This window comes from Panthera leo, chromosome D2, assembly GCF_018350215.1.
Source record: "Panthera leo isolate Ple1 chromosome D2, P.leo_Ple1_pat1.1, whole genome shotgun sequence".
Taxonomy (NCBI): domain Eukaryota; kingdom Metazoa; phylum Chordata; class Mammalia; order Carnivora; family Felidae; genus Panthera; species Panthera leo.
Window position 1 is genome coordinate 56,038,613 of NC_056689.1, and position 245,196 is coordinate 56,283,808.

General features: G+C 47.5%; 12 protein-coding genes and 2 long non-coding RNA genes across 40 annotated transcripts; 9 read left to right on the plus strand and 5 right to left on the minus strand.

Annotated features, from left to right (window-relative positions):
• The first annotated feature begins 11,690 nt into the window (after positions 1 to 11,690).
• Positions 11,691 to 18,164, plus strand: PGAM1 (phosphoglycerate mutase 1). The gene is made up of 4 exons (XM_042908675.1): positions 11,691 to 11,965; positions 15,365 to 15,639; positions 16,424 to 16,604; positions 17,087 to 18,164. The coding sequence occupies exons 1-4, from the start codon at positions 11,827 to 11,829 to the stop codon at positions 17,254 to 17,256; spliced, it is 765 nt and encodes a 254-aa protein (XP_042764609.1). The 5' UTR covers positions 11,691 to 11,826; the 3' UTR covers positions 17,257 to 18,164.
• Positions 18,165 to 22,672: 4,508 nt separating this feature from the next.
• On the minus strand, positions 22,673 to 29,977 carry EXOSC1 (exosome component 1). 3 transcript variants are annotated; one of them, XM_042908154.1, is made up of 8 exons: positions 29,882 to 29,977; positions 29,661 to 29,776; positions 27,136 to 27,210; positions 25,829 to 25,917; positions 24,209 to 24,242; positions 23,636 to 23,686; positions 23,422 to 23,506; positions 22,673 to 23,090 (listed from the first exon to the last, which is right to left on the minus strand). In XM_042908154.1, the coding sequence occupies exons 1-8, from the start codon at positions 29,946 to 29,948 to the stop codon at positions 22,984 to 22,986; spliced, it is 624 nt and encodes a 207-aa protein (XP_042764088.1). In that variant the 5' UTR covers positions 29,949 to 29,977; the 3' UTR covers positions 22,673 to 22,983. The 3 variants fall into 3 exon arrangements, with proteins under 3 accessions (XP_042764088.1, XP_042764089.1, XP_042764090.1); XM_042908155.1 differs by lacking the exon at positions 27,136 to 27,210; XM_042908156.1 differs by lacking the exons at positions 27,136 to 27,210; positions 29,661 to 29,776; positions 29,882 to 29,977 and having other exon boundaries at positions 24,202 to 24,242; positions 25,829 to 25,874.
• A 119-nt stretch (positions 29,978 to 30,096) lies between these two features.
• On the plus strand, positions 30,097 to 46,891 carry ZDHHC16 (zinc finger DHHC-type palmitoyltransferase 16). 7 transcript variants are annotated; one of them, XR_006194588.1, is made up of 12 exons: positions 30,098 to 30,284; positions 34,186 to 34,433; positions 34,612 to 34,806; positions 34,956 to 35,044; positions 35,430 to 35,458; positions 36,034 to 36,167; positions 36,302 to 36,349; positions 37,205 to 37,290; positions 37,934 to 38,057; positions 38,259 to 38,303; positions 39,116 to 39,683; positions 46,811 to 46,891. XR_006194588.1 is itself a non-coding variant. In XM_042908647.1 (11 exons), exons 2-11 carry the CDS (start codon positions 34,191 to 34,193, stop codon positions 39,228 to 39,230), a joined length of 1,134 nt encoding a protein of 377 aa, XP_042764581.1. In that variant the 5' UTR covers positions 30,097 to 30,284; positions 34,186 to 34,190; the 3' UTR covers positions 39,231 to 39,332. The 7 variants fall into 7 exon arrangements, 3 of the variants coding, with proteins under 3 accessions (XP_042764581.1, XP_042764582.1, XP_042764583.1); XM_042908647.1 differs by lacking the exon at positions 46,811 to 46,891 and having other exon boundaries at positions 30,097 to 30,284; positions 38,259 to 38,329; positions 39,116 to 39,332; XR_006194589.1 differs by lacking the exon at positions 36,302 to 36,349.
• MMS19 (MMS19 homolog, cytosolic iron-sulfur assembly component) lies at positions 39,931 to 73,416 on the minus strand. Of its 4 annotated transcripts, none has more exons than XM_042908644.1 (31): positions 73,084 to 73,416; positions 59,208 to 59,256; positions 57,292 to 57,392; positions 56,288 to 56,373; positions 55,831 to 55,905; positions 55,360 to 55,429; positions 54,665 to 54,793; positions 54,513 to 54,574; positions 49,630 to 49,716; positions 49,112 to 49,186; positions 48,634 to 48,711; positions 47,963 to 48,101; positions 47,556 to 47,710; positions 47,227 to 47,305; positions 46,816 to 46,941; positions 46,540 to 46,621; positions 46,153 to 46,250; positions 45,899 to 46,048; positions 44,876 to 45,031; positions 44,112 to 44,211; positions 43,533 to 43,635; positions 43,327 to 43,395; positions 42,753 to 42,879; positions 42,147 to 42,247; positions 41,943 to 41,999; positions 41,614 to 41,800; positions 41,224 to 41,306; positions 40,931 to 41,095; positions 40,784 to 40,843; positions 40,396 to 40,496; positions 39,931 to 40,316 (listed from the first exon to the last, which is right to left on the minus strand). In XM_042908644.1, the coding sequence occupies exons 1-31, from the start codon at positions 73,193 to 73,195 to the stop codon at positions 40,289 to 40,291; spliced, it is 3,090 nt and encodes a 1,029-aa protein (XP_042764578.1). In that variant the 5' UTR covers positions 73,196 to 73,416; the 3' UTR covers positions 39,931 to 40,288. The 4 variants fall into 4 exon arrangements, with proteins under 4 accessions (XP_042764578.1, XP_042764579.1, XP_042764577.1 ...); XM_042908645.1 differs by having other exon boundaries at positions 44,876 to 45,016; positions 46,153 to 46,253; XM_042908643.1 differs by having other exon boundaries at positions 46,153 to 46,253; positions 73,084 to 73,415.
• A 204-nt stretch (positions 73,417 to 73,620) lies between these two features.
• Positions 73,621 to 125,982, plus strand: UBTD1 (ubiquitin domain containing 1). Of its 2 annotated transcripts, none has more exons than XM_042908655.1 (3): positions 73,621 to 74,125; positions 123,302 to 123,529; positions 124,875 to 125,982. In XM_042908655.1, the coding sequence occupies exons 1-3, from the start codon at positions 74,056 to 74,058 to the stop codon at positions 125,258 to 125,260; spliced, it is 684 nt and encodes a 227-aa protein (XP_042764589.1). In that variant the 5' UTR covers positions 73,621 to 74,055; the 3' UTR covers positions 125,261 to 125,982. The 2 variants fall into 2 exon arrangements, with proteins under 2 accessions (XP_042764589.1, XP_042764588.1); XM_042908654.1 differs by lacking the exon at positions 73,621 to 74,125 and adding an exon at positions 119,582 to 119,722.
• Positions 125,983 to 127,422: 1,440 nt separating this feature from the next.
• Positions 127,423 to 137,342, plus strand: ANKRD2 (ankyrin repeat domain 2). The gene is given in 10 exon segments (XM_042908653.1): positions 127,423 to 127,576; positions 127,578 to 127,679; positions 131,181 to 131,282; positions 132,107 to 132,265; positions 132,380 to 132,487; positions 134,219 to 134,317; positions 134,648 to 134,746; positions 135,928 to 136,026; positions 136,133 to 136,231; positions 137,044 to 137,342. Coding segments are annotated over 10 exon segments (1,095 nt in total). The 5' UTR covers positions 127,423 to 127,498; the 3' UTR covers positions 137,194 to 137,342.
• A 448-nt stretch (positions 137,343 to 137,790) lies between these two features.
• HOGA1 (4-hydroxy-2-oxoglutarate aldolase 1) lies at positions 137,791 to 160,581 on the plus strand. Of its 2 annotated transcripts, none has more exons than XM_042908652.1 (7): positions 137,791 to 138,292; positions 149,056 to 149,184; positions 149,389 to 149,516; positions 150,026 to 150,160; positions 150,412 to 150,508; positions 152,166 to 152,299; positions 160,147 to 160,581. In XM_042908652.1, the coding sequence occupies exons 1-7, from the start codon at positions 138,082 to 138,084 to the stop codon at positions 160,294 to 160,296; spliced, it is 984 nt and encodes a 327-aa protein (XP_042764586.1). In that variant the 5' UTR covers positions 137,791 to 138,081; the 3' UTR covers positions 160,297 to 160,581. The 2 variants fall into 2 exon arrangements, with proteins under 2 accessions (XP_042764586.1, XP_042764585.1); XM_042908651.1 differs by lacking the exon at positions 160,147 to 160,581 and adding an exon at positions 158,446 to 158,967.
• Positions 142,184 to 143,409, plus strand: CD2H10orf62 (chromosome D2 C10orf62 homolog). Its single transcript, XM_042908650.1, has one exon. It carries the CDS (start codon positions 142,396 to 142,398, stop codon positions 143,080 to 143,082), a length of 687 nt encoding a protein of 228 aa, XP_042764584.1. The 5' UTR covers positions 142,184 to 142,395; the 3' UTR covers positions 143,083 to 143,409.
• Positions 160,582 to 162,481: 1,900 nt separating the features above from the next.
• Positions 162,482 to 178,965, minus strand: MORN4 (MORN repeat containing 4). Of its 10 annotated transcripts, XM_042908066.1 has the most exons (8): positions 178,628 to 178,965; positions 175,076 to 175,201; positions 174,245 to 174,330; positions 173,057 to 173,149; positions 170,012 to 170,378; positions 164,819 to 164,933; positions 164,111 to 164,220; positions 162,482 to 163,863 (listed from the first exon to the last, which is right to left on the minus strand). In XM_042908066.1, the coding sequence occupies exons 5-8, from the start codon at positions 170,190 to 170,192 to the stop codon at positions 163,715 to 163,717; spliced, it is 555 nt and encodes a 184-aa protein (XP_042764000.1). In that variant the 5' UTR covers positions 170,193 to 170,378; positions 173,057 to 173,149; positions 174,245 to 174,330; positions 175,076 to 175,201; positions 178,628 to 178,965; the 3' UTR covers positions 162,482 to 163,714. The 10 variants fall into 10 exon arrangements, with proteins under 10 accessions (XP_042764000.1, XP_042764002.1, XP_042764007.1 ...); XM_042908068.1 differs by lacking the exon at positions 175,076 to 175,201; XM_042908073.1 differs by lacking the exons at positions 174,245 to 174,330; positions 175,076 to 175,201; positions 178,628 to 178,965 and adding exons at positions 166,418 to 166,515; positions 174,059 to 174,200 and having other exon boundaries at positions 170,040 to 170,378.
• Positions 178,873 to 211,815, plus strand: PI4K2A (phosphatidylinositol 4-kinase type 2 alpha). The gene is made up of 9 exons (XM_042908064.1): positions 178,873 to 179,339; positions 187,769 to 187,969; positions 192,222 to 192,353; positions 192,704 to 192,857; positions 199,615 to 199,676; positions 201,650 to 201,749; positions 202,478 to 202,611; positions 203,112 to 203,171; positions 209,331 to 211,815. The coding sequence occupies exons 1-9, from the start codon at positions 178,905 to 178,907 to the stop codon at positions 209,490 to 209,492; spliced, it is 1,440 nt and encodes a 479-aa protein (XP_042763998.1). The 5' UTR covers positions 178,873 to 178,904; the 3' UTR covers positions 209,493 to 211,815.
• Positions 211,816 to 212,872: 1,057 nt separating this feature from the next.
• On the minus strand, positions 212,873 to 220,806 carry AVPI1 (arginine vasopressin induced 1). 3 transcript variants are annotated; one of them, XM_042908782.1, is made up of 4 exons: positions 220,220 to 220,576; positions 218,946 to 219,146; positions 214,447 to 214,743; positions 212,873 to 213,451 (listed from the first exon to the last, which is right to left on the minus strand). In XM_042908782.1, exons 3-4 carry the CDS (start codon positions 214,731 to 214,733, stop codon positions 213,292 to 213,294), a joined length of 447 nt encoding a protein of 148 aa, XP_042764716.1. In that variant the 5' UTR covers positions 214,734 to 214,743; positions 218,946 to 219,146; positions 220,220 to 220,576; the 3' UTR covers positions 212,873 to 213,291. The 3 variants fall into 3 exon arrangements, with proteins under 3 accessions (XP_042764716.1, XP_042764714.1, XP_042764715.1); XM_042908780.1 differs by lacking the exons at positions 218,946 to 219,146; positions 220,220 to 220,576 and adding an exon at positions 220,583 to 220,806; XM_042908781.1 differs by lacking the exon at positions 218,946 to 219,146.
• Positions 220,807 to 221,092: 286 nt separating this feature from the next.
• Positions 221,093 to 231,545, minus strand: LOC122202615. The gene is made up of 3 exons (XR_006194769.1): positions 230,892 to 231,545; positions 221,976 to 222,241; positions 221,093 to 221,257 (listed from the first exon to the last, which is right to left on the minus strand). It is a non-coding gene; the product is annotated as an uncharacterized LOC122202615 (long non-coding RNA).
• Positions 231,546 to 231,613: 68 nt separating this feature from the next.
• LOC122202614 lies at positions 231,614 to 233,355 on the plus strand. 3 transcript variants are annotated; one of them, XR_006194767.1, is made up of 4 exons: positions 231,614 to 231,914; positions 232,146 to 232,254; positions 232,843 to 232,955; positions 233,056 to 233,355. It is a non-coding gene; the product is annotated as an uncharacterized LOC122202614 (long non-coding RNA). The 3 variants fall into 3 exon arrangements; XR_006194765.1 differs by having other exon boundaries at positions 231,614 to 231,759; XR_006194768.1 differs by lacking the exon at positions 232,843 to 232,955 and having other exon boundaries at positions 231,614 to 231,759.
• Positions 233,356 to 237,567: 4,212 nt separating this feature from the next.
• MARVELD1 (MARVEL domain containing 1) lies at positions 237,568 to 238,178 on the plus strand. The gene has a single exon (XM_042908868.1). The coding sequence runs from the start codon at positions 237,568 to 237,570 to the stop codon at positions 238,087 to 238,089; it is 522 nt and encodes a 173-aa protein (XP_042764802.1). The 3' UTR covers positions 238,090 to 238,178.
• Positions 238,179 to 245,196: the final 7,018 nt, after the last annotated feature.

Below are 245,196 nucleotides of genomic sequence, written 5' to 3' on the forward strand. Positions count from 1 at the left end.
CAACGCATAGGGTTTATGAGAACTAAGTAAGATGATATGTGTAAAGTGCTTATTAGCACACTGCCTGGCACTTGGTGAGAAAGCAATAAATGTGAGCTCGCTATTATCCCAAAGCTCTTCTCGAGTTCCCAAACGCCTTCTAACCTATTATGGAACTGGGGAGGACAGAGCGGTATCCTCATTTCACAGATGGGGAAACGTGATTCCAACGGGTTCAACGACACCCCCGGTGTCCTACAGTTGGTCGATGGGCAAAAGCCAAGAGATCCAACCCTTAGCTGAGGAGCTCCCTCCTAACCACCGCTCTCAAAATTGTCTGGGAAGTTCGTGTGGAGGGCCAGGGGCTGCCGCACCCAAAGCACTCAGCCAAGGCCAACAGGAAAGCCATTTTTAGTCAATCGGGCTGTTATCTGTTATGACACTGGACAGGAGGAAAGGGAAGTTGAGGCTTAGCCTCTTGCCCCAAACCAAGAGGAAGCAGATGGATGATTTGGGTGTTTAACTTGGGGCTCGAGTTCAGGGGGAGGAGGAAGGCTTTGTTGCCCTGGGGAGCCCATGGTGAGCAAGGCAGTGAGTGGGCTTACAGCCGCTCTGGAGGATTGTCCTAACTGCCGGAGCTGTGTCAAAGCCCAGACTTTGGATGTAGGCGAGTCTGTGTTCGGAGCCACATCCCAGGTGTGCCTGGGAGCAGGTGACTGAACTTTCCAAGCCACAGTTTCCTCATCTGACAATGGGGCTGCTGTTCTGAGGCTAAAATGAGATAATACATGCAGAAAGCTTAGCCCCGGGCCCGGCACATTGCCACGACAGTAGGCTGCGCGTCCCTCAGCTTCTGGCGCATTAACACTCCATTTGGCCAAAGACGAGCTTTTAAGAAGAGCTTGCTTTTTCTAGACTAAGTCTGGGGGGATGGGCAGATGGCCTGGTGCACAAAAGGGGACCCAGACTATGAAAAGGACTGAAGTCTGGGCATGGTGGATGTACTCTTACTCAAAGTGGGGCCTGCCCCCGGGGTGGAGTCCACCCTTGTTTGCCACGTGACAGTAGGTGTCCACGATAGGCAGAAGGGAAGATGGGTGAGCAGAGACCATGTGATTGCCACTCTAACCTGGCTTCCCGATGCCCCCAGATTCATTCTTACTCCAGAATTAGGCATTTCCCCGCTTACTACTTCCAACCCCCCATTCGTGTCAGGGCCTCTGTATCAGGAATGAATTATGCACAGCTGCTGTGACAGAGACCCCAAGAGACTGGCTTCATTAAACACACAGGATTAATTCTCCACATGCAGCAAATCAGGAGGTAGGTGGGCAAATCCAGGCTAATATGGTGGCTCCGCAGGGTCTTCAGGGTCCTGGGCTTCCTTTCTCTTTTTTGCTTCACCCTCCGTGGTGCGTGACTTCCATCCTCAGTGTCACCTCATACTCCAAAGATGGACTGCAGGAGCTCCGACCATCACATTTACAACCCAGGCCTAGATTGAGTAAGATGAAAGCAAGGAAGAGCCAAGAGGGCACTCCCAGTCAAGTCAGCTCCCTTTAAGCCAGTTCGGCTCACATCTGATTGGCCAGAATTTAGTAATTTGGCCAAACTTCACTGCAGAGGGGCTGAGAAATGTAGCCTTTTAGTGGGGAACATTGCAGCCCCCCCCCCCCCCAGGGGGCGTTCTATTGCTAAGGTAGAAGGGAAGAACTCATGGAGTAAGCAATGAGCAGCCTCTGGAGCTCAGCTAGTTGTTGGGAAGACTGGGTCTAAACAATTTTTTTCAGTTTATTTATTTTTGAGAGAGAGAAAGGGCCGGGGGGGGGGGGGGATGAGTTGGGAAGGAGCAGAGAGAGGAGACAGAGAATCCCAAGCAGGCTCTGCACTGTCAGCGCAGAGCCCAATGTGGGATTCGAACTCAAGGAACCTTGAGATCATGACCGGAGCCAAAGACAAGAGTCAGACACTCAACCGACTGAGCCACTCAGGCGCCCCTGGTTCTAAACAATTTAACTCAGTTACATGCCCACAAGTTACTCCTTGAGCACTAATTACTTGCAAGACACTGTGCTAAGCAAGCACACAGAGGTACATAAAGATGCTTAAAGACTCTTGCTCTGCTCTTAAGAAACTTACAGCTTAGCAGTGCAGACACAAGCACAAAGCCAACAATTCGGTCTCCTCCCTTGTAGATCGAGGATGTTGTACCTGGTTCTCTCCAGGACCTTGGAACTTTCATGCTCACTGAAGCTCAAGTCATAGAACCGCATTTTGTGCTCACTTAGGCAGCATACATACATAGAACTGCATTTTGCTTCTCTGCCTCCTCCCTGACTGTGGACCCCCTGAGGACAGGGGGCATGTCTGGTCCACTCTTGTGTCATCGGAGCCTACCTCAGTGTCTGGCATATAGCACAATACATCTACTTGCCAAATGAATACATGACATAATCAGAGGTCAGCTGGAGGCACAAGAGAGGTTCAAGTAAAGCTTTGGGGGACCAAGAAGACACCCTTACCTTGGGTGGCTGTCAGAGGGACACCTTTGATTAGGAGGCGACTTTCCAAAAGTGAAACTGGCAGAGTAGATTGGGAGCAGATCCTAAGGACATTGAGGGTCTGGAAGAAGAGTCTGGATCTTAATAGAGAGCTTTTGAACATTGCAATCTGGGAAAATACTTTATACGGCTTGTACTTTGGGAGTACTGGTCCTCCATTTATTCAGCCGGCACACATTACCATTGAGTGTATTGGGCATTGCGGTGGGGACGAGGAGAGGGAATTAACATTTAATGGATGTCTCTGTGTCAGGGACTCTTGGTAGTAATAATAGCAGCAACTACCATTTATTACTCCTTGCAGAGCTGGGCACTGTGCCAGCACCTTGCGTGCACGATTCTGCTGAGTCCTCACACCCACTCTGTGCAGTAGGTGCTGCCAGTTTTCGGAAACTGTACGATTACTTCTTTATTGTTAAGGAATCCAATTCTATGACTGTCGTGAAGCCTGTGCCGGGTTAACAGTGACTCGTCCTGGAGGTAATTCCACCCCATTCTGGACTTTGTGGATAGAACCACTGTCTCCTCCCTCTCCTTCAACTGAAAACCAGACTCGTGAGGTCTCCATCCCTGCCCTTCTGTTCCTGGAAGGTGCCAAGTACGGTTACCCACGTTTTACAAGAGGGGAAACCAAGGCTGGGAAATGTCAAGTAACTGGCTTAAGTTCTCAACAGCATTAAGTGGTAGAGTTGGAAGTGTAACTTACTTTGGTTCCTAGGTCCTGTCACACCCATCCGGTCACAAGGAGATAAAAGCAGGCCTAGTCCTGTGCAGCGCTCACAGGCCAGCTGGAGCGGCAGCAAAGGCACCTGGCGGTGACGATCAGTGCAGTCGTCCAGGTACCCCCAGGAGCCGTGGGAGCCCCAAGCGTGGCAGGGTGTGGTCAGGCCTAGGAGGAGAGTCGGGGACAACTTTCGGGTAAGGTGACTGTCTTAGTCTGTTTGGGCTGCTTATAAACAGAGATTTGTTTTTCACCATCCTGGAGACTAGGATGCCCAAGATCAAGGTGCAGGCAGAGGTGCCTGGGTGACTCAGTCAGTTAAGCCTCCGACTCTTGCTTTTGGCTTGGGTGATGATCTCACTATTCAAGGGTTTGAGCCCCGCATTGGGCTCCACGCCGACAGTGTGGAGTCTGCTTGGGATTCTCCCTCTCTCTCTCTCTCTCTCTCTCTCTCTCTCTCTCTCCCTCTCTCCCCCTCCCCCCCTCAAAAATAAATAAATTAACATTTAAAAAAATCAGGGGGCAGGCAGATTCAGCATCAAGTAAGGGTCATTTCCTGATTCATAGACTCTCTCTTCTTGCTGTGTCCTCACACGGCAGAAGGTGCTAGGGAGTTCTGTGGTGTCTCTTGTGTGTGTGTGTGTTGTCCCCTTTATAAGGCACCAATCCCAGTCATGAGGGCTCTATCCTCATGACCTAATCACCTCCCATAGGCCCCACCTTGCAATGTCATACATTGGGGGTTTGGATTTAAACATGAACTTGGGGAAGAGGGACCTAAACATTCAGCCCATTGCAGTGATGTTGGAGCTGAATCATGCAGGACGAGTCGGAATGGACCAGAAAGGTGTTGGCGGAGGCACAGCCACAGGGGAAGAGCAACTGCAAAGGCACAGGGGCCAGCAAGAGCGTGAGATGTTCGCTCTAGAGTCAGGCAAGACTGGAGTCACCGGGTCCAGTGAGAGACCACTGCACCGGCGCAGGCAAGAACGGAGGGGCTCTGACACAGAGGCTGTGGCGGTGGGGCAGAGAGGAGGTGATGGATTGGAAAATGTATTTAGGAGGTAGAATGGGCAGCACTCACTGGTTGACCAGTTATGAGGGGTGAGCAGGGTTGCTGTACACAGTTGTGCAAATTGTGGACTGTTTCATTTCCCAGCTGAGGGATTGGAAATCCAGTCCTCGTTGGGCCCTGTCTAGAAGAGCTGGCTTTTTTCTAATTCACCAATGACACTGGAGCAATGGCCCTAGAAGTGCGGCTAAATTACTGCCAGGAAGGGGATATTTCAGAACATGTGTCTATGGAAGAGGCCACTTCTTAATGTCTGAAACAAAAAGCTGAATCTATTACTCACTTAAGCCAAGCAGAGCAATGCCTGAAAGGTGCGATCTCTTCGAGGGGAACTAGGACCTTCTATAAGGTGCTTGGAGGGGTGAAGGTCAGTGATGGACAAAGAGGAGGCAAAGTGTGGCCGTTGCTGATTGGCTGGCTCACAGAAGTGTGGTCACTGAGGCAAATTGTCATTGTTCAGTAAAACAGAGATGAACTGTCATCCATTAAATGGTTTAAAACCCTGCGGGATGGATACTCGTTGCCATGGCAACAGGACAATCTTTGGAAAATGAGAACATCTTTCCCCCCTCAAGTGACTGCTAGCTCAAACCATTCCCCTTCCCAAGGGCGTTTCACTTTAACAGTGGGCCATGTTTGCTCAAGAGGATATATCTTCAGAGGATCTAGAGGCTGTTAGAGTGAGACACCTGCCTGGTCCAGGCTGTGGCAGGAAGGTCTGGTGTCCATCACCTCCCTCCAAGGTCCTGGGGCTGGGGGTTCCCAGACGGGGATCAGGGAGAAAAATTGGTTGCCAGCCCAGGAAGGCCCTGGCCTCGGGGTCACATGTGAAGCCAGAAATGGGACCTAGGAGCCTGACTCCCAGTCACTTGCCTGGAAGGAGATGTGAGGTGCCTGTGGACAGAGTTTGGGGCCTGAGGCCAGACCTCAAAGTTTTTGTCCCTGCTGCCACCGAGGCCTCGCCTTCACCCCACCTTTAAGTCTCTCAGTTGCCTCAGTAAGAACCACTGCGCTGGCCCAACCACACCCTGAGGGGCATCCCTGGAGCAGCCTGAGGAGATTTGGAGCCACCCCAGAACTGCTTCCTGGCTTCAGCTTCCCGAGCTCTCCACCCACACCCCCTTCCCTGCCCTTGAGCGATGACTCTTGGGGGGGGTGGGGTAGGCTCTCACGGATTTTTTTAAGCAGACTTATTGAGATATAATTCACATACCATCCACTTCACCCATTTAAATTACATAATTGAATGTTTTTAGTTCACTTCACAGATACGTGCAACCATCACCACAGCTAATTTTAGAACATTTGGCCACCTCACAGAGAAACTCCATACAACTTATTTCTCAGCTCCCAAGCCCCCAGCACTAGGCAAGCACTAATCGACGTCCAGTCTCTATAGATTTACCTGTTCTGGACATTTCACAGAAATGGAATCCTACATCGTGTCACCTTTTGTGTCTGCATATTGTTTCCAAGGTTCATCTAGGTGGGCATGCACCAGTGTTTCATTCTTTTTATGGCCGCAGTATGGACATACTACACATTTATCCACTCAGCACTTGATGGACATTGGGTTGTTTCCACCTTTGGGCTTTTGTGAATAAGGCTTTTATACACATTTGTGTATGAATTTTTGTGTGGACATTTGCTTTTGTTTCTCTTGCATAAACACCTGGCAGTGGAATCCTGCCTCATGTGGTAACTCTGAGTTTAACCACTTGAACTCATGTGGGTTTCTGATTGTTGTTCTTTTTTGTCCACATTGTTTAGGCTGGACACCCCCGGGGCTGGCTCCTATTGTCACCTCTGGGAGACAGGCATTTCTTCCACTGCACTCAGAAGTAATGGCAGCCACCGGCTCCCCTGCTCTACCCCCATCAAAATCCTTAGCAGGCATGTTAGAAACCTGGTCACCTTGCCCTTGGCTGACAGGTACCTCTAATAGCTTTCCTCGGTCGGTCAGTAAGGAGACACTAGTGCACCCATAAAAACATTTCTGACAAATTTATAGAATGTCCTTGCATGGTCCTTAGAATACATCCCTCAGATCTCATACGGCTGGTTGACCCAGGGCCCCTGCTGTCACTCTGAAATCCCTCATGGCATTCAGACAGAAGCCACGCTGCCCACGGGCTGTCCAGCTGTGACTTAGTATCCCGGCGTCAGCGACGCAAAGGCAAGGACTGCTCTGACGAGTGATCTTGGCTCCAGAATTCCTCAACAGCCTTACTGAATTTCCTCAGAAATGTACTGCAGTCCAGATGCTTCCACCCACACAACCTTCCTTTCCTCCTTCCTTCAAGAGGGTCACGCCTATTCTGTCAGCCTGTCACCTCCCCATCCTCTGTCTCAGGCATTTCCCCTAATACATTTTATGCAAATCCTGTCTCACAACTGCTTCTCAGAGATCCTGTATTAACTAATACCGCTGATCTCTGAGTCATTCACTAAACTTAATGTGAACTATTCCAAATAGTAAAATGTCTGCCTGTTTTGTACTTAGGATTTAATCCAAAGAAATAGACTAGGAAAATAGTTCTATGGAAGTGAGGTAGAGGGTCAAAAAAGTTTGCTCATTGAGCAGTTTTGTTATCATAGTTCCCACCTGCAGGGCCTAGAGGCAGAGGGCACCTCTCATGGTTTTAGAGACCAGAGGAGTTCCAGAATCCAGAGAGAAGGGCTTGTGCCATCTCTGGGCCAGACACTCAGGTCTGAGGCCGGGTTTTGTTTTGTTTTTTAATGTCTATTTTCATTTATTTGGGGGGGAGGGGCAGAGAGAGAGAGGACTCCAGGCAGGCTCCGCGCTGCCAGCACAGAGCCTGACATGGAGCTCGAACTCACAAATGGTGAGATCATGACCTGAGCTGATATCAAGAATCAGACGCTTCACCGACTAAGCCACCCAGGCGCCCCTGAGGCTAGGTTTTGAGGACAGAGAAGGAAGGGTGTAAGAAGTCACAAGTCCACAGTAATGGTGTCCTCTCTCTTTTCCAGCCACGCTAATTCCTGCTGTAGGTTGTCAGATGGTGACCGCAGGGGGCCGGAGCATGTGCTTCCGCTTCCGCCTCTGCCCTCCTTGAAGCACTTCTTTCCTTACAGGCTCAGTCGCTCAGTTGCTCAGTCTTGAGGCGTTAGCTACAGTCACCTGGACTCACTCTCTGAGGCAGAAATCCTCTCTTTTTCAGATAGCAGCCAGCCGAGCTGGCGAGCGGGGGACATCTGAACATCAGGGGATGAATTTGCAAGGTGTGCAACAAGTAAGGACATGGGGTGTCCTGCCAGGGAGCCTTGTGGGCTGAATGGGGAGCCTACTTCCAGCCAGCAGAAAACTTGGCTTGCCGCACTGCAATTCTAAATTGGGTCCTTCACCGAAAGAGCGGGCCTTCATAAGGAAGTTATGCTACTGTGGAAAAAATAAATAGGGAGGGAAGACTGAGAGAGTCCTTTATTGTTTTAAGGGACAGTGCAGGATAATAGGGCTGTGCCCGTTGATTATCCTTATCTGAGTTTTTGTAACCGCTTAACCAACAAGCTGATTGGGTGACAGCTGTTACAGTCTTGGGAGTTTCCCCAGGCCTGGGGAATTAAAGGACTGTGCTGGAAGGGAAGCTATTTTTTTCGTAAGAGTTTCAGGGTTTCCAGGCTGACTGGAGGCCTCAGGAGGAGATGAGGGCTCATCATTGATGAGGGCCCCTGGCCCAGGCGATGACAGATGAGAAGAGTCTGGAGTGCAGATCCCCAGCCCCACACTCCGCCCAGGAAAAGGGTCTTACTTGGCCACAGTTGCTCCCCTCAGGGCAGAAAGTGAGGGCAGTGGCCTGGTTAGGAGCTGTGCTCCTGGTTAGGTCCCTGAGGTTCCTCCTGGAGCTGGACCCCAGCTGCAATCAGCCCCTCACTCCTGCTTTGTTGTCGGGGTGTACCAATTCTCTCCTGCCTCCACCCAGTTCTTTAGAAGGGTCCAGGAGTCAGCCCTGACAAACGTCTGTGCGTTAGTGTTCAGTAGAGATAACAATTAAGATTAAAAAAAAATAGTAAGTAGTCAAGGCCCAAACCCACTGGTTTATCCTTACCTTTTACTGACATTCGAGAGATCTCCTTGGTTTGACAGACACTAAGCTTCTTCCCAGATTTGTGGTGCTGTGATTAAAGCCGAGTGAATCCCCATTTCTGCCTAGGAATTCTGGCTTCCAGCTGCAAAGCTTTCAAGGTCTTCCCACAATGCCCCCCATCTGCCTCGCTCTCCAGATCTCTCCAGGCTCCCGCCTCTCTTCCTGACACTGCAAGCTCCAACTTTGGGGCCCTTCCCTGTGGATCACCTCTAATTTCTCACTGACAGATCTGGTCCCCTGCTCATCTCCTGCTCTTTTGGAATGTCTCACCTCACTTTTCTCCACTGTCACATGTGAATTAGGGGTAGCAGGAGGTAGGGAGTTGTAGTGGAGGATTTTCGAGGTCTCTCTCAGCCCTGACATTCAGGGGGTCTACCAAGGGCAAAGGCATCACATAAGTGCATGTGTGTGTGTGTGTGTGTGTGTGGTGTGTGGGGTTTTGTATAATATAGTTAAGGTGTGGCTCCTGTCCTCAAGGAGTTTCTAGTTGAGTTGATCTGATGCGTACATAAAAAGCTTCTGATGATTTAAGGAAGGTATCCTATAAGTGAGGTGCATAAAGTTATCAGAGTTCCCCAGAATTTCAAGGAAATGAGAGATTCCCTCTGGAGGCAGAGGAGGGTGTTGGTGAAGGAATAAAATAGGATTCCCCAGGCTCTTTCCCAAGGCTGGCGGTACAGATGGCTTTGGCCTCCTGCCCAAAGTAGCCTAGTTATCTGCCTAGTCCCCATCCCGTGGGTAAGCCATCTCCTACTAGATATCCTGCTGGAAGGGAAATCTGTCCATGGATCCCCAGACTCATACCCTTTGAATTGGTGCCCTTTATTAAAATCTTTTTTGCCTTCTTTATAAATGTATTACTTATTTTAGAGAGAGAGTGCAAGTGGGGGAGTGACAGAGGGGGACATAAGATCTGAAGCAGGCTCTGCACTGACAGCAGCAAGCCCAATGCAGGGCTGGAACCCATGAACCTGGAGATATAGCCTGAGTCAAAGTCAGATGTTCAACCGACTGAGCCACCCAGACACCCCAGATCTTTTTTGCCTTCTATTTTTTTTTTAATTTTGTTTTTGAGAGAGACAGACAGACAGACAGAGACAGAGTGTGAGTGGGGGAGGGGCAGAGAGCGAGGGAGACACAGAATTGGAGGCAGGCTCCAGGCTCTGAGCTGTCAGCACAGAGACTGACGTGGGGCTCGAACTCATGAACCTTGAGATCATGACCTGAGCCGAAGTTGGACACTTAACCAACTGAGCCACCCAGGCGCCCCGGTCTTTTTTGCCTTCTTGATCATCCTGCTAATAACATTTATTATTAATGTTAATAATATATTTATTGTTATTAGTATGACTATTTGTTAGACACAGTGCTAAGCGCTTCCCATGCATCATTTCACTTATTCCTTACAACAGTGTTTTAGGTGGCTATGAATATGATTATTATCCCAGTTTACAGATGGGGAAAATGAGGATGAGAAGTTGAGTGACCCATCTTACATCCCATGGGTAATCAGAAACAGAGACATTTTAACTCAGGTTTCTTCCTATTTATCTCCTACTCATTGCATAAATATGAGACCTCAACTACACAAAAGCACAGAAATCTTGAAGCAGAGAACAGGGGGAAGAGAAAGGGACATGGCAGGAGCCATGACTGGGAGTATGGATTAGGGCCAAGGCAGAGGGACAAAAAGTACAGTCTGAAAAGCCAAGGTTAAGGCTGGAAAAGCTCTCCCTGAGAGGGGCTGGGTGTCAGGATTGGGATGACCAAGAAGTAGGATCAGGCAGAGGGAGAACCTCCAAAGAGGGAGTCTTTCAAGGATCCCCATGTGGGCCATGCTGGGAGCTTGAACAGGAGGCCTTCAAAGGCAGTTCTCACTTTGCAGCCCTGAGATTCTGTGAACTCTGGGTGCAGCTTTTAGAGCTGGACCTCACCCCAGTCATCTCTCTGGTCACTGAATTCCATCTTCTCCCTGCTACAGAGGAGGGAGGCAAGAGCATTGTGATTAGAGTGCACCCAAGGCCATTGGACTGCTTGGGTTTGAATCTTGGTTTCTCCTCTACTTCCGAGCTGTGATTTTGGACAATTTATTTTTCTGGGTCTGAGCACACATTGATTTGGGAGCAAGCCTCAGCTTGAATCCTAAGTCCTGTAACCTTGGGCAATTTACCTCATGGCTTATTTCCTCATCAGTAAATAAAAAAATATAATAATACTTGCCTCATAGGATCATTATAAGGATAGGAGGATTAAATGTTTATGTTTGTAAAGCATTTATAACACTGTCTGGCATGTTTTTGTTTTTTAATTTTTATTTTTGACTGCATGTTAAAAACTTGTCTAGAATACGTTAAATGTAGCACACAGCACAATTTCATTGTTAGCTGTTTACATGTGGGTCTTCTTTGCGCTCCACTTGCTGCGAAGGGCAGAAAACAGATTCAATCCATCTTTGGCCGTAGCCCACTGACTGATTCCTGTTTGGTGCTCAATAAAGTGACCAGTTTGAAGTAAACCAGGAGACAGTAGCATGGGCAGCAGAGAGCTGCCCAGATAAGTAGATCTTAAACTACTGATTGAGTGTAGGGGAGGAACAAGCAGTGATTCTCCTCTTTCTGGAATATTTGAAGGGGCTCAGATACTGACTAGAGAGAGGCTATGAGACCCTCGAAGAGGTGGGACAAACAGCCCAGTGTTTATGTAAAGAGCAGGGATTTGGAACCAGTGATCAGAGCCAGTTCTCTTACGTGTAAAACAGATCAGTATCCAATAAAATGAGGTAACAATAGTAACGACTATTTACTGAGCACATTCCAAGTGGACAGGCACCAGCTAAGTATTTGTCGTGTCCATTCACAAATGAGGCTGGGTGAGGTTAAGCGACCTGCCCAAAGACACAAAGCAATAAAATGGAAGAGTGAAGACTCGAACCGAGGTGTGACCTGGCGCACCTAAGCGCGATCCAAACAATAAGAGCCACTTTAAGACAATCGGCTTATGAATAGCGGCAACACAAGGAAAGCAGGGCTGCTCTTCAACGCCACCACCGGCACGCACGCCCCGGCGCGAGGTGAAAGTTCCGCCGCCTTTCGCAGCTTACGTGCGCTCCGTGACTGCCGCGGCTGACGAGGGGCCGGCGGACGAGACCGCATGCGTTCTGGCGCCCTCGAGCGCGCCCCTCCCCCACGGCGGCTGCAGCGCTGGCACGGGGCGCATGCGCACACCCGGCGGGCGGAGGACGGCCCAGAGCGAGTGGAAAGATTTGGAAGAGCAAGTGCGCGGGAGCTGGGCGGTGGAGTGCGAGCGCGCAGGCGCGGCTGGGGCCGGACAGCGACTCCGGAATCTCAGCGAGTCCCACTCTGCGTCGCACCCCGAGCCGCCACCATGGCCGCCTATAAGCTGGTGCTGATCAGGCACGGCGAGAGCGCTTGGAACCTGGAGAACCGCTTCAGCGGCTGGTACGACGCCGACTTGAGCCCTGCCGGGCACGAGGAGGCGAAGCGCGGCGGGCAGGCGCTGCGAGGTGAGGAACGGACCGGGGCGGGCTGTGGGTGGGGGCTGCGGAGGCTCGGGCGGGCGCCCCTGGTTGAGGGCCGCCTGGCTCGCCCCCGTACCCTCTCGGAGAGAGCTGACCTTGGGCTTCAGCTCTCCTGCAGTTTATTTTGCGGTTGGCAAAATGGTTTCAGGGTGTGTGTGCGGGGGGGGGGGGGGCTGTCGACTTGCTCAAGGTCACCCAGTGGTGTGATGGGCCACGCCGGGAAGAGGACTGGGGGCGGTCGCCCCGCAACCCACTGCATTCTCCACGACACCGCCTTGGCGAAATTCTCCCATTTACTAATCTGAGCATTCAGTAACTCGGGGACGGGTTATTAAATTGGATGGCCGGTGTCTTCCGGGAGCTGTAACCAAGCCTTTTCAAGAGGCTGCTGCGGATCCTCGTGAAGCGTCAGACCACACGCTTGTCCCCGGCTGTGGGGGAGTAACGCGGCGCTGGGCGGACAACAGGCCTCACGAAACCCACGTGCTTACGTAGGCCTTTGCTGTTCAGCAGCATCCCACGAATCTTGTGCCCCAGATGCATCCACAAATGTAATTGAGTGAATGAATGAATAATTTGAGTTGTCCTCTGCACGATTCCATGAAGCAGATTATTATCCCCTTCCTTTCTTTCCCTCGCTGGCCCTCTTCTATAGCTGGGAAAAGTGAGGATTGCATAGATGACTTGTTCAAGGTCGTATCTCCTTATTCCTAGTCCATCCCGCTCGCTCCAATTCTGGGTTGAGTAACAGGTAGACGCCGGGCAAAGGTGGAAGTGGCAGTGAGATAAACTCGCCTACCCAGGCTTGCCCCCTGCGGCGAACAGCTCTTTGTGGTTTTGGAATGCTTTTTATAAGGAAGCATTCTCAGCTGCCAGCAACTCAGAGAATCCCTCTGTACTGAGGAGGTGCTTCCACTGATGTAATTAGGGCAGATCTTGCCCTGCGCTCTTCTAACCTCTGGACGTTGAAGCAGCCATTTGAAAGGGTCATTGATGCCTGATGTGGAACAGGTATTTGGCCTCAGGTTACTGTTTCTAGCTTCTTGCCTTCACCGTAGATCCTTTTGAATTGAAGCAAAGGTTTGGAAAGTGTAGGAAATGTAATCCTGCTGGCTGTGTGTCTGCTTTGAGATGGCTTGGTGTGACTTACATTTAGGAGAGGCTGGGAAAGGGAAAGAGCTGGGAAAGGAGGCCATTTTCTCTGTTTGGCAGGAAGAACTGTATGGGTCTGTGGTGGTTTGCTGATGACTAGCCCAGGACAAAGATAATTGCAGCTGTACCCTAAAAGAGTGATCAAATGGTTAAACTTGTAATCTCTTTAAAGTAGCAGACCCTATTTCAAGATTTTGTTGTTGTTGACTTATTTTTAGTAATCTCTACATCCAACGTGGGGCTGCAAGTCAAGGACCCCGAGATCAAGAGTTGCATGCTCCACCGACTGATCAGCCAGGCACCCCCTATGTCACTTTCTAAGTAAATGTTGGTAGCGTTAGTTAAAAAAAAAAAATCCTATTTAAAAGATTAGTATCTGTTATGGGCATCACAAATGATTATATTAAACAAGACTAAAAACAGAAATCTGAATCGTGAAGACCATTGTGAATAATATAAAAAACCTAAATATATTAAATTCTTCAGAGCTTTAAATGATAGTAGGGTTTATAAACTCTTGAATCGTTTCAGGAGGGAGCTAGTGAGAACTGAGTCTCTCCATGCAGTCTTACTCCTGGGAGAGGATGAAGTCCACACCACATATCACACCATCCACCCCACACTTGGGAATATCCTAGGCTATGCTTTTATTTAATGGGGAAGTTCTCCTGAGTGGAACTGCTTTTCTTCTTGGGGACCTATTTGTGTATCCAACAGGAGGCACTCCATCACAAGGGGAAATAATAATTGCAGTGAAACAGCCAGTAGCTTTTCAGCATGGGAGATGAGGCTTGCACTTGCCAGTGACTCAGCCTTTTATTGGGGAGCCATTCCTCCCCTTATAGTTAGGGAGGAGATGGTAATGGAGTCTACTAGGACTTGTCCTGAGGTTCAGTGATGAGATTTGATGAGATTTGTCATCTTTTCCCCTGTGGGTAGTGATGGGTTTCCTGGTGATTAATCCTCCCCTCCCCCATCAGCGTAGTTCTTATTGGCCTCATTCTCAGTTGAATGACTGGCAGAATTCACTTCACATTGCATTAATTACTGTTGGCAACCTCAGTATGAGGCAATACCCAGGAAAGTTTGTGCTGAATTTCAAAGAGGGCCTTGTAGCCTCATGGAGGAAAACACTACATAAAGGACCATCTCCCTTTTAAAGTGGGAAGGGGGGATAATCTTCCACGAACTAAGAAGATTAATTGTTGGGGTGGTTGGGGCAACATAACTTGATTACTACGCCTTAATAACTACTGTGGACGAGGAGAGATTCGTGTCTAAATGAGTCAGACTGCACAGCATTTGCTCTTTCTGCTTTCTCCAGGGAGTGGCTTCTCCTGAACTTGGTCTAACAGTTGACCTAAGTGTGTACAGGTTGGCACTTGACTATAGCAGAAAGGCACTGTGGATTAAGAGACTGATGTGATTTCCACTACATACTGAAAATACAATTTCATGCAATGTACTGAAGTTTTAATCAGCATCCTCTAAGAGCTCTTGCTGTGTCCTGATTGTTGGGTTTCAAATTGTTTTCCCGTAGACAAGAGGTTAGGTCTGAAATATATTTACTAGTATTGGGCAGAAGTGACTGTTTTAACTAAAATACAAACAGATCCTTAGGGTTTAGAATAATATGGAGGTAGCTAGAGATGGAGGTTATGAGTTGGATTTTGGAGTCACACAGCTTGGGTTTTAATCTCTCATTTAAAGCTGTGACCTTGGATGATTTGCTTAATCCCTCTAGTCTTTATTTTCCTCATCTGGTAAAATGGGTTGTAAGGATTATAATCTCAGGATTGTCATGAAGACTAAATAAAACGTATACAAAATAATTTGTATAGTGCTTGACAGATGGTAAGCCCTCCATAAATATTGGTGATTATTTAGTAAGAGATTCCAAGTTTTTAAGGATCCTTTTCTTGAAAGAATTGAAGCAGAAATAAATTCTTAAAATGGGTTTAACACAGCATTCTGGGGTTTAGGATAAGCAGCACAGATGGCATAGGTTAGCTCCCTGACAATACATTTAGGTCTTGGGTTAGATGAATTATTGGGGAACCACTGGAAAGTCCATTGTCAACTATAACATAAATCAACATATTTTGTCTTCTGTAAAGGTGGAATATTGTCTTTTTTTTCTAGGGTATACAAACTAGTTAAATTCAGATGTGAGAAAACTCTGGTTCCATAGTGGACCCGATTGGCTTATCACTTTGAATTTATGATTCCCAGATGCTGGCTATGAGTTTGATATCTGCTTCACCTCCGTGCAGAAGAGAGCAATTCGGACTCTCTGGACAGTGCTGGATGCCATTGACCAAATGTGGCTGCCTGTAGTGAGGACTTGGCGCCTCAATGAGCGGCACTATGGGGGTCTGACTGGCCTTAATAAAGCAGAAACTGCTGCCAAGCATGGTGAGGCCCAAGTAAAGATCTGGAGGCGCTCCTATGATGTCCCGCCACCTCCGATGGAACCCGACCATCCCTTCTACAGCAACATCAGTAAGGTATGGACAAATGGGGGTTTGGCTCATTCTGCCTAGGACCAGGGTGTTAGAACCTCGGCCTCACTCTTTTTTAGCTTTTAGTAGTGTCTGCTTGGTCCTATTGAGTTTTTTAATTTATGCTAGTTAATTGTTATTCTCCTTCTCCAAGGAATGGCCTTCACTTGTTAAAAAGATTTAGTTGATACTTGTTTACCTAAAAAGAAAGTATATCTTCTTTTTTGTATCTCCATTGCGATACCTTATAAAACCCATCCATAGTCGTAGGGCATTTTTAAAAAAAAATTTTTTAATGTTTATTTACTTTTGAGAGAGGGTAGGAGGGAGAGGGGGAGGGGCAGAGAGAGGGAGACAGAGAAATCAAGAGCACGCTCCAGGCTCTGGTCCGACAGCACAGAGCCCACATGGGGCTCGAACCCCACAAACTGTGAGATCGTGGCCTGAGCTGAAGTTGGACACTTAACTGACTGAGCCACCCAGGCGCCCCTTAGAGTTGTAGGGCCTTCTTATGCCAACTATTAAGATTAAGTGAATTGGGAAGAGCTTTATACCTACCTTTTTCTTCTAAGTTCTGTTTCATTTGAACTGTTCATTTTCCCAATAGCGGGTAATGGTGGTAGGACGAGCAGCAAAATAATTCTTCTCCCTGTGACCAAACTCTCAGCTCCGTTCTGTGTCCTGGTGAAAGACCTTCACCTATCACTTTGATTCATACCTTAGGGGATGAGGAATGGGCAGAACAGATACAACTACTACTAATTGGTGAGCATGGATTTGTATCGTTTAGGATCGCAGGTATGCAGACCTCACTGAAGATCAGCTACCCTCCTGTGAGAGTCTGAAGGACACAATTGCCAGAGCTCTGCCCTTTTGGAATGAAGAAATAGTTCCCCAGATCAAGGAGGGGAAACGGGTCCTGATTGCAGCCCACGGCAACAGCCTTCGGGGCATTGTCAAGCATCTGGAGGGTATGTACATTTTTCAGGGGAGCCCTCCAGGAGGGACACAGCAAAACTGCCACAAATCGGATTTATTTCATGCAAAAGAGATCTTCAGGGAAAGGCTGGACACATTGATAGTCCCTCAGTTTGCATCTTAAATTGGTTCACCTGAGGGCCTAAAGGCCTAGATGTGCTGATTTTTGTCAGACTGGATGGACTACACAGGACATTTGAGATGTGTATAGTCCTGCTTCACTGTGGGTTTCCAAACCCCACTTTGGGAGAGATATCTGCGGTATACCACCTTACATACTTTTTTCTTTTCAGTGGCTGAGAACTAAGTATTGGAGGCATTCTTTGGGTGATTGATCTATAATACAGATTGTTACTGTTACTATAAATATCAGAAGGGGTGTCTTGTTTTAATTCCTACCAAAGTCCTTTGTCACCTGCAGGGGGGACATGGATTCGTGTCTAGCTTGGCTTATCATGCTGTGTATTTCCTTCAGGTCTTTCTGAAGAGGCTATCATGGAGCTGAACCTGCCAACAGGTATTCCCATGGTCTATGAATTGGACAAGAACTTGAAGCCCATCAAGCCCATGCAGTTCCTGGGGGATGAAGAGACCGTGCGTAAAGCCATGGAAGCTGTGGCTGCCCAGGGCAAGGCCAAAAAGTGAAGGCGAGCAGGCAGACTACTTTTCCAAGGACACCCTCCCTACCCATCCCGTTCCTCCACATTTCTTCCCTGCACATGTCACACTGACCACATCTGTAGGCATCTTAAGTTTTAGCTGCAGATGGGGACCAGTGGCTCCTAATTTTGTTTAGCCATTTGTCTCTTGCACCCACTCTCTTCATATAGTCTAGTCAGAATGGCACTTCTGGGGCATGAGTCTTCAGTCCCAAGCTGAGGGAAGACTTTTACCCAAAAGTAGAGAGTTAGTAACTCTGGTGTTTTTGCTACTGTTTATTGAGTTGGGGATAGGAAGGAACCATGCTAAGATGTGACCAATGAGAAGTAAGAGAGCCTATTTGTGTTCCCAGGAGCCAGTCCTGTACTATTCTGTAGTCAGGTGACTGTCTGGGGGGGCTCCAGTCATTCCAGTGAAAGAATCATTTCCCCTCTGACCCCAGAAGAGTTGGCTCCAGAAGACTGGGATCAATTTAAATGTTTTGTGTTGCATCTACTTTTACAAAAAGAAAAAAAAAAAAGTATATATATATATACATATATAAAATAATACAAACCAAAAACCCTTCTGGGGTTTCTAGTTGCGGTTGAAATATTCCCACATGCAGTCATCCCAAAATAAGCCATTCCTCACACCAACGTGGGAGAAGCCCCTTCCTTGACTTCTGAGGCCTAGGAGTTTATCCTGCTGTGTGTTTTAGAATCCCTCCCCTGCCTTAATGTTTTATGGCAGTGAAATGCCTCTTGATCACGTCCAAGCGTGTCTTTTACTGTATACGTTTCTGATCATGTTCCAGTTGCTTGGTCCTGCCACCTGGGCCCAGTACTCATTTTGAGCGTAACTATACTAAATCTTTTTTCCAGATCAGTATAATAAAGGAGTGATGTGCAATATCTTCTGTGTGATGTAGTAATCTCTCATTTGAGAAGATCAGCTTGAACATTAAACTGGGTGTATCTTACTAGGGTTTTCCACCTTAGGTTGGGGAGCTGAAGTATGGGGGTGGGCAGGTCTTCCTGGCTGAGCCCTCCATTCCTATTGCCTCTATAGCACTTGCTCAGTGTGCTGGCTGAATACTCCTTGAGTGGTCAAATTCTCAAACTCCATTATGCCTTCTTTTGAGTAAGGTAAAGGCTTGTTTACCTTACAAAAGCTAGCCTTTTTCTATTAGAAATCTGTAAACTTGGTGCCTGGGTGGCTCAGTTAAGCATCTGACTTCAGCTCAGGTCATGATTTTGAGGTTTGTGAGTTTGAGCCCCACATCAGGCTCACTGCTGTCAGCCTGATTCAGATCCTTTGTCCTCCTCTCTTTGCCCCTTCCCCTGCTTGTGCTCTCTCTCAAAAATTAAAATCTGTAAACTTGATTCACACTTCATCCTCAAAAACGGCACATAACTGTATAATAAAATGATGCAGAAGAAAAGGACTATTACATTGTATACGTAATGGGGAAGGGACATTGCTTACATTTTCCTTCTCTTTAAAGCTTTTCAAAAGATAATGAACATGAAAGCCTACAAGGCAAGAGAAAGCCCATAATACCTTTCTTCTAGTAGGAGCAAGTAACACCCTCTGTCTGTTAAGCTCTCATGAAGCTCCTCTATGCCAGCTACATAACCTCTAATCTTGACAACCTCTGAAACGGCTGTTATTCCGAATTTACAGAAGAAATAGACTGAAAGAGATGTAGAAACTTGCCAAATATATACTACTAAGTACTGGAACCCAGATGAAAGATGTTGAACAGAAGTCCTTATCCTAAAATGTAAATACTAATCATCTTGCTTTTCAGGTTTAGTTTTTCACTTGATCTATAACCCTAGGATGACCTTTAACCCTAGGATGACCTTTAGTAATTTAAGTCTCCAACAGTCTGGTGGAATGTTAAGTTTACTTGCCCTATAATGAATCTTAAACCAAAAGTTGATAATTTTCTTTGGTCGAGGCTCTTCGCCCAAGTCAGACTGGAGCAGCTTAGATCAGAGTCCCTCTATATCCTGACATAGCAGTCTTCAGTCATTGACTAGAACTCTTGTAGCAGGAAAGTAACAGAAAACCAGCATTATTTATCATTACTACCAGAAGGCCAGCAACCACTGTACCTCTAAGACTGCTTACCCAGGGTAGCACATCATAATCACCCATGGAGCTGAAAGAAAAACCCAAACATCTGTTGTGGGTTCACCTCATGAGATTCCAAAGCAGAGCTAGGGCTCTGTTGTTTTTTAAAGCTTTATAGGCAATTAGAAATTTTTAATTTTTTTTTAATGTATGTCTATTTTTGAGAGCGAGAGAGCGAGCGAATGGGCAAGGGGCAGAGGGACAGGGAGACATAAAATCCAAAGCAGGTTCCAAGCTCTGAGCTGTCAGCACGGAGCCTGACGCGGGGCTCAAACTCATGAACCATGAGATCATGGCCTGACCTAACCGACAGAGCCACCCAGGTGCCTGCCCCACTTCATAGACAATTCTGAGGTTCATCTAACCCAGGCTGAGAACCACTATTCCAACACAGAGAAATTCTTGTCTCTAGAACCAATTTTAGATTAGTGAATATCACTAAACATCACTATTTGGGCATAGCTGTCAGCTATGAGAACACTCAAAAAAATTTTTTATGGTGCTTTTGCTATGTGTTAGTCACAATACCAGGTACTGAAGACTCAAAGACAGAATCCTGCCCTAAAACCTCAGGCTAGAAGGGAAGACAGGCTCATAAACTTAGCTGTGATACAATACAGTGGTCAACAGTGAGAAAACCTAACCTGCTCTGCAGGTCAGAGGAGGCTATTACCCAACTGTTTCAAATGCTCTTCTTTAGGACACTATTACAGCATTTCTTTGTTTACTTATCACCTGTCTTCCCCCATTAGAATTTTTTTTTTTTTTTTAATGTTTACGTATTTTTGAGAGGGAGAAAGAGAAAGCATAAGCAGGGGAGGGGCAGAGAAAGAATTCAAAGCAGGCTCCAGGCTTAACTGTCAGCATACTGCCCAACGCGGGGCTCATTCCACGAACCACGAGATCATAACCTGAGCTGAAGACACTTAACTGACTGAGACATCTAGGCGCCCCCTGCCCACGTCTAGAATCTAAGCTCTACAAGGAAAGGATTCTATCATGTTCACTGTTTTACCTCCTACTTCCTGAAACACTGGTGGGCAGAATAATTGCCTAACATATTTGAACGAATGATGTCCAACAAGCACTCATAATTAATGAACCAATGTCAATTTGGAGAGCCTCTAATCGCATGTGCAAGATCCTATTCAATATTTGGTAAAAGGAGGCATCAAGGTACAGGACAAAGATTAATGCTCTGCCACTTGGATGCCTGCGTGACTTAAGGCAAGTTAACTGATTTTTCTAAATCTTAGTTTACTTTTCTGTAAAGTGTGGACATAATTAGTACATGCCAGGGCTACTGGGAAGTTCAGAGATAAAATAAGTACAATGGCTAACACTGTAGAGAGAATCAACTAGTAGCATCTACCTGCAAGGTAACGTGGGTGAATCTAACCAAAATTTAAAATGTGCACATTCTTTGACCCAGCACGCTCCACTTTTAGGAATCTCTGTTGCCACAGAATCTTAGGCATGCACAAGGATGTATGGTATAGGGATTTTCTCTGCAACACTGCAAAAAAATCTATAAAGCTTAAAATATCCATCAGTAAGGGGACTAAACTATATCAAAATGTCTAGCATAAGGCCTAGAACTTAACAGATACTTTAGAAGGCGATCAAATCTGTAATAGTAATATAATAACAACGATAGTGCCATGTACTGGAACTTCTGCATTTCTTCCTCACAATAACCCTATGAGATCATACCATTCCAGACAAGGAAACAGACTTTTAAAAGAAAGTAAACTTGCACTACTATCAATGTCAACATGCTGATTATTTTAGTATACTGTAATTTGCACAATGTCACCATTAGGGGAAAATGGGCAAAGTGTACAAGGGATCTATCTGAATTGTTTCTTAAAACTGCATGTGGAGCTACATTGATCTCAATACTCTTTTCTAATTTAAAAAAACCGAACAGGGTCACTTGGGTAGCTCGGTTGGTTGGGCGTCTGACTCTTGGTTTTGGCTCAGGTCATGAACTCACTCACGTTCGTGAGTTCGAGCCCTGCATCAGGCTCTGGGCTGGTGGTGCAGAGCCTGCTTGGGAATTCTCTGTCTCTCCCTCTCTCAAAAACAAACAAACATTTAAAAAAACCCAAAAACCAACCAACCAAACAACCTAACCTATTCTGGCTAGCAGCTAGAGGATACAAACCCAGTCGGGTTGATTCCAGAGTTCACCTGTAACCACTGTCACTACACACAGAAGATATGTGCAGTGACAGATGCTCCTTGAAGAACATCTCAAGAACTGACATATCTTGAGATGCCTGGGTGGCTCGGTTGAGCATCTGACTCTTGGTTTCGGCTCAGGTCACGATCTCATGGTTTGTGAGATTGAGCCCCACAGTGGGCTCTGTGCTGACAGCTCAGAGTCTGCTTGCGAATCTCATTCTCTCTCTGCCCCTCCCCTGTTCGTGCTCTCTCTCTCTCAAACTAAATAAACTTAAAAAATATATAGATTAAAAAAAATTGACATCTCTTCTTTCCTTCTATTCTCTCTGCAGCTTTGCCATGCTTAAACCCTCATCTCTTCCTCATCCCCAAACCTGCATGTTCGTTCCTGCTTTTGCCCTCTGCTTAAGTTTTTCTGTCTGCCTTGAGTATCTTCATGTCACTATCTCAGTTCTTCAATTCCTTTTACTTCACATTACAGATCTTTCCCTGGTCACCTCACGAAACAGTGCTCTGACCCTCTTTTCAATTCAGATTTAACGTTTCCTGGAGTACCCACTAATCAGTAATACTATATTCACCTAATTACTTTCAGAACTACTCACATGCACCCTGCATCACCACGTGTTCTATCATTTTCACTAAACCATAATCTCTCTAAACGAGGGGATGTTTATAAAGTGCTTGACCCGGTGCCTGGCACATAGGAAGTACTCAATAAGCAGAAGTGCTTAAAAGGAACATAAAAAACGCAAAAATGACTGGAGGTGAGGTTTTTCCAGAGTAAGCAAGCACTTGACACGTGTCAGTTAACAGTATGAGGCAAATCTCTGCTCTAAATGTCATGATGATTTTTATTTATTTAAAACTTTTTTTTTTTTTTTTTTTTTTTTTAATTTGAGAGCAAGAATCTCAAGCAGGCTCTGAGCTGTCAGCACAGAGCTCAATGCAGGGCTCAAACTGACAAACTGGGAGACTATGACCTGAGTTGAAACCATGAGACAGATGCTTAACCGCCTGGGCCACCCAGGTGCCCCATGTCATGATGCTTTTTAGATTCCTTTCCCTACTCAAGACAACAGAAACCATAAAATCCTTTTAGTAAAAATGTTTTGTCACAGCAATAAATATGTATTTGTAAGACTGTCAGAAGAAACAGATTACTTCCAACATTATACAGTTCATTTGCTGGCACCTCCAAAAGAGAATCACTCAAGAGAATGAAATCCATTGCAAGGTTCATAAGAAAAATATTCTGACAGTAAAAGTTGCTGGCAGATTTTTCTACAGGTGGTTGTTGGTCAACCTGAGGTGTGTGAATAAAAACAATGGCATCCTGATGTTGGGTTCATACACGTACTCTTAGAAACAGCTTACCCCTCCCGTGGGGTAAAATGTAGCTTCTTAGGTCTGCAAGAATTCAGGCTGTACTCGAGCCACTTTCCGGAATTCTTTAGTGTGAGTCTTAGGGCACTGCATCTCACACCAGCTAATAGGAACCATCTGGACACCTGGAAGGGAAGAGCTGGTGTTGGAGCTGGGACCCCAATGTTTGCTTAAGACCCTTCCCTTTTCAGCTGGGTATGAACGGAAGTGTCACCAAGCTACCTAGTGAACCTCACCTCATACAGAAAAAGCCTGGTTTATTCCACTGACTAAGGCAGTGAGTCCCCCCTCAGACCTTTCAATTATACAAGAATCATTCCAATCTCTGAGTAGTATCAACACTCCTACTGCTGCCTAGATAATTAAAAAACAAGGGTAATGAAAGAAAACAGTGGACTGATCCCAAACCATTGCTCTTAGGGAAAGGTAAGCATGTGGAAGAATGGACCAACTCACCCGATTCACTGTGGGCCACCACTACCCCAAGCTCATTTTCAGCAGTGGTCAGGAGGTAATTGGACTGTGCGTCACCCAGGGAGATCTAGTCATGTAACACTGGTTAAGGAAAATGACGGGTTTTAAGTCTTCCCTCCCACAGCCACTTGAGCTACTTTCCACTTCTACTTCTTGTTTGACAAAGGACCACAAGACTGCTAGGAATAAAGGATACCACTTTGGCTAGGACAATGTCACCTGGGCGGAAACTCTTATAAATCTCAACCTGTAAAGAAAGAACAGGAATGTTAAATGAAAGCTCTATATCAGATCCACATGAAACTATTAATCCCTCTAGTAAAGCCAGTCTACTTTTTAACCCCACAGGGCGGAAGTCATCATTAGTCAAGTCAATCAACGACTTTTATTGCTTCTACAGCATCATCACATAAATGAAAGATTTTTAATTCAGTAACCTGAGCAGGAATCTGACTAGGACAAAAGGTACTATAGTTGGCTCTGAAAGGATCCAGAGTAAGTCTGAGAGAATAACAATGAATAAACACCTGACTTCAAAGGCAAGGAGTAAACTAGTCCCTTCTGGTCAATAGAGCAAACAAAAATCCCAGGGAGAGGAAAGGGACAGTGAATTCCACACTTTCCAGTAGGAAATAAATTCCCTGCATCTTTGGATCCACATTCCCACAGATGTTTGAAATTCACTAGAATAATTTAAGGACTGATATTCCTCAGACCATCAGAGAGGAAAAAAAAACAAAAACAAAAACAAACAGAACCAACCAACAACCTTGTCTTTTTCAGTAGCTCGGACATCTTCCTTGCTGTAAAAAAGAATTAACAGAAAGATTAATTATCTATGAGAAAGAGAAGAGAAAGAATTATCCTGCAAAATCCTAGTAGACAAAGAGCTACAAGAGTAGAGAGTAGAGAGAACAAGTCATAACTGGAACCCAAATGCCACCAAGAGAAGCAGGGTAGAAGCATTCCCAGTCCTCACCCAGAGGAGAAAACCAACATTCCCATTCTTGGGTCACACAGAGCAGCTGTAGCAATACCTCTGACTAGAGAAAAGCAGATCAGATTTGGCAGGAAAGGATAAGGAACTTTACTGCCTTAGGGGAGCTTGAACAGAAGCACTATAGAACCACATGGAATTTTGAGGGTGGAAAGAGCCTGAGAAGTTACATTATCTAGCTCACAAGTATTGTTTGTCCTTTCTCAAAAAACCTGTAGGAAAAAAAACTACTATTTCACCCACTAACCATTTCTTTTTTTAAAAATTTTATTTTTAAGTGGGGGCGCCTGGGTGGCTCAGTTGGTTAAGTGGCCAACTTCAGCTCAGGTCATGATCTCACAGTTCATGGGTTCGGGCCCCGCATCGGGCTCTGTGCTGACAGCTCAGAGCCTGGAGCCTGCTTCAGATTCTCTATCTCCCTCTCTGCCCCTCCCCCACTCCTGTTCTTTCTCTCTGTCTCTCTCTCTCAAAATTAAACAAACATTAAAAAAAAAAAGAAAAAGATTTTATTTTTAAGTAATCTCTACACCCAGCATGGGGCTCAAACTCACAATGCTGAGATGAAGACTTGCATGCTTTACTGAGCCAGCCACGTACCCCTTACCCACTAAGTTTTTTCATGTCTTACAATCCTTTAAAATGTATTAAATTCAAGAAAGGAAGAAATTTCCTAAAATGACTTCTACTTAGTTTCAATGTTTGTTTATTTTTTGAGAGACAGAGTGAGCAGGGGAGGGGCAGAGAGAGGGGGAGACACAGAATCTGAAGCAGGCTTCAGGCTCCAAGCTGTCAGCACAGAGCCTGATGTGGGGCTCGAAACCACAAACAGCAAGATCATATCCTGAGCCAAAGTTGGATGCTTAACCAATTGAGCCACCCAGGTACCCCCCTTCTACTTTGTTTCATATGAGTCATCCTGTACCACTAGTCTCTAGCTTAGCTCAATTCTTTTCATTTTAAAGCTCGATCTTGTGAGGGCACCTGGGTGGCTCAGTCGGTTAAGCATCTGACTTGTCCCAGGTCATGATCTTGTGGTTAGTGGGTTCGAGCCCTGCATTGGGCTCTGTGCTGACAGCTCAGAGCCTGGAGCCTGCTTCAAATTCTGTGTATCCCTCTCTCTCCCTCTCTGCTCCTCTCTGCTCATGCTCTTTCTCTCTCTCTAAAATAAATAAACATTAAAAAAAAATTTAAAGCCCGATCTTGTTCATATTTTCCTTTGTTTCCTAGTTCATACATTGTAACATTTTCTTTGGACACTACCTGGAGAGAATCAAAGCACAAAGAGAGAGGCAGGTATAGAAACCATAATGGTTCCTAAAAATTCCAGTCTCCTGTTCTATCCTATTTCATTCCAGGTGCTGTGGCAAATGTGAAGACACAAATACTTCTTACCGGATAGTTCCTCGAAAAGAGTTCTTAAGTGGTGTGGACCCCACATATAGGATGTGCACTTTGGCAAAGCGCGAATTGATGCTAGAGACCTGTGGAACAGAGAAAAGATCAGCATTAGGGTCTGTGCAGTTGTCAACTCAAGGAGGCAGCATGAAAGTAGGAATTAGGGTGATTTTAATCCAAGCAACCTTACTAATTACAGAATTTAAGATAAGTTGATTCTTACTTAACTCTGCATAAATGATACATATCTAGTGGAACGAGAGTCACTCTAGCCACCTAATAGAGTTACTGAGGGTGTCCAGTGAAATGTGGAATAGGTCTTGAAAAACACAGAAGACTAACATAAATAGACACAGGGCATTATAGCAAACCTAGACCTTTAACAGATCTAATTAAGAGTCCTGTAGAGTGGACAGAAGTGTACATTTCAGCTACTGCACAATATTTGGATCACTGCCTCTCCAGTTATTTTCAGAATAACACACAAATTTTCTGCTGGAGAAATTTACAAGGAGTGCGACTAAGAGCTACAAGTTAACCTGCAGAAAGTGGGGATGGGCAGGGTGTATTGATGTATTTCAGTTACTGATCAGTACAGCATCAATTTTACTTCCCCTGAAACACTTTAAAAGACCTGAAATTTAACAGGAATGAGAGAGGATAAGGCCTTTTGCTTTGCTGCAGGAAAAGATCTCAGCTTCCAGATGTTAAAAAATAGGCCTCCTAGGGGCACCTGGGTGGCTAAGTCGGTTAAGCATCTGACTTCGGCTCAGGTCATGATCTCGTTGTTTGTGAGTTTGAGCACTGCGTTGGGCTCTGGGCTGATGGCTCAGAGCCTGCAGCCTGCTTCAGATTGTGTCTCCCCCTCTCTCTTCCCCTCCCATGCTCATGCTCTGTCTCTGTTTCTCAATAATAAATACACATTAAAAAAAAATTAATAAAAATAAAAGGCCTCCTTATTACCTTTTGGCACCTGTTTCCCAAGCTGCATACTCAGGGAATCAGCTCAGTGAAAGAAGTATGCGTGCCTGAACTTGGCTGCCTTGATTATTATTCCAGAACTTTCTAGGCCAGTACAGTCCAGTAACACTGTGATGATAGTAGTGTTCTGTACTGGCCAACAGGGCAACTGCTAACTATATGCAGCTAGTGAGACTGAGGAAATGTATTTTTAATTTTAATTCATTTCAATTTAAGTGGCCATATATGGCTAGTGGCTACCTTATTAGATAGTGCAGTTCTACAAAGATCATGATTTTACCACCCAACAGGTTTCCTAAGCAGGGAGGTTAAGACCAACTTACCTTACAGGTTACAATAGCCCCCACATCTGGTAGTAATTGGGATTCTGTTTCTCTCATCACAGAAATGACAGGAAGCTATAGAGAGAAGAATAAAATATGAGTATCCTGACTAGGCCTTGCATAAAGGTATTTGTGGCTTAAGAGTAATGTAGCAATGCCTTGGTCCACAGCTGAGGTCACGAGGGCAGGTGGACTACAGACTTATTTGTGCCCAGAACAGAGAGCCTTAGAAATTTTAGGGAATAGGAGGGTCAAGGGACCATTCTTCAAGGGAAGAATGCTGTTAGAGTGTATAGTCTAATAATTTCAGATCAATTCTAACAAGCTTTCGGGTGATTTTCTTGGAATATAACCAATTGTCTGGAATCACGGATAACTGGATTCTTTCCTCCAAAGTTATACTACTTCCTTCTCTTTCTCATTTTATGGTACTGGCTAGAATTTCCAAATAAATGTTATATAATAATGGCCATACTTGATTAATGCTATTTTAAGGAAATACTTGTAGTTTTCTCCTTGAGCATTGTATTGGCTGTTGCTGTAAGACAGATATTTTGAGCCTCATCTTTTATTAATCTCTCCCTTGTTCACTACGCTTCAGTTCCCTGGCCTTCTTTCAGTTTCACTAACTCATTAAATATCTTCTCATGTCAGGATTTCTATTCAACCTGTTTTTTTTTTTCTATCAAGACTGTGCTCTACCCACCCACCCAACTCTTTATTTATCCTTTAGATTCAGTTTAAACGTCACTTCTGCTGACTACGATGGATCTATTACATATTTTCATGATAACCTGTAATATTCTTTCATTGATTTTTTTTTTCTTAACGTTTATTTATTTTTGAAAGACTGAGAGAGAACATGAGCAGGGGAGGGGCAGAGAGAGAGGGAAACACAGAACCTGAAGCAGGCTCCAGGCTCTGAGCTGTCAGCAGAGCCTGACGCGGGGCACGAACCCACCAACCATGGGATCATGGCTCGAGCTGAAGTCGGACGCTCAATCGACTGAGCCACCCAGGAGCCCCTGTAATATTCTTTCAAAGCAGTCATCACCTATGTAGCCATACACTCATTTGAACATTTACTTGTTTACAATTTGTGTCTGTGCCCCTTGATAGCAGGGACCATGTGTATTTGGCTCATTACCATTTCTCTAGAGGTCAACACTGTGCCTGGCACATAAAAATGCTCAATAGATATCTATTCCTATGAAATGAACAAACTTGGAAATGTTAAAGGGGTGCCTGGGTGGCTGAGCCGGTTAAGGGTCTGACTCTTGATCTTGGCTCCCTCTCTCTCTGCCCCTCTCCCACTGACCTCTCTCTCTCAGAAATAAACATTAAAAAAATGTTAAAGACATTCTCAAAATTGATTGAATAAAAAGTCTCTCATTTTACATATGAGGAAGAATCTAAAAACCAGAGAGTTTTTAGATTCCTAAAAGCTAAACCTAAAGCAGAACCTAAAGCAGAACCAAGGTCTAGATAGTCAGTACCTAAGTGTTCTAATTCTGAATCCTCTTTCTACTATGCTACTGGTCTTTTTCTTTTAATGTTTATTTATTGATTTTTTGAGAGAGACAGAGCGTGTATGAGTCGGGGGAGGGGCAGAGAGAGAGGGAGAGAGAGAAATCCCAGCCAGGCTCTGTGCTGAGCCCGATGGGGGGCTTGAACCCAGGAAATGTGAGATCATGACCTGAGCGGAAATCAAGGATCGATGCTCAACCAACTGAACCACCCAGGCGCCCCTGCTATGCTACCTGTCTTTAAGCTGCTCCCTCAAAGACTGTTTATCTGATGCTGGGCTAATCCTGGACGAGCCTCTGGAGCTAGGCAGGAGAGTATCAGGCATTCAACAAACATTACTGAGCATTTACCTTGTGCTAGGCACTAAACGTATGGTAGTGAGGCTTGCTTTCATGCAACTTAGAGTCTAGTGGGGAACATGTAACTGGGTGTTTAATTATATGTAAAGATTAAGGCACGGAAGGACAGAAATTTAGTTCTTTGTTAAAGAGTTTAACAAAACAAAACAAAAGCTCACAAAACTCTTATCCTTGACTAGTGGGTCTAGGAGAGCTTCCCTGATAAAATGATGCTAGAGAGGCTATCTGAAGGATAGGTAGAAACGAAATAGGCTGAGATGTGCGTGTTCCAAACAGACGGCGTGCGTACAAAGGCTCTGTGGCAGGACACAGCTTAGCCCATTAGTGACAGTGAAAGAAGCCAGTGTGACTAGACTGCAGAGAGTGAGGTAGGGCTAAAGCGAAACGCAGCCGGAGAGGTAGGCGACCTTCGGACAAGATTCAGCTCACTGCGGGGCTGAGCGTGCCTCTGCTCGTCCCCTAAAACTTCCTTCTGTGAGTGTCAGCACTATAACCAAGCGAGACCAAGTGCCCAGCAGTGGAGACCTCAGCTTCAACAGACCAGCTGTTCTACTGCCGGGGCACTAAAGACGCGCCCGCAAATCAAAAGAAGCCTAAAAGAAAGGAAGAGAAGGAGGAAATGGGAAGTTGCCCCTTTACCGCTCCGTTCTCGCTGCTCTTCGTCAGGCAGCCAGCAAGCGACGAAAAGATGTAGCCGTGTCGCGTGTAAGTGCCGCTGCCCGGGCTGCCCTCCTCCAAGTTACACAGACGTTCGCCTGAAGAAAAATGCTGCATCAGTGACGGGTGCCCAGAAGGTGTTAGCCATCCAGCCTTCCAGCCTCTGTCTCATCCAGAATTCGCTCTGGGCCCCGTACACTTACCCGGAATGCAGTACCTCACGGGTGGCGCCATGACTGCCACAGGAGGGAAACGAAGTCGACTTCTCATTGGCTAAAGTATAGGACTAGTTCTGCAGTAAAAAACGCGTCAATTGGTATGATTTGTCACGTGATCATCGGAGCCTCCGGGAAACTTTATTTCCCAGGTTACCCCGGGACGAGTCCGGGGGCGGGGCTCCGGCACGCCTGCGCTTGCGCTTGCGCCTGTGGTCCAGGATGGGCTGGCGGCGGGTCCCAGTCTGCAGGCTGGTGCTGGGGTTGGCAGAGGATGGTTGGTTGGACTGAGTCGGGCCCGGCCGGGTTGCGGAGCTGGAGGGGGTGACAGTGAACGGCGGCGGAGGCTGCGGGGTTCCATTTGGTTGACTGGGGAGTCGGCAGGCGGCAGGTAAGAGTGGAGCCGCGGACTTTGCTCCCCAGTCTTGCCCTTTTTTCTAGGGTCGGGCCCTGTTCGGGGCCTTTTTGCGAGTCCGGGTTCCTGTTCTCTCCTTGCTCCGCCCAGAACGGCCGTGCCCTGCCTGGCGGAGTGCACCCTCCGGGCAGCTGTAAAGCGTGGAGCATGGAAGGAGGCCAACCCAACTTGCCCATTTCACAGATTTGGAAACTCAGATCCAGAGATAGGATTTAACTTGTTCAGGATCCTCGAAGATAGTTCAAGGTAGAGCCCAAACCGGAACCCAAGGTTTTTTTTACTTCCAGTCTTTCGCACTTTGACCACGCCTCCCTCGTTCAGAAATAAAGACTTTTTGTGACTGCAGCTTCAGATCTTGCAGTCGGATCCTCGCAAACGGAGCTCAGGTCATGTGGGCCCATCCTTAACTTTTTCAAGCATATGTTAGTTCGGAACGAAAGTCTGCACATGAGTAGAATGCTACTCTTACTGATGATTGACAACTATTGCTTAAGACAGCAAACATCCTGAGAGCAGCATCTTTGTCCACTTGAGATTTGCTATGACTTTCATTTCAGTTTCCCTTGCCTTTTGGTTGCTTTGGAACCTAACCTGTGCAAACGCTCCAGCCCCCACCAATCCAGTTTCCCCTTGGAAAACAGATGGTGACTTAGAGCCTTGGAAAGAGGGGAGTGCTATGGCCTTCAATCCCCTCTAATCTGGTGCCAGAAGTCACTATGGTCTGTGGTTACTACTGAGGGATCAGAGTGCTAAGGGCTTGTGCTTGGGGTGGTAGTGAAGCTCTGCTTTGCTCTGTTTTCTCCCATGTTCACGCTCTTGCCACAACACACACAAAATCACAATTTTTTGAATTCTGCTGTGGTTCAATTTCCTGAGAAATGAGGAGCTCTGTATGTTCAAGTGTGGCCCCATCACATATCTCTTCCCTGGCATCTCCATACCCCCTAAACCCCAGTAGCTAAAATGAGCGGCAGGGGATTGGCTTCAGACTCTTCACTCAAATCTGATCTGTAGCTCTACAGACTTTCAGTTCACATGTTTGGGTTCATTTCTGGTTGGATTTGTTTTATAAAATCCCTTTAAGCTCTTAAGTGCTGTGATTCTAATGGTTTCTATTGCTTTTTACTGATCATGAAGAATGATAGTAGCAGATACTTATTTAGTGTTACCACATTGGCAGGAGTGCACTTGCTGCCGTTTGTAAGCACAGATAGACATCTGATCAACCTCACCATTTCTGCATCCTCCGTTCATTCAATAAGTACTTATTGAGTATTTCTGTGAGCCAGGTATTGTGCTAAGCATTTGTAACTATTTCATTTATACCTTAACCCAGTGTATATATAGAATCTTAAAGGATTAGAGCTGGACAGGACCTTAGCATTTAACTCTACCCTGTCACTGAATGGAAACACAAGGAAATTGAGTTCTAGCAGGGTTGGGTGATTTGCCCAAGGTCACAGAACTACTTAAGGGCAGAATTGAACCCTAAGTAATGATGTTATGGGATAGATGAGAGTTGGTAAGTCTAGTCCTTAAGGCAGGCATTTCCTATACAGTCAGGAATTCCAGAGGTGGTTGAGAACAATATGGGAGGTGGAGAATCTGAAAAGGAATGTTTCTTGTTTTTGGAGACAGGAGAGATGGCGTATAATTCATTTTATTAAACGTGAGGAATGCATCTTATTTGCAAGTTATTGCTATAAAGAGTATTTTAGCAAATAGGAAACTTTCCATTAGCCACCATAAGGGAATGAACAATGGCGTGGACAGTCTACGTCACTTGGATTTGTTGTGAGGTGAAATTTTTGGCTCACTCTTACATTTGACTCTGGCTGTACACTATTTTGAAAAATCATGCTTCGAGGGGTGCCTGGGTGGCTCAGTTGGCTAAGTGTCCAACTCTTCTTTTTAAAAAGTTTTTATTAACATTTATTCATTTTTGAGAGTGAGAGAGACACAGAGCGTGAGCAGGGAAGGGGCAGAGAGAGGGAGACACAGAATCTGAAGCAGGCTCCAGGCTCAGCTGTCGGCACAGAGCCCAATGCAGGGCTTGAACTCACGGGCTGTGAGATCATGACCTGAGTTGAAGTCGGACGCTTAACCGACTGAGTCACCCAGGTGCCCCGCTAAGCATCCAACTCTTGATTTCAGCTCAGGTCATAAGCTAAGCTCATGGTTCGTGAGTTTGAGCCCCATGTCAGTCTCTTTGCTGACTGTGTGGAGCCTGCTTGGGGATTCTGTCTCTCCCTCTCTCTGCCCCTCCCTCCTCAAAATAAATAAATTAAACTTAAAAGGAAAAAGAAAATTCATGCTTCAGGTCATATCATGGTGCTAAGAAACAGAACTCCAACTCGGGAAGCAGGAAGGCTGAGTTTTTACTTTCTCCCTTTCTACACTGCTCCTTAATTCTCTTAGCTCCTAGGAGGTGATGGGAATGGCCAGTTTCTTTATCCTGATGCAGAGAGGAGGTCCTTACTGAATCATCATCTCTCTTTCTCTGTTAGCCTTGTCTGCTGGATTCCTCTTTGCCTTAGGTCATTTACAGAACTTGTAGAAGGAGGTTACAAAGTGTTTTCTTTGAAAGGCCTCTTGTGATAAGCCAGTGTGCAAGGAGAGTACCTTGCTCCAGTTACTGAACGGAAACCATCCCTACAGTGGAGCAGCCTCCTCCAGTTTCTGTTGGGTTTTGAGCTGCCTTTTAAATAAGTCAGTGGAGTTGCTGAGGACACAGTAGCCCTAGGGGGAAATCAGATAATTTCTTCTCTGGTAAGGACTTTAATCTGCAGAATTGATGACACTATCATCAACGGAATCCATGACTTTAGTTCTGGACATTACCTGGGCAGCTGACCTCCCATGGCTATTGGGTGAGGTAGAAATCACATAGAGGAGAAGAAGGCACTTGCAGAGCTCGGAAGGCTGGTTGGGTAGCTTGGGGCCAAGGGCAGCAGCTGCAGAGAAGACTTGTGAGTATCAAAGTAGAATTGGGCCAAGGAGACTCATCACTGAGAGGATAGGCTCTGCGGTCTCCATGAGCCACAGCAGGAAGGCCCCCCTCCCACTGCCAGTGTTTCCTGCCTGTGGTGTTATTCTGCCGTAAAAACTGAAGTTTTCTTGGCTTTTGTATCCTTGGGGTGGGGCTGGGACTGGAATTGGAGACAGAGCATCTTATGTCATGCAGAGGGTAGCTGAGGTGTCCTGACAGAAGACAGGGACTCTCATGCTACCAGGTTGGGTCTGGTGGCCTATAACATCAGCTCAGAGGAAGTAAGAAAGAGGAATATCTTTTGCTGAGACTCAGCACCAGGGAAGATCTAGATGTAGGATCAACATATGATGTACTCACTCCCCCATTGGCCATTCCTTGGTGAAGAGCAATTGTTAGGAGGTGGGTCATTGGTCTAGAGCAGGCGGGATACCCTGAGAATCCTCTGCTGTGGTGGCCGTGCCCACAGAGGCGTGGTGGCAGCTTTGTGCATGTCAGCTGTGCTCCACCTAATGGTCTGTCTACAAAGAGAACTCCAAAAAACCCCGCTTTGGCTTGGAGCTGCCTGCCTTTCCCTCAGCCTTTTACTGTGGGTGGCCCCTTACTCTAGGTGTGCATCATTTTGGATATGCTGTGCGCCCAGTGGTGTAATGGAAGTAGGATTTCTGCACGCTCAGAACCTCCAGACCCTACCCCATGTAATCTGGTTGGGGCATTGGCACCACCCATTCCCTTGAGAAGTGGAGTGACTTCCTATGTCTCACAGCTGGTGACTGGCCCAGCTGGGCCTTAGGTCTTTGCCTTTAAGCTGGTGCTCTGGGCCGCCTCCCTGGTGGGGTAGGGAGGGACAGGACCAGAGTGGCTTCTCACAATGGTATGCTCTCCTAGGAGCCATGCGGGGCCAGCGGAGCCTGCTGCTGGGCCCCGCCCGCCTCTGCCTGCGCCTGCTTCTGCTCCTGGGCTACAGGCGCCGCTGCCCACCTCTGCTCCGGGGCCTGGTACAGCGCTGGCGCTATGGCAAGGTCTGCCTGCGCTCCCTGCTCTACAACTCCTTTGGTGGCAGTGACACCGCTGTCGATGCTGCCTTTGAGCCTATCTACTGGCTGGTGGACAACGTGATCCGTTGGTGTGGGGTGGTGAGTGATGCCCAGGGAGCAGGAAAAGGGACGTGTTGGGGTAGCAGAAGGACACGTGTCTGATGGACCCACACTGGGTTTGGGACCCATACCAGCCCCCTACCCCGGGGAAATTCCCGAGTCTACTCTTGGTGTTGGCAAACTCTCACTGCCTACCTGACCTCACTGGTGCTGGCAGGTGTTCGTGGTGTTGGTGATCGTGCTGACCAGCTCCATTGTGGCCATCGCCTACCTGTGTGTCCTGCCTCTCATCCTCCGAACATACTCAGTGCCACGGCTCTGCTGGCACTTCTTCTACAGCCACTGGAATCTGATCCTCATCGTCTTCCATTACTACCAGGCCATCACCACTCCACCTGGATACCCACCCCAGGTGGGTCCCCACAGGAGCATACCGGAAGGAGACAGCTGCAGGCTGCGAGAGCCAGTCCTAGGCGTGGGGGAGTGAGAGGGCCTTGGTATCTTTTAGGGTACCCAGCTTCGCTGCCACGGTTGTCACGATGCTTTTCTCCCTTTGCACAGGGTAGGAATGATATCGCAACGGTCTCCATCTGTAAGAAGTGTATTTACCCCAAGCCAGCCCGAACACACCACTGCAGCATCTGCAATAGGTGGGTCTTGGCTTTGCTTGCTATGAACCCCAGCTTTGACCCTTTTGCTGAAGCCCTAGGGCAAAATGTAGGCCTGGAGTCCGAGAAGATGTTTATGAAGTCTTCTCACCAGGCAGTGCACCCTCATGTCATGACGCCTGGTCCTCAGAATGGTCCTGTGAGTTAGGTATTGTCATCGCTTGTGGAAACTGAGAGAGAGGAGCTAACCTTGTCCAAGCTACTAGTTCACGTAGCTAGTGAAACAGGGTTTGAAGCAAGGCCTGGCTGTCTTCAAAGTCTGTGCCCTTTCCACCTCAGCAGGATGCTGGTCCTTGTAGGAAAGGATTGGCACTGACATCTCGAGAACCTTGGCCACCGTAACAGAGCCTGTGTCCCTCCCTCACAGGTGTGTGCTGAAGATGGATCATCACTGCCGTATCCTTTTATTATCTCTTCTGCATGAGGCCTCCTTTAGCTCCAGCCACCTGCACTGGGCGAAGGGCCACAACCACAGCTTCTAGCATCCCTCAAAGAACACTGGGCTCATGAAAAGTTAGGAGAGGAGTGGTGGGGCTGGCCATCTCCGAGGGAAGCAGGAGGCTTACAGGTTCTATGGGACCATCTTGGAGCGAGGCATCTATTCTAACCACGTTAACGTTTGTGGGATGGAAAGAGATGTTTGGGCTTCAGGTTGTCCACTGGGCATGCCAGATAGAACCAACTGTCCCCTTCTGCTGTCCCAGACAGATGGCTGGTTGACACCAGCTAGGTTGAAGTATTGGCAGATTCATTTTGCTTAAGGATTTCAGTTTTCATGATTTCCCGGTGGGCCTTGTGAGGGCTCTGAAAAGCTTTAACATCTGGAAATAGTCCCATATTTTCCTGCCTTCGGGAAATAGTTCTTGGTGACTGGAGGCCCTGTGCTTGGATGATGCCATCATGAAGCAAGAATGAACCAGAGAGACCTGAAGCTGTGTGTTTGATCTTGTCCTTAATCCTTCCCCCACCAGCCTGGCTAAACAACTGTGTAGGCCACTATAACCATCGGTACTTCTTCTCTTTCTGCTTTTTCATGACTCTGGGCTGTGTCTACTGCAGCTACGGAAGTTGGGACCTTTTCCGGGAAGCTTATGCTGCCATCGAGGTGAGCCCATAGCTAGGAGCAGGGCAGCTCAGTAGAATTTTGGGGTGCGGAATCTGTCCCTAAGGAGTGGGGCTGGTAGCACCCCTACCCTAGAGGCCTGAGTGTATAACCAGCACTGTTTTCCATCCCCTTAGAAAATGAAACAGCTCGACAAGAACAAACTACAGGCGGTTGCCAACCAGGTGGGCCGTCCCCACGCCACTGCCTCCTGCTGCTCAGGCCAGGGGGTAGAGTTGCTGAGGCAGCGGGGGCCCACCTGCTAGTGGAGTTGTAGAGGCTGGCTGAGGGGCCTCTTGAGACTGGATCCAGGGGTATTCTGGGAGGCTGTGGGCCATGGGCGGACTAAGTGGCCTGGGGACAAGCTGGAAGTCCCTGGCTTGTGATAGTTTTGGGCTCTCTATCCCATCATCACCTTCTTTGGGCTGAGCGGGGACTCTGCCTTGGAGACGGCCTGAGCAGCAAGGAGTCTGTGTTAGTCTGTGTAATGGGGTTCCAGGGGACAGGGACCAGGCTGGGCCAGTCTGATCACTCTTTGCTCCTGGTCTTTCGGCATCCATGCCAGGCCTTCTCCCAGGCCTGTGAGGACCCCTTATTTGGAGACGTCTTGGGCTCACGATTATACCACTTAACCTCTGCTGTCCTTTTAGTCCTTAGTGGAACTCAGTTTTCCTTGCTTGTTCTTGCATTCCGGGCCTGGGCCCAGCCCCCTCTTGAGGATCGCAGCCACACACTGAGGGAGTTCTAGCCGGGGAGCAGAGCGGCTTCCCCTGGAGCCCCATTTGTGTTGTCAAACCTGAAGGCCCAGGGTCAGCTCCTCCTATGCTTTGCCATCCTGTCCAGACCCGCTCTGCCCAGTGTTTGTCCACATGGTGATGCCTCCGGGCTTGGCCCACCCCTCTGGCTGCTGCCCTGACTCCTCTGTGGCTTAACTCCCTATTTTCTCATCCTGGGTTTGGGTCACTTCCCTGCCTGCAGGTGCTGGGGGCTGTGCTGGAGATCAACAGCAAATGAGCCACCTTGCTCTTCTCTTTTCCTAGACGTATCACCAGACCCCACCACCCACCTTCTCCTTCCGAGAAAGGGTGACTCACAAGAGTCTTGTCTACCTCTGGTTCCTGTGCAGGTATTTAACACTCATTTTTGATGGTTTAAATGGGGCACAGCTTCAGAAAAACCTTTTCCAGTGCCCACGTGTAGGCAGGGTCCCATGCCTGTGTCCTCTGCTGCTGTTCTTAGTGTAACTTAGCTTGGCAAAGAGTCAGTGCTTCATTTTCTTCAGCCTTTTGGGGCAGGGAACACTAAGGATGCTAGCATGGAGTGCTATGTGCCAAGGTAAGTTAAACCGCTTCCAGGTAGGGCACTGCATTTTCCAGGTGAGGAAAACTGAAGAGGAGAGGTGAAGTGAGTTGCTGTGTGATACACAGTTGGGAACGGGAGAACTGTGATCTGAATTGCATGCTGCCCGTTCTAACCTGGCTGTTTTCACTACCCGCTGCAGTTTCCTAAGCACAGGTATTTTAAGGAGTATGGAACATTGTTATTAGTAACACAGACTTAATTTCCCCACCTTTCTTTCCACCTAATTTATTCTTAGCTCATGTTGATGCATTTTCATTGATGCTTTCTATAGATGGTAGTGAAGTAAGAACTCACCTAGGATGTAGGCTGGGAATTCAGCAGAGAGGTCTCTAGCTGATCGTTATAGCTCAGTTCAATTTCATACCTACTTGTAACCTCCCCACCAACCTTGGCCCCTCTTTTCTTAGTTCTGTAGCACTTGCTTTGGGTGCCCTAACTGTATGGCATGCTGTTCTCATCAGTCGAGGGGAGACTAGTATCGAAAGGCACATCAACAAGAAGGAGAGACGTCGGCTGCAGGCCAAGGGCAGAGTGAGTAGGGGGCTTGGGGTGGAGGGTAACTGATCCCGCTGTCCTGAAAACAGAGGTCACAGTCTAGGGCCAACAAGGGCAGGCATCATAAAAGGTCAGAACTCACCTGGCTGAGCTTTAGCTAGCCAATTTAGGCTTGAAAATTAGGAGGGGGAGTGAATAAAAGAGGTTTGTAGAAACCTGTATTTCTCTTGGCTCTAGGTTTTCAGGAATCATTACAACTACGGCTGCTTGGATAACTGGAAGGTATTCCTGGGTGTGGACACAGGAAGGTAAAGTAGAACATCTAGACTAGTGCTGTCCAACAGAACTCTCTATGGTTAGAGAAAAAATGTTCTTTTCCTGTGCTGTGTAAGACGTTAGCCACCAGCCACATATGGTTGCTGAACACCTGAAATGTGGCCAATGCACCCGTAAATCGACATTTTATTTTTACTAGTTTAAATAGGCACGTGTGGCTACCCTACAGGACAATACAAATCCAGACTCTGGGAGTAGAGATCATTGTTCATTGGAACCAAAGGGGCTAGGGGCCAAAACTGCGGTATACGCGCATGAGGCTTACAGATGACACAACAGAATCCTGAGAAAGCAATGAGTGGTCAGTAAGGGACCTCTAGGTAGGATATGGTGACCACCCATCTCCTCGCATTGGTATGGTAGTGTCTGGAGTTCAAACCAACAACGTGTGGGATTGTAGCAGTCTATTGTTAACAGAGGTCCTAAGACCAAAAAAATGAAGTTAGCTCCCTTAGCCCAAGAGATCAGGGTAAATCACTTTTCAGATTGCAACTCCAAGGCAGTAATAACTAGGTGACCAGAAGTACCTGCCTTCCCCCCTTTCCTGTCCTTATTACATTCCTGCGTGTCATTCCTTGCGGTGATCCCTTAGAGGTTTATTTTGAAACCTCTAAAGGCACCAAAGGGCACATTGGACATACTAGAACTTTTGTTACTGTTGGGGTTAATGCCAAAGTTGACTCCTTGCTGAGGAATGAGGATCAGGAAGGAAGACCAAGAACTCTTGGAACTCAGGGACATTCTATCTTCTCTTGTAGGCACTGGCTTACTCGGGTGCTGTTGCCTTCCAGTCACCTGCCCCATGGGAATGGAATGACCTGGGACCCCCCTCCCTGGGTGACTGCTCACTCAGCCTCTGTGATGGCAGTGTGAGCTGGATTGTGTCTGTCACAACCTGTGTGCCACTCTTGCTTCCTGCATTGTCTCAAGGGCCTCCAAGGACAGCTTCTTGGAATCCTTGGGCAAAAAGAATCAGTGGGCCTGCCTTAGAGTACCATGCAGGGACAACCCAAGGACCAATCTGCTGGCCACTGCAGGAACCAGGCACGATGTGGAGAAATCCTAGGACCGATGTCCCTTTACTCAGCTCAGGCAAACTGAAGTTCCAGCCCCAGACTGGAGATTAGGCAGCTAGCAACCTTGCCGGGTGCTGACCCCGACCTCCTCCAGGTTCCAGCACTGGGGTTGGCCACCATCTCTTCCACGTACTGAGAAAACACCTGAATGGTAGAGCGGAGATCCTGGCTCCTCAACAGGGCAAAGACACCAGGCCTACTGCTGAGGTCACTGCCACTTCTCACATGCTGCTGAAGGTGAAAAATAAAGGTATTTGATTTTTAAAGATATATAGCTTTTCATTGCCTTTACTTTAGGGCGAGGAAGGGAAAAGTCAGGGTCAAGACCTAGTGAGTGGGTGTTCTGGTCATGCTTCCTATGCTCTATTTGGAGGGGTGGATACCCTGAAAATTCTTGGCCAGTCTCTGTCATTAGTGTTCCTATAGCTTATGCACTGGTGCTCTGGTTATGTGCCACTGAGGCATGAATGGGGAGGGGGAAACATCTGACAGCCCCATTACCAAAAGAAATCTTTATTTTCCAGCAGGTACACACACATCCATCATCTCTGGTCCTCAGGGCCACATTCGTGTGCATTCATTCACCCCTCAGCAGCATATCTCCCTTTTTCTGACAAATAAATGGAAGAGCCCTAAGACCAAGATCTTTCCTCAAACACAAGTAGTCTCACACTCAGTTACTTCACAAATCCATTAGAAGTCAGGATTCCTATGTTTCCTATACAGCCATGCAACAGAGGCCTGGAGAGAGGCAATCAGAGGCCAGTGGTCTCCCTGCCTTGGGCAACATGGCTCAATAGTTAGTAATTCCAGGTTAGATTGTCTGTCAGAACAGCGTAGGCCAGGACCGAGGGCTCAGCTGCCAGGGCTCCCCAGCAGAAACCTGTAGGCAAAAAGAAGGTTGGCGGCATCAGTGATGAGGCTCATTTCAATCCCATCTCATCCATGACTTGGAAACTCACCATTCTCCCCTGGCTGACACTGCCTCCTTGCGCACCAGTCTCTTCTTGTCATCTAGGGGCTTGGCTAAGGCTCGGATCACCTGTGGTTTATATGGCAGCAGCTGTGGAGTTAGAAGAACCACAGCCTTGTTCAGCCAAGGCAACCGAAAGGGCTGCTTCTCTGACTCAACAACCAACGTTCTTCCTATTCTCCTTTAGTGATTCCAGAGTGTGCTATGTGGCAGGATGGCCGTTCTACTATAGGTACATCCATGTCTGTGCGTACCTCGCAGTTTGCACCTCAATCACACAGCAGGGTGGTCAGTCCCATTTGACTAAGGCAAAAAAGGTGCTTGTCTGGCTCTTTTCAGAAGTGTCCAGGCCAGAAAGAGCCATCTCAGGTACTCACCACAGGGGTGGGCAGGCGAGTGAGAGCGTGCATGCACTGCAATGCGGCAATCCGGACAGCCTGGAACACAACCATAAGGGGCAGGGGTGAGGGGAGACCCGTGAAGGAGAGACGTAGGTGCCAAAGAGTTGCTGGGGCTCAACGCACCATGGAAGGACTAGAGCTGAGGTTCAGAAACTTGGTGACAAGGGTGTCAACGTGAAGACTCATGACCTGGGGTGCTTCCAGTAGAAGAGGCTGAAGGCAGCTGAGGGTGGAGAGCTGAACTACACAGTCGGAGCAAGACAGGGCCTCCAGCAGCAAGGAGAGCAGCTAAGGGGCCAGAAGAAAGGCAGTATGTGGTGAGCCTGCTACTCCTCCACCTCCCTGTCCCCCTGTTTCTAGCACCAGCTGGGGGCAGTGACTTAGTCCCCATTTGAGGCTCTGACTGCAGGGCTCACCGTAGGCAACTCTGGTAGGAGTACAGGCTTAGGCAGCCTATTAAGTACGTGAGACAGGCCCTTCAGGTAATTTGGCTTCACATCTGTAAAAACATGGAAAAGCTTAGGAAGAAACTGGTCTCAGACATATAGAGTTGAACATTCAACTCCAATCTCTGATGAAGCTGGGACATCAGCCGAGAAAGAGGTTCAAACAAACAAAAACCTCAAGCTAAGAAAAAGCAAGATTTATCAAAGGAAAAAAGTGGGACAAGATTCTGGAAGTTTAGCCTTTTAGGTACAGATCACACTGTAGCTCTAAAGAAGCACTCACGTCTTAAATTATTTTAGGGAATGTGACCTGAGTAAAGAAAAGGTGTGTATATTTAGGGCCTTTTAGACCCTTCTCACCTTGGGAAGCAGCATGGAAACCCTGGACCAAAGCAGGCACGTTATCTGTGAAGAACCGCTGGCGGAACATGATACGCACTTCAGCATGGCCAGCACGGGTCAACACGTCCGTGCAGTCAGACATGAGCAGAGAGAAGCCATCAGCTGCTGCTGGGCCTAGTTCTGGATCACCCAGGAGGCCCATGAGCTGGAGAAAAGAGGTGCATCAGGAGAGAAGAATGAATCTTCAATACCCACGAGGAGGATGGCAGTGGTTTCTGGGAGGAAAAGGATCAACAAGGAAGTTACTATTTAGGTCTTTGGCTCTCCTGGCTCCAGAAAAGACTTACCCGGTCTGTAAGGCATGAGCTGAGAGGATGATATCTAAGCACTAAGGCCTTTGTTACCTGTAACCAGAGAACAGTCTGACAGGGGCATGCATGACGTTCAAACCCCAAAGCCTCAAGAAGCATGTTTAGGGTTCAAGGTCAAATGGAGAGACTTTTATTTAACCAGACAGAACTGTCTAACTAGAATCCATTCTGGGACCTTACCCAGAGAAGCAGTGTGAAGGCCTGACTACGATAGGGGCCAGGGCTCAGGCCAGCCTCCACTTTGTCCACTGCCAGCTGCAGGAATTCATCTAGCTGTTGCCCTAAAAATAAGAGAGGAAACACTGATGCAGAGGCTACAGATTTCTTTACCAACAAATGATGTAAATCATTTAAATACAGAGCTCCCTGACAGGCCATCAGAAAGGAACAGTATCATTCTGGCTGTGACTCTGCCCACTCAGCTCTAGGATGCTAGCATGAGAGGCTAGTATCTCATAACGCAGGGGTGCTGGTATTCGGAAAGAGCGGTCTGCTTCTAGTAAAAAATGATCTCTAAGAGCTCCCTGTAGGGAGTAGGGTGACAGACCTAGACAGAGCACTCTGCTTGAACCTTCTTATCTTCTTATGTCCTATAATGCTTTGCCCAGCTCTGGTCTTGACTCTTGTCCCAAGGGCTGTCCCCTAGGAGGCCCTATTATATTATTAGCAGCTCCTTTTTTAAAGGGCAGGAGGACTGAGCTTCCAAGATTTCATCAGTAATTAATTCCAGGAGGCTCCCTACGCACCCCCCCCCACCCCCTCCCCGCCCCAGCCTTATTTCAGTACCTGCAGGGAGCTTGTTGAGGAGTCCTGCAAAGCACTTGGCAGCAGCGGTGGAGGAGGAGGGGCAGCTGGGGCAGCAGCTCAGCTCTACAAGCTCCCGCATGAGTTGGTTCAGTTGAGGGATTTCCACCTACGTAAAACCTGACCATGTAACGCACGCAGAGAACACTTGAACTCCGAGAGATACGCAGTAGAAAGTGGCAGCAGGGGGGTGCGCCTGGGTGGCTCAGTCGGTTAAGCATCCGACTCTTGATTTCGGCTCAGGTCATGATCTCACGGTTCGTGGGATCGAGCCCCGCGTTGGGCTCTCTGCTGACAGTGTGGAGCCTGCTTGGAACTCTCTCTGCCTCTCTCTCTCTCTCTCTCTCTCTCTCTCTCAAAATAAATAAATAAACTTAAGGAGAAAAAAAAAGAAGAAGAAAAAGTGGCAGCAGGGGTCAAGATGGATGAGAGCTAAACTCTCCAGTGAGTAAAACAGAAGATCAGCTTAGCCTATGACAAATTTCTGCCCAGAAGTCACTTGGGATCTACCTCCCCTCGTCAGGGTTAAACTACGGTACTCCCCAAATGTACTCACATTTCGAGGCAAGGAGCAGACAAAGGCCATAAGCAATGCAACCAGCCGCCTCTGCCCTGAGGAGCCATCCTGTAAAGGGAGAAAAACCCTAGCAAGCCTGTCCTGCCAGCAAGAGGCTTTTCTGCCCCAAACCCATCCCAGATTAGCCCTAAAAATTTGAAGGAAAGTCCCAAGATTCTCCCCATTCTGGTCCATCAGACCCTCACCTGGAATGGCTGGAATCTGCAAGGGAAGCTGTTTTCAGGCAGAAAGGAGACGTTGCCATCCAAGAAAAGGGGCACAATGTGGGCAACACTCTGGGCAGCTAAGCTGGGGGTAGAGGACTAGGTATCACCAAGAAGCCAGGGTTCTGAAGTACCCTGGGTTCACATTAGAGTCACTGAGTCAATGGGCCCAAAGATGATCATTCATGCATCCAACAAATGCTAATTCAGCATATATTATGTGCCAAGAACCATTCCCATTTTAGGCCCTGATGATTTAGCAGTGAATCCGATTACATCCCTGTTCTGAAGCTTACAATCTGGTGAGAGAATGCAACATATATTTCAAAAATAGTCCACAGGTGATTCTTCTGCACATCTGTAGCTAAGAACCATTAGCCCGTGCCTCCCCTACCCCCTAATCCATGGTGCTAAAAAGCCACTTCCTCTTACTTTGCCAGCAAAACAACTCCCTCCACATTTGATTCTGGGTAAAAGATAGCTCAGGAGGCAGCTATCTGCTGCTTCTTCCTAAGACTGCTATCCTGCCTATGGTCAAGCCACATCAATGATTATACTCACTCAGGGCTCAAGTGGGTGGTGGCAGTGCCAATGACAGACACCATGGCAGCCAAGACCTCATCCTCCAACAGTACTTTTCTCAGAACTGAGTGCTCCTTCTCTGAAAAATACACACACACACACACACACACACACACACACACACACACACACAATCACCAGGCCACGACTGTGGTTCAGATGATTAGATCCTGTCATCATCATGACTCTAGTTACAATGGCATCAGTTTTAAACCTGTCTCCTAGCGCTGCTGTGGCCCTGAGCATGAGCACGGCACTAGAAACAGGAATGGTTAACATGGGCTACGGAGAGCTCTTGAGAACTTTGTGCAGTCCTCAGACTCGGCAACGTGGAAAATAAATCTCGTTGTTATGATCTTCTGAACTTCAGAAATAGTTATTTTAGTTTTTTCCAAAATTTAAAGATAACACCGATGTATTGTCAGGGGTCATTATTATTATAACAGCTACATACGTGGAGCTGCCATACATACATACTATGTACTCTGTTGCCAAGCACCACATGTTTTTTTTTTAATCCTTACTAACTACCCCGTGATACAGATTTTATGCTATTTCTTCCCCTTTTAAGCGAGGAAACAGGCTTACAAGGCTAAATATCTTCACTTAACAAGTGGTGGAGTTGAAGATGAAACCCAACCAGGTCAGCTTGATTCCAGAGCCCAATTCTACCTAATTACATAGCAATTATTGAGAAAAAAAGGTGTGCATCCTGCTGAGTTTCGCAGGGTGGAGAAAGTTACCTGGCATGGAAGCCTGCACAGCCAGGGCGAGCAGGCAAGGTACAGCTGTCTGATGGAAATACCAGCAGCTCTCAAGGTCCCGCTGGCATTTTTCTGCCACCTGCTGGAGGCTCTGACAGACAGCAATAACTTCACTGGTTCCTGCAACCATATACCCTGTGTAGTAACAAAGTATTCTCTGTAAAGTTTTCTTAAAAGCACTTCCAGATCTTTCAGATACAGAATATGGGAAAAATAATCAAAGATGAGTGACTAAAGAGTCCAAGAGTGGCTGATAAAGAGCCAAGAAATGTCATTCTTTTGGCTGTTTCTTTTTACCTACTCAGATTTTGGAGCAGAACTGGCTGTGTCAGCTCTGCAACAGAAGCACTCATACGTATTTTCTCAGTTTTCACAACAACCCTAGAAGTATCATTTTCCCTATTTTATAGAGGAGGATGTGGAGGCTAAATAAAACCACCAGTGGCTTTCCAGGGTTATAGTAAGTGCAAAGTCAGGAGTCAAACTCCAGCCACACTCTGAGATGTATCAGGTGCTGGAACATCCATTGGATCTTCTGCAGGGCTGGGCACTGCAGAGCTGGGAGCTGAGGAAGTTATAGTGAGAGCCCTGGTGGTGCATGCACAGGCTCACAGTAGCAGTGACTGTTGTCACTTACGCCTTGAAACAGTGGTGTGTAGGAGTTACCTGGAAATCTTGTTTAAAGCAGATTCTAATCAGTAGGGCCTGAAATTCTGCACTTCAAACGAGTTCCCAGACAATGCCCAAGCTGCTGGTTGATGGACATTTTCAGTAACCATGGCCCTAGAGTGGTGCTTTTTCATTCTGATTTCGTATCAAATTCACTTGGGCACTCAATTACAGTTGTTCGAGTCCCATGCAGCAACATTTTTTAAAGGTTCCCATGTGATTCTACCGATGTATAGTCACCAAATGGAACCACTGCCTTAGAGACATCAACTCTGAATGTGCCTACGGTTCCCCATTCAGCCTAGCTCCTTGATGATTATTCCTGGTAGTTACCTTTATTCATCTGGCAGAGATGCTGTAGCAGCAGAGGCAGGGTCTCCTTGACAATATTGGGATGTGTTGATATAGCTGATAAGGCTTGTAGACAGCGCAGATGCCGGGAGCATTTGGCAGGCTCATCCCCTCTAGCCAAATCTAACTCCCCTGCAAGCAACCCAGGAGACAGGATTTCACTGTGTGATGGCATGCATGAAGGCCCCCAAACATCCCTGGGAAGTGGCGAGCCACTGAAGATTAGAGACACATACCTCTGCCCAGCTCCTCAGCAAGCTTGGGCACTAGGTGGCTGCTGAAGGCTACAGGGTAGAGAGTGGCCAGGGCTCCCGATGCTTCCAGTGCTGCCACCCTGCTGGGGACACAAGGCAGATGAGCAATAGCTAAGCCCTGGCCCACTGTTCTCTTGCCTAGGCCAGCCATCGGGCAGATTCAGGGGTGTGGGCTGCCAAGCTTGCCTTGCTGAAGAGCAGGACTCCAGTATCTACACCACTAAGTTGGACAGGGCTTCGTAATGCCCCCCAAAAAAGAGAAGTCTGAAATCTCTGGCTCTGACTACCAAGCACAGGCCCACTCCCTTAGGGAGAGCCAAGGGTCAGAAGCAGAGAGCCCTGCGACAGCTTGCTGCTTTCAATTCTCACCAACTCTGGGAGTCCTCCTCCAGGAAGCTCAGTCTGTACAGGTGACCCACTGCCAGCTCCAAGTCCCCAGAAGAGAGAAGATCTGTGTTAAAAGGAAACACAAACCTCATCTTTCTTCCTCTGTAGCCACCAAAACCCTTCCAAAAGTCGTATTAGAAATCCCAAATCATCCAGACTTACAGTGAGAACCAGGGAATTAGGATTGCTCTTCTCTTAAGACAGAAAATAGCAAGGAAGGAACCAATACCCTTTCTTTTCTCTTTCTCCTAAGTGTACCTGGCTGGGCACCCAAGACTGTGAGTGTACGGATGCCAACAAGCTGAAGCTGGGCGCTGGGATCTGTCAGAGCCATGAACACCAGTGAGCACAGCTGGTCCTTGAAGCCATTCAGCGGCCTTTCGTCTAGGACAGACGGAGTCCAGGTTAGAGAGAAGCCCTGACTCAGCAGTGATGCAAAGACAACTTGGGGCAAGATTCAAAGAGCTTAATCCATTGGGTGTCCAGGAAGTAGTCTAGGAAAAAATAAACAGGCCTCATCTGGTAAGTGTGCTCTGGTGTTACAACCTCAGAACAACAGGAATGCTGTTGTTCTAGAGTACCTCTCTGTAGCATTCCTTGCCTGCCATCCTTGATAGGAATACAGTGCTCAGCAGCCCCCAGGACACCACACCTGGAAGGTGACCTCACCCTTGTCTTCATAGCTCCATTTCTGGTGTAGCTTCAAGAAACCCAGGATCATTTCAAGGATTGTCCGCCGCTGGTTGCTCTGTAATGTTTTAAGGGGTACTGCGGTCAAAGAATATTTTAAAAGATTTCAGTCCTGCTCCTCTGGAAGTGAGGAAAATTATCCTTTTATGTAAGAGTGTCAGAAAGAGTGAACAAGGGAACCAGAAGAAGCTGACGGGAGAAAAGCCCAAGATGTATTACGTGGGATAAGCTCAATGCTTAGCTCTCTCTCTGTGAAAGGGATCCTAGCAAGGGTCCCACCATTTCCTCAAAAGATTCCATTTCCTTACCTGACTGTGCTTGTGGAACTGTTCCAGCAGTAAAGGCAGCACGTTGCTGGTGATATGGTCACAGGCCCGAGCAGATGCACCTGCAGCTGCCTGCAACAGTTTGGCACTAGGCCACACCAGTTTCATGTCCGGTTCACACAGATGGTGCCTGCAGTCTAGAGAGGCAGCACATCACAGACCTGGGGAGTAGGCTGAATGCTGCCCGATTCCCCTGCAGTCCACAGGAGCTGGAGACTGAGACTTGGGACATTTTGCTAGCAGTTACCACTCAAATTGTTTTCAAATCAAAGTACAGCTCCAGCACCCAAGTCACTGAACACGGGGGGCTACTCATGAAAGGTCACTGGCCTTAAGAAACTCCTTTCTATTGTACTCAACCCCTTTTCTGGCTGCCACGGTCCCATTACCCTGTAGAATGTTGCTAAGGAAGGAGTCAAGGAGGTCCTCGGCATCAGCCCTCAGCACAGAGCGAGACAAACACGCAGTCAGGGAGTGGAGGGCTGCCAGGCCATCCGCCTCCACCCGCTCACTTGCCGTCTGGAACACCTGTCAGGGAGGGATCCCATGGCTACTGAGGTGAGCCTGCACCAGGTGAGAGCCCACCCACCCACTGCCTATTTCCTTTGGGGAGTGGGGTTTAAGAACCTTTAGGGTACAGCCATAGAAATTAACCCTTCAAGTGAGTTTCTTCTCAATGGGTGTATTCTCACCAAGTCCTTGGTCCCACTAGAATTGATACACATACTTTTTGAGAAACAGGATACCAACTTTGAGCAGGGGCTGTTGGGATCCCCTTTCCCGAGTCTCTTCTTCTCCCATCTTATTCAGTATGGTGCCAGATGCACCATGACCTGTGCTCCTTACCATAGAAGGACAGGAAGTGGGCACTATGCAAAGGTGATCATGTGCCATCATCAAACAGCTGACCCTTTCCCTTGTCATTCAACCAGAAGTATGCCCACTTACTGGCTTGTTGAATAACCAGGCCAACAACAGGGAAAAGGACAGGCTGTGTTATTTCCTGTCACGTCCGGCAACTGGGAGTTAACAGTAGTGAGTTTATCTAATAAACACTCACCTCTCTGCGGATAGAAGCCCAAAGGCTGGGGAGGAAGTCTTTCAGTTCCTTCTGTCCGTACACAGCACAGCAAGCATTCTGCCAAGGAAAGCGCAGGCATCAGCTATCTACACAATCAGACTTCCGAGGACATGCAGGCACCTCAGTAGAATGGCACCTGAAGGAGCATGGCTCTCAGCAATAGAACCAGCAGGATTTCACAAAAGTCGTATCCAGGTCACAGAAAAATGGAAGTTCATCCTGACTGATGGAAAACAAGCATAGAGTTCAGCCTTTCCTCAGCTGCCACTCAGTTACTATGGGACCAGACAGTTATGTAGCTGGTGCGGGGGATTGCTTTAGGCCAACATATAAGCCCAGATTCTGGTTATCCCTCTCATGAAGGCCACTGGATTATGTTCCCTGGCTCTCTGCTATATTCATTAGCGCCCCTGAATTGTCTAGACAGCTGGACCCTGGGAAGAAAGAAACCACTCACCAGAGTCTGCAGAGAATCCAGCTTGGCACTCAGAATCTCAGAATCTACTTTCTCAATCAGCAGGGGCAGCAGGAACTGTGGGAGAGAAGGAAGAAGTGAAGTCTGAGATGGGTAGTGTTGTAGCAATGCCAAGGCCAACTATGTCTTTACTGCCACCAGTCCCCAGCGTAGGACCTACATCAGAGAATTACAGTTGAATCAGGAGTTGTGACTGTAAACCAACCTTCCTGCCAACCTGTGGCCAGACTCCCGATTAACCTGAAAAGTGGGCTAGTTGGCAACACTACAAGATTTCAAAAGAGAGCACCATATAGGGACTGGATTATTTTAAACAAAGAGATGGTAAAGTTTTCTACTCTGAAGGTCTGAAGATATTTGCCACACAAGCCTTAAGACATTTGCGGGAATGCCATACCCTAAAATGTATACTGGATCTTTCTTTTTCCCATACTCTTACTATTCTTTCTTCAGAGCCTTCTTTGGGCTGAGGCTACATACCTAACCTTGGCTAGACCCACCTCAGCAAATCGCGGTGTAGAAGCCAGCACAGCTCGAAGACTCAGGATGAGGTCTTCTCTCTGGATACCGTGGGGATCATTAGGTGGCTGGAAAAGGGAAAAGGGCCATGGGTTTGCACAGCTCTTCAGACCACCCTTGGATACAGGATTCAACCTGGCAACCCTACAGAATAGGGTGATATTTATACCCAATCCGGCAGAATAGTGTGATAGAAGGCCCCAGCAGAAAGACATGCTTACTCTCACATGTTCCTCCTTGGGAATTTCTATCTGTTGAGCATTTATGTTCTATCTGATCTATCATCTCATCATTTGAGAGACAAACACCTCAACTTTCTGGTATGTTACTTTCTTCTTTGTATATATCCTATGACTGTATGTTAGAAGACATTGTTTTCCCTTTAAGATATATATACTTTTAAAACTGTAATTGTTTTGAAGATAGGGTTTATGTTTTTTAATTTTTTAATGTTTATTTATTTTTGACAGACAGAGCATGAGCAGGAGAGGGGTAGAGAGAGTAAGACACAGAATCCAAAGCAAGTTCCAGGCTCTAAGCTGTCAGCACAGAGCCCAACATGGGGCTCGAACCCACGAACCAGGAGATCATGACCTAAGCCAAAGTCAGTCACTTAACTGACTGAGCCACCCAGGGGCCCCGGATTTATGATCTTTTTTTTCCTGCTTAATAAGGTACATTTTTCTGTGGTATTATTCTTTCATAACATTAGGTTTTGTGACTGTTACTATTTCATTGTGTAGTTGAGCCACAATTTATTTAAATAATTCCCCTTTGATGGACATTTCTATTTTTTCATTCTTATAAAAAAGGTATAATTCTCTCAACATAAAAAGCATTGATGGTTTCTGTGTCAAAAAGCCAGTCTGAAGACGTGTATCAGATTTTCTTTTTCCTCTTTAGAAACAAACACCAAAAATACAGCAAAAGGATTTTAAGACATAAAGCTATAGGTGCCTGGGTAGCTCAGTCAGTTAAGCATCCGACTTTGGCTCAGGTCATGATCTTGCAGTTTGTGGGTTTGAGCCCCGTGTCAGGCTCTGCACTGACAGCTCAGAGACTGGAGCCTGCTTCAGATTCTGTATCTCCCTCTCTTTCTGCCCCTCCTGCGCTTGTGTGTGCGCTCATGCTCTAAGATAAATACATAAACATTAAAAAAAAAAAAAGGGGGCGCCTGGGTGGCTCAGTCGGTTGGGCGACCGACTTCGGCTCAGGTCATGATCTCACGGTCCGTGAGTTCGAGCCCCGCGTCGGGCTCTGTGCTGAGAGCTCAGAGCCTGGAGCCTGTTTCGGATTCTGTGTCTCCCTCTCTCTCTGACCTTCCTCCATTCATGCTCTGTCTCTGTGTCTAAAATGAATAAACGTTAAAAAAAAAAACAAAAAAACAAAAACAAAAGACATAAAGCTAGAGGCACCTGTCTGGCTCAGTTGGTACAGCATGTGACTCTTGGATCTTAGGGTCATAAGTTCAAGCCCCATGCTGGGTGTAGAGATTATTTAAAAATAATAATAATTAAAAATTAAAAATAATTAAAACAACAAGACATAAAGCTAAAGGTTGAGGAAAATAGGTTAAGAGATGTTAGCAATAAAATTTCAGAAGCTAAAAAGAAGAAGGATAAGAAAATGACTTAACAGGGCCAAGACAACAGTCTGAATCCTCAGTAGTCTTGGGAAAAGCCTACTCAAAAAGCTTTGCAACTGGCAGTACCAGGTGCCTTTGGAATTGGGAGTGGGGTTAGAGAACCACCTAGATTGCTTCCTAGCTCCTCCCTTTCTTCAGCAGAATCTGGATGTTTAATTCTCTGGAGAGGGTAAGACAGAGGTCCCTAATCTTGGAGATGTAGGTGCAGCAGTGGGCCTGGGAAAATAGGGTACCTGATCCAAGAGGAAGGATAAAGGAATCCTGAGGATGATGGTAAAGGAAGATTCAATATCTACTTTGCATAACGAGTAGGAAGCAACCAGTTGAGACTATATGGATGGCCAAGTTAAGAATGGTTTTTAGGGGTGCCTGGGTGGCTCAGTCGGTTAAGCGGCCGACTTCGGCTCAGGTCATGATCTCGCGGTCCATGGGTTCAAGCCCCGCGTCGGGCTCTGTGCTGACGGCTCGGAGCATGGAGCCTGTTTCAGATTCTCTTCTCTGACCCTCCCCTGTTCATGCTCTCTCTCTGTCTCAAAAATAAATAAATGTTAAAAAAAAAAAAAAAGAAAAAAGAATGGTTTTTACATTTTTTTCCTTTTAATTCCAATGTGGTTAACATACAATGTTAAATTAGTTTCAAGTGTACAATATAGTGATACAACAATTCTATATAATACTCAGTGCTCATCAAGATAAGTGTACTCTTAATCCCCTGGTTTTTACATTTTTAAATAGTTGGGGGAAAAAAAAAACCCAAAAGAATAATATCTTGTGACATATGAAAACTATATGAAATTTAAATTTCCATGTCTATAAAGTTTTATTGCTATACACTGTACCACACTCCAGTGTCTACGGCCATTTTTGTTAGAACAGCAGCATTGAACAGTTGTGACAGAAATGATAGTCTGGAAAGCCTAAAATAGTCACTATCTGGTCCTTTACAAAAAAAAAAAAGTTTGCCCAGCCCTGCTTCTAGAGTGAGTGTACATGCATAGTGAAAATCAAGGGAACCATCACTTATGCTGATGTGATCCACTATGATGATGCAAAGACCATAAAGCATATTTCTGATACAATAAACTAAAATAAACAGATTTAAAAAACAACAAAAAGAATATTTCTTTAAAAAAATTTTTTTCAATGTTTATTCATTTTTTGAAAGACAGAGGGAGACAGAGCACAAGCAGGGGTGGGGCGGAGAGAGAGGGGGACATAGAATCCAAAGCAGGCTCCAGGCTCTGAGCTGTCAGCACAGAGCCCGACACAGGGCTCGAACTCACCAATGGCGAGATCATGACCCGAGCCGAAGCCAGATGCTCAACCAACTTAGCCACCCCAGGTGCCCCCCACCCCGAAAATATTTCTGATAGAAATAGTTACCCTAAAGCCAGGTGTCTCTCATTTTAATTGACAAGAGCTTTCTGCTTCCCATACAGACCGTAGTGCAGAAGAACATACAAAATTCTGCTTGAGGAGCACCTGGCTAGCTTAGTAGGTAGAGTATGTGACTCTTAATCTTGGGGTTGTGAATTCAAGCCCCACGTTGGGTGTAAAGCTTCTTAAAAAAAAAATCTACACAAACGAGAAATTCTATCATTATAACTTTTTTGTGTGTGTAGAATATCCGAGAAAATACATAAGCAGTTGGAGCAGTTGGGGGCAATGATCATCTTTAAAAGGAAAATGGGTAGTTGGCAGCAAAGGGGCTTCACTCTCTATCTTTTAAATGCTGAATCATGTTCACTCTATTACATTTCAGAAAAATGAATGACATACTCTTTCCTGCCCCCAAATTATAAATGCATATATTCCAGCAATTCCACTTTTAGGAATTTATGCTACTGTTCTACCCACATATATATGTGAAATGATACATGTACGGGATATGTAAGTTGCAGCGTTGTCTGTAACAATGTAAGATTAGCAAGAACCTTTATCCTATAGAGGACCAGTGAAATTAATTAGGTATTTCCATTGAAAGGAATACTACACACCCATAAAAAATAAAGAGCTAACTTATATACTGTTATGGAACACTCTCCAGGATATACTAAGTGAAAAAGGCCAAGTACAGGAAAAGTGCATACATACACTGCCATCGGTGGGGGGAGGGGAGCATTTGCTTACGTTATGGATGAAAAAGTTCTGTAAGATACAGACCTAATTGATAAAATGGTTGACAACAAAGAAAGAAATGGTGGTTGATACATTTTTCACCCTTTTGCACCTTTTAGGTTTTGGATAATATGAATGTATAATTTTTTCAAAACAAACACAAAATAAAGCAAAAAAAGAGAAACCTGGTGGCCTAACAAAGAGCTTTCAAGATTTCAAAGGCATAACAAGTTCTTGTGAGTTAGAAAGTGACACTGATTACAAAAGAGATGAAAAGAAATTCAGGAGAGGTGGTCCTAAGGACCATGGTGTCAACTGGAATAAGCTGGTAAGCAATTCCCCACAGCAAAGATGGCTGTGTAACTTTAAAGGCAGTAAGAGTCAGTACTCAGATGTTAGTTGGTATGCTGTCATAGAACTTTCATTTCTTCAAAACCACTAATGCTTGCAGTACACATATGCATGCATACCCATACAATGAGGAGATCCTGAATTTTTGGAAATAGAAGGGAAATCAAGATGCAGAGCAGGAGGAAGGTCCAAGGGGGTCATGGTCAGAGCATGCTGTGTATACTACACTGAACTGTGTGTCTTCTTTGTTTTGTCAATTTTGTTTCTTTTGCCTGAGATCACCCCTCAGACTCCAGGATCAGATCCTCATTCCTTAGAAACCAACTGAAATCTCATCTCATCTGTGAAGTCATTTCCTGCCTATTCTAGCTCACAATGAACTCAGTCTTTTCTGAACAATTAGAACGCCACTTGTTTTGGTCCATAATCTCATATTGTTACTTAAATGTTTTAGCCTTCAAGGGCAGGAACCATGTTTTACAATCCTGTAGCCCTTGGCACTACGTACATTGTTAAGGAGCTTAAGGAGCCCCCAAATACCCGCTGAATTGACTCCCTCCTCTGATGGCCAATGCTTCTTCATTCCCAGTTTACTAAAATGTAAGTTCACAAAGGCACAGATTGTCTCCTTTGTTCACTGCTGTGTCCTCAGTGCCTAGAACTGGACCTGACTCACAGGAGGTACTCAATGAATATTTGAATGAATCAATGAATGAACAAATGAACAAATGAATAAAAGGTGCTACTTACAGGGGTAAAATCAATAGGGAAGTAACAAGACGTCACTTCAAACAACTCCTCCACAAAGGGTCCTAAGGTAACAGAGAGACAATGAGGTCAACTTACAATTTTCACTCATCTGACAAGCCCCAACCAGCTAATTCAAGTTTACAAGGGCGTACCCAGACTATAGTCCCTAGAGATGAGGTCATGGACGATGCGGAAAGCCACCAGAAGATTTCGCGGATCCTTTTCCCCATCCATCACCTGGATGAAGCCAAAGGTGAAGTCAGCTCCTAGGCCCTTCAGCTCTGGGGAAGAGAGAACAGGTCACTATCCTCTCTCAAGACAGAAAGCTGGGCTTTCTTCTGGCTTGTTTTCCCTCTACTATCATTGTCCCACCTTTGCTGCTTCCCAGAGCAGACTCTTTTTGTTTTCCTATTCTGAGAGAGTGCATAGTGAAGAAGAGATACGCAATATATAACCATTCGAGGTAAGAGGTTTTTTTGGTTAAGTTTATTTTGAGAGAGAGAGCATGAGTGGGGAAGGGGCAGAGAGAGAGGGAGAGAGAGAATCCCAAGCAAGTTCCTCTAACAGCGTGAAGCCTCAGCAGGCTCCATCTCAGGAAGCTAAAATCAAGAGTCCACACTTAACCTACTGAGCCACCCAGGCGCCCCCTTGAGGTAAGAATTTAAAACATCGGTCCATACCCTATCCTTCCTTTACTGGGGAGTGAGTGGACCCCTCCCAGTTTTCCTTCATTCTTTTCAGAGTATGGGCTCTCCTATATGACTACCAAGCTAAACACGAGTCCTGGTAATGGGGGGAAAAGGGATGTGCTCGCTTTTCAGACTTGCCAAAGAACCCTGCCTTTTACCTTCTTCCCGGGTTCGCATGAAGTTGGTGATGATACTGTAGACTGTGTGTCGGTCCACCTGAGGCAGGGACTTGGGGTGAGAGAGACCAGAAGTAAAGAAAGTACTCAAAGAATACCTAAGCTGACAAAATTACTTCCTGCTTCACAATCTCTAGGTGGACAGTGCTCTTTATACTAGCATAAGAACCTAAGAAGAAATGCAGAGAAAGGCTATGGCTATTGGACTACCAGTTATAACAGGGGAGCCAATAACCAAAACCTGTCTGCTTTACTTTCTTTAGGTTTAAGAGGATGCAGGTCAGACATAATTGCATGGCTCCTTCTCCTTATATAGTAGCAAGGACTAGCATTTAAACATGGTCAGGGATCTGAAAAAGTTCAGGACTTAGAAGGCAGTATTTTTTGCTACCTAATCCTAGTTATGTCAAGGCTGAGAGACAGCAGAATACGAAAGTGACCGTTATCACTCACCTGGACGTGGACCTCCTGGAAGATGGCTTTAAGTACAGAGACAGCCAGCCCTGGGGGCAGGGCCACACACAGACTCTGGGGGAGAAGAGGAAATGTGTGAGTACTGAGGGAATTCTAGCCTTCAAGATAGAATCCCCAAAACAGGCCTAATTAGCTACAGTGGGAATCACAACATCCAGGTTCAGGAAAAAGCGCTAAGAGTGAGAAACATGGTCCCTTTTCTCGAGTTGATTAGTTCTCTACAGCTCTTTCCACTCTGGTTCTGAATTCCAGTCCCCCCAAAATACCTGTAATCTCTAGACTAAAAACAGAAGTGAAACTGGCTGACACTAGTTTATTCCCCACTTGGGCATCTGCTCCTCATGATGTGGGAGTCTCATGCCCAAAACACAAGGACAGAATTCACTGGAAAAGGGCTCCTGCAAACACAGTATGTAATGAAAAAAGGAGAACTCACAAGTGCCCTCAAACCTTGCAGGACAGATGGGATCACAAAATGATGATCCTTCAGCCGGTTCTCATAGAATAGGATCAGGTGGACCACTGCACAAACCAGAAATGCAGCCATTATTTTACACAGGCTCCTTCCCAAACTTTGTAAAGGCTGTTCCTGTTTGGGCTTTACTACAAATTTTCTCCTCCACTAAGAGATATGTCCCATGCCCTCCCATTTGAGGGTGCCTTGATCAGTCAAGAAAATAGGTGAACACCTTTTATTATCAATTCTCACATAGGTCCGCATTTGAACCCACTTACAACCCCAGAACTTCCTTTCTATAGAACCAGAATGGGCAAACTTTCTCAAAGGGCCAGATAGTAAATATTTTAGGCTTGTAGGACATAGTATTGGTCACAACTACTCCACTCTGCTCAACTTGGCCGCTGTAACACAAAAGCAGCATAAACAAGGTAAATAAATGGTTGTGGCTATACGCTAACAAAACATTATTAATAAAAACAGGCTGTAGTTTGCCCACTACTATGCTATAAAGGATAAAAAATGTCTAAGGAGGGGCGTCTGGTAGCTCAGTCAGTTAAAAGTGTCTGATTCTTGATTTTGGTGCAGATCATGATCTCACAGTTCCTGGGATCAAGACTGCCTCCGGCTCTGAGCTGACAGCATGGAGCCTGCTTGGGATTCTCTCTCTGCCTTTCTCTCTCTGCCCTTCCCCCGCTCACGCTCTCTCTTTCTCTCAAAATAGACAAACGGTAATAAATAAACTTTAAGATAAATAAATGAATAATGTCTAAGGCTACATTTTAAATCCCCGTGTCTTCAGCCTCAATACTTATCTCTCTGCCACATATACCAGTGAGGAATGAAGATACTGAATTAGTGGTTCACAGATTCCTTATGCCCTCCCTTTTCTCTTCCCTCCCTATAAAGTTGGCTTGAATAGACAAGGAAGGAAGCCTTGGCTCAGCAATCTGGGAAGATATTCCTACTAGCGATGCCAGTACCTTCCTTCTCCAGGAGCAAGGAGTGACACTGGAGTAGCACCTGTGACAGAAGCTGGATTCCTCGTGCCCGAGTTCGGGGTTCTGGATTCTCTAGAGATGACCTGGGGAAAGTAGGATATAGAGAGCTTGACATAACCCTGTTGAAACTTTTGAAAGCATAAATATTTTGAAAGTAGTCACACTCACCCCCTGGGCATGGAATCCAGCCCAGGAAAGGTGTTCTGTAGGTACTTAGCATTACAGATAACAGTAAAGCCAGAGTCTAAACAGCCAATTCCCAGATTGATCTGGCATTCATTAGAGGCTCATCTGACACCACCACCAACAGAAGTATCCATCTCCAGGCGCTGATTGGGCATTTGGCTTATTCTTATATGATAGTGACCTTCCTCTGAAACAGAGCTTAGCAGCTACCCACAGGGCTCAACAGATCATGGGCAGCTGCAACTTCTACCCAAACAGGAGAATAAATATATTACTGCTAAGAAAAAAAGTGCTGAGAGCAACCAAGATCTTAGGCCGGGGTGGGTAGGTGGCGGGAATCTTTATAACTGCAAGTTTACAAAGTAAGATGGTCAGAATAAATGTTTTAACTATTTAGGATTACTGAATTGGAAAACCTGGACTGAGGCAATAAGGTAACTTATCTTCAGAATAGGTCTTATAGAGATTACATTTAAACATACTTGAAGAAATCTAAGCAAGTTAATGGAGGAAGTAGAAGATTTCTGAAGGAGAAATGACTAGGACATTTGACTGAAATCTCAAGGATAAGGGTGTCTATACCTAGGGGTAAAGGGAAAAAATAAAATCACTCTTGACAGGAATAGAATAGGATCTTGTCGAAAGGCCCTGTTAAGAAGTGGAAAACTTGGTGTTTAAAATTAGACCAAGGCACACAAGTGTTCATATCAGCATTATTTAGAATACCCCAAATTTGGAAACAACCCTGATATCCACCACCTGATGAATGGTTAAACAAAATGTGAGATATTCATGTAACAGATTATTCTTCAGCAAAAAATGAAACACTATCGAAAGCCATAACAGGGATAAACTGAAAACATATACTAATGGGCATCAGGTTTCTGAGGTAATGAAAATGTTCAAAAATTGACTGAGGGTTGTATAAATCTGTGAATACACAAAAAGTGATGAACTTTGTGACATATGAATTACACCTCAATAAAGTCATTTTTTTTTTAAATGGACCAAGGCCACACATGAGTAGAAAGGCCAAATGGTCTCTCATGTGGGAGACAGACATAATAGCAACCTACATTCCACCTCACCCTCCCAGTTTTCTAGTTTTCTGCTTCAGAAAACAAGCTGGCTGAGACAGTTAACCTTTGCAAATAAAACGTCAATTTAGATGGTCTACCAAGTATGAAATAGGAGAAAAGCAGCAACAGACAAGCACATACTCCCTCTGGTGCCTGGATATCTGGTTTTAACACTGATCTTCCAGCTGTTTCCTCAGACCTTTTCCTATAGTGAGGATCTGGTGCAGGGTCAGCTTCCTGCAAATCCCCAGGCAGGGCCCACGAAAGGTCTGAATCAGATCCACACTGACTAGAATCCCATGGGGCAGGTAGGTCTTTAAGAGGCACAGGAGGAATCCCAGCTCTAATTAAATAACAGTTGATGGCCTTCAACCACCCATCTCACTCCAAACTTGTGGGCTGATCCAGGAACTTCCAACCCTTCCTCCCTTAGGAACTTAAGTCAGGTGGCATCAAACTTGTTTCAGGAGAAACACAGGCTTACACTGAGGCAGAGAGGAAAGGAGGGTACTGGGCCACAGCAGGAGAAATTCAGGACCAGTCAGGTCCAGGAAAGCAGCAGTGTACAACACAACCTTTTCAGAGTGCACAGGCAGGGCTGGGAGAAGGGAGCTCTACGGCACAGGCTCTTACCCAAGGGCTTCCACCACTTGTAACACTGTATAGCTTCCAGATTTCACATCTAGAGGAAACAAAAGAAAAAAATATAAACCCAGTCCCAGTATTGAAAGGATCTAATTACCAATGTTTCCTGCCTACCCTAGGGTTTGTACCTTGGGGCACCCTAGAGCCCCTTCTACGTAAGAGGTATTACTGTAACACTTCAAACATGCAGCTTCAATTATAGAAATTGAAAAGGAAATAAACATATCGTTTGTAGATAATGACTGTATACCTAGAAAATCCAGAAGAAATAACTGAAGAAATATTACAAATAAAATAATTCACAGGACTCCTGGGTGTCTCAGTCAGTTAAGTGTCTAACTTCAGCTCAGGTCATGATCTCATGGGGTTCATGAGTTCAAGCTCCAAGTTGGGCTCTCTGCTGTCAGCACAGAGCCCACTTTGGATCCTCTGTATCCTTTGTCTCTGTGTCTCTCTGCCCCTCCCCTGCTCATGCACTCCCTCTCTCTCTCAAAAATTAATAAACATTAAAAAATAATTTATTAGCTGAGTACAAAATTAGTATTATGAAATTAAGAACCTTCACATATACATATATACACAAAATGCCCTGTAAAATGATACAAAGGAAAAAAGATCCTATTTATAATAGAAAAAAAAAGGGGAGGGAAAAATACCTGGATATAAACTTAACAAAAAATGTGAAGAACTGAATAGTGAAAAACTTTAAAGCACCAGTGAGGAGCACAAAAGAAAATGTGAACAAATAGGCATGCCATATTCATGAAAGACTCAAGAAAACAGATCTCCCAAATTAATCTATAATTTTAAGCAATCTCTATGAAAATACCAGAATTTTTATTTTGGGGGGAACTAGATAAACTTATTCTAAAGTTAAAATGCAAAAAAAAAAAAACAAAAAAAAACAACCCACATAATTAGGCAAATTTTGAAAAAGAACAATGGGGGAGGGAGGGAAGGTAGACTTTACAGATATTAAAAAATTGTTATAGGGGCGCCTGGATGGCTTAGTCGATTAAGTGTCCGACTTCAGCTCAGATCATGATCTCATGGTTCATGAGCCTCACGCTGGGCTCTGTGCTAAGAGCTCAGAGCCTGGAGCCTGCTTCAAATGTCTCCCTCTCTTTGCCACCCACCCTCCTGCCTCCCTACTTGTGCTCTCTCTCAAAAAAAATAAAACATTAAAAAAAAATTTAACATGCCACAAACAAACATTAAAAAAAAATTGTTATGGGGTGCCAGGGTGGCTCAGTCGGTTAAGTGTCTGACTCAGGTCATGACCTTATGGTTTGTGAGTTTGAGCCCCACATCTGGCTTCTAGCTGCTCCCCGCCCCCCCATTCGGGCTCCACGCTAAAAGTGTGGAGCCTGCTTGGGATTCTCTCTCTGCTCCTCTGCAACTTGCACATTCTCGCTCTCAAAATAAACTTTAAAAAACTGTTTCAAAGTCACAATAATAAATTTGTGTATACTTTTTTTAGTGTGTACTTTTGAATATACTTGAAGATTTCTAGAATAAAAGTAAAAAAACAAAAAAACAACCAGCATAGTATGAGTTCATATTTTTAAACAAAGAAATCAATGGTATAGAAATAGTAGAGAAAGTCCAGAAAGAAATACAAATGCATATGAGATGATTAATTTTAAAATTTCAATTAATGGGAAAACTAGACTACTCAATAAACAGTGATGGAATGATTGGGTTAATATTTGGGAAAAAAAGTCTTGACTTTGAATCTTTCATCAAAGTAAACTTTTCAAATGGATTAAAGAAAAAGACATGAGAAAATTCCTAAGTATAAACTAACATTATCAGAAGCCATTGGAAAAAAAAAAAAAAAAGACTGGTTAGGGGCGCCTGGGTGGATAGCTCAGTTGGTTAAGCATCTGACTCTTGATTTTGGCTTAGGTCATGATCTCACAGGTTGTGAATTCACTGTCTGCAATGACAGTGTGGAGCTTGCTTGGGATTCTCCTTCTCTCTCCTTCTCTCTGCCCCTCCCACTCCCATGCTTGTGCTCTCTCAAAATACATAAACATTTGAAAAAAAGATTGGTTAAAATCAGCTACATTAAAAAATTGGATTTTCTGCAGGACAAAAACAAACAAAAAACATCATTAAGACAAACTAGAGGGGCGCCTGGGTGGCTCAGTCGGTTAAGTGTCCAACTTCAGCTCAGGTCACGATCTCACGGTTCATGGGTTCGAGCCCCATGGTTCATGGGTTCAAGCCCCACATTGGGCTCTGTGCTGACAGCTCAGAGCCTGGAGCCTGCTTTGGATTCTGTGTCTCCCTCTCCCTCTGCTCCTCTCCCACTCATGCTCTGTCTCTCTCTCAAAAATAAACATTAAAAAAATAATTAAAAAAAAAAAGACAAACTAGAAAAACATATTTGTAATTCTTACAACATAGGGCTTTTTTTAACCAACACATAAAGCTCCTACAAATCAATGAGAAAAAGATCAACAACCGATTTAAAAATGGGCAATACCTTGGGGCACCTGGGTGGCTCAGTCGATTAAGCATCCGACTTTGCCTTAGGCCATTATCTCACAGTTTGTGAGTTCTAACCCCCTTGTCAGGCCTTGTGCTGACAGCTCAGAGCCTGGAGCCTGTTTCAGATTCTGTGTCTCCTTCTCTCTCTGCCCCTCCCCCACTCCTGCTCTGTCCCTCTCCCTCAACAATAAATAAATGCACATTAAACAAATTTTTTTTTAACATGGGCAAAACCAAAAGAATGAACAGGCATTCTACAGAAGATACTCATATTCACAACAGAAATACAAATTAAACTATATGAAAGTCTTATTTTTAACATACTAGATTGGTAAAAATAAAAAATAACTTTGTAACACACCTATGTTTGGTGATGGTATGCAGAAATAGGCACTCTTACACATTACAAGTGGAGTATAAATTGGTACAACCCCTTTATGGAAGGCAATTTGACAATATGTTTAATAAAAATTACAAGTGTATATATGTTTTAATTCAGTGAATCTTCTCAAAATTTATCCTATATCCTTGTAAAAGTAAAAAATAGTGCATACTACACACATACACACACACACACGCTGATAATGGGACATGATCTAAAATCCAGACAATGTACAAAAATAATATATACAATACTAAGTGCACAGCATTGTTTTTAAGGGGAAGAAAGGTTGTTTCTATTTGCATTTATTTATTTCTCCAGAAGATAAAAGGAACTAATATTGGTTGTCTCCAAGGAAGGACACTGGATGGCTAGGGGGTTGAGAGGTAGACTTAAAAAAAAAAAAAAAAAAAAGATGTTTTATTGTGAAATAATTTTAGAGTTAGAGATTAGCATTAATGTATTACTATTAAACTCTAGACTGTATTTAAATTTTACCAGTTTTTCCACTAATGTCATTTTTCTGTTTCAGGATCCAATTAAGGATACCACATTGCAATTAGCCATCATGAATCCTTGGTCTCCTCTGGTCTGTGAAAGTTTCTCAGTCTTGTCCTTAAGGACCTCGATATCCTAAAGCACTTTATAGAATGTCCCCCAATTTGGGGTTTGATGTTTTCCTATTGCTTAGACTGGGGTCATGGGTTTTGAGAAGAATAGCACAGAGGCGAAGTATCCTTCTCATCATATCATATCAATCATACCAGGGGCACAAGGTATCAATATGACTTATTTATTATTGGTGATTTTATTTTATTTCATTATTATTATTTTTTAATGTTTATTTATTTTTGAGGGAGACAGAGCGAGCAGGGGAGGGACAGAGAGAGAGGGAGACACAGAATCCAAAGCAGGTTCCAGGCTCCAAGCTGTCAGTGCAGAGCTTGACGTGGGGCTTGAAGTCACAAACTGTGAGATCACAACCTGAGCCGAAGTTGGATGCTCAAATTACTTGTCGAAGGTAATATCAGCCAGCTCTGTGAACTACAGAAGTACTATTTTTCCTTTCCCATACTATCTTCTTTAGAAGATTCAAGGGGGAGGCAGAGATTAACCTCCACTTCCTAGAAAGGAATATATCTATCGACCTATCTATATTATATGGAATTGTTCTGTAAGGAAGATTCATTTCTTCTTTCCCCTTTATTTATTCAGTCATTTATTTTACAGCAGCATAGACTCATGTACATTTATTTTACACTTCAGGTTATAATCCAATACTAGGTTATTTTGCTGTTCAAGTTGTTCTATCTTTGGCTGCAGGGAGCTTTTTTAGATTGGCTCCTGTCTTTTTGACTTGTCCCATCCATCCATCCATCCATCCATTTATTTTTTATTATTTTTTTAACGTTTATTTATTTTTGAGACAGAGAGAGACAGAGCATGAACGGGGGAAGGTCAGAGAGAGAGGGAGACACGGAATCCGAAACAGGCTCCAGGCTCTGAGCTGTTGGCACGGAGCCCGACGCGGGGCTCCAACTCACGGACCGCGAGATCATGACCTGAGCTGAAGTCGGACGCCCAACCAACTGAGCCACCCAGGCGCCCCCATCCATTTATTTTTTAAAGTTTATTTAGTTATTTTGAGCCGGGGGAGGGAGGGCATGAACAGGAGAGGGGCAGAGAGGGAGAATCCCAAGCAGGCTCTGCGCTGTCAGCATAGAGCCAGATGTGGGGCTCTATCTTATCAATCGTGAGGGCATGACCTGAAGGGAGATCAAGAGTGGATACTTAACCAACTGACTGAGCCACCCAGGCACCCCATTTATTTATTTTTTATAAAGTTTTATTAGAGCACAGCCAGCTCATTATTGGTTTTTAAATTTTATTTATTTATTTATTTAATATATTTATTTCTGAGAGAGAGAGAGAGAGCACAAGCAGGGGAGGGGCAGAGAGAGCAGGAGAGAATCCTAAGCAGGCTCTGCACCTTCAGCGCAGAGCCTTAAACTGTTAGATCATGACCTGAGCCAACACCAAGAGTCAGATGCTTAGCCAACTGACCCATGCAGGCACCCCTTAATGATTTTAAGAAATCTCTACACCCAGCGTGGGGTATGAACTCACAACTCCAAGATCAAGAGTTTCACACTTCACCGACTAAGCCATCAGGTGCCCCTGTTTTAAGTCATCTCTATACCTAGTGTGGGGCTTGAACTCATGACCTCAAGATCAAGAGTCACATGCTCCTGGGGGTGCCTGGGTGGCTCAGTTGGTTAAGTATCCAACTCTTGATACTCAGGCCAGCTTAGGTCATGACCTCATGGTTGGTGAGTTAGAGCCCCACATCAGGCTCTGTTCTGACAGCACAGAGCCTGCTTCAGATCCTGTCTTCCTCTCCCTCTGCCCCTCCTCTGCATTCTCTCTCTCTCTCTGTCGTTCAAAAATAAATAAACATTAAAAAAAAGGGTGGGGGGCGCCTGGGTGGCTCAGTCAGTAGAGCGTCCAACTTTGTCTCAGGTCATGAACTTGCGATTTGTAAGTTTGAGCCCTGCATCGGACTCTGTGCTGACAGCTCAGAGCCTGGAGCCTGCTTCAGATTCTGTGTCTCCCTCTCTCTCTCTCTGTTCCTCCCTGATACACTCTGTCTCTCTCTCAAAAATAAATAAGGAATAAAAATAAATTAAAAAAAAAAAAGTCATATGCTTTACCAACTGAGCCAGCCAGGCACCACATCGTTTCACTTTTTAAGTACTTTCTTTTTTAGCACTACAAAATACTATAGGCTCATCCTGTAATTTCTCTATCCGAGCCCTAGAATCAGCCTTTTCTCCGAGAAACCCTGATTCTTTTTACTGGAGAATGCTATTACCAACCAAGATCTGGGTATAGCTGTGCTTGCTGCTATTGGGATACCACTGCTCCTAGGCCCCACTTAGCTGGGAGACACAGATGTCCCAAGGAGAGCTGGGAAACACATATGTACGTATTAACCCATATATATATGTACATGTATATCTTTAATTATTTTTCTATCTGTATATATCAAACTAAACATGGGGCACCTGGGTGGCTTAGTCAGTTAAGCCTCTGACTGTTGGTTTTGGCTCAGATCATGATTTCATGGTTCATGAGTTCGAGCCCCACATCAGGCTCTGCACTGATGGTGTGGAGCCTGCTTGGGAGTCTCTCTCTCTCCTTCTCCCTGCCCCTCCCCCATTGTGCTGTCTCGGTCTCTCTCAAAATAAATAAACGAACTTAAAAAGAAAAACACCTAAATATAAGGTCATGTTAAAGTCTCCAGCTATAATCCAGGACCACAGGGTCCATTCTAGCCTCTCTCCTTGTTGTTTGTAATTTGTTTCTCTGACAGTGAGAAATCTGGTTCCCATTATCTACCACTTATTATTTTTTCAATCCTAGTATAGCTACAAATTACTTTCCAAATTGTCAACTTCTGTGAGAAACAGATTTATAAAAGCCAAGTGTGTTTATGTACAGTTTTGTCTTTTTTTTTTTTTAAGTTTATTTATTTATTTTGAGAGAGAACGTGAGCAGGAGAGGGGCAGATATAAAGAATCCCAAGCAGGCTCCACACTGTCAGCCCAGAGCCTGACACAGGTCTTGAACCCACAAACCATGAGATCATGACCTGAACCAAAACCAAGAGTTGGATACTTAACTAACTGAGCCACCCAGGCACCCCTGGACAATTCTGTCTTTAGTCTCCAGACAAAATACTGTTTTACCAAATCACTTAGATCAGCTCCCTCCTCCCTTTAGTGAGGACACATCATACACTAGTAATACAGTAGATTCATTTGTCACTGTCTACATTCTTTTTTTTTTATTTAAAAAAAAATTTTTTTTAATGTTTATTTATTATTGAGACAGAGAGAGACACAGCATGAGCAGGGAAAGAGAGGGAGACACAGAATGTGAAACAGGCTCCAGGCTCTGAGCTGTCAGCACAGAGCCCGACGCGGGGCTCAAACTCACGAACCGTGAGATCATGACCTGAGCCAAAGTCAGACGCTTAACCGACTGAGCCACCCAGGCACCCCTCACTGTCTACATTCTATCTTGAGATGGAAGGGAGGTTTTTCTCCATGTATCCTTTTGTACCTTTTAAATGTTGTACCATGTCAATATATTACTTATTTTAAAAATACATTTCTAACAGCACAATAGTAATTCACACAGATCTACCAGAAGCTTCTTAGGACATATTCTCAAGGAAGAAACAGAGAGTAAAATCTTAGCAATCTTCCTAAGGGTTTGGTTACCACAGAGGAGTTCTAGCTCCATCAGGAAATTACTTGCAGCAGCCTGTTCTGGGTCTCCAACCCACCTACCTCTAAATGTCAGACCTAATAGGTTAGCATTCACCAACACTAGACTTTAGCTAGAGTGAAAAAGCGGCTTGAGTAAACTCCTAAACTTCCAGTTCCCCTTAAATTTGTGGTCTCAGCAACAGGGGTGAGTAGAACTAGATAAAGGCTCACTCTGGTCCTAGAGTAAGAAGTCCAAAATGCCTGAGAAAAGGAGCCCTCTAGTCAGGATTCATAGCTCGTGACTGGCACCAATTTAGACATCAGGCACTCTTAGCCCTACTCGTGCCAGGATGTGGAAGGCCCAGCTGCTGCCCCTGTTCCTGAGAAAGAGCCAAGTGAAAAAATGTCCAGGCTGTAGGGTGGGGGAAGGGACAGCAGCCAGACTAACAGGACAGACCAAGGAACTGACAGTTAGGCTCTGTACCTCATTCCTTAATGGCAACACTGAAGTGAACAGAGATACTCATTTCTGGGTTATACACTATAAAAGAGTATTACACAGTTTGGGAAGGTGGAAAAGAGTACCTTTTTGGAACCTCTTGGTCAAAGACCAGGTAACTCTGCTAAAAACCCCATCTAAACACTAATTTCAGTGGTGGCCACAGAGGGAGCATTTGTGCACAGGACGCTCTAGAGGACTGATTACTGTTACTAGCAAAGACCATCACTGAACCATCATTCTTCTTCAGCAAGAAAATCAAAGTCCCCTGGGAATGCTGGGCTATGGTCTAACGTTGGAAATACCTGAAGTGCTATAAGACAGAGACCTGCCTAATAAGCCCCATTCAGTTGCCTCTAATTTTTTTCATTTAAAAAAAGGGTCTAATTTATATACAGCAAAATGTACAGATATTAACAGTATAATTTGATGAGTTTAAGCAAAAGTATACCTTGAGTAACCAACATCCCAATCAAGATGTGGAATATTTCCAGCAATGGACAAAGTTCCCTCATGCCCCTTACCAGTCAATTCCCTCTCCTATAGGTTGCCTCAAGTTTCATAAATAAAAAAGACTTCTTCACCATGAGTATACAGCATTATGAAACTGGCTGTTTTACAATTACAAATAGACACCCATTGGCATGTGATTCCTTGAATTCCAGTTATGGGTGAACTCTCCTGGCAGAGCCCTTTGGTCTTCATACTTTTCACAAGGATCTTATCTTGAATTAATGCAGCACAAACATAAAGAAACGTGAAGTATAAAACTAATACAAAATTAGAAAAGATGAAAAGATGTTACTTATATAAGCTTTACAGCTATTATACAATAAGAAATAAGAGTAAGGAAAATGGTGAGTACAGTGGCAAAAAGCTAGAATCAGTATTTTGAGGGTGTTTTCACAAACATAACTAAGCCTAACATTTTATTCTAGTTTTGTCGAGTCTACCTCAGAAATGTCTTTTAAATAAGACTCTTCCTTTCCATTCCTTTAACCAGACTATATAGAGACAACCTTCAAAACAGTCCTCCACTTTTTGGTGTGCTGAAAATGTTCTAGAATTTTTAGATAGTTGCAATGATTGCAGAACATTGTGAATGTACTAAAAGTCAATTAATTGTACACTTAAAATGGTTAAAGAGGTTACCTCAATTTTCTTAAAAGCCCTTTCCTAAGGGCACCTGGGTGGCTCAGTTGGTTAAGTGTCAACTCCTGGTTTCAGCTCAGGTCATGATCTCCCGGTTCATGGGTTCAAGTGCCACACTGGGCTCTGAGCTGGCAGCCTGGAGCCTGCTTGGGATTCTCTCTCTTTCTCTCTCTGCCCCTTACCACTTGCGCGCTCTCTCTCTCAGAATGAGTAAACTTTAAAAAAATAAAAAGCCTTACAAAAATGTTTACGTACTTATTTTGAGAGAAAGAGTGCTAGCAGGGGACCGGGGGGGGGGGGGGGGAGCAGGAGCAGAGAAAGGTAAAGAGAGAATCCCAAGCAGGCTCCATGCTGTCAGCACAGAGCCAGACATGGGCTTGATTACATGAACCCAGAGATCAGGACCTGAGCCGAAACTAGAGTCGGACACTTAACCGAATGAGCAACCCAGGTGCCCCTTAAAAAAAGCCATTTAATCCATCCACACTCTATCTAGAATTACCTCCCTAAAATGCAGAATTACTTCCCTGCCCACCAGTCTCTTTTGCTCCTTACTGCCTAAGACCTGACTCCTTGGCTTGATGTCCTTCACACTTTAGCCCTCGAAGCCCCTCTAGCCTCACCTTTAATCATGACTCCTATCATTCACTCACATGTCCCAATTTATCAAGCTCTTCCATATCCTTAATCCTGTAAATATTCCCTTGGTTTGAAATGCCTCCTTCCTGTCAAAATTCAACCCTTCAAGATCCAGCTCAAATTACTCCCTTTCATGTTTCTCCACAATTCTTTAACAAAATTGTCATGTGTGCTTGTTTTATTTATTCAATATTTATTAAGCACCTATTACAAATCAGGTACTGGGGTTAGGGCTGGAGACAGAAAAAGAGACAGGGAGCTTTTAAGGAGTCCACAGTCTTGTTGGGGCAGAAAGACCTTTAAAACAATCACAGTGAGGGGCGCCTGGGTGGCTCGGTGGGTTGGGCGTCCAACTTTGGCTCAGGTCATGATCTCACATCCGTGGGTTTGGGCTCTGTGCTGACAGCTCGGAGCCTGGAGCCTGTTTCGGATTCTGTGTCTCCCTCTCTCTCTGACCCTCCCCCGTTCATGCTCTGTCTCTCTCTGTCTTGGAGGTAGATGAACGTTAAAAAAAAAAAAAAAAAAAAAAAAAAAAAGAATTAAAAAAAAAAACAATCACAGTGTAACACGCTCAGTGTTGCCATAGTGATATAAACAGAGACTGAGTTAGCATAAGAAAGGAGTAAAATTCCTGGGTTTATGAACCCATCACTAATGTTTTAACATTGTAAGTTTTCCCAAACGAACACTACCTGAATCCGGAAGTATCATTAATCATGCACTCGGACTCCTGGGATAAAAGAAAAGCTATTAAGGGGCTAATTTTCCTAAAGGTAGTCTCACTGGCATTAAGGAAAAACAAATGTTAAGTTCTTTTCCCTACATTAAGTAGGCTTAAGTTTTTCCAATGTGTCCAAGACTTACTCTCTAAAAATGGACCTACTAGCACCTCCGAACTACCCACGCTTCCCTCAGCAGGGCACCAGTTCATATGGAGCACTGAGCAGTCATCAAAGGAGTATTTATATGAGACTGACAGAATGTACAATCAGACCTCTGTCTGATGGAGTTGCAGCCTCTTGAGAATCTGGAGGAGCAACCAATGGAGGAAGGGGGAAGGATGTGAAGGAGCAGTAGAGAGAAAAATCCCAATCAGGACTCAGTTTCAATCAAGCTGAGGATGCCATAGACATTTCTCAGAACTGTTTTACTGTTGTTTAACAATCTTTTGGTTTCAGGAATAGTGGTCTCCCACAAAAGTGGGAAAACACAATACAAAAAGACTGAAAAGAAAGAAAATCCAAATAACTGAAAGGAAGAAAATTTATATCCATAACACACTTCAAAATCAGCTTCCTTTCCAACCTCCATTTTTGAACAAAGGACTTCTCCTTTGTTCATCCTCAGGCTCAAAAGCTTGGGGTCATCATAGAGTCCTCACTCTCCTTCAACTGTAACTAGTTAGGCCTCAAATTCCACAGATTCTTCCTTCAACATCTCTCATTCCATTCACTTACACAGTTTTTTACTGCATACTTAGTTATGCTAGTCTCCAGGAGACTTGGGTGGTAGGTATAGGATAGGACGTGGAAATATATACAGAAACAGCTACTACACAAGTCTGCTAATAACTGCTAATAAATGAGTGTCTGAGAAATAAATACCACAAAGATTTTGAAATGTGAGATGATGTCTGGCTGGAGTAATCAGGAAATGCTTGGGGGGCAGGCAGTAAGCACTCAAGCCGACCTTGAATCCGAGGTCTAACTTTGATCAGATGGAGCTAGTGAAAGGAACTGGGAAGGAAAGCATTCAGGGAATAGCAAATCCAGGTGGCTGCCAGGCACCAAAGGTCCAGGAGGAGTGGTAAGAGTAAGGGCTGGGGCCAAGTAGTGCAACCTTTGAATGCTAGCATAAGAAGTCTTTAAGCCTTAACCTACCGGTTCATTTCTCTGCCACCTACTTTCATCAGGAACTTCACTGCAAAGGTGCAAAACAAAGTTGGTGGTAGCTGTCTTTGTGATCATAGGGTGTCATGGAACAGGCTGCTGCTGTGAGTGGCTGAACAGAAAGCTGGTCTCTTTAGTGCTAACAAAACTAGACTCAGGCTGGATTAGAAAGCACATCTAATTTTGGGAAGGTTTCAAAACCCTGTCAGCCTTCAACAACATTAACCAGGGCTGTGATCTCAGATTGAGAATACCAATTTAATCCTTCTCAAATTTGCCTTCATTATATGACTCCCCTGCTCAAGGATCTACGATGAGTTGTATTACCTACAATAGGTCATTCAAATCCCTCTGCCTGGAATCCAAGGTTATGCATAATCCAACCCCACCAAACCTTTTCAAACTTATCTGTTACTATCAACCTCCTTTCCTAGTCAGTAGGGCTAAATTACAACAGGGCTAGTGTTACAGTCTTAGTAGAGCTGAGTTACATTTAAAGTACATAATAGTTAAGGCCATTTTTTTAAAGCATAAAAAATATAAATTTTAGGGGCATCTGGGTGGCCCAATCGGTTGAGCATCCAACTCTTGATTTCAGCTCAGGTCATGATCCCAGGGTAGTGGCATCAAGCCCGGTGTCAGGCCCCATGCCAAGTGTGGAGCCCACTTAAGACTCTCGCTCCCTCTGCCTTTCTCTCTTGCTCGTGTGCTCTCTTTATATTTATATATATATATATATATATATATATATATATACACACACGCACACACACATATATATATACACACATAAATACATATATACACATATAAAATATAAAAACTTGGCAGTCCTTATTCATGCTGTATTCTCAAGTGTGTTCTGAACTTGAAAAGTCCAAAATTATTGTGTTCATACGGTATAAATGTGAAAGAATAGTCACAAATGACACTGATGTAACAGTAGGGGGAGGGTGTATGCATTATCAGTGAATGTTAAACACTTAAGATTTTACAGTTCACTGGAGATGAATTGTACACCAAAATAAACTGTAAACAAACTCTAGTTAATAATATGCCTACCAAAGTATTTAGGAGGAAGTATTTAGAAGGATATCTGCAATTTAAATAGACGGAAAGATGTGTGACAAAGCAAGTTATATTAAAATGTTAATGGTAGTTGAGGTGTTGCGTGTAGGTGTGTCTGTTATGAAATTCTCTGCTGTATGTTTGAAATTTTTCATACTAAAAAACACAGAGGGAAATGGCATTGATAACACACTATGCTTCGTGAAGCTGTAAGAAGTTAAAATTGTTGGAATGGCAGCATCAAGCATTTGCTCCTTGATGCTTCCTTGCTGGCATGCACATAACCCACGAAGCCCTTATTTTCTGGTGTGGTATACTCTCTGTTTGCATGGTTATCTCTCCTACCACAGTATAAGTTCCTGGTGGGCACAGAACCAGTCTAATCTGGATTTAAATGCCTATTGCTTTGTATCGTGTTTGGAGAATAGTATGTGTTCAATAATGGTGGGATGACTGAATGAAAGTGTAACTGCTAAGGACCAAAGTAATATACTCTCTCACAATTCACTTTTTTCATTTCTCACATACGTTAAAAGTTAGTACGTTCCGTGTTCAAGAGAAGTGTTGTCTTTTATTTTTCCCCAAGCATGCAAAATTTCTAAAAGTAAGACAAAACTCATCTGTGTTATTACTTTGTATTCTATTACTTAAACAAGTCTGAAGACCTCCTGACACTCAACAACTCTTTAGGTTTTTTTTGTTTTTTTTGTTTTTCCTTTTTCTGAAAGTGAAGTCTCCGACTTCCAAGGACATCTGGAATTTGTTTTAAGCAAATCTTAGATATGTTGTGAGAACTAAGAGTTCCTGAACTGGCCAAAAGCAGGAAACCGGAGATCTGGGGAAAAGATAAAAACAAACACTACATAAAAAACTCACGAAGCAAATTAATCAAGAACTTTCCCAAGAAACAGAGGGAAAGTCTTAAGGAGGCTTCGCGGAACATCTCAAACTCCCCCCAGAGCGGCTTCTCCCCTCCTCTCTCCTATCACAGCCAGTCAGAGATAGCGCCGCGCGGCCACTCCCAACATGCCACGCGACTGGAGCTGGTGCCGCGGAAGATGCTGCTTCTCACGTCAACCTCCGCGAAACAACGTGCTTTCGCGGCGGGAGCAGCAGATTCTGAACTGGAAAACCTAGGTCTGAGTCCCTGCTGCCCCACCCGCCTGATGTGCCAGTCTCTCGTCCTCTCTGTGCTTCAGTTCCCTCATCTGTGAATCGGTAATGACTCTGTAACCCCAGTTCGCGCACAGGGTGATTACTAAGATGAGGGGCGTAAAGGCGCTTTAAAGAAGACGCAAGACTCTCAATTTGTTACGGTTCTTAAACACGCGGTGCTTACAACCAGCCCCAGACCAATCTCTCAAAGTCACCGCTGTCCCTCACTCCCTTCCCGCCCGGCGCCTATGCTGAGGCCGCTCCCTCCTGTCGGCCCCATGCGGGAGCCGCGCGGCGCCGTCTGCCGTACCTGCAGCTACTTGGTCAGCCGGGCCCTCCTGCTGACCCATGACGAAGTCTTGCACGAGGCCCCACAGGGCGCCCGTAGGCGCCACCGCCTCCAGAGCGGTGGCGGCGGCCATGACGCGAACCAGAGACCGTGGGAGGGGAAGTGGGCGGTGGCACGGGATGGGCCTCTGAGCGCACGCGCCTCCTGAGCCAATCGCCTTTGGAAGGTTAAAGAGGCGGGGCGCTCCCTGGATCACGTGCCTGCCGGCTCCTGGCCAGGCAGTTCCAGGGAGGGATGGGACGGTTCCTCCCCGAGGGGCGGGGCTTGGAGACGGGGCGGTGGCGCGGGGAGGGAAGGCGGCTGCTGGGCACGCAGCCGGGGGCCATTGAGGGCGAATAATTCCCGGCCCGGCTCCCGGGGAGACGGGCGGCGGGGCGGGCACCTGGCTGGGTGGGGCCGAGGGGCGGTACACACCCTGGGGGAAGCCAATGAGAAAATCAGGCCCGGTCCGAGGGGGCGGTGCCGTCGGTCACATGCACACCTGGGGCGGGCGGCGGCGGAGGCGCGGGCACCGCGAGCGGGCGGCAGGGAGCGGGGCCGGGCTAGGGCGGGGTTAGGCAGGTGAGTGACAGGCTCCGGGGGGCCGGCCCCTACTGGGAGCTCCGAGCGAGCAGGGAGTAGCTGCGGCGGTGCCCGCCCCCTCTCTCCGCCCCTCCATCGGAGCTGGTCTCCGGCCGGTCACCGTCGCGGGCCCCCCTGGCCCGGCCACCTGGGACTGTGCTGGGGAATCGGCCACCTCCCTCTCTCCCGTCGCCCGCAAAGTTTGTGGCGAAGCCGGCGCCCGGGCAGAGCGCGCCCCCGCGGGGAGATCGGGGAGCGCCCGATGCCGGGAGGCAGGAGCCGTTGACCCGGGACGCCGCCGTCCGGGCAGGATCGCAGAGCAGCAGACAAGTCCGCCGCCTCCGGTGCATGGGGCCCGGCTGAAGAGCCAGCATGGGCAACTGCGTGGGGAGACAGCGCCGGGAGAGGCCGGCCGCCCCGGGACACCCCCGCAAGCGAGCAGGTAACGACGAGGAAAGGAGCAGGGCCACGGGCGCCTCGCCAGTTGTCCCCCTCCTCGCTCGAGTTCTGGGCTTCCTAAACGACCTCCCACGGCTCCTGACGCCTGGGTTTCCCCGATGTCTGCTCCGGAGCCAGACGGGAGCCCCCTCCCCAGCCCTGGTAGCCGGGGGAGCCGAGTTGGGGCAACTGCGAGTGCTGACCCGGCTGCGAGCCCAACTCGCTCCAACTGGGAAGCTCCGAGTGAGGGTGGGGGCGGGGGCAGGAAATGTTTGCAGACCGCAGCGGGGCCGCGGAGGGGAGGGGGACCCCGGACGGGGGCGCCTCTGGCCTGGCAGCTGGGTCGGGGTCGGAGGCTGGCCCGTCGGGGCACTGCGCGGGCGGCCAGTCGTCCCCAGAACTCGGAGCGAGCGAGAACTGTCGCTCTTCCAAAGACTGTCTGTGTCATTATCGGGCTGCAAATCGTGTCTGCCGGAATCCAACTGGCAAAAGCAGCGCAGGACTCTGGGAAAGAAATCTTTATTTTTCCCGCAGGGCTTTTTAGAGCTTCCCGGCTGTCTGGGAGTCTAGAAAAGGTGGGGTGTGGGGTGAGAATTGCGCTCGGGTTTGTTGGGATCCTTCCCAGCCTTGGGGATGGGATCTGCTCCCTGGTGATCCGCGAGGGCTGGGCAGCGCCTTCTCACTTTCTTGGTACACTCCTCCTATCCTGGCTCTTCGCCCTGGGAAGAGGTCTGGCGTTCGTTTCCCCGGGTCTTGTACTCACTTCCTTCTCTGAGAGTGTTGCAAGGACCTTCTGAGAATGATAAAAATCGTATACTTTAGAGTTGAAAGGGACCTTCAAAACTTGTCTGAAGTCCAGGTAGACTTACCTCCTCCTGTCTGTGTAGAAGCCCTGATCCAGAGAGGTTGAAGAACTGGTCCAAAGTCCCACAGCTAGTTAGCAGTGCAGCTGGGGCTAGAAAGCAGTCGCCTGTTCCACCCAGTTGCCACATATCCCTTTTTGTAAGAGGAGCCACAGGCATAGTATAGTCATTAATGAAGTGGAAACTCTAGTTGGAATTTCCTGTCTCCTTTGACACGGAAGGTGTGTTGCTTGGGTTGTGGGAACTGGGAAGGAAGATGAGGGGAAACGTGGGGGAAGCAGAGAAGGATGTCTGTGTGGTGGACAGGATGACTTCTGGAAGAAGAAACGTGTTTTTATGGGGGTGGGGGTCATAGGGTAAAATCTAACATTGAAATCCTGTTGGCAGCCTTGTCCATTCTGATTGAGAAAAATTGATTCTCAAACCCAAGGGCTGGCTGGCTTTCTTTCTTTCTTTCTTCCTTCCTTTCTTTCTCTCTTTCACTTATTCAGCGAATATTTATTATTTATGTGCTCAGGCCACATAATTGATTTTGTAGCATTTTTCACTGGTGACATCCCTCTCATACTTGAAACTACCCCCCCCCCCTTCCCTTCTTGGCATTAGACTATCCTGGTTTTTTTCTCTGATCACTCCTGCTCACCATCACATCACCTCCTAGGTGTGGGTGCACCACGGTGCAGTTTGGCATTCTGTTCTTTCTCTCATACTCCCTCCCAGAGAAATTGTACACAGTCCCACAACTCTTTCCACTGGGAAGACCCCTACACTGTATCTTCAACTATTATCTGTCAAACTCCAGATTCATACCTGTAAATGCCCACTGGACACACTGATGTAGTTATCCTTTGGATTCAACACTTCCAAAACCAAGCTCTGCATCTCTCCCTTCAGCAAGCTTCCCTTTACTCTTCCATTCTTGCGGTTGTCCAACTTCATACTTTGGAGATGTCTCTGCTGACTTTCTCTGCCTCCTAGTCAGTCATCCGCTGGAACCTGCTGGTTCTTCCTTGGCAAGTCATTCTAACCTGTCCCTTCCACTCTGCTTCACTCTCTTCTCCTCTGAAGTCCAACCCACCTCCCAGGCTGAAGTTAGTTCCCCACCAAGGGCAAGTTAATCTTCAGTCATTCATCCCATGCCTGCACACTGTGGTCCCTCCCAGAAGATGTTTGTTAAATTAACCTGTTCTGAACCCTATAATTCTATGTTTAGAAAAAATTTTTTTAACAGAAACTATTTTTTAAAATAAATCCTACGTCCAACGTGGGACTCAAACTCACAAGCCCAAGATCAAGAGTTGCATGCTCTACTGACTGAGTCAGCCAGGCACCCCTGTTTAGTAGTCTTTTTGCATCTTTCCACTTCTGTAAGAACTTTAACTTTCAAGGCTTTTCAGTTTGATCTGGTCCTTTCTTTTAAGGTGTGATTTCTTTGTCTTCCCCGGACATTAAAGCCACGCTGTTTGCTCATTGCCATTTCTCCCTTCTTATCAAGAACCTTTCTTCCTTTTGAGGTTTGCCTCAAATCCCCTATCTTTCTAGAAGCACCTTGCCTGACAATTCTAACCCCCCCTTCTGAGAACTCCTGCAGACACATTATGCCACTTAACAATTACCTACTCCATATTATTAGTCATTTCTTTGATGTTTATAGTCTTATATCAGAAACTACATTGCAAGCCTTGAAGACCTGGGTTCTGTCTTATCCTTGTGTGTCTGTCTCTCACACTCACTCATGTAGCCATATACATACACACATGCACACACACTCAGCACCCAGCACAGTGACTTGTACAGAGGAGCCACTCAAATATTTGTTGACTTTAGAATGTTAACCCGACTGTATCCTGTCATCTAGATTTTTCATGTAAACATTTTACTGAAGTATCTATCTGCATTTTTTTTTTTACCTGCTAGTGTATCATTTTTTTTGATTCTGCAGGTCTCTCTGTGAATAAAGCTATTCATAAAGTCCAAAGCCAAGGGGAACTCTGTAGGATGACAAGTTTGGTATGAGGGAAGGAATCCTTCTTAACTTCACAGCATGCACCTGGCATTCCTGTAACATCTGCAGCTTACCCTTTGACAAAGACATAGTTTGATGTTGTAACACTAATGCCTAAAACTCCTCAACTCCCTTGGTGACTCTTACCTTTCCTTTGCCACTGGTGTAATGGGGAAAAATCATCAACAGAGAGCTACAACCTGAGTTCTAGTCCTAGGCCTGGAGCTGGGTGATACTGGGCAAGTCATCAAACCTCTCTCAGGTCACACTTTCAATGTCTCAGAAAGGAGCAAGGTTGTACAAAATCATTAGAGCTGTTTCAACATCTTCATAAAGGCACCTGTTCAAAACTGCAAAGTTATTGGGTTGAAATTTCAGGCCTTGTTATGTCATCCTTTGGCCTTAGTTCTGGCTTCCTAGTCACTTGTTAGGTAGAACAGAGACATAATGCCCATTGGTCAGGCCATCTTGCATTAGCTATTTAGTTTTTAACTGTTACTCATAATGCATCCCCCGAAAGTCTAGGTTCCCCCTCCAGGTGCTGGGTGGTCCTTGCACTCTTCAGAGAATACTTGAAGATTTACTCATGTGGGGTGCTCCCACCACCACATATATATACCCAGGGTAGATCAATATCTCTGCCCCTGAAGTGGGTAAGGCAGCCCCTCCCCCAGCCACCCCAGGGAGAAATAGAGGTGGTAGAACTGGGCAAGTCTCTTGCCCAGTTCTACCCTTTGAGAATGTGGCAGGGCTGAAACCCAAATATCTGACTCTGTGATGTGCCAGGCATATCCGCTTACATTCTGGAATCTCAAGCCCGGTGTGGACAGACCCAGGGCCCTGTTTTGAGCTGGTTGGGCTTGGCACTGTGGTTGCAAGAGAGTCTGCTTCTCATTGTGTGGGCTGCTGTGGCTATTCTTGAGGGAGTAATTGGGCAACTTCTCCATTTGCTCAGTAAATATTTACTGAGTGCCAGGCACCTTGCTGGCTGTGAACAGACATGGTTTTTGGCCACATGAAGCTTACAGTTTAGGGGCGGAGGGAGAAAATAAACCTATAGTCATACAAATTCCATGTGATCATACATGGAAATCCTGTATGATAATACATACGGTTATGTATTACTATATATGCTGGTGACTCACACATTTATAATTTCAGCCCATCCTCTTCAGCTCTAGCCTTGTATATTTTGCTGGTGGTCAACACATTGGATGTCTGACAGGCTTCTCAGTTTAACACGTCCGAGACAAAATGAACCCGCACCCCCCACTCCTGCTCTTCCCAAAGTCTTCCCAGCTCAGCTCATGGTGATTTATTTCATCCTTCCGTTGCCCAGGCCCCCAAAACACTACCCCAAAAACACACCCCTGACTCCTCCCCTTTGCCTCAGCCCCACATCCATTTAATCAATAGGTCCTGTTGACTTTGCCTTAAATATACCCAGAACCTGAGTCCCATCATCCGCACACTTTGGCCCTGCTCTAAGCTCCCGTCAGTCTCTTAACTGACCTTCCTGCTTCCTCCCTTGTCTCCTGACAGACCGTTTTCATCGCAGCAGCGAGAGTGGTGCTGCAAAACCGTAAGTCAGCTTTTGTTGCTCCTGTGCTCCCCGTTTCATCCCCAGCCCTTGTGTTGGCCTACAAAACACTATACAATTTTCACCAGCTTACCTTTCCTAAGCCATCTCTTGCTCTTCAGCCCCTGTTCCACACCCCCTGGTACCTGAACGGGGCCCTCCCTCCCTCACCTCCTCCACATTCTTCCTCAGTCAAGCCCTCTCAGGCCAGCCTTTTATAAATCGATCCCCTTCCCTGTACTACCTGCTGTCAGCATTATCCCCCCCCCCCGCCCCCTTCCCTGTTTTATTTTTCTCCATGGCAGTTACCATCATCTGACATTGGCTGCCTCTCCTACCGCATGTGGTCAGGGATTTTTATTTGTTTGCCCCCTGATACATAGAGCAGTGCCTGGCATACAGAGGTGCCTGATAAGTCTTTGTTGAATGAAACCAGTGTATCCCTAACAGTGTTGGGAAGGTCTGTAGAAAAGCAGGAATGAGCAGACCTGACTGCTCTCTCATCTCGTAGGTGTTAGGGCATGCATCTAATAAGGGGACTTAGGCTGCAGCCTCACAGTGCTATTCTGTTCCTGGGACTGGCTTCTCTGTCATCCCAGGCCTGGATAAGGTCTCAAATACCTGGCATATAATTCCCTGTGATTTGGGAGCCTCTTGCTAGGAGATACAGGGGCTATGGCAGCAGAGCAGAGTGAAGTCCCCTATTAAGGTCCTAACCAGGCAGTGTCACTTTCTTGACATTTTATGTCATTTAATGCATCTGACTGTGGACCCCTCTCTCAGATACACATGGTATTTGTAGTCATTAACTCAAAGGGCAGGGATGGGGTGGTCTAACAGACTGGGAAGCAGGAAGGCGGGTGATGTGGATTCCAGGCCTCTCTCTGCCAAGTAACTTGCTGAGGAATTTTTAGAATCATAGAATTTTAGAGGTGAAAGGAACTTAAAGTTTTCTTTAACCTCTTTTTCTTTTCCAGCTATTAAAAAGAGAATAAAGGTATATCTGCTCCCTGCCGAGTTCACAGAAACGTGGTGCAGGCTATATAAAAACTGCATGGGCTCCTTTAAGTTTTCAGTGTGTTGGGGTCAAGGCATTGTAGGGAAGTGCTCAAGGTCAAGTGTATTCAAAAGGGAGGAAGTCTAATCTGGCCCTTTCTTAAGTGGTGATCTTGGGCAAGTCATTTGTTTTGTGCTCAGTTGATCTTCTATTTTAAAAAATGATAATTATTTGCAGTTTACTTCAGAAAGATGTTATGGGGATAAAATAAACGAACACTGTTTTGAAAATTGGTTTCATGACTGCATGGTCTACTCAAATATGAGATCCCAACCCAGATCCTCATCTGGCATTGATGGGAAATAAAGCGTTGGTTCTCTGCTTCTTCCTAATTATGTGTGCGGCTTTGATCTCTCTGAGCCTCAGTTTCCCCATTTGTACAATGGGATGACTGCTACCCTACCCACCTCCCAGAGAGGTTTTAAGAATCAAGTGAGATCCTGGATAAAAAGAGGTTTCGTGAACTCATAAAGTTTCTATTATCCTAGCCACAGGATTTTTACACACAAAAACCATGGCCAGTGATTTTCCCCACCAGATCATTGAAGCTCACTCTTTTTTCAAAGAGCAAAACTATAAAAGAAATGTTTAAAAACTATTTTTGGATGGAAATCTTTCTGAAATGGATGATAGGCTTCCAAGCAAAATACACTGAGCATGAATAACCTCCTCTTTGCGACTCAGGGGTGTTGAGTTCATACCTGTATGTACAAAGCACCTGCTTGGTGGAGGTGGGAACCACAAAAGCTTCTTTCTGTCAAAAGCCTTTATCTCTGAAAGAAGAGGGGTGAACTGGTGACAGGCAGAAGGAAATTGCTAAGGGAGAGCCTGGCCTTCCTCAGGGTCCCAAGCACCATTGGTGCAGGGAGGCTCTTGATTCCTGTTCTGGGCTCTGAGTGAGAACAATGTCCTGCCTGATCAGTGTGAGGCCTCTGGGCTTCTGAGACTAGAGGGCAGTGGGCCCCAAACTAAATGGTGTCCAGCCACTGTCCTTTTGGGGTTCATGTTTCCACCTATAATCTGTCTTCTCCCTGGCAGCAGTCACTCCTTTTTTTCATTTCCCCATATAAAATGTGCTTAAATATACGTAACATAAAATTTACCATGTTAACTACTTTCTAGTAGATGGTTCTGTACATTAAGAACATTTGCATTGTTATACATCCATCACCACCATTCAGCTCGACAACTTTTTCATCTTCCCCAGCTGAAACTCTGTACCCATTAAACACAAACTCCTCATTCTTCTCTCCCCCGTCCCCTGGCAGCTGCCACTCCGCCCTCTGTCTCTTATGAATTTGACTACTCTAAGTACCTCGTAGAAGTAGAATGATGCAGTATTTGAATTTTTGGGTTAGGCTTATTTCACTTAGCACAATATCTTCAAGGTTCTTCTATGTTGTACCATGTGTCACAATTCCCTTCCTTTTTAAGGCTGAATAATTTTCCAGTGTATGTCGGTACCACATTTTGTTCACTCATCTGTCAGTGACACTTGGGCTGCTTCTACCTTTTGGCTACTGTGAGTAACGCTCCTGGGAACATGGGTGTACAAATCTGTTGGGAGTCCCTGCTTTCAGTTCTTTTGTGTATATATCCAGAAGCAGAATCGCTGGATCATATATGAATTCTACGTATAATTTTTTGAGGAATTGCCGTGCTGTTTTCCTTAGTGACTGTATCATGGTACATTTCCGCCAGCAGTGGACAAGGGTTCCAATTTCTCGCATCCTCACCAATAATACTTGTTATCTTCTGGTTTTTATTTTGTTTGGTTTGCTTTTGATAATAGCCATCCTTATGGGTGTGAAGTGACACCTGATCATAGTGGTCACTTGAGATTCCATCTATTGGGCTCAAATATCAGCCTGTCCGATTTCCTGAGGAAACAGATGACTGGGATTGTTAGAATTGTGCCCAGAGAAAGATCAGATGGCTCACAGTGAAGCCTGAGGGACCCTCCAGAGAGGGAAGTATAGGAGGTTGGCTGGGTGGATTCTGCGACATCTTATCTGGTCAGTCAGAATTTGGCTTGCTTCTGGGTTTCTAACTAGGTGGTTGATGGCTGGGAAAGAAGACTGGATGGATGGATGGATGAATGGATGGATGGATGGATGGATGGATGGATGAATGGATGGATGGATGGATGAATGGATGGATGGATGGATGGATGGATGGGGCTTCAAGTGAAGCAAAGCAGCTCTGTGTTGTTATAACTCATCTGGCTCCCAGAGAATGTTAACTCTGTCTTAACTTGGGGTGAGTGGGGTAGGCACCAATTTCCTTTTTAGCTTTTGCATGTGAGAGATGCAGGACTGTGGTTCAGATGGGAGCATGTAGGCTTGAGTCAAAGGCAAGTAGTGACAGTGACATGGTGAGTTTGCTGCTCAAAACCACATGCTTCTCTCTGTTGGAGACAAGGTCCTGCCCCTTGCTTTCTGAGCTCACAAGGTAGAAGGACCAAGCACAGTGTGCACCCATACCTCTGACCATGCCAGCCCCTCAACTAGTGTCCCTTATTGTCAGGAAAGGGGCTGGAGCACCTTCTGCAGGGTGTGGGGTGGGGGGGACGAGGACGGCTCCGCATTTGTACCTGTGTCCTCAGGGAGGCTGGCACCAGAGCCCAAGCCCAGGCAGCCAGCCAGTCACCCAGCAGCCTAGATCTTAGAGGACTCAGAGTTTCGTTGTTTTTAGGGCTGGAAGAGATACAGTTGGCAGTAGCTCACCTTTACTTGGTGTTCACCATGTGCCGGGAGCATCACGTGCGGGATCTTGGCTAATCCTCACGACCATCCTATGGGTGGACACTATTATCACCTTTTTACAGATGAAGAAACTGAGCCCTAGAAAGGTAATGTCTCCTGCCTAAGGCCATGTAGCTTGTAAACAACAGAGCCAGGACTGGAACCCAAGTGTCTGATCTCAGAACCTGAGCTTTTGGGCCCTTGGACAGTTTATCTTCACCAGACAGGAAGAAGAGAACCCATGGTTTTCATTTTTAAAATGAGTTTATTATTGAGCGTCTTTAGGCACCTTGCTAGACCCAGTCCTCTCATTCAATTGTCCTTGTTTTACCTATGGGAACATTTCTAGCCATTTTACATATGGGAAAGTTGATGGGGAGGAAAGTAAATTGATTGCTGGGGGTTATGAGGCTGAGGAGAGGCGGAACTAGAGCTCAGATTAAGCACTTTGACTCAAATTGCAGTGCTCAGAGCTCATTCTTCTGTGCTGCCCTCCCTCACTTCTCTGAAAAGAAGCTGGAAGTCTGATGTAAAACCTGCAAAGCTCCAAGGACTGTAGCCACTCTGCTCCCTTCTCATTGCTGTTCCTTCCTCCTTTAATTTCCCAACCCCCAAACTACAACCTCTACCCTAGGAGCCACGTGAATCCATTGTCTTGGATCACGTGCTTGGCACTTTGTAGATGCTCAATAAATATGTGTTGAATGTTGTTTGAGGGTTGAGTGTGCTGGAATCTCAGCCAGGATTGTGTTCCTGAAGAGAAATACAAGTAGAATGCAAACATCTTTGTTTTCTCCCTCTTCTCCCAGAGCGAACTGCCGCTTTCCAACTCTCAGATGCCTGGGACTTGGAGAAAAGAGTGCCCTGGCTGCAGACTTTGAATTATTCCCAAATTCCCAGGAGAAAAGAGGCAACAAAGTCATATTAGCAAAGTGCTTGCTGGATCAGGTGTCACTGTTTGTAATTAATAAGACTAATGATTTCTTACTTTGCTCAGCATTTTGCAGTTTTTAAAGTGCTTTCACCAGTACTATACATGATTTGTTCTCCACAGCCATCCTGTTAGGTAGGCAGGGCAGGAATCATTTTCCCCATTTTATGGGTGAGGATATTGAGATTTATTGAGGTTGCCAAGGTGCCCAACATTACTGACAAGTAAGTGGTAGAGAGGCAGAAGCCATAGGAGCAGTGGCTCTACTGCTTTCTTCCTACGGTGGGAAAGCCTCAGTTTCCATATCTGTAAAATGGGGACAAGAGTCGGGCCACTTAGGGGAGTCAAGGACTACATTACACAAGTGGTGATGTGTGTGAAGTGATCAGCACAGTGCCCAAACACAGCAAATGATTAGTGAATAATGGCAATGGGTTGTTAATGGCAATAATCAAAGCTAAGTTCATTGTTCCTTTGGGAACTTGTATTCTACTGACTCTTGGTCAGCCCAGAGTATTGGGAAGAGCAGAATGTAGCCTCCCCTGGGTGCCCCTGGGAAATCTGCTTCTGCCCACCCTTTGGCCCTTCCCTTGGGGTCAGAGTGTATAGCGAGGGCTGACCGTGAATTTCTTTTGATTTGCAAAATCTAGAGTCTTTGAAATAGGACATTTATAAGATACCATTTTTCCTTTTGGTGGCAGATAATTATGACAGTATTACACTTATTCTGTTCATTTAGTATTCATTTGCATTTTATTCCAACTCCTTTACTTCATTAGCTATGTAGCCTTGGCAAGTTGTTTTGGATTGGGGGCCTCACTCTGCTCACCTATAAAATGAAAGTAACAGTACCTACTCTGTAGGATTGTCATGAGGATTAAATGAGTCAATGCACATTAAGTCTCCTTAGAATGGTGCCTGGGAAATATTAAAATACTTGGTAAATTGTACTTACTATTGTCACCGTGTTTGGCACTTATTATTTAAGCCAGCCGTCCCCAACCTACCTCTTCCCCCCCAAGTTGAGATACAAGGCCAGTGAAGTTCATACACAAGACCTAGCTTCTGCTCTATACCCTGGTTATCTACCATTCTTGTGATTCCTCTCATTTATTCAGGAAGGCCAATTGGAAGCAAATTGCACAAGAGTGATATTATTATAGACATAGCCTTGAATCTAGCCTCATTCTAAAAAATATGAACCTTTCACAAAAACTTGAGAACCCTTGTTAGTTACAAATCTCTTGCAACAGCCCCCACCCCCTCAGCTCTTGCTGATTTCAGCAACACCCAGTGGCTACTTTTCTGGGCTGTCTCAAAACAGATGTAAACATTTCTTGCTTGGTAGGTCAAGGCTGGGGAGTGCCCTCAGTTTGCTGTGGCTCATCTTCAGCTTGGCAGAACATCTCTGGGTCCTCTGGGGCTTCCTTCCTGGAGCCTGGCACATTTCTCTAATATACTTTGTCAACTGAAGACACCTCCTTCGTGAACTTTCTTGGAAAGTGATCAATATCCGCAGCAGAGCCACTTTACCACAGTTGATACACAGCCCCTACAACTAGATTAAGAAACAGTTGTTTTATAGTTATCATATATTGCTATTAATTAAGCACCAACTCTGTGGCAGGAACTGCAGTAGGTACTTTACCCACATTTCATCTAGTCCTCCTGATAATTCACTGAGGGTAAGACTGTCCTCATTTTAGGGGAGAGGCTCAGTGATACTATTGTGTGCAGGGTCACACAGTGAGAAATGGAGGGTTTTGGGTTCCAGACCACTGTTTTAGATTTCCAGACCCGCATTCCTTCCATGCAATACCTACCTCCTTGTCAATTTCAGCTGAGGGCTCACTGGGCCCTAAACAGGTATGGCTGGTTTACTGACTGACGTCATTGCCACCCATGACTAGCAAATAGTCTACTTCTGCCAGTTCTTGCACTACACATCCTAACTGTGCCAGAAAGTGCATTTTGTTGTCCCGTGAAAGGACAACAAAACCTTCATGGATTTGTTCTGCCTTCCTCCCCTCTCCCCAGCCCCATGCAGTGTCTGCAAAATAAACCATACTGTCCTCTATAATATGGGATATTGCACATGGCATTGATTTTTTTACTTAACGAATGCACTGTTTCCCCCAAAATAGACTGTCACATGACACAGGCATTTCATTTCTCAAGACCTCACAGCTATACATACATAGTATATACCTCACTATAATACATAGTACCATGTATTATAATCATTGAAATCAGTACCCATTTATTAACCTACCATGGGTGCGTTAAATACCCTACTAGGTGTTTGACATTGGTGTCTTCAATTTTCATATCAGCCTTATAAGGTAGGCATAATTACTTCCATTTTCCAGAGGAGGAAACTGAGGCTCAAAGAGGTTAAGACCCACGAAAGTGGAGGAACTGCTATTTGAACCCTAGTAGTTGTAAATTGGGAACCGATACTTAACCACTATGGGAAACTGCCTCTAAAAATTCCGTACATCTGCCTTGTCCCAGGCACTGCGTTAGGTGTCAGGCACAGCAGGAAGAGTTGATTCCTTTCCTCAAGGAACTCACGGTGTGATGGACTAAATGAATACTGGAGCTTCTGTGATTGGGTTTTATTTTTTCCATCTGGCCACGCCCTAGTGGGCAGATCCATGGCACACAGTGTCCGGGCTCCTCAGGGAGCTGCACAGCCAGGTTTACATCCCTGATGGCTCTGTTTGCTCTTTGCCCTTCTTCCCTCTGGGTCGCGCATCAGGTTCACAGATTCCTGTTTGTGGTCTGGCCTGGGTCTGGCCTGGGACTGGCTGCTGAGGAGAAAGGGAGCATGATTTGGCTGGGGACTTAGTGCTACTATGGCTTTTATAAGGCCCCAGATGATTGTTTTGAAAACATCCACATGCTGTATGCACTGTTATCTGGGGCCTCTCCCTCAGGAACAGGATGGGCTAGTCTTTGGAGTCAAAAGGCAGAAGGAGAGCTACACTGGGCCCTTTAATCTGCAGCCGACCCCTCCTGTTTGAAGCTGAGCCCAGCTCTGTCCTGCTGTGACATGTGTCCCATGGAAGATCCAGGGGCTAGATGTCTGGTTTATTGCTGACCATCATGTACTTTTACTGCAGCCTTAAGGCAGCCTTAGGCCTGCCACTTGTGACTGCACCACCCCTTGGGCACTTGTCTGTGCCCTGGCCCACAGGAAATGTCACGGGAGAGATTTCAGCCTCCTGGCCCTGTTCTCCATGGTCCAGTGCTAGTCTAGGTATGGATGGACGGGGACCTCTTTTATAAGCTGGGTCTGGGGCCTCTCAGCTTTAGAGGGGAAATGGTCCCTTTTTCTGAAAGCTGTGGGGTTGGCAGACTTGCTCAGAATCTTTCCTAACTTTTAGGAGAAGAGAATTGGCACCGATAAAGATTTCAGCTGGAGGAACTGGCTCATAGAGGTCAAGCCACTGCCCTGTAGTCTATCCTGCGCAGAGATAGAGCTGGTGTCAGACCCAGGAACTCTGACTCCATTTCTCATGTCTTTTTCTATCTGTCTTGCTTCAAACCTGTGTACACGTTGTACATGTATGTCTCGTCATTGATGATGGCTCATGGCTGATCTAGGGAGGGAACAAAGACAAAGATATGATACCATTTTAAGCAAGATGTTGTATAGACTAGTGCTAAATCATGCAGTGTAGACAAGCAGAGACAAAGGCAATGTATAGACACTTTAGAAAGAGTTGAGATGGGATAGGGCGGTTATTAAAGATAAGTGAGGAGAGTTGCAGAAGGGTTAGTGATTTGAGTAAGGGGTGCAGGCTGGAGAGAAGCAAGTAGTGTGATTTTCTGTGTTGCAGAAGTAGTAGATGTTTATATAAAAAGTGTGAACAACACCAGAAAGCCCAAAGAAGAAAATCTCCTGCACACTCCCACCACCCCATGAGAGTCCCTACTCCTAGTTGGTGTTTATCTTCTAGCCTTATTTTCTTTTTTTCTTTTTTTAGGCAGCAGAATCAAATTGGCTGTGTACACCAAGGTTAAGGAAGGTCTCGAATAGTAAACGGGGAGTTTGAATCAGAGGGAGCCTCTGCTGGTCCCTGCACGTGGGGTGCAGATAAACGAAGGGCTTCGGGTGCCAACCATCTGTGAGCAGGCAGGACTGAAGCCTCTGATGAAGCAGGGGCTCCCCTACCCCAGACTTTCATCATGCACTGCACAGGAGACTCACGTTTGCTCGTGGGGGTCAAGGGAAAGAATTTCTCCTGAGTTGTCTGGAAACCTAACCTGCATTCCCACCGCCCCCCAGGCCACAGGCCCCTTTCTTTCCTCTTTCCCATCCAGTTTCTTCAGCAGAGCTCTCTTCCCTGGAGTTGGGGATGCATAGCCAGTTTTGCCATGCCACAAAGCCTTGCTGCTGCGTGAGGTCATTTCAGGGGAGAGACTATATATAGCGGAGGACTCGCATCAGGACAGCTCCATATTGTTCGGGCTGTTTGCATTGCCCTTCCGCCGATGTAGCCAGGGTGACCTCACACTCCATACCAACTAGTGGGCACCACATTGTGTCTTCATTGCTCCCTCTGTGTTCTCCGGCCAGTGCTCACCCACACAGGAATGAGTTCCGACCCTGCCCAGGCCCAGGAGCCTTTAAAGAAGCAGCCTTGGGAGAGAGGCAATGGGGAGAGTCCAGGGACCAGAGTTCCCTTCCAGCTCCGCCACTTTGTGCTTAGCTTGGTATGTGTAACAAATTAGGTGCTGCCCTGATTGACGCCAGGGAGACTGGAGACCCAGAGGTTCCACTGAAGTTGTTGCTACGGGGCACACAGTTGGAAAACCACTACGGAAGACAACCCTCTGAGGTTTCTTCCAGCCTTAGGATTCATGGGTCTGGCCTTGTGATGGTCTGTGGCCTAAATGACCCCTCAGGAGGGGTGCAAACTTTGTAACGTCTTGGAGATTTTGATGGTTGTCTTGGGTAGACTGGAGATACAGTATAGGGAGAGAAATCTCAGGAGAGTTTTTGCAGTGGGACAGGTGGGGATAGCACAGAGTTGGCGGGTCCAGTATGACTTGCTAGGCTCTATAGCCATAGGCTGTTTTCTCTGGCTGACTCCCACCTGCCTTTCCTTTCAGTGCTCATTTGTCCCAGAGAAGAGATGAAAATGAGGTTATAATGCACTTCAGGCAAGGAAAGTGCATTTAATTTAAGTTGCCTGGAGCTGAATTTCCCATTTTATATGTGGAGTATTTGTAGAGCACAGAGGTGCCTTTGGCAGAAATCGAAAAGTCAGGATCTGGGGCCAGTTTCCTTCATTGAGCAAGTTTGTTTGCCGAGCACCTACTTTGTATTCTTAGAGAAGCATACGGGAGATCCCAGCTGCGTTAGGACCCCTTTACAAGTAACAGGAACCCACTAACTCCAGCTTAAACAAAAAAGGTGATTTATTATAGGGTTTCAGGGGGTGCTCAGGACGCCACAGCAAGACTGCTGCCTGGCCTTAAGCAGGAACTGGAAAAACCTCATCAGAATCTCCCCTTTTCCCTCAACTCTGCTTCTCCTTGGGCTCCCCCCACCCCCCGTTTCCACAGCCCAAACAGTCCCAAGTATTCCTGCAAGAGCTCAGCTATCCCCGCCCCAAGTGCAGATTCCCGGGGGAGCATATCCAGTTCGCCCAGCTTGGTCCACTCAGCTCCAGCCAGGGGATGGGTGTCACTTGCAACAAAGCCTGTATGGGAGGGGCCGTTCCTGACCGTGTGTAGACTGGGGACAGCTCCAGAGGAGGGGGACTTGTGAGCTGCATCCATAGCTCCGAAGCTGTCACCTCTTCTAGGCCTTAGTGAGAAGCTCTAGTCCTAGGGAGGGACCCGGGCGTACGTGAAACACCTACTAGCCATCCAGGAGACAAAGAGGTGACCCTTGGGCAGAGCCTGCTTGTTCTGAGTATATGGCTCATCCAGTTGGGGCTGTCAGGAGGGGACAGGCCTCCCCAAGCTGGTATGGACAGTGTTCCACACAGAGCAGAGGGCCCTCCAGTTTAGCTCAGGGGAAAAGGGTTTACCAGCAGGATCACATGGAGGCAGCCGGCCTCATAGGAGCTGGGGCTGGAGAGCAGTCAGGAATGGAGGCAGCTCTGCCTCTTGGGGGCTGGTGGCCTCTCTGCTTCCATCTGAGCGTCTGCTCTTAGCTTCCCTCTCTATGGACCCAGCCTTCTCCTCTCGGCTCATCGGCTTGTTCCAAGACGGAGCACACCAATGCTGAGTTCTGGCAACCTGTGTTTTGACTTCTCTGGGTCACGGGACCACCCAGATACAAGCTACTAGTGCAGAGCCTGATCACACAGGATTTGAGGCTGCCCCTTTCGGGGCTTTAGGTGGGACAGGCATTAAGAGACAGTCTCCTGCACTCAGAGGATGCTTTTGGACACTGGAGGGTAGAGGCTTGAAGATGGAAGAGAAGAGGGCTTGGGAAGGCAGACCAGCCTGAGCTAATGCAAAGATGCAAGGAGGTGTGTGTTTCGGGGAGGGGGCAGTAAGGCCTGAAAGACCCCTTTGAAGCTAGGCTGTGGGACAGGAGATGATGCTGGGGACTTGAGAGGGTGCTCCAGACTCAAAGGGCAAAGAGGACAGCTAGGGAGGGGCTGGGGCAGCACAGAAGACGGAAGCCACTTAGGAGGCCGGGCCGGCAGTGCTCCGGCAGCGGGGGAAGGGTCTGCACTGACATGTCGGCAGTGGAAGTGCCAGGGGTACAGAAGCCCTTTTGAAGAAAGAGTTTATGGGTGACAGTTTGGCTGAAGCAGAGGGAGGGTCCAAGATGTGGCAGGCAGCGGGTGGGAGCATTGGGCAGGGCTTGGCAACACTGGGGACGGGGGAAGGGCAGCTCTTTGAAGGAGAGGTCGTTAGCCTCACGCAGCAGCATGGCCAGAGTACGTGTTGTTTAGGTTGGGAGAACTGAGGATATTTAAAGCAGAAAGGGAAGTCCCAGGGTAAAGGAGGAGACTTCTGGAGAATGGGTCCCAGGCCTACCAGCTCTGCTTCTCAGGAACTAAGGCCCTGCACACGTTGCCTTAGCTTCCTCATCTTCAGAATGGGAACAATATCTGCCCAGTCCCCTCCTAGAGTTGTAGGTCAAAGGTTATGTACATGACAATGTTTTGTGCTCAGAAAAGGCTCACACAGATGCAGGCAGCCTTGTTACTATTGCTGCTTGTGTGACAGCCTGCATGGTGACCCCCCCCGGGGGGTCAGGCAGCCTTCCTTCCTGGACCTGGGACGACATGACCTGATGCGAACTCCCCGCAGCCAACCCAGACTCCCTGACTTCAAATCACCTGGGGTAGTGTTGAGAGGAGCGCCTATCTGGAACCTGAGTCTGGGGGTCCCTGAGTGACTGATTAGAGCTAGGATGAGTTCACCCCCACTGACTTCCAGCATTCCCCTGATTGGTGCTGTGTGTGTGTGTAGAGAGCCCAGCGGGCAGGCTGGAGGCTGAACCCTCCTTTAGATAGAGAGAGGAGAGAGGGAGGGAGGGTGGAAGGAAAGAGACAGTTGGGGAAGGGGGTGGCTATGGGCAGGCTTAACCCATGCACATTTCGGAGTGGAACTGGAAGGGGGGTTCTCCCCTGTGTGAGCCTTGTGGGCCTCTTCCCCACAGGGAAATCCACAGAGCACTTGTTTCAAAGTTCCCAGGAAAGGGGGAAATGAAACCTACATCCTGTTTTGCCGCCAGCCTAGGGAAGAGGACCCAGATGGCGACAGTAGATGGTGGTAGTAACCTAATACTGGTTGACATCCTGGGACCCGTGGAGTTGGGGGAACGGAGAGAGCTTGAGGAGGGGACCCGAGGAGAGAGCCTGTGGCCTCCCTTCCTATTCTGTTCCATCCTTTCTTCATTCACGCAGTAGGGCCCAGCAGCCTGGTGCTTTGTTCCCAGCTGCCTCTCCCTCAGGATTGGCCCAGCTTTCCCTACTGCCCTACAGCTTTCCCTACAGTCCTGTCCTCCTGGCTTCCTTCTGGCTCACCTGTAGCTTCCTCTCTCCAGGAAGGGAGCTTCCTGTGCCCACCTTTCTCCCCTGCTTTCTCTGCCTTCCCCCCTCCCCCACCAGGGCCTTTGGCTATTTCCAGTCATTTCTCTCCCACAGAGCCTCTGCTGGAGTCACCTGCTCCCCCACCCCCACCCCAAGCCAGACTTTGTGTTCTCCTGCCAGCTCAGTTCCAACCCCAGCCCCTTGGAGTATTACTTTTCCTAAAGCGCAGCAGCTGTGTCTTTTGCTGGTCTACCCAGCTGTTCTTGTCCTTGACCACAGAGGTCATGTCACTTGTGACAATAAATAGGAAATGAGAATGAGAGGGTTGCCAGGTGCCTCTGGGCTGCCCTTCCAGCTGCCTGCATTCCTGCTGGGAAACAATAATTGTAATACAAAACATTTATAAACATGTTCTATGTTCACTTACCATTTCCCAGACACTGTGCTTAATATTTTACCCATATTATCTCATTTAATCTTCATAATGACCCGGTGAGGGAAGTTGAATTGTCATCCTCTTATAGTTAAGGGAAATGTGACATTACTGACAAGTAAGTGGCAGAACAAGACTGGAATTGGAGCGGGTCTGACTCCCATGCCCATTTCTTTTCTTTTTAAGTTTTTTTTTAATGTTTATTTGTCTTTGAGAGAGAGGGGGGGACAGAGAGAAAGAGAGAGAGAGAAAGAGAGAGAGAATGAGCGGGGGAGGGCAGAGAAAGAGGGAGACACAGAATCTGAAGCAGGCTCCAGGCTCTGAGCTGTCAGCACAGAGCCCGATGCGGGGCTCGAACCCATGAACTGCGAGATCATGACCTGAGCCAAAGTCGGATGCCCAACTGACTGAGCCACCCAGGCAACCACCCAATGCCCATTTCTTAACTGTGTCCATGTCCTGCCTCCCATTGCCACGGGGCCAGGGACCCCCCACAGCCCACTTAAACTTCAAGTTCTTCTTTCTTCCAGTTGACTATTGCAACTAGTAACTCGTCCACATAAGGAACCCTTGTGGTGTCTTTTTCAGAGCTGTGCTTTTTTCTCTCTTCTCCATATCCCAAACAGTGAAAAGACCTTCAGGTGGTAGGGGTCCTAGTATTTCTCTTTGCTGTGGACTCCCCCACACCAGTGTCCCATTTTATAGCTGTCCCAGTTTATGGCGGCAAATTCCTAGTCTTAGCATAATTTGACATTATCCTGACAAAGGAGCTTCAAAACTAGAAGTAAAGAAGAGCCTGATCTCTCGATTCCATCTGATGCTCTTCCCACTTAGACCCTGATGCCATTCTATTCTGAGAGTGCTAGAAATATGCCCCAAAGGTTCCTCTTCTACACATTCTGTATTGACTGGGAACATTTCTACTGTTTGCGGTAGGCCTTTTGTGTTCTATTCTTGTCCGTGAGTGGTGATTGTCAATGAGAAAGAGAGAAAAAGAATAAAAATCTCTGGGGATTAGGGTATATATGAAGTTTGAAAAAGCATATTCCGTATCATAATCACATTTTAGGTTTGGAGAAGTATATTGTTTTTAAAACATAAGCTATTGAAAATGGAGTTTGACAAAACTCTTGCCTGATGTTCTAGTAATTCTCAAGTGGGGCATAGCACAATTTGGGTGCCACAAATTGGGTGGGGGTGTGTATGTGAAGTCTGTGTATCAAAAAGGGGAGTGTGTTTAAAAACGCTGAGAGGGGCGCCTGGGTGGCTCAGTCGGTTAAGCGTCCGACTTCAGCTCAGGTCACGATCTCGCGGTCCGTGAGTTCGAGCCCCGCATCGGGCTCTGGGCTAATGGCTCAGAGCCTGGAGCCTGCTTCCGATTCTGTGTTTCCCTCTCTCTCTGCCCTTCCCCCGTTCATGCTCTGTCTCTCTCTGTCTCAAAAATAAATAAACGTTTAAAAAAAAAAATTTAAAAAAAAAAAAAAGGCTGAGAAACACAATCTTCCAGTAGGAGATTGTCAAATCCTGTCTTTCTGGGTCCTACAGTCCTCTAGGTATTTACTAGAGGGCTGGCAGGATGGTGTGCATGGTATGGGGGCATCCTGCCTATCTTGTCTCAGTTGGACCAAAGCCTCTTGGGGCTCTGGGTGGCCTACCCAATGGCTTTGCCACTCACTTCCTGCAGTATGCCAGATGAAGGTAATATTAGCGTAGATGCCTAGTCCTGGAGAGTTCAAGGCTAATCTGAAGCACATACTGCCATAAAGCTCAGACGTGCATTGAGTTTCTACATGCCAGGACCCATGCTTGGCCCAGGGTGTGCAGCTGAACAAAACAGATACAGCCCTGTGCTCATAGAACTCTCAGAGTAGTGGGCAATTAGATTGTGCTCAAATAATAAAAATGTAACACATGCTATGAAGGAGAGAAGAGGGTGTTGGGAGAGAATTATGAGGTAGGAGGAATGGATTATTTGGCGGTACTGGATCAAAAAGATGGCCCTGAGAAAGATAGCTACGCTGCACCTGAACGCTGAGCCTGATGTAGCCATGTTGGTCTCCTGTGACCTTACCTCTAGCTGGGGCTGTTTGCTGGTCCATGTGATACCTTTAGGCGAATCAGAATAAAAGGTGTCTGCTCTAGGCAGAGGCAGCCCTGCCAGGACCCGTGGCTGGTGAGTGAACATGAGCTAGGCTTCAACCTCCACTGGCCCCTGGTCCTGGCGCTGGGCACAACCCAAGGTGGGGGCCTTATCCAGGCTGGGTAAAGGGAACCGTACACGTGAAGGCCCTGGGACAGAAAAGAGCTTGATGTCTTCCAAGAAAGAAGCCACTGAAAGAAGCAAGTGGCCACCTCAGCTTTTCTTCCCCTGGTGAGGAGGCAGCTTCCTTTCAAGGAGAAAGGAGAGGGAGGCCATGTCTGGAGCACAGTCTGGAGCTGTTGGGCTGGCCAGCAAGCACTCGTAGTCTGGCTTCGTCAGCGCCGTAGTTGGTGAGTTCTGCTCTGGCCTTCTTTCCATAACACATGTCCCTTCCACAATGCCCCAGGAAAGGAGAAGGACCATTAGAAGGGGGTTCTGGGGAAGCTGGGCCAGAGATCAAGGCCCAGGTCCTGCCAGCTTCTGTTCAGCTTTTCCAAGACAAGTCCCTACTTTGTGCCCAGTTCTGTGCTAATCCTGTAAATTTGGAACTTCACGGACTTTTAACCTTTTTCTTTGTCTTCTCACCTGAGACACACAACCTTTCATTCCACAGGTAGGGATAATGGACTCACATGCAAATGACGGTGGTAAAGAGAGGCTCTGGTGGGTGGGGAGGGTAGCGGGGCATGCTCAAGGAAGTGGCATTCAAGTTCAGTTCTAGATGCATGTAGACTATTAATATGTAGAGTAGGCTAACCTATGAGCTCTTGGAGGGAGGGATTGTATCTCCTTTGAGCGGTAAGTCTGCAGTGCTTAGCCTAATGCCTAAGTCATCATAGGTGCTAAGCCCGATTTGGAGACGGAATAGTCCCTTCCAGCATCTCTTCAGGAAGGCTGTCTGAATTCTAACCCAGGTTTTCTGCCCCATTGCCCAGGGCCTACCATTGTGTCACAGCTGCCTAGTGACAGAGCAACGAAGGGATGTTTGGGGAACTTGAAATCATGTCTTGAGGAGCTGGGACTACTTAGCAAGAAAACACAAAGCAGAGGAAGATGGGGAAGGCGGTCTTTAAATCCCCCAAGGAACTGTTGTCATGGTACTGTTACCATTCATTGAGTCTTTCCTGCATGCCAGGTATATGGTAGGGGCTTCACATGTCTGATCTCATTTAATCCTCATAATAATCCGAAGGGGAGAATATTATCGTCTCTATTTAATAAAGGAGGGCACTGGGATTTAGATCAGATGATCTACTCGAGATCACCTGCCTGGGATTTGGAATGGGTCGGTCTGGCTCCCAAACTCATAACTGCTGAGAGATTTTAACTACCACACAGTATTACCTGGAGATTTTGTCGTGTAATTGAGAAAACAGAGCGGGCACTCATGGGGAGAAGTTCCAAGAAGGTAGTTTTTCTGTTCCCCACAGGGTGATTTCTCTTCCTAAAGGAGAATAGTCTGAAATTAGAAGGGCTGCCCTCGGAGAGTCCACCTTCTACTGCAGGACCTCCTTGCTCCAGTGGGATCTGCTTGTGCTAAAGTCGAAGCAGCCTGGTAGGGCCTTTTTCTGAATGGAGCTGTGAGGTCCACCCTCACACAGGCACAAGCAGCAGCACCCAGATTTCCCGGATCATCCTGGCCCAGCTCTCTTGTTTCCTGTTCCATTGTTCTCCCTGAAGCCCCAGCGACAGGGTCCGGGTCCAAGGAGCTGGGTAGCAACAGCATGTGCCTGGCCCCCTGTGGGACAGGCCACACAACACCTGGTCTCTGGACCCTGGCACGGAGGCTGGCACTCGGATGAATTTCAGGGGAGGGAAGACCGGGGTGGGTGCACTTCCTGTGGGCTCCTGGGGCTACAGGGGTTTGCAAAACTGCACTGATTGTCCTTTGATTTGATTTTTCTTTTGCCCCACTGACTTCCTGTGGCCATGCGGCTGGCTCTAGGATGCAGAGGGGTGCCATATGGTTCTAGAGCCCCTGTCACGACATCAAGTGAGTTGATGTGGGTGGGAGCCCCTTTGTAAACCACAGAAGGCTGTAAACTGCCTGAGAGCTGACTGAAGTTGAGCCCTGCAAGACATTGATGAGCTGGCCTCTTTAGTGCCAGAGCGTGTGGCAGGACATTAGAGCTGGAAGAGCCCGTAAAGGTGATGTGGTCCGCTGCCTACTCAGTGTGGGGTTTGCTCCACTCAGCACCCTGCAGGCAGTCAGCCAGGCTTTCCTTGAGCAAAGCTAGCTTTTGATGGCTCTCATGAGGAGACCGTCCTTCCTTGCGTTGGCCTAGCCCTCTACAGAGCGTGTCCCGGTGTGCTGCCTTTGCTGCCCCTCACTGTGGCCTTGTGAGAGGCGTCTGCACTCCGTGAGCTTGGGTGAGGCTAAGCTCCCACCTGCTGGTTCTGCAGGAGCAGGTCTGCTTTCTTTTTGTGAAGTTTTCCTGTTTCTGTTCCTGGGATTTGAGTCCGTGGTGAGCATTCGTGACCCTTCTTACAGTGTGGTGAATGTCAAAGAGAGGGCATTTGCCTTGTCCAGGTCGTCCCAAATGTGTGGCCGGGCGGGAAACACAACCCCGGAGATGCTCAGTCTTGTCCTTCACTGCTTAGGTACATTCTGCCTCCTTCCTGACTCTAAGCACGCTTTACAACAAGATTCTGAAAGCCCTTTCCAAACAGCAAGGTCAAAGCTTTTGGCTTCCTTCTTTAGAATGTACCTAGCTGGTAGGGTGAGGGTGGGGATGGACACATAGGAGCCATATGGTGCCAGGAATGGGACATAGCAGCTTGGAGGAGGGATCTGGAGGGGGGCCAGGGTACGACAGCAAAGTGTCTCTGCTGCCAGGGGCTGGGGCCACCCTGGTGACTTCTTCCTAATTCTCCTTTCGAGGGCTTTCACCTCCCCGTCTTCTTCTTTTTCTGCTTTTCCTGTTTTACTTCTTGTGAGGCACCCCTGAGCTGTTCCACCTTCCAGCTCTGCCCGCCTGGAGATTCCCAGCTCTTACGCTTTAGCGTCCTTAACATATCATCTTTCTCTATAACATCTTCTCCTTCAGGGCTCGGCAACCATCCCCCCCCCACTTCAGAGCAGCTCCTGTCTGCACCTGGGAGCTTTAACATCAGAGCCTCCACCAGACACTCTGGATGCCTGCCTGCTAGCCTGCCCAGAACATTTAATTGGCCCTTGCAGTAGGTGACATGTTATGGCACAGGGACATTTCACGACAGTGCCTTCATCCTGAAGGACGAGTCCGGCAACAGGAATTTTATGGATCAAGGCAGGCCAACAAGGAGGAGGACATGTGGGGGTAATGGAAGGGAATTAGCGTTTGTGGAGCATCTTCTCTCCTACATATGTACTGTAGTTTATCGTTGCAGTGGCCCTGTGAGGTGGCATCATCTCTCTCTTGTAGATTTGAGAACTAAAGCTTGCTCAGAGTCACAGGGCGGGTTAATAGGCAGGGTCAGCATGCGAATCTTCTGCTTGGCTCCAGAGCCCAAGCTCCTCCCCCTGATCTGTACCTCCCCTCTGCAGGGCCTCTGTCTTCTTCACTGTTTCTTCACTAGTGATGGTTCCAGAAGCTGGGCTAGAGCTGTCAGGGGCTTGACGAGCCCGGCGGAGCTGGGATGGCTGGGCTGATGATTCAGGGACCTGGGGGCTGCGGGAAGGCAGTAGCTGTCTTCTACCTTTGTACCTTCTGGTCAGGAGAGACTTGGTGGGTGTCCAGAGCGGGATGAAGGAGAGATGGCGCTAGGTGTAGCAGACCCAGAATTAGGGCAGGACTGTTGCTCTCTGGGGGCCCGCGTGACTGACAAAGACACAGCTTCCCTGGTTCCTTGGTTCCTTCATGGGAGGTGGTGTCAGTGAGATGATGCCTCCACCTCCTGGGCCGACTCCTTCCCCATTTCTCTTATTCTCCTCTTCCACCTGGTGACAGCCAGCCGGATGAGTGTGAGGAAATCCACAGAGGGGCTAGAATAAATGTTTGTGTGCATTTGGTTCTTCTTCCCGTAAATCCTTTCTTACCCACAGGACTCAGGCTTTTAAACCTTGAGGACCAGTTTTGTCTTTTTGGTCCCTCTCGTGGGTTCTGCTGCTGCCTTTTCCTCATTCTCGTCATGGTGCTCTTCCACCCGTTTGTGCCTCTTTACATGTTCTTCCAGAACTTTTGCCCTGACTTGTACAACTGCTTCGTGTCGCCTCTTCTCCTGACCCTGCTGGATCTTAGTGGGTTGTCCAGAGGTCAGGACTCCCCATTCCCCCATAGGCACTGAGAAAGGTGTTTAAGGATGATGCAGACTTACATCCCATTGCTGTAACAGGAGTGCATTCACTAACGTAAGGCTGTTTTTGTTTTTGTTTTTTCTGTAAAAGAGGGGCCTAATGATGCAGTGGCTTAAGGAATGAGAAATTAAGTTTTCTGTCTCACATAATGGCCCTGACGTCCCCGACATGAGCAGACCAGGTGAGGGGGCAGCTCTGCTGTTTGTGTTCATTCTGGTATCCAGTCCCTTTGGGTTGTTGCCGCATCACAGGACATCGTCCTCGTGGTTGAAGCTGGGTTACCAGCCCACTTGGGTTCCGACCAGCAGAAGGGAAAAGAGAAGGTGGAGGAGGCATGCCCACTGTCCTTGGGACCAGGTCCTCTATGGCTCGTGTCCCTACGGCTCACATTCTGTTGGCAGGAATGTAGTCACATGGCCACCCTGACTGCAAGGGAGTCTGGGAAACGTAGTCCAGCTGGACTGCTTCTTTCCCCAGGAGGAGGTGAGGATGTACTTGGATAGACCACTAAAAATCTTGCCTCAAAGGTGGAGAGTATTTTCATTTGTGTGTGCTGAGAGAAAAATGTCTCCCTGCCAGTAATTGCCCTCTCTCTTCGATAACTTGCACACAACGCTTCCCTCTTTGGCAAACATCTGTACACCAGATTTTAGGCTGTACAAACTGGGTGCATCAGAAGCTGAGGAAGGCAGTTCCTGCCTTTTAGCAGCTCAATGTTGTCTGGAGGGCAAGTGTGGAGACCAGACTGGGTTTAAGTGCCAACGTAGAGCTTCCTCGTTCTTGTGTGTGAGGCACGGCAGATACAGAGCTAAAAGGCCTTGTGTGGCCTTAAGATGCAGGCAGCTGTACAGACCAGGAGATGGAAGTGGAGTGCTGTGAGCAGGTTTGGCTTGTGGAGACAGGAGGGCTTCACAGAAGCGGTGACGTTCAAGCTGGGCACAGAAGTGTTTCCCCTTCAATAGGGCCAGGAGGGGAATCTTCAGGAGAGAAGGCTGAGGGCAAAGACATGGAGACTTGGAAGTCCATGCAAGGTTGGTGGCTCAGGTGTGGGCTGAGTGTAGTGGGAGAGATCTTCATGGCTCACTCCTGTCTCCATCTTGGCCTCTGCACCTGTCTCCTGGTACCTGCCTTCCCTGGCCACCCTTTCTACAATTGTGCGCTCCTCATCACTTCATTTTCCTGCTTTATTTAGCATAACATATAAATACCTGGTGCATCTATATTGACCTGTGCATTGTCTGTCTCTCCCACTGGAGTGGAGGCTCCCTGAGAGCAAGGTCTTTTTGTATACTACCTGGTAAATAGCAAGCACTCAAATATTTGCTGAAGGAATAAGTGAGTAAATAGAAATCTGTACTGCAGATCCTATTTTGGGGAAACCTTGATTTCTACACTAGGGAGTTTGGCTTTTATTTTGTAGGCAGTGGGGAGCTTTGGAAAGTTCTTGAGCAGAGGGAACGACATGATCTCTGCTGAGAGAATTACTGGCAACATCAGGAAGATAGGTTGGAGCAGGGAGAGAGTGCCCCTCTCCTGGCCCTAGCCTATCTCCAGAGCAACATACCCTTCAGCCCAGTGCCCTGTGTGTGCATTCTTAAAACCTATTCCTGGACATAGTCGTTTTGTTTGGGTCAAGCAGAGGATTCACTCTGTAGCGATGGGGTGGATGTGAGCTTACCTCTGCCTTTCTTTGAGTGGGGGGGATGCTGAGAGGGTCTAATAGGCACTCTTGTGCATTGCTGGAGGAAATGAAAATTGATACGGTCTTTCTGGAAAGCAATTTGGCAAAGGGCACCAAGAACCTTAAAAATATCCCTACCTTTGACCTAGAAATTCTGCCACGAGGACTGTGTCATAGGGAGATAAGCTGAAGCATGTGCAAAGCTATATGTATGCAGTGTGAAAAATTAGAAATCATCTAAATGTGCAGTTCAAGTACCTCTCAGATCCATCCCTTATCTCCATCCCCGCTAAAACTCTGCCTGCTACATAAGAGCCACTCAACGGAATCTGAGTGCAGGCCCTCACCATGTCTCCTGTGCTAACGCAGCACCCTCCTAAGTGGTCTTCCTGCCTCCAGTCCAGGCCCCTGAAGCCCACCCTATACTTGGATTCCAGAGTGAGCTGTCACAAACATACGACCTTCTTCTGCTTCACCTTTTGACAGGTCTCCCATCTCTTAGGGAGTAATGTCCACCCTGTTTCACTGGCCTAACGGCCCTTCGTGACCTGGCCACTTGCTACCTTGCATGGTACATTCCAACAGCACTGTTTATGCTTCCCGGACCTTGATCACCTCTGCACCCTTGCTCATATTGTTTCCTCTGCCTGGCTAACCCCTGCTCGTGCCTTAGATTCAGAGCAGACTTCAGGACCTGCCACAGGCTGGGTGAGATCCCATCTCCTGTGTCCCCATGATTCTGTGTATTTCGCAGCACATGCATTTGTGCATTGGTTTCTATTATCTCCTCACATGGCTCTCTCTATTAGTACCTCTGACCTTGAGAGCCCATCTCATTAAAATTGTGTCCCTGTTCCCCATATTGGAGTCTGGTACATAGGAGAAGCTCAACTCATGTTTCTTGAATGAATGAATGAATGAATGATGCAAGCTTTCTGTTATGAAGAAATGTATCCTGTACAGGGCCCAGCAGATAGTGAGCGCTCAATAAATATTTATTCAGTGATTCTACAAAATCAGCAGAATTTTAAAAACCATCTTATTTACTCTGGATTTCCTTTATTTCCTGAGTTGATCTCTAGGGGTGGAACCCAAACATCTGCATTTTCATGGAATTTCTGCAGGTAAATCTGTTCAGCAGCAGGGGATGCAAATCACTGGAATGGCAGCTGGCATCAGATTAAAATAAAAATAGTATTGAGGACATACCATAAAAATAAAAATAGTATTGGATTATACACCCCATGTGGTCCCTGCAATGAGTGTATGCATTGAGAAAAACAGAAGAAAATCCCTCGACATGCTATTGCCAGTTTTTGTTAAGTGCTAGGATTTGGGTGACTTAAACCTTTTTCTTTTTATGTTTCTATTGCATACTTTTTCTCCATTTAGCTTATGCCACCTTTTAAACCACATAAGAAATAAAAAGAAGGGCTGTTGGACAGAGGAGCCCTAACTGTGTGCAGTGCTATGAGTCCTGGGGCCAGGCCCTGGGCTGCAGACTTCAGCTGGCTTCTGGGGCTGATTTCGCATCAAGTCCAGAAGTTGACCCTTAGACCCGTTCTGCACACCAGTATTCTGGTGCTCCAAGAAACTGCCCAGTGATTGGGGACCTCAGAAACTGCCGCGGGCTATTCCTAGGCACGAAGCAGGCTGCCTTGTGGTTTCCAGGACCCCAGGTTAGAAATGTGATGGGATTTTGGTAAGGATTTGCCACCACAAGGTAGTCTCCAGATGGGTCCAGAGCAGAAAAGCTGAGCTGAGGTGGGGACAAGGCCACAAGGGGCATTGTGATATTAGTGACTGGGTAGTCAGCCACCTGGCAGGCAAGAGGTGAGGCAGGGCAGCCAAGTGGGACACCAAGGGTTGGGGAGCAGGTCGTAGGGGGACTGACTGGGTCAGGGAAAGCAGCTAGCCAGAAGGAGCACCCCAAACCAACGCGCTCTAAGTTTGCGGTCTCTTGGCTCTGGACCTAACCAAGCAGCTGGAGTCGTCCACAAGAGGATATGTGTTTGCTTGTTTGTTTGATGCTGTCTTTTTCCCTTTATGTTCCCTGTCAAGGTGAGCTCTCCTTTAAAGCCATGTCAGTCCTTGTTCATGCCTCTTGTGGCCTTCATCACTTTCTGATTTTGTGTTCTTGTTTCTGGGTGTGTCTTGGGCCCTTCCGAGAGCAAGACAGAGTCCTGTGCATCTTTGCAGTCTGCATGGGCCATGGTCAGGTCCAGAGAAGGCAGTGGACTCCTTCACATCAGCTGTCCCAGCTAGAAAGGTCAAGGCCAGTGTTAGAGCCTGGAGAGCTCCGCTCCGGCCTTGTGGCTGGCTCCTGGCTGGTGCTGCCCTGGGTCGCCACGGTGACGAGATGCTCACTTGCAAGCAAATAGCATCCCCAGCAGGGCTGCCAGCCTCAGCAGTTCTTGACCTCCAGCTGAGTTGAAACCGAGAGGCTGCCTTTTCCAGCAGCCCAGCAGCAGGAGCTGAGCCCGCGGGGCTCCCTCCCTGTCCCTTTGGTGGCCTTGCTGAAAACAGATACCTCCTGCTGCCCGGGGTTTGCCGCCTCCGCCTCCGCCTCCCCACCCTGCTGCCGGGATCCATGCCTGTCTGCGTGGACCCATGGTGGGGAGGAGGCTTGGGGCAAAACAGGTGGTCTCCTCCTAACACATTTACCAGCTGTCTCCTGTCTGCAAGGGAGCCTTCCCAGGGCCTTGCTTTCTCCTGGGTTTTGTCAACTTGGGAGCCTACCTTTCTCTCAAGCCCTAGGAGTAGAGGGGGAGGATGAGGAGGCTGCTTCTGCCCAACCTCCCTGGTGGAGCACACCTGAGAGAATGAGGCCTGACCTGTCTTCCCTGCCCTCTTCTAGTCCTTCCCCCCACCCCTCCCCTGAAGCCTGACTCAGCTCTTGCTTGACACAGATCTTAAACCCTAGTCAGACTGGTCTCGGGGAGGGCAGGTGATGTGGGCCATGGCTCAGCTGTCCCAGATGGGGCAGGCCTGCGGCCTTCTACTCTGGGAAACTCTGCAGGCAGGGCCTTTCCTGGCCACCCAGCTGTCTGCCTTTCCCTGAGACAAAGACCTAAGCACGGCTCCACCCGGAAGTCCGCCGTTTTCTGCCTTTGGCAGGTTCTTTCTGTTGCCTCCTTTCCCGTCTCACCTTCACCTCTTCCCAGGAGCCCTGTTCTCTCATCACCCCACAGGTGACCCGTTCCCGTGTAATCCATTCCCTGGTCTGTGTCTCAGCCTTTATTGAGCACCTATTGTGTGCCAGACACTGGCTTGAGCCCTGGGGCTCTCGAGATGTGTTAGGCCAGCCCTGCCCTTATAGCTTATTTGCGGTGCAATTCATTCAAAGTGGCTTAAATAGGAGCTTTATTGGATCCAGGACAGCTAGAAAGAGTCTTTCTTTAGAGGTGCCTTGTGGGTAGAAGACACCCACGGTCCTGGCTGAGCCATTTCAGCCTTGTCATGACAAGGATCTTTTATTGCTTTTCCCCGTAAGGCTCATAAAGTTTTCTACCAAACCATGTTGAAACAAAGCTTGAGGAACACACAGAATATTCTGGTTTAAAGTTAATACACACACACACGTATTGTTCTAGATAGTTTTGACATAGACATCTTTGCTGTGAGCATTTTTGCCGCACTTTCGTTACATAGCTAATTGACTGTAAGGCAGTTTTGCCATAAAAGATAAAATAACTGACAGTTTGTTTTCATTTCTCCATTGGCAAAGCTCTTAGTTTTATATTATGTAAACCTCAGCTAGCCCTCATAATGTCTATATAAACCTCAGCTAGCCCTCATAGTGGTCTATGCCATGACAAGTAGATGGATGGTCTTAACGTAGGGGGTGATGACAACTCCGTACACAGACTTGATAGAAAATACAGTGATAAACCTCACTGGAAGTGTGGAGTAGAATGTGAAGCCAGACTGCGCACCAGGCTGTACTAGACAACGGTAACATGCCAGTCATAATGGCCAAAGCTCAGTTACAAACGCATTACCTCCGTATTTCCCATAGAACTTTGGAACGTCTATCAGCAGATGTGGGACAATCTGCCAAGAACAAACAACAGTGTAGAAGACTTTCACAACATAATACAAAGCTCTGTAACAAATATGCATCCTAGTATGTTGACCCTTGAACATCGTGGGGGTTAGGGGCACTGACCCCCTACGTAGTCAGGAATCCGTGTATAACTCTTGACTCTCCAAAAACTTATCCACTAATACAGCCTGCTGTTGTTCACCAGAAACCTTACCGACAACATAAGCAAGTTGATTAACACATATTTTGTATATTATGTGTATTATGTATTGTGTTCTTACGATAAAATAAATTAGAGAAAAGAAAGTGTTAAGAAAATCTTAAGGAAGAGCACAGGGTGATGTATGGAAGTGTTGAATCGCTATATTCTACACCTGAAACTAATGTAACACTGTATGTCAACTAACTGGAATTGAAATAAAAACTTTAAAAAAAAAAGAAAATCTTAAGAGAAAATCCATTTATAATACTGTACTGTGTTTATTGAAAAAAATATGCATGTAAGTGTACCTGTGCAGTTTAAACCCATGTTGTTCAAGGGTGAATTGTATTTGGACCTTGATACCTCTTTAATGAAGGAAGGAACTTTAGTTTAAAAAAAAAAAAGCATAATACTGTGAACAGAGACTTTGAAGACAAGTGCTTAGGTACAATCCATAATATATATTTGCTTAGTATTGCCATGAATCTACACAAATTTTAAATGTATTAAAATATTTTATATTTCGCAGTAAAGTCTTTTTAATTTTGTTATCCATTTTCCACGTCCCGTTATGTCCTTTTTAATGAATGTCCTTTTTATTTTTCATGACTTGATATTTTATGGCACAATTGCCTTATGGCAATTTTATTAATTTTTTCATGTTTAATTGTGCCCTTTTTAATGTTCCTCTTTTATTCTTCATTCTTTTATGTTATATGGCAGAATTGCCTTACAGCCAGTTAGTTATGTGGTGAAAATGTTTGCGGTGGAAACACCGCAAAGATATCTACAGCAAAGGTGCTCAGCAAGAATGCCAGACACACAGATACCTACCCTCGAAAGTAAAAGGCCCATCACCCCATCCCTCCAGTGGAAAGGCTGGTGTGTGTTACCCTGGATTTTTCTTTGCAGATGTTAATGCAGCCTGTTATAAATTTGGGCTTATTTCCAGCTGCCGGCTTTCCTGGGAAGCACACAGCCTCCAGGGGCCACCGCCTGACCCCTGGCAGTTTCTCGAGATCTAGACTGCTGCCCAAAGCAGAAGTGGTGGTAAGCTCCCAGTCCTCCTTGGCAGCTCCCCCGCCCCCACCAGTTTGTTCCACCAAGGCAACATCTAAAACACTTTACTGAAAGCCTCAATTGGCCAGGATTGCCACTGCCCCGCTCCACCCCCACCACTCGCGGGCTCCTCATCCCTTAAGGAAGGAAGACTGTGTGCAGTGTAGGAAATCTCACCTGGATCTACAGATTGGGGGACTCTGGGTTTTCCCACTCAGTCTTCTTCCCTCTGGCCATATCTCTTACCTCTGTTCTTGCCCCATCTCCTGACCTTGAGAAACTGAGTCACAGAGAATTCATAACCTTCCAGGTTGAGCAAAAAACGCCTTTTCTGGCATTCTGTCAGCTCAGTGTGAACCTCTAGTTTTTGTATGCTGACCAGAGGCTTAAATGGACAGATACGGCTTGAGCATTTCCATTTAAAAAAAAAATAATCTAAATGTAGTTAAAAATTCTTTTGAGACCTGGGATTGGGGAGTGGTAATCAATGGTCTTTGTCATCACAAGGTTAGGAGTCGCCCTTCAGTCCCCTAGCAGGGGACTGTGCCTGGTGGTGGCACAGATGTTTAGAACCAGAGCCAGTCAGCCAGGGGCAAAGGAAACCAGAAAAGAAGAAAGCAGGCAGGCCGGTGGGTGCCACAGGTAACATTTGATTTAGGAATGACCCCTGCTCACCATGCTGCAGAGTTGTGCTCAGATGTTTATGTAGTCCTGGCTTTATCAGCAAAGAGTGCACACCAGTGTTTAGTAAGAGGCCAGTGGGGCAAGGAGCAGGGCACCTCTCAGGGTCCAGGCAGACTCACCGGGCCTCAGCCCATCTTGCTGGCCTGCTCTTGTTATCCGGTCCCGACTCCAGGTCTGTGCTACTTCTGTACCTTCCGCCTGGAACCCCTTCTCCTCCACCCTCCTTGCAGGCCAAGCTCCCGATATCTGTCGTACCTCCTCCATGGAGCCTCAGAGATGTGCCCATTCCCTTCTTTGCTTCCCCACAGCCCTCTGAATCGTTTTTTATGTCACTTCCTGCTTGTCCGGTGGTATAGTCACTCATATATTCATTCATTCATTCACTCACCTAATACTGAGGACCTACTCGGTAAGCGAAGTGCTGCGTGCCACTGTGGAGGAGAGCAGGGCCCGGCCTTTGAGCAGCTGTCATACTGCTCACTGGGGAGATGGAGGAACGAGTAAGCAAACCCCAGCAGAATTGGGATGGACACTGCTTAGGAGAAAGGAGGCTGGGGTGGAGAATAGGGGAGCCATTAGTTAGATTATCAGGGAAGGCCTCTCTGAGGAGGTGCTCTTTAAACCTTGAGACGCACTTAGGGTAATTAAAATGTCATCCTCATTTCCTCAGGTCCCTCGGGTGCCTGGCAGGATCTTGAACATAGTGGGTGCTGAGGAATTGTGTTGAAATGAATCTGGGCCATGACCCTTTTGTCTGGGCCTTACCACCCTGCGAGCCAGTTATCACTGCCCTTCCCGCCTTGGGTTCCCTGGCCCCACCTCCAGCTGTCATTTGACCGGGAAGAATTGGGTTACCTTGGGGGTGGGGTGGCAGGGTCCCGTGTACTTGGGTGCCGGCCAGCAGGGCTGCTCCCAGGCCAGACCTATCAGCATCAGGGGCAGGAGAGAGAGAGAGAGAGAGAGAGAGAGAGAGAGAATGGGGGCTGGGGACTGACTCCACAGACAGCCGATAGGCTCTGCGTGTGACTAGTCCTCTTGTATCTGGACCCTCCATCAGGGATGCTTCACCTCCTCTGCCACCACCATTACCCCAGAGGGAAACTGAGGCCCAGAGCTTGGAAGCTGCCTCTTCTTCTCGCAGCAGCAGAGGCCAAAGTGGGACAGTTCACTGTATGCAGAGGGTGGAGGTGGGAAGTCAGAAATGCGGCAGTGAGGGTGAGGCTTGCCCCCACCCTGCCCTCAGCCAGCTGGAGCCTGCTTATTTCCAGAGTCCTTGTCACACATGGTCAGAGCTGGAAGCCGTGGAGAGGATGTAGCCCAGCTCCCGCCCACCCCTTTGGCAAATGCTTAAGAGGCCCCATCGGTCAGGGTGTGGGCTCCCAATATGTTCTCCACATACCTCTGCTCTAGTGTGTAGCAGTTTGCCTGCTTGGGGGTGGGGGTGGGGGTGAGGGTGGGGGTGTTCTTTGAACAAAATTTGCATGTATCATTTATTTATTATGCATTTGTTTATTTTTTTAATGTGCCACAGAGTAACACATTACAAAGGTTTCCTAAATTACACATTCAAGTATTTTCAAAACAGTGAGCATGACACATAATGTAGCACAAAACCAAAACGGATTGTCGTGCATCATTGGTGTGATTCCATCCCTGCCCAGATGATGACAGGAGCCTGTCCGGTCAGGGACTTGTCATGCCCGTCTGCATGTCCTCAGTGCCTGGCACTGGTAGGTGACTGTGGAAGAGACTGAGCAGTTTCTACTTCAGCAGGGTCCCCTTGGGTTTTTGAGAGTCTCCCCTCTGACCCTTGCAGCATTTTTTACAAAGAATCTTGTACGTCTTTCGTGTGTGTGTGTGTGTGTGTGTGTGCTCACGCACGCGTGCACTTGCACTTCGCATCATCACACACATGGTTTGCTTTGCAGTTTTCTGCAGGGACTGTGAGTTTTTGGAGGGCAGGCGTCGTGCCTTAGCTAGCTGTCTTTGTGTCCCTCAGGAGCCCCATGCAGGCCTTTCCTCGGGGTGGATTTGAATGGAGTCTTAGAGCTAGAAGGCGTCCTGAATCCATTAGTCCCACCTGCTCATTTAATGGGTAGGGTCCCGGGTGAGAGGGGCTGTCCCAGGTCACAGGGGCTGAGGTATGCAACCTTCATAGCTGCATGAACAGAGCTGCCCTGGAGCCACGCCTGAAGGGTTCCTGTCCCTGAGAGGCCTGGTGGACAGTGCAGCTGGGAGCCTGGGGTTTCCTGGAGGTGTCAGGGAAGTGCCGGGAGGGAAGGGCCCGTGGGTGTTACCCCCAAGCCCCCACACCAGATCTACTCTATCAGCCTCACATGGTAAGTGGGCTTCTCTGAAAGCCATTCACTGTTTTCTTTGAAATAGGGGTTTTGCTGCTTAGAAAAGCGCTCCCTTGCGGCTGGCTGAGGAGACCCTCTCCTTGTGTAGTTTGGGAGCCTGCCCTTGGGGACTGGAGGCAGGGTGGTGCTGTGTGGGAGAACTGAGAGGCTCTGCCTCCCCCTGCCTCTCCATATGGATGCCAGGGCCGGCTCCTAGAGGCTGATCAGCCACTGTGAGCTCCCTGCCCTCCCATTGGGGCACCTCTCAGGCGTTGCCAAAACAAACAGCTGTGGATGAGGTACCTGGGCAGCCCTGAGGGCTTTCCACACAACTACCCCTGGAAGGCCAGGCACGGCAAGCACCTTTGGCCATTTCCTCCCCCTCTTCTCCTGAGGACCTGGCGCCTCCCGACTGGAACCTTCCCTGAGGAAGGGGGAGGGGCATGGAACTGACAGGGTTGGGATCACTGCCTCTCGCTCCAGCAATCTGGATCTTGTTACCCTCCTGTAGAGGGGTGAGGAGGCCTTGCTTTATAATTTTTTTTATTTGTTCCTTTTATACTTTATATTTCACAGAACTTCAGATAACTCAGGCTGTACGCAGACGAGGACTCGATAATAAATGCTTGTGGATGGAAATGAAATTAGACTGAAAGAGGTTCATTCATTGATTCATCTTAGAAATGCTTCCTAAGCATCTGCTAGACTAGCTTCTAAGTACTGAGCACTTAAGTCATACCAGGCACCTGACACTCAGGAGGGAGGTGGTGGTATGTCGTGGGGGTTTCAGAACCAGCCCGCCACCTAGCCGTATGACCTTTGGGTTGGGCGATTTGATTCATAGAAGGGGCTTAGGACAGTGTCTGGCATAAGAACTTAATACATAGTAGTCGTGATTGTTAGTACCATAGTTACAACTGGTTATTAGCACAGTTATCACCATAGTTCTCATCGTGACTTGAAGGTAGCGACTGTTATTAGCCCCATTTTCCAGACGAGGAAACTGAGGTTCTCAGAGGTAAAGAACAGGCCCAAGTCATACAAGTAAGTGGCATTGCATCTCAGGTTTGGAATCTGAGGCTTTTGGCAGCCCGGCTGTACTGCTTCTCTGGCTCTAGGCTAGGGGCCGGGCATTCGGATGCCAGCGCTAACAAGACCAGGTGCTGCCTTGAGGAGCTCACAGCCTGGGGTGGAGGCTGACACACACACAGGCATTAGCGAGTGAATTTCCGGAGGCACCACGTGTGCTTGAGTTGAGCCAGGCCGGGTGGGAGGCAGGGCAGGACTGGCATCAATGCCATACTGGATGCAGGACTGGTCAGTAGTGTTGCCAGCTAGGCCTTCCCACCTGGGCTGGAGGCAGAGCTGGTGCTGTGCCTGTCAGCCGTGTGCGTGTTGACACAGCCAGGGGCTTCTTCTCGTTGCCCTGGGACGTGGCATGTGGGACAGGGTCTGAGACCAGCACTGGGCTGGGAATGAGGATATGAAACCCCTCACTGGATTCTTCACATTGCCCCAGGGTCCCCGAACCTCAGTGTCTCATCTGGAAAACGAGAGTAGTAATGTTTGCCATACAGGGTTGTTGTAAAGATTAAGTGAAATGATGTAAAAAGCAATCTCTTTATAATCCTAAATCTAGCATTTATATGCCTCGTAAAAACTACCATTTTTGAGCTCCTACTTTGTGCCTCACGCAGTACTAGGAGATTACATGTAAGGTCTTATTTAATCCTCAAAAGTCCTTTAAGAATTATTGTTCCCATTTTATGGATGTGGAAACTGAGGTCAAGAGGCTCAGCTGCCTGTGATCACACCTGTGAGAGGGCGAAGTTAAGAGTCAGGCCCAGGTCTTCTCTGATTCCAGAATCACCTGTGTTCCCAGCCTCAGTTCTCTACTCTTCCCAGCCCCGCCCCTTGGTAGTAAGTTACTAAACCAACCACAAGAGGGTGTGGCTGTGGGGGGACCAAGCTGAGCCAGGCACTCCTGCCAGGCCAGCCACCCAGGCCTGGAGCTGGTGGTGAGCGGGATGGAAGGATGGGCTTTACCTGCCCATGGCCCCCGCTTGTGGCGGGAGCAGCAGGCTCTCCTCCCTGCCAGTCTGGCAAGTAAGTTTTGTCTGCCTGTGAGTCACACAGCACTGATGAGTCAGATTTTTCCTTTCTTCTTGCCTAGAGCAGCTGGGGAGGGGGTGGGAGATTTTCTTAGGAAATAGGACCTCCCTCCCTCTGCTCTCCTACCGTCCCCCTTGCCTTGGAGCTGCACATTTTCTCTCCAGAAGTTTGTGGCTCAGCTCTGGAAGAAGAATCTTGTGTCTACAGAAGAGGGTGTCTGGGTGCTGGCCACACATGGGAGGCATGAGAGATGAGGCTCCGGGCTGAGTAGAGTCAGGAGGGGAAGGGTCCTCCTTGCTAGTAAGGAGAGTAGGTAGCTAGTCCAAGCTGTCTGACTCCAAAGCCTCTTGTTTTGGCTTACTCTGTCCCTTCTGCAAGCAGAGGCTTAGGCCATATCCTCTGGACAGTGCAGCTGGGTTTCTCCAGGCACAGGGTCCCCAGAGCTATCCACTTTTTTACCTGATGACCAGTCTGACTTCAAGCCTTGAAAAGACTGTCCAGATGGTCAGCCTCAGGCAGGCCTGGGGTTCTCCCTGAGCACCCTCCCTGCCAGGCCCCCTCAGAGGCCTAATTAAACAGTCGGAGCGGCCAGCCAGGCTGGGCAGCCTGGTTCCAGATCAGTGCTTTTCAGCCCCGGCCATATATCAGAATCACTGGGAGAGCTTTTAAACCCTTCTGATGCTCAGGCCATATCCCATAGCAGTGAAATCAGAGTCCCTGGGGGTGGGTCCCAGGCAACCATGTTTTTGATACGCCACGGTGTATTGCCTCTCGAGAGCCTGCCCTCCAGGAGCTGACAGTCAAGTTTCAGGGGCAGCACTGTGCGCAGGGAACATGCCTTTGAGGCAGTGTGTGATTCAGGGCTGGTGTGGAATGCTCACGCGCCACGGGGTCAGGGGAGGGGAGCCTGTGGGTCCGGTGGGAAGAGGGCTTGCATCCTGCATCCTGAGGGACGGAGGTCACGACCAGGCAACACATGGGAAGGAAACAGGGAGGACACTGGCCTGACAGGGCTGGTGATTCACAGGCTGTAGATGAAGAAGGGGAAAGAATGAGTCAGGCACAGCTGCATGCAAGGCCTGAGCCTGGCTTGGGAGAGCGAACGTGCTCAAACGAGTTCTCTGTTGGTCCACAAACAGAAGGTTGTGCGTCTTGAGCTGAGCCACATGAAGAAGTGAATGAGCCTTAAAAAGACGGGGTTCCAGATCTCAGGGATGTCAGGCATCTGTTGTGTGCATGTCGCTCTCGACCACATCACTTCGCACAGAAACTCTGGAGCATTTCAGTGTCTCTGTAAGGCGCAAAGGAGAGAGGCATTCGCGTTTGGCAGATGTCCCTGGAGAGGTTAAGTGCCTTGCCCTGGGTCACACAGCATGGATCACAGTAGAAAAGGACCCAGGTCTGCTGACTCCAGGTTCACCCCACTCAAGACACAGACCTAAAAGACAGACGGTAACTTGGGGCTGGCTCCCAGGAGGAGCCAGGCTGTGAGCGAGCCCTGGGATTGAGAGAATGTAGAGCCACAGCCGGTGGGGTGGGGTTGGGGATTATGGGGTCTTTTCTAGCTCCAGCTTCAGCAGTTCTGGACAGACTTGTTGTGTTCGTTGTGGAGGCAGAGGGGTCAGTGCTCAGATCGAGGAAGGTAAGAGCCCAGAGCGCCGAGGTACTGGGCAGCCCTCACCTGGGCCGGTCGGTGAGTTAGCTTAGTGCAGGGGAGGGTGAACAGGATGGCAAAGAACCCGGAGAAACCGTAGAGGAGGAAAAAGTGGGCTTCCGTCTGGAGAGGAGGAAAATGTCAACCCCGTCAGAGAGGTTGTGACTTGTTCTGTGTTGTTCCAGAGAACGGAGCCAATGGATGTTAGGTCAAAATAATAATGTTAATAATAACAATGGCAAAAACAATTTCAGTGGCCGCAATAAGAGCCTAATCTGTAGCAAGTATGGTGCGGGTGTGTGTTTGCCTTCAGTTGAGGAAGCAAGAGCCTGGCCTGGCTAGGTGTTAGGGAGACCACCCCGGAAGTGTTAGGTTAGTTGATTTATTATATATAATTTTCTTGACTGTATTAGTTAATTTTTTTTAATTTAATATATATGTATATATCTTTCCTCCTCCCAACCTCCCTAAGAAGTGGGCTGTTACTACCTTCTACTTCCTAGAAGACTAGAAAGCTGAAGTCATTTACTCAAAGTCACGTAGCTAATTTACGATGGCGTCGATGTTCAAACCCAGGTCCCTCTGACTCCAGACTATGGACCTTCAGCCCCAGTGTTTCTCTGTTGTGCTGCCTGCTGCATAGCAGGTGCTCAGTGAAGGGTGACGGTGAGACTGTTGACTTTCTCACCTCTTGGCCCATCCAACGTGATAGGCTTCCTCTTGGTGCAGTCACTGCCTCATCTCCAGAAGTGCCTCCGGCAGGAGCGTTGTGTGGGGTAGGAACTCCGTCTCCATCACCAGGCCCCAAACCAGCCACGCGGAATTAGAGTCTGTTTCTGTCAGGCTCACAGAGGCCTGGGCGCATAGTGAGGCCGCAGTGTGCTGGGAGGGCCCAGCTCTCAGATTCCATTCGTCTCTAGTGAGAACAGGAGGGTCAGGCAGACTCGAAACTCCTCCACGCTGATGCTCACTCTGATGCGCGTTCTGCTTGCTGCTTTCCCATTGGTGCATCTGTCACCTCTCACACTCCTGACATTTTAGTAAGCTAGCTATAATTCAGCTTCCACTGGCAGCAGAGCGGTTTGATAGGAAGAATTTACCTCCCATCCCCACTTCACACACACACACACACACACACACACACACACACACACACGGGCAAAAGCTGTGGATTTGGGACAGTTCACATCACCTCTCAGAGCCTCGGTTTCCTTGTCTATAAAATGAAGGGGTTAGGCTAACAGACTTTAAGGTCACTTCTGGCTTCAGGATTCTGCCATGCTCTGGGGCACCTGCCTGGGGGAGTGGCGCATGTCCGAGTAAAGCCCTTGAGGCTGTGCCTTTCGGCCTCCATGCACCTGGCCACCAGGCCCCCAAGCCCCTAGGGACCCTCCTTGACAGCGGGGCTGTGGAAAGCACAGTGGCAGAGATGACCTGTCTCTCTTCCCTGGAGTCCCGAGGTAGCAAGGGGAGCTGGCCAGATACCAGAGACCTTTCTAGCAACCTCTGGGGAGTTCCTGTTTTATTTATTAGCCGCCATCCTCCCTCTTCTGCCCCAGGAAAAGTGCTGACCCTCTGCTGTGCAGCCGCACAGGGAAGCAGGCATACATCAAGCCCGCTCTTTGTCCCTGTCAAACTTAACCTCATTTAACCCCTACATCCTCCTGCACTGTGATCTGGAGACTAAGAGTTCACTACAGCAGGAGTTTTCAAAGTTTTCAAAATCACAGCAACTTTTGGGGGGAAAAAAGGATAGGAACCTTTCATTCTCTTAATTGCATAGTGATAATAAGCACTATTGACTTGGCGTGATTGCTAATTACAATAGTACTGCCTTTTAAGCATTGGGTAGAGTGGTCTCTATGATCCTTACAGCAGTCCCATGAGATGGAGGTTACGTCCGCTTTACAGATGGGAACACCGAGGTTAGAACGGTGAAGTTGTCTGCCCGTGCTTACACGGGTGGTCAGTAGCCGAAGCAACACCCCCCCCCCTTCCATGTCTGAAGCCATATGTAAGTGGGTAGCCACATTGGAGAGAGAAGGTTTGCTGGTGTCTCTTAACTCATAATTACCTATAATCTAAGTTGCCAGAAAACATGTAATCAAGGTTCCTTCTAGAGCTGGTACCACTTTCACACTCCGGCCAGGACTTTGGTGCACCTGGAACAAACATCAGTATGTGATGAAGATAGGAAGGAAGATACTGGGGCACTGGGGTGGCTCAGTCGGTTAAGTGTCCAGCTTCAGCTCAGGTCCTGGTCTCACAGTTCATGAGTTCCAGCCCTACATCGGACTCTGTGCTGACAGCTCAGAGCCTAGAGCCTGCTTCAGATCCTGTGTCTCTCCCTCTCTCTCTGTTCCTCCTCTGCTTATGTTCTTTCTCTCTCTCAAAAATAAATAAATAAACATTTTTTTTTTTTTAAAAAGGATAGGAATATATTCACTACAAGAAAGGAACTGGCTGGGGTGTTTTGTTGTTGTTGTCATTGTTGTTTTGGTGGTTGTTATTTTAAATTTATATGAACCTGAGACAAGGAGAAGTGCAGTGATTTCCCAAATGCTCAATGTTTTAACTCAGGAAGTACAGTATTTGGTAGCCTCAGAAAAGGAGCTGTTGGTTGTATGTCAGGTTAGATCCCAGAATCGTCCCTGAGGATTTGGGTGTTCTGTTTGTAGTTGAGATCAGACAGCCCAGTTTTCCACCAGGGAATGGGACAGAGGGATGGCTGGGGGAAGTCAGCTCCGGGCAGGGGAAGAGTTCAGTCAGTGCCTGGCCCAGGAATGCCACCTTTTGTCCTGTCTGGCCACTTACAGCCTCCTGGCCGGGGGGCCAGGGAGCCCTGGGCTGGAAGGATAAGGCAGAGAGTAGATGAAGGCCCTGCTCCCCCTAAACTCACCCCAGTAAATGTGTCCGTTGTGCGCGAGTGCAGTGAAAGCGCGTACTGTCTCTGCAGTTATGTGTGCCCCCTTGTCCACACCCACTGCCCAAGCAGGGGGCCTCTGAGCAGGTTTATTTTTCTTGGCTGCACTCTCTCCAGTTGCCAAGAAGGTTCCAGGCCCTCACTGGGCATGGTTTCTGACATCCAGCCCTTCTTCCTCCAGTGGGTTTCCTCCCTGTATACCTCAGGAACTGGTTTGTTCCCTTCTGGACTCCCTCCTCTACCGCCCCCTTTCTTCCTAACTAACTCTCTTGCTTACAGGGATTCCTTCCAGACAGCTCCATCTGCTCGCCCAACTTTGATCTTGCCCCTCCCCTCTCCAGCTCTCCCCACTTTTCCTAAAGTGCCTGCTCACTTCATTCACTCACTCACTGAGTAAACAGTTACTGAGACCTGCTGCATGCCAGACCCTGGGCCTGCCCTGTGACCCCAAAGATGAACTGGAGATGAGCCCAGCCCCAGGGGGGACAACCAGCCTCATCACAGAGAACTGCAATTGCCCTGGGCTGCGAGCATTGCCACTGAGCCTGGTACAGGGCTCCCAGAGGAGCCTTGGTTCCTTCAGCCCTGCCCAGGACCACCTGGGACCTGCAGGGCCCTGGTGGTGATACAGTTTAGGAAGCCTGGCTTGTCGCTTAGCAACTGGCTCCACCCCTTTCCCTCCCTGAACCCTGGAGCTGGGCCCAGGGGGAATGAATGGGGAAGAAGGGCCCGTGCTGAGGAGGCCCCAGCTAGCAGAGCTGCTGGCAGCACTTTCCCTTTGAAGGTTACCCCAGCTCTGAGGGTCATCCTGGGCTAAGTCTAACTATAAATACCGCGCTTCCTGAGGGGATTACCTGGGCTCCCCTTCCCCTGTCTGCACCCTTCCTTGGCTGGGCTGATCCTTCTTCTGGGGCCTGCTGTTCTTTCTGACCTATTAACCCCTCCGCCAGGTGCCATACTTGAGCCCCATCTTACCAGTCCCCAGCTTCCCAGCTGTGACTACCAGGATGGGAGGGGAAAAGGAGAGATTCAAGTCTGCATCCTGGCCAAAGGGCCTTTGCAGCCCAAGATGTTGGGACAGGGAGATCCTTGTCCCTGCCTTCTCCTTCTGCCTGGAGCCTCATCTCTCACACCAGCCAGAGCAAGCCCAGACTTGTCACATAATCAGCACTCCTGGGGAGGACACTGTTGGCCTCATCCCTGGAGTTCGGGGCCTGGGGATGGAGCTTGGTAACCGAGTGTGGAAATAGAGCTTGGGGATTGTCGAAGGTATAAATAGGGCCGTCTCCTGGCTTGGGCGGACTGACTGTCCTGGGAAATCTCTGGTTCCCTTGGCTGGCCTCAGACTTGGTGTCACATCCCAGTGGCTCTGTTGTACCAATCCCCAAGGCCACAATAAGGACCTCTTGAGGTATGATATCAAGAAGCAAAGGGCCTAGCTTCTCCTGAAAGCAGACCTTTCCCCTGCTTCCCCTGCCTGCCCACAGCTGCTCTCAGCCGTGATTCCTCCGTCAGGCTCCCCACCCTGTTCACTGGGTGTTCATCAGCTCCCATTTTCAACTCGGCAGACACTTGCTGAGACCCTGCACCAGGCCAGGCATGCTGTGAGGCCCTGGGGTGTTCAGAGGGAAGCAGCCGGGGCCTGTCCTCCTTCTGTAGGTTCTCGAGAATCCCCTCTTTGGCGTCGTCCTTCTGAATTAAGCAGGGCGAAGCAGGTGGTGGGCGTGCACAAACGCTCATGAGCTCAGAGACACAGCAGCTCCAGGCAAACTGGAAAGGACCTTTAGTGTTCTCTCCCACTCTTTTCAGTGCCCTCTCTTGGGGGTGGTATCGCCAGACACCATTCATTATCCAGGCCAGACCACAGCGTCCACCGTCATTATCCTCCTCCGACCCAGACATTGTGCCCTGCTGCTCTCCTCCCTCTTTGCTCCAAACCGGCCCTCAGCAGCAGCAGTTTCGGGGGTGATCCGCTGAACTAACTTATGTGATGGTGCCATTCCCACTCCTGTTTTGCTGTGTTTACAAGTGGAATCAAGTAGGTGCTTGATTCCCAACCGCTCTGATTGTGATTCAGTGGGTCTGAGGTTGGGCCCTGGAGTCTGCCTTTCTAACCAGCACCTGAGAAGATCCTAACACAGGTGGTACGTTGGACAGTCCTTTGAGATTCCAGCTTTGCCTCTGTACGCAGCAACCCACGCTCTCTGCTCAGTCACAGATACCTTCTGCTGTTCCTGTGCACGGTAATCACAGAAACCCACAGCTTTCACGGGCGTTGGGACCTCCCCGTGCAGGTGTGCATCTATACTACAGAATGGTCTTTTGTTGTTTCTTAAATCTCCCTTCTGTCCACTTCATTAAGGATAAGGACCGTTTCTTTGACTCCATCTTTGATCTGGAGCTTATTTAGGACAGGTAGAGACAGAAGTACAAGCCACCAGATGGTCCCATTGCGGAAACCAGCAGCTCCCGCCCGGCCCCTAGACAGAATTGCCCAGAGTCACCAATAACAGAAATCCTAGAGGCTGTGGCCCTTGGGCTTTCCAGCTTCTCACCCCCCCCACCCCCCCACCCCCACCACCCCCCCACCGCCAAAACCCCTCACTCAACTTCCCAGACTCTTCCTACTTTTCTGTGGCTGCTCCCTGGAACTTTACATACCCTTTTTCTTTGTTAACACCTTCCACTGTATTATTACCAAACTCATAAATGCCTGTTGTGGAAAACTTGGAAGATAGAAGCAAAAAAAAATTCTTTTTCACTATGCCAATCAGCTAGAACTACTGTTAACATTTTGGTGTAAATCCTTCCATTCTTTTTAATATACATAATTTCTCATACTGTTTTTTAGAAGCAAAAGCTGGAGCATAGAGCACTTGCTGTTCTGTAAACTTTTTTTGCTGTTTTGTGGACACTTCTCCACATTACTCAGCATCACAGAGTGGCTGCTTACAGAATGCGCAGGTTTTCTTTAGTCTTTCTCCTGCTGGCATGCATTGAGCTTGCTTTGAACTTTCCCTGTTTAAAACTGTGTCGAGTGAAACGGCTCCGTGGATAAACCTTCGCCACACACTTGTAATTATTTTCTTAGCATACATTCTTAGAAACCAAATATCTGAGCCAAAAGGATGCACATTTTTGAGTTTTTTGGTACCATACCAAATGCCCTCCAGAAAGTTTATACCAATTTGTGTAGCATATGAGAGTGTTCACACCCTGTCTACTGCCCAATGTTTTTGACTCAACTAACTATAAAACATCGTGTGTTTTTTTAAGTAACTGAAATTAAAAATATTCATCATCAATTTGCTTTTATGTTTGGGTTAAAAGCTTCCTTTTAGGTTTTTGTCTGTATCTTTGCCTAAATTTATAAGCATCAGATTGTAGGGATCCAGACATTTTGGCATGTCTCTTACCCATGCTTGCCTTGGGCCTGGAGAATTTTGCTGGGTATTTTTATGCTGTATTTGACTCACTGTTGAAGGGAGCCAGCACCTGGCCCAGAGGTGCCGTGGCTGCCCCCTACTGGCTCCAAAGTGCCATGACAGATGCAAAGGCAACTATTGGCTCCTGCTGTCCTTTCCTTACATCAACGCTCCCTGTTCCCACCATCACCCCCTACCCCATTCTCATATTTTCTAGTGTTTTCAGCCTGAAAGAACCAACGTACAAGGTGAGGAATTTTTAAATCGTTGCAGCCCAGATGACTGCAGGTGCTATTAACAGTTGCAGATGCGCACTTGCGTCGTGTCCATCTGCGGGTGGGTCTGTGATAGTTGGAAAGCATTCTGCTGCCTGTGTGCAGGGGAGGGGACTCTGAAAGCCAGGTATGTGAGCAAAGCATCCCTCAGGTGACGACTTTAAAAGGGGACGCATGGGGCTATTTTTATTTTAAGGAGACAGTGAGAGGCATGTGTACACGGTAATACTTCAGGTGTCCTGGTATCACCAGTCCAGCAAACTCAGTTGTCCGGAAAAGAGCCAAAACCTGACCATTTGATGGGGGGGGCGGGGAGGGGGAGAAGGGCATCTGAGCAGGAACAACAGATGTCCTGGAGCCTAGTCACTTTCTTCTTTAGGAAGCCTCTTTCTTAGAACCAGATGCTCTCGATTTTGAAAGTACTGAAAAGCTTTCTCAACCCTTGGCAGATTAGGAGCTCATTAGCTGGACCTCACCTGGACCCATAGGAGCCACAGGTAGATGGAGACCAGTAAGGAGTGACATCTGGCAAAGAGGAAGGAGATAGGAAAATTGTAAAAATTGGCTCAAGAAGTTTAAAAGACAATCCTGTCACCAAGTAGAGGGTCAGAAGTCCCACACCCCAGAGGTCCCACACCCCAGGGTGTCACTGCATGACTGTGAATCCTGGTTGATCAAAGTTCTTGCTAAAGGACTAGAGAGAGAAAGGGTCAGAAATCATGAAGCAGAGCTATTTCTTTGATCCAGGTTAAAACAATTCTGGGCCAAACTTCCACAAATAATGTTTGGACAAAACTGTAACCTGTCTCTCCAGTGCCTCCTTTCTCTTTCACACTTAAGTCTCTGATTGATCCGGTTTTGATGTCTGTGGCTGGTGTGAGGTAGGGATTCTGTCTCATGGTTTCCTGTATGGAGAACCTGTAGTCCTAACACCGTCTATCAGTAGTTCATTGTAAAGAAAAATCACCTGCGTTTCTCCTCTACTCACGTAGAGTACTTCTGATGCCAGTTTTGTGGGTTTTTTTCCCCCACCAAGAAATTCTCCAGTTCTCTGTGGACACCAACTCACGTCCTACTGTTCTATTCAATTGTGACACTACCCAGAGTTGGTGCAGACCTCACAGGATGAGAGATCAATCCCACAAGACTGCCCCCAGCTTCAGTAAGTAGTGGGTCCCCAGGTTACCCACAACTTATGCCCAACTTGACTGCAAATCAGAGGTTCCCATGACCCTCTCCCTGTGTTCAAGAATTTGCTAGAGTGGCTCACAGAACCCAGGAAAACAGTTTACTTAGTACTGCTGATTTATTACAAAGGACATTTTAAAGGATACAACTGAATAAACAGATAGAGATACATGAGGGGAGGTCAGGAAATGTCCTGAGCATAGGAACTTTTGTTCCAGACTTGGGGTCTACCATGCCTCCAGCACATGGGTGTGTTTACCAGTCTGGAAGCTCTCTAAACCCCATACTTTTGGGGGTTTTGTGGAGGCTTCATCACAGGTGTGGCCAATTATTAACTCAATTTATAGCCCCTCTCCCCTCACCGGAGAATGTGGAAGCAGGGCTTCAAGTTCCAAGCTTTTCATGGAGCTTACCAAGAGCTGCCTCATTAGAACAAAAGACACTTGTATTACCCAGGAAATTCTAAGGGATTTAGGAGCTCTATATCAGACATTCCTATCACTCAGGACATTATAAAGGTTTTGGAGCTGTATATTAGGAGCCAGGTGAAAGACCAAATATTATCAGAAACCAGGAGCAGAAAGCAATATATAGATTTATTTCACATCCATCTTACACACACACCCCATCTGCAATGTTCCTTCTCATTTTAATCATGTTTCTGTATATGCCTGGGTCTATTTCTGGGCTCTCTGTTCTATCCTGTTGGCCCATTTGTCTGTCCCTGTTCCAGTCCTGCACCCACTATAGTTTTATAATTAGTGTTGGTAATGGTAGTGCAGGTTCTCACCTCAGTCTACTCTAGCGGTGGCTTTGTTTTTCTATATAAACTTTAGAATCAGCTTGCCAAGTTCCTTTGGGGCGGGGGGGGGGGTGGTGGTGGTGGTGGTGGTGGTGGGGGAACCCCTCCCAGTTAGGAATTCCCAGTTAGGAATTTCCTCCAGTTTAGAGGAAAATGGACATTTTTATGATCTCTTTGAATATTGTTTCATCCCCATTCTTCCTGTTGTATCCTTCTGGAAATTCTGATTTAAAATATTAGACCATGGGGGCGTGTGTGTGGCTCAGTCAGTTAAGTATCTGACTTTGGCTCAGGTCATGATCTCACAGTCCGTGAGTTCAAGCCCAGCACCCAGCCCTGTGCTGACAGCTCGGAGCCTGGAGCCTGCATTGGATTCTGTGTCTCCCTCTCTCTCTGCCCTTCCCTCACTCATGCTCTATTTCTCTCTCAAAAATAAGTGGACCTTAAAAAAAATTTTTTTAATATTTGAAAATAAATGTTAGACCATGTAAATTTCAAGTATTATGTTTTTCAGTTCTAGAAGTCCTGTATGGTTCTTTTAATTTCCTCTTGGTCATTCTTTATAATCTCTTTTTCCCTGTTCATATTTTTAAGACTCACTTATTTTTTTTTATTTATTTTGAGAGAGACGGGGAGCATGAGTTGGGGGACAGGGTCGGGGTGGGGGGCAGGTGGAGAGAGAGGCAGAATCCCAAGCAGGTTCCCTGCGGTCAATGTAGAGCCTGAAGCAGGGCTCGAACTCTTGGAACTGTGAGATCATGACCTAAGCCGAAATCAAGAGTCAGACGCTTAACCAGCTGAGTCACCCATGCGCCTCAAGACTCACTTATTCTTAAACTTGGTATTTCATAGTCTGTGTCTGATAAATCCCATATCTGAAATCTTTGTCCGTCTGATTCTTCCATCTACTGTTTGTGCTAACAAGGCTAATATTGCCTTGTTGTCTTGTATGTTGTGAGTTTTAAAAATGACACAAAAAATACAACTATGACCTTGTCATTTATTTTCCTTGGACCTTTATCCTGGGAATTCTTTGAGGTCTGGCTTAAAGTTGTTTTCCCACAAAGGATTTGCGTTTCCTTCTGCTAACCCAGGAGCACTTTAAAGTAAATGTCTGGCTTTCAGAGTTTTCTGTCCGTGCTGGTAGCTGGTAGCCGGCAAACCCGCAGGAGGGCCGTTTGTGGATTCAGTCTGACCTGAGGTGGAATCCTCACTCTGTCACTTACTGTGTGACCTCAGGCAAGTCATTTGATCTCTCTGCCTGTCCCATCATCTGTGAAATAGCTATGAACACCTAGCGCCTAAGGCTATTGTGAAGCTGAACCAGGATAATATATATAAATACAGTGCTCGCATGGGGTTCTTTCACACAATTGGTAGGGAGTGGATGGCATGGTCTTCCCCCTGAGGAGCCCTCTCCTGCCCCAGCCCGAGGGGGTGGCCTGGGGGCAGACCCCAGCTCTGGTTCTGTGCCTCGCCTGTAGGATCTGAGTTTTATCAAGGGAGCTGAGTGATTGAGACCTTCTTCCTGTGGATTATTCTGCCTTCAGCTTTGAGATGACTGAGCCTCCCAAAGCCTCTGAGAGATGGTTCTGCCCACAGTCTTGACTTGTCTTGGAAGTCACTTGGGGCTAGGTAACAAGAAAAATGACACTTAACAGAATTGTTTTCTTCTTCAGATGCTGCAGGGGGATTTTTGGTTGGTTGGTTATGGTTTTTAAAAAAAAAAAAAATACGCTTTTTGTAACTGTATGCTAGAACATTAATAACAAGACATTGAAGTTTATCATTTTTAATCATGGGAGTATATTTTGACAGTATTTAAGTGTAATGTATATTGGCATAAACAACTGTTAGGTCCTTTGCGTAACAACAAATATAAAAACGAAATTTAATAATATGCACGCAACTGTGTTGAGAAAAATGGGGAAAAGGAAATACGTTTAGGTGTCCACAGTGGTTATTTCTGAATAGTGGAAGTCTTGAGTAATTTTTTTCCCCAGCGGCAGCAGGGTACAGACGGCAGTGAGAGGGTGGCCTCGGCAATCAGAAAGCCTTGTGTTGGCCGCCTGGGTGACTCAGTCGGTTAAGTGTCCGACTCTTAATTTCAGCTCAGGTCCTGATCTCACGGTTGTGGGATAGAGCCCCACGTAAGGCTCCATGGAGCCTGTGTGGGATTCTCTCTCTCTCTCCCTCTCCCCTCCCCCTCCCTATTTGTGTGCACACACACGTGTGCTCTCTCTCTCCAAAAAATTAAAAAAATAAATTTAAAAAAAAATGAAAGTTTTGTGTTAAATCGGTATTTGTGTGGCCTCAGGCAGACGATAGGCTCTCTGGGTCTTTTCCCCCTCTGCTGGGTTTTGAGGATCAGATGAACAGTGGGACTAAAGGGCCTGCCCTGTGATCTGGCACAAACTGGCTCCATAAATGAGAGCAGTTTTTATTATCACACATCAACATTCTTTACAGATTTTTTAAAATTCCAAACATGTACTCCTTTGTAATCAAAGGGTACAGTTACTGAAAACAACAATAGCAGGCACTATATGTTCTGCTGACAAAAATAGTTTACATCCCCAGGTTGGGCGTGTGCAGTTTCGAGAGTCTTCCCTGATGGTGGGAAACGGCCCTGGTACTCAGGAGCCACTGCTGGGGAGGGTTGGGAGATTGCTGACGGGTGAGGGGTGGGTGAGAGGGCTGGCCGCAGCCTGGCTTTGGAGGTGCTCAGCCTGTCCCTTCTGTCCTGCCCAGGGCGCAACGAGCCCCTGAAGAAAGAGCGGCTGAAGTGGAAGAGTGACTACCCCATGACCGACGGGCAGCTGCGGAGCAAACGGGACGAGTTCTGGGACACAGCACCTGCCTTCGAGGGCCGCAAGGAGATCTGGGACGCCCTCAAGGCCGCCGCCTATGCAGCCGAGGCCAATGACCATGAGCTGGCTCAGGCCATCCTGGACGGAGCCAGCATCACCCTGCCTCATGGTGAGCGAGCAGGGCTGGGCTTTATCCCCGCTGGAGTGGGGGCCACCAGGCTGCTCAGGGTGGAGGAGAGCCGGTGGCCAGCCACACATCGGGAGTTTTTCTCCGAGCTTCCAGGTGGCCGGGGTGGCTATTTGCTTGTCCATTCAGGCACCCCTTACTGAGCATGGGCCAGGAGTGGGGACGCAAGGAAAAATGAGACACGGTCCCTGTTTGTCTAATGAAGAGGTAGAAAGGCACCAACAAACCTCAAAGCAGTGTGATGGGAGCAAGCTAGAGTTGCTCAGGGACTTCGGGATCGCAGAACATCTGAGGTACTAACCTTCTGTGTTGGGCATTATTACGTGCTCGGTACTGAGTGAGAAGCTTCTACTGTATTATCTCATTTAAGTTCCTAACAGTCTTATGGAGCCATGTAAAGTAGAGGGTACCAGTGGAACTCTAGAGTCACAGACGTGGGTTTTAACAAATGTCTCTGTTTCTACTAGTGTGCTCCTGAGAAGGGAGCTTCTCAAATTTAAAGTCTCAGGAACTTATAACTATGAAGGGGGATACCCACCTAATAGAATGGTTGTTAGGACTCAGAGAGATACACGGAACATCCTTTAGTCCAGTCCCAGCACTCATTAGGTGCTCAAGGCACGGTAAATATATTACTACGTGCAATACATAGTCCAGGAAGGAAACTGGGGCCCACCAAGGTATAAGCCATGAAGAGCAGACCTGTGCTTTTTCATTCCCCCTTGTAACCCCGGCACTCAGCACATACTCAGGGGAGAGTTGTTGAATGAGAACATGGAAAGTGATGCAGTTTGCCAGAATTGAACAAGCTAGCACCTGGTAGAGCCCGAAGGCCAGCCCACATCTTCCCGAGTGTACCTTGAACTCCTCCCATCTGTATGTCCAAGGGACACTTGGCTGTAGGGGAGGGTTCGGGGACTGTGGGGTGGCCATGACAGGTGTACTAGTTTGCTCGGGCTGCTACCACAGAATACCACAGGTTGGATAGCTTATTAAACAGCAGAAATTTATGTCTCACCGTTCTGGAGGCCAGGAAGCCCAAGATCTAGGTGCCAGTTGATGTGAGTTTTGGTGAGGGCCTTCTTCTTGGCTTGTAGATGGCCATCTGCTTGCTATGTCCTCACGTGGTGGGGAGAGAGCATGCCTGAGTGTCTCTTATAAAGCTACTAATCCTGTTGGATCAGTGCGCCACTGTATGACTTCGTTCAGCCTTAATTACTCCCAGATAGGCTCCCATCCTCAAATACAGTAGCATTGGGGGTTAGGGCTTCGACATAGGAATTTTGGGGTTCCCCAGCAGACTCTGATTGCCCTGCTTTTCCCACAGGCACCCTCTGTGAATGCTACGACGAGCTGGGCAATCGCTACCAGCTGCCCATCTACTGCCTGTCGCCACCTGTGAACCTGCTGCTGGAGCACACTGAGGAGGAGAGTCTGGAGCCCCCCGAGCCCACGCCCAGCGTGCGCCGCGAGTTCCCATTAAAGGTGCGCCTCTCCACAGGCAAGGACGTGAGGCTCAGCGCCAGCCTGCCCGACACGGTGGGGCAGCTCAAGAGGCAACTGCACACCCAGGAGGGCATCGAGCCGTCCTGGCAGCGGTGGTTCTTCTCGGGGAAGCTGCTCACAGACCGCACGCGACTCCAGGAAACCAAGATCCAGAAAGATTTTGTCATCCAGGTCATCATCAACCAGCCCCCACCACCCCAGGACTGATGAGCCCACGGACCCTGGGAGGAGAGGCCGAGGAGGCCTCCGCGGGGCTGAGAGGCCTCCCGGCTGGGCACCAGGTCCCCCCACCCTGCTGCTGCCTCCAAGTGCTGTTACTTTCCTCAAGGGCGCCTCCCGCCGGATGGCTGCTGGGCAAGCCGTGAAGGGACCCTGCCTCCCAGGGGCACCGTGGGCCACCAGCGCCCCACACCCAGGAAGCAGTGCTGCCTCACACAGGCTTTGCCAACCTTGTCAGAGGAAGGGCAAACTGGGGTGTTCCACCCTGCCTCTCTCCCGCAGCAGGTTCGAGCCACAAGGGCCAGCCCGGAGGCGCCTGGAGCCCAGATCTGTCGTCTGGTGCTGCCGGCTGTGCTCACTCCGGTTTTCTGCTCAGGGTCTGAAGCAGCTGCTGTCCCCTTCCCCTGCCCCCTCTCCCTGACTCTGCCCTGGGCCCGGTGCCAATCCCCTGGAGGGGAGGGGATGGCTTGTGAGCCCCAGGGGCAGGGAGCCCGAGGCCGGCCTCTGCCTCTCCCTGCCCCCCGGCACAATTGGCAGAGATGGGGCAGGCTGGTGGCCGGAAGGCTGTGCTGTCGTGGCAGGGGTCTGCACAGGGCCATCTCCCGGCTGTAACCCAAGCGGTGGGGGGTCTGCAGCCTGGTCATGGCCCATAACAGGTCCCTGTGTACAGACATATCTGCATATTTATCAATAAAGCCTTTTGCTCCTTCCTTCTCTCTTGCCTAGCTTTGACTCCGGTTGTCTGGCAGCTCCGTGGAGCCCCGGAGCCAGTTCTGGTGTGGGAGCAGCTGGGTGTAAGAACCCCGGCTGCTCTGTCCACAGCAGAGACTGCAGGAGCCTCGAATCACTAGTGTTCCAGGCCCTGTGTTCACACGGGTCCTTGGGAAAAACCACTTCACTGCCGAGCCCACTCTGCTTATCTTTAAAGTAGAGATGATGCCGCCTGCCTCGCCTCTTCTTCAGTTGCTGGGAGGATAAAAGGGGATAATGGATGTGAAAGTGCTTTGGAAACAGAGGCAGCATCTCAGGAAGGTGGCGTTAGTAATCCTCGGGTCTGCTCCCGTGACACACGGGAGGGTGCTGGCTGCCCGCCCGAGCGCCTCGGCCAGCCCCCCAGGACTGAGGTGTGTGCGAAAATCCTAGGGCTGCTGCACTGCGCCCTCGGCAATGGAAAAGAAAAATCTCTGACCAATTTAGGTTATGAGCATGTGTCAGCTTGCCAGCAAGGGAACCAGAGAGGAAAAGCAGCCAGTGCCTGTCCTTCCTTCAGGAAAAGTGTGCGTCTAGTCGGAGGGGGACCTTTGATCAGGTGGCTTAGCTAAGGGCAGGCCGCTTGAGCGTTACAGAACCTGTGGCGTCTGTGGCTCACTGGCAGGTTAATCCTGGGTCAGGACGACCCGGGGCTCACTCCCACAGTTCTAGGTATGGAGCTGAGCAAGTTCAGGTCTGCTTTTTCTCCACTGACAGTTTTCCTTTTCAGCGAGCATGGCTGGACTTCGGTCAGGGTGGCCTGATGAAACTGGGAGGAAATGGTGTCCTCGTCAACTGGGCTTGGCACTGTACTCTGGCCCTTTTCGGGTGGCTTCCTGAAACCCCTCTTGAAGCAAGACTTTTTCAGTTTTACAGAGGCCTCCTGAGACAGACAGATGGGTCAAGGTTTGTCCGAAGCTAATGGACATGCAGCCACGTACAGATGTCTCGCTAGGGGGCGCTGTGGGGCCCCAAAGAGGCAAAGGCCTGCTTGAGCTGCAGGCGAAGCGGGAGGCATCTGCTCTCACTCCTGCCCATCGCCTTGACACTCCAGCCCAGACATAACAGAGTTTGCCTCACCCCAGGGCAAGCAGGGCCTGTTCCCGGGACAGCTGGGGACACAGGCCTGTATTGGGTCCGCACCTTTGGCTTTCAGTTGCCCTCACTGGTACTGGCTGGGCAGTTTCCAGGCATCCAGCAGGTGGCACTGCCATCAAGGTTAGGGGCAAGCCAGCGGGTTCTTTGTGCCTCCCAGCTGTCCTGGCTAAGGCTCAGCTCTACCCAAGCACTTAGGACAGAGGCTGGGCAGGCTCCTTCCTGCAGCCCCGCTCTTGGGGTGCTGGGCCCTTCGGCTCTAATAGGCAAGGGGGTGGGGGGGGGTGGGCAAACTGTCCCTGCCTCCCCCAGCTCCCTGGGGCTGCCCGGGGTGAAGGTGACAGGTGGGGGAGGCAGGTGGAGAATTGGGCCGGTGAGCTCATGGCAAAGGCGCCCAGCGGGGTGGGGGTGGGTACCCTGGCTTATAAAGCCCCTGAGGCCCTGTGGCTTGCAGAGGCTGGTTATAGACGGCACCATGGAGGGCTCTGAGGAGGGCTCTGAGGCGGTGAAGAGGGCCACAGCGCTTATCGAGGAGCGGCTGGCACAGGAGGAGGAGAATGAGGTACGGGCACAGGTGTGGGGACCCAAGGGGTTCTAAGGAGATCCAGCTGTACTGTCAAGGGCCACCACATCTGTAGTGGGAAGGAGGGCAGGTGTCCCCAGCGACCCAATGGCTCCACTCCAGCCTCAGTGGGCTCCTGGTGGAGGAGGTTGCTAGCCGTGGGTGACTGAGGCTTCAACCCCAAGAACTGAGAGACCGCAGGGTGGGCGAGCCATGCGGGGTTCCCGAGACCCTGCCACACACCTAGGCCTCGAGGAGGTGGTCCGGGCTGCACAGAGCGGGACAGCTGAGATGCTGTCTGGGAATGTGGGAGTGTGGGGCCCGGAGATCTCCCACAGCTGCTGGGTGGGAGGCTGGGATGGGAGAGACTCCAGCGTTTGGTCCCTACAGAATAGAGACTGGGAGCAGAGCGAGGAAGGGTGCTGGGAAAGGAAGCACGGGTTTTCCCAGGAGTACCAGCCCCACCTGGGGAGGCCTGTGGAGCATGTGGCTCTGGGCAATTCCATTTTCTCTGGGATAAAGAAGTTGGGGGGGGGGGGCAGGGAGGAGGGTGCAGGCTTGTCTCCTCTTCATTCTATTTAAACTAATTCTCGACTTAAGAGTGCTCTGCCAAGTGCCAGGTGCTGGGAGGAATAAGAGAATCAGTGAGGCCAGCCCCTGCCTCCTTACCAAGCCCACATTCGTTTTAGCCAACATCCATCAGGCCCACAGTCCACTAAGAAACAGGCAGTTAGGGCGCCTGAGTGGGTCATGTTGCTTAGGTGTCCGACTTGATCCCAGCTCGGGTCTTGATTTCAGGGGTGTGAGTTCAAGCCCCATGTTGAGCTCCACGCTAGGCAGGGAGCCTACTTAAAAAAAAAAAAGAAACAGGCAGAGTGTAGACACGGCGAAATAGGGGTGTTCAGTCAGAAGTGAAAGAGCACAAAGGGTGGGTGAGTCGTTCTGACCATGGGTGCTCAAGAACTCTTAGGGGCAGGATGGCATTTGAGTGGGGCCTTCAAGGCTCATGAGCAGAGATCAGGAGGGGAGGAAATTCAGGCTTAGGAAAAGACAGGCACTGAAGCTCAGGTGAGTGACAGTGGGACTGTCCTGAGAAAGTCTGGTAGTAGGAAGGGGTTAAGGCTGGGCACAAACCAGAGGGGGCCCTGGGAAAGATATTTATTCTTTGGGCAGTGGGGAGCCACTAAGTGTTGCTGAGGGAGGGCAAGTGGCACCATCTGACCTATTTTAGGAAGGCAGCTCTGACAGCCTGAGAAGGACATGTTGGAGGGAAAAGACTGGCCCTAACAGGAATGGGAGGGAGGAGACCAATCAGTTCGGAGGTAGGCATGGTTCAAAACAGGAGCGACCGAAGGGGGGTGAGGAAGAGGGAAGGACCAGGACTCTGCTGGAAGAAGAGATGAGACGAGGGGCAAGGGTGGCAAGTTTGTGGGGGAAGGGCTTGGGCTAAACCCGCTGCCAACTCCTGGCTGGGGCACCCCTGGATCTCCAGGAATGCCACTTCTCCCCCGGCGCCAGGCAGGTGAGTCATGCCATTTCTGGAGGGCTGCCGCTGGACACAGAGACCTTCAGCAAGGGGACACGGAGCAGCCTTCGTCCATTCATTCACCCAACAAATATAGCAGCAGGCTGTCAGGACACTGGGCACCCAAAGAGCCCGCCTTCCCACCAAGTGCCTCCTACGTGCCAGGCACCATGCTGAGCACTGTCCAGGCTTTCTTTCATTTGATCTGTAAAACCATCTATGAAGTAAGGTAGGACTTTGTTCTGTTGTATTTCACCAACCAGCATCCAATTCAATAAACATTTATTGAGCACTTACTGTATGTCAGCCCACAAAGACATCTGAAACAAGGGACTGTAGAGTCTGGGTAAGGCAAGGGTGAGCATGGGAGTCCGTTGTTGTTCCCGCCAGGCCCCAGCCCAGCAAGGTCCTCAGAGGGGAGCCTCTGTGCAGTCTGCACCCCTTTCTTGGTGTGGGAGGGGAAGGAGAGCCCGGGAGGCCGCGGCTAGGGCTCTGTTGTGGGGAACATATCAGGTCAGGTCATCACTGAGGACTTCGGGGTGGACAGAGTTGCTGAGCCCACCTGTCATCATCCATTCGCTTATTCATTCATTTATCCTCCAAACATTCACCGACTACCTGCTATATGCTAGGCCCTGTCACAGGGGCTAGGGTTACCAAGATGATTCAGACCCAAGCCCACCCTCTTGACGGTGGGACCCGGCCAGACCCCACCAGTAGTAGCCGCAGCCCGAGGTCATCCCTCGTTCCTGGAAGAAGATGCAGTGTTTCAGGTGAGGCCGGCACCGGGACACCTCAAACTATGTAAAGCCAACGCGGAAAGGAGAAGCCAGGGGGCACCAGGACCTCCCCAGTGAAGACCTGGGAAATCGGCGCCCAAAACCGCTCTTGAGGAGTACAATACCGGAGCTCAGTGGCAAATGCAAAAGGCAGCTGAGAGCTCTGTGAGGGTGGCCATTCCTCCCCATCTGGACTCAGCATCCTCCAACCTGGGCGAATGTTCCCGGCACACAGGCCTTCAGAGATAGCAGTACAGCACTTCACAAAAAGTGGTTTCCTTGAAAACAGGAGGAGGCCATGAGGAAGTGGTCCAGGCAAGTCAAAGATACAAATGGTGAGGAGACTTGGCAGGAGTTTCACCCCTATAATTACAATGAGAATAAGGTTAATGCTAAGAGTCCCTTTAAAGTGAAAGCTAGTGAAAAGTGAAGGTGTAACTCCCATCCCTCAGACTCCCTGAGAACAGCAGGTTTCCAGCTCCAGGATATCATGAAGTGGTAAAATCTGAGGAAAGAAAAAAAAAAAAAAAAAGTTGGTATCTAACAGAGAGTTGCCAAAATTTTTTATTGGTATGTGAATCTATTTAAAAAATAACTATCAACTCTTACCACAATTATTTCATCAATGTGAAAATTTTAATTTTTTAATGTTTATTTTTAAGAGAGAGAGAGCGAGCGTCTGTGGGGGAGGGGCAGACGGAGCCGGGTACAGAGGATCCGAAGCAGGCTCTGTGCTGGCAGCAGAGAGCCCCAGGTGGGGCTTGAACTCAAGGACCATGAGATCACCACCTGAGCTAAAGTCAGACTCTCAATCAACTGAGCCACCCAGGCACCCCCAAAGTGAATTTTTAATGCCAGCAAAGTAAAATCACCATCATCTCAGTGCTTTAAAAAGTGAATATATTTAATTTCATGAAAACTCATTCCAGTAACCCTTAAACTTGTTTTGCTGAGGACCCACAACCATCAGTAGACAGGTGTTTGAGCTGAGGTTGGGGTCAGGGTTGGGTTGGGGAATTATGGGGAGCCCTGCTCTGGCCTGCGGCTCTCCAGTCAGGAGTGGGGCATGGAAGGGATCTGGGGTCACACAGGAGGAGGTCCGTAGGGCGCCCTTGGAGTGGGTTGGGAGAGAGGCTCCCTGCCTCCCTGGCCTGCTGAGGGCAGGTCCTGGAGCATGTCCTCTCCTTGGCTCACCAGAAACTCCTAGGAACGGCCCAGCAGAAGCTGCCCATGGACATGCTGGTGTTGGAGGATGAGAAGCACCACGGGGCTCCGAGTCTGGCCTTACAAAAGGTTAAGGTAAGTGTCAGGAGAACCCAACCTCTGTGCTTAGGGGACAGGACAGGCAGTTAGGGCTTTGCTGCTCCTAGTGTGGTATGAGAACCAGCATCTCAGCACCCCTGGGAGCGTGTTAGCAATGAAGAATCTTAGCCCCACCCCAGACCTGGTGAGTCAGAATCTGCATGTGTACAAGATCCCAGGGAATTTATTTTGGAAGCCCCAAGTTATTGAGTGGCCCTACCGCAGGCACCATGCAGGTGTTAAGGGGCTCAGGGAGACTGTGTGTGCGGATTGGAGAGATCTCCGTGCTCGTAAGAGAAAAACAGTTTCCCAAGCACTATTGTGGAGGATGATCCCATAGGATGCTTGTCTGAAGGACATCAACCGAGCCATACTAGAATTTACCTCTGGGAGAGAAGGGTTTTCTCTTCATACCTCTTATGTTTCTGTATTTCTTCTTAATATTAATCATGTATTACTTTTATCATCACACACACACACACACACACACACACACACACACACACACACACAAATGAAACTGCATGGAAGGAAAGCTGAGGATTCATACTCCACTCGGAAGGCCTGGGCTAAGGATTGCCTCTGAGATTCCCTCATCCTACCCTTCACCTACGTGAAGCCTTGAAGCTGGTAGCTCTTACGCAGTCCCCTCAAGTCTCCCCTTGTCCCCTGATCTGAGCCATCTGTGTCCCTGTCTCATCTGCTTCTTCTAGTCCTGGATTCTTTCTCCCTTGAGAAGCTCTCCCTTATCCTCCTCCCCCAGCTTAGCTCAGGGTCCCCAAGCCCCCAGCATGGGGGTTGATGAACCCCCCTCCATGCAGGGTCAAGAGCGTGTGCGCAAGACATCACTAGACCTTCGGCGGGAGATCATCGATGTGGGTGGGATCCAGAACCTCATCGAGCTGCGGAAAAAACGCAAGCAAAAAAAGCGGGAAGCACTGACTGCCCCCCAGGAGCCACCTCCAGAGCCTGAGGAGATCGTAAGGGTCCTGGGACGGGGGAAACACCTGTGTTGTCAGGGGCGGGGTGGGGGTGGGCAGGGGGCCTCTGATCACTACAGAGCAGCCCTCCATGACTAGATTCATGCCTTCCAGACAGGACCTGTGGACGAGGAGACATTCCTGAAAGCGGCAGTGGAGGGGAAAATGAAGGTCATTGAGAAATTCCTGGCCGACGGGGGTTCCCCGGACACCTGTGATCAGGTGATATTCCTACCTGCGCCTGTGCCTGCCTCCCTTTCAGAGTTGCCACCCCACCCCTCCCACTTGTGGACCTGTTTGAGAACAGGCATTGGGTGTCCTTTAGGAAGGGGTCTTTAGAAGATTTGGGATGTCCTCTTGCCCGTGCGGGAACTTATCTAAATCTTTAGGCCCTTTTCAAGTTGAACCACCTCCAAGGAAACAAATGTCAGGTGGTCCTTTAGGGAAGAAAGAGGAATAGAGTTAAATTTAAAAAGACAAAACGAAGAATTTGAGGCTCAAATCCCATCTGTACGGGACCTTAGCTATGAGACCATTGCTAGGTTCATTACCTCTCCATGCCTAAGTTTCCTTCTCTGTAAAATGGCCTATTTCCCTCAGAGCATGTCATGGGGATCAAACAGAATATTAATGCCTTAATAAGACATTACTGAATGAAGGAAAAAACTATAAAGCACATACTAGGAAATGATATTATTTTTGTGTTGCATTATATAATATGCTTCCCTTTAAAAATTATTTTTATTTTATTGTGGTGGAATACATATAGCATGAAATGGCCATTTTAATTTTTTTTAATGTTTATTTTTGAGAGAGAGAGACAGAGCATGCACGGGGGAAGGGCAGAGGGAGAGAGGGAGACACAGAATCTGAAGCAGGCTACAGACTCGGAGCTGTCAGCACAGAGCCCGACACGGGGCTTGAACTCACGAGATGTGAGATCATGACCTGAGCCAAAGTCAGACGCTTAACTGACTGAGTCACCCAAGCGCCCCCATTTTAGCCATTTTAAGTGCACAAGTCAGTGGCATTAATTACATCCACCATGTCGTGCAATCATCACAACAGTTTTCAAAACATTTCCATCATCCATCACACTTCGTTTTGTTTTCCCTGAAAACTGCCTCTTTCACACTTGGTACGGTGCTCTTTCACACTCATATCCCAGGATTAAGCAAATTTATGGTCACTCCCTTCAGCCTGTATCATTGTGGGCTTAGACTGCATGGCCTTTCCATTCTTTAGACTCTGGAATCTGAATCCTCTCGGTCTATCCAAGCACCTCCTGTCCCTGAGCACTGTACCAGGCGCTGGGGCGGGGGGAGGGGGGTGTGCAAAAAAGGGAAGACCAGGGTTGAGGGTGGAGGGAGACTGGTGTATAGCCAGATCTTTAGACTATGGAAAGATATGCCCCATGGCTTGAGTGTTTCAAAAGATCAAAGCAAAATGCTGAAACTCGTTCCTTCTTTGGATCAGTCATTTGTGTGCACCTGCTCATTCTGGCCCTGGGCTAGGCACTGAGGAAAAGCAGAGTCTAGTAAGGCTTGGCTTGCCTTTCAACACCCTCTCACCATGGAAGGTTCTCTGGGTCACCCAAGGCACAGCTCTGGCCCAGAGGTTTCAAGATGATGGCACTTGAGTTGCCTTGCCTCTTGAAGGAGTAGCAAGAATTCATCAAGCACTCACAGGAAGTGAGGGCAAAATAGGCATTCCTGGCAGAGGGAACAGCCTGTGCCAAGGCCCAGCGTGACATGCTTGGGAGAGGGCACATGGAGAAGGTCAGAGTTCCCAGGGCATTAGAGGGCTCCACAGCTGGTCTAGATAGAACATAAAAGAGCTGGCAGAGCATGGAAGATAGGGAGACCGAGCATAGGGGTCAGAATCAAACTGGGTTAAGTCCTGGGTCTTAGCCTGGGGCCAGAGATCAGGCCCTGACAGTCTCTCTGGGGACAGTTCCGCCGGACAGCATTGCATCGAGCTTCCCTGGAAGGCCACATGGAGATCCTGGAGAAGCTTCTGGAGAGTGGGGCTACTGTGGACTTCCAGGATCGGGTGAGCTATAGAGCTGGTATTGGGCGGGAGGTAGGAGGTAGGCCCAGCACCAACAGACCCCCTCTTCCTGTAAACCTGTGCCAACCTGGAAGACACTCATGCTTCCTCAGGGGCCAGGCCTCATCTCTAGCAGATTGTATGACCTGGGGCCACCCTTCGTTAATTTGGCATGGACCTGAGGGTTCTCCTGCTCTGCTTGGTCCATAGCCCAGGCATAGGCATGCCCCAGCCCCTTCCCTGCCCTCTTTCCCTCGATTCCTCCCACCCTCTTGGCTGGGGTCCTTTCCCCTAGGCTCCTTTCTTCCCTAAAGCCCCATCTTTCCCTTCTAGCTGGACTGCACGGCCATGCATTGGGCCTGCCGTGGGGGCCACTTGGAGGTGGTAAAACTCCTGCAAAGCCGAGGAGGAAACACCAACATAAGAGATAAGGTGGGGCAATAATGCTCACAGATATTAGGGTAGCTGGAGGGGGAGGGCAAGAAGCAGAGAACAGAAAAGCCCAGTAGGGCAGGAGGGTAGTGAGCTAGTCTGGTTTCTAGAGTGGCTGCAGAGCCCAGGGAGGGGTCCTTGCCATCAACTGTAGGTCCTTGGGGACCACCATCTGGGGATGGGAGCAGAAGGGCAGGAGAGAAGAGAAGAAATCCACTATCGGGGGGCTTTGGGATCACTCAAAAGATGCAGGATGTGTTCATCCATGCAATTCTTTATCATCCTTTATTTATCTGTCCATCCATCCATTCATTTATTCATCTGTTCACCCACCATTTTTCTGTTTATTCATTCCTTTGTGTATATCCTTGAACAAGTGACAGATAGGTTCAAGACAGCCTCTGAGCCTATGTTATTATCTGTCAAATGTTTTACAGAATTATTATATAATTAGATGTGAAAGTGTATGTAAATTATTTATTCATCATAAGGCTGATGTTTTGTAAGCTTCTGCCATGCCTAATACATGGTCATCCTTCAGTAAATGGCATCTAGTATAATTATTTATTTTTTTTAACAATTTGGAGCGTCTTTTTTTTTTTTAAGTTTATTTATTTTGAGAGAGAGAGCCAGGAAGGGGCAGAGAGAGAGAGGGAGAGAGAGATTCCCAAGCAGACTCCACACCATCAGGACAGAGCCCAACACAGGGCTCCATCCCACAAACCGCGAGATCATGACCTGAGCTGAAATCAAGAGTCAGATGCTCAACCCGCTGAGCCACCCAGGTGACCCTAAGATTTTTTTAAAGTAATCTCTGTACTCAACATTGGGCTCAAACCTACAACCCCAAGATTAGGAGTTGCATGCTCTACCGACTGAGCCACCCAGGTATACCACATCTATTATAATTATTAAAAGAAGGGCAGAGGAGTAAGCAGTTGCTCACAGCTGGATGAGAGAGGAACCATAGAAGGCTTCCCAGAGAAGGCGGCATGAAATACTTCGGAGTTAAACCACTGGATAAGATGGTGGAAACTGTAGCATTCCCAGCCCCTCCAGGGCTCAGGCCTTGACACTACGACTCAGGGAAGGGACGAGGCTGGAATTAGGACAGCCTCCCTTCCGGAGGCACCACAGTCCAGGCTCCTTCAGCTAGCAGTTCCTGTTTCCTCCCCACCCAGCTGCTGAGTACCCCCCTGCATGTGGCAGTCCGGACGGGGCAGGTGGAGATTGTGCAGCACTTTCTGTCCCTGGGCATGGACATCAATGCCAAAGACAGAGTGAGTGTCCAGCTTCCCTTCTGCTCAGCCACCCCAAGGGGGTGCAGGCAGCCTGAGGGCTCCCACACGCCCCCATGGGCCATACTGAGTATCACACTGGCTCTAGGAAGGGGACAGTGCCCTGCACGATGCTGTGAGGCTCAACCGCTACAAAATCATCAAATTGCTGCTTCTGCATGGGGCTGACATGATGACCAAGAACCTGGTAAGTTCATTCCTTCCCAGATTCAGTAATCAGTGTGCACGACTCCCCCAGGCTCTGTGCCAAGAACCTGGAGGAAATACAGAGCCAAGCAAGACTCAGCCTGCCCTTGGAGCACCCTCACAGTGGAAGGTCTCTTTGGGCCCCTGGAGATTTGGGGACCACCCACCTTCCCAACTCGCTCTTATGCTTGTCTCTGTCTAGAGTGCAAGTGCAGAGAAACGGCCAGGAGGGGCAGTAAGAGGACTTCCCAAAGCCCCCTCCCAGAAGATGCAAGGAAGTCCTAATGTCCAGGCCCAGGGAGGCCAGAATCATGGAGAGACAGAGCTAGAAGGAACCTAACTAAGCACTTGGTTGGCACAACCACTGCTAGCACATTGTGTTGGCCTGGCGGGCCTGGAGTTCTCCAAGGGTCCTATATCCCCTAGCCCAAGCTCTTCTTTGGGGCCCAGTGCAATAGCAAAAGAGGGGGGAATGGGAAGGTCCCCCTGCCTCAAGAAAGGCTAAGGGGATAATGGGAAAGTCAGGACGATGTGGGGAGGAAGTAGATGAGGGCTTCTCAACCACAACATTATTGGTAAGTGGGGCTGGATAATTCCTTGTTGTGGGGACTGTCCTGTGTACTGGAGCCTTTTAAAGCAGCATCCCTGACCTCTGTGCACCATATGCCAGTAGTTTCCGCTCCCCTGATGGTGACAACCAAAGCCACCTCTAGACACGGCCAAGTGCGTCCAGTTGGAAGCCCTGGTTCAGATGAAGGCGCCTTCTGGTACAAACTTCTGAACAGTGATGGCATCTCCTCTTGGTTCCCCCAGGCAGGAAAGACCCCCACGGACCTGGTGCAACTGTGGCAGGCTGACACCCGGCAGGCTCTGGAGCACCCAGAGCCAGGGGCAGAGCAGAACGGGTTGGAGGGTCCTGCTGAGAGTGTGCAGGAGACCCCCCAGCCTGTGCCAGCCCAGTAAACACCTGCCCCTGGCACCCAGGCTGTCCCTTGGGTACAGCCAGAGGATCACAGTAATGGCCCCCAGAGCTGACAACCCTGCCATTCTTCTGCATACGACCCGGGCACCCACAAGCTACCGCAATTAAAAAAAAAAAAAAAAAAAAAAAAGTCGTTTTTGCTATTTGTGACGTTTGTTTCTATTTGTGTCCGAAATGTTTAGGAATGAAGGAAAACTTTGGAGCAAGGGCAGGCTCGGGGAAGAGGGGAACTTAGAGCCTTTCGGCCCCGGCCTTGTTGCTTTTCCTACAGGGGTGTCTTCTTGCTTCTTTCCTGCCAGCCCTCCTCCCACATCCCCAGCGCGGACCAGCTTCCCCGCGCACCCATCCCGCCCCTCCCCCGCTCCGTACCGGTGACCGCCGTCCTATGGGGCTATGTGGCCAGCACAGACTTGTCACGTGGCAGCCCGCACAGGAGGAGCCTGGCGGGGGTTCAGGGGCTCGGAGAGCAGCGCCGCGCTGCTGCCTGCAGTTTTTCCCCAGCCGCGCCTCCCGCAGGGCCGGGCCTGCTCAGCCAATCAGCTGGCTTTGGGGCTGGGGATTGTGGGAGGAGGGCCCAAGCCCCGCTGGAGAAGCCGTTTAGGGTCGGTACCCCAGGAACCCGCCCTCTGGCCAGAGGGACGCTGGGTTGTGGCATTTCTCCAGCTGCTCCCTACAGGGAGAGAACCCATGGGGCCTAAAGTCTTGACCTCTGACCCTGGGGACGCCCAGCCCAGGCCTGCCCCAACACCAACAGTCAGGGGGCAGCAAATTTTTAACTAGACACACTGATCATTAACAGGGTAGGAAGGAGTCCAAACTCAGCCTCGCGCAGGGGCAGAGACCAGCTGGGCTTCAGGCCTCTTGCAGAGATGCTGGGCCGTGGAGTCTGGTCTTCCCTGAGGCAGGGGCTGAGCAGGGGCTTGTCCAGGAAGGTGGGGGGCTGGGCCTCAGGAGAGGGAAGGAAGATGGACATTGCAGGCATCTACCCCCCTGTGACCACCCCCTTCACTGCCACCGCGGAGGTAGACTATGGGAAACTGGAGGAGAATCTGCACAAATTGGGTGCCTTCCCCTTTCGAGGTAAGTGGGGCCTGTCCTCTGGGGGACTTGGGGGGAGATGTGGATGACCCCAATCTCCTCAGCCAGTGACCCCAATCTCCTCACCCAACTCAGAGACAGTTGGGTACCCCGGTGGTCCTTTATGGGAAAGGAGCAGGGGGCACTGGTCTGGAGTCAAGAGACAGGCCAGAAGCTCCTTGCTGCTTTGCAACCTTGACTGAATCTCACTGCCAAAGTGCCTTCTTAGCGCAGCATGATTGTGGGGATCAAACTAGATAATGGGTATAAAAGTCCTTGTCAACCAAACACTGTGCAGTTGGGAAGGCAACTGGGGGTGTCACGTGGCAACTCAGCCAGTGGGTTCGTCCCCCTAAAAGCCGTGTTAGCCCACTCTCTTCTGGGCCAAGCCTCCCTTGGCAGAATTCCTGTTCTGGATCCTCTGACTCATGTCTCTCTTTACACGTGGATCTCCCCTCTCTGAGGCCTGGGACCAGACGTCTGTGACAGTCAACACACGACACAGCCACAGGCACAATAAATGAAGGAAAGAAGTGGTCAGTTCCTCCCATCCTGCCCTGCTCACCCTCATCTATCACCCATGACGAGTCCCTGAGACAGTCATCTCATTAGCCCCATTTCACAGATGGGAAGCTGGGGCTCAGAATGACACAATCACTTGCCCAAGTTCCCCAGGTCTGACTGCAGGACCATACTTGGTTTCACTCCACTGCACTAACCACTGAATCACTAGACCAGATTGTTTCAACAAATAAAAGTATGGTTGGCACCAGCTTTGGGAATGGAGAGGTTCTGACTGAGGCAGGGCAGGGGGGAAGGGAGTCTAGATTTAAATCACAGCTCTGCCACTGACTTAGCTTTGAGATAATCTTTCTAAACCCCACTCTCCCCATCTGACACGGGAGTAATAAGGTGTACATCATAGGATGGCGGGGAGAAAAATCCAAGAGAGTGCAAATGAAAGCATGCTATAAATAGTTAAAGGGTGATATACATTAGAAGGTATTGATCCAGTGATAACAATTGCTAGAATGACAGCACCATTGGCATTGTGGGAAAAGCTGCTTTATGACAGTGACTGCTGGCCTGACTGACACCCCATCCCAGTGCTGAGGTGATGCGACGCTTCCCTAGGGCACAATGAATGCCCTGTGGATGCCCACATTGAGCAGTGACACAAACTCTAAGTAAATTTCTACTTGGGCTCAGTTCACTGGGGCCTGAAAGTCTGGACCGAGGCCTGGGTCTTTTGAAGCAAACTGAGAATTTTGAATCTTTTATTTATTAAAAAAATTTTTTTAAGTAATCTGTACACCCAATATGGAGATATGGAGTTTAAACTCAGGACCCCAAGATCAAGAGTTGTATGCTCCGCTGACTGAGCCAGCCAGGCACCCCTAGCTCCTTGAATCTTAAGAGGAGGGAAGACAAGACTCTTCTTCACCTTCCAGGTTCAAGGACACCCGAGTGCAAGGGGTGGGGAGGGTGAACTTTGTATCCAGTGTCTGCCTACTACCCAGAGAATCCACGGATACCCACAGGCTCTTCTCTGGACCCTTCCCTTCCTTCTGCCCACTCACCCACTCCTGCAGAGGGCATGGAGGTGCCCAGGAGCACAGGCTGCAGTGGATCTGGCAGGCCGCGGGCCACAGGTGCCCACTAACCTGTCTCCCGTGCAACCCATACAGGCTCCTGTTTCCGCCTCATCTCTCTCTTACCCACACGCCAGGGAGGCAGTGGGCTGTGTAGAAGGAGCTCAGCATCGAGAGTGAGAAGGCCTGGATAAAAGTCCTGGTGTTGCTGGTTATGGCGACCTTGGAGAAATCACTGAACCTCTCTAGTCTGATTTCCTCATTTTAGAATGGAAACTGAGCCACCTGGTTAATGCATTCCTCTCAAGGAGCTCAAAGTGGGAGGCCCTGGCACAAGGAATAGAGCCATAGGGTCCCGTCACTGCTCCCAGGACACAGCCAGAATGCCCAGGGAAGGAGCTGTGAGCAACTTTAGCTGTACAAACAATGTTTCTCTGGCCCTATCCGGGCCCCCAGGGCTGGCTCTGCAGCCCAACACTCAGGGGCAGAGGAAGAAGCCATCGCATACCACATTGCCAGGGCCTCCTGTGATAAGTTAAAGGTCCTCCAAAGAGGAGGTGGGAACCTACTCTTGATGAATCAGTGAACAGTTAAGAGATTCTTCTGGAAGGTATTGCCAAAACTGTGTAGCTCTCTATTTCTACTTGTTTTTGCATTGTTAAATGTTCCTGATTATATGAATAAAGAGTATCATTCTTAAATGAAAGTTATAACTAGAGACTGGAAGGTAAGATTGTTGCAGAGGGGCCATTTGGCTCTGAACTCACTCCCGCAAACAACCTCAGAGATGAACTTTGAATTGTTATTTCCACATGAGGTTAGTGGATGACCACAGAGCTACTTCAGCAGGACTAGAGAGATGTTACCCATAAAACTATGAGCTTGTATCTTATTCCCTTAGTATGTAGACTGGGGATATTATGGTATATATTGAAGCCGTTACTTTGTTAAATAAAATATTTTGCTTAAAAAAAAAAAAAAAACCCACAGGGTAGGGGAACCTGGCTGGCTCAGTCAGAGGAGCACGTGACTCTTGATCTTGGGGTCATCAGTACACTCATGTGTACACTCCACATTGAGTGTAGAGATAACTATATAAACAAACTTTAAAAAAAAAATCACAATTTCTACAACCCTGTTTTGGTATTTCTTCACTTTAAAAAAGTGAAATATACTGAGGCACCCGGATGGCTCAGTTGGCAGAGCATCTGACTTTGGCTCAGGTCATGTTCTCACGGTTCGCAGGTTCGAGCCCCGCGTCGGGCTCTGTGCTGACAGCTCAGAGCCTGCTTCAGATTCTCTCTCTCTCTCTCTCTCTCTCTCTCTCTCTCTGCCCCTCTCCCTCTCATGCTCTGCCCCTCTTTCTCAAAAAAATGAATATTCAACAAAATTTTTAAGTGAAAATTATTTTTAAGGAAAAACAATTTTTTTTGAGTAAAAAATATATTTTTTTAAATGTGTTATGTGCCTCTGGAAGAAAAATAGAGTGGCCCAGGCCTGTTTCTCCCCCCGAGATGCTCTGATATAATTTCGGATTGTGGGCCAGGCTTTCCATTGTCTGTACCCACAGAGAGCCTGGCCAGGTGGTCCACCTGCTTACAGTCTAAACTGTGCCCTTTAACCAGGGCACATGGAGGAGGGGGGCACATTCTGGGTTTGCAGGTGCCTCACTAAGACAAGAGGTAGCAGCCTCCATCCTGGAATGGCCCCTGAGATCTGGGATCTGGTGAATCCCTCTGTCCTGTCTGCTCTGCCTTCTCAACCCACTGCTTGTCTCCCCCCAGTTATGACCTCATGTTATTCTAGAATGAGCTCTTTCCTGGGCCCCTTTCCTTCTGGACTCTGCTTAGTTAAGGCAGTTGGGGCTGCAAATGGGGATGGGATGTGCTAAGCTGCCAGCAGGGGTGGACCTTGAATGGAAGGAGACACCTGTGTCAGGCAGCCAGGGATGGATGCCAGCCTGGCCAAGGGGGTCCTTCAGCCATGGTCAGTGGCTCCTGCCTCCCCCCACCCCCGGGGAGGGGGCACAGGAATAGAGAGGGAGAGAAACCAGAGATTGGAAAATAAGAAGGCTTGAGTTGCAGAATGGGTCTTAAGCAGAAGGTGGAAGAAACTCAGAATTGGGGAAGCTGCTTTTCCACTCACCTTGGGACTAGCTGTCAGGTGGGAGACAGGACTTGGGCCTCAGGAAATGCCTACCAGGTTGGACATGAGGGATGCTGTGGCCTCTGCCCCCCACCCACCCCCCCCCAACCACCTTCCTCACAATGGGGTTCATTGCTGAGGTGGGAGGGGCATCCTAGGAAGGGTACAGCTGGGGCCCTACCTGCCAGACAGCCTCTGGGAATCTACCCTTTCAAGCATGAACCATACCATCCGGGCTCCTCCACTCCCAGTGTGCTCTTAGCTCTGCCCGCCCAGCCTAGGGTCCTGGAGGCCTTCTTGGAGCTCATCCAGCAACCATCATGCAAGGTGGTGCTGGGGACTGCCCTCTTACTCGGAGGGGGAGGCCTCATGCTGTGGATTCAGAGGAAGAGGAGAAGGAAGGCATCTGCCGCGTCTGCACAAAATGTGCAGGAGCCACCGGAATGTCACAAAGCAAAGAATGAGAACTGGATTAAATCTCACTTCAGTCGCCTCTCCGAAGAGAGGCTGGCCGCCTGCAGCAGCACGGCCACCCCACCACCCGAGAGCGGCAGCGGAGAAGCCAGCACCACCATTCACATGGAGACTCTCACCACAAGGCAAAGAGAGGCGGGCACAACTCTGCGCCGGGAGTCCTTCACCAGCAAGCAGAGGACGTCTGGGGCCTCAGTGACCAAAGAGACCCACAAGGAGTCTGCAAAATCCTCGTCCACGGACGAGCCCACATGGGCCGCTGTGGCTGCCTGCACCAAGGAGATTGACACCCTAGGACAGCAGCTGGCTAATTCCATGTTGCAGCGTGCCATAGCTTACCAGAACTCAGGCCACCTGGAGTCCAGAGACGTCAACCAGGAGGAGCTGAAGGCCCTCGAGGAGGTGGAGTTGAAGCTGAAAGGGAATTTCCTCACCCAGCGGGAAACCACCGTAGCTGGCGCGAACCACACACACGCCATCCATGGCCACGGTCACTATGGACACCAGGGTCATCTGAACCACCAGAGCCATAGCCTGCCCAACCGCAGCCACCAGACCTACCACCCCTTTGAAGCCACCTAACCACGGATGGAGACACCCCTTTCCCCCAACAGGGCTGGCACACAATTGCAGGCCTGTTTTCTCTCCTGTGGCGAGATGGTGCCACCCAAATCCCTTCTTCCTGAAGGGCAGGCCCTGGGCCCCTTTGGCTCTGTGAGTACGGTCTGCCACAGAGGATGGCCCCCGATGGAGGGGGCGGGGGTGGAAGGAAGCGAAGAAGCTGAGACAGACTCGCAGGCCCCTGAAGACCCACCGGGAGAAGATAGAGGCAGAGCCCAGGAGCAGCTGAGAGCCCCACACTGATGCCGAATGCCTGGAACTGAGCCAATAAAGCCTTGTATACCCTCACTCTGGGTCTGGGGGCTCTGTGGCCAGCCTCAGCACTGGGAAGGGATATGGGGAGAGGCTTCCTGCCCCCAAAGTCCTCTTTGTGTGGGCCTTTATGCTAGGCTGATTCAAGACTCTGTAAATCAGAAAAAAAAAAAAAAGTCCATAAATCTTCTCCGGGTCTCAGGTTCTGGGGGTTGGGCTGTCTCCAGGGAGCTCAGCACCCACCAACCTGCTATTGCCAGGGAAGGAGGAAGCAGCCAGGTGTGGGTGGTGGGGGGATAGACAGGCTTTCAGAAGCTCGTAAGCAAACTGGGATGTGGGTCTCCTGTCCTTTTTGGGGTCCTCTTCACCCTGCCTGCTGCTTTTCAAGTCGTGTGGCATCCTGCACTGCAGTGCCCTCCCCCGGCCCCCCCTGCTTCCCCCAGCCCACTGAGACCTGCGTTAGTGCCTCCCACCACCTGCCTACAGAGCCCCTGTGCCCCATACTCTCCCTTCTTGTTTATGTTCTTAATGCCGGGGCTGCCGCTGATGCTAGTGCTACTAATTAGTAGTATTACTAGTAATTTTTTTTCTTTTCCTGTTCAGACTTTAGTCTACGCCATGCTGTGTGTTGTTACAGCAAGGCCCCATAAGGAAGGATTTGCAGTGTCCCCGTTTTGCAGATGAGACATCTGAAGCTCAGAGGTGTCATTCGCCTGATAGGGCATAGACACTATGCGATGTTGTTGGAGGTGGGGCCCAGCTCTGCCCGACTCCAAAACTCAGACCCCAAATCCCTTCCCTGTGCTGCCCCTTAGGCCAATGCCCCGCCGTCCCCACACGGGTCTCCCTCACTCATGCTTATCCCTGCCCTCTTCCCCCGTGTCCTGACACTCTCTGTGCCCTCCCACAAGCCTGGGACTCTCCCTGCCTCCTCTTCCTGGGTCTAAAGAAGCCGTTTCTGGGGCAAGGGATGATCTCCAGTGAGGCAGCTATCTCTCCGGTGAAACTTGAGAGAGGTCAGCTCTACAGCACTGTCTAACCCCCCAATGACTCCTTTACATAGAAGTGTCCCATTTGCATTGATTGTGAACTTACCAGTGTTTCCCAGCCTGTTGGCCTCAACCTGTGGGAAGAAGGTCCCCCGAATCCTTGCAAAGGATGGAAAAATCTACAAACACCCTAAGTGTGGTCAATTGATTTTATGGGACATAATTGGAAGCATTTGAATATTTTTATTTTTATTTATTTTTAAGATTTTATTTAAAATTTTATTTTATTTTATTTTAGAGAGAAAGCACAAGCAGGAGAGAGGGGCAGAGAGAGAGGGAGAGAAACTCTTAGGCAGGCTCCACGGTGAACCGACATGGGGCTCTATCCCGTGACCATGGGATCAAGACATGAGCCAAAATCAAGTGTCGGGACGTTCAACCGAGTGAGCCACCCAAGCACCTCTGAAGATTTTATTTTAAGTAATCTCCATACCCAGCGTGGGGCTCGAACTCACAACCTGAGATCAAGCGTCACACGCTCCAGGTGTGTCTGGGTGGCTCCATCAGTTAAGTGTCTGACTTTGGCCCAGGTAATGATCTCATGGTCTGTGAGCTCGAGCCCTGAATGGAGCCCCACGCCGGGCTCCACGCAGAGGAGCAGAGCCTGCTTGGAATTCTCTCACTCTCCCTGTCTCTGCCCCTTCCCCTCACTGTCTCTCAAAATAACAACAACAAAAAAAAAAGAGTCACGTGCTCCAGCGACTGAGCCAGCCAGGTGCCCCAGTATTTGAATATTTTTAACATTATTAATAGTGACTTTATATAAATACTAATATACATATGCTTTAAAAAAATTTTTTTAACGTTTATTTATTTTTGAGACAGAGAGAGACAGAGCATGAACGGGGGAGGGTCAGAGAGAGAGAGGGAGACACAGAATCTGAAACAGGCTCCAGGTTCTGAGCTGTCAGCACAGAGCCCGACGCAGGGCTTGAACTCACAAACCCCGAGATCATGACCTGAGCCAAAGTCGGACGCTTAACCGACTGAGCCACCCAGGCGCCCCTATAATATGCTTTAAATTTAAAATACTTCATAACTTCATAACAGGGGTGCCTGGCTGGCTCAGTTGGTAGAGTGCACAACTCTTGATCTCAGGGTTGTGAGTTTAAGCCCCATGTTGGATGTAGAGATTACTTTAAAAAAATAAATAAGAGGAGCCTGGTGGCCTCAGTCCGTAGAGCATATGACTCTTAATCTCAGATCACGGTCATGAGTTCAAGCCCCAACATTGGGTGTGGAGCCTACTTTAAAAATACAGTAATTAAATAAAAAATAAAAAGGTAAAATACTTTATGACAAAAATATTAATGGAAAAAAATGGGGTCTGTCATACTAGAAAATGTTGGAGGCTGCTAAATTAGACAAAAAGCAAGGGTGGTGAGGTGTGACTTCTGAAAGTGATTGTAAAAATGCATAAAATGCATGTGTTTATTTGGAAGATCTTAAATCCCTTATTAAAAGTTTATTGCATACAATTTCAGATTGGCTAATTAGGAATTTGGAATCTTTAAAGAAGTTTAAAACTGGCAAAATTCAACTAAAGTCTGCAAGTTAGTACCTTACCAGCGCTAATTCTCTGGTTCTGATCATTGTATTAAATAAATAGTAAGATCTTATCATTGGTGGAGGTTGGGTGAGGGAGGTGTGGAAATCCCCTGCACTATTTCTGCAACTTTTCTCTTAATTTAAAAGTAGTTCAAAATGTCAAGGTTTTATTACAGTTGTGCCATAGGGAAAATGGCCACTAAGCCACCAACTCAAGTATATTCTCTTGGTAAGGAGATATGCATCCCCAGCCCCAAACACTCACTCCTCTTCCCAGGCCGCTCTGGCTCCCTGGAGTGGCCAGCCTGACCATGGGGCCAAGAGAGAGTAGCGTCTGTGATGAGCCCCTTTGTCTTGCAGCTGGAGGGGACGGGAGAGGTTCCTGAGTGCGGCCTCCCCTCCACACCAGCCATCCTCCTCCACCTCAGATGGAAAGCTGCCACCCTTCTCATTTAAGGCTTGTGCACTTTCTCCTGACTCCATAGTGATCACAGCTAACACGGCGGGCAGGCGGGGTTCTCATCCAAGCACTTTATACATAGTATCTCATTTGAGCCTCACAACAATGCTTTAAGGAGAGCACTGATACTCTCCCCATTTTTCATGTGAGGAAGCTGAGGTTTGGTTAAGCCACGTGCCCAAGATCTCATAGCTGATCAGGGGCTGCACTGAGAGCTACACCCAGGTTCCTCTGAGTTCAGAACCGCTCCCTGTCTTCACTCCCCGACCCATCCGGGACCCTGGCCCTTCCACTCCTCCAGTCCCCTTGCTGCACCAGCAGAGAGAGGCACATCGGGCCCGAAACTGGGCATCCCTCCAAGGAGAAGGAGGGGGCTCTCGCCAGCATCAGTTCACAGATTTCAGGGTACTTTCTCTTACCTTTTCTTGTTTGGGCCTTTAACATAGCCTTATAAGGTAGGATCAAAATGATTTTATTACCATCCCAGAGAAAAGGAAACAGGGACTCAGAGACCTGATATAACTAACTTCCTCAAAAGCCAGAGGGGAGTTGGGTCCAGTGCGTCCCCGACTCTGTGATACTCCCTCTTCCCTAGCCTGGCCTGGCCTCCTCCTCGGGAGTCAGGCCTGGGTCAGATGCTCCTTTACAGGAGACAAGGGAAAGGCCACCGGGAGTCTTGACCACAGGGGCCTGCTTCCTCTCTGAGAGCGCAAGACCCAGCGGTCTTAACTGCTCAGGGGCCCGTGGCACTGGCCGCCAGAATGAAGCGGGACTTGGGAGTGAGTGGACATGGCTGAAGAAGCAGCTGGAGTAAGAACCGGGCTGGGCGGTGGGGGCAAGGTGGGGGCAAGCGGGCAGGGTTGGGGAGGGAGGGAGATGTCTTTGGCATTTGCACGGAGGGACTGGTGAAAGCCTGACCTCAGAATCCTAGTCAGAGGGTGCTGGTCCAGTCCTCTCCAGGGTTGGCAACTCAAGAGTGGGGGTGACCCACTGGGAAAGCACTAACACCATTTGTACCGAGACAGAAGGAGGCTCCCGGCCTGACACGGAGAAATGGATCCTGAGGAGGCAGCACAACAGAAGCCAAAAACTATTTGCCTCAAGATGCTCCCTACAATATCACCAAGGCAAAAAAGCTGGCAGGGGGTGGGATTGCTAAGTATCCAGTGAGCCATTCTGGCAGTCCACTGAGTGGAATCTAATGGTGTAGCGAACAGCATGGAAAAAGGTTTGTGGTGAAAAGTTGACTCTACATCACATTGTGTCCCTTAAGGATGACTCACGGGAACAGTCTCTCTTGGTCCCGATGCCAGGAAACTGTGTGTTTCCCCGGGCAGCTGCTTTGCTTTTATCTGGAGTTCTGCATATCTGTCAGCTGATCACATTTCCCTTTTAGCTTGGACTGTCAGGAAGCTCCAAATCAAAATGATGGCCCATCTCCCTCAACGGTGCAGCGGGGATTTTGTATTGTAGATCAGTATCGCCTCCAGCTTTCTTTTCATTCCTTTCTCCCAAGCAGTCTCCTGTTTATTAATAGTCTCGCCGTGCCATATGCTGTATTTGTCACCTATTTAAGAACAGTGTTTTGAGGATGGACTGGAGTAGAGAGGAGGAAGAAGAGGGTAGAGAGAGTTAAATGAAAAAGCGGAGAGGAGGACGGTTTTACTAACCTTCCCTTCGGATTCAGTCAAACAGCATCAAATCTCCTGGTCTCTCATGGATTTATATAAAAGAGTTGACACCTTACCTGGTGATGTTAGAAACTTCTCACATGATCAATAAAACAGGAAAATGTGAAGTAAAATAATGAGGTATCACTTTTCACCCAGAAAACTGGCAAATATTAATTCTGACAATACCTGGTGTTGACACGGATGAACACTAACGGACTCTTCTATGTGCTGATGGGGTATGAACTGGCTATTGAGAGAGATGTTTGGCACGTGAAAATGCACATACGTGTGACGCAGCAATTACAAACCTAAAGAAACCGTGGAGAAGCTCAGACATGGGCACAGAAGACTGTAGAACATGGTTGTTTCGGCATTGTTTGTAACAGCAAAACTAAGGAAACATTCTAAGTGTCCTCGAAGGGAAAATGAAAAGTAAATTGTAGTCTGACTTCAAATAGAATATTCTGTAGCCGTTAAAATGAATGAATCAGACCTGTGCGCTGCTATGGACAAAGCTCACAGCATAATCTTGAGCAAAAATAGCAGACTGCAGAAGGTTGTATGATCTTGATTCCATTTCTATACAGTTTAAAATGGCCACAACTGTTATATGTCATTTATGGGTCCATATGTATGTCTCAGGGTATAAGACTTGAGTGGGAACAATAGCACCTGAGTCAGGACGGTTAGAGGAGGAAGAAAAACGTGATAGGGGAGGGTTGCCATGACTGTTGGGTACGCACCTGTGGGTTACATTATCATCGATTCTTTGGGGTATAGCTGACACATTTCATTAACACAAAGAAAAACGGTGTGGACACTGTGACCGCAACTGGGTGAAACATTCTGCCTGCCTCAGGACAAAGATGAGAAGGAGATATGCGCAAAGCTATGGTGTTGGGGAGGTAGGAACCTGTGTGAGTGTAACACCAATATCCTGGTTGTTCATCAGGCTTCGTGGTGCAGGGCTCCAATGGCGAGTTCCCCTTCCTGACCAGCAGCGAGAGGCTGGAGGTGGTGAGCCGAGTCCGCCAGGCCATGCCCAAGGACAAACTGCTGCTAGCTGGCTCTGGCTGCGAGTGTGAGGCCACAATGCTCTGGGCCCTAGGGGTACTTGGGGGTGCCTGGGGTGGGAAGCCAGGCTCCTTGGCCCTGGGGTTGGTTCAGCCTGCTGGTTCCTTCCCTTCTGCCCCCCTTGCTTGCCCCAGGGTCCTAGCCCTGCCCTTCTGCCTCCTGCTCTCACCCTCCATGGCCTACAGGGAAGACTCCCTCTTTCCTCCTGCAGCCACTCAAGCCACGGTGGAGATGACTGTGAGCATGGCCCAGGTTGGGGCTGACGCCGCCATCGTGGTGACCCCTTGCTTCTATCGTGGCCGCATGAGCAGCGCCGCCCTCATTCACCACTACACCAAGGTAGGGTGTGAGGGTTGGGCATGGGTTTGGGGCCTGGGACCAAGAGAAGGCTGGACGAGGAGAGGAGACTGCCTGGGGAGAGGAGACAGAGAGGCCAGGGGCCAAGGGGTGAGCCTACTTCCATGAATGACACCTGTGGGACGGGAGGGATGCCCCCAGGCGCTAGCCGCCACCTGGTGCCGGGCCACTGGCCCGGCCACACTGTGTTGCTGTTTCCTCCCCTCTCAGATGGTCAGAATGATGGTGTCTTCCTCAGAGGGTTGTTGTGAGGACTAAGTTCCATCAGAAAATAGAGGACTTAGAACTGAGCTTGGCACACAGAAAGCACTCATGAAATATTACTCATCAATTGCTTACAAGCAGGGCACGTGGCACTGTGACTTCTAGTCCAGGAGGTAGGCCTGTCCAGGGGCCCCGTAGCGCCCCAGGCCCGGAGCTGGTGGTGGTGGGCTGGTGGCGGGCCTGGGGCAGCTGCCCTCTGCCTCTCCCCTCTTCTCTGCCTCTCGCAGGTCGCTGACCTCTCCCCGATTCCTGTGGTGCTCTACAGCGTCCCAGCCAACACGGGGCTGGACCTGCCGGTGGATGCGGTGGTCACGCTTTCCCAGCACCCAAACATCGTGGGCATCAAGGACAGTGGTGGCGATGTGAGTGGCAGCAGCTCCTGGCTGGGGCTCCTTCCTCTTCTCCTGTGCTAGCGACTTCAGGGCAGCTCTGGAACCCACTCCAGTCCTGGGCTCCTGTTTGGGTTCTTTCCATCGTGTGGGCTCTCTGGGGCTTTGTCTGAGTTCTGGGGTGGCTCTCTGGGGCCTGGGCTCTCCTCCCACCCTCGCTCGGCCCCCTTCTCCGTTGGTGTTGAGGCTCTGGGTGCAGCTCTCACCCGGGTTTGCTGTTGCAGGTGACCAGGATGGGGCTGATTGTTCACAAGACCGGGAGGCAGGATTTCCAGGTGTTGGCTGGATCGGCTGGCTTCCTGCTGGCCAGCTATGCCGTGGGTAGGCCTCCCGCCGCTCTCACACCGTCATGGGTGGTACACCCAGGACCCCTGCCCACCCACCCCCACCGCCCTGGGTGTGCTGGGAGAAACCATGCAGGCTGCGTCTGGGTCTGCAGGGGGCCCTTTGCCAGCCTGTCTGCTTGGAAACCTCAGAAGTCTCAATATTGGGTGCTTACGAGTGACCTTGGGCAGAAGAGGGTGGCTCTGTACCATCCTTGGTCTGTAGCAGGGATGCCTGCTGTTCTAAGTCCTGAGCTCGGTGCTTCGGTAACAGACTTAGCTCCTCTGATGTCACCTTGTAAATCATTCTCTGAGGACACAGGCCTTAGGGCCTCTCCTCTCATCCAGGAGTGTGGCTTCCTCTCACCTGGGTGCTAGGCCGGAAGGAATCGTCAGACCTGTAGGAATGGGCCAGGGACCTTCAGCTGCCTGATTCTGTTCCAGTTCAAGGTCCCGGGAATGTCACCATTGGACCAAATGAGCTTGTCTGTTGTGGGTCAAGGTGCTTGGGTTCGGGTTGGTTTTAAGCCCTCAAGGGGGAGGAGAAGAAGCATTTTCTCCCTTTGGCTGAAGCCCCAGCAAGTGCAGATCTGAGTTACTTTTCTGGTGCTGCAGAGGGCAATGCCCATTCCTTTTTCCTGGTCTCCACAGACTTTGGCTTATTATCTAGGACCTTGCACGTCTCTCCTCTGCCACGTCACAGTCTCTAAAGAGCAATGGCAGAAGAGGGGACCAATTGAAGCCTCGTTCCTGAGGGGGGCAGCTGGAAAGAGCACAGGCTCTGGAGGCTCGGGGATGTGAGTTGGAATCTCAGCTCTGCCGTGTACTGAGTACCACCCGGCAAGGTGTTCAACCTCTCTGGGCCTGAACTTCTACCCTCTAAAGCAGGGGGGTGTTACAAGAATTTGAGAGCATTGGCCCCGTGTCTGCATAGTGCCTGGCACAGAGTGGGGATCAGTAAATGGCAGCTATATAAGCTCATTCCAAATTTCTCACTCTCCAGTCTTGAGGCCACTCCTAACTAGACTTAGAATCACATCCCAGGCTGGCAGAGTGGCAGGGCCTCCTGAGATCACAGCCAGCCTGTTTTCATTGCCCAGATAAGAACAAAGAGGACCCGGAGGTCTATGACTTGTGCAAGTTCATGCAACCAGTGGGAGGAAATGTCTGGTCTCCTGACTGTGTCCAGAGCTCTTTCCACTGCCCCCCACCCCCAGCACTGTCCCAGGCTGAATTCACTGGGGGGAATAAGATTTCAGAAGAGCAAAGGCTTCCTGTCCACTCCACCCCCTTCCCGCACGGATGAGTCAGGGGGCTATTAGAGGATCATGGAGGTGTCAAGTGGCAGGTGGGACTTTACTCTGGGAGGTGTATTGGGGGGGGGGGGGGATGCACGGAAGGAACTGTTCTCAGGTTAGCCTCAGGCTCTGTTCCCTGACCTTCAGCCTGTGGGATTCTACTTCAAATATGCTGGCAGCTTTTCTCTCTGGAGATCTGTTCTCTGTGGACTCACAGAGCATGCCTTTGACATGGCCGGCCAATGGCACAGAAATCCACATCCTCTCTCCCCAGAATAAGGGGTGCTGGGGACCAGGGTCTGACATTGTCTGTGAGAAGAGGCTCTGGCTGATGTTCTGCATCTTACTCTGGGGCAGGAGCTGTGGGGGGCGTGTGTGCCTTGGCCAATGTCCTGGGGGCTCAGGTGTGCCAGCTGGAGCGACTCTGCCTCACAGGGCAATGGGAAGATGCCCAGAAGCTGCAGCACCGCCTCATTGAGCCAAACACTGCGGTGAGTTCCCAGCCAATGGCCCCAAGGCACGGGGTGGGGTGGGGGTGGGGGGGGTGTCTGTGTCCTCACTGGAGCAGGAGCCAAGGCAGGCACAGTGGTCCCCACTTAGCCTCTTCCCTTTCAGAAAGTCCTTTTAGAGAATATCCCAGTGTGGGAACTCCTTGTGCCTCTCCAGAAAATCATGACTTCAGACAAAGTTGAGCCCTATTGGTTGCATTGGAATTCATCTAGGGTGCTAGTTAAAATTCTAATCCTGTAGGCCCAGGAATAAGCCTTGAAACAAACATCTTGGCTGATTGTGGTGACATAAGTAATCCCGGGACCTTGCTTAGAGATGCACTGCCTAGAAAGAGTGAGCCGTGGGCCTTTCCATCAGCTTTATAAAGGGCCAAATCCTGGAAAACAGAATGATTGGGAATAAAGGAGTTGGAAGGCTGGAGGCATTCAGAGCCCAGATTTCCCAGGAGAGTTTTGTCTTCAAATAGTCTATTTCTGAGGCATCTGGGTGGCTCAGTCAGTTAAGCATCCGACTCTTGATTTCAGCTCAGGTCATGATCTCATGGTTCGTGAGTTTGAGTCCTGCATCAGGCCTTACCCTGAAAGCATGGAGCCTGCTTGGGATTCTCTCCCTCTCCCTCTCTCTCTCTCTGTGGCCCTCCCCTGCTCACACTTGCTCATGCTCTCACTCTCTTTCTCTGTCTCTCTCCAAATAAATACATAAACATTTAAAAAAATCTATTCTGCAGTCAGACGGTGTACTTGCCAGACGGCAAGTCAAGGAGAAGAGCCAAGGTGGAATGCCTGTCAAGAGCCAGGCAGTGCTGTTCAGAGCCACACTGGAGTCTGAGGCAGGAAGGAAAATGTGTGTTCCTATAGACACGTTTATATATATTTTTTATTTTATTTATTTTATTTTTTTATTTTTTAAATGTTTTATTTTATTTTTGACAGAGAGAGAGTGAGACAGAGACAGAGACAGAGACAGAGACAGAGACAGAGCATGAGTTGGGGAGGGGCACAGAGAGAGGGAGACAGCATCTGAAGCAGGCTCCAGGCCCTGAGCTGTCAGCACAGAGCCCAACACGGGCCTCAAACTCACAGGCCGAGAGATCATGACCTGAGCTGAAGTCGGACGCTCAACCGACTGAGCCACCCAGGCGCCCCTCTATATTTTAAATTAAACTTTTAATTATGAAATAACTGTAGATTCAGATGAAGTTGTAAGAAATAATACAAGAGAGTCCATGTGCCTGGCCTCTAGTTTCCCTCAATGGAACATCTCACAAAATTAAAGTACAATATCACAACCAGGATTTTGACATTGATATAGTCAAGATACAGAGTATTTTTATCACCAGAAGGATCTCTCATGTTATGTTTTTATGGTTACATCTACTCCTACCTCCATCCTGTCCTTAACTCCTGGCAACCACAAATACGTTCACTGTTTTTATTGTTTTGTCAGCTCAAGACTGCTATGTGAATGGAATCAGAGTATATAACCTTTTTTTTTTAAAAAAAAATGTTTATTTATTTATTTTTGAGAAAGAGCATAACGGAGGAGGGGCAGAGAGAGGGAGACAGAATACCAAGCAGGCTCTGAGCGGTCAGCACAGAGCCCTACGTGGGGCTCAAACCCATAAACCGCGAGATCATGAGCTGAACTGAAGTTGGATGCTTAACTGACTCAGCCACCCAGGCGCCCCAGAGTATATAACCTTTTGCAATTGGCTTTCCTCACTCAGCATAATTCCGTGCAGATTCAAAGTTGTTGCCTGGGGCAATAGCCCATTCCTTTTTATTGATGAATAGTGTTTCATGGTACAGCCATACCATAGCTTGTGTAACCATTCACTTGTTGAAGGACAACTAGATTGTTTCCAGTTTGGGACTGTTTTTTTCTATTTTATTTTTTTTTATGTTTGTTTATTTTTGAGAGATACAGAGTGCAAATGGGGGAGGGGCAGAGAGAAACACAGAATCTGAAGCAGGCTCCAGGCTCTGAGTTGTCAGCACAGGGCCGGACTCAGAGGTCGAATCACAACTGTGAGATCATGACCTGAGCCGAAGTCAGACACTTAACTGACTGAGCCACCCAGGCGCCCCAGTTAGGGCCTATTAAAAGTTGCTATGAACATTCATGTACAAGCTTTTGCGCGACCATAAAATTTCATTTTTCTGGGATAAATACACAATTGGTAGGTCATATGATGATTGCATGTTTAGTTTTTTAAGAAACTACCAAAATGTTTTTCGGAGTGTTTTACATTGTATGACTGACTCATTTTCTCTGCGTCTTTACCAGCTTTAGGCACTGTGACTACTGTTTATTTTAGCCATTCTGATAGGTGTGTTGTAACACTTCATTGTGCTTTCAATTTGCATTTCTCTGATAGCTAATGCTATTGAACATCTTTTCATGTATTTATTTGCCACCTCTATATCTTCTTTTTGTCCTGTCCCACCATCTGTATATCTTCTTTAAAAAACTTTTTTTCAATATTTATTTATTTTTTGAGAGAGAGAGAGAGAGAGAGAGAGAAGGGTGGGGCAGAGAGAGAGGGAGACACAGAATCTGAAGCAGACTCCAGGCTCTGAGCTGTCAGCACAGAGCCCAACATGGGGCTCAAACTTACAAACCACGAGATTATGACCTGAGCCGAAATCAGACACTTAACCGACTGAGCCCCGCCTGAGCCCCAGGCACCCCTATATCTTCTTAAATTAAATGTCTGTTTATGTCTCTTGCCTATTTTATGATTGGATTTTTTTTTTTACTGTTGAATTTTGGAAGTTCTTTCTTTATATCTTTTAGATACCAGTCCTCTGCGAGGTATGTGGTTTGCAAATATTTTCTCCGAGTCAGTAGCTTGTCTTGTCATTCCTTTTTTTTTTTGTTTGTTTAAGTTTATTTGTTTATTTTGAGAGAGAGAGAGAGAGAGAGGATCCCAAGCAGGCCCTGCACTGTCAGCAAAGAGCCTAACATGGAGCTCAAACTCACGAACCATGAGATCATGACCTAAACCAAAACGAAGAGTCAGACACTTAACCTCCTGAGCCACCCATATGTCCCTTGTCATTCTCTTAACAGGTTTTTTGCGGGACAAAAGTTTTTAATTTTGATGAAGTCCAATTTATCAATATTTTTATTTGTATTTATGCTTTTAGTGTCAACCCTAAGAAGACTTTTCCTAGCACTACATGGTGAAGATTTTCTCCTGTTTTTCCTAAAAGTTTTATAGTTTTACAAGTCCATGACCCATGTTGAGTTCATTTTTGTATGATGTGTGAGACTTAGATGGAGGGGTTTTTTTTTGTTTTGTTTTGTTTTTCTTTTCGCTTCTGGATATTCACTTGCTCCAATACCATTTATTGAAAAGATGATCTTTCTTCCATTGAATTACTTTTGCACCTTTGTCAGAACTCAGTTGGGCATATTTGTGTGGTTCCATTTCTGGGTTCTCTGTTGCTTCCATTATCTATGTCTATCTATTCCTCTGTAAAACCATACAAAATTATTCTAAAGTTTATATGCAAAGGCCAAGGAATTAAAAACTAGCTAAAACAATTTTGGGAAAAAATAACAAAGTGGCAAGAATTAGTCTACTGATTTTAAGATTTAAAAAAAAAAATTATTTTATGTTTATTTTTGAGAAAGAGTGTGTCAGAGTGTGAGCAGGGGAAGGGCAGAGAGAGAGGGTGACCCAGAATCTGAAGCAGGGTCCGAGCTGTCAGCACAGAGCCTGACGTGGAGCTCGAACCCACGAACCATGAGATCATGACCTGAGCCGGAGTCAGACGCTTAACCGACTGAGCCACCCAGGCGCCTTTGATTTTAAGATTTATTATATACCTACAGTAATCAAGTCTGTGTGGTTTTGCAGAAGGTATTGAATTTTGTCAGATGCTTTTTCTTCATTGATTGATATGATCATGTGATTGTTTTTCCTCTTTAGCCTGCTGATACGGTGAGTTACATGGATAATTTTCTAATATTGAACCAGACTTGCATTCCTGGAATAAACCCCACATAGTCATGGTGTGTAACTTGTTCATATGTTGCTGAGTTACGTTTGCTAATTCTTAGTTTAAGATTTTTCTGTCTATGCATAGGAGATATTGGTATGTAGTTTTCCCCCTTTTTTGGCACTGTCTTTGTCTGATTTTGGTATCAGGGTAATAATAGCTTCATCAGTTGACTGGGAAGTATTCCCTGCTCTTCTGTTTTCTGGAAGGGACTGTGTAGAATTGGTGTTAAATCTTCTTTAAACATTTTTTAGAATTCTCCAGTGAGGCCATCTGGAAATTTCTTTTGAGGGGAGGTTTTTAAAAGTACAGCTCTGCCCTTGGCCTCCACTGACACCTCCCTGACCTGAAGGGGTAGGAATGCTTCCTTACTGCTTCCCACCTGGCCTCCACTGACTTTGCAAATATGTCTGGGGGGAGTAGCTTCCTTAAGTGTGGGCGGTGGTGTGAAAAGTTCTGACTTTCCTCCCTGGGCCTCTGCTGAAAACATCTGTTGTGGAGGGGGTAAAGTGGGGGGTAGAAGTTCTGGCTCCCAATTCAACCTTTGCTGGCCTGGGTGGGGGTAGGGCTATAGTTTTTTTCTGGGGTGCTTGGCTGGAGCAGAGTGGTGATGGCCTAAAAGTTTTCCATCTTGCTGGGCTGCAACTTCTTGGTCCTTGGCTTGAGTGAACAGGCTTTTTTGGGAGCTTTTATTATCTGTATCCATTGAATGCATTTCAGCATCGCCGGCTGCTTCAGCTTCAAGTGGAGGCCAGGGAACTTACTGCTGTGTTCCTTGGGTCCTGAAGTCCCTAGTCATTCTTCTTTCCCTCTGCCTTTTGGAGTCTCATGTTTGTTTCTATGTAATGTCCAAGGTTTTTTAGTTATATTTGTTGGGAGGAATAGGGCAAAGTACATTTATTCCCTCTTCCTGAAAGTGGAAACTCTAAGTTTCTTTCTCTTTCTTTCTTTCTTTCTTTCTCCCTTCCTTCCCTTCCTTCCTTCCTTCCTTCCTTTCCTTCCTTCCTTTCCTTCCTTCCTTCCTTCCTTTCCTTCCTTCCTTCCTTCCTTCCTTCCTTCCTTCCTTCTTTCCTTCCTTCCTTCCTTCTTTCCTTCCTTCCTTCCTTCTTTCCTTTCCTTCCTTCCCTTCCTTCCTTCCTTCCTTCCTTCCTTCCTTCCTTCCTTCCTTTCTTTTCTCCAGCCCTGAGATCAAGAGTTGCAGGCTCTGAGCCAGCCCTCTAAGTATTTTTCTAAATGGTAATCCCTCCCCGTAGAACATTAAACTATTTGAAAAAAAATTTGAAAAATTAAAAAGTAAGTATATTAAAACATCCTTCTTCTAGTTTTAAGTATTATATATATTAAAAACATAATTTATTATAATTTTGCTTTCCCAGCTTGAATAGAAACAACCTCATCAAAAATTTGTTTTTCTGCATCTACTCCTAGAAAAAAAAAATGAACCAATGAAAAATGCATAACGCATGTATAGAAGGGCCCGCGTTTGCTTTTGCCTCAGGTTACATGTGGCAGGGCATGGGTCTGTTGGATCTGGTCTTTGTTTAAAACATTGACACTTTGTTCATTTATGGATTTTTTTTCTTGCATCGGTTTTGATTTTTTAAAAAATATGGCACTAAATATTACTTACCTTGATGACTGATTTCTTTGGCATTCCCTTAAGTTTTGCATCTGAGCTGGTAGTCCCAGGCTAAGCGGGTAATGTTTTGTTTGGGTGAAGTGGGGGGTGGGCTCTAGATCTCCCTCACAGCTTATAGCTTTACCTCCAAGGGGCAGATTCACTTAGAGTTAGAGAAGGGACAGCTGGGGAGGCAAGCACGAGTCTCCTGGATGTGACGGTCCTCCTGGGATAGGATAGTCTATTCAGAGGGTGGAAGAACTGCAGAAGTGAGGCCCATTAGGGAACACACTGTCCTTTGTGTACTGGACATGCCGCTGGGGTGGGACCTCTGCTCTCCACTCCCACCCACCTGCAGGAGAGTCGGTCCCAGAAGCTGCATTCCCCCAGGACAGGAAAAGGGGTAACTTTTAGGTCTCCTGGGATCGGGTCTCACAGTGGCATTTTTCTCGTATGACTCTTGTGACGTGGGGTCGGTGTTGTCCTCTCCCTCGTTCTACAGATGAAGCAGCGGGCGGCCCCTTGGGAAGAGAGGATGTGTGCTGCCGTCCTAGCTCTCTGCATGCCATCCTGCCTTACTCTCCACTCTGTGCCTCCTCCTGTGCCAACTCTGGGCACACACTCAGGAATGCCTGGAACACCTTTCTGCTGCCTGGGCTGTGGGCTCAGCCACCCCAGGAGCGGCTTGATGTCACCCTATTGCCCTGCTTGAACACAATGTCCTTCCTCCGCCTTCCCACCCAGCCGGCCTCCTGCCCTGGCTATATTTAGGACTTTCCGTGCTCTTTACACACCAAAGCATTCAATTCTTTCTGTGGGTCTGAGGAGGGGGCAACTCTGAGATCTTATACACCTATGGTGGACGAAGACTTTTCTCTAGGTACTTCTTGTTTCTATCCTCTCTCCTAGGTCTTTCCCACCCCGCTCAGGTTTTGGGTGAAAAGCCCAGGTTATTAGAACATCATGGCTGAGGCCAGGCTTAGGAGGAGGGTGGCTTGTCACTCATTCCAAGAAAAAATTCCCTGGCGTCGAGTGGTAAATAGTTACTAGTCAGTCATTCATCAGTGGCTCTCAACTTTTTTACCCCAAGAAACCCCTTTTACTATTTTACCCTTCGTGAAGCCCACCCTTCTAAGGTTTTAACTTCCCTTCAAATAAAACTTTATTAAGTAATGATTACATTCTTAGTTTTTGGGTAGTCAAAGAGTCTTCTAACACTTCTGATCAGCATGAAATAACCAGTTGCTATGCCAAAAGCCAAGAAGCTCGATAATTCATTTTCTGTAAGACCCCATGCATGATTTTAAGTTATGACAATAGCTTTAGGTCCCTCATGACAATAGGTAACACTTTAGAGATCATGTCGTCCAGCCCCCTCATTTTTTTAGACAGAATTTGCTCAGATACAGTAAGTTCGTGATATAGGGTTACACAGTGAAACTTGTCAGGGCAACTGATGCGTTGTTTTTCAGAGTTGGGGTCAGCGAGGCGCTATGGGTGGGTGGGGGTCCCTGCTGCAGGGCCAAAGTCTGGACTATGCCTAAAGTTCTCACACACCCTTCCCCTTCCTGACTCCCAGGGCACACCAGGCCTGGGAACTGGTTCCTGGAACCTGGGCTGCAGACCTGTGATGATCTAGTGCCAGGCCCAAAGTATTGCTATCTTCTTGCATCCCAGCTTGATGACCAAATGCCACTGTTCTCCCCAATGGGGTGGATTTTACCCCTAAAACCAGAGGAGGTGACTTCCTTCCTTAATCTGAATTTTTGGCATCGTGTTCTCTACTGCTGACCTGCCTTCTGGTCTCTCAATCCGGATTTCCAATCTACCCTGGTGTCACAGATTTGATAAAGTTACTTTACAAAGGTGGGGCGCCTGGGTGGCTCAGTTGGTTAAGCGACAGACTTCGGCTCAGGTCATGATCTCTCAGTTTGTGAGTTCGAGCCCCGCATTGGGTTCTGTGCTGACAGCTCAGAGCCTGGAGCCTACTTCAGATTCTAAGTCTCCCCCTCTCTCTACCCCTCCCCTGCTCACCCTCTGCGTCTCTCTGTCTCTCAATAATAAATAAACGTTAAAAAAAAAAAGTTACTTTACGAGGGGAGGAGGGTGGGAACCTTAACTTTCTGAGAGTGACACGTGTCTGGATCCCAGACATGTGTGGGCAGGGATTCCCCAGTTTCTTCTAACAGGCCCTGCTTCACAGGTGACCCGGCGCTTTGGGATCCCCGGGCTGAAGAAAACCATGGACTGGTTTGGCTACTACGGAGGCCCCTGCCGCGCCCCCTTACAGGAGCTAAGCCCCACGGATGAGGAGGCACTGCGTATGGATTTCACCAGTAATGGCTGGCTCTGAGAGCAAGGAGAGGACATGCCTGGCCTGAGCCCATCTCGTCTTCCTGCCTTGTGCCTGGAGCTGAAGAGGCACATGGGCCTGTTTCCCTAGTTCAGCCTTGCAGGTGGCCTCTGACCAGGCTCTGCTGTGCACACCCACTTCCTATTTTCATAGTCCTATGACTGCTGGCATTTGTATCCTGAACTCTGGCTCTCTAGAGACCTTCAGTCTGGGAAGGAGCAAGTGCTTTCCTGTGCCCCAGGACATGTGACTAGGAGCCAGAGGGGAAGAACAGGGGGGGCAACCAGGTGCAAGGAAGGTCATGTATCTTACTGATGGGAAGACCGCCGAGACTTGGGGTATACACCTGAGCCCAGCACATGCAGCACAGAGCCCGGGCTATTCTTAAGAACCCAAGTTCTTACTCCTTCCAGGGAAAGTGGTCGGTTAGGAAACCTGATCAGAAAAGCATCACTAGCCTTTGAAATCCAACCCCACCCCCACCCCGTCTGCATTCCAGACACAGCGCTCTTTCCTAAACCCATTTTGATCATCTCCTATTCTTATCTCTAGCCTTGATCTTAACTAGAGAGCACAGACCCGGCCCAGTGACTTACCAGAATTGGTAAATAATGACACCTGGTGGATAAATGTTACATTCTAGGAGACTTCTAGCTAACCTAGGTCTGAAACATTAGGGAAGAAGACTTGGCCTGAGACCTGGCCATCCTCTTGCCTGTAGGCACTGTGCTTTTATTGTTAAAAATAATATTTTGTTCTTGCAATAAAGTTGAGTAAGTTAAAACAGTGTGGCTATGTAAAAATTGACACTTCACTGCTAAGCAAGCCTTAGGTTTCCTGCCTAGATGTCAAGAACCTTCCTAGAGGCGATTTAACTTTTTTTAAGTTTATTTATTTTTGAGAGGAGAGGAAGCGTGTGGTGGGGAGGGACAGAGAGGGGGGAGGGACAGAGAGCGGGGAGGGACAGAGGATCTGAAGCAGGCTCTGCACTCACAGCAGAGAGCCCAGATGTGGGGCTTGAACTCAGGAACCATGAGCCAAACTCAGGAACCTGAGATGAACTCTGACACTTAACTGCCTGAGCCACCCAGACGCCCTGAGGCAATTAAACTTGTCAAGGCCTTCTCAGCTTTGAGAGAGGCCTTAACAATACTCAGCAAACATAGGTATTAGATTAGCAGTGGCCTAGAGGAAAGGCTTAGTTGAAGTTTTGAGTGGGAGGCAGGAGGCAAAAAAGTTCAACTAAGATATTTAGAAACATGTAGCCCATTAATCAGAAAGGTTGCTTTCTCCAAAAATGTTTAACTTTTAGTGATACTTGACTAGTGGCAGTAAACCAGGGATGAATTTTTTAAAAATTACTCTGGCTGAAAAGAAAGGTAAACAGTTTCTTGTTTAGGACAGAGGCTAGAGGGAAGGTGTGAATCTTCAACTGAAATCCGCCATCTGGATGGTACTGAGGCTTGGGGCTTAGCACTTGGGCTCTTCTCACAGGCGAAGTCTGGCAGATCTGGGCTCAGCGGAGAATCTAGCTTAAGGAATGGGGCAAAAAGTTAGGGCTCGGGAGGCTGGCTAGTACACTGGTAAAGCACTCAACCTCTGGGCTTAAATTAAGCAGGCCTGCATTTAAGTTCTTAGACCTGCCACTTATGGTCTGGGGACCTTGGACAGCTACTTTGCTGCCCAATCTGATCTGTGATTTGGGGATAGTAACAGTCCCTTTCTCTCCGGGCTACGTAAGATCATGTGTGTAAAAGGGGTTAGCATGGCAGGTGAATGTTGCACATTAGCTCAGCTGGGGAAGGATTACTCTACTTGTTGCAGGAAAAGGGAAACCCCAGCAGGAGTTGACCTGCCCGAGGTAACCCAGCAGTTGTGACAATAACTGGTCTCAGGACGTGGGTACTCTTGATGCTCCGGGCAAGAGATACAGTAGAAAGTGATTTGGAAATCAGAAAGACTGAGAGACAAATCCCACTCAGTGCTGCCACTTCCTAGTTTGGGCAACCTGAGTCTGTCTGATTAAAAAAAAAAATGCCCCTACCCTGTAGAAGTCTTGAGAATTAGGTACTATGTAGTAAAGCGTGCAATGTCGGTACTAAGCCCCCATCTGTGATTAACTTTTAGAAACAGCAAATGGGTTGATTCATGAGGATGCAGAGCAAGAGTAAAGTGATGAAGTATAGGCAGTTCTGGTGATTTGTTTATTCGTCATAAACACTCGTTTCTACAGTACAACTCAGAGAATACACGGAGGCACACGGCTATAATTTCCACCACAGTCTGCTGTTGAGGAGACATTCAGTGTGAGGATAAGGGGCTGGGAGTGGGCTGGGCGTGTCTGGGTCACAGGATAATTGGGGGGCCTCCATGATGAACTACATAGGGATCCTATCGGTCAAGATCTGACCTCCCAGGCCTGATGGCCAAGCTCATGGTGGAAGAGTAAACAGTGGACCCAATGCAGGGAGCCAAATTCTCTTTTGGTTCACTGCAGTCCTAGAATGGGTCCAATTCTACCCAAACCCCAAGGGGTTGAGGTGGGTCTGACCTCCTAGTCCACTGGGAAGGGGCTGTGTCAGCCCAAGCCATCCCTAAGGATTCAATTACTCCGTGATAGGGCCTGAAATGGGCCAGGGATGTCTGCCCTTCACCCTGGAGTAACTAACAAGTACAAGTCCTAAAGTGACTCTTTACATCAGTGTCTTGACTATCCCCAAAAGGGATCCTGTCCCGTCTAAGAAAGGAGAGGCACAAATAGGGCATAGATTAGCTGCTGGAACTCAGGTAAGGAAGACAGCTTATAAAGTCAAGGGACAGGGAAACAGCACTCTTACCAAACCCTTCACAGGGGGAATAAGCAGACACAAATAGCAGTCTGATAAGACAAAGGGGGGGGGCTGGAGCCATGAAGTTGACCAGCAGCAAATGGGGAGGAGGCGGGGGGACACGCAGAAAAGCTCTGGCTGTGGCTTTCACAGGACTGCTGAACTGCCTAAGCCACCCCTGCCTCTCTCCCTGTTTCTCCGGGGGTGGGGGGGGGGGGCACAAAGCACTAGCCCTAATTTGGGGCTGGGATCAACTGCCCCAAATACAGGCGGAACGAAGAGGCTCTGCCCCACTTGGCAGGAAATCAAGGAGAGGCAGGTCTGCACTGGGCAACCCAAGGTGTTAGGGACACAGAATACCAACAAGTGAGAGAAGGAAAGAGAACTGGTCACCCTGCTGTGGGCAGCGGGGCTCGAGTCCTCAGAATCCTGTGATGGAATCCCTGCCTGGCGGGTGTGGGGGCGTCCCAAGGCTTCTGCTCTCTGCGGGCATCCTCATGTCCTCTCACAGCCGGTACATCTGTTCACCTTGAGTGAGTAACGGGGCCTTTGCTTTACCCAGTACTTGTCAGCTGGCGCACGACGCCCCGTCAGGCAGTGAGATTTCTGGCGGACTTGGAGGCGCTCTGGGCCCGCTGCACGACTGCGGAACACTTCTCACGCCGCAGCAGCTTGTTGTTCTCAAACAGGCCTTCGTTGCGAGGTATTCCATGCGAACCATCGGGGAAAGTCAGCAGGCCTTGGAGGGGGACAGAGAAAATTCGGGACGGACGAGGGCGTTAGTGACTCAGGGAGCGGCCTGATGCCAAGCCGTGAGGGGGACTCACAGGTCCGCTCTGGAGCGCAGTCCGCGGGCTCGATGAATAGGAGTGAGGGCCCGGTCACTCTGGATCGCTGGACACCCATAAAAGCATTACAGCTGACAAGGTGTACCTCGCCCGTATGATGCTCCCCCCAGTCACCCGTCCTGGTGGGCTATGACTTACCAAAACCATCCACTCTGCCATTTTTAAATTCCCCTTCAAATGTCATGTTGTCATGTCGAATGAAGACTCCAACGCCGTTAAACTTGCCCTGGGCGAACTCCCCCTCGTACCTGCAGAAACACGACACGTTAGCCTTTAGAGGGGTAGTGGGCAGTCCAGGTTAACTGCATGAAGCAGCTACCAATAAGTGTTGTTTATTTATTTATTTTGAGAGAGAGAGAGAGAGAGAGAGAATGAGCAAGGGTGGGACAGAGAGAGGGAGAAAGACAATTCTCAAGCAGGCTCCATGCTGTCAGTGTGGAGCCCGCTGTGGGACCCAATCTCATGAACCATGAGATCATGACCTGAGCCAAAACCAAGAGTCAGACACTCAACCAGCTGAGCCACCCAGGCGCCCAGTAAGTGTTCCTTATTAATGCCAAGGAGCAAGCTCCACCCTGCCCCCACTCGCCCCACTCCCAACCGGCAGAGACGGGCCAGAGAGCAAGTGTGATGTGAGGCTCTAATTTCAAGGAGATAACAGAAGAGAATGGCAGTGGGGTGGAAGGTCGCTCAGCGACGCGCCATTTCAAATTTTAGATCTATTTATAAAGTAACTAATAAAAGAACTGCTTCCTCCTTGCCTGTTTTCAGAGGACCTGGGACATCTCAGGTCTGACCAGCTATTTATCACTATCAAAGCTGAGAAAGGAATGACCCAGTACTCGCCTTGAGCCATCTGAGAAGGTCAGTACCCCGAAGCCATTGAAGAGCCCATTCTCAAAATGACCCAGGTAGGTGCCGCCATCTGCAAACATCAGTTGACCAAAACCATGTCTGCGGCCTGAGCAAAGAGAAAGACAGTCGTCAGGTTGGGATGGGGCAGCTTCAGGGACCCCCCTCGCTGCCTAACATCTCTTGCCTTTTGTCACCCCACCCACAAAGGAAAGAAGAGAAGCAGTGACGCTGGCAGGGCAGAGAGCTACTACCCAGAGTCAGGCAGGAAAATCTGGCTCCCTGGACCTTCCTGTCTTGTCACAAATATCAGATTGGCAGCAGGTCTCTGTAGGTATGAATGATAAGAGGCCCTCTACTGTGTGTCACACACTCTTCTGAGCTCTTTGTGCTTATCATCTTATCTAATCCTTATGGCGTTAGGAGGTGGGCACAGTACTATTATTGTTCCCATTTCACAGATGCAGAAACCAAGGCTAGGGAGAAGCCAAATCGCTTACTCGAGATCACAGAGCAGTTAAGTAGCAGAGCAAGAGAGCAAATGCGGCAGGCATCCTGGCCGGAGAGCCCTCGACACCTACTTATGCTGCCCTCTGAGGAAAACAAGTGCCCCTCTGCACCTCGAAGCCAGGGGGCCAACCTACCAGCCAGACTGGCGACGCTGGTTTGGGCTTGGTCAGGTCAGCAGGGCTGTGCTTACCCACTGACCTGACCAGAAAACAGCAAGATGCTGGAGGAGTAATCCTGTCCTCTAACAGAGTACGACGGAGCCCTTCTGGGGGACAGAGGGTGGCCGCTCTAAATGGCTGGAGCCGAGGGGACAGCAGGTGCTGGGGAGGCAGGGGAGAGGCATGGGGGTGTACTGAGACAAGGTCACACCCAGTTGCACAGTTTCTCCTCTCAAGGCTCAAGGATTCATCAGCTGCAGGGATCTAGCGTGAAAAGACGTGGGTGCGTGTCTGGAAACAGCCTGAATGTCTCTTCACTGACTGTGGGAAGTGAAGGCTCCTCTCCTCGGGGTGGTTCCTGGCTTGATGGGACTGGACCCACGAGGCTTTTAAGTGGCCAGACTGTGTTTCTCAGGCTCTGAAGAATTTCACCATTCCTATGAATAGTTACTTCCGAATGTAATGAGCTGTCACAGGAAATTCAAGGCAATGGATGTCATTTGCTCTCAAGCGTCTGTGCTAATTTCTAGATCTTCCTTAACTTTTTAAGATGCACTAGAACCAAGTCATTACAATCAATTCTGCACTTTCTAATTTATGGGCACTTAAAATAATTCATTGTACTCTGCCTGGTACATAAGCATTTATAAAAACAATTCCCACATAATAACATTAAAGGGTAAAAGGATACTAAAACACTTTATATTCAGAACTGGAAAGATTTAACTCGTTGCTGGAGACTGGGCAAACAGCAGCATTTTATAATTCCTTTACTTAAGCCTAAAATCAAATAAAGGAAAGGCGCTCTTCAGATTAAATCCTGGACTTAGACATGAAGACTCATCCAGCTGGCTTCTATAGCTTTATTTGTTTGTCCTTTAGTCATATGAAGTATTCATCACTTGACCCCTAGGGGCCCTCTCACCTTCCTTCCACTCGCCGCGATATTCCTCCCCACTAGAGTAGGTGAAGGAACCTTTTGTGAGGGTCATGATGCCAGCTTATGGAAGAAAAGTATGAAAACTGCAAGGAACAAGCAGAGGAGAATCGGAGTCACAGGATGGCTGGAGGAAAGGCCAGCAAAGCAATTTTACAGATATATTCTATATACTTACCAGCCTGGTAAGTATATAGATATTACCGTAGATACATTTAACAAATATACCCACCTCTCCAAACCCCACCCGCAACCATCCCCTCTGTTCAAGCAGTCTTATCCTCCTACTGATCTTAAAAGTTATCAGCCAGGGGGCACCTGGATGGCTCAGTCAGTTAAGCCTCTGACTTCGGCTCAGGTCATGATCTCGCAGTTCATGAGTTCGAGCTTCACGTCGGGCTCTGTGCTGACAGCTCAGAGCCTGGAGCCTGCTTCGGATTCTGTGTCTCCCTCTCCCTCTCTGACCCTCCTGTGCTCTCTCTGTCAGGAACTGAATAAACATAAAAAAAAAAAAAAAATTAAAAAAAAAAGTTATCAGCCAGTTCCAATTTTCTATGACCTGGGATAGAAACTGAGGATTAATCTACAAATATTGGCTTGATACCTACTAGGTACTAGGTGTTTAGTTGATGTATAAAATATAGTCTCTTCCCTCAATGAGTTTGCAATCTAGTTGCTAAGGCTAATAACCGAACCACTGAACAAGACGAGAGATCATGTAATTAAGCATCAGACTGGATGGCAGAGATGAACAAAGACAAGATGGCATGGACCACAAACAAGCAGCGAAGAGGGCAAAGGGCAGCTGCAGATAGAGAAAAGCTGGGCAATGAACGCACAAGGAGCAATGATGCCTGTATGTTCGGTGGAAAAATATTAATGTGGGTTTTACTGCAGTTGAAGGTTTATTTAAGGAGTAACAGGAAACAAGTTTGTCTTAGGTACTCAGCCGAAATCTGAAATCTGAAAAAAACCTTTCAGATTTCATCCAAACGCCCTCATTTTATAGATGGAGACACAGAAGCCCAGAGAAGTTATAAGCCAGTCTGTGCTCTGGAACAAGTGCCCTGGCTTCCCCTGACTGCTGCTGGTTCTTTCTCTCTTGTATTGCATGCTCTGCTTTCAGGGCCAGGCTACCTTAAGGAGACCTTTGAAAGCTAGGCAGAAGAGTCTACAGCTAATAAGACAGGGGAAAGGGGAAGGTTCTGGGGGTTTGTGAACAGGGATGTTAATATGAAAGCGGCGCTCATGGAAAATGAATGTGGCAGCGGGAAGCAGGATGCTTTGGAGCAGCAAAAGCCTACAGCCAGAAAAGCTTGCAAGGCGGGAGATGTGCTAATTCAGTAGACTGTGAACATGAGCACAAATTACTCCCCCTCTGCTCATGCCCTTGTGATGTGACATGGCAGCACCTCCATTAACGGGCAGTTTGTTCCTCCACGCACTGGGTCTGGGTGGGTTCTATGACTTGCTCTGGCTAATGGAACGCGGACAAACGTGATACAGCAGAGGTCTGCAAAGCGCCTATACACTGGGCTTGCCTTCTCACTGCACTTGGAACTGTTCTGCCCCCATGTGGACAAGCCCGGGCTAGCCGGCCGGTGACAAGGGGTCACGTGGAGCTGTTGTACCAATTGACCACAGATGCAGGGTGAGCTCGGGCATGACCAGTGGAGCTGCTCTCGAGCCCAGCTCCAAATTAATGACCCACAGAATCACGGACAAAATACATGGTTGTTATTTTAAGCCATGGTGTGTTATTACCCAGAAAAAGCTAACTGATACACCCAGGTACAAGATCATAAGACCTGAACTAAGGGGATAACAGCATAATGGGAGCAGAAGGAAGGAATAACTAGGACAGTGAGGCTGGCTAGGTATGGCTTCACAGGTGTAGTAAAAGAATGCTTGTATTCGATTCAAAGATATCCAATAAGAAGGGGGTTAAGGCAAACCATAAGAGACTCTTAAATACAGAGAACAAACCGAGGGTTGCTGGAGGAGTGCTAGGTGGGGGATGGGCTAAATGGGTGATGGGCATTAAAGAGAGCACTTGTTGGGATGAGCACTGGGTGTTATATGTAAGTGATGAATCACTAAATTCTACTCCTGAAATCATTATTACACTCTGTGTTAACTAACTTGGATTTAAACAAAATTTAAAAATTAAAAAAAAAAAAGAAGGGGGTTAAGATAACCCAAAATATCATTAAATGCATAGACAAACAGAATCATCTGACATATTTTTTAAAAATGCAATCCCTAGTCCTTTTATAATTTCCTAGGTCTTTTTACTCACCTCATCTTTTCCAGATCTAAGCAATAAAACATTTTTGCAAGTGACTGTGACAATGCAGAGTCCTAGGCCCACAACCAGATCTACTGAATCAGATTTTGTAAGTGAGAGCCTGGGAATCTGCAGTTTCAACAAGCACATCGTTAGACTGTTAAACATTTGAAAGCATGGGAACTACTACTCTAATAAACAGCTATACTATGTGCGAAAGTTCCCTGACCTAGAAATCATCATTGAAAGGTCCCCTGTTATTAACAGTGAAGCTAGAGTCTGACCCTCAAGCATCTGATTGAGTTACGACAGGACAAGTGCACCCCTTCTTCACAACATGGGGGCCAGACCTGGAGGACCAAACAGGAGTGAGATTTTAAATCCCTACAGGCAAAAAAAAAAAAAAAAAAAAAAAATCCCTACAGGCCTGGCGCCAATGGCTAGCTTCTTTCAAGTCCCAGAAAAGCTCAAATCACACACAACATTAAGGGTTGTATTGCTGTCTCCATTATGGAACATCAAGATGGGGTCGCCAAAAGTAGGTTCCACAGTACAAGAGGGATCTGGCATGTTTGATACTAAAATGCTTTAAATGTTCAACTTGGAGGGGCACCTGAGTAGCTCAGTTGGTTAAGCGTCTGACTTTGGCTCAGGTCATGATCTCGCGGTTTGTGACTTTAAGCCTTGCATTGGGCTCTGTGCTGACAGCTCAGAGTCTGGAGCCTGCTTCGGATTCTGTGTCTCCCTCTCTCTCTCTGCCCCTCCCCTGCTCATGCTCTGTCTCTCTCTCTCTCTCTCTCTGTCTCTCTCTCTCTCTCTCTTTCTCTCTCTCTCAAAAAATAAATAAACATTAAAGAAATTTTTTTGAAGATAAAAAATAAAAAAACAAACCAAAAACCAGACACCTAAACTCACACATTCACATCGACTGTAATGGAAATTTCTTTAAAGTCTCAGTATAAAAATGCTACCAACGTGATTCAAATAACATTTTGGAGAAAAAAAAATCAGCCAATGTTGACTAATGAGGTGAAAACTCTAAGGTGAGGAAAAGTAAACTACAATTGCCACTCGTGTATTCTTTATCACCACCCTACGGGATATTTTAATTTTGGCCTCTGTCATGGTGCTTTTTGATACAGATGCCGCAAGCCCAGAAATGGTGTGATGTGCAAACAGCTGGGCCTGAACAGAGTGGGGCTCAGTGACATCTTCTGGGCCCTGGGCCTGTCTCAAAGCTCGCGTTTCTTCCCAGCTATGAGGACAGATGAGTTTTGAGAATCCCTTGCTCTCACCCAAACATGGAGCCGCATTTGTTTCTACCTCCTTAATGAGGCCAGCTTCGGAAGCTCTTCCAGTGATGTCTGGGAGCCCCTTCCACAGCGTCCCCAGGGATTTTCTCGCTGTTGCGGCGACTTGGGAGCTCCATGTCCAGGGTCTCTCACACAGCAGAAGATATCCCGAGACAGGGGCCATTTTCTTCGTGTGTTAAAGCCCCTCAAAACCTCTGGGGCTATCTTCTCTGAGAGATGACGCTGGTTCCTGGTGTGCCATCTCTGTCCCATCAACGTTCCACAAGGTCAGCATCCAATTTCAGGTCCACAAGCCTCTTGTTGTCAGCCCGGCATCAGTGTGCCTGGGGTAGAGGCCAGCATGACTGTGCTGCAAATACAACATTAATGAGAGGAAGAGAAGCAGTTTCCCACTGAAACTGCCAGAGGAAAACTTTCCAGTCCAGACAGGCTTTGATAACTACAGGCCGTCTTCAGCTCTTCCCAGAACTAGTGAGGTCAGCACGCTGAAAACGCAGTTTATGGCACAAAGCTGAAATATTTCATTCCTTCAAAACAAGTCAGAATCTTAAGGGCCATATCTTATAATAAATCTTATAACTAAACCACCGTTCCAAAACATAAAACACAAAATCATTATTCAGGCAGTAAGATGATAAGATAAAGGCATTTCCTTTTGATGTTTGGCAGCTGTTAACTTGTCTTCACTCAGAGGTCTGGAAGGAGTTCTTGTGGTGTCATGTGAGGAGTCAGTTTGACTGCCCAATGGCTCATGGGGAGAGAGAATCCCAAGCCAGCTCTGCGCTGAAAGCACAGAGCCCAGTGCGGAGCTCAAACCCACGAACTGGGAGATCATGACCTGAGCCAAAGTCAGATGCCTAACTGACTGAGCCATCCAGATGCCCCTATTTTTTTTTTTTTTAATTTTAAGTAGGCTCCATTCCCAACGTGGGGCTTGAACTCAAGACCCTGAGATTAAGAGTTGCATGCTCTACCAACCGAGCCAGCCAGGCACCCCTGTTTGCTTTTTCTCAAGGCTACATGAAATTTCCACATAGTGGCATCCCACTCCTTTCAGATGGACCAGTAGAAGGTCCCTGAAAGAAAGTGAACAGTGTTTCTCCAGTTTGAAGAGTATCTTTGGACAAAGTATTAGCCGGCCACTCAAACTGTAAACTTTGCCACTCTTTTGGTATGCTGTTAGCTCTTAGGGAATAAAATTTTCCAGTGAAACTTGAGATCATCCTCTACCCAATGGGACAGGTTGTATTTTCCAAAGACGTTTGCAATCATATCTCCTGTATTACACGTTCTACAATTTGACCTTGCCACTGTTCCATGATAAAGATGGAGTGTAACTCTTCTTCTCTGAATCTGGGCAGGCTTATGAATGCTTCAACTGACAGAACACGATGGAAGCAATGGTGTGTTCTAAGGTCAGATCAGAAAAGGTGATGCATCGGGCACCTGGGTGGCTCAATGGGTTAAGCATCTGACTCTTGTTCGTAGCTCACGTCAAGATCTCATGGTTTGTGGGATCAAGCCCTGAGTCGGGCTCTGCACAGACAGTTTGGAGCCTGCTTGGGATTCTCTCTCTCCCTCTCCCCCAATTTGTGCACGCTCACTCTCTCTCTCAAAATAAATAAAACTTAAGAAAAGAAAGAAAGAAAGAAAGAAAGAAAGAAAGAAAGAAAGAAAGAAAGAAAGAAAAGGTGATACATCTACCCTCTTCCTCAATGGGACACTTATGCTTAGAGACCCGAGCCACCACATGAGAAGTCTGACTACCTGGAGGCTAATGTGCTGCGAGGAAGCTAAGCCACAAAGAGCCACGTGTTGGTGCTCTAGTTGGCTGTTCTCAACTTTGAATCAGCCCAGCCCAGGCGCCAGCTGTGAGCAAAGGAGCCTTCAGATGATTCTAGCTCCCGGCCATTAAGTCAGCGTCCCATCTAAGGCATCATGGAGCAGAAGGAGGTCATCCCCATGATGCCCTGTACAAATTCCTGACTCACAGAACCTGTGAGCATCATATGGTTGTTTTAAGCAGCTAGATTTGAGGTAATATATTATATGGCTATATAGTAAGTGGAACATCATCTCTCCACGTAACCCTGCCACCATCATCTGTCATTTGTTTTTCAAAAATACATTTCCATTCCTTTTTTTACCTAGGGAGACAGAGCAAACTCCCTTCAACAGCTGGTCAAAATGACGCCCATCCCCAAGAACATAATCAGAAGTGCTAATTAAGGAAACACATGTAGACTCTATGGCCTCAGGCCATGGTTGAACACATTTGACTAGAAACTTCTACCTAGTCCAAATAATTGATACTGTCACCACCTGGGACAGTGTCGGGATCATTTAAAACTTCTGTAACTAGCCATGCTAAGTAATAGTCACTTTGCACATCCAACGACCCAAAAAGAAATCATGGTCATTGAGACAAATCTAGTTCAATACAGTATAGCCAGTGTTAATGAAGACTGAAAACCCAAAACTTTAATAAGCATGTAAACCAGTATTTGTGTCAGTTACCATAAAAAAGTCTTTTTAAAGAGAACAGGTGGCCTAGGAGTTTAGGCTTCAGCTATGCATATGGAATCTAGTCACAAAAGCAAGAAGATTCATGCCTCTAAACAGATACCCATGCTTTCTGCTCTTTTGATAGATGGGTTGCAAAGGATCAATCCAAACATTTATCTAAAAGAAAAGAACTATTTTGTCCCTGAAATGAATACACGATTGGTCTGCACAACAGACTACCTCCCTGCTATCTTTACTTTCTCTTGACCCTGACATTTCCAAATAGAACTTGGAGACAGGAATGTAACTTTTATTTGTATTCCATTTGTCTTTTTTCAGATTTTAGAAATCAAACTTGTTAAAAAAATACTTATGCATTCACAATAACTTGTGTCCAAATTCAGAGGATTAAAAACTAACTAACTAACTAACTAACTAACTAACTAACTAACTAACATAAAAAGGAACAGATTTTCAGTTTAAGAATACTGTTTTGAGGCAGCCAGCTTTTCCCACATATACCTTTACATGGTTCCTCCAAAGCCTCCCCAGAGTATGAACGTCTTGTCAAAGTTTTCTTAATTATAAAGGAAGCAGTCTTAGGCTTTCAGAATCCTAAAGAAAAGAAGAGGAAGAGCTTGATGAACAAAACTCAGGCTTGTAAGAAACCTAGAACAAAAAGTCAAACATTCTTTTTTAAATGTTTTAAATGAGCTTGAAAAAACCGTTTTTTTCTTATAAGTCTGCAAGTCTTTTTACTATAAATCTCCCTTGAACTCGAGAAGTAAAAAAAAAATAAAAAAAAAATTAATAAAAATGTGTTGCTACTAGATAAAGGTCTTATTTCGGAAGACCGGTGTGGCGATTAGTTGGAGAAGAAAGTGGGAAGAACTGAAGATAGTAAAAAACGAAACAAAACAAAACAAAACAACCTGGGGGTGATAGGGACGGCCACGATACTATTCTGTTTTATGGAAAAGAAAATGCCTGGACCGGGTTTTAATAAAGCCGAGTTACGCCCGCGGATATCTAAGCAGTTTGGAGGTGCCACCCAGCAGGGGTGCCACCATGAATTGAGGCATCTCATTCCCCAAGCCTCGTTGTGTGGGACGTCTCTCCACCAGAATGTGAGAGGCGGACCCAGGGCAAACAAAGCCCTAGACCCAACTAACAACACTTCCTAGTCGATTTCCCACCCCGTTCTTGCATCCCAGCACCGATCCTTCCCTCTACCCGAGCTCTGCTCTCCCGCCTGGGCCAGGTCTCTGCTCACACTGGTCTGCCACCCACTCCGGACGCAGCCCCCACCCACCCGCTAAGCCGGGTACCGTGGGCTCTCTCGGACCTCGGCCCCAGCGGTAGAGACTGGAGGTCTGGGTTTGGCACCCTATGGACCCCACCCTCTGGTCAGCGCGTCCTGGGTGGAGTCACGATCCCCAGCCGGTTATCTCGGGATGGTCTTCTCAGTCCCTTCCTCACCGACCACATTCTCCTGGCCCCCTCCCTCCTGCGCTGCCAGCCAACCTGAGCTCCGCCTTTCGGGATGACAGTCACGCCCCGACGCGGGGATCCAGCTGCCGGGACCGCCGCTCCGCCGGGATCGCCCCTGCCACCTGCCTCTCCACCACCTCCACCAGCGCCTGCCCCACTTGACGCCGCCATCCCCGGCGGCCGCACTGGGCGCAGTTCCCGCTGCCCATTGGCTGTTACCTAGGCAACCGGGAGCAACGCCACTCTCCATTGGTCCGGCTCGAACTCTGCGCCATCTTTGTGCGGGGCGAAGTGTCTCTGGATCTCTGGACAAACATCCGAGAGAGGGGTGGGGCTGAACCCATGATCCCACCTTGGCCACCCTGGTGAAGACCTCAGGTCTTACCTACCCAGAGACAGCCTAGCCGAAATGTCACACACACAACACAACAAAACAAAACCTGAGTCAGAAGCAACAGTGACCACCCTCTCAAGGGGCTCCGATCCTGTGCGGACCTTCAGAGTTGTAAATGGCCCCTCCCTGGAGTTTAAGGGCAGAACCCAAATCTGGCTTTTGAGGTTCAGTTTTGTAAATGGTAACATGCTAGACTAGGCAACTGCAGTTGAATGAGCTTCAACCCTGTGCCAGCATTGTAATATCGGGACACTTCTGCATTCATTCGTTGTTAGGATTTGTGTTGTCATTACTCAGATCCTTTGTATTTAAAATATAGTGTTGGGGTGTCTGGGTGGCTCAGTCCTTAAGCTCAGACTCTTGATTTCGGCTTCAGGTCAGGATCTCAGACGATGAGATGGAGTCCCGCCTGTGACTCTGCGCTGAGAGCACGGATCCTGCTTGGAATTCTCCCCCCACCCCCCGGCTCTCTCTCTGTGCCCCCACCCTCAAAAAATAAATAAACATTAAAAAAAAAAATAAGTATAGTGTCAATATTGGAGCAAATCCTCCAAATACCGTGCACACCAATCCGTTTATCCGTATACAGTATTTATTTACTGAACAAAGTGAATGCAGCTAGAAAAGACACAGATCGTTGCCCTCCTGGAACTTACCGCCTCCATGTGGAGAAGAAAAGATTCATGTACATGTAAAATTCAAGATTATATTTAATTATTAAAAGAAGGCAAACGCATGAAGAGAATAAGCAAACTGCTTCTCTGAATTGGGGTTTTCCTCATCTGTGGAATAGAAAATGAAAATGATAATAATAATGATAAAGACTCCCCAGGACTTGTATGACAGTACAGTGTATAAGTGCTCAATAAACACCATTTTTACATTATTTTAAAAGACTTGGATTCTGTGTTCAAATCCCATGCCTGCCACCAAGTGTGTGGGGCTTCAAACAAGTTATTAAGCTCTCCAGCCTGTAAAATGAGATTGGACTAGCAGACCTATAAGATTCAACCAGCTCTAACATTCAATGGTTAAACATGCTAAACTGTGTGGTAATGAATATAGATATAATTAGTTGTTGAGAGAATGGAGTGTCAAGAAAATAGATCTTATTACATTGAAGTATATATATCAAAATTTGATGAAATAAGGATGGATTGTGGTTAAACTATGGAGAAAAATTAGGGGGAAGATATGTTTTGCAAAATGTAGTGTTTTGAATAGGAAAATTCATAGATACACAAAGTAGAATAGAGGTTACCAGGAACTAGAGGAGGAGGGAGTTACTGTTCAATGGATATGGAGTTTTTGTTGGGATGATGAAAAAGTTTTGGGTATAGGCAGTGGTGATGGTTACACAACATTGTGAATGTATTTAATGTTAACGAACTGTACACTTGTGAAATGGTTAAAATGATAAATATTATGCATATTTTACTGCAATGAAAATGTTTTCTTTTCAAGAGACCTCATGATCAGGGGAGAGGAGCAAAGGGAGAGAGAGAGAGACGGAGAGAGAGAGAGAGAGAGAGAGAGAGAGAGAGAGAGAGAATCCTAAGCAGGTTCCAAGCTCATCTCAGAGCTTGATTTGGGGCTTGATTCCATGACCTTGGGATCATGGCCTGAGCAGAAATCAAGAATCCGATGCTCAACTGACCGAGCCACCCAGACGTCCCAAAAATGTAGTTTCTTTTTTTCCCCCCCAAAAAATGTAGTTTCTTGATCAGAGCAGTGACACAAGGAAACCAGTGTTGTTGTTGTTTTTAATCTTTTAGTTCAGTCTCCTCATTTTTCCTGTTTATTTATTTTTGAGAGAGAGAGAATGGGGGAGGGGCAGAAAGAGAGGGAGACAGAGGATCCGAAGTGTGCTCTGTGCTGACAGCAGAGAGCCCTATGCAGGGCTTGAACTCATAAACCGTGAGACCCTGACCTGGGCTGAAGTTGGATGCTTAACCAACTGAGCCACCCGGGAGCCCTAAGGAAACCAGTGTTTTAAGAAAATTAATCTGGTAGTGATACTCAGAGATAATCAGAGAGATTGGAAGCAGAGAAACAAATTCATAAGCTATTTTAATAATATAGCTAAGACATCTTGAGAGTCTCAAAAGTAATGTGGCATCCATGAAAATGGACAGAAATGGGGTTCATATGAGACACATCCCATAGAGATATTTAATAAGAAGCAATATAGTGTTAAAAGCATTGAGTTGGTGTGCCTGGGTTTGGATCCAGCTCTGCCACAGACCAGCTGCATACATTACTCAGTTTCTAACATCATAGGAGCTGTAATGCCAGTTACATGTAGTCCATTTACATCCATGGAATATACAAAAAATAATGCCTGGCACATGCGTAGCATTTGGTGAGCGCTAGCTCTTCATAGGTAATAGGGAATGTATTGATCCCCCTCCTTTTTTTTCAGTAAAAGGAAAATCAAGTTCTAAGGGGTAGATTCAGAAATAAATTCTGAGAGTTTTCCATAGAGAAGACCCAGAATTCAAAGGAGAACTCTAAATCTTGCAGCTTTCCTTGACAATTTGAAGCTTAGGGGCTAAATGAGATCAATACCAAGAGATCATCTCTGTGACTATGACCCCTCGGCAAGTACAAGGGCAAGTACTACTGAATCATTTGATATCTGTATCGGGAAGGGAAATATATGTCTTGTAACTGAAAGGGGAAACTGTATGGACCTTTGCCTAAAATGGGTTACATGCCAAAAAAACATTAAGACATTGTCATACATGTAATTAAATAATAAGTTGTTTCGGGGTGGCTGTGTGGCTTACTTGGTTGAGCATTTGACTCTTGGTTTTGGCTCAGGTCACAATCTCAAGGTTCGTGGGTTTGAGCCCCACATCAGGGGCTGAGCTGGCAGTGTGGAGCCTGCTTGGGATTCTCTCACTCCTCTCTCTGCCCCTTCCCCGCCTCAAAATAAATAAATAAACTTAATAAAACAAAAAACAAAAACAAAATAAACAATAAGTTGTTTTGATTCAGTACTTTTACTAGCTGTGGCAATAATTTGATTCAAGAAAGAATGATTATGAAATATTGGTTACTATTTGGCTGGTCATCTCTTGTGAAAACCCATAGTCTAGTCTGCTGGTTATTTTAAGCACAAAACAAAAAAGCATCAACAATAAAAAAGCTACCATTTGTTGAGTGTACTAACCACTATGCTAAGTGTTTTACATACCTTCTCTTAATTTTTATTTAATTGAGGAAGGGATAATTCCCATTTTACAGATGAGAAAACACATTCTTAAGTGTTCAGATGGGGTTCAAACTCAAATGACTCTCATTCTCTTTTTTCTCTTTTCCTCCAGTAATATAATTACATTATTCCTTCATAGCACACACCCCCTTTAAGGCCTTTGCTGAAGGCCTACCCCCAAATCGTTGAACTTCTATTATGGAGTTTTCAGTTTTCATTGTTGGCTCCTTTTCTGCTGTCTCAGAGGGCTGTGTGTCTTCAGCTTGATCTTCCTTCTCTTTTCCACTACTAAAAATATACTGAGTCCCTATTGTGTCTAGACACTGAGGTTTTACAGCGGTGAATAAAACAGTCATGGACTTTTGCCTCATGGAACTTTTTAGTCTAAGACCATATCTTCCATCAATTAACAAATAAGCATTAAGCATCCGGGCCAGACACTGTGTAAATTGCATTAGGGCTGTGATTTTTTTTTTTTTTTTTAACGTTTATTTATTTTTGAGACAGAGAGAGACAGAGCATGAACAGGGGAGGGTCACAGAGAGAGGGAGACACAGAATCTGAAACAGGCTCCAGGCTCTGAGCTGTCAGCACAGAGCCCGACGCGGGGCTCGAACCCACGGACCGTGAGATCATGACCTGAGCCGAAGTCGGACGCTTAACCGACCGAGCCACCCAGGCGCCCCAGGGCTGTGATTTTTAAAAACCTTTTTATTTAGGCAGATTAGGTATTTTTCTTTGCTTCATTTTTGTCTCGCTAGCACTTTAGAACATAGTAGGTACTCAATAAATATTTTATGAATGAGTGCATGATTGAATGAATGCAGATACAAAGACTAGATCTCTCCAGTTTCACAGCTGGTTGGTTCATAGCAGGCACTCAACAAATGACTGATTAGGTAGGCTACTTTATTGAAAGCTCCCAGAGACAGGTCAGCAACAGGAAGCTAGGGGAGGGGCGGGGCTGGTAAGAGCAAGGGGCGTGTCTGACCTGGGTCTGGCTTCTGGAGCATGCGCGGTCTTCATCGACGGTGACGGGCGAAAAATGCGGAGGGCGCGATTACGTAGACAGTGGTTCTGATTGGCTACCGTTCGCGCGCGAGGGGTCGTGCCTACGCGTCGCCAAGTAAACAGGCTAGGTAGGGGCGGGGCCGGCAAGGCGCCGCGACCTGGTTGGTCAGGCGGGGGTTGGGGGTGTCTCCGATTGGTCCCTGCCCGGGGCTCAGCTGTGTGGAGCGCACCGGGACCCGGAGCCGGCGGCCTGAGGGATGGACGAAACGAGCCCACTGGTGTCCCCCGAGCGGGCCCAACCTCCAGACTACACCTTCCCGTCCGGCTCGGGCGCTCACTTTCCGCAGGTGCCGGGGGGCGCGGTCCGAGTGGCGGCGGCGGCCGGCCCGGCCCCCTCTCCGCCGGGCTCGCCAGGCCACGACCGGGAGCGGCAGCCACTGCTGGATCGGGCTCGGGGCGCGGCGGCCCAGGGCCAGACCCAAACCGTGGCGGCGCAGGCCCAAGCCCTGGCCGCTCAGGCGGCGGCGGCGGCGCACGCCGCGCAGGCCCACCGCGAGCGGAATGAGTTTCCGGAGGACCCCGAGTTCGAGACGGTGGTGCGGCAGGCGGAGCTGGCCATCGAACGCTGCATCTTCCCCGAGCGCATCTACCAGGGCTCCAGCGGAAGCTACTTCGTCAAGGACCCTCAGGGGGTGAGAGCGGGGTGGGGGCTGCCGCCGCTGCCTTCGGGGAGGGTGGGCCTGTCCGGGGGAATTAGCAGCTTCGCACAGCCACGGGGAAAAGGGGGGTTGAAAGGCTGCAAAAGGGAGAAACTTCACAGTGCAGAGCCCCTTGGCAAGATTTTGGAATGCCCCTGAGGACTGGAGATGGAGAAGCTCTGCGGAATGAAGAAATAAATCAGAACCTATTTGGTGGGGGAGGAGTGAGCGGAGAATGAAAAGAGAAATTGACCAGATACAGGCGAGGGGCCCAGCGGTGTGGTGGGACAATCGGCTTCTCGACAGAGACGCGCGGGGAGATGCTGCTTTCTAGTAGGTTCCTTAGCTTTAAACTACAGAGACTGCTATTCGGCCATTGTCCTACAGATTTGAGCTTTGGTCTATTTTCTCTTTTTGGACTGAACCAGCGTTGTCCATTGTACTACAGATTTGAGATTTGGGCCCATTTCCTTTTTTTGGACCGAACCAGCGTTGTCGCTGTTTATTGAGAAGGACGGGTGACCCATCAGGGCCTCTGAGGGTTCAGTTCCAGCCTTCTGTGTCGTGGGGATGTCTACCACTGCCCCAGGCCTCTTACTGGCAAACGTCGGTGATGAAGTGGGTGGACTTACCAGTTTCATCTGCCTTGATTATTGCTCACTTCTGGGAAATTGTTCAAATTCTTTTTCATGTCTTCTCAGTAAAGAATGTGGAGTTTTAGAAACACAGGACTACCTGCTACATTTTACTTTCATTTCTCTCCTAGGACTATCAGCAGTTCGCTTTTTAGCTAAGGCAAAGTGTTTGCTGGCCTTTATTTTGTCCCCTGCATGTGTATAAATAGGGGGATGGGGATGAGATGGGTTGGGATGGGACATGGGGTGACCAGGGCAGCTGAGCGGTGACCTTTATTCTTTTTTTTTTTTAAATTTTTTTTTTTTTAACGTTTTATTTATTTTTGAGACAGGGAGAGACAGAGCATGAACAGGGGAGGGTCAGAGAGAGGGAGACACAGAATCGGAAACAGGCTCCAGGCTCTGAGCAGTCAGCACAGAGCCCGACGCGGGGCTCGAACTCACGAACTGCGAGATCATGACCTGAGCCGAAGTCAGCTGCTTAATCGACTGAGCCACCCAGGCGCCCCTGACCTTTATTCTTTTGATAGCTGCAGAAGAATTTAAGGCATTTATATAAGACCAGAGGGATCAGTGGAATATCAGTGGGTCAAAAAGTGTTAACTTTTCCCTGTCAGAGTTCTTGGATAGATCAGAATGGTTTCTTGGAAAAATGTATTATTGTTATACTTATTAAAATGATGATTGTCAAATCTCCCACAGATTTTCCCTGCATCTCTCCTGTGTGAACTCTTTACATGGCTGGCGTGCTGTTCTGATAGGAGTGCCGAGTGGCCAGGATGGACTGACTTGTAGCTCTTGGTTAGGTTCATTTAATGATCTGGTCATTCTTCCAGATGTTGTCCCTGAATTATCAAGAACCAGAAAGCAATATACCATCAACTCAGTTACCATAAACTGAGCTGGGGAAAAGGTGGGGAAAACTTTGAGAATAGTAAGTCTTTGCAAGTCCCTCAAGTAAGGGGAGGAGTGAGTTAAACTGAAAGCTCAAAGGGGAACCATTACTTCTAGAAAAAAAGTGGGTCTCCTGAAGTCTAAATGCTAACAAGATGCTTTCATCTTTTATATAAGTGGTTTTTATTTTTTGTTCATTTTACTTTTTCTTTTCTTTTTTTTAGCTCGTTGGCCGATGTAAGGAGGAGCTGAGTATCTTTGATAGGTATAGGAGCAGTAGGAAGGTTTTTATTTTTCTTTCATGACATTGTTACAGTTTTTTTGGAAGTGTGTCAGGTCAGCTGAGAAGTGACCTGGTGCTCTCAGATGGGAGTAATAAGATCTTTCACTTCTCCCTGGCAGGTAAAGTATTACCGCCTCTGTGCATGGGCCACGGAGAATAACAGACTGTGGGTATGTTTCTTGGTGATTTGCAGGATCCCAAGGTCTAAAATTTCCTGGCCACTGTCCTTTCGTAGAGAGGAAGTCAAAACACATATGCCCTGGCAAAACTTATTAATATAACCATCTTAGTCCCACTGAGTAAAATATGGTTCAGAGCAGAGGATCACTTCCTCAACGCTGTGGCGGGTCAGGTTAGGGACCACAGACTCACTGTAGTTGTTCATGTGGTCTTTGGCCCTGTTCCAAATTAGTTTATTTTATTGAACAAATACATAGGTAGCACTTACTATATGCTAGATACTATTTTAAATGCTTTACAAATAATAATTCACTTAGTACTTATAACACCTTTGAAGGTAGGTACTATTATTATTATTCCGACAGGTGACACTGAGACACACAGTATAACTAATTTTCTTCGGGTCCTAACAGCTAGTGAGTGGGAGGCAGGATTCAGGCCTACTGAGTCCAGAATTCATGCTCCTAACCTCTATGCTGTGCTGCCTCGAAGTCAGTCATCTGAATTTTTGGTTTCTTTTTGTTTACCATATTGGCTAGGATTAAATTGGGCTATGTGTGACAAAATTTAAAACAACAATGCCTTGAATAAAAGTACGCCTAACTCTCATAGAAGGAGTCTATAGGCTGCTTAGGGCTGGCATGGCAATATGAACAATGTGCCTCCTTCCATCCAGCTGATGGGCCATCCCTAGAATGTGGCTTCCACTACATAATCTAAGATGGCTACTCAGACTGCAGACAACTGGTCTGTTTTTCAGCCAGTTGGAAGGAAAGGACGAGGGAGAGTATGCCCTCTTCCTTCAAGACGTTTCATAGAAGTTGCACCAGACTCTTTTTACATCCCATTGTCCAGAACTTAACTGCAGTAGTGGCTGGGAAGTATAGTCTTTATTTTGCCCCACTAAAAATCAGGAGTCCTATGTCCAAGGAAGAAGGGGGAACAGAGTTTGGGGAAACCAGCTGTTTCTGCCAGAGCTGCTTTTGGAGCTAGAGAGACTAGAAGGTTCTTGGAGATAATAACCCTGATTCCCTTTCCCAATTTAGGATGGTTTCTCCCTCAGGGCGAGCAAATGGGGACCTAGAACAGTAAGATGGAAAAGGCTAGATCAGAAGGCCTGATAGAGAACGCTCATATTACCCTCCTCACTTGTATTATTGTGCTTCTGGTCTTAAGCTCAATCACCTATGAAAATATTTTTAAAGCTTTTTTTATTTTGCGAGGCTAGTAATATTAGATGTTCATATTCCAAGAATCATAGAATAGCATGTGATTCACGAGTTTACTAAGAAGATTAAATGCGATATCCCACATGAAAGCCCCTGGCGTGGTTCCTGTTGCTTAGCAGGGGTTCAGAGTGTTTTGGTTTTTATTAAGTTGTATGCCCACTGACCCCTGGATTAGGCTTTGTTGGACACATGGCATTGAATAAAGCAAAAGTAGCATAATTTTGAGAAGATTTTATGACCACTGAGAATAGTAATTTATTAGCTAACGCTAATTTGTATTTGCTTCAGAATTTTACAGGTACTGATCACATGTGCTAGGACCTAGGCCTTGTATCAGTAATATTCAATCTTTTAAACAAACTTATCGACCAAGAGTTTGTCATAAAATGATACAGGTTTTTCTTTTTTCATTTTTCAAATATAAAATTATGTTATAATATTGAATGTGCTTCTTCCAACTACCTGTGCCGTCCCAAGAAATTCTGATGTCCTTACACGTGGTTGAGAGTAACACTGATAGCCTGATAAAGAATAAAGATCTCAAACAGAATAATTATTGTTTTTTACCTAAATGTTAAGAGGCAGTCAAGTTTGTATGTCATCTTTAGATGTAGTTCCTGAGATTTTTTTTTTAATGTTTATTTTTGAGAGAGACAGACAGAGCACGAGTTGGGGAGGGGTGGAGAGGGAGGGAGACACTGAATCTGAAGCAGGCTCCAGGCTGTGAGCTGTCAGCACAGAGCCGGACGTGAGGCTAGAACTCGTGAACCGGGAAATCATGACCTGAGCTGAAGTCAGATGCTCAACTGACTGAGCCACCCAGGCGCCCCTGAGGTTTTGAAGCATCATTACTGTCTGTTCTAGGGACCTGTCCCAGACCACAAGTTGTAATGGATGAGGAAGGTTGGGTCAATGGCAGTGGATAGGAAAATAAATACAGGCTAAATCTCTTCTATTGCCTTCTATTTGGATCCCATCTTCTTTTAGGGTCTCATACATTTAGAGTAGCCCATCCCTCTCTTTTCTGAGAGTTAGCATGTAAATAAGGCTTCTTTGCCTAAATAGCCAAGTCAGGCAGTGCTATTTCTATCCAACTGCTAATACAGAATGTAGCAGTTCTCAGAGTGGGGCCAAAGGACCTATAGGAATCCTATTAGATGTCCACAGGTCAAAATTATTTTTAATACAATTTTAAGACTATTTGCCATTTTCATTCTCACTTCTGTATAAGTGTACAGTGGAGATTTCCAGAGGCTACATGATGTGTGATATTGAAACAGACTGAATATTAAGGAAGATGTAAGAATACAGTGGCCTTTTATTAAGCCAGACACTAGAGAGATTTGCAAAAATGTAAAACAGTGCCTGCCTTCTCACTAAAAATTGTTTCTGAAAATAGTTATTTTTCATAAAAACATATCACTTAGGTTAACATGTAACAGGTCTATTTTTATTATTAAGTTGAATTAACAGTCATAACATTTCAGTTTTAATTTCTAATACAGCAAATGTAGATTTTACATTACCCCCAAAAGTTTTGGGAGTCTTTACTAATTTTTAAGAGTTTAGAGGGATCTTGAGACCAAAATTGTTTGAGAACCATCAGCTTCATGTTTAACAAATTAAACAAAAACTTTTAAAAGTTGTGTCTGTATATTTCACCGTGCAACAGTGAGTGATATGCTTAAACTATCTTTTCTTTTTTTTAATGTTTATTTATTTTTGAGACAGAGACAACACGAACAGGGGAGGGGCAGAGAGAGAGGGAGACACAGAATCCGAAGCAGGCTCCAGGCTCTGAGCTGTTAGCACAGAGCTTGACGCAGGGCTGGAACTCATCAACCGTAAGATCATGACCTGAGCCGAAGTCAGATGCTCAACTGACTGAGCCACCCAGGCGCCCCAAAACTATCTTAAATGTTAGCACAGTATAATACCCTCCTTTTTAGGGCTGCTGGACAGATGGGAGAAACCTGTGAGTTCCAGGTCTCTTAGTATTTGTTGTGGGTTCTGACACTAGCCGGTGAGTGGTCTCTTCCTTTGCAGTTCTGTTTTTATCCCTAGCTTCACTGACTGCTATTGCTTAAACTACCTGTACCTCACCCTCTTTATTAAAGAGGGTTAGTAAGGGGATGTTAAGGAAAGCCTTTTTAAAAATAATGGCATCGGGGTGCCTGGGTGGCTCAGTCAGTTAAGTTATCTGACTTTGGCTCAGGTCATGATCTCAGTTCGTGAGTTCGAGCCCCGCGTCAGGCTCTGTGCTGACAGCTCAGAGCCTGGAGCCTGCTCCGGATTCTGTGTCTCCCTCTCTCTCTCTCTGCCCCTCCCCTGCTAGTACTCTGTCTCTCTCTCTCTCAAAAATAAATAAAACATCAAAAAAATATATATTGGCATCAGGGGCTCCTGGGTGGCTGAGTTGGTTGAGCATCCCCGACTCTTGATTTTGGCTCAGGTCATGATCCCAAGGTCGTGGAATCAAGCCCCGCATCAGGCTCTGTGCTGAGCGTGTATCCTGGTTAAGAGTCTCTCTCTCCCCCCACCTCTGCCCCTCTCCTGCTCGCTCGCTCTCTCTCTCTCTCTCTCTCTCTCTGTCTTTCTAAAGTAAGATAAGATAAAATTACAATAAAATAAAATGAAATAAAATAAAATAAAATAAAAATAGCATCAAACCAAAGCTTACTACTAGATGTGATAAAGAAATTGAAGTTATAGTAGGGAAGAGAGAAGACAGAAAAATTAGGCAGTAGTCATTTTCTTTCTCAACCAAATAATGGTGGGTATCTTTCTTTTTTTTTTTTTTTTTTTTTTTTTTTTTTTATTTTTATTTTTGGGACAGAGAGAGACAGAGCATGAACGGGGAAGGGGCAGAGAGAGAGGGAGACACAGAATCGGAAACAGGCTCCAGGCTCCGAGCCATCAGCCCAGAGCCCGACGCGGGGCTCGAACTCACGGACCGCGAGATCGTGACCTGGCTGAAGTCGGAGGCTTAACCGACTGCACCACCCAGGCGCCCCTATCTTTCTAATTTGAATGGTTCTAGAGTTTGTTTTCTGTGAATAGGAGAGTATCCTTGAGTATTCAGGAACACAGTTGAAAATGTGAAGTTCACATTAGCTTTGGAAATTGGGCCCAATGTTGTTATGTATCATTTGGCAAGCCTGTAGTGCTCACACAAATGAGGTACTGAGCAAATGTTAACAGAATTGAATTGAACTAAGGCCATACTTAGTCCTGAAAGGCACTTGTCTTCCTTTCTGCCTAATGTCCTTTGGTTCCTCCATCCTTCCCACCCACCATTCCCCTTTATCCAGTCCACACAGCTTTATTTAATGAAACCTGTGTGATTCCAAGATAACGATGATAACTAATGCTTTTAGAGTTGTTGAAATGCTTTCTGATTCTCTTTATGTTGGAAGGAAATTGAGAAGTTTGAGAGGTCAGTCTGTAAATGATGCTTTGGCTGCAATCTTGGCCTTTGAGTTCTGCTTTGTTTTTTGTTTTTTGTTTTTTTAATTTACATTATTTCCTTTATTTTTTTATTTTTGAGAGAGAGAGAGAGCGAGCGAGAGAGGGGAACAGAGGATCTGAATCAGGCTCTGCACTGACAGCAGTGAGCCTGACACAGGGCTCAAACTCACGAACCTTGAGATGATGACCTGAAGTCATGACACTCAACTGACTGAGCCATCCAGGCACCCCAGAGTTCTGTTTTATTTAATGGAAGTATTTAAGCCTCAGTCTGGGTAGCTGAAAAATACTACTAGAAAGAATGTCTCAGTCTTCCTTCCACTGGAGACCAGCTTGCTGAACTCCACATTGTACCTCAGTCGAACTGACTGTTGAGTTGTAGGGCATGCCTCAAGTTGTCCTATGGTTTTACTGCCCAGTTCCAGAGAGTTACAATGGACTCATGAGTCATTCTGTGAGTGACAGGAGCCCCTTGCTATTGCTGCTGTCTGGTTCCGAGCCCAGGGTTCCAGGGGGTACAGAGACAAGAAGATTGCTGTCCCTTAGGCCTTTTGCTAGCCATTTTGGATAAGAATGTAATCCTGAAGACTTAGGATATGAATATATGCACTTGACTTTTCCCACTGAATATGTAAGGTTGTTTGTGTTTGAGAATAAATTGATTTCCTTTGGAGGGAGGAGACTTCTGTGTTTTTCTTGCTCTCAAATTCTTGCAAGGCTTCTTGAAAGAACTAGCCTCCAGATGGACCAATTATTGTTGGAGACACGCACCCAGCCAATTCCTAATATGAGTACATACTTAATGCAGGCAGATGGGTGTATGTTTTTTGCTGTGACCTGCCTGTCAGGAAGTGACACCCACAGGAAAATGTCTTATGACCCAGACTAGCTTGAGTTGGCTGTGGGGTGAGGGGAGAGGGAGAGTCATATGATATGAAGATGAATCACTGAGATGGCATATTTACTTTTCTTCCTCTTCTTCATATTTACCAGGTTGGGGACTGGAGGGAATGAGGTAAATGTGAAATAACCTTGGAGGGCTCCCTGGCCTGGGGAAGAAAACCTCAGGAGGGAGGTCCATAGTGTATAGATTGCTTCACTGTCCCATTTTCCAAGGACCTCTGAGGATTAAGTTACCACCTGCAAGAGGAGGTGGATTTTAATCTTTGGGGACTCTCATGTCCTGATCTCTTGCTTACCAGAGTTACTTAAAAGAACCCCATTCTAACCAGGTAGCAGATTCTTTTTCCTGTTGTGATTTTTCCCTTCCATTGCTCTCTTGGTTTGTCTTTCCTAAACTTTTTAAGGTTTTGTTAATACCCTGCGAGTGGAATAGTAAGGCTGCTAGAGGAAATCAGCCATTGATGGAGTTTCCTTAATCTCATTCCATAATACTTTACTAATTTCCTCTCAACTGATACTTTTTTGAGTCTTTACCTGATTGATGCAGAGCAACAGTTTGCATGAATGTACCTTGGAAGTTGGGCTTTGAGTCCGTTTTACCATGTATACTAGACTTGGCATCTTCTTTGGCCACAGCCCTTTCTGGCACTGGGTCTCTTAGCTGCACACATGAGCTGTATCTTCCCCTTACAAGCTGGGGAGAAGCTAGTGTCTGTCTATAGCTATTGTCTGCCTGTGCCTTCTCATTTCTTTCTAGAGGCTTGCTGACCTGGTCTATGAGCTCCTTGAATCAATTGCCTTTAACATCCTATTTTTCTTTTCTCTGTGTAGAAGATCATTGCTGTCTTCAAACCCAAGAATGAAGAGCCCTATGGGCACCTTAATCCTAAGTGGACCAAGTGGCTGCAGAAGCTATGCTGTCCCTGCTGCTTTGGCCGTGACTGCCTTGTCCTCAACCAGGGCTATCTGTCAGAGGCAGGGGCCAGTCTGGTGGACCAAAAACTGGAACTCAACATTGTACCCCGTACAAAGGTCAGTGACTTGTCTCTCCAGGGAACCTTACTGCCTATCCAGAGTTTTCCTGGGCCTAAGTCCTGCTACATGTTAATGGGGCTTAGGTCCAGGAAGGGCTGTTTATGTCCTGAGTCTAGGGTTCTCAGCCTTTTTGGGGGGGCAGGTAGTAGATTTAGGCTCATGAGTTGATCATCTGATGGAAGCCATCCTGAGAAGGATACGCATAAAATTTTTGCACACAATTCCAGGAAATTCACTGACCCTTTGATGCACACTTATGGGTTCCCTGTGTTTTTCAATCCCTGGTAACTGTAAACTGGTTAGAAACCTAGCTACTTTTATAGCTTATTCTTTTAGATTTCTGAGCTATTCCATGATTTAGAGATAAGCTAGAATGGACTAGCTTATGTCAGCTAATCACTATACAAGGTCTGGCAAGGAGGAATCTAGGATGGGATGAGAGTCTGGCTTGAACCTGTGCAGGGAACTGACCTGGAATTCTCATCCATCTTTTTGCTGTGAAATTCTTGTACTTATCTGAACATAGTAAAATCAGGGTCCCAGATCCAGGCAAATCCACACTTAGAATGGATTTGCACATCCCCTATGTTTGTTATAGACTTAGCTGAGGTTCTAAGGGAATAATAATTCCCTCCCCCTCCCCCCAATATGCTGAAATACAGAATTGTTTGCTTGCATTTTCAGGACATTTACTGATGCCAGGCTAAGAATCCCTGTACTGCGGGGTGTTACATGAAACTTTCCAAGAGTTATGAGGGGAAGGAATCTGCTGGTCAGCATATGAACATTCAAGGACACATCATCACCCATTTAGTATGTGGCTACCTCAGGTTTAGTAACAAGCTGGAGCTCTGATCTGATATGCCCTGAGGCTGCAGGAGCATCTTTGTAGCTATGGCCTTTAATCCTCTGAGAATCTGATGAAAGCTATACATCTTGTTCCCAGAAAAAAAATCACGTATTTGCAGTTGTTGTTTGCATAGAATTTCAGGGGGATGGTTCATGGACCAGTTGCAATCTACTCATTTACCTTGTAAGGACCATGCCTCTAGCTTAAAAACCCCTGCTTAAGATTTTCTTTGAAGGTTTAGATAGTAGACTGTGGGCAGAGACTGATCAGCAGATAGAAGCTTTCCTTCAAACCTGTTTTTTTCTGTTTCCCAGGGTGTTTTAGAAGAAATTGTGATTGTTGTGGTTGTTTAACTGTCTGCTCCCTTGCCACCGAACTCCAAACAATGAGCCAGCTGGTTTGTAAGTTTGTAGAGGTCAGGGACCATTTCTTGAAATTTCCTCTTATATTCAGCACCTAGCAAAGTGCTGTTTTTATAGGAAGTATTCCATAAGTGCCAGTTGAATCCGTGAGCGAGTATCAAACCAGGAGGGACAATTCTAGAGATCCCCCCGACTCAGGTCCTTGGGGAGAGCGTATGCTTGTAGCTCCCATGGACATCTGATTCATTGCCTGGTCTTGTACAGTTCATTCCTTCCCTCTATGCTTTAGTTCTCTCTGTACACAGAGTTAAATAGCACACTTTGAACATCTTGTATGATAATTAATGCTTTAAAGATCTCCTGCCTAACCAGAATTCCTCCTACTAGGCCCCTCCTAGATTCTAGAAATTGTTTTAAATACTCCTTGCTCAGCACTGTCATTCCCTTTCTTCACTAGGTAAATAGTCAGCGCCTAGCCATGTGCCTGCTCTGCTTGTGCTTCTGGAGTGCAGTGCCTGAGAATCAGAGGTTGAGGCCACATTCTGACTCTGCAGCTTTTTATTGGGTGACTCTTGGCAAGTCACTTAAAACACCCCCATATCCCCTGCTTGCTCAGTTTCCTTACTATAAAAATAAGGATATAAATAGTTCCTACTTTATGGGGCAGCTATTAAGATTACACAGGATAATCCATGTAAAACACGTAGCCTAGTGCCTTTGCACAATATAAACACTCGACACGTCCTAGCCTGTAGTATTTTTATGTCAATGCTAATCATAATAGAATGTTACCCCCCAAAATCCCATTCTTCCCCATCTCTGGTCTTCCTCTGTCCCTATGGAGAATTTTAATGTGGCCTGATGATCTTTTGCATGAGAAAGTCAGCAACAATAAAAAAAATACTTGTCTTCCATGAGACTGAGATGAGCTAGAACGTTGCAAGTTTAACAAAGAGTTGCTAAAGAATAATGAGAGGATGTCTCTCCCCTCCCAGCCTACCCACCCTTGTGACAAGATTCTATCCAGTTGATTAGAGCATCTGTCACTATGGAAACGGGGCTCATGTTGTGATGGAGCTTCAAATAGTAAGGCTCTAGTTCTCATTCAGTAGCTGTCTCTGCTCTGTGTTCCTGTGGGGTTTCAGGTTATGATAGCTTCGTTAATCATACGGAAAAAGTGGGTTGTTACAGAGAACGATAGAAAATAAATCTGACTGGGTGGGGGCGGGGGGGGGAAGGGTAGTTTATCACTTGAGAAAAGCAAGGGTTGTCACTGTGGAAACTGGCAAGGTAGTCCCTAGGAAAGCCTTTTTTCCCCTTGATTCCTGTGCATGTGTTTCCTCAGCAGAGAATGCCAACTTATAGGAACTTGCACATCCATTTTAGATACTCTGTTAACATTGGATGGACAGATGGATGGGTAAGGAGGGAGGGAATGATTTCGTCCCTAAGATTCATAGGCACAATATTTAGTTATTTGTAATGAGTTCTGCAAGGCTTAGGAAAAGAAAGAATTTTCTTTTAAATTTAATTTTATTTAATTTAGGTATTTATATGCTGAAACTCACTTGTTGCTATCTCCGAAAGAATATGCATTTACTTAATAAATATTACATTCACTTAATAAATATTTAATGAGCATGTACCAAGCACTTTGTTAGGTACCGAGGATGCTAATGTGAATAATATGATCTCTTTTTCCCCAAATCTCTTTAATCTTAAGAGAGAGGTTAGATAAATGAATGGATAATCACAAGACAGTGTGATAAAGGGTGATAATGGACACACATACGGATTGTAGTGATATTACTATAATTTGACAATCAATCATGGTTATCTTTTTTTTGTTGTTTCATGTTTATTTATTTTTGAGGGAGGTGGGGGGGAGGGGCAGAGGGAGAGGGAGATTCAGAATCTGAAGCAGGCTCTGCACTGTCAGCTCAGAGCTTGACGTGGGGCTCAAACTCAAGAACTGTGAGATCATGACGTGAGCTGAAGTCAGGTGCTTAACCGACTGAGCCACCCAGGCACCCCAACAACCAAGTGTAATATTGGTGGCCCATTAAAAAATGTTTTTTTGAATAGGCAATGCATACATCTAGTGTAGAGATCAGAAGGCACAGTAGGGTAAACAGAGTAGTTCAGCCTCTCTCCCACCTCTTGTCTTCCAGCCACTCTGTTCCTTCCTTGGAGGCAGCTATTAGTACTAGTTTCTTGTATAATATTCCAGATACAGTCTGCATAAATATGCCTATATATAGTAATCTACTAAAAATTAAAACAAGTTTTAATGTTTATATTTATTTATTTATTTGTATTATTATTATTATTTTTTAAAGTAGGCTCCATGCCCAGTATAGAGCCTAACACGGGACCTGAACTCATGACCCTGAGATCAAGACCTGAGCTGAGATCTAGAGGCAGACGCTTAACCTACTGAGCCACCCAAGCGCCCCTAGTGTTTATTTTTTAAATGTGAATAATTGTACATAGTACAAAATTCAAAATTAAATATAAGGGTATGGAGTAAATTACAATTTGTTTTTATGTGGAGAGAAATTAGGTGTCGGGCCCTCTTCTCCTAACCCAGGTGGTGGCCGTATTAGAGGAATTCATGCTAGCTGCTGTAACAAACCCTGGATTTCAGTGGTTTAATGGATCTTGCTCACATAATAGATCCATGCCAGTTAGTCAGCTCTCCTAGATCCCTTGTCACTCCATGTAGTAACGAGAGATCTAAAATCCTTCCATGATGTGTTTTTGCCATCTCAGAGCCCTTCGTTTCCAGCTGCACAGATGGGAGAGTATGAACTAAGGATCATGGGATATTTTAGGGGCCAGCCCTGCAGGTGATATACATATATCACTTTGTCAACATTCCATTGGCCTGAACTAGTCCTTAGAAAGGCTGAGAAGTGCATTCTTTCTGCATGCCCTGGGAGAGGAACAGCACTGGTGAGCGTCTAGCTGTTCCCTTCCAATGGTGTAGTTCTTATACTCGACTGTAACCTAGATATCTCTTCTCTTTCCACTATAGGTAGTGTATCTGGCCAGCGATACCTTCAACTATAGTGCCATTGACCGAGTGAAGTCCAGGGGCAAGCGGCTTGCATTAGAGAAAGTGCCAAAAGTTGGGCAGCGGTTTAATCGCATCGGGCTACCGCCAAAGGTATAAACTGCGCATGTAAAGGTGATGATTTATGGTGGCATAACCATCCAAGTGGTGAAACAAGGCACCTAGAGACTTGCATGTGGACATGCGAATAGCCTGCCTCGAGGCTCCTGTCTTCCTCCTTTTTAAGGTTTGGGGAATAATTTTCCAGAGAACAGAACTCCTAACTTCTCACTTTACTCCTCTGGCCCATTTAGATAGGCTTCTTGAATTTGGATTGGGCAAGCACTCCCATGACCTTTTTCTGACATAAACTCCACAGTGCCTTATGGGCGACTTGGCTTACTCCTGGGCTCTTTGGACTTGAGCTACAGGGAAGTCTCTTTATTCCTCCTCTTTGGCTGCAGGTTGGTTCGTTCCAGCTCTTTGTTGAAGGCTACAAAGACGCAGACTACTGGCTACGGCGTTTCGAAGCAGAACCTCTCCCTGAGAACACTAACCGGCAACTACTGCTGCAGTTCGAGCGGTTGGTGGTGCTGGACTACATCATCCGCAACACTGGTGAGCAGCTGTGGGTGGTCCCGGTGTGCTAGACGGCTGGGAGGCGCGGGGAGGCCTGGAGGCCTGCCGAGCTCCATGCCCGAGTGCCTTCTCGGGATGAGGTTTGTCTGTGAGTCAGAAGGGCCTCGAAAATAGGTTGCCAAGACACGCTTTGTCCAGTTGTGCGGTTACCAGAGGTAATGAGTCCTGGAGCCAGTAGTGCATTTGATCTTAGCCTGTTTCCCAGTCCCAGACAGAAGACACATTGGCCCTTCCGAAGCAACATCGAGAGTACTTTTGTCCTTGATCCCTAGTCACTCAGAGTAGCAAGACCCATCGTAGGACAGTTTTGTCTTTAAATACCTCATGTGCGTCGACTCATACGGTAGTTGTCATTTGGTGACTGACTTATTTCACTTAGCATATGCCCCTAAGGCTCATTCATGTTGCGGCATGCATCAGAATTTCTTTCCTTTTTAAGGCTGAATAATATTCCATTGTGTGCATATACCATATTTTGCTTATCTATCCATCAATGGACACTGGGGTTGCTTCCATGTTTTAGCTATTGTGAACGATACTGCTATGAAAGTGGGTGAACAGATATCTTTGAGACACTACTTTCAGTTATTTTATATATATATATACCCAGAGGTGGGATTACTGGATCATATGGCAGTCCTGTTGAATTGTTTCGTTTTCCTCCTTTTTTTTTCTTTTGAGAGAGTGTACACGTGTAAGAGGGGGAGGCGCAGAGGGAGAGGGAGAGAGAGAATCTTAAGCAGGCTCCATGCCCAGCTCAGAGCCTGACACAGGGCTCAATCTCATGACTGTGACATCATGACCTGAGCTGAAATCCAGAGTCAGATGCTCAACCAGCTGAGTCACCCTGGTGCCCCTGTTTAACTTTTTTTTAATTGAAGTATAGTGACCTATGCTTAGTCTTTGGAGGAACTGCCATACTGCTTTCCATTCCAGTGCACCATTTTACATTACCTCCAGTGTTGGACAGCGTTCCAGTTTCTCCACCTCTTCATCACTGTGTCATTTTCCAGGTTTTGTTTCCTTTTGTTTTTATCTTTATTTATTTATTTTTTTTTAATTTTTAATTTTTAATTTAATTTGATTTAATGTTATGTTATGTTATGGTTATGTTATGTTATGTTATGTTATGTTATGTTATGTTATGTTATTTGAGAGACAGAGCATGAGCAGGGGAAGGGCAGAGAGAGAGGGAGACACAGAACCCAAAGCGGGCTCCAGGCTCTGAGCTGTCAGCACAGAGTCCGATCCGGCACTCAAACCCACGAACCGTGAGACCATGACCTGAGCCGAAGTCAGACTCTTAACCGACTAAGCCACCCAGACACCACTCCTTTTGCTTTTAGATCACAGTCATCCTAATAGGTATAAGGTGGCATATCATTGTAGTTTTGATTTGCGTTTCCTAATGATTAGTGATGTTGTGAACATCTTTTCATGTACTTTTTGGCCATTTGCATATCTTTGGAGAAATAACTATTCAAGTCCTTTACCCATCTTTGAGTCAGGTTGTTTTGTTGTTGAGTTGTAGGAATTCTTTATATATTCTGGACATTAATTCCATCTCAAATACATGACTTGCAAATATTTCCTCACATTCTGTGGGTTGCCTTTTTATTCTGTTGGTAGAATCTTTTGATGCAACTAATTTTTATTTTTTTAATTATTTTTTTAAGTTTGTTTATTTTGAGAGAGAGAGGGACAGAGCACAAGCGGAGAAGGGGCAGAGAGAGAGGGAGGGAGAGAATCCCAAGTAGGCTCTGTGCTATCAGTGCAGAGCCCATCTCAGGGCTCAGTCTCACGAACCATGAGATCATGACCTGAGCCAAGATCAAGAGTCACACACTTAACCAACTGAGCCACCTCAATGAAAGTAATTTTAAAGTTTTCATGAAGTCCAGTTTGTCCATTTCTTAATTTTTGTCTGTGCCTTTGGTGTCATATGTAGGAAATTACTGCCAGATCTAATGCCATGAAGCTTTTGTCTTACGTTTTTGTCTTAAGAATTTTATAGTTTTTGGTCTTAGATTTAGGTCATGGATGAATTTTGAGTTAATTTTTTGTGTATGATGTGAGGTAAGTGTCCAACTTCATTTTCGGTGTGTGGATATCCAGTTTCCCCAGCACCATTTGTTTATAAGACTGATTTTCCCTGCTGAAGGGTCCTGTCACCCTTGTTGAAAACCATTTGATCACATATGCAAAGGTTTATGTCTAGAATCTATTGTTTTACATTTATCTATTTAATTTATCTATATGTTTGTCTTTATGCTAGTACCACACTATTTTGATTACTATAGCTTTGTAGTAAGTTTTGTAATAAATATAGTTTATAGTAAGCTTGAAAGTTTTGGAGGAAGTATGAGTCCCCCAGCTTTGTTCTTCTCTTTCTGGATTGCTTTGTCTATTTGGGGTCCCTTGAGATTCCATATGAATTTTAGGATGAGTTTTTCTGTTTCTGCAAAAAACATCATTGGGATTTTGATAGTAATTGCATTAGATCTCTAGATTGCTTTGAGTAATATTGACCTCTTAACAGTATTGAGTCTTTCAGTGTATAAACATGGGGTGTCTTTCCATTTATTTATGTCTTCTTTAATTTCTTTCAGCAATGTTTGTAGTTTTGTTTTTTATTTTTTGTTTTTTGTTTTTGAGAGAGGGCAAGTGGGGGAAGTGGCAAAGAGAGGGAGACAGAATCCCAAGGCAGGCCCTGAGCTGCCAGTGCAGAGCCTGTCACAGGGCTCATACCCATGAACCATGAGATCATGACCTGAGCCAGAAGTCAAGAGTGGGCACCCCGGCGCCCCTTGTAGTTTTTATTATACAAGTCTTTCACCTCCTTGGTTAAATTAATTCTTAAGTATTTTATTCTTTTTGATGCTAAGTGGAATTGTTTTCTTAATTTGCTTTTTTGGATTGCTCATTGTTGGTAAATAGAAATGCAAATGATTTTTGTGTGTTGACTTTGTATTCTGATACTTTGCTGAGTTTACTTATTAGTTCTGGTGTTTTTCTGGTATGTCATCTTTAGACTTTTCTATATATAACATCATATCATCTGCAAACAGATAATTTTACCTCTTTCTTTCAAATGTGGATGTCTTTTATTTCTTTTTCTTGCATAATTACCGTGGTCTTCCAGTATTGTGTTGGACAGAAATGTTGAAAGTGGGCATCCTTGCCTTGTCTAGATCTTAGAGAAAAAGCTTTTAGTCTTTTACCATTGAGTATGATGTTTGCTGTGAACTTTTCATTTATGACTTATATTGAGGTAGTTTTCTTCTATCCCATTTTAAGTGTTTTTATTATGAAAAGATATTGAATTTTGTCAAATGCTTTTTCTGCATCAGTTGAGATGATCATGTGCGATTTTTATCCTTCATTCTGTTAATGTGGTATATCATACTGATCAATTTTCATATGTTGAACCATATTTACTTTCCAGCAATAAAACCCACTTGGTCATGGTATAAAATCTTTCTAATAATGTTGCTGATTTCAGTTTGCTAGTATTCTGTTGAGGATTTTTGCATCAATATTTGTAAGAGATATTGGTCTGCAGTTTTCTTGTAGTATCTTTGTTGGGTATTGGTATCAAGGTAAGGCTGGTCTCATAGAATGAGTTTAGAATGTTGCCTCCTCTTCAAATTTTTGAAAATTTTGAGGAGAATTGGTGTTAGTTCTTCTTTAAGTGTTTGGTAGACTTTACCAATGAAGCCATCAGGTCCAGGGCTATTGTTTGTCAGGAGACTTTTGGTTACAGATTCAGTCTCCTTACTGGTTATAGTCTATTCTGATATTCTATTTCTGCATGATGTAGTCTTGGTAGATTTTGTGTTTCTAGGAATTTGTCCATTTCATCTAGGTTTTCCAGTTTGTTGGCATACAGTTTCCTATAGTTCTCTCTCTCTCTTTTTAATTTAAAAAGAGCGTAATGGGGAGGGGTAGAGGGAGAGGTAGAGAATCTTAAGCAGGCTCCATACCTAATGCAGAGCCCCATGTGGGGCTCTATCTCATGACCTTGAGATCATGACCTGAGCCAAAATCAAGAGTCTGACATTTAACTGACTAAGCCATCCAGGCTCCCCTATTATAGTACTCACTTAAAATCCTTCTTATTTTGGTAGAATTGGTAGTAATGTCCCTACTTTTGTTTCTGATTTTAGCAATTTCAGTCTTGTATATTTTTTTCTTAATCTAAATAGCTAAAAGTTTATCAGTTTTATTCATTCAGTGAAACAATTGTTATATTTTAGTTTTAGAACATTTAGTTTATGTATAATGTACATATAGATGAAAATCTACCATCTTATGTGCTTTCTATGTTTGTGCCTTTTTTTTCTTCCCCTTCTTCCACTGATCTTTTTTCCCCTCTTTCTTGCTTTCTTTTAAATTATTTTATACTTATTTCATTTCTCCCCTCTTTTAGCTCAGAAGCTGTATACTCTTTTCTTTTTTTTCTTTTCTTTTTTTTTTTGGTGTTAAAGATTACCATGTGAATCCTTGATTTCCCAAAATCTAATACTAATTGGTAGAAACCCTTAGCTTCATTTACCTATCTCCAGACTTTTATACTATAAATGTCATATGTTTTAATCATATATGCATATATATGTACATGTGTCTGCATGTATGTGCATATGTAAAACCACATTTCTATAAAACTATTAAGATGGTATTGTCATTATTGTTACTGTTATTAATATAATTATGGAGACTTTTGAGCATATACAAATAAGCAGAATAGTGAACCTGCATGAACTGGTTATTCCGGCCTTAACAATCATTGGTCCATGACTAATCCTGTCCCATTCACACTTCCATTTAGTTACCTTCTTTTATTATTTTAAGGTAATTTCAGGTGTAAATTTATTCCTAATTATTTCAGTATGTGTCTAAAAGACAACTCTTTTAAAAAAATACTATTACACTCCAACAAAACTAATAATAATTATCTAGATTTACTAATATATTTACCCATTTTATTGCTCTTTAAATCTTCCTGTATCTCCAAGGTTCTATTTGGGATAATTTTCTTTTGACTTAGAGAATATTTTAGCACTAGTCTGCTGGTGATGAATTTTGGTTTTGTTTGTCTGAAAATGTCATTATTTCACCTTCATTTTTTGAAGGCTATTTTTGCTGGGTATAGAATTTGGGATTGGCAGCTATTTTCTTTCAGTAGTTAAAAAAACAAATATTCCATTGTCGTCTTACTCCCATGATTTCTGTGGAGAAGTCACTTGTCCTTGTATTATTGCCGTTTATTTGAAGGTAATCTCTCTTTTTCTCTAGCTCTTTGTGAGATGTCCCCTGTAGTTGGTTTTCAAAATTTTTACTACAATATGCTTGGTATAGTTTTATTTGTATTTATCCTATTAGGGATTCAATTTTCCTTGAATCAACAGTTTGACCTTTTGTCACTTTTGGAAGATTCTTAGCTATTCTCTCTTTAAATAATTATTTCCGCCCATTTTTTCCTCCACTCCTTCTGAGAATCCAGTCACATTTTTCCTGGGTGCTTTGTTTTGCTCTTTTCTTATGACCTGTCTTTCAGATCATTACTTCTGTCTTTGGCACAGTCTAATGGTAAACTCATCTATTGAGTTCTCAATTTGGTAACCATATTTTTCAGTTCTTGAATTTCTATTTGATTCTTTTTTATGGTCTTGTTTTCTACTAATATTATCAATCTTGCCTTTTATCTTCTTAAATAGTAAGGATTTTATGTTAAATATTTAAGAGCCTGTATCTTCATTGTTTGGAGCCCCTCTAGGTTTGTTTTAATTTTCTGTTTCCTTTGTTTTTAGCCATGTCATCCTGTCTCTTTACCTAGTTATTTTGATTGTCAGATATTATATATCAAAAATGGTAAAAATATTTGGAGGCCTAGGATGCAGAAAGTAGTAGAAGATGTGTAGTGCATCTGTGTAGAAGATGATGTTTGTTTTGGCAAGCAGCTAAGGGTACCAGCAATCCAGATTCACTTTAATTTCAGGTATTAAAGGGAAACTCTGCTTAGTTCCAAGGTGTAGTCCTTCAGGTTTCAACCCAAAGCATGGGTGATTTACGAGGGTCTCCTCCCTGTATCAGTCACTGGACTATGATTTTTTCTCCCTAGCTTCACAAGACTATTAGAACACTGTTCTTCTACCTCTCAACCTCTTAGCCACCTCTTCCCAAATCAGCAGGTGCTCTAGGAGAAAAGAAGCCACAAATGCTAGACTCTTCTGTCTGAATTTCCTTTCTCTCCCAGATCTTGACATTTTAACTCTTAATGGACTTATTCAAACCTCTGATATCTTAAAGAGATCTAAAAATATTTTATTGGGACGCCTGGGTATCTTAGTTGGTTGAGCGTCTGACTCTTGATTTCAGCTTGGGTCATGGTCCCAAGCTCGTGGGATTGAGCCCTGTGTCCACACCTAGCATGGTGCCTGCTTAAAATTCTTTCTTTCTTTCTTTCTTTCTTTCTTTCTTTCTTTCTTTCTTTCTCTTTCTTTCTTTCTCTCTCTCTCTCTTTCTTTCTTTCTTTCTCCCTCCCTCCCTCCCTCCCCCCTCCCTCCCCTGCTCACACACTCTACAAAATAAAAATTAAAAAAATAAAAATACTTTATCAATGTTTTCTAGTTGTTCTCAGTGGAATGATTGGTCCAAGTGTCCAAAATATGTAGTCCATTATTACTGAAAGTGAAAATCACCCCAGTTTTTTCTAACATCATGTTTCTGTTCACAGATCGAGGCAATGACAACTGGCTGATTAAATATGACTGTCCAATGGATAGTTCTAGCTCCCGGGTAAGAGGTTGATCTATGTCTTGAAGAAGAGGATGAGGTAGTGTATATGCATAATGTAGAAGCATATAATAATCAGAAATTAGGTCATATAAGTTGAGAAGAATCAGGATAGCACATGTGTTTAAAATTGATAGGTTAATATTTGATAGAGGTTTTCTCAATCTGTTTTTTTTTATTTAAATTTTTTTTAATGTTTATTCATTTTTGAGAGACAGAGTGTGAGGGGGGAGGGGCAGAGAGAGAGAAAGACAGACAGAATCTGAAGCAGGCTCCAGGCTCTGAGCTGTCAGCACAGAGTCTGATGTGCGGCTCAAACCCACGAATTGTGAGATCATGACCTGAGCCAAAGTCAGATGCTTAACTGACTGAGCCACCCAGGCACCCCTCTCAATCTGTTTTTTAAGAAATATCCTATTGAATAATGTTGATAGAGGTAGAAGAAAATTCGAAATAAGTTTGGAATATATTACATACTTTATGCTTTTCTTGGAGATTCACATTGCATAGTAGTGTAGTAAAGGTCTGAGAAGTAGTCCATTAAATTAACCTATTTAATTTTGTTTGGCCCATGATTTCTAAACTTTTTAGAATACTTTTCTCACAATAGACCATAATTCCACAGAACCATCAGTTTAGAAAAAGCTGCTTCCTGCAATTTCCCTTACTCTCTCATTGCTTTCATATTCTACCATGCTTTTCTAGTCCTGGTCAGGCTGCACATTAAAAAAAAAAAAAAAAATTTAGTGCAATAGGAGAATGAGGTTGACTTCTATCCTTATAGTAGTTTTTTCGTCTAGCGTTTATTTTTATTTAAAAAAAAAATTTTTTTTTTTTTAATGTTTATTTATTTTCGAGACAGAGAGAGACACAGCATGAACGGGGGAGGGGCAGAGAGAGAGGGAGACACAGAATTGGAAGCAGGCTCCAGGCTCTGAGCCATCAGCCCAGAGCCCGACGCGGGGCTCGAACTCGCGGGCCGCGAGATCGTGACCTGAGCTGAAGTCGGAAGCTTAACCGACTGAGCCACCCAGGCGCCCCTGTCTAGCTTTTAACATAATTGACATATAACATTGTACAGGTTTAAGATGTACAACGTAGTGATTTGATGAATGTATATTTTGCAAAATGTTTATTTACCACAGCAAGGTTAGTTAACACATCCTCATAGTGTTTTTACTTTCTTCTCTAATAGTGGTTTTCATATTTTGTACATATCAGAATTACCTGGAAGCCTTATTAAAAATACAGATTCTTCAAGGCTTTCCCCCACTAGGTCTGGAGTAAAACTTAGGATTCCGCACTTTTAATAAGGTACCCTAGGGGATTCTGATGCCAGTATCCTGGACCCACAATCCCTGTTTCTGTGATGGCACCTGTGAGCCTGAGGCATGGAGCCAGGTAGACAGTCATGGGAGTGTCTGACAGGCCATCACAGTGTCTAGCCCGCCCCACTCTTTGCATTCGGCTCTTGTCCTTTTCCTTTTCACCTGTCCCTGAAATGGCAAGAAACTCTCTTGTGCAAGAGTAACCAACTGTTATCTTCCATGGTCCTCTTATCTCATGGCAAAATGTGGTCACCAGTAAAGTAGCATCTGGTCCAGGTCTACAGAAAAGGATTTTGGCTGGCTGAATTTGATTTTTCTTTTTCCTTTTCATACTCTCAGGACTCTCACTGCCTTTTCCTAGGAAGAAAGGCTTAGAGTTACCTTTTGTTATTGTCAGTTTCCTTCATAAGGAGGGCTGTGGCAACTCCTGGGGAAGTGTACCTTTTCTTAGATAAGGAACTCTGAGAACCTTAAATAAGCCAAGTCAGGGGTGCCATAAATGTACTAAGCTCAGGTAACTATGGAAGCCAGTTCAGAGGTTGAATAAGGATTGGTGCCTGAGGGGGTTGGGTTGGGCTACTTTGCTACTACTTTAAAGGGCCTGAGACAGGTGGGACCCTAAGTATTTTGTCTTTCCTTGTTCTTCAGGACACAGACTGGGTGGTAGTGAAGGAGCCTGTTATCAAGGTGGCTGCTATCGACAATGGGCTGGCTTTCCCTCTGAAACACCCTGACTCCTGGAGGGCATGTAAGTCTCAAGACCATTGTGATCTGGCTTTTTCTTGCTCTTCTCAATTTTTTCATCTATGGGGTGAAGATAATAATACCTCTACCACAGGATTGTTCTAAGAAGTTGTAGAATGACGCAGCTCATGCATTTAGCACAGTAGCTGACACGTGGGGCAAGTACTGCCAAACGCAAGCTACTCTTGTCATTTTTGCCTGACATTAGTCCTGTTAGAAGCACAGAGTTGAATTTTCTCATCTGTGCTTTGCATTTTTCTCATTTTTTCTGAGGACTATCTTATTATAATTTATTCTATTTGTGTTTCTAAATATAAGCTATCGTCAATGTTTTCTGTCTTCCTTGGTGACATCCTCGAAGCCAGCCCCTGCCCTGGTAATAACTGAGAAACTCTTAGAAAAAGAAAGGGAGATACAAGTAGAGGGTCACTAGCCCCTTTGCAGTACCAGTGTGTCTTTTCAGAAGGCGCATCTCAATGTCTCGTTGGTAGATAACTAGAAGTAACTAGAAGGTCATGTGATGTCCGGGAAAGAGTACAAGCTCTGGGATTTGGCAGCCCTGGGTTTGAATCCTAATTCCTTCGCTTACTCTTTAGGCTTTAGGATTAACAGCCCTGGTGACATTTCTTTTCTGTCCTATGTCAAGTAAGAGGGCTGTTCTACCTTTGGCAGTGCTCTGATAGGTGGAGGACAGAGATGGGCAGCTTTGTTTTTTGCTTTTCTTCTTTTCAGATCCCTTTTACTGGGCCTGGTTGCCCCAGGCAAAAGTCCCGTTCTCTCAGGAGATCAAAGATCTGATTCTTCCAAAGATATCGGACCCTAACTTCGTCAAGGACTTGGAGGAGGACCTATATGAACTCTTCAAGGTTAGCCCTGGGAACCTCAACCTTGTAACTATATGGAAGAAGGAATTTCTAATGGCTTTTCTAACGGGTCCTGATACAAGCCAAGAGAGAATGACTAACACTCTTCTGACTTGTGTCGGCCAATGAAGAGCAAACAAAATTCCCACATGTGGGCATCAAGACCTAGTTCGGGTTGGTTTGAAAAAAATTGACAGCCGTGATGAATCAACGTGGGTTTGTCTTGCGTGTCACGGGGCTGCAGTGTATCTGTAGAGCTCGCCTTTTCCAATGGAGCACTAGAGGCCGGAGTTCTACACAGTTCATAATGAGACTCGGGACAAGATATTCACTTGTTCTTTCTTTCCTCACCCATGAAACAGAGAGTTCTTAGGGTGGTAGCTAACTTCACTAAGCCTCATAAACCTCATGTAAGTTTTCTTCACTAGAAAGTTTTTAATCGGGGGAAGAAAGTGGGTTCTTCGGAGAGATTCACGCAGGTTCCGTCTCCTGCCCTTTTGCAGAAAGATCCTGGTTTCGACAGGGGCCAGTTCCATAAGCAGATTGCTGTCATGCGAGGACAGGTAAGCCTGGGACTTCCTCCTGTTGTCATCCCCGGACTCTCTCCGGGAGGGTTATATGCTCATGCTGAGTAAATGTAAAGCTTGTGTTTTACACCCTTTTAGTCTATGCCGTACATATTTGTGACTCTGACTTAGCACATGGGTGAGGAAAGGTAGCCCTTTCAAATCTCCCACTTCTTCCATGGTGTCCAGTGCTTGGTGAGGCATTTATTATGAGCTCAGCTCTGTGCCTGTTGCTGGCTAGTTCATTGGTAAATTTACCCAGCGGCCCCTGTCTTCAAGTTGCTCAAGGCAGGCCATAGGCCTTGGTGGTTAAGAGCCAGCCTCTGGAGTCCTTCTTCACTACTTACAACCCCTGTGGCCTTGGGCCAGAGCCTCGGTTTCCTTGTTTATAAAATGTGACAATAATAATTCCTTGCAGAGTTGGCCAAAGGATTACATAAGATAAATGCATATCAAGTGTTCAGTAAAAATAATTACCTAGCATGTGGTTAGCACTCATATATTGACCGTGGTTATAATTTTTGTTGTTATCGTTATAAGTTGTATTATTTCTTCTTTCTCCACTTTACCTTCAAAGAGAGCTAAGGAAACCCCTAGGGCATTCATTGTTGATCTTCAAAAGTAAAGACTGCCTGAAAAATTGTTTTAAAGCTCTGTAGAGCACTGACATTCTGCTTATCACTTTGATATTTTCTTTCTTTCTTTTTAATGTTTATTTATTTTTGGGGGGACAGAGAGAGAGAGTGTAAGTGGGGCAGAGAGGCAGAGGGAGAGAGAGGATCCCAAGTAGTCTCCGTGCCCAGGGCAGAACCCAACATGGGACTCAAACCCACGAACCATGACCTGAGCGAATATCAAGAGTCAGATGCTCAACCAACCAAGCTGCCCAGGCGCCCCAACTTTAAAGTCTTAAAGACATCTGGGATGGCATAGTGGGATGACTTAGTGGACACAGTGCCTGTGTTTGAACCCTGGCTCTGTCATTTATTGGTGAGGTCTTGGAGAAGTTGTTTAATCTCTCCTCCTTTTAGTGTGTCCATATGTAACATGGGGTTAGTAATAGCTCCTATCTCATAGGGTTATTTTGAGATCAATGGTTTAGAGTAGTACGTGGTGTATTGAAGTAATCAATATGTATTAGCGGTTTTGATTATGATTTTGTGTGCAGAAAAGGTAGGTTCTCACATCTTTAAAGGTCAAGAAGGTCTTTCTAGTCATAATTATGCATTTACCTCTACCTACCATTTAGGTAAAGGCTTCTTGTGAGAGCAATTCTTGGGCTTACTGAGTTCATGTTTCCTTGGAAGTGGGATGTACAGAGGTTTTAAGAGCTGCAGTTATTATAGCTGCTTGAATACCAGTGACGTGGTCTTCCTCCATTTCCCAAATAATGTAAGGGCCCAGTTAAGCTGGCAGAATTTTTGGAGACCTTAAAAGCCACATGATGTACTGTGGTATTATGGAACTCAGCATAAAGGAATGAACTTCTCAACCTCGTGTAGGCTATGCCTCTGTCCCTATTATACTATCTTCTCTAATCCCTTTCCAGCTCAGTCCCTTGCCAAAACCATAGCAACCCTCCTCTCATCATATCGGTCAGGGCCGTTATCTAGAGTGGCAAAAGGGGGTGGGGTGGGGTGGGGTGGGAGAGTACAATTTTATCTTTCTCTCTGTCTTGTGCCCTTAATGTCCTTTGAGGGCCTTTTGGCCTCTTACGACTTAGAGTGCCTCCCTCTCAACACCGTAAGTTTCCATGAGCATCCAGCTCATTTCAGCAGGTAGGTGGCCAATATATCGGTCACATCCTTACTTGCTTACCAGTCACACACAACGAGGCAAGACGAGCCGCCGCCTTGCAGAAATCTGACATACCACAGGGAAAGGAGGTCACAACCCTTTCTGTACCTGAGCTGTAATCACAGAGTGCCTATATGAGGGCCCTCAGCCAAAGGGGAAGAGTAAAGACCTTCCAGAGAGCTGGAGTTGGATGCCAGTTGTTACTGAAAGACTTTGCACCAGATGTTAGATCTGCGGGGTCTGAGGGAAAGCCTCTTTAAATGGCACTTTCAAAGATTTTATCCTTTAGCTTTATGTGCTACAGAATATGTGCTATCGATTTCTTGTCAGCTTTTTAATTTGAAGAATTTCAAACCTTAGTAAAGTAGGATCTCCTAGATTCACCGGTTATTATAGTTAGCCACGCTTGCTTTATCTCTGTATCTATTTGCTTGTATCTCTATAGGTTATCTATCTGAGGAATATCTATCTACAAATGTATCTGATTTCTCTCTTTAATATAACTGTATAATTTGTCTCTCTCTAGATAGATAGATTGATACATTTTATTTTTGGCCAAATCTTTTGAAAGTAAGCTGTAGATAATTTGACATTTTACCCCAAATAACTTCAGCATGCATAAAAGGCAGCTTGTAACCCAGAGAATAATAGGGGAAGCACAGGAAGAACCAGCCAGGGCAGGTTTAAAATTCTCTGTCTCTTGGGGCGCCTGGGTGGCTCTGTGAGTTAAGTGTCCAACTCTTGGTTTTGGTTCAGGTCATGATCTCATGGTTCATGGGTTCAAGCCCCTCATTGGGCTCTGTGCTGACAGCATGGAGCCTGCTTGGGATTCTCTCTCCCTCTCTCTCTGCCCCTCCCTCCCCAAATAAAGTAAAGAAACCTAAAAAAAAAATCCTGCCTCTTAAGTTGGGTGGTTTCCTACATAATTCACTCCAATTCCATTTGAAACTCCTTTTCGTTCTCTACCCAGAGTTTGTGCTCAAGGCTCTTTGAAGCAGTGGAGGATGCTGACAGATACTAAAACAATGAAGTAAAACAGAATTAATTACAGATAGGATCCACTTCTGACTTCTCACCTCTGTTTCAGGTGTATCTCTGCCTCTTCATGGGCAGCGTTTGCAGGCCAGGGATATTTGTGGCTTAAAGGCCGTGTGTCTCTGTGATTTGAGGGTCCAGCCTTTCTTACCCTCCCCTCTGTCTGTGGCCTGACCATGAAAATCTTCAATATCTGGCGGTTTAAAGAAGGCTATCATAGGGGTGCCTGGCTGGCTCAGTTAGTAAAACGTGTGACTCTTGATCTTGGGGTTGTAAGTTCAAGCCCCATATTGGTTACAGAGATTATTTAAAATAAAATCTTTTTATTTGTTTAACTTTTTAAAGAGACAGTGTGTGAGCAGGGGAGATTGGCAGAGGGAGAGAGAGGGAATCTCAAGCAGGCTCCGTGCTCAGCATAGAGCCCAATGCGGGGCTTCATCGCACTACCCTGGGATGGTGACCTGAGTTGAAATCAAGAGTTGGGCCGTCAACTGACTGAGCCACCCAGATGCCCCATACTTAAAAATAAAAGCTTTTTTTTTTAAATTTATTTTTAATGTTTATTCATTTTTGAGAGACAGAGAGAAACAGAGTGTGAGCAGGGAGGGGGAGAAAGGGAGACACAGAATCCAAAGTAGGCTCCAGGCTCTGAGCTGTTAGCACAGAGCCTGACGCGGGACTCAAACTCACAAACCGTGAGATCATGACCTGAGCTGAAGTCGGATGCTTAACCGACTGGGCCACCCAGGTGCCTCTTAAAAATAAAATCTTAAGGGGCTTCTGGGTGGCTCGGTCGGTTGAGTGTCTGATTTTTTTTTTTTTTTTTTTTTTTTGCGTCTGAGTCTTGATCTGAGCTCAGGTCATGATCTCATAGTTTGTGAGTTCAAGCCCCACACTGGGCTCTGTGCTGGCAAGGTGGAGCCTGCTTGGGATATTTTCTCTCTCTCTCTCTCTCTCTCTCTCTCTCTCCTCTCTCTCCTCTCTCTCCTCTCTTTCTCTCTTTCTTTCTCTCTCTCTCTCTCTGCCCCACCCTCTCCCACCCCCTCTCTCTTCTCAGAATAAATAAACTTAAATAAAATCTTAAAAATAAATTTAAAAAATCTTAAAAAAATTTTTTTTTTAAGATTTACTTATCTTGAGAGAGAGTGTGTGAGCAGGGGAGGGACCGAGAGAAAGAGAATCCTAAGCAGTCTCTGCGCTGTCAGTGCAGAGCCTGATGCAGGGCTCAAACTCATGCACTGTAAGATCACAACCTGAGTGGAAATCAAGAGTCAGTCACTTAACCAACTGAGCCACCCAGGTGCCCCACAAATAAAATCTTTAAAAAAAAAAGAAAAGAAAAGAAACTGGGGAGCTTGAGTGGCTCAGTTGGTTAAGCGACTTCGGCTCAAGTCATGATCTCACTGCTCGCGAGTTCGAGCCCTGCATCGGGCTCTGTGCTGACAGCTCACAGCCTGGAGCCTGCTTCCGATTCCATCTCCATCTCTCTGCCTCTCCCCTGCTCACACTCTGTCTCTCTCTCTTTCTCTCAAATATTAAACAAACAAATAAATAAAAACATAAAAAAAAAGAAACTGTTTTAGCAAGCAAGCAAGCAGGCTATTATCAGACTACTTCCACTTTTGTACTCTCCTGTCAGAGAAGATAGATGGTGGTGATTCTAATTTTGGCAAACGTGTCCCCATGGACACATTTCTGAAATGTCTGTAAAAAACAGACTAAAGTTGGTAAAGAGCTATGTTGTATCCTGAATGGGATCCTGAAATCAAAACAGAACTGTACTGGAAAACCTAATGAAATCCAAATTAAGTCTGGCGTTTGGTTAATAGTAATGTTCCACTGTTAATTTCTAACTTTTGGTAAATGTGCCATAGTTCTATAAAAATTTAACATTAGGAAAAACTGGTAAATGGTGTACAGGAACTCTCTGTACTATCTTTGTAACTCTTCTGTAAGTCTAAAGTTATTCCAAAGTAAAAATTTTACTCAAAAAGACTCACAAAAACGATGATAAAGAGACAGCATTAGGGGTGCCTAGGTGGCTCAGTCAGTTAAGCACCTGACTCTTTTTTTTTTTTTTTTTTTTAATTTTTTTTTTAAGTTTATTTTTGAGACAGAGAGAGACAGAGCATGAACGGGGGAGGGTCAGAGAGAGAGGGAGACACAGAATCGGAAGCAGGCTCCAGGCTCTGAGCCATCAGCCCAGAGCCCGATGCGGGGCTCGAACTCACGGACCACAAGATCGTGACCTGAGCCGAAGTCGGACGCTTAACCGACTGAGCCACCCAGCACCTGACTCTTGATCTTGGCTCTTGATCTTGGCTCAGGTCATGATCTCATGGTTTGTGAGATCGAGCCTCATGTTGGGCTCTGCGCTGACAGTGCGGAGCCTACTGGGGATTCTCTCTCTCTCTCCCTCTGCCCCTCTCCTGCTTGTGCTCTGTCTCCCTCAAAATAATAAATAACCTTAAAAAAAAAAAAAGATAGCAGTAGAGGGAGAAGCCAACTGAAATGTTGGCTTTTTCCCAAATATATGGTCTTTGTAGGAAAATCAGAAAATAAGTATAAACAACCATGAACAAATAAAAATCACCTATAATTCCTTGACCCAGAGATAATCAGTGCCAAGTTCCAGAATTTTTTTCTCTGCAGATAGGTAGATAGAATTTTAGAAAATGAAGGTAGAGTCTTTACATCATAATACTGGCTCCTGTCTCTGTCCTTTGCTATCTAATGACATTGTGATCAGCTTTCCATGCCAATAAAATCTATCTTTTAATTGCTGTTTCTTAGCCCTTACATTATTAACTGTTCCCATACTCTGAGGCATTTATACCATTTTTACCGCTAAAAACAATACTGCACTGTATTAGTTGAAACTAAGTGTTTTGTGCCTATCCATGATTGTTTCTTTAGTTCCTAAAAGTGGAATTGCTGAGTCAGAGGGCCTGTTCACTTTTAAGCCTTTATCGTCTGCTTGCCTTTCTGAAAAACTGGCCCAGGGTCCAGCCCCACAGCTTGGCTCTGAACTGTCCCCACCTCTGAGGCATCTTCTTCTTCTGTATCCTTACTAATGGGAAGGGGAAAAAATGGGAGGTTTTTGTTTTAATTTGTATTTTTTAAATGACTGGAGAGGTTTCCATTTTTCGTATTTTGCCCGTTTATATTCCTACTTCTGGAAATACCCTAGGTGTATAGTTTTTCATTTTTGTGTTGTTTATTTTTGTATTGATTTATGGGAGCACTCTGTCAGCAGGTCTCCCTTCAGAGGCAGACCAGGATGCCTTGGTCTTTTCCTCACTGATCTTATTTTTCCTACTGCAGATCCTAAATCTGACCCAGGCCCTGAAAGACAACAAGAGTCCCCTGCACCTTGTCCAGATGCCACCCGTGATTGTCGAGACGGCCCGTTCCCACCAGCGGTCTTCTAGCGAGTCCTACACACAGAGCTTTCAGAGTCGGAAGCCCTTCTTTTCATGGTGGTAGCCCGAGAGTCAGACAGAGACCTACTGTTCGAGACTCGGGCTGGGAGGAAGCCTGGGGGTGGGTTGCAGGAAAAGCCCGAGAAGCCGGTGGAGAGCAGTGCCCTTGAGAGCCCTTCTTCTCTGCTCGTCACCCCCCTCAGGGCTTTCCCAAGCACAGGGAGAAGCACAATCAGAGGGACAGTGTGTGCCTGTGGGCCCTTCTGAGTGCTAGGGAGGGCTGGAGCCTCCGCGCAGGTAGTCCAGATGCCCGGGAAGGAGCAGCTCCCTTCCAGCATCCCCTGGGGCAGGCTGGGAAATTCCCTTCCCTCCCTGACACCCTGCTCTGTGGCAATTCCTCATTATATTCTGCATCAGAAAACAGACAGACAAATACACATTTAAATATTAGTAGCAAAACCGAGGCAGATTCCCAGATCCTCTCAGGTCAGAAACCTCTGATCCAGACCTAAATTTGCATGGACCCAGATGCTCAGGTGCCTCACAGTTCCTTACTCCCGTGGACCAAGGCAGCTGGGTGATTCAGAGGGCAACTGGGTGACTCACCAGTTGGGAGAGACAGAAGCCACACCTTTCCTTTGGATTTTTGCCAAGTTTTCTTCCCCTTCTCCCACCAGTGCAATAGGGTGACTGAAAGCCTCCCGATCCAGTTCTCGCAGCGGGGACACTTTTGATCCAGAACTCTTAGTGGTTGTGCATATGATTGTAGAGATTGGCTCTGCTCTCTGCCCTTCTAGGGACACAGTGTCTCTAGTCCAGGCTTGCAGTTTGCCCGTCATTCAGGCAAAGGCAAGAGGGCAGAAGCGGCTCCCCCAGTATGCACAAGCCATCCATTTGGCCTGAGTACATGCCGGGGGCCGTAACTGGTCTGTGGGCAAACATCCCAGCCTTGCTTCCCCAGTCTTGGTGACAGACACCCCGGTCCTCTTATTTGTTTCTGTTGTTTCAGATATTTTTTTTTCTCGACACTTTTCCCTCAGGGGGTTCAGTTTTGGGTTCTGGAGTGGGTCTCTGAGGATTCTGGGATGCATCTCAGCTCATAGGAGGACAGGATATTAGGTCCCTGGACTTCTTTTTATGCTACCACTGCTGCTGCTTGGCGGAGGTAATGGGACTCATATTCTCTTCCTAGTCGGCAGCTTCCCTTTGCTCCCTGACTTTTTGTTCTAGGCCAATTTTTCCATGGCTTCTTGAGAAAGGCAGGGCCCAAAGGAGAAGGGCCTTCAAACTGTCCCCTAGAGCCTGCCCAGTTCAATGTGCATCTTCCTGCTTCCATGTCTCTTTTCCCTCAGCTGTCCCCCTTGCCAGGTGTCCGAGCCCTTTCTACACCAAAGCAAAGAATGGCCTCAGGAGAGAGTAGAGAGGGTGCCATCTGTGGCTAAGGGGCAGTTCTGTGCTACTGGACACTTCAAGATTCTGGCACCCTGCGATTGGTCAATCAGTCTTGGAAAGAAACGATCTTGAAGGTTTGAAAAACAACCAAAGAAGGGAGCGAGGACTATGGCTGCGTGCCCTCTGCTTGCCCAGCTCCCACTGCCCAGGAGGCAGAGCAGAGATGTGCAGCCCTCTCATCAGCTGGGCCAAGCTGGTCCCTTTGCATCCTAGCCCCCAGGGGCCAGCTTGTGCCGGCAGGGGGTGGGCCCCAGCTGACAGGAGGAGTCTCTGGGAGCTGGGTACGCATGCCCTGTGGACGAAGGCACAGCTCCTAACCCTGACAATCTCATTCAGCTGGCCTGGAATCTAACCTTGGGGACCATGTTTGTGACAGTGCCTGCCCCCAGACTGTAGGAGCAGCAGGGCTCCCAGAGGCCAGAAGGGACCCAAGTGTGCTTGGCTCTCCAAAGATCTCTCTCCACAAACCTGTCGGTAAAGCTTCCAACCTGGGCGTCAAGAGAGCCTAAGCTGTCTTAGAGGAGGCTGGGAGAAGCCAGCCTGTGCAAGTAGGTCTGCACATCGCCCTCATCTAGACCAGCTCTGTGATGAGAAGGAAATCGAGTCCAATGTACAAGGGGGCTGGCCCCAGTCCTGGCAGGCGGGAGCGTGGGCCATCCTTTCCTGGCATGTTTCCATTCTCCTTGAAGCCTGGACTCAGGTTGCCTTGAATGTGGACTAGGGAGAGCCAGGAGCCTCAAAGTGCCAGGGCAGGCTTCTGGGCGGCACTTACAGAACAGCTGGGCCCTCTGTCAGCCGCAGGCCCTGTCCCCGTGTCAGGGAGGAGAGGCCGGGCTGGGAGAGTACTGCTGCCTGTGTTCTTCCAACGCACTGTAGAACTTGTATGTAATGTATTTAAATCAATGCAAATGTATGAATAACAAGTCCAATTCTGACCTTTTTTGTCTAGTTTTCTTGGGTGAAAGGAAGACAAGGTAGAATGCAGTTTTAAGGACAAAGAACCATGTGTTTCCATGGAATTGCTGAGATACAGCTCCTAAGTTATACAGGTCCTCATTTCCAAGGTCCCACTGCTCTAAAAACCAGAAATATTTTCATTGACTCATTTGACACCAAAACCTGACCTGACCCTACACTGGTGTGAATTGAAGCTATTTGTAACCATGATGTTTTCCTCTTAGTGTACTTGTTGCAGAAATACTCATGTTTTTTGATGAGATATTTCCCTACTAGGGATTATACAGTATTTGCACTGAGTACTTCCTACAAGCTGAAAAAATTCTGAGTAACAAAATCCTGTAGCCCTATGGGTTTGGGATGAGGAATGGGCTCTGCTTCTCTTCTTGGCCACAAGAGGGCAGCCTATCCTTTGTGTGCATCACTGCCTGCTTGAAGCACTTTGAACCTTGGGGTCCTTTAAAGGGTGGGTAATGGGACAGACAGGATGCCTGGGGAACAGAGGTGAATGCTAATGAGCACATAATATGCTATTGAGGTGAAGCCAGTAGAAGTAGTCAAAAATCCTCCCCTTAAAGGTTATCAGGCTACAGGGAATCTCAGATAATGCTGGAGGCTCAAGAACGATTGGTCCAACTGTTGACCCACCTCAGGATGGTTGGCCCATGGGGATAAAGATGCCATCTGAGGAGCTGGCAGCCACTCCTTTGCAGGCTCACTGCCCACTGTGCAAGGCGGACTGGAATAGTCTTTCCCCTTCTAGAACTGGCTAGAGGCCAAGAACCCTCTCTCTCCTATGGATCAGGACTGCCTACGGAAATGCTTCCATCTCCCGATCTCTGGAAACGGAGGCTTTAGCACAGAGGATCTAGGGGATGGGGAGTGGTGGGTGTTGCTCTCAGGGGAAAAGGAGGCTTGGCTTATTTTCTCCTTCCCGGGAACACCCCTTCCCTGCAATAAGTACAAGCCCTCACCCCCTGGCTCCAGAATATCCATTGAAGAAGCCTCCCTTTCCGTGACAGACTCACACAGTTCTTGATGCAAATGTTTTTATTTTGCCACTTAAACCACGGTTTCCTCGCGCTAGCCTGACAGGCAGGGGTGTGGGCAGGTGGCTGGACCATGGGTTACAGTAGTAGCAGGAGGGTTAGAGCAGGAGTGGTGAGATGCTCAGTCTCCGTGCCCATCGCTGGACTCCCAGGGGGATATCATGCAGCCCGAGTATACTGTCGGGTGGGAAGAGCTGAGGCAGGAATGGGTCCCACATGGTGTAGAGCTCAGGGGACACCTCCAGTCCTGTTCTGAACGGAGCAGGCCAGTGGTAGTGGCCTTCCATTTACCACTGTGGGGCTGTCTGCCTCCAGTCTGTCTTCCTTCTTCACTTCCTGGGCCCTTTGGCAAAAGTCCCTATGATTCCTGGGGAAGTTACTGCCGTTCCCAGCCCCTTCCCTGGATCAGTGTCTGATCTGATGGAGGTAGCTTGTGGGGCCTGGCTTCTTCCAGTTCCGGCGGATCCTGGCACTTGTCCTCCTGGAGTTCAGATACTGATCGCCAGAGGCCATCTCTGTGGCACCACTCTGTGGGTCGGCCAGTGGAGCACGGGGCTCGGGGATTCTGCAGGGAACAAGTGTGTGATAGGCCCAAATCAATAGGAAGAACAGAACGCAGGCTAAAGAGATTTTGGTCAGGATGAACTAAACACACCGTTTGGGGCAAAATGAGACCGGGGCTCTGGACTCGTCTGCCCCCCTGACTGCTAAAGACTAGGCAAAGCTTTCAGATTTCTTTTCTGTAAAGAGAGCTGGACTAGATCGGGGTGTGTGACAACTCAGCCTTTCTCCAGCTTCATGCTGTACTTGTGGCAGCCATCATTAGCCAGCCGTGATATGAGACTGGAGGAACCAAGAATCCTCCTTAGCAAGATGTTTTAAATTGGGATTGCAAGTCAGCTAAAGTTCATATGAGCAAGAGGCTGATTTGCTCCCCCTGGACCTGATGACTCGGAAGACCTATCCAGGGCTAATATTCTGACTCTGGGGCCTGAGAGGGCAGCGGGAAGAATGGAGGGCAGAGTGTAACCCACAGTGATTGGCTAGGCTTTGTGGCTCCGCTCAACCCTGTGGGGCTCACTGTTCCTAGGCTGTCAGTGACCTAGGCAAAGAGGGGGATGACTAGGGGAAGTTGGAAGTTCCTCAACAATTTTTAACCCTCCGTGCCTCTACCGAACCTTCCTACGCTATATTCTCTGTAATTCCACAGGCAAGATCTTAACCAGGTTTACTCTTGATTTGTTACCTCTTCTGCAACAGGGAAACACGTTTTTTTCCTCCCAAACAGTAGTCCCTCCCACTTGGCTGAGAATCACTGCAAAATGAGGTGGCACTGATAGGACCCAGGCATTCCCTTCTGTGGAAGTTCACAAGATCCTACAGGACTCCAACAGTAACAGCAATCGTAGGCACTGTGTACCTCCCCCCGCCCCCCCCCCCCCATGGCAGATACTTTACGGTGAGGCCAAGTCAGTAGCTCCCCGTCATACAGCCAGAAAATGGTGGAAGGAGCATCAGTAGTGCCCCCCTTCCCTCAGGCCTCCAGTTCCAGGAACCCACCTGAGCCGGCTGCAGTGGTGCAGTGAGTGGCCCAGGGGTTTTGGCCGGGGGGGCCTCTTCCTACGCAGCCTCCTCAAGGCCTCTGCCACACGGTGGTCTCCTGCACACTCCCAGATGATCTGTGCCCGCTCTTCGGCCAGCTGGTCCCCACTGCGCTGAAACAGGCCCTGGATCTGCAACAGCTCGGCGTCCTGGAAGATGTTGGCTGTGGCCTGCTTGCGGCCCCGGACCTCAGCCGGGGCCTGCCAGGGGGGCGGCTCGCTCACCACAGAGGCGGGCGTTCCCATCCTGGGTGCTCTGGGGAAGGAAAGCACGGAGAGGCATCAGCTCAGCAGACCCTTCCCAAACCTGGGGTCCTGACGGATACAAGGGCTTCTGGTGTTTCTGTTCCCCAAGAGCCAACGTGCAGTAAGTCTTGACTTAAAATCACTCCAATTGCCAGGGCACCTGGGGGAAATTACACGCATAAGGATAGCCAAACTTTATTATAAAGTGCTTATGAGTGCGACACATGTACTACCTCCCTGAAGAGGCCCGGCAACCAGTGAAGTAAGACTTGTTTATCCCCACTGTGCAGATGAAGTACAGCTCAGTTGAAACGATCCTTCCACAGACACGAAGCCTTGGTTAAGTGCAGAGCCAGGAGTAGCACCCAGGTCTGTGGTTCTAAAGCCCAGGCAGACCCCAGGACATCCAGGTCGTAAGGACGACGCAGCAGCAGCCACGGAAATGTGTCGAGCATTTCACATGTATTGGGCACCGCTGTAAGAGTCGTAGTCACGTAACGTCATTGAAATGTGAGCACGACAGCCATATGCGGTAGGGGCTGTGCCCTCGTTTCACAAATGAAGAAACTGAAGGACAGATCCAGATACTGCTGATGCCAAGGCCCAGGCTCTTAGCACAGAAGTGAGAAAGGGGTATGACGTTGGGCTACCCAGGCTGGAATCCCACTTCTAGCCACCTCCGCCACTTACTGGCTCAGCTGCTTCCTGTGTAAACTTCTCAAACTATACCAATTTCGGCCTGAGTTGCAGTGAGGACTGAGTGAAGGCAGCGTTAAGAACAGTGTTCAGTGTTCTACTATTCTGCTTTTCCATCTGTAAAATTGAGAACAGTCATCCCACCTATTTTCAAGACCCTCAAAGACAAACCAAGTCCATACAGTTTAACAAACACAGTATGAAACAGACCAGTCAGATCTAACTGTAGTCCAAAAGGGCATGGAGAGGAACGTAGGGACGAAGACACAGCTACAGGGTTAGAATATACAACCATGGGCAGAGGCTGAAATCTTAGAAGTTTAATTAAGAGAAAGACTTATGTCCAAGTCCTCCCCCACCTTGCCGAAAATGAAAATTAAATGGTCTTCCTCAGTTCGAGAGAGTTCCACCTTGAATAATAAAGGCATAAGAGGCTCACTCACCCTATCCTTGTCTAGTACAGCCTGAAAAAGTTAGGAGATTGGAAGGCAGACTAGAGACAAGGAAGACCAAGGACTCTGGCACAACACAGAACTGGGCTTGAATCCCAGCCCTGCCACCTTCTTAGCTATGACCCTAGGCAAGTTACCCAACCTCTCTGAGCCTCTTTGCTCAGCTGTAAAATGGGGCTCATAACCGCTTCCCAGGATTGTTGTAAGGATTGAATGAGTCTAGTGTGGTATCCGGTACCCGATAAGAGCCAAATAAACGAAATGCCCACCTGCTGCCCTTTTGACATTAGCTTAAAAGGGGGCGGGGGGAGCAAAAATTAAAGCATTTAAACACAAAACGTCCATGCTCACCGTGACAAACCCACACAGAATGGAAATCATAAAAAACGCGTTCCCAGCTTCCAGTGCTCAGCCTGCTTGCAGAGTGGCCCTGGCTCGCACCTGCCTTTACTCTCCTGAGAGTTTGAACCATCTCTCCATCCCGTTTAGACTCCTCAAATGTAACTGGCCCTCCCTTTCCCTGGCTTCCCTCCTCACCTCAACAGCCACCCTCCTCATTCCAGTAATTTCCACACTCCCCCTGTCCCAGTGTCTAGGCCTATTAGAACCTCACTCTCTTCAAAAGATTTAATAACTAAAACCTGTAGAAGATTTTCAGGTAAATTAACTTCATAAAAATTGTGCTTTTTATCTGGAAATGGGAATTTTAAAATCTACCTCTTCTTGGGCACTATTATGGAATCCAGTTAACAACCTTGTATGTGTGGTAATTAAATCCCCTGAGCTGGATAATAAAAATACACTGTGACCAGAAAACAGTCACCAAGTAACACTGTCAGGCTGATAAAGGAAAAAAGCTAACTATGGGGCATTTACTCTGCACCAGGCAACGTGGCAATATGCATGATATCATCTGATCCTCAAAAGCATTCTAGGAGTGGACGCTGTTACCCTCACCCCAGCGCACAGTGGGGCAAAGGAAGGCAAGATACAGATGAAATGCCGGTGGCTCAGCCAAGGTCAGGACCCGGTGTAAGGGGACTGCAACTGTGTATGAAAACCACAGCTGCCTTCACAGCCAAGCAGCTCAGAGCGTATTTCTTCCCATCGCTCCTGTGGGGGTGTCTCACTGTTTTTACCTGATTCACAAAGGAGGAAACCTCCAGTGGGAAAGGAAGAACAATGAACACATGCACACGAGGCAGGGGCGGGGTGGTAGAATTTATTTTAATCTTTTTGTTAACGTCAGAACTGTTTACTGTTTGACCAGCTGTTCTAGCCTTAACCTGACGCACTCTGAAGAGGAAGATCCCCAGCTCCCACAAAAGAAATCTGGAACTGCTACCCAGCCCAGTGCACAGAGTACTGGCTCATGAGTCAGAGGACTACGTCCGGGCCCTAGTTCTGCCACTCAGCAGCCAAGGGGCCTCAGGCACTTCACGTCACCTCCATGCGCCTCGGTTTCCCTCTACATCTGTAAGAAGAACTCGGTTGCCCTCTCAGAGGGCGTGTGCAGAGTCCATGATTCTGGGGAGACTAGGTCCGTACAGAAGCAGCAGTTGGATTTGTTTATCTGTCAAGGCCTAGAGGCAACATGTGTGGACAGGTCTGGCTAATATCAGGTGCCAGGAAATTCCCCAACCAATAGTTCCCCTTTTCTGCCCTCCTCAATCTTCCATGGAGACAACACACTGTTTTGCTGCTGTGGGATGTGGGGTTAGGGCGTGGGAGAAGGCAGAGAGATCACTGCTGTAAAGCACTCCAGTGACCCAGGCTGGCTGTGGCCTAGCCCGGGGCAGACTCCTCCTCTGGTCTGGGTGGTGGGACAAGGGGTGATCCTGCTTCTCTCAGACTCAGGCCCTCTTACCCTCCCTTCAGGGAAAATGGCAACAGGATGAAGCAGCAGCGGCCTCAGGGATGGCTTGGAGCCTGACTTCCCAGATGGCCCCGCCACCTCTGCCAGGCTGCAAGGGCCTACAAGGCCCTGCCTCCAGCCTCTAGCCTCCAAGTTACACACACCAACAAACCATCTGGGTGAGTCTGGGCCAGTTTCCACTGTACCCTCCATGCACCGTGGGGTGGGGAGCCTTGGCACCCCCAGATTTTGAGATCCTCTCTCTTGGCTCTGCCTCCCACCCTGGGATTCAGCCAGCAGTGAGACTGGGAATAAAAATCCATGTATTTCACATAGGATTAGATGTAAACTTGGGGAAAACTGAGTCAGAACACTTTTATTATCAAAAGAAACTTTTAAAAAAGATTTTATTTTTACTTATACACTTAACTGACTGAGCCACCCAGGCGCCCCTACTTTTATTATTTTTTAAAGATTTTATTTTATTTTTTTAAAGGAATCCTAACCTCTCTCTTTTTTTAAGTTTATTTTTATTTATTTTGAGAGAGAGAAAGAGAGCATGAGAGAGGGAGGGGCAGACAGAGAGGGAGAGAGAGAGAATCCCAAGAAGGCTCCACACCGTCAGTGCAGAGCCCGACGTGGGGCTTGATCCCAGGAACCGTGACATCATGACCTGAGCTGAAATCAAGAGCTCGACACTTAACCAAATAAGCCACCCAGGCACCCCAAAGATTTTATATTTAAGTAATCTCTACACCCAATGTGGGGCTCGAACTTTCAACCCTGAGATCAAGAGTGGCTTGCTCTACTGAGCCAGCCAGCCTCCCCAGAAAAAACATTTCCTATCTTATTCAATGTGTGATTCTGCCCCCCCCCCCCAATTTCTTAGATAAGACCTGAATCCAGGAAAGTCAGTGTATGCTTGAACAATGGTACTTTTCTACACTGGAAAATGACACCACAGGGCTATTAAAAGATTACAAATGGATCTTTCATTCCAGAGTTGACATGAAAGAATATAAACATGGGTCTGTAAGCAAATGAGTAAAAACTCATTTGCAAATTGCAATTTGACACAAGCTAGCTTAAAAAATGAACCCCCAAAGTAAATACCAAATGTTGAAAATGACAAAGTTCAACTTGCTTTGAAATAGGCAATAAATGAACTATAGAGCTTTAACAAAGGCATATATTTAAAAAGTGACTCACCACGCAATGAATTTGCAACATATGTAGTGCGCAATTGAGCATCTTTTGTGGTATATGAAGCTCAGTTCAGACAGCTATTCTGACTGGTCTCAGGGAGGCACAGGTATCCACAAGAGGCAGAGCACACTTTGTGTGAGCCGGGGGGCAGCTGCTTCCACACTCAGCTCACCTCCTTCAGATAACTCTGGTGATGGTAATAATCTGTAATCGGAGGCAAAGGGCCTCTTGGAAGAAGAACTGGAGGCTCTGGCCCAAGGCCCAAATCAACACTTGTGGCCCTGGACTGCTTCCCTGACCCTGGACAGCTGCCAAAATCTGTGGCTCTTCCAGTGGGAGGTCCAGTCCACATGGCAGTGTGAGCCCCCGCCCTTTAGGGCCTAGCCCCGGCCAGGAGCGCCTGAGAGAACTGCACACGTTGGTCTCCAAACCTAACGTGGACGTGGAAAAGGAAACGGGGACCTACCCCCAGACCAGTTCTCAGATATGACCAGAAGAGAAACTCTAGATCTAGCAGTAACTCTTTTCAATGGTTCAAGAACCCTGAATTCTGGCTGTGCCACTGATAACCGAGTGACGTTGGCAAGCCCGTTTCCCCTGCCTCATTTTGCTCATCATTAAAATAGTGAGAGGAGTGAGAACAAATAACCCTCAAGGGAATAAGGGAGATAAAAGTACGTGAAAGCGTCCATCTCGGTACATTATACCATGAATGAGTGATGTTAAGGGAAAGGCTGTTTAACAACCAGACAGTATAGAACCATTTTCATTTTTCATGAAACTCCCTCAAAAGGGGACTACACTCTTGGGGAAAGAGGGTAAAGGGAGATGGATTCATCTGTGGACTTTTAAGTCACGGCTGCCATTGAGGCAGCTTGCTTTGTGTCAAGCACAGAACATCATTTTCAAATAGGTAATCTCTTTAATCCTCACTCCTACGAGGGGCACTCTGGTTATACCCATTTTACAGATGAGAAACCTGAGCTCAGAAAGGTTAAGTAACTTGCCCAAAGTCAAACAGGAGGTAACTGATGATATACCCAGGTAGTATATGATCCCAGCGCCCAGGCTCTCAAACACTCTTATTTTTGTTCCTGCCAGATGGCTGACGAGGTCTTCGGGGGAAGGAATGACCCAGGAGGCTCTGAAACCTCTCGAGCCTGCTATCTGCTTCTGCGGGTTTCGGAAGGCGCAGGGATTGAAAGTCAGATCTCCCAAGGCAGCCTCGGCGCCCTCAGCACTCCGCGGCCCCGCGGGGAGTCGGAGCGATTACTCACCACGCTGAAGGGCAGCGTCGACAGACCTCAAATCGGGATGGGGCAAGCTAAGATGTGCCCACCCCAAACCCTTCACGGCCTTTCGAAAGGGCGGGCGTAGCTCTGCGCTTCCTGCTGTGAAGGTGCTCACAAGGACCGGGCGGCGTTCGCCCACAGGACGAGAGCTTGGGAGGGGATATCCTGGCCCAGATCGCTGGGCGAAACCCCCGGCACAGATCGGCCCCCGGGGCTCAGACGTGGCCGCTTCGCACAACGCCGTGCCCTAAAGTGGCCCTGCGGGTTCGGGTCCCAGCGGCACCCGGGCTCTGACGGCCGGCCCGCCCGCTCCTACCGCAGCGCGAGCCGGGCCGCCGACCTACGTACCTGGCTGCCCAAGGCGGGCCACCTAGGTCACAGCCGCGACTCCCGGGAGAAAACGCTCCCCAGCCGGGGAAGAGCCAATCCTCGGCCAAGCCCTGGTGAGAGCTCCGGAGAGAGCCTTCCAAAATCGAACGCGGAGACTCTGTGGGCCAATCATCAGCAACAGAGAAGCGAGGGGCGTGTTCAGGCTCCGCCTCCTTCCCTTCGCCGGCCCGAAACCCGAGTGCGAAGATTCCCCGGGTCCAATCAGCAGCGGAGTGGCGGCGAGGGGCGTGTCCGCCGGGGCCCCTTCCCTCCTCCCTTGGCCGCCCTAGCGCGGCGCCCGGAGGCTCCCCCTTCATTGACGTCAGTCCCCTGGGAGAGCGCGGTTTTGCTGGCGCGGGAGCGGGCGGGGCCGCATTCCAGCCTCCGGGTGCGGCGGCTGCGAGCCCAGCCGGGTACACGTGACGGGTGCCCCCTCTCCTGGGCCCGAGGCCAGCGCTCAAGGCGCCGCGCTACTTGCCGCGTGTGGCCCTCTGCAAATAGACCTACAGTTCCTTAAATTCACTTCCCAGACAGACCACTTGCCTTCTGGCTCCTGCTTTGAGGGAAAGGAAGGGATAGTCAGACCTTGAGCTTCAAAGCTGGAATGTCGTGGGTTCGAGTATTACAGCAGCTGTGTCACCTTGGGCCAGTTACCTAAATGACAGTATTAATTCATTGGGCAATGGTCAGTCCATTAGGGACCCACCCTGCCCAAGTTCCTTAACAGGCAGTGCATAGGAGAGCCCTATAAGCCCCTGCCCTGGGGGAATTTACAGCCCAGTAAGGGAGGCAGATATTAAAAAGCTTAAAACATTTTAGCAGTGATTACAATTGTAATAAACATTATAGCTAGAAAAGAGTCAAATGGAGGAATCTCAGCTCCTTGTAGGAGGTCCTGGGAGATAGAAGCAGCAACATCTAAGCTAACATGTGAAGGAGGAGTTGAAGTTGGTCAGATGAAAAAGAGTGGGTCTGGGAAGAGTGTTTAAGGAAGAGAGTATGGCATGTGCTAAGTCTAGGAGGTAGCTGGACTCCTGGAGTAAGGCTAGCAAGGGAGAGATTGGTGAGGAAGCAGGAGGCAGAGGGGGGCCGTGAAAAAGTTTCCATTTGATTCTGTGCGGGGAATACCATTACATATATTTGTTTAATAGGCATTTTATTTTATTTTTAAGTTTATTTTTGAGAGAGAGAGAGAGAGCACACAACTGCACACAAGTCGGGGAGGGGCAGAGTGGGGAGAGACAGAGAATCTGTCTGAGCGGAGCCAATTCGGGCTCCAACCGTGAGATCAGGACATGAGCATGAGCAAAGTCAGACGCTTAACAGACTGAGCCACCCAGGTGCCCCTTAATAGATATTTTATAGCACTCACCATGTGCTAGTAATGCCAGTCAGCACTTTACAAATGTTAGCTCGTTTCATCCTCCTGACAAATTTGTGTTTTTAGAAGGTCACTTCGGCCATAGGTTGGAACTTGGATTAGAGGGGGCGGGTGTGGATGCAGAGTGCCCAGTAGGTTCTCGATGAATGCTTGTTTACTTGTTTGGAAGATGAGGAGTTGTTTGCTCACTGGTTCAAAAATGGTCAGGAAGGTGCCTGGCAATAGGCAGCTAGGTCTCCCTGACTTCTTCTGAAGACCTGGGGAAATGGCAAAAAGAACAAAGAAATCAGCAATGTTCGTCTCCAATAGAAGGCACTGATTGCTGCAACGCCTTTCAGCCAACTGCTTGGCTAAAGAGAGGACTGTGTGGGCTCCTAAACAGGATGGCTGGGCTTCTGAACCAGGGACTGCCTGTACCCTGTATCCTGATGCCAGGAGCTCAGATGAGCCTACCAGGATAGGAACTGGGAACTTGTGGCTTCTGGGTCAGATGTGACTAAGGCTGGGTGGAGAATATCTGGTCTCTCCAAACGCTTTTGCAGGCATGTGACCGTATGCTTACCACACAATGGAACCATTTCTGTTGTTACAGCTTTATGATTCAGTGTTTCTGATGAGAAGATAGGGCACTAACATCATGCCAGAGTGCAGGGTCTGGGATCCACACCCCGACAGAGCCCTGTTTAGAAGAGAAGGTCAGCTCTGAGGAGTAGAGTCCTGGTGTAATTCAGGCCAAGACTCGGTTTTACGAGGTATCAGATTAAGGTGAGGTGAGTGAGGAATACTCCTTGGGTGCAATATTTAAGGGGGCACTAAATAATCCAGATAAATATTTTAATGTAGTATTTTTAAAAAGCAAAATGTAAAACATCCACGGTGAACAAAACATCAGCACTTAAAATAAAGACAGACCGTTGTTTGTTTTATGACCTGGCGTCATTTTGCAACACGAATAGTCATTTCCAATCAGCCCACAGTTCCATGCAGGTCACTATTACGTTCCCTGCCAGTTAGCTTTAGGAGGGTTGAAAATAGCGTGTGAACAGATTGGGCAACACAAGGCTTTATGTGTGGTCCTGTTTTTTGATGGTAGGGCTTTCATCAGCTTTTTCCATTTGACTCAAAACGTGGAAGGATATTTCGGTACGTGCATATAGGAGTGCATATGTTTCCTTTTGCTCCGGGCGCCAGTATGGCTCAGCAAGGTGCTAGTTTCTAGGGGAGTAGAGTCTAGGAAAGGGGTTCCAGCTGTTCAGCCTTAAGCAAATACCTAACCTCTCCACTTTTCTATTTTCTCATCTATAGAGTGGGAATAATCATACCCATCTCTCTGTGTTGCTGTGACGATGAAGTGAGGTGTCACAGCACTCAATATAAACCTTGCTACAGACACTAAACCAGCATTTGACTCCTTCCCTCTCTGTCCTGCAGGAGTTGTTCAAGCAACTCTTACCAATGCTTCCCCACTGGGGTTGAGATTTGCTCCAGTGGGTTTGTTGCTCTCTGTCCTGTTCTGGGGAGAGCAGAGAGAATGTTCACCTTCAGCTGACAAGCAGTAGTGTGACTCTTGAGTCAGCTCCGTTTTTCCTTTCCCTTTTTTTTAAGATTTTTTTTTTCAATTGTAGAGGGGGGTGGAGAGTGTGAACGGGAAAGAGGGGCAGAGGGAGGGGGAGAGAGAAAGAATGCCAAGAATGCCATGCTTAGCCCAGTGCAGAGCCAGGGGCTCGATCCCACGACCCTGAGATACGACCTGAGCCGAAATCAAGAGTCAGACACTCAACCCCCTGGGCCACCCGGGCACCCCGACTCTGTTTTTCTTGATAAATGATCCTGGTACTTCTAAACTTTTTTAAAAAGCACCCTTCTTCTTAGGACATTATACAAGGCAACTTACTACAGCCCTCTTCTCTGAACTTAACCAAAACCAGCAAAGTCCTACAGGCAAATAGTACAATATAGAAGCAGTAAAAAACAAAACACAGCGAACGAAAAACCCACACCTAATCTAACCAATGTAGATTATAATTAAAGGTCAGTTTTATATTAGTCTGCTCGGATTGCCATAACAACATACCACAGGCTGGGGGGCGTTTAACAACAGAAATTTGCTTTCTCACAGTTGTGTGGATGGCAAGTCAAGGTGCCAGGCCATTAAGTTTCTGATCAGAGCTCTCTTCCCGGGTTGCAGACAACAGCCTGCTCACCGTGTTCTCATATGGTGAGGAGAGAGAGCTCTCTGGTGTTTCTTCGTATAAGGGCACTAATCCTGTCAGATCAGGGCTCCACTCCTCATTTAACCTTAATTACTTCCTTACTCCAAACACACTTATATCGGAGGCTGGAGCTTCAACATGTGAATTTTGGGGGGGCACAATTCAGTCCACAGCAAGTATGGACTCACAGTTTTTTGTTTGTATTTTTTTAATATTTATTTTTGAGAGAGAGAGAGAGCAGAGAGAGGCAGAGAGGAAGACACAGAATCTGAAGCAGGCTCCAGGCTCTGAGCTGTCAGCACACAGCCCGATGCAGGGCTCAAACTCACAAACCTGAGTACATGACCTCAGCCGAAGTCAGACGCTTAACCGACTGAGCCACCCAGGCGCCCCTGAACTCACGGTTTTTAACAGATAAGTAGGTATAGAAATAAGTGAGTCGTAAATGTATGCATATGTTTAAATGTGTATGCGCACATGTGTACATGTGTATGTACACACACAAACACACACAAACACACACATTCCCCAGCTGGGTCTGCCGAGAGGGCCTAGAAGCAATGATGCCGCAGTAGGAATAAGCACATTTACAGCCCACATACTGAGTTCCCAGTACCATGCTCCACAAAAGGAACCACGGTTCCTTGGAGAAATGAATCAACCACTGGGGTTGAGAAATTTCAAGATGATTCTAGAACATCTTGTGCTGGAAAGTAAGGAAGTACTCAGAGAATGATGGAGACATCAAAAGGACTAGGAGTCAGTTGATGAGGGCTCCCATCAGCAAATGCAGAGCATCAAAACAAAGCACGACAGTAACAGATTATAACCCAATGAGTGAGGTAATACCTAAGTCCATAGCAATATATAAATGAATAAATGAGTACACGGAGGAGACGAAATAGGCCTCCCTTATAGTAGAATGCCAACCAATAAGTGTAGAAGCAATGAGGCAGCCAGAAAATCCTTAATGGTTCTTACAACAGCCCTGTGGCCAATCATAAAAATAAGGATTGCGGTAGTTTTGCATGTTTTCTTTCTGTTGTATATACGTGGTGGTTTGGTACATAGTAACCTGTTTCTTCTTCTCTCTCTTCACATTTTCATTTCATTTGTAAGTTTTGTAAGTCATCGGAAGTTAACGTTACCAGTTTAGTCTTTAGTTCACAGTACATTCTCAGGGACTCTGGCAAACTCAGAAGTATTGAATACAGACTGTTGGGACTGTGTATCTCCCTATTTTGGAGAGGGGATGTGAGAACTTCCAAGAAAGAGAGCTGTATCTCATTCGGTGGAAATAAGGAGTGGTTTCATTGTAGTATGGAAGTCCGAATGTGTGTAAAAGTTTGCGTACAGAAGATGCGTCTCCAAAGAGGTAGACTGTGCCAGTTATCTCTGGGATAACGGAGCAAAGGCCTGCAAATATTTCTTTTTCCAGCTGGCACAATGCTCAGCTTTGTCAGTAGAGGGAGCTGGCAAGACACCGTAGGAGGAAGAGTTTCTCTCCGTGGTTCTGGTGTGTCCTGTCCCTGAGCTCCTGCAGCCTTCGAGGCTTCTCCAGGGCCGGCTCCTGGAGTGCACGTGATTTTTCAGGCACCAGGTCCTGCCGTGTGGGCTCCCGCAGTGTGGGCTCCCTCAATGTGTGCGCCTCGTTCAGTGCCTGCAACACACAGTGGCTAGTAGCTTCCCTGAGCCACCTGAGTGGCTTTGTGATAACTTTTGAGGTCGCTCCCTGTGAATGATTGTTCCCAGCACCCCACATTGCTAATTTCTGGCAAGTTCTACAAGTGCGGCACCTCAGTGAGACTTCTTTGCCAGCCACTGAGCCACAGCTACTACGTCCTTTCTAAGCAGATCTGAATCTTGGCCTCGGTGGGAGGGAGGGGGAAGAAACCTCTTCTTAAGGGTCCATCTCAGCTCTAGGGGTAGGGGCTCTTCCTTATATCATCTTTTCCTGTGTTCTTTAGAGTTATCTTTAACTTCTTGTGAGCCAATGCCTCAGCACTCCATTATAGTAAATAATTCCTTGTATTGAGGTTTCCCTATTCAAATGACGTGTGGTTTCCGTCTCATGATTGGACTTCGGCTGATCCAGTGGACAATGGCGAGACTGGTAGGTTGGCGAGGATAAAGAACCTCAAGTGGAAAAAAAAAAACCGAAAAAACCCTCAAGTGACAGCAGGCTTCTGTCTTACAATCTAGTGATGCACTGGGAACCAGTGAGCTGGGTGTCCAAGTTCGTTCAGAAAACAATATCGAAAATAAAACTAACACATGTGAGCGCTAAGCTCTTTACATCTCATGGAATCCACACAACAGCCCAGTGAAATCACACTGTTAATCTCATTAAACCCGTGAAGAAGCTGAGGTTGAGAGATTTGCAGGATGTCAACGTGCCCTCCAGGTACCTCTACTGCTTAACAAATCACCCCAACACTGAGGGGTATAAAATGACTATTTTATTATGCTCATGGATTCTGTGGGTCAGGATGTTTTGAAATGTACTCAAGCTCGGGGCTCCTGGGTGGCTCAGTCGGTTAACTCTTCGTCAACTCTCGGTTGACTCTTGATTTTGGCTCAGGTCGTGATCTCGCGGTTCATGAACTGGAGCCCCGCGTCAGGCTCTGTGTTGACAGTGTGGAGCCTGCTTGGGATTCTCTCTCTCTCCCCCTCTCTCTGCCCCTTACCTGCTCTCACCTTCTCTCTCAAAATAAATAAGTAAACTTAAAAAAAAAATGTACTCGGGATTTTGGTTTTGTTTAGGAATAGTGAGGCCAACAGATCAGGAGATGGCTGCCAGTGAAAAGACAGTGTGTTACTCACAGCTCCCCAGAGGAAGGGACAGGCCATGCCATGTGGGGCCACATGGCGAAGCACCAGGGTCATTCAGGAGGCAGAAGGAGCAAGAGAAAAGCATGGACATGAACTCTTACTGTAGTTTTTATGGGAAGAAATGGTTGCAGCAAAGTAAGCAGGCTAGGCAGGTTTAGGATAGTTTGAATAATTCCAGCAGGCACGGGGCTTAGGGACTGTCTCCAATTGTCTGATACCTTCCCCTGGGATGATTAGGGCAGAGGGATGTTGCCTCCTGGAGTGTAAGACCCAAAATAGAGGAGGTGGTTTGGAGTATGGGCTCAGGATTGGTTGGTTTGCATGTCAGAGGCATGCTCAGCATCACATGATCTGCTATCTTTAGGAATTAGCAAAATCGGGGAGGGAGAGTCCCTCCCTGGCTCTGCAAGGTCCCGAGATGTCAAAACATCATAACACACAGAAAATAAAAAGCACGAATGATACACAGGAATTCAGAGTGCACGGAGGAAGCGGCTTGTCTCTACTCTACAATGTCAGGACATCTGCTGGAAGTCTTGAATGCTGACGTTGCCTTGACAGCCAGGGGTTGGAATCATTTGAAAGCTCATTCTCATGTCTGGTGCCCAGGCTGGGGGAACTTGAAGGCCAGAACTTCTGACTGGAGTGCTTCAGTGGCTTGTCAATGTGACCTAGAACATGGGCTTCTTCCATGGCGGCTCAGGGCTACAAATATGAGTTCTCGTGAATCAGGCAGGAGAGGCTTTGCCTTTTGAACAGAACTTAAAAGTCATACAGTGTGGTTTCTGCCATCCTCTTAGTTATAACCGAGTCACAAGCTTACCCAGATTCAGGGGAAGAAGCATAGACCCAACCTCTTGATGGAAGAGGAATCAAAGAATTTGGAGCCATTTTGTTTTTAAACCTCCGCAGAGTAGAACTAGGAGTCAGACCCGAACAGTTAGGATCCGAACCCTCCTTGCTTCATTAAGGTGCCATCATAAGAAACAGAAATCTGTTTGTTATCTCAGGTAAAGAAGTGGGGAAGGAGGTTACTGTAAAGCAACAGTAAGCGCACAGAAATGAAGTCTCACTGAACAACCTGGAGTAAATCATAGGCAGCTGTTCTTCCTCATCATCTTTCGTCTCTGCAGAGCTGCCTGTGATGGTTACTTTTTTTTTTAATGTTTATTTATTTATTATTTATCTTTGAGAGAGAGTGTGTGCCAGCTGGGCAGTGACAAAGAGAGAGGGAGACAGAGAATCTAAAGAAGGCTCTGTGCTATCAGCTCATGAGGCTTAACCTACAGAACCACCCAGGCACCTCGCTGTACTGGTTAATTCTATGTGTCAATTTGACTGGGCCACAGGGTACCCAGATATCTGGTCAAACATTATTCTGGGTGTGTCTGTGAGGGTGTTTTTGGATGATGTTTTTGGATGAGATTAACATCTGAATTGGTAGACTGAGTAAAGCAGATTGCCCTCTCTAACGTGGGTGGGCCTTGTCCAATCAGTTGAAGGCCTGAATAGAATAAAAAGGCTGACCCTCTCACAAGTAAGGACGACTTTCTCCTGGGGCATTTGGCTGGCTCAGTCGGAAGACTGTGCAACTCTTGATCTCAGGATTGTGAGTTCGAGCCCCATGTTGGCTGTAGAAATTACTTAAATAAACGTAACACTTAAAAAAACAAAAGAACGGGGTGCCTGGGTGGCACAGTTGGTTAAGTGTCTGACTCTCAAGCTCGGCTCAGGTCATGATCTCACAGTTTGTGAGTTTGATCCCCGTGTTGGGCTCAACGCTGATGGCACAGAACCTGCTTGGGATTCTGTCTCTCCCTCTCTCTGCCCTTCCCCAGCTTGTGCTCTCTATCTCTCTCTCAAAATAAACTTAAAAACTTAAAAAAAAAAAAAAAAAAAAAAAAAGAAAGACTTTCTCCTGCCTGTCTGAGCTGAGACATTGTTTGCTTGTTTTTCCCACCTTTGGACTCTAACTGAAACACTGACTCTTCCTATATCTTGAGCCTGCAGCCTTTAGACTAAACTACGCCATGGCTCTCCTGAGTCTCCACATTGCCAACTGCAGATCTTGGAACTTATCAGCCTCCATAACTACACCAACCAATTTCTTATAATAAATCTGTATGTGTATGTATATCTATAACCATCCATCCATCCTGTTTCTGTAGACAACCCTAATACACTGCCCTTTTCTCTGCAGATCAGCTTCCTCTGCCAACTCAGAATTTCTGTTCCCCCTAAATTTACCTCATGCGCTGATTTTGGTTACTGCAGCACTAGCTCCATTTAGAAATGACCATTTGGCCAAATTCCAAAAGAAGGAATCTGATAGGTCCAGCTTGGGTCAGACGTGGAGGTGGGGAAGTAGAGGCAGAGCTTCATAGCAGAAATATACCATCTATATCTAGAGCCACCACTCCGACAGGGGCTGTGGGTACAAGCAGAAGACTGCCATGGGAGAGATAGGCAGGCCTCCTAAAGCATTTCGATGCCACTGAAGACTCTCGCTCTTCTCTTGATTCCTGAATGCCATGACATTAGCTATTTTGGCATCTTCCTGGTGGGTCAGGACAAGATCCCCTTGGTCTCTAGTGGCTTCTAGTGGGTTTGATCTCTTTCAGCCATGGCAGCCGTGTCCCACTCTGCCTGTCTAGGTTATGGGGGGTAGGCTTTCTTGGCAGTAGAGCGAAAACCAGAGTTGGAGAAAATCTCCATGATGCTCCCCATCCGTAAGAAGCCCCAGTGGTAATGGGAGTTGGAGACCAAGGGGTAGTGGAGGAGAGACCACATTTGCTTTTGCTCTGTGGTTTCAGTGAATAATGTCTTATAAAGGGTCTTATGAGACTGGACCTAAGGGGCAAGTTCATGGTTAAAGTAGGTTCAGGGAATCTCAGACAGATGTAGTGTTTCCAGTGGTCTAAAAATCTAAATTTAGTTCCTACCTTAATCTTCCTGCCTCTCATTTTCCTCAACTGTCAAGTGGAAATAATGAATTACCTATCCCCCATGGCTGTTGCCAGGGCCAAGGAGGAGACGCAGGTGAAACACTCAGCACAAAGCGTCATCTGATGGCAACCCTGGGCTCTAACTCAGCCTTTGGGCCTCATTCCTCTGGCTTTAAAGCTCCAGCTGTGGGTGAGGTAGAGAGTTAAGGGGACAAATCACCCCTTCCTGGAGACCCTTACATGGTAAGCTAAGGTATGGAAACAGCATACACAGGCTCCCCAGGTGCAGATCTTGGGACCTGTGACAGCCACACCCACTCTCGCGGCCTCCTGCCTGGCCCCCTGCCTGCTGACCATTCTACAACAGGGATCGGTCTCTTTGTCGCCGTTCAGGGGCAGTCCTCTGATGTGTCCTCCAAGACCAAGGCTGAAGTCCGAGATATACGCACTGATTAAAAGCCCAGATTTAGTGGGGCGCCTGGGTGGCTCGGCCGGTTAAACCTCTGACTTCAGCTCAGGTTATGATCTCACGGTTCGTGGGTTCGAGATCCACATCAGGCTCTATGCTGACAGCTCAGAGCCTGGAGCTGCCTCAGATTCTGTGTCTCCCTCTTTCTCTCTGCCCCTCCCCCAACTCCCTCTCTTTCTCAAAAATAAATAGACATTTTTCAAAAATTAAAAAAAAAAAAACACCTGGACTTGGGGATCGCATATTTGAATTCCATTCTCCATTGGATGTGTGCCATTAGATAAGTCACATAAGCTCCCTGTGCCTCGGTTTCCTCATTTTAAAAGTGGAAGTGGTTTTAATGACCCTCCGTCACAGAGCTATTGTGAGAAGTGAGCGAGACAAGTGTGGACGGCACCTGGCATGGTGCCTGGCACATGGAAGGCACTTTTCAAATGTTGGTTCTTACTATTGAGCCACTGCCGCTTTTATCCAAGGCTGACTGGCAGGGTGGTGGTGATTGATTCAATCCATCCTGGCTCCAGGTGTCCATCCTCATAGGTGAGGCCCTTCCTTTCCTCAGGAATGCGGTCTGCTGAGGTCTGCACATCCCCATGATGGGTCCCAGTAGGAGGTGATCTTCGGCACCTCATGGGTGGCGGATTCATGGCGAAGTCTCAGGGACATCTATCTTGGTCACTCACGGTTACTTAGTCTTACAGACCCAGCCTTGCCAGCCAATGTTCTGGGCGGCTTCACGCAAAGATAAGCCGCAGAGGGTACTTGCGGATCCTAGTCTGGTCCTGGCCAGCTTCTCCTGGAGCATGAGGGCTGAGCTTTGCCAGAGTCCAATGCCCTTATCACTTCCACGCCCCCGGGGCCCCTTGCTTCCATCTGCCCAAAGGTGCCCAGAATCCAGGCTGCCTCGCAGCTCCAGCAAAGGCCAGGTACTCTGTGGGGGCTGGGATAACAAATACAAGAGCCACCCAGATTCCTACCCAACTCCACCCAGAGGGGGCCCCATCCACCAGTCCAGAGGCCCCTGTTCCTACAGCCTGGTGGGAGTTCCCTCGGGAACAGGCCTGGAGGTGAGAGCTCACGTCCTGGGCTGGCATACAGGGCCCCTGCCCCAAGTAAACAGTGGATTGTGAGTCAGAAGACCTAAGTTCTAAATCTGGCATTCATGTCATCAATCAGCTGTGTGACCTGGGCCAGGTCACTTACCTTCCCCAGGCCTTAGTTACCCCTCCATAAAATGAGAAGCCTGGAGTAAATGATCTTTAAGGCCTCTTCCAACCCAGGTATACGACTGTAGCCTAATGCCAGGTATAGACGTGGTAAGTGTTCAGGAAATGTTTATTTAGTAATTTAACGATAAGATTCAAGGCAAGATTCTGCAGGTCCCAGCACCCATATACTTCCTCACTATGAGTTTTGCCTCTGCTGTTAGTTAATTTGTGTCAAGTGCCAGCTCAACAGGTATTAAACCAAGGTGAGTTGAGTCTATATATGTGGTACATTGCCCGTAGCCCAGAGACTGAAGACAGAACTGACTGAACATTAAGAGCTGGTCATGGGATCTCCGGGTGGCCACGCATTCCTTCTTGTTCTGGGCATACTGAAAGTCCTTTGCTTTGGGGCTTTGAGTATTCAGCCTCAGTACTTCCTGTTCCCCGAACAGCCTAGTCCCTGCTTTTGCTCACACCGTGCCCTCTGCCTACAGCACCTGTCAGCCAATAAGCTAGCCTGCTGTTGTTTCATCAATGCTGGCAGAAGGCGTGGCTTCCTGAGTCGGACACAAAGAATTTGCCACTCCTGGCACAGGAAGCAGGGTGAGCATCATCAGTATGTCTCTTTCCCTTGTTCCCTAGTTGCACAGGGATGTTACACATGCGAGAGCTTTGTGTCACAGCTGCGGAGCGCTGAGCTTGGGAAACCCACCGCTGTCCCCTCCTACCGCCGCTACTTTTATCGTAAGCAATAAGCAAGCCTGCTGTCTTGGAGGACATGTTCCGTCCTCCCTCAAAGTTGCCGGCTGCAGAACACAACACTGAGAAATGGTTGGCAAATGAATAGGCGGCCGTGGCTTTGCATCCTTTGCCGCTCAGGACCCGTGGTAGACTGCCTTGCCCAACAATGCCTAGCCCCCATCTCTGCTTGTCAAAATTTTATCCACCCTCTAAAGGCACTTCATTCTGAAAGCTTTCCCCAGCCTTCTCCCTTTTGTATTTCCTTGCATCTTCCTCCCTCTTTTCTGTCCACAGCTGTCCCTCCACTACCAGAAGAGTGCAAACACTGTGAGGGCATGAGCGGGTGCTCCTTATTCCTACACTCCACACCCAGATCGTTTGCATCCAGCAGGTGCTTAGACCATATTTGTTTTGGAGGAATCACGATCTGGTGTGCTTACGCTTTTGCAGAGTCTCCCGGACTGCCCCTTGGAATGTCTTCAGGATTCCAGAGGCTAAAAATATCTTCCCAAAGCCACCACTGGCTTCCTTGTAAGGAGCTGGACTTAGCTGTGAGGCTGAAGGTTTGTGCCCACCAGGTGGCGCTCCACCCTTAAATCTCCAGATGCCTTTTTTAGAAGAGGAAGGACTCTTTTCTCTCACTCTAAATGTTTATTTGGTTAGGTCCCCTGCTCACAGAGATAGTTTGTGCGGCACAACTTCGTCATCAGCCCTGCACCCAGATTCGGCCGCCAGCTGCCCGTCCTCGCTCCAGCCCTTCTCAAGACTGGTACCCTGAGAACATTGAGAATGTCCCTCCAGGAGCTGCTGAGGGATGCTGAGAGGAAAGCCCCAGAATTGGCACCAGAAGACCTAGTTTTGAGTCTTCACATTGATACTCGCTAGTTCTGTTTCTCTGAGCAAGTTATATAACTTTTCTGGATCCCTGTAATAACAGCTGAGAATAAAATACGGGAAAGTATATATAAGCACTTTGAATATGGACCCGGAGCCAGCCACGCCTGGGCTGCTCCGTCAGCTCCTTGAACATGTTCGCCTCCCTTAACCCTCTGAATCCTGGGTTCCCCACCAGCAAATCAGAGTATACAGGAGCACCTGGCTGGCTCAGTTGGTATCGCATGTGACTCTTGATCTTGGGGTCAGTGAGCTCAAGCCCCACACTGGGCGTAGAGCTTACTTAAAAAAAAAAAAAAAAAAAAAAAAAAAAAGTGCCTAGAGGGGTTCCTTGGTGGCTCAGTCGGTTAAGTGTCCGACTTTGGCTCAGGCCACCATCTCGTGATTCGTGATTCCAGCCCCGCGTCGGGCTCTGTGCTGAGAGCTCGGAGCCTGGAGCCTGCTTCAGATTCTGTGTCTCCCTCTCTCACTGCCCCTCCCCTGCTTGCACTCTGTCTGTCTCTCTCAAAAATAAATAAATGTTAAAATAAAATTAAAAAAAACTGTGCCTACAGTATAGCAGGCATTCAATTAACAATGATTGCATATATATTATGTATCCCTAGACCCTAAAATGGTGCCCAGTGTCTAACAGGCGTTTGGCGTCCATGGCTGAAAGGATTTCACAGATGAGGAAACTGAGGCACAAAGCAGTTAAGTACCCCCCCATCCCCCCACCCCTGGCCCAGCACGAGGGAGTGGTGGAGCAGTGATGCATAGCCAGGCAGTCTGCCTCCAGGGTTTGCACCTAAGCCTCTATACTATGTCATCTCACACAGATACGATGTTTACTTCCCCTTTTATTCACTTAAGATGTGCATTCGGAGCTTTCTCAAGTCCCTGGAGGCGGGGCTGTGTTGGCAGGGAGGGGCATTAGCCCCTGAGAAGCCACATAAACTTTCTCCCACCAAGAGTGACAGTCTGCTGGGAGACAGACCAGCTCACCAAGCCAGGGGGCCAGTGGACACGTCCCATGACCAGGAGATGAGGGACTAGTTCTGGAGGTAGGGTCAGCTGGGGGACTAAAGTGTGCGTTGTCCCCAAGGTAAGAGGGCCCTCTCAGTTTCTTTGCGGTTCCCACAACTGAAGAGATGTGGAGGGGATCACGTTAGACCAATGAGGAGGAAACCTCACACGGGAGTCTTAAGATCAGCAGCCACGCTAATCACTTAGGTGGCGGTCCCATGCCCAAGACAGACAACTTTATATGAGGACAGGAATAAAGAGAGGGCATCAAGTTTCTGGGTCTTATTACCATTCTGGCCGGAGTACTAACTTCCAGCCAGATGGCAGGCTTTCTCCTCCCTGTAGAGTTGCCACGGGGGACCGGATTGCAGCCTGAGCAATCCACATAGAAGTGTCCCAATAAGGCCATACTTCTCAAAAAGCCCCTGAAATGAGAATAAAGGAAGAAAAGAGAAAGTACTCACCAGGTTTGCACTGGTTCAGAGTCCAGATGAAAAGACTCGAAGCCCCCTGTTAAGGGTACCAAATGATGGGTTTTGGGGGTGATGATGGGGGTCTGTAGCCTATGGCCAAGAAATAGTTATTTTGTTTAAAAATTTTTTTAATGTTTATTATTTTTGAGAGAGAGAGAGAGACAGAGAGAGACAGAGAGGGAGAGAGAGAATGAGCAAGGGAGGGGCAGAGAGAAAGAGACACAGAATCTGAAGCAGGATCCAGGCTCTGAGCTGTCAGCACAGAGCCCAACATGGAGCCCAAACTCACAAACCCTGATATCACGACCTGAGCCCCAGTCGGATGCTTAGCCAACCCAGCCACCCAGGCGCCCCAAGAAAGAATTCTTGAAGACATCTTTGGTGCAAAAAGGTGATTTCATTAAAGCACAGGGACAGGACTTGTGGGCAGGAAGAGCTGCACTGGGGTTGTGATGGGTAACTGATTACACACTCTCAGGTTGGGAGGGGGCCAGGGACAGCGTAAATCTCTAAGGAATTTTGGAAGCAGGATTTCCAGGACCTTGAGGGGCTAGCTGTTGTTAGGGAAACACCATTTATTACTGTTTAGTAAAACCTCAGTCATGACAGCCTTCAGACGTATATCAGGGGGTCATAATCATAATACTATGATTGCCAGCACATACTTTGGCAGAGTTGAGATAAAGGAAGTTTCCAAAGGAATTTTTATATGTTAAAGAAGACTTACAGGATCCTGGAGGTTGGGGTAATGTTAGGCCAAGATTGCCTTTTGCCCCTAGCAAAGTGTCACCATCAAGGCAGCTGAGCTCCTACAGGAGGGTCACTCTGTCTGTTTCAAGGACTTACCAATGGGCTGTCGACAGTAAGGGAATTTTTCATTTGCCTTTGTTTCCCACATCACTTAAGTGGGAAGCACTTCAACCCCCTTACATCTTGATGAGGGTGATATTAGGGCTCCAGGAAACGGACTCTACAGGTCTGGAGATAAGGCTACGGATAAGATTAGCTTTTTCTTGCAGTTTACTAAGTTTTCCGTAAACTGAAGGAGACTCCTGTCCTGCGTGACCGTGACCTCTGTCCGTCAGCCATTTGCTCTCTTTCCTTTCCCCTGTTCTTGGGCAGCCAGGAGTGTCCGAGGAATACCACGCACATCCCACCTGGCGGGGGGGTGGGGGCTGCTGTTAGCCTGTACTTTGCCCTCAGCTTGCCCCACACTCCCTCATTGCTACCACTCAGTCATCCACTCTGCTGACATTTACTGAGCCTCCTACATGCCAGGCAAAGGCAGATAGAGGTGACAGCCAACAGTTGCAACGTACCAGACTCGAAGTACTGGAGAACTAATGGATGCACCAAGTGAGGGCCTGACGAGCCGGGAATCAACAGTGTGGGAGGCTGGACCAAAGGGAGGAGCATCTAAACCGGGCGGCGTCGAAGGATAAGTAGCAGTTTGCCAGCCAAGTGCGGGCCTGGGGATGAAGGGCATTCTGAGCTTATTCGGGTGAACTTAAGAGGTTTGGTGGGGTTGGCATCCTGGGTGGGAGCGTGGGTAAGGGAAGAAAGTGGAAAACAAGGAAAGTGAAAGTCAGTTGGAGCCGTTTTGTGAAATCTGCCCCCCCAGAAGAGATAGAACTCTATCCCGTGGTCAGTGGAGGAAGCAGGGCAACAACGGGACTATGCTTTAGAAAGATGTCACACAGTGCACAAAGGTTGGATGGGATGGAGAGAGAAGAGAGACCAGCTGCGATTACCAGCTTCTTGTCTTAGCCCCTCTAGCCCTCATTTCTCCTCCTCGGTAAAACCAGGAAAATAATCGTGTGTATCTCTGAGGCTGTCTTGACGCTTAAATGGGCGTACAGGTAAAGGACGGTGTGAAGCATCATCAGCTTCCACCACCGGCCGTTTTGCCTAGCAGTTAAGCACACGGGCCTTGCTGTATCTTACCCCAGGGTCCGTGTCCCGGCCATGTTGGGTAGCACATTTTTAATCTGGGCAACCCTGGATGGCAAGGAGGTTTGGAAAAAGTCGGATGGACCGACAGGACTTGGTTTTGTGGTGTGTGGGAGGGGCAGTGGGGCCTCTGGCGGGTGCCGGTCCCTTTCTCTGATGTCTGAGAGCCCAGGAGAAGTCCGAGGTGGACCCTGGTAGCATGTTCCAGACGTCCACGTGAGAACGGATGTCAGCCCAACACCAGCACTGCTCTCTTCCAGCGCCAGGAAAAGACCAGGGGGCTCAGGTGGGCTCTAGGGCAAGAGAAAGTAGAAAGAAAGGGGCCCAGCGAGAGGCTGAGAGAACGCTCCAGAAGACAGCTTTCCCCTCCGAAGCTGGACCGGAGCAGGGGAAGCCGGGCGGGCAGGGCGGCCCCAGATGTGCCAAACTTGGCCGGGGTTGCCAGAGCGGAAGGCCCGCGGTCGGCTGGGGGGTGCGAGTGCCCTCCGCCGCGCCCCGGGGAGGAAGGAATCCGAGCTGGGAGTCTGGCGCCGGCAGAAAAGGGGGGCCGGGGTGGTGAGCGAGGCCCAAAAAGAGGTGGCTGGAAGCCTGGAGGAGCGAGCGGGGGTGGAGACGGGGAGGAGAAAGGGAAGGGCGGGTAGGAGGGGTGGAGAGAGGGAGACAGAAAGCGAGGAGGGCTGTGGGGAGGAGAGAGGGGAGGAAGGGTGGGGAGAAGGGGAGAGGAAGCGCCGGGAGGTCTCGGAAGGACGCGCGAAAGCCGCCGCGGGCACGTCGGCCGGGCCGCCCCCGCGAGCCGGGCGCCGCCATTCCGCTGCTCGGGGCGCCGCCGCCGCCGCCACCGCGCCCGGGGGCCATGCTCCCGCCGCCCCCGCGCCAGCCGCCGCCCCAGGCGCGCGCGGTCCGCGGGGCGGTGCGCCTGCAGCGGGCCTTCCTGCGCGGCCCGCTGGGCGTGCTGCGGCTGCTCCAGCTGCTGGCCGGCGCCGCCTTCTGGATCACCATCGCCACGAGCCGGTACCAGGGCCCCGTGCACTTCGCGCTCTTCGTGTCGGTGCTCTTCTGGCTGCTGACCCTGGGCCTCTACTTCCTCACGCTGCTGGGCAAGCACGAGCTGGTGCCCGTGCTGGGCTCGCGCTGGCTCGTGGTCAACGTGGCGCACGACCTGCTGGCGGCCGCGCTCTACGGCGCCGCGACGGGCATCATGATCTCCCAGACGCAGAGCCACAGCTACTGCAACCTCAAGGATTACCAGATGGCCTGCGCCTACCACGCCTTCCTGGCGGCCGCCGTCTGCGGCGGCCTCTGCCTCGGCCTCTACCTGCTCTCGGCGCTCTACGGCTGCTGCCGCCGCTACCAGGGGGAGCAGGAGGTGGCGTGAGCCGCCGCGCCGCGGGGCGGGGACCCTCCCGACACCGACGCCCCCGTCCTTCCTGCCGCCGCCGCCCCGCGCCCGTGCGCCCCGGCACCCACCCGTTGCCCCGCGCTCCCGCCGCCGCCCGCGCCCAGGCGCCCTGGCCCTCAGTTCCCGCCCGACGGCAGCGCCGCCGCCCACGCCGTTCGTTTCCAGGGACCCGGGCAAGGCCACGTCCGAGGAGGTGGCCCCCACGCTCAGCCTGGCCGCCCGAAGCGAAACCTCGCGGTTCCTCGTTCCCTTCCCTGCCGAGAGCGAGACGTGTACAGGCGCCGCGTAGATCCGGGGGAGGCTCCCAATTGGAACGAGCGTTTGGCTGCGCCACTGCCCCCTCCTTCCCCACCCCGCGGTCGGAAGAGCACCCCCGTTCCCTGGCCCCTCTTCCAGCCTCGAGTGCCGTGAAGGGCAGGCTCGCAGCCGCGGGCGGAGCTGGGGACAGGCCTCCACGGGTCCTGGGATGAGCGAAGAGTTTTCGTTTTAGTTTGGGATTGTGTGAGCATCCAGCGCAGTCTGTGCTGTGACGTTGGGGTGGGGCCTGTCTGCAGAGGTGAGGATGGATTGGAAAGGCCCGCGGGCTGCACCTTTGCACCTTTGGAGTCTTCTCTCCCTCTGCCTGTTCAGCCTTTGTCCTCGCGGTTCTTGGAGGCCAGGCCCAAATGCACACGACTTTCCCAGGCCTCACCTTACCAGCCTTCCTCTCACGGGCTTCTACTCCGCCACCCCCCACCTCCCAGTTTCTTTTTGCCTTAGGGATCCCACAGGACCGTAAGGAATGTCAGGGTGAGCCTCACCCCTTGCTCTTGGGAAAGCCAGAATAAGATTGGAACCCCGTGTGCGGACTCCCATTAGAACCCTGTTTCCAGACTCCCAGTCCAGCAGTTTACATTAGAGCAGTGGGTGTTCCCAGGAGCCCTGGCTCAGGAGCTACCCTCTAAAAGGGGGCTTCACTGCCAAATGGGTTTCTCAAAGGTGCTATCTCCTCTTGGAGATTCACGAGGCTCGTTAGCATATCAAAGGTTCTGAGAAGTCCGGCTGTAAAAGAAGCCCAAGTAATTTAGTTTACAGTGTTAACTGCCAATGGACCTGGACCAATTAGTTTTTGCCACCTAAGGCTTCCAAGCATCCCTGTGCGGGCCTGGCTGTCATTCATTCCTAAGGGATACAACCCACTGGCTACAGTATGATTGAAGATCTGGGGTGCTCCTTTTATTTACCAGGGAATTTCTGTCGCTGAGGGAGGGCCTGACCCAGTGAGGGAGAAGATGGCTGTCCCTGCCAGGCCCCTGAGAGACCTGGGAACTGGTGGATCTGAACATTCCTCTACGTTGTTTGCAAAATGAAGCCAAAGTCATCCAGGTGGTTTCCAAGTCAGTTGGAACATTACCTGTAAGAGATGCTGGCATTGACTGTGACCAACTGGCAGGAGTGGGGCACAGTCACCAAAGAGAAGAAAACTCCGAAGCTGGGGTGAACAGCTGGCCCAGCCTCCGTAAGGTAAGGTGCTTCTTGATTTTTCTGGAGGGGTGATAGGCCTCGGAATGAAACGCACAGAGCTCCCTTTTCTGAAAGTTAAGAGGTTTTTATTCGGAGCAAGTTGGACAGGTGACCACAGTGTCCCAAGAGTTGTGCTAATTCAGCCTTTATGCTAAATCCTTCAAAGATCTGCTCTTTGAAAAAGTTCAGCCACGTCTGGATTAGAAACTAGAATAGGGAAGGCCAGAGTGTGTTTGCGTGAGTGTGTTTTTAAAGCCTAGGCAGAGAGGTGTGAGGCTTTGCTGTTGCATTTGTGAAGATCTGTATGGGAGTGTGGAGGGTCACAGCATCTATCCAGGGCTCCTTTGTGCCTGGCACTGCCTGAGGCCCGTGCCATGTGTTTCGTTCTCTGAACAACCATACTGAGGTGAGTTCTGGTGCTCCCATGTTGCCTAGGAGGGAGGTGAGGCACAGAGAGGTTAAGTATCTTGCCCAGAGTCTCGGGGCTCTGACTGGGGAGCTCGGATCTGGACTCTGGCAGTTTGGTCTCTTCAGGACCGGGCTGGACTGTGCACAGTAGGGAGTCAATACATGTTAGATGCTGTTAATGTGGTTACTTTAAAAAAAAGTTGGGGTGAAGTATAAATATACCTAGCATAAAATTGACCATTCAACCATTTTAAAGGGTACAATTGGGTGGCATTAAGCATTTTCACATTGTTGTGCAGCTGTCACCCACCATCCATCTTCAGAACGGTTTTCATCTTGCAAAACTGAAACTCTGTCCCCGTGAAAATTGTGGTTATTTTTGTGGTCGTTGTTGTTACTGTTATCTTCTGCCCTTCGGGAAACCCTGGAACACCGAGCCCTTCGCTGTCTCATTTAGGTTGGAGTCCTGCTGCCTTACTCCGGGAGGGGCACCGGTTCCTTCAGCTCTCACCACTGGTGCCAGCCAGAGCCTGGGGCTGGGCTTTGCCGGGGTACTTGGAGGTGCGTGGGACGCCCAGTGACTTCGGTTCTTCTGTTGCAGGTTTCCACGTTGCTGAGGCCGTGGAGGTTCCCATAGCCGGTCATGCGGTCATGCGACCTCTCCCCCCGGGCTTGCTTCCCTGGGCAGGGGACGCCTTTCTGGCCTGGGCCAGCAGAGGGCTGCGGAGTGGGGAGAGTCAACGACGACCTCTGCCCGGCAGCTTTCCTCCAACACTATCCAGCGGGAGATCCGAGATGAGTGAAGATTCGTTTTACTGTAACACAAGAGAAATCCTGATTCTCCTTGTGCTGACTTACTTGGGCACGAGATTCCAGACACCTGGAACTGAGCCGTGCACCTCTGTCCTCTAAACAGTGGGTTTTGGCTCCAGCTTTTTTCTTTTTCTCTTTTTTTCAGATCACCATTTAAGCTGAGTATTCAGCTCAGAACCAGCCCCCCGAGGATCTCTTCTTAGTCCCCCTGCTCACGGTGCTCTGTCTGTGGCCAGGCGACCTTACTCAGGAGTAGACATCTCCTTGGCCTTCCTTCATGCTACCTTATCCATCCAGATGTGCCTGAAACATTCCAGAGCTCACTGGCTCTTCTAGATGTGCCTTCCTGCTTGGCCTCCAGCTGCCTCTCGAGATGTGAGAAGGACCTGTAAAACGGCCCCCTCCCCCACCCCCACCCCCTCCTTCCCCTTGAGACCCTGTACCGTGGAAAGGGCTACCTGACCTGGCCCAGAATTTTTGAATACTGGAGACAGTCTCATTGGCCTCCCTCATTAGACTCCAGGATTCAGTCCAGCCCGAGACCACTGTGGGCTCCTACCAGTCCAAAAGTCTAGGACCGCTTGCGGACCCAGGAAAGGAATTTTCTAGTGTTCTACAAAGGCCAATAGAGAGGGTGGGAGTGGGTGGGGTGAGGGCCGGTGGCGAGAGGGGACCGATGTGCCTCATTTAATAGTTTAGTTGTGATGACTAATTTGCTTTTCTGAATAAAGTTTGGTTTGTCTGATCTTGGTGTACATGTCTTCCCTCCTGGCCTCCTGCAGTAACTCCGTGTACTGGGTGCTCCCGGCCTCCCTCCATCTTCTCATTATGCCGCACTGTCCTTTTGTCTGCCTCCCCAGCTTCCGATTTCCTTCTGGGAGGAAAAGAAACATGAGTTCATGGCTTTTCAGCGCACTTAGGGCAGGACACAGGGACCAAAGGGAAGAAAACTGCCTGTGTCTGCCCCTGACAAAAGCTGGTGGGAATTCCAGAGGCTCCTATCCTGGCTCTCAATGGTCCCTCTGTTGTCGGAAGCTCCACTGCCCAACTGGCAGGCACAGAATGACTGTGGTTATGGAGCCACAGAGTCCTGTTCTTACCCGACTCCGGTATTTTGTAGAAAGGGGGATGAACCCCAGGGTGGAGTGGCAGCTTGCCTCATGTCACAGAGCTGAGCGGGGTCTCTCGGGGCTCAGGCTCCGGTGCTCTGGCATTGCCTCCTGGACACACCCTACCTGCTTTCCTCTGGGTTCCAGCCACGCCTCCGTGAAGAGATGTTTTGGAAAGGGCAGGAAAGAGGAGTTAGCAGGCTTCCTTACCAGCTGCTCCTTCCTGTGCCCTGAACCTGAAGTCTGCAGCCAGAACATAGTATAATACTGGCAGATTGCAAAACTCACTTAGAACAGCTCCAGGCAGGGATCTGACGCTGGGTGTGTTCACACACCCTTCATCGTTTGGATTTCCAGGGTTGAGCTGAGCATCCGACTTTGGCTCAGGTCATACGGTTCATGGGTTCGAGCCACGCGTTGGGCTCTGTGCCGACAGCTCAGAGCCTGGAGCCTGCTTCAGATTCTGTGTCTTGCTCTCTAGGCTCCTCCCCTGCTCATGCCCTGTCTCTCTCTCAAAAATAAATAAACTGTAAAAAAAGAAAAAAAAATATGCTTCTCCTTGCATGACCTTGTTTGATCTAGTCAACAATCTTAATGGTTGGCATTGTCACCCCCAGTTAATGGGGAAATAGAGCCTCAGAAGAAGGGCCTTATCCATGGTCACACAGCTGACAGCGGTAGGACTGGGAGGTAGATGTTCTCTCACTATCCTTGGCAGCTGGTAAGTCCTTGTCCTCTGGCATCTCTGAAGTTTAGATGGAGTTTGGTTTTCACTCTTGGAGACCAGGTGTTCAGGCATGGTCTAACCTGACATTTCCTGCTTATGGGGGGGAGGGCACTTTGAAATAAGACACTGCTCTTCAGGGACATAATTGAGCCCATTTGAGTCTGGGGAACCCGAGGGATTTGCTCTTTTATGTCTATTACTTTTCCTGTTTTTCTAAGGATGGGGGTGTGGGGTGGTCAGTGGTGAAAAAGGAAAGCTAATAAACCTACATTTTCAGGGATAAAAGGGAAGAGCAGGGGTGTGAGAGAGAAAGGTCTGGTTAGCACCATTGATTTACATTTTTATTGTTTTATTTGTTACAGTAGTTACTTGTAAAATAAAGTACCAATATATACCCATTAAAAAAATTAAACTATACAGAAGGATACAAAGTAAAAAGAGAAGCCATTTAATCATCCTAATCTCAAACCCTAGAGATAAACCATTGCTAACTATTAATTTCCCTTCTTTAATTTTTATAACTAATGAAACTTCTATGAATATGTGTGCACACACGTGTATACATATATACATTAGACTCTTCTACAACTTGCTCTTTAAAATTAATGATAATATAATTCTAATCCTTTCTAAATGCCCATGTAAATAGTCAGGGACTGCCAAGAATTTTTTTGTACTTTCTGGAATCTTTGTAAATTTCTCACATTGGTTAACTTTGTCACTCCCTTGGCTGCTTCCTGTAGAGATCTTAGTAAAACACTTAAAAGGGGGTGGGTCCTCTTTTACAGATGAGTGAATGGAGGCTTAGGAGGGGATGGGACTCTCTATGTCTGTGCTCTCTGTACCTCAACACGGCCAAGAGTAGCAAGGAGCGGAAGGAGCACCGGGGTGGCTGCACTCCACTTCATAGCCAGTCTTGGGGGAGAGGAACACCAGGGACCAGGGTGAGGGGACAGCTGAAAAGAAGTGAGGAGGGCCTGAGGCTCTCTGGCCCCTGTAAGGCAAGGGAGAGGTATGTTGGGGAGGTGGCCAGAACCCAGAGGAGGGCACCTGGCAGAGCCAGCAGGAAGGTGTGGAACACCCACACGAAATCCCGGTTAGGTTCCTCATCTAGGTTCCATTTTGCTGCCCCGTCCCACAACCCCATTCCTTTTGAACTGGATGGCTATTTGGGATGCCACAGGCACCCAGGCTGTGATGGTCCTTCCTCAGCACTGAGATTAGGGCAAGCTTCCAGAGTCAGTTCCTCTGCAGGCTCTTATCTGTATCTCCCCCAGGCTGAATGCAGGGTCTCCTTGCTGCCGTCTCCAGGAGTCCTGATGGGGCGCTCTGATGCCCCACTTTGTAAAGTGCTTCTTCTTCCTCTTCTTCTCCTTTTCCTTTTCCTCCTCCTCCGGCTTCTTTTAAGTTTATTAATTTATTTATTTGGAGAAACGGAGAGAGCTCAAATGGGGAAAGGGCAGAGAGAGAAAAGGAGAGAATCCCAACCAGAGCTCACAAACTATGAGATCAAGAGTCAGATGCTTAACGACTGAGACTCCCAGGCACTGCATAAAGTACTTCTGAGTCAAGGTTGGCAAGAGGGGAGAAAGGGAGCTAACTTGCCAAAGTGGCTGCAATGAACCAAGAACAAGGAGAATGAATAACTCATATAACATCTCTTAGCAGCCTCACAAGCCCAAGAAGTATTAAATACCTCCATTTGCTAGATGTGGAGATAGGCTCAGAAGGGTAAGCTGATTTCCCCAGGTCACTTGACTTAAGTGACAGTAACAAGATTCAAACTCAAGTCTGTGCTACCATGCCATGCTGTTTCAGAGGATTTCCCAGCAGAAAAACTGTTTCTTCCTGTCATCCAAAGACCCTATCTAGAGCTACGCTGGAGTTTGTATAGTTGTATTTTGAGCTAAAGCAGGAAGGAAAGCCTGTGAAGAAAGTTATATCATTACAAATCCAAATTATGTCAGTTACTCTCTTCTCAGTGGACGATGAAGTTAGGTTTAATCAGCTCCCTATGCTGAAACCACGCTCCGGATTCCTGGAGACAGTCTCTCTGTCTGCCTGATGTAAGAAGGACTAAGACTGCCCCTGCACTCAGCCCCCCTTCCTCTTGAGGCCTCATGTGGTACGTATGGCCACCTGACCTGATCCCAAACGTGGATACAGAACCCTCTGCCTTTCGAAATCTTGTTCTGTGCTCTGTGCTGTCTCCTGTGTTCCCCTGGGCAGTTAATATGACTGGCTCTGATTTTTAGGTGAGCTCATCCTGTGATGTCAGAAGTGAGGCCAATCTCTTATTAGTTGTCTGCTCCTAGGCCTTTTACTAAAACTCTTCATGTCAGTTTCATCACTTACTACATGGAGTTAACGTGGGTGGCTACCTCACTGGTCTGTGGGAAGGGCTCACTGAGACGATGCACCCAGATCAGAGTGCCTGGTGACTGATCACTGCAGGTCAGCTCTCAGCTATGTCATGTTGACCTGGAGAGGGGAGGAGGGCTTCGGATATAATGCTTATAAAAT

Bases quoted from the DNA above. Each gene is read 5' to 3' on its own strand.
- MARVELD1 (XM_042908868.1), top strand. From the start codon at position 237,568: ATGCTCCCGCCGCCCCCGCGCCAGCCGCCGCCCCAGGCGCGCGCGGTC.
- AVPI1 (XM_042908780.1), bottom strand. From the start codon at position 214,733: ATGGGAACGCCCGCCTCTGTGGTGAGCGAGCCGCCCCCCTGGCAGGCC. The intron at 213,452-214,446 runs GTGGGTTCCTGG...TGTTCCCTGCAG, and splicing joins CACCACTGCAGCCGGCTCAG to AATCCCCGAGCCCCGTGCTC.
- EXOSC1 (XM_042908154.1), bottom strand. From the start codon at position 29,948: ATGAGAAGTCGACTTCGTTTCCCTCCTGTGGCAGTCATGGCGCCACCC. The intron at 29,777-29,881 runs GTAAGTGTACGG...ATTTTTCTTCAG, and splicing joins CGTGAGGTACTGCATTCCGG to GCGAACGTCTGTGTAACTTG. The intron at 27,211-29,660 runs GTAAAGGGGCAA...TTCTCTCTATAG, and splicing joins AGAGCAGCGAGAACGGAGCG to CTTCCTGTCATTTCTGTGAT.
- HOGA1 (XM_042908651.1), top strand. From the start codon at position 138,082: ATGCTGGGCCGTGGAGTCTGGTCTTCCCTGAGGCAGGGGCTGAGCAGG. The intron at 150,161-150,411 runs GTGAGTGGCAGC...TTGCTGTTGCAG, and splicing joins TCAAGGACAGTGGTGGCGAT to GTGACCAGGATGGGGCTGAT. The intron at 152,300-158,445 runs GTGAGTTCCCAG...CTCGTTCTACAG, and splicing joins TCATTGAGCCAAACACTGCG to ATGAAGCAGCGGGCGGCCCC.
- MORN4 (XM_042908068.1), bottom strand. From the start codon at position 170,192: ATGGCCCCTGTCTCGGGATATCTTCTGCTGTGTGAGAGACCCTGGACA. The intron at 164,934-170,011 runs GTGAGAGCAAGG...CTCTTTGCTCAG, and splicing joins AAATGCGGCTCCATGTTTGG to GCCGCAGACATGGTTTTGGT. The intron at 164,221-164,818 runs GCGAGTACTGGG...GTGTTTCTGCAG, and splicing joins ACCTTCTCAGATGGCTCAAG to GTACGAGGGGGAGTTCGCCC.
- CD2H10orf62 (XM_042908650.1), top strand. From the start codon at position 142,396: ATGCTGTGGATTCAGAGGAAGAGGAGAAGGAAGGCATCTGCCGCGTCT.
- UBTD1 (XM_042908655.1), top strand. From the start codon at position 74,056: ATGGGCAACTGCGTGGGGAGACAGCGCCGGGAGAGGCCGGCCGCCCCG. The intron at 74,126-123,301 runs GTAACGACGAGG...TGTCCTGCCCAG, and splicing joins ACACCCCCGCAAGCGAGCAG to GGCGCAACGAGCCCCTGAAG. The intron at 123,530-124,874 runs GTGAGCGAGCAG...CTTTTCCCACAG, and splicing joins CAGCATCACCCTGCCTCATG to GCACCCTCTGTGAATGCTAC.
- PI4K2A (XM_042908064.1), top strand. From the start codon at position 178,905: ATGGACGAAACGAGCCCACTGGTGTCCCCCGAGCGGGCCCAACCTCCA. The intron at 187,970-192,221 runs GTCAGTGACTTG...TTTCCACTATAG, and splicing joins ACATTGTACCCCGTACAAAG to GTAGTGTATCTGGCCAGCGA. The intron at 199,677-201,649 runs GTAAGAGGTTGA...CTTGTTCTTCAG, and splicing joins TGGATAGTTCTAGCTCCCGG to GACACAGACTGGGTGGTAGT.
- PGAM1 (XM_042908675.1), top strand. From the start codon at position 11,827: ATGGCCGCCTATAAGCTGGTGCTGATCAGGCACGGCGAGAGCGCTTGG. The intron at 11,966-15,364 runs GTGAGGAACGGA...TATGATTCCCAG, and splicing joins CGGCGGGCAGGCGCTGCGAG to ATGCTGGCTATGAGTTTGAT. The intron at 15,640-16,423 runs GTATGGACAAAT...TGTATCGTTTAG, and splicing joins TCTACAGCAACATCAGTAAG to GATCGCAGGTATGCAGACCT.
- MMS19 (XM_042908643.1), bottom strand. From the start codon at position 73,195: ATGGCCGCCGCCACCGCTCTGGAGGCGGTGGCGCCTACGGGCGCCCTG. The intron at 41,096-41,223 runs GTGAGCCCTGCA...CTGGCCCCTTAG, and splicing joins TCCTACCAGAGTTGCCTACG to CTGCTCTCCTTGCTGCTGGA. The intron at 40,317-40,395 runs GTGAGTTTCCAA...TTTTGCCTACAG, and splicing joins GTGTCAGCCAGGGGAGAATG to GTTTCTGCTGGGGAGCCCTG.
- ZDHHC16 (XM_042908647.1), top strand. From the start codon at position 34,191: ATGCGGGGCCAGCGGAGCCTGCTGCTGGGCCCCGCCCGCCTCTGCCTG. The intron at 35,045-35,429 runs GTGGGTCTTGGC...CCTCCCTCACAG, and splicing joins CACTGCAGCATCTGCAATAG to GTGTGTGCTGAAGATGGATC. The intron at 37,291-37,933 runs GTATTTAACACT...CTCTTTTCTTAG, and splicing joins TACCTCTGGTTCCTGTGCAG to TTCTGTAGCACTTGCTTTGG.